We start from the raw sequence: 288,358 nt of genomic DNA on the forward strand, positions 1-288,358 counted from the left end.
TCCTCACATGGTGGAAGGGACAAGGGATCTCTGTTGGGCCTCTTATTATAAACTCATAACCTAATGCAGGTTCTGCCCCGTGGTCCAATCACTTTCCAAGGACCCCAACTACAGACACCACGGCATTAGGAATTAGGTTTTCCCATGTAAATTTCAGGGGGCAACACAACATTTGGATCGCGGCACATCACCAAGGGTCCCTCCCAAAGACAGGTTGTCACACCACATGGTGGCAGACTGCTGTCTCTCCTCCATGCACAAACACCTATAACAGGTAGGGGGAAAATGTTTGAACACTCCTTTGTCCTGGGCCTTCCATTGCTTGCCTCTGTTGCTCAAGGCAGCATCACAAGGAAGGTGTTGTGTACCCACAATGCAGATATGAAAATAGTGGCCCAGAAATGCTCATCAGCTTTCCCCAGATTGCCCAGTCTGTAGATTCCAAATGCCCCTTTTTCTCTGGTAGCACTGCTAGTTTCTAGGCAACCCAGTAGAGAAGAAAAAGTGTGATCAGGAAGCCAGTTGACATTTAGCGTCTCTTAGAGGAGGAGGAGGCTATCCAGGTGGAATATTCCCAAGCCTAAAGTTACTTATTGTCCTTTTTCTGTGCTCTGTAGAGATGACAGGAGCCACCACCAGGTCACTTGAGCTGGACAAGTAGAGGGAAGAGGTAGGAAGAGAAGAACTCCTGCAGAGCAGGGCAGGAGGTAAAGGCTGGAGACCGGGGTATGAATGGTGATAGGGTATCAGCATCCTAATCCAGAACTCTTGAGTGTTTTTTTCCTATGCGTATACAGTTACAGAGCAGCCTCCGTACATATGATGAGTGTCATCATTATGCATCGAAGTGCTTACAGTTCACAGAGCCTTAGTGAACCAGTTGGGAACCTACCTCATGAGGCTAAATAGAGTGACTGATTAAGCCAGGAGATCCTGATTGACAACTCTTGTCCTGGGGTGCCACTCAATTTGAGCATGCCTGCACTTTTCATTTGTAGCAAAGTAGTATTAATAATTGTTTTATGGGACAGGAGGAATTTGGACTGCAGCTTCTCTCATGGTCTCCTGGGTGACATGCAGCATTCTCCTTTTCAAATGTTGTTAAATTTTAAAAATAACTTAATAAATTTTAAAAATTGCCTTCTTTTAGGAGTTGCCTCTGGCATTTTGTATAATCTTTAATTTTATTCTTTTCTGATTAAACCTGAAGGGGAAAGGCTTTAAATCCAAAGAGAGTTCACCAATGTTGGCATTCTTCATCCATGTCATTTTAATCTCAGTTGACATTGAGTATTAAATATTTAAGTCATTACCACCAAAAACAAATAAATAAATAACCTGAGACTCTGGGTCCACCACCTCCCACATTACAAACGTGCTCTCACTGTGTTCCCTGAGGGCAAAGGAGAAGTCTAGTCAGTGACGCATAGCAAGTGAAGGTCTCTTTGAATCCACATCTCTACCTAAATCCAAGTGTTCCTGCTCAGGGCTCTCCTGTTCAACTATGAGCAGTTCAATCTGACAGAGTCCAGGATGTGGTTACAGATGGCAAGGATGTGGAAGAAAGGGTCTATATGCAAAGAAGCGAAGTGAGAATGTCACAACTTTGTCAACACTTATTTCAATCTATAAAATCCTGCAAACCACCCTGGTTTATCTGAGAGACTGCAGTTCCTCCAAATCCAAGGCTCTCCACTAAATTGCTCTCCTGTAGCAGGAACCCAGGGACCATATCCCAGAAGAATCACATGGACATCACTACAGCAAGTTATAGATACATGCTATAGGCTACATGCAGCACTAGGATGTGATGTTTCTTCTGTGAAATATATTGTTATAAATTATGTAGAGCCTGGCACGAAATTATATTGCTAAAGTTTATTTAATTGCTAGATGATGTCCCATTCTCATTTACCATTCACCTAAAGACCTCATATTTTATAAAAGAGGAATTTAAATTTTCCTAAAACGAGCAGTTGATTTGTGTGCACATACAAGCCATTGATTCCCATGTCTCCTATTAACAGTACTACGCTAATATCTAAATGCAAATGTGTGAGCATTAGCAGAGATTTTTTAAAAGCAAATTTGCAATAATTCTGCAATCAAATTGAAATCACGTGTGTCCACCCCAACCATAAATAAATTCAAAAGGTTAGGAAAAAGGGGCTCTTATTCCTGATTGCCTGAGAGTAACTATCACAGAAAACTAGGACAGAACCCTAATCTTCCACAAGGCCACCTAAACCCTATAAAAAATGACTGCTGCAAAGACCTGCCCAGCAACTGTCTGTTTAATGTCTGTGTGACATCACCCTTACTGTTACTATGACCAAGGGTTAGTGCAACTCTCCTTGTTTTGCCCTTAAAAACTTCTCCTTTTTTCAACCTCTTTGAATACAATATGCTCAGTTTACTAGGGTACATATAGAAGCTCTGATTATTTTTTAGTCTGAAAATTCACACCTCTAACAACTTAGTTACTGGTCTACACTCATCCCAAATTTACCAGTGAATTACTCATCCTTATGTGGTATCGATGATTCAAATAACATATTCTGGTTTTTTTCCACAGATTATTGGCAGACTTTCAACATGGGGAAAATAAATTAGGAAAACAAACAACAAATAAAAATATGCCAGGGCAGTCCATAAACTAAAAATTGATATTTTCTATAGCTAATGCTCAATTTCTTTATTTCTAACACAACCAAAACAACTAGAAAACTTTTTTGTTTTCCAAGAATAAGATTCAATTTACAGTGATCATTTTTTTACAGCCTCTTATTTGTATCATTAATAAATCTTTGTTATCCAAGGTATATCAGGAGATATAAAATTTGAAAAATAGCAATTTTTTACATTTCTGAAACACCAAAAACATTTTCACTATTTGCTAGAATCGCAAAACATTTGATTGGTGCATGCAAATACTTTTTAAATAATAAAATACTAAGATGTTTTATAAGCTATTTTTCTCCAGGTCTCTTGGGAGTTGCTTTATGCATTCGCATAAATAAATTATAAGTGGACGCATCACAGCTGACTGCATTGAGCAAGGCAAAGCTCAGCAGTGAATTTTAAACTTCGCTGGGCAGTAAGGAGTATTCAGTATCACCTACAAGCACAGGTTTGATTCTTAATCCTTCACTGGTCTCTCTGTTCCATTAATTCCAGGTAGTCTCTCTGGTGTCCTTCATCACATTTTATCTCTTTCCTCCCTCAGCTACTCAGAACGAACACTCTAAGTGGCCTTATTAAAATAGACTCCTGCACAAAGTATTGGGAAAACTTAATTGGCTTCCCAGGCAAGTCTGTTTGTGATTATACTTGATATGAATGCTGAGCATATTAGCCTAAGTCAAAAAATAAATGAAGAAAGGTATTATGGTCATCATAAAACATAACGGGAGTGGGGCAAAGCATCATGCTGCACATTATATCTTGGCTCTACCCACAAGACGTACGGCAAGGCGCAATAATGTAGTACCTCGTGAAAAACACCATTTCGCATTCAAATTAAAGAGAGGACAAGGCTCCCAATCTTGGCTCTGCACCCACCCAACATAAACTCAGGCTTGGAAACAATTAAGCAGGTCTATAAATCCAGAGCCTTGGAGAACTAAATGGAGACCTAAATCAGAGAAGGCACAAAGACAGCATAGAAAGCATACTCATTAGCCAAATCCACACTGTGGCTTTATGGGTGCTTCGAAGAAGGAGGCACTGATAAGACTTTTTTATAAGTCTCCAGATTAATCCTTTGGGGCATTGAAATTATAACATTAAGTGATAACACTATTATCATTTCATAATGAAAAGTTTGAAGTCCAGGGATAAGGAAGCCATTTTTATAAGGTCCATTTGAGGAGTTTTAAGATGAACTCACTGAATTTAATCTGCCAGGTTATGGGTAATAAGCAAATACTACACTTTTGAGCAAAGAAAACCTGAAACTACTTCTTATTAAACCCACTCAGGATGCTTCCTTCCACATTTCATACTCCTTTTCTCCCACCGAGTTTCTATATTGTCATTTCTTTTCATGCAAGTGAGAGAGTGGGATTCTGTCTCTAATTACTGTCCACTGGATGCTCCATTTGATGGTTTTCCAGGCTCAAGACCAGAACCAGAAAATCCTCTCAGGGTGCATATTAGTCAAGCAACACAGTCTACTCTTGCATCAAGTGAATGGATTTTCTTTTAAGGGCAACAGAGAATAAGTTTCTCACCATTCAAAATTGCTAAGAACTTATTTGTGGATTCATGGTTCGTAGTCCAGCTCTGTGTCTGGTTCTAAAGCTGACCTTGAATTCCTTCCTATCCTCTGTTATTGGAAATATTTATGGACATTTAATAAACACCTGTTGGACACAGGTGATGCCAATAGATTAGAATGCATAAACCTCAAAAATACTATCAGATTTCCTCATATTTTCAAAACCTGATTTTCCAAAGCATTTGCCCAATCTGGAGGACCATATTGTGAATGTAAGAGCTCCATTTGTTTACCATTATGAGGCATGTTTTCATGTGCTGACAGGATCTACTAATCAACCATAATCAGTTGCACACTATAATTTTTAAATATCATTCCTAATATTTGCAAGACAAAATTATTAAAATTGTAAAAACAAGACCATTTCAGGAAAAAAAAAAAACACATTGCAGATTATTTGGTGGGGGTGTTGTCTTTAAATTTTCTCAGGCTGGGGAGATAGCTCAGTTGGTAGAGTGCTTGCCTTGCAAGCAGAAGGCCCTGGGTTCGATCCCCAGCACCGCAAAAAAAAAAAAAAAAAAAAAAAAAAAAAAAAAGGAATTTTCTCATCCATATATTTTATTATTTGTGTAAATAATAAAAGTCTTCATGTTGTAAAAATTTCAGATGCTACATTACACTATCTTCACATATCTTGTTTTATATAATGCTGCCTCTTCAAACAAAAATGTATTGATAATGGCATTGTTGGTGTTGCATATTTTGTCTGGACTATAAAATCTTACAAGCTATTTTACTATAAAATTTGTGGTGTCTCATTTTGTCTCTTGATATTGAGTGGAATTTTTCTATTGAAAATAGCATCTAACACTCCTCATTCCGAGACTTAGAAACACAAAGTCCATCAGCCACTACTGTGTACCAGCAGCCCTCACGACAGGCGTGACATGTCTTTGGGAAAGCGGCACCCCAGCCTGGCACTCCAAGCCAGTATTTACTGTCACTCTTCTTTCAATTCCTGTGCTTACCTTCCTCCTTTAGAAACCATCAGCCAGTACCCAGGACCTGTGGGTTTGGGACGTTCCCCTTTCTCCTTCAGGTCTAAATTTAGATGTCAGCGCCTCAAAGCTGCCTTTCCTTATGGCCCAATCAAATTAGGTCTCTGCGGGAAAAGGGCATCCAGGGCAGGGATGTTGCTCCAGAACACCTGGTCCCTGGTTCTGCGGGTCCCCTGATGGGTACACAGCCTCCCGATGCTGAGTGGGTACAATGTTTGCCAACTCTCCCTGTAAAGGACGTTCAGGAAGGGCTGGGGTAAGCTTCTGATGAACACCCCGTGCATTAAAGGGCAATTCATCACCAGGTAAGGTTTTCCCTTCTTTTCTCAATTCTGGAAGAATCTTACTTGCTCAAAGAGGGTCACAGCAGCTGCCGGTGATACAAGGGAAACCAAGCCAGGCAGGGATGAGTAGCAGCTGCTCCAGCTCCGGCTCAGGAGAGACCTCACTACTATTAAGTTTGGTGCCCTTAATTAAAAATAAATGGGGACACTCGAGTGTGGTTTCTGCCTGCTCTCGTCCGTGACAGGACTGAAATGCTGCAGCCTCCCCTATTACTTTCACTGTGGCACGTCCAGCATCTTCCTTCCCATACCCCACACGTAATGCTAATTGCTCAGAAATTGAGGTGACGTATAACTGCGTACCTAAATAATCGGTTGTTCTCTGTACCTGCTCCTGTGGGGTGACGTCTGTGAGGACAGGCTCCTTCACCGCCGTGCCAGCAGTGTGCCTGACACACAGGAGGCGTGACACAAATACATTTTTACTCAGTCAGTGCTGAGGAAGGTGAAGCCGATTGCTCCGTCACCATGCAATGGCACCAGCCCTTGCAGAGGTTTGTCCCACGTTCAAGTCAGGGACCCACCGTCATCTGGCAGAGTCCACCACTGGCCCTGCCTTGCCCACCTGATTCAGGAGACTGGCGGGGATCCCCCAGTGGCAGAAGCTGGGGCAGAATCAAAGGTGCAAGGCAGGAAGGGGCCCTTGAACTCATTCCCCCTTGAACTCAGTCCTAAAATGTGTGAGTTGTGTCCTGGGGTCCTCTTCTGCTTTGGGTCTCCAAGACTTGCACGTCCAGGCCAACAGTTATGTATCACATAACTGTATGAATTGTACATGTTCCAATTATTTAACAGAAATACACTTTTGAAAGCTTATTTCTAGAGACTCTATAGCAGTTACTCCCCTTTCCAATAAACAATTTCAACTCAGGTATTTACTAACGACCTTTTATTAATTTGTATCATGCTCACGTTTTCATTATTTGCTCTTCAAAACAAAATGATTGGTTTAATCACAATTCACACAAATCAACGAATATATTAATCCATAGCAAAAGAAGCTGTTTAAATGAAAAGTGTATCATCCAAAATGGACAAGAGTCATATAAACTACTCAAGCCTAAATCTCATCATAATTAGCATAAAATAATGGGATTGGTCACAGACCAAGCCTAATGAAGGGGACCAGCACCTGTCTCCTGGTAGGCTGGTCTCCATAAAACCTGTTAGCACAAAGAAATATGCAGTGAGCAGATCTAAAGCTATCCAAACATTTGAAAACCAAAATTCTAACTTAATACTGATCAATTTTATAGACAATAGGTTATAGATGAAGCAGTTTATGATTTCCAACAGAATTTAAAATAAAAATGAATGAAAAAAATCTTCACTTTTTTCCTACTTTATAAAATCCCTTGTGAAATATCCATGGACCACCTAAGACTTTTATCTTCTTCGTATATTTTCTTCTAATTACTATATTTTTTCAATTCAGCTATTTTTTAACTGTGCTATCTCACCCGACTTTTATCCCATGTTATTGCCTGATTTTTGTTGCAGTTATAATCATAGTGTGCTAGATATTTTGTGAACTACATATTTCACTTAATCATATGTGTTTGCCATTTCCACATTATGAAATCTTCAATAAAGCACAGCCTTACCATTGAATATTTAGGGCATTCCAATTTTTTGCTGTTGTTTGATATAACTTTATAAGTAATTTACTTTCAGTCATTTAAATTGTTTCCTTGATGTAGAGAAATAAGAATCAAAGCATGTGAACATTTTAATCGTTCATACTGTTTAAATATTTTACAAAATGGTTGGATCAATTTACATTGCTCCAGAAATTTCAGTGTGTGTTAGTTTTACAGACACCAAACTGATTCACTTTCAACTATCTTTTAGTTATGAAACATCAATTGTTAGTAATTACTAATTATAAATGAGATTAAATATTCTTCTGCATGTTTAATTTATAGGTTTACATGAAAAATCTATTGGCATTCTTAACCCATTCTATTTCCTTCCATTTTCAAAAAACTTTTTAATTGGCTGCTTAAAGTCCTAAAAATAAATCTCTTAACCGGACCTAAATGTTAATAGCAATAGAAGCAAAATCTGCCAAAACTGACTGTGCTACTTTAGAGAACCTGAATACCTTCTGCTTAATCTAGTGGATCTTCAGAGTGAAGCAGAAGAAAATGCATTATTGTAGACCTGAGGGCCAATTTCATTAGGAGGTTGTAGATTTTGCTTTTAAATTTTAACTAATTTCTTTTTTAACAAACACAGAGCATGGTCACTAGAGACAAAACAGGTAAAATGTAACTAAACATCCAAGGAATTGGGGAAACCTATGTGACCATCAATGGCAGGAGAAACCAATCCATATACTGTCCAGCACTCACAGAGAAGAAAAGTAAGGATAACTTGGATTTTGCATCTTCCAAAGCATCGGGACATTCCCACATTACTTAACATCGCAGAGGAGGGCGACTCCCCGGAGCACCCAATGCTCGGGGGCCTGGGCAGTCCTGAGATCCACAGCTGCAATGTAGTTTAAATCTGTTCGAACTGGCTTCTTGTAGATGGGGCAGGAGTAAAACCGAGGATCTCTTACACCTACAAAAAAATCATAAGAGAAAGGAACTTGGTGAATTTTTGATCTGAGCATCTCAGAGAGAGTGCATAGTGCACGCCAAAGGGCATTCCAGATGTGTTTGGCAGAATGGAGGAAGTTCCTCTAGGGGTCATAAAATTCTGGCTTGTGAAGCAGACACCCAGCCAAGCTTAGCTGGACCTTGCTTATGACCATGACAGTAACCCCTACCCACATGCTTCCTCTGGTTTCCACCTGCCAAGTCAACACACCCCTCCATGTTTTCTCCTTGACCTCCACACCAAATCTTGTGCACGCACTACCTCATTCTGTTCCCCTAGGCCTTGCCTTTGGCATGAGGGGCCTATGCCTTAATCAGACATCCAGCACCAGGGAACAGCACTTCATCATCATCGTTATTTAAAAATCTCATCTTCATCCTTCTGTACCATAGTCCACATCACGTTTAAACCACAGGACAGAAGGTGTGCCCTGGCCAAACCAGGTATCGTGGATTCCCTATGTATGTGTTAGGCCAGATGTTAGAGGCAGTTTTGGTTCCTCGATAACTCCCAGAAAAACGCTCCGCAGACACAGGTCCCACACGAGGAACTTTATTTTATGCAGATAAATCTCCCCCGCTGGGGGAAAAGGGGAAAGGAAAAGAAGATGGCGCCGGGTTTCTCCTCAGTTATAGGAATTTCGCGGGCTGGGAGGAACCAATCACGGAGGAGAATTATTACAGACTGACTGATGGACCAATGACATATTAGAACGTAATGTGGGAGGCAGGAAGATTATGGCAATGTAAGCCGGAAATTCCTGTAACGGGAGAGGTGGGTGTAACGCAGATTGACGGGTGGTTGGAAGGCTGGATTCCTTACAGTATGTAGTTCAGCTCCCAGAGATGCGATTCTCCCTTTGGGGAGTAAGAGAATAGATAGGGTTTTTAAAACAACGTATGCAATGAATACATCTGTGGAGGTCCAGCCTTGAAAGATCTTCTCTAATGTATCTGTGCCTAACCAAGGACTTTTTCTGTCCAGCCTTGGAAACGTCATGTTCAGGGACAGATCAGGTCTGTCGGGCATTAACTTGCCCAATTCACACAGGCCTACTTTGAGAAAAACAGAAAAAAAGTTTACAAATACAAAATTGGGGTTGGGAGGAAGCCTCTACCTATGAGCAGCCTGGAAGTTTAAGCTTCACTAGCTTCTGGTAAAACAAGAACACTCTGCCCAAGGTAGTTTACTGCACATCTCCCATCATCCATCTCAGGAAGTAGATTATCTTTTATTGTCTTCCAGATTACAAATTATTTAGGGCAAAAGTTGTGTCTTCACTCATGCTTGTACACCTCTGGAAAGCCAGTGCCCCATTATAAAGGTCTCTCTTGTAACTATTGAGATGAAGTCATGATTGACTAAGAGAATAACTTAGCTTTGGTGAACTAGCCTAACACACACAGGCACTGAAACATGGAAAGAGTAACTGTATACGTGCAATGTTAACATGTCAGAGTCACTGAATTTTCTTCCCAGAAATAATTTGCTGAATAATTTATCATTTTTTATAACAAATGAAGAAAGCACAACAATATCAGAAGTTAAAGCCTCATTATTTGACCTATAAAACCTTCAATCTGCTATACCATGTGTATTTATACACCCACTATAAATTAAATCACTTTTATTGAAAGAAGTTAAAACATTTGAATATGATATTATACATAAGTTTCACTATGAAATAAATATTCTAAACTAGTGATTCTTAACTAGAGGTGATTCTACACTCAGAGGAAGTCTGCCAATATCTGGAGACATTTTTGCTTATCGAAACCACGTGCTTGCTACAAGCATCTAATGGGTAGAGGCAGACATGCTGCCAGCACCCTATAATATACAGGACAGCTCCCCATGACAGGCAGTGATCCAGACCAAAAATATCCATAGTAACAAGACTGAGAAACTCTCCTAAAACAAGAAAGTCATGGATATTTTTTAGTATTTTTAAACTGTGTTTAGCCAAACTTAGTGGCGCATGCCTGTAATCTCAGCGGCTCAGGAGGCTGAGACAGTAGGATCTTGAGTTCAAAACCAGTCTCAGCAAAATTGAGGTGCTAAGCAACTCAGTGAGACCCTGTCTCAAAATAATTACAAAATAGGGCATGGAAAGGTGGCTCAGTGGCCAAGTGCCCCTGGGTTCAATCCCTGGTACCCCCCAAAACAAACAAACAAACCTGTGTTTACTGAATCCCATGAAATTAATCATTAGAAACAACCTAAAATAATATGAAGCCTAATTCTTAAGTTTAGTCTTATTTTTTTCAATTATTATGAGGATATCACTAGTAATACTAATTAGATAAAAATATATATGTATAAATACATTATTCTGATCAAACAAGTGAATGGCATGAAGCATGAAATGTCAACTATACTGATACACTTAAAGCCCTTAATCCTAGGATCTGTAAACATGGGATAAATATATAACTAATTGTTCTTCTTGCTGCAAATTTGATTAACAACCATTTCATAAATCTTGAAGTAAGCCATCAGAGTCTTACTGATAATTCCAATAAGAACACCTTGTGGGGCTAAGGAGATAGCTCAGTTGGTAGAGTGCTAGCATGCTTGCATTGTAAGCACAAGGCCGTGGGTTCAATCCCCAGCACCGCAAAAAAAAAAAAAAAAAAAAAAAAAAAAAAGAACACCTTGTGAAATATTTGGCTTCTTGGACTTTAATCCCAAAGGAAATTTGAAATCATCTTTTTAAAAATTTTTCTTTTTAATAAGTAGATAAAATGGTAATTCTTTGAAATACTTGTCCAATTTCATTCATTTTTAATTGCTTCAGACCTAAAGGTACCCATGCCAAGTCATAGCATGCAAGAAGACTTCTGCAGCAGGGTTAGAAGTCACTGAAATACAATTTCATAGTAAAAATGCTGACAGATGCTAAACAACCTCACGAACAGGTGATCTGCAGCTCTTCCTCTGCTTAACAAAGAACTCTGAAGACAAAAATAAGCAGCTAGCTAGAGAGAACAAATCGGCTACATATGCAAAGCCTCAGGGTTCCAGAAAGAGATGCCGAGAGAAGGGGTTGTGAGAGCGGGTGAGCTCCACACTTCAGGATCCTAAAGCTTTTAATAAAACACCTTGAGAGAAATTCACTTTCTGACTGCATAACTTCCTGACCTACCCCGTATTTTAACCATATGTTAATGTGCGTTGCCTGTATTTGTGCCAATAGCCCCAGTGACCAAGTTGCAGGGTCTCTGGATAACCTTGAAATCGCCCCCTGTTATCAACAGTTAGCCTCCCTGTTGATAAGAACGTTTAAACTACGAGGCAGTCCACTCTCGCATATGGTGCGTCCTTGTTTTTCTTCCTACCCTCCTGCCCCTTCCCCTCCCTTCACTCCCTCTACCTAATATAAAGTAACTATATTCTTCCCTAACGCCGTGGAACTTCTTTTAATCCTTTAAAGATCACACCAGTTAATGAAATCAATGAGTTCGTCGGGATGAACCAACTACTATGCATAATTATAAAGCCCTAATAATAAATAAATTTTAAAAAATTTAAAAGGAAAAAAGAAACCAGGGTTTGGAGACTGAGACCACTTATTCCTATTGGGTTATCATTGCTTCTAGGTCCTCCCAGGGGACAGAGTCTGGAAATAAAAGCTTGCTAACCCACTAAAAAAAAATCATGTCAGTTGAAATGTTAATAATAGTACTAATGTCAGAATGATTTATCATGTCCCTACTATGTGACATTGTACTTTGACTTTCCCAACAGCCCTATGTGGTGGGTACTGTTATCAAATCATTTTACAGATTAGAAAACCAAAACACCAGGAGGTAAGTGACATGTCCTTGACTATTAAGTGACCAGACAAGAATCAAGCCTGGCCAGAAGGGATCCACAGACCTGCTACATTCTCAATGGCTGCAGCACACGGGCCAACGATGCTGGTGAACCTCTGGGTCTTTCCAGAAAGATGCAAAAGTGAAGTGGAGATAACTGATACCTGAGCTCAACGTGTGGTCTATATGAGATTCCCCCCAAAGCCACGTGACTAATACGAGGGTCCTGTAGCCAGGAGGACAATTCAAACACCCCAAGTTCACAGTCCTCCACCAAAGAACAGGAGTTTGAGTCCCAGAGCCTGTAGCAAGAGGGAGGATGAGTCCATGGGGAAAAGAGCTCCATACCCAGGGGACAGGGCTGCCACCGTCCCTGCCTCTCCTGCTGACAGGCTGCTTCACTAGGTGTCTGAGAAGAATACGACCAAGAAATACAGTAGAAAATCGGTAAATGTGATAGCATCAAACCAAAAAGCTTCTTCATAACAAAGGAAACAATCAAGAGCAAGAAAAGAGAACCTACATAATGGGAGAAAATCTTTGCCACCTGCACCTCAGGGTATTAATTTCCAGGACATTATAAAGAACTCAAAAAGCTCAACATCAAAAATTAAATAACCCAATCAATAAATGGGCAAAGGAACTGAACAGACCCTTCTTAAAAGAATATAGATGATCAACAAATACATGAAAAAATGTTCAGCGTCTCTAGTAATTAGAGAAATGCAAATTAAAACTACACTGAGATTTTATCTCACTCCAGTCAGAATGGAAATTATCAAGACTACAAGCAACAATAAATATTGGCATTGCTGGTGGGACTGCAAATTGGTGCAATTCCTCTAGAAAGCAGTATGGAGATTCCTCAAAAAACTAGGAATGGAATCACCATTTGACCCAGCTATCCCACTCCTTGGCATATATCCAAAAGATTTAAAATCAGCATACTAGAGTTTCACAGTCATATCAATGTTTATAGCAGTACAATTTACAATAGCTAAGCTATGGAACCAACCTAGATGTCCATCAACAGGTGAATGGATAAAGAAATTGTGGTACGTATACACAAAGGACTATTACTCAGCCAAAAAGAAGAATGACTTTATAACATTTGCCAGTAAATGAATGGAACTGCAGAATATCATGCTAGAAATAAGCCAATACCCCACCTCAAAAAAGTCAAATGTTTTCACTGATATGTGGAAGCTAAACCACAATAAAGGGGGTGAGGGGAAGAAAAGAAGTTCAATAGTTTAGACAAAGGGAAATGAGAGGAAGGAATGGGGATAGGAATAGGAAAGACAATAGTATAAATCTAACAATTTTCCTAAGTACACATATGAAGTTACTTAAGTGAATCCCACCATCGTGCCCACCCACAATGGGGTCCTAATTAAAATAAGATATATCCCATGCTTATATACCTTTATTAAAATGGATTCTACTGTACAAGAAGAACCAATAAATTAAGATAAAATCACTAATAACTAATGATGAAATAATGGAATTTGTTAAAAAGAACTCTATTATAATTATTAACACATTGATTATACAAATTAATGGGCTTCACTGTGACACTTCCAAACACACCTAAGTTGCACTAGATCATGTCTCAGCCCTGCCTTCCACCCTCTTTCCCTCCCTTCTCTTCCTTCACTCCTCAGTCTCCAGTTTCCTTCTCCTTCCCCAATGGTCCCTCTTCTATTTCCAAGAGACAAACCCACATAAATGCAGGCATCTTATACTAGACAAAGGTGCCAAAAACATACAGTGGAGAAAAGATAGGGTCTTCTTTTTAAAAAATTTCCACTTGTGAAGGAAAACATTGATATTTGTCTGTGAATGGCTTCTTTTTAATGTGAGGTCCCCAGGTTTCACCAGCTTTCTTGCCCCTGACTTGGTTCTTCTTTATGTTGAGTAATACTACATTGTGTGTATGCATTATATTTTCTCTACTCATTCATCTGTTGATGGGCACTGGGGACAGGATGATTGCAATCTGGGGTATTGTCACTAGTGCTGCAATAGACTTGGGTAAGCAGGTATCTCTTTGAGATGCTGACTTCCTTTCTTTGGAAATACTCAGCAGTGGTATATCATAGGGTAGTTCTACTTGTAGCTTTTTGAGAAAACTCCATACTGTTTTTCATAGTGTCTGCACTAATTTACCTTCCCACCAACAGTATATAAAAGTGCCTTTTCCTTCACATTCTTGCCAATATTGATTATTTTTTGGTTTTGATAAAAGTCATTTTTGTTAGGATGAAAACTTCACCGTAGTTTTGGTTTAATTTTTTTCTTATGGCTAAATATACTGAGCATTTTTAAACATATTTATTGACCATTTATATTCCTTCCTTTGAAAGTATTCAGATGATTAGCACATTTTTTACTGGATTACTTGTTCTTTTATTGTTACATTTTTTGAGTACTTTATGTATTCTGGATATCAATCCTCTGGCAGATGCATAGATGGCAATGATTTTCTCCCATTTTGTAGATTGTCTCCTCACTCATGTTTTCTTTGCATGCAGATGTTTTTAAATTTTATATAACATCATCTGTCAATTCTTGCTTTTGTTTCCTGAGTTTTTAGAATCCTATTCAGAAAATCATTGCCTACAACAATAGAAGTGTTTTCCCCAAGTTGTCTTCCAATAGTTTCAAAGTTTCACGTCTTTCATTAAGTTCTTTGATCCATCTTGAGTTCATTTTTGTACAGGGTGAGAGATGAGATCTTTTCAGTCTTGTACATATGGATATCCAGTGTTCCCAACACCATTTGTTGAAGAGGCTGTCTTTTCTCCACTATACATTTTGGCTCCTTCGTTGAAAATCAAATGGATGTACATGTGTGGGTTTATTCATGGGTCCTCTCTTCTATTCCACTGGTCTGAATGTCTGTATTTTGCCAATCCCATGCTGGTTTGCTTACAAAGGCTCTGGGGTCTATTTTGAATTCAAATATCATGATGTCTCCAGAATTATTCTTTTTGCTTGTTGGTTGTTCAGGATCTTTTGTTTACATACAAGTTTCAGGATTGGGTTTTCCAGTTTTGAGGGAAATATCATTGATATTTTGATGGAAATTGCTTTATATCTGTAGACTACTGTTGGTAGTCTGGCCATCTTAACAATATTATTTCTCTTAATCCATAAACATGGCAAGTCTTTCCATCACCTAATGTCTTCCATAATTTCCTTCTTCAGTGTTTCATAATTTTCATTGTAGAGGCCTCTTATCTCCTTAGTTTTACTCATAGGCATTTTTCAAGGCTATCATGAATGGGCTTACTTTTGGAGTTCATTTTTGCACAGGGTAAGAGATGGAATCTTTTCATTTCTTTCTCTTGACTAAGAGAGCTCTGCAAATTTCAAGTACTGTATTGAATAAGAGAAGTGAAAGTGGGTGGGCACCTTTGTCTCATTCATGATTTTAAAGGAAATGCTTTATGAGTTTGTCACAGATAACTGTTATTATGTTGAGGTATGACCCTTTTATACTTTATTCATATTTTTATCATAAAGGGATTTTAAATTTAATACAAAGTTTTTCTCCATCTAGTGAGATGATCCTGTAACTTTTATCCTTGATTTATGTGCTATATTACTTTTATTGATTTGCATATGTTGGAACTACTCATGTATCCCTAGACTGAAATCAACTTGATGATGGTACACAAACTTTTTCATGTTATTGAGTTTGATTTGCAAATATTTTACTGAGGACTTTTATACCCATGTTACTCAAAGATATTAATCTATAGTTCTATTTTTGTTGTGTCCTAATCAGAATTTGGTAGCACAATAATACTGGTTTCATATAAAGAGTTTGGAAAGGGTTCCTTGCTTTCCATTTTATGGAATAGTTTGAGAAGGTTTGATATTAGGTCTTCTTTAAAAGTCTAATAAAATTCACATTGAATCTTTCTAGTCCTGGGCTTTTCTCTGTTGGGAGAAATTTCATTGATACTTTAGTCTCACTGCTTACTAATTTAGTTAGTTTTTTAAAATCTTCTTCATTCAATTTTTGTATGTCATATGTGCCCTGAAATTTGTTAATTTCTTCTAAATATTTCAGTTTATTGGCATATAGTTTTAAAGAATATTCCCTTATAATTCTATGAGTTTCAGTGGTATCTCTTGTAATATCCCCTTTTTCATTTCTAATTTTGTTTATTTGGGTCTTTTCTTCTTTTGATTAGTTCAGCTACAGGATTGTCAATTATGTTTACCTTTACAAAGAACTAACTCTTGGTCTCACTGAGTCTTTGTATTATTCTTTTAATCTATAGTTCATTTATTTCTGCTCTGATTGTTATTATTTCTTTCCTTTTACTGACTTTGGGTTTAATTTGTTCTTGTTTTCCTAAGAGCTTCAGATGCATCATTAGGTTACTTACTTGATGTCTCTGTTTTTTTATGTAGGCACTCAGAGACTACTCCTCTTAGAATGCCTTTGCTATATCCCACAGATCCTGGTATGTTGTGTTTCTACTTTCCTTTGATTCTAGAAATTTCTGAATTTCCCCCTGCTTTCTTCAGTGAGCCACTCTTTACTCAATGTGTACTGTTTAATCTTCCTGTGTTTGTATAATTTCTGCAGTTTTTCTTCTGCTGATTGTTAGTTTCATACCATTATGATCTGATAAGGAGCAAAGAAAATCAGTTTTTGTGACTTTGTTATGACTTTCTTTACGACCCAATACACAATCTATTTCGGAAAACATTCCATGTGCTGGTGAAAAGAATATGTAATCTGTAGTTGTTAAATGGAATAGTCTGAAGAAGTCTATCAAGGCCATTTGATCTTTAGTATAATTTAACTCTGATGTTTGTTTATTTTTGTCTTGATGACCCTTCTATTGGAGAGAGAAGGGCATTGAAATTACACACTATTGCTGTATTGGGAACTCTCTCTTCCTTTATGCCTACTAGTACTTGTGTTATAAAATTGGGCATGCCAATGGTTAGTGCATATAAATTTATAATTGTTACATCTTCTTGATGAATTGTTCTATTTATCAATATGTGGTGACCTTGTCTATTCTAACTGAATTTAACTGAAAGTCTATTTATTCAGATATGAGTAGGGCCACATTTGTATAAATACATCAAAATATACTCTACTCTCATGTATATCTAAAAAGAACAAATAAAATATTTTTAAATGTAAAAATAAAAACTGATGACCCAAAGGACTTAAAATCAGCATACTACAGAGATACAGCCACATCGATGTTCACAGCTACTCAATTCACAATAGCCAGATTGTGGAACCAACCTAGATGCCCTTCAATTGATGAATGGATAAAGAAATTGTGGTATATATACACAATGGAATATTATTCAGCCATAAAGAATAATAAAATTATGGCATTTGCAGGCAAATGGATGAAATTGCAGAATATCATGCTAAGTGAGATAAGCCAATCTCAAAAAACCAAAGGCCAAATGTTTTCCCTGATAAGTGGATGATGACACATAATGGGAAGTGGGAGGGGGGCAAGAATGGAGGAAGGAGAGACTGTATAGAGGGAAAAGAGGGGTGGGAGGGGTGGGGGGAAGGAAAAAATAACAGAATGAATCAAACGTCATTACCCTATGTAAATGTGATTATACAAATGGTATGCCTCTACTCCATATACAAACAGAAACAACATGTATCCCATTTGTTTACAATAAAAAAATTTACAAAAAGAAAATGTGGTATATATACACAATGGAGTATTACTCAGCCTTAAAGAAGAATGAAATTATGGCATTTGCCAATAAATGAATGGAGTTGGAGAATATTATACAAAGTGAAATAAGCCAATCCCAAAGAACCAAAGGCCAAATGTTTTCTCTGATATGCATATGCTAATTCACAATAAGGGGTGGGGGCGCTAGAGAAGAACAGAGGTACTTTGGATTAGAGGGGAGGGAAGGAAGGGGAAGGGGTATGGGGGTAGGAAAGATAGGATGATGAATAAAAAAAAACTGATGACAAAAAAGAATGTAGTATCTTTCTGACAGTTACTTGAATTTATTAGGTAGTATATCCTTTACATCCTTTAAAGAGGAGATCATTTGGATAATAGTGGAATGATAAAATAATAAGATCTTTGTTTAAAAAAATTTCAATTGCTCAGGATATCATTTTCTGTCCTTTTGCTTTCAGTCTGAAAATGCAGGTGGAGTAAGTTTCTTGAAGGCAGCATAATGTTGGGTCTTATTTTTAAATCCAGTGAGCAAATCTGCATCTTTTAATTAGAGAATTAATACCATTTGCATTCAGGGCAATTGTTAAAATGTGTCCACATATTCCGGCCGTTGTGTTGTTTATCTTCGGGTTGTTTTGAATAGTCTACTCATTTCTTCCCCTCATTTGTCTTAGCAGTTTGGTGATTTTCTATAGTAATGCTTGATTCTTTCCTAACCATCATTTGCTTAGCTACACTTCTCAGAAGACTTGTTTTTCCCTGTGCTCTCATAATTGTGTTTATCTTTCTTCCTCTTCTAGGTATAAGATTTCCTTAAGTGTCTTCTCTGATACTTGTTTAATGATCACAAATTCCCTTGGTTTATGCTTATCCTGGAAAGTTATTTTTCTTCTTTGATTCTGAAGATTACCTTTGCCAGCTCTGGTAATTTAGGTTGGTAGTTCTCTTCTTTCAGGACTTGACATACATAATACCATGCTCTCCCAGGCTTTAGAATTTTCGCTGAGAAAATCTTATTATTCTGAAGGGTTTGCCTTTGGATTTTATTTGATGTTAATCTCTTCCAGCTTTCAATATTATTTCTTTGTTCTGTACTTTGAGTAGTTTAGTTCTAATATCTTAAGGAGAGATTCTTCTGGTAGGTCTATTTATGGTTCTAAATACCTCCTGTACCTAGATGTCCATGTCTGTACCCACACTTGGGAAATGTTCTACTATTATTTCACTGAACAGGTTTTCTATCCTTCTGTTATAGCTCTTCTCCTTCATCTTCTCTGATTGTGCATATATTTGGTCTTTTAATGGTGTCTCATGTATCTGGTATGTTCTGTTCATTCTTTCTTATGTATTTTTTATTTATTACTGCCTGAATGTGTAATTCCTCAACCTGGTCTTCAAACCCTGATATTCTTTATTCTGCTTGATCTAGTTCATTGGTAAGACTTTCAACCAAATTTTTCGTCTGACTCCTGGACTCTTCATTTCTAAGATTTCTGTTTGGTTCTTTTTCAAAATTTCTATCTCTTTATCGAATTGCTCATCATTGATCACTTGAACTGCGCAGGATAGTCTGCATAACGCTATTAAACCATTCGGGTATGTATTTGAATCCTCTAGGAATTCACTGATCTTTTAAAAAGTTATTCTTTTGAGTTCTTCATCCTGAATATCATTGATTTCAATTTTGGAATCAGTTGCTAGATTGTTATGAGCTTTAGAAAAAGTCATATGGCTCTTTTTCCAGATTTCTTGTGTTTCCATGTTGACATTTACACATCTGTTTGGATGGATATCTCTTCTAATTTATCTGAGAGGCTTCTTAGTAAGCAGCCTTCTTCTGAAGATGTGCCCTGGGATATCAGTCTGCTGTGTAAGGGGTTTGGTTCCAACTGGACCTCACAGTGCAGTTTCGCGGTGGCTTCTCTGGCTATGAGTAGTGGACTTTGAAGCAATGCTTCTGTATCAGAGCCTGAGGGTTCCACCTTCTCTGTAGGTCTCACAAGCATAGGGCAGTTCAGGCAGGTGTGGTGTGGACCCCGGTGTATGTGGAGTTTGCCTTCTGTGGGATGGACGCCCCTATCAATTGTTGGGGGTTCCTCTGGGCTCTGTTGAGCTACTTGGGAGCAATCCTGCTCCTGGTCCTTCCAATCACAGTGACGGTCCTTCTAATCACTGTGATGGTCCTGGAGCGTTAACCTCTGTACAGACACTGGTGCACCCCCAGTTGTTCCACAGGGAAAGGCGGAGGTCCTCACTTCCAGTCTTGTCAGCACATGAGACGTGCAGGAGCAGGAGTGAGTGTGCCGAGGCCCCCCGTGGGTGTGGTACACACAGCTGTCGTAGTATTGCTCTCTGCTGTTGCTGTGCGGTGAGTGTCCAGGATCAGGCCTTCAGAGCTCCTTGCCAAGCTTACTTGGGGATGGGCTGTCAGTCAGGGGCTTTCATATCACCATTCCTTGAAGAATCTGCCAAGGTTCCAGCAGGACTAGGTCGTGGCTGGAGCAGAGTACGATTTCTCTCAGCTGGGCTGGGGACAGAGCTCAGCAGCACAGAAACCACCCAATACATTTGACGTGCTAGCCTGGATCCAGCTTTGCAGTATGTCCCCATGTGCTCCTGAGGGTGGAGAGAAACCACTAAGATCTCAAAGATCCACACTGTGGAGATGAAGGTGGTTTCCTTGCCGTTTGCACCCACAGTCCTCGAGTTCCCAGCTTCCCGTCCTGGCTCTCCTGCCGTCACATGTGACTATGACTCACCCCAGACTCTGACGGCCAGCCAGGCAAGTCGCCGCTTCCAAAAGGAAGGACCTTCTGTTCCCCCCGTGCAGATTTCCAAAGCTCTAAGCTCAGACGATGACAAACGCAATTCTGAGACTGGCTTTGCCACTTGGTAACCAGAGACCACTGGCAAATTACCTAGTGTTTCTAGGCTTTAATCTCACCTGGAAAATGGAGATGACGTACTTTAGAGTTATTGTAAAGATTAAATAAGTTGATGTTTATGAATTTCCAGTATAATATGATGTCTGGGAGGTGATAAATGTCGAAGATGTTTTATAGGCTCATTTTATCCCCCATCCTGCCCATACATGCCCACGTGCAAGGACACTTACTCCACTGTGACAAACTCCCCAGACTCGTGACCTTGACGGAGTCCCGGGTTTCCCAGCTGGAGGCAGATTAACTGCTATGGAGTGCAGGGGTCAGGAAATTGCCATCACCTTGTGACTCTCCCACCTGAGGGACACCCCTGCACAGTCTTGGATTAGAGAGTCCTTCACAGGCAATCTTAGAAACACTGCTTCCCTGGGTGGGAAACAACCTGTGAGCTTCAGGAGTCCTGAGACCTCTTATCCCCGACACAGGACCACAGGACACAGAGGACCACCTACGTCTTGCCTCGTCCTCCTTCCACTCACTCCTCTCCCCACAGCTGTCTCAGCACGGCACTGACGTTTGCTTGCAAGTGTCACTCTGTCCCTATAACAGATTGTAAAGAGACCTATCTTCATGGTATTTGCCTCTCTTCAGCTCTCTCTGACGAGACAGGATCTAGAGTTTGGGTGTGGTTTTTCCCTTTGGAGAACTTAGTATGATTTGGTGATGTTTCCATAATGTTCTACTGAGAAACATGTTTTAAAATCTGGGCATGTATTGCTCAATTTTTAGAGTTAAGCATCCAGATGTCTTCTTTTTAAAAATAAATAAACCAGTCTTGTATCCAAACTTGAAAAATTAGTTTTTAAAATGATAAATTTCCCTTTGTATTAAGGTAAAAACTATTCATTGTAAGAATTCTAATCTTAAATCGCTTCCCTTGGAATTTCCTTTGGCCATTAATGGTGCTAAACTTCTTTATCTCAATTAGAGCCCTATTCAATTATCAAATAAAAAATAAATGTTTAGCATGAACAGAATAATACAGATGTAGTTTCCCATCACTAAACAAATACCTCTTTAGCAGCAAAGCTATTTAGCAAAACAACATTCCACCAACATCTATTGAAATTAAAAAAAAAAAAGAACTGAAGTTTTTCTTTTTAGTACTTTGAAATTAGTACTCTTTTCCTTAGCTTATTTTATTTTCTACCTTACCTGCTGCTAATGAATATCACCACTGACTAATGCCCAGCAGGATTAGTTCAGCAGTGCTATAAAAATCTGTCCTTAAATAATAAAGAATTGCCTGTTTTATGAAATTATTACTGCATTACCGCCATGCTGAGATATTCAATGTCAAATTGCCATGGATTTTTATAGTTTAGTCACAAGGAAAGAAAAGTAACACCTAACTCAATGTGAGAAAGACTTTTCTTTCATTTTATAAGGGAAACATTTTTACAGCATGTTGACTAGATGCAATGATATGATATAGCAAAATTTTTAAAATACTATTTTTGACTTATAGAACATTTGACTATTATTTCTATAAAATAATTACTGCTGCAGGACTTCACAGCACCCTAAGAACCAACAACTGCAAAGCCCCAGGAGAAGGCTTGTCTAAGCCCTGGCAGGCACGTTTATTCTTTCAGTTGAGACTGTCAAGCAGCTCCGTGTGCCCAGCTGGGAGAACGTCCAAGCTCCTGTCTGAGCTTCAGCGCTCCCCTTCACAGGCACAGGCTGTTCTTCCTTCCCCTAGACACGTCTTCTCTCCCAGGGAATCTACAGCCCCTAGAGCACAACCTCTCTGAACCAATGTTTAAAGACCCAGTGAGACACAGTGTGGAATCCACCCATAAAAGGTGGATAAATGTCAGTTCTCTCTTCCAAACCCTACCCATCTCCACCTTCTACCTGAACAACCTCCTCCCCAGGGAACTTGTTGTGCATCTGAACATTGCCCACATCCAAATGTCCTGGACTCAGTCCGTCTTCTAAGTAACAGGTCTAAAGTCATGGAAGGAGTCACGCAGCAAAAGGACACTGGATCTGCAGTCAGTTAAACCTGGGCTGACGTTCCAGCTCTGTTGTTTACCAGCTTTTATCATGTATGCAAGCCACTTAACTTCCACAAACTTCAATCTTCTTGCTAAAGTAAAGATAAAGTATAGATAATAATAATAATGACCTTACAGGGTCACTCTTAGAAAAAAGAAGAATGTGTCTGTACAAATCTAAGGAAATGTTTGGCACGTATCATGAGAAAAAAAGAGTAAGATTTTTTTCCCCTTGAATTAATTAACTTTGTTGTTGTTCTTATGGTTACGGTGGAGAATCTACCAAATAACTCTCCTGAATGTATCAGGGGCACCGCTACATCATCCTGTTAAGACCAGGTGCAGTTTGGCCACCTCTCTCCAAGACCTTTTCCTCCCGATCGATCTACTGTTCTGGAGTTGAAAAGAAACGGATCTGCACTCCTGCTTCTAAGGCCAACCCCGAAGTCCCCAGGTGAGTAGGTATCAACCAACTCCTGAGATGGACTTGGGGAGGTGGGCTTTCCAGGACCCAAGGTGGCGGCCTCGGAAGAACGAGTGTGCCTGCTGTAAACCATAAATGGTTAATGACATCCACCTCCCGCTTCTGATTGGAACCAGAACTGGTCGATCACGTGCTTCCGGAGCGAGGGTGTGAACCTCGGCGTCCGGGCGGTGGCCTAGCAGGAATGGGGCTCCTGTTTCAGCCCTGGCTAAACTCCCCTTAGACTTAGGGGCAGAGCCACCGTGAGCCCCGCGCCCCACCGGAAACAGAAGCGCGGGAAATGCCACACCAAGACGGATACGACTGCCCCATTCTGTCCCCGGCTCTCCGAACCCCAACCTCTCGTGGAAACCCAGACATTCGTGCCGCGGCTCCAGAACCTCGGCGGAGTCTGGCGGCTCTGCACTTGGCATGCGCTCCCCGCCCCACTCAGCCCTGCCGTCCACCAAGCCACAGCCACACCAGGGCTGGCCACGCCCTGAGCGACCCTGACTCCACCCATCTCGGTCCTGGCCTCCCTTCTGTTCCTGAAACCCAGCACACCCATCACCACCTGGTGCCTGCACGACCCTCTGCTCCTGGGGATCTTAGCGCAGCCCCGTCCTGTCACTAGGCTTCAAAGCAATGCTGCCCCTCACGGAACCCCTATGTTACCCCATGCTCCAGCATGCGCGAGTTCTATATGGGCCCCTTCAGAGAAACAAGGGCTGCTGCAAACTAGTGTGCTCACTTCCAGCCTATTCTTATTATGCACAGAAATCATAGCCTCCAGGCTCCGCGAACACAGATTAGCGAGTGCTGAGTCTCTGCTCCCGGGGGAAATACAAGGTTAGTTTTCCTACAAGCCTCTGGTCACATTTTCATCAACTAATCAATACATAACATTGTCTTATATGTGTTTCTGTTTGGTTTATTTGATTTTGTTTTTGTTTTTGTTTTGTTTTGTACTGGGGATTGAAGCCAGGGGTGCTTTACCATTGAGCTACATCCCAGTCCGTTTGTTTATTTACTTATTTATTAGTTTGGTTATTTGGGTATTCATTGTGCGACTCAGTCTCACTAAGTTGCTTAGACCCTTGCTAAGTTACTGAGGCTGGCTTTGAACAATCTTCCTGCCTGAGCCTCCCCAGTCACTGGATTACAGGCATGTGCCACTGTGCCTGGCTTTGTTGAGAGATACCCTTTAAATATACTTTGTGGATTCACTGACACTGGATTCAAGGTCAGGAGCTCTGTAGCTCATCCTGAAGGAAGCCTCTTTGACATACATATTTTCTCCATAAGGTATAGTACAGCCTCCACTCAGAAATAGCAGATAGTACATAAGCACTATGTTAAGGGGCCATTTTAAGGAAAGAAAAGTACAAAAAGACGCAAAAAAAAAATATGGCACTAATAAGACCACGAAAAGAATGCTCTCAGCTTTCAGTGTGGAAGCTGAAATAAGAAGGCAGGGCATTTACCTTGTTCAGCCTCAGCATGTATTGGACAGCTCGAATCTTCTGCTTCTCTGTGGATGTCTGTGAGTAGTGATTTGGGGAATCTATATAAACTTTGGCATGCAGGTGAATTCACAGGTAACAAGACCTGACTGTATTTTCCTCTTGATGACTCTCTACCCCTGCCCCCAATTTGACACTGAGCTCCGTGAGGATGCGGATTGACCAAGTAAGCTGATGTATTTTCCTTTGCCAAAAAAAATCTTTCTCTAACTCCCATCACACTCCTCCTTGCCCACAAAACCACTCTCCCTAAACCTCTGGGCAAAAAAAAAAACCATCATAATATTTATCCAAGAACATTTTAATTATTTATTTATTGGTCTTACTTGAATGCAGTTCCTGTGGACAAGATCTGGTTCATAATCATCTCTGTGTCCTAACACCTAAGGTTAAGGCTGGTCTATATCAGCCAATCAGGAAATGCTTGCTTAAAAGTAAGTATTTATAGTCTGTACACTCTTTTCCCTGATCCATTTATTCCAAATGTGTTATTTACCTAAAGATGGATGAGTATACCACCATTCTTCAAAGAAATCATTTTATCCCTTTACTAATTTAGAGAAAAATTGTTTTTTTCTATTGTTAAGTTAGTATTTCCTCGGGACCCACTAACACGGCTGTCTGTAGAGCCGATGGCTTATGCCTCTGACTGAACAAGAATTCCCACATGCGTGGAAAGCTGGTGAATACCAAGGAGTTAACTGAGTGGAAAGCAACAATGAAAGTCTCCAAAAGAGATCAAGCCCATGAAGGGAACTAGCTTAGATATTTTTAGACTTATCAAATAGAGCTTGGATAATCTCATCACAGTGGAATAACACACGTGCTTCATAGAATTGGTATTACATATGTAGGCTGAAATATAAATCCAGCATTTTACCATCAACTATAGGAGTAAATCCACTGCCCCTGAACTCAACCTGGACTTCACAACCTGCCTCAATCCTTCCAGCTGGTGAGCCCATGCATCCTGCCTAGAAATCCTCTCATCCCCACTCACCTACCTCCGCACACCCCTCCTTCAGGGCCCAGTCAGGCCCAATGCCTGAATCCCAGCCCCAGACCTCTTGGTTCCACCATTACCTCACTCTCCTTTCCTCCACATATTGACTCTGCCCAACACTTCTTTCTTATCTCAATGCTTCATGACTATCCACTCATATGCTCTCTGCTTTATTAGAGAGGCAATAACTATCTAGAACTATTACCTCTATACTAGCACTCAAGAAAGTATCTGGAGGGCCATAAGTATTCATTAAACATAGATATGAATATAAAGCTGGATGATAAAATAGTAAAATTCTATTACCTGGTTAAAAAAAAATAATGAGATCCCATGTTTATGATGTCCTCTATTGCAATAGCAACAACCTCGCTGAAGGTACAAGACAACTTACTGTTGTTTTCTGCATAAATCCTTATGACAGGCATCCCCTCAAAGAGCACTTTGGGTTTGGATTCAATGAGTCTCATATTCCTCTTGTCCCAGCCAGCACCTTCAAGATAGAGGCCATAGACGTAGACACCCTCTGTGGGAGGGGCAGAAATGTCATCCTTCATCCATTTGGTGACCTCATTACAGAGCACCATATTGTCCAGAGCCCAGCCTTTGTTGGCCCGAGTTATTTCCTATTCCAGACAGCAAAGTAAGAAAGAAATAGTGAGAGGTTGTCCTAGTGGAAAAAGCAAGATGATGATGAAAATTTAGCAGCAAATGACCCTAACCCAAAGGAAGTGGAATAGTATCTAAAGAATTAAGAAGATTTTCTCATTAAAAAATACCCATGTCCTGGGCTGGGGTTGTGGCTCAGTGTAGAGCGCTTGCCTGGCGCATGTGAGGCACTGGGTTTGAGTCTCAGCACCACATAAGAATAATAAATAAAATAAAGATATTGCATTAATCTACAACTAAAAAAATATATATATTTTAAAAAATACCCATTCATCTGTTGAAGGGCACCTAGGTTGGTTCCGTAGTTTAGCTACTGTGAGTTGAGCTACTAAGAACATTGATGTGGCTGTGTCATGGTAGTATGCTGATTTTAAGTCCTTTGGGTATAAATCGAAGAGTAGGATAGCTGGGTCAAATGGTGGTTCCATCCCAAGTTTCCCAAGGATTCTCCAATACCCATGACCTAATTTAACCACTTGTATTTTAGAATGGAAATATGAAATTATAACAAATACAAAAATAACAAATAAATCAAAATTCAAGTTTAGTAGCCTGGAAATAAGTGACTGTGTTTATGTTAATGGCAATGTAACTCATAGTACCAAAAAAGAGTTAGTCATTCTCTGTCTCATTATATGCTTTAAAACAATAAGAAAGAGGAAAAGTTTATGGAAGAAAATCACAGTAACCCAACAAGTGCAAGTCAGAGCGATTCATTACCTGTCGCATTGCTGTTAAAAATCCTTGGGGGTTGAAAAAGCCTGTCATCCAAAAGCAATGGGGTCGACCATTGAAAACCCAGGAGGTGAACTGGCAGTTTCTTTCTAGAAGTTCAGTGAACCAGAAACCCAGAGTGCTTGAAATCCACGATGCCTAAAATGCATTAAGACAATCCATTAATATAGGTTTCATTCTGCTGTGTAAATTGACTGTGCTCACTGAAAACCAAAGATAAAATACAAATTTCACTTTTATACTGAAAACATCCCCAAGTCATACATTCCCCTTGAGTTCTGACAGGTAAGGTTTGCAAGTTGCTTGTCCTTAATGATATTGGTGGCATGAAGATATAGGATCATGAAGATATTGGATCATGAAGATACAGGATCAGTTAATCATCATGTGGATTCACAGAACTAGCTATTCAAGATGTGTGGTGTCAATAGAATCAGCTCCAATATCTTCATCACCAATTCTGCTATCAAGGAATCAAAACAATTTATGCATTAAATTTAGCAAACCCTCACCATTTTTTAGGTTACCATTTCAATTAGATACAGTATAAAACAGGATTTTTATTTACATAAATATGCTCATGACACATCAGGATAAATCAGCACTTTCCATTCCATGGACAGTAAACCACAGAAGACTTCTTCTACTTATATTTATAAGGTAAACAACAGGTTTCATTCTGGAGCAATGTCCCTTTAGAATCCACTTGCACTTCCTCTCATTAAGGAGCAGAAATAGAAACACGGTTGCTTTACTCTGCACTAAGTATGTGCATTCACTGCCTCTACATCTCCCTCAAATCACCTGGGGAACTTTCATGATGACAGTCGGCGTGAACCTACCCTTAATGTTGTCAGCAGCAGCACTGGTAGGTATCTCCAAACCATAGTTTATAACATTTTAACTGCAATATTTTACATATGAATAAATGCAGTTATCAACCTAGGTAGGTGTACCAGTTGAATTTCAAACATCTTAAGAATTAATTTGCCTGTATTATAAGAACTACTGGGATTCCACTGACTGATAATAAGTTGAGAAGAATAAAAACTGAATTAATAGGTCATGATTTATGAATTAAGTAACTCATTCTATCCTACTGTTATAGGCATGTTATTAACTAAAAGAGATAAGTTTATTCCACATTAGGTCTGAGGGTAGAGGGAGCCATTAACAAAAGGGCGCCTCTTGGAAGATATTCCTGTTTGGCTCCAGAGCCTCTCCGCTACAGGTAGAGCTGGGTAAGCTGGTTTAAAGGAAAGTGAACTTGCAATGGGCAGTGACCTGGAAGGTGCTCCCTCTGTCATTGGCAATGAAAAGGGGAAACTGAGGACACACTCTCTGACCTTGGCAATGAATTTATGGAAGGTAAGAAGGAAATAAAGGAATCTGCAAAAAGATGATTCTGAGTTTCTAAGCTATGTGACTAGAAGGGTGGATGTTTGAATCATCAAATAAGATAGAAGAGACAGAAGTCCTAGTTATCACAAGCTACCTGCAGGACCCACTGCCTTGGAATCTGCCAAAACCCTGGGTGAGACATATGAGACAGCACAGACATATTTTCAAAGAGACTACCAGTTCTAATCCCCCCTGTCTCATCTCTGTTTGCCCAAATAACCTACAGGAGGCCAAGTCTCCAAGAACATTTTCCAATTTCATCGCTATCTTCTGCCCTCTCTGGACATCTCCCAGGCTAGTCCAACCTCTACCTTCTACCCACCAAAGCCTGTCCACTCTAACTTTAGCACCATTAGCCCAAGAGCAGAAAACTCCTCTATGTCCACCACCTGTGCCCTGGACAGGTCCTCCACCCTTCTCCTAACTGAAATCTACTCCCCCCAGGTCAGACTGGCCCTTTGCAACATTCCCAAAGTGTATGCTGTTGCTTCCCTCGTTCTCCACAGCCCTCAGAAACAGAAGAGGGGTAGATGTCCTTGTCCTTTATAATGATGTCATCGGGTCATCATCCTGTATCATTCTGCTCCTCTGACTCTCTTGCCTTCTTCACATAACACCTTACCCCATTTTGTTTCTGTCAACTAGTTACCACTCGCTCTTATTTATCCTAGTTTACTCTTCCATTCAATCCCCCAAATAATCATGATGCTGATGGTGGGGGTGATAATAATGGTGGTAGTGTTGGTGGTAAAGGTGAATGTGGTGGTTTTGGTGTTGGTAGAGATGGATGTGGTGGTGGTAGAGGTGGATGTAGTGGTGATGGTGGTAGTGGTGGTGGTGGTAGTGGTAGTGGTGGTAGTGGTAGTGGTGGTGGTGGTAGAGGTGGATGTAGTGGTGGTGGTGGTAGTGGTGGTGGTGGTAGTGGTAGTGGTGGTAGTGGTAGTGGTGGTGTTGGTAGAGGTGGTAATGGCGGTGGCAGAGGTAGTGGTTGTGGTTGGTTGTGGTGATGATACTGGAGGTAGATAGTGCAGTTTTGCCAGTAATTATCACAAGCACTTAACGTAAGCACTGGTCATATGGCAAGCACTCTTCTGAGCATGTTACAAATATCAACTCATTTAATCCTCATAAAAATACTAGGAATGACATAATGCTATTATTTCCATTTTACAAATACAAAAACTGAGGCACAGCAAGCCAACTAATTTATCCCACTTTATACCACTCAAAAGAGTCATGACTTGAAGGCAGGTATTCTGGCCCAGAGCCCATACTCATTCCCACATCTGCATTTATTTGCATTAATTGTTCTAGGTAACGTAAGTGTCCCACTTAATATTCTACTTTCTTATCTCTTCTGACCCCTAATGACCTTCCTAACCATTCCATTCCATCCTCTACTCTCACCTCCACACTTGTCGTCATCCAGCACTGCCCAGTTGGGAGGCGTATGTTCTCTGCACTCCTGTATTTTCTTCCAGGGGAGAGAGCTCCCTTTATATAATATTCCAGCTACTCCACCTCCCCTATCTCCCCAGGTCAAGGAGGTAAAGAAACTGACAGCACTGTGGGTGTTCCAGGGGCAGGTTGTGGTCCTCAGCATCCCATGCACTCCCAACACTTCCCAGCCTCCCATGCGGTTAGGTTTGGTTCAAGGTTCTAGTTCAGATCCATAGGTGGTGAGTGAAAGTGGCATGGGTCATTTGACCCAGGAAGTGCAGACCCAGCATGCCTTGTCAGTCTTTTGTGCCTCTGCTGCGGTGACTTCAGAGGCCATTTGCTTCAGGTAGCAACCTCTCAGATAGTGAGACCTCCACAAGATGGGTCCCAGAGAAAACATGTGGGACCAAGAGCCCACTGGACATGTGAGGAACATAACAAAGGGGAGAGCTGCTCCAACAGCAGCTTCTCATGAGTGTCAGTGTCTGGGCTGTCAAGCAGCAGGTGGCTGGGAAGTCACAGCAGCAGGAGGGAAGATGGAGGGACATATTAGGAGGCCCAGCTCTTCCTCTTTTTCTTTTAGGCCTAAGATATCTGTGGAGAGCATGCACTCTGCTCTGCTTCTAGCTTCCTAGGGAAGTCTGTTCATGAAACATTGCCCAGCGCAGTACTGCTCATGGGTTAATCTGCCTAATTCTAGGTTCTGTTTGAGGCAATTCACCTATAAGCAGATACCATCCATATTCTCCAATACAGCTCTCTCCCTGAATGTTCCCTGCTCCTTCTCTGCCTCGTCTTTTGGAATCCAGGTGGAGAAGAGAGCTAGTTGTTTAGTTCCCTAAAATAATTCAACATATGCCACCTCCAAGATTTCTAATTCCACTTTTGACTCTGTGCCCACAATCTCTGTATCTAATTTACTTGTTCAAGAACAGTTGATCAACCTAAATGTGGTCACTGACTCTCTGGTTCCATCTCTGCTTCCCACCCATATATTTTCTCCTATCTCCTCTTCTCTCCATTCTCCATTATAATCCCCCTATTGCAAATAGCTCCATAAGCTAGCTACCTCGCCATCTGTTGTAGGTTGTTGTGTTCCTCAAGAAAGATAGATTGAAGTCCTAACTCTTAGTACCTAAGAAAGTGAACTTATTTGGAAATAGGGTCATTACAGAGGTAATCAAGTTTAAATGAAATGATTGGTGTGGGCCCTGATCCAATATGACAACTGTCTTCATGGAAAAAAAAAAGAATTTGGACATAGAAATGCTTAAAGAAAAGATGATGGAAATATACACAGAAAGAATATATGTGAAAATGGAGGGAGAAATAGGATTAAGGCTGCCCCAAGCCAAGGAATTCCTGGGGCCACCCAAAGGTAGGATGAAGGTGAGAAGTATTTACTCTAGAACTTCTGAAGGGAACATGGCCCGACCAACACCTTGATCTTAGACACAGAGCCTCCAGCACTGTGAAAAAATAAATTTCTGCTGTACAAGTCACCTGGTCAGAGGCACAGGCCCAGAAAACAAACATCTCCCACCGCGGTGGCCTGACTGACCAACAAGGAGCAACCTCAGTCGTTCACCCTTCCTGGGCCTGCTCCCGAGCAGTGGAAACTAGCTGGAGGAAACAGCTGAGCAGACAGGCGTCCCTGTGCATTAGCAACGTGAGGCTACAAAGGAGGACCCTGCCACTTCCCTACTGGGTCTTTCCAACTTTCAGGTCTGGTAAGAATACACATTAGGATGTGGAACAGAAGCAGCACTCTTGGGAGAGGAGACACTAGGCCCGGAAGCTGCCTGGTCAGCACTTGCTAGGCTCATGTGGGTGTGGGGCCACCCCAAATGACGGCGAGGATCAGAGGGAAGGATGCAGTGCGACAGAGCCATGTTTTCCCAGGAAATATGGGATAGAACAGAGTAACACCTCCTACTCTTTTCTCATGTATTTTCCCAACCCTTTTTAACCTTGGAAATTTCACTTACACGTCCCCTCAAAATGGGTATGCATGCATGACAGAGAGAGAGCGAGATGCATGCATGACAGAGAGAGAGAGCGGGATGCATGCATGACAGAGACAGAGTGAGATACATGCATGACAGAGACAGAGCGAGATGCATGCATGACAGAGAGAGAGAGATGCATGCATGACAGAGAGAGAGTGAGATGCATGCATGACAGAGACAGAGCGAGATGCATGCATGACAGAGAGAGAGAGTGAGATGCATGCATGACAGAGAGAGAAATGCATGCATGAAGAGAGAGAGCAAGATGCATGCATGACAGAGAGAGAGAGAAATGCATGCATGACAGAGAGAGAGCGAGATGCATGCATGGCAGAGAGAGAGAGAAATGCATGCATGACAGAGAGAGAGCGAGATGCATGCATGACAGAGAGAGAGTGAGATGCATGCATGACAGAGAGAGAGAGAAATGCATGCATGACAGAGAGAGAGATGCATGCATGACAGAGAGAGCGAGATGCATGCATGACAGAGAGAGAGAGATGCATGCATGACAGAGAGAGAGCGAGAGAAAGAGTCTTAAATGTAGCACAAGGAAAGGATGGCGCTCAGGCCCCAGCCCCTCCAATGTCCTCTCCTAAAACACACTCACTTTCCTCCTTACAAGACACTCAGGAGCTCACTTTACTTTCCAAGTAGAAAATTATTCCTCAAAACCACATCTGTCTTCAGCACCACTGCCAACAGGTGGTGAGTAAGCGAGGTTGTTGAATTATTATCTTGTTATTTTGAGATGCACACACTATCTACTACATTTATAGACACAGCAGGGAAAGTATTTTTTTCTTTTTGGCACAACTTTTAATATTTGCACATTTCTCTCTACAAAATTAACATCGCAGACTTTGGAGTCTAAAAACCTGGGTTTGAATTCTGATTCTTGTACTTCTTAGAAATGTGATGTGGGGAAAGACTTTGCCTTTCCCAACTGCATGTTCCTCATCTGTAAAGTGAGGAAAATAAGATGCAAAATTTTAATGAAACAGTGCCTGTAAGTTATTTACTAAAGCACCTGATATGTAGATGTACTAAATAATTTCCTTCCCTACCTACAATCTTAATATTCGGGGTTCTAAAAGCATTAGTCCCTAAGCAAAAGAACGAACTTAAGTAAATTATTCTTAGGTGCTTTTCATTTGCCAGTCACAACTATCCACAACAATGAACGACCAGGCAGAATAAAGCTGACCTATACATACTTTTTTCCACCGATCAGGAATTCTGGCATCAAACATGCAATCCAGAGCATCTCGCAGATTTTCACTCATGATGATGGTACCATCAATAGCAAGTTTTAACTCAGTCAGGGTGCTGCGGACAAGGCTGAGCACCCTCTGCATTCTGTCGATCTCCTGTCTGAGGAAAATATTCATGGGCTGGAATGGCCCCATTTTCTGCAGCCTCTCTTTCACCTGCCAGAGAGACATTCAAAGCACTCATTAAAAATAAGACACTTACTAAGATTTTATGGAGCTGGTACCCTCACCAAATTTTTACAATCCTATAAAGTTTTATTTTGTACATGGTGGGGAGGAGGAAGAAATGAAAAAGTAAACATCTCTTAGATGACCAGCTTGAATTTTCATAGCATGTAAGGAAGAACAGGCAGTCATTCATTCAGAGAAAATATAAAAGACACCTGCCATGACTACGCAGTCTTCTAAACAGCAAACGCACTTACTGACACAAGTTCTTTGTAATTACTGTCAGTCTGAGCTCTTTAAAACATATCCATGGACACAAACAAGCAGATGTGAACATGCACGCAATCTTTCTGCTGGCTGTCCCCCAAAACTAGACTTCCATTTTTAAAACTTTCTGCTTTTTCCATCAAAGTTTCCATCCATTGATTCAACCATCCATCATTCATCTCTGTTCTATGAGTATCGAGAATCTTCTATACAGTAGATAGGCTGAATCGCTTTATCATAAGGTGGCACTGAAAGATCAGCAGGAGGAGGACTCTCCCAAGTTTACGTGCCATGTCATTATGTAATTGTTATTCTATTTGTAGGTATTTTAATTTCCTCATAAATATCTCAACCTCTGGTAGAGGTGAGTGACTTCTTTCCTGATCCTATAATGGAGAGTATTTATGAAAGCTGATAACAGTATTGATTTTCTCCAAGCAGGTCATCAGAGATTCATCCTGGGAAATTATCTCCTTGGCAATCAGTCCCTGAGTTCAGGCTGTATTATGAGCAACCAAAATCTCCAGCTGAGCAGAAAGCAATAGAATGTTGAGGACACCAAACGTATGCAGGATTACTTCAAAAATCAGGTGGAAAAGAAAGAAATCCAAAAAAAAAAAAGAAGAAGAAGAAGACTACCATGGAGGCTCTGAGTCAAAAGTGTCACGTGGTTAACCCAAGTCATCGCTCATGTGGCAAGTGAGCCACTCAGTGTGGGTTTTATCAAAGATTTGAACACAACTGCCATCAGAGTAAATCTTTTCACAAATCCATTAAAATGTCTGAAGAATTGACAGTCATAATTATAAATCTTCTTGGAAGCTACTTACATATTTAAAAATATCTATTTTCCAACACTAGTGAGATGAAGAAGTTGCAGAGAAGAAATATTATAAATATAGACTCCTTGAAATGACAAAGGCCTGAATTTTAAGGTGCACTTTTAACCACATTACATATATAGGCACTTGGTACCTCAATAGTACATTGATTTCCTTTTAACAAATGGCACTATGAAGTACCACAGAGGAAGATTCTAGCAAAGCAATCCCAGCCCATCATCAAACGCTCATAATTTAATAATAAATGTTAACATTGTCATCTATTTCTCTATTGTCTACATTGGAAGTGATTACATCCAAAGGTACAAACACTTCTTTCTATGGGTCTTTAGGATGCTTGTTTTTAAATAATTTTTGTTTTATGTGTTCTTTTTAGTTACACATGGCAGTAGGATGTATTTTGACACATCATACATACGTGGAGTTTAACTTCCCATTCTTGTGATGATGTGGAATTCCACTGGTCGTGTGTTCATAAAATATTTTTTTTAATGTCAAAAAATCATTTTATCTTGCCCTCCTTTCTTCTTCCTCATTCCTCCAACCAACCAGACATGCCCACAGCTGACATTCTGCCAGGACTTTATCAACTCACTTCAAAGGGGCTGTAGTCCGGGGGCAGCTTCTCCAGCATGTCATCAGCCAGCCGTGCCACCACAGCCTCCCGGGTCTCGTCCCCTCCCCCAGAGGTGTCCTTGGGCTGGATGCTCAGGATGGTGTCCAGCACATCCTTGGCCAGCTTGCTCTGGTAGGTGATGTCAGCATTGGGGTGTAGCCCAAATACCTCGGGACTGTCGTAGGCGGGCAGGCTCTGAACAATAAACACCCCAGGTAAGCACAGACGACCTATGCAAGCATCCGCTGAATTATTTCCTTATGTCTTATCTGTGCCAGGTTACAAACCTCGATTATTTCTCAAGAAAAGAATCAAGAGCTGCTCAGAAAAAAACTTAACATTGAAAAACAAAAGAGACTCATGATTCATTAAGGTCTATACCTCAAGCAAAAGTTAAGCAGAGATACTGTCTCATTACGTAATATGTGAGATAGAAAAGAAGCTGTGGGTTAGTATTTAGTTTTCTGATAGTCACATCTAATTCAAGCCAGTTAAAATAAACGTTGCGTACTCAGTGGCTATGATGCTAAGATACCAGGAAATGAGACTTTAGCAAGCATGGCTGAATTAGACCAGAGGAGCGGCACTCTCGGGGAGAAAGAAGAAAACTAGGAAAGAGAACTACTGAGAGAACAACAGAGACAGAGATGGAGAAAAACAGAGATGGAGAAGGAAGTAAGAGACGGCCAAAGCAATCAGGCAATAACTTCCTCGACCTTCGGGGGAAAGGAAATTCATTTACAGTTTGACAAATATTTCTGGGTACGAGTCTTATTGTTAATTTTGTTATTGTCTGGTTCATGCTTTCCCTCCCTTCTTCTGTATTTTGTTCCTTTTTACGTAATACCTTCTCATGGGCTACCTCGATCTCATTCTGAATGAGGTGTATTTTTAAAATACATGTCCCAGCATCCCTGAATTTACACCTTCCTGGGCACTTTTCCTATTCACTAATAATGATTTAAAGACACATATGGTACAGTAAGACAAATATATTTGTTGATTTGAATTAACAGAAGTGTAGAAGTGGTAATATATGATGAACTCATTACATTTATATATCAAAAAAGCTATAAATACACTGATAAATTTAGCCCTTTGGGGCTGTTGTGCTTTGGTTTGTTTACCCTGAGATAAATCTTAGAGGCCAAAGAGACTGCTAAATCATGATCTAATGAATTCAAGGTACAGGGACAGAGAGTATAGTTACCTTGAAAATACGATTTTTGTCTTATGTATTCCCAAATTTCCTGTCGAAATCTACCTTGTTCCTTTTAAGAGCAGTGCTTCTCTGCACGGGACAGTTTTGCCCACCAGGGGTCATGTGTCAATGCCTAACGGGGTTTTTTGGTTCTTACAACTGGGCGGCATGGTGCTCCTGGAATCTAGTCAGTAGACGCCAGAGAGGTTGCCCCACATGCCACAAGGCCAGGACAGTCCCCTGCATCAGAGAGCAATGCAGCCCTAAATGTCATCGGGCTGAAGTTAAGGGGCCCTGGCTTCAAGGAAGTGCTTATAAAGCAGGTTCATGGATGTCAGGTCAAGATTGAGAAATGGATGTCTCAGGACTGGTCAAGTGGGTGGGAGAACAGAACAGGCAGAGTCTACAACCTGCCCTTGCCCTGCAACTGTGCTCACCAGTCGAACAGGCAGAGAGTTCCAGGAGACCTGGATCGGTCAACATGTGCCCAATCTATCATCTCCCCAAGGGAAGCTCACCAAGGCATTAAAAGGGAAGGGAAGTGGCTGAAGAATTCACAGAAAACGTGTTCAGAACACGCATGGATGTTTAATCAAGCAAACATGAAAATATGAAGAAAGTATTTATAGCAAAAGCTTTTTTATATCTCTCCATTAAAGCTTGTTTTAAAAGCTGTACAAACAGTATAAATAAATCTAAAAAGGTCAAAAGGCTGCCAATATTTGCCCTACATGGAAAATCCTGAGGTTGACAAACCTGGATATATTGAAGATAGTTGTCCACAGTGCTGCATTTTGGAATATTATATCCTTGGTAAAAGCTGAAATCTGGTCCAAACATGTTTTCACTGAACCAAACCTTCGAGAACGTGTTCAACAATCTCTTATCATAATCATCAGTGACTCTGCCCCCATATTGAATCTCTCCTATCATGTAGCAGACAGTGGTCCAGGAGACACCCTGGGGAGACACCCAGAACAATTATGTAGAACCAACTCCTGCCTCACCCTGGTTCTTCCTGCAAGTGACATCCACCTGCTCATGGTCCTCATGGTCTTTCATCCAGTCATCCATCCTTCATCAGGAACGAAGGGAGAGTGCAGAAAGCAAATAAAACAGGCAGACACAAGGAGCTACTTGAGCTGGTGCCCTTGATTTGAAATAATCTCTTGAGGCATTAATACATTTTCATACTTTAATATTAATATGAAAAATGTTTACTTCTTCGGAATACCGCGGCAGTTTCTTACAAAGCACACATTTCAAATGTATTCTAGATTCCCATTTTTATTTTTTAGGATTTAAAAGCCAATCCCCTGACCCCGACCCCCCCACCCCACTCCTGCAACAGGTTGTGGACATGAGATGTCAACTTGACTTTGAGAAATAAAATGAGAATCAAATTTCTCCATTTTTTTCCCCCTGAAATTAAAAGGTGGGTATGACCCAAGCTGCTGTGACATAGTGATGGCTTACGTGTGGCTTCCCCAAGCTGGTCAGTCATGTAGGCCTGACCACCCTCCTGCAGGTCCCCATGACCGGAGGCAGCAAGCACGCCGTACCTTTTTGATATCCATGTCGTCTAAGTGGTTCTGGATGAACTGCACAGCAGCATTGAAGTCCGCTTGATTAAATTCATAGGGAATATTCCACCCAAGGGGCCCGAACTTGCGCCTCTCCTGGACGGTGGAGTGCAGGAAGGCCACGGCGTACAGCATGGGCTTCCACTGGGCCCCGGCGCTCACGTCCAGCAGGTCTTGGCTCACACCTGTTGTGGTCAGTCAGAGGGAACGTGAACCATCTCTCAAGTGCCTTCATTTTCTATTTCTTTCCTAAGTAGTTATTTTCACAAATTCCTGATCTTAAGATGCATTTACTTTGAATTTTTATTACATACATATGACGATTATAAATTAAGTTTTAGGTGTTCAGAGACCATTTCTCCGTGAAGAATCTGCAAAAATACTGGGGGGAGAGTTGTTAACATGGGTCGAGTTCCTGCCAATCTAGCAAGATAATGTGGGAATAAAGTAGGATGGAAGGATAAAAAGAGCTAAAATAAACACTACTATTACCATCATAACTACTACTAGTAATTATCATATTATTATTATTGGGGAATATAGTCAGAGCCTATACATTTAATCTTCAATATTAATTAAAATAATGTATTTAGAAGCCTATAGCAACCTAGGTACATTGCCCAAATCATTATTATTATTTCATATTAACATTTTCCATGATACATATAGTTTTATATTACTTAATTTTTTACTGCCATTACCCTTCCACCTCTATTTTATCCCCATATCACCTTATAGATTGGTAGGAATTTGACATGTTAGCAACGTCCCCTTCAAAAAAAAAAAAATCTTTGCAGATTTCTCAGATTGAAACATAATGATTAAATACACTCTTTTAGTTACAATTCATTCCAGTCCTCCTGGATAGACCTTATTGTCCCTCTTCTACATTTGAGAAAAATTGAAACTCAGGTTAGTTGAGCGACTAGCACTCAGGAACAAAGCAGCCGTCTTCAAGAAACACAGAACCAAGACTCCTGACTCCAGGTTTCCTGCTCTTTTCATGACACACAAGTTCCAGACATGACGCTTCAAAGCAGAGAAAGCAGAGACAGGCAGCACCGCCTTGGCTCTGGTCGCGACTGGAGGTCATTTTGACAGTTTTGTCACTACTGTTTTTCAACTTAGCTGACGTTCTGACCGGCGGCCTGAATGGATGGAGACAGGCCCTACTTTAAAGTCAGACTCCTCTTAGTAGATAGAGGCTACTGTACTACTTCAGGTACAGAGTCCAAAAGGCCGTGAATGACCCAACTGTTGGTTCTGTATGTTGACATAAAAGCAGTGTTTGGAGACCAGAGAGGCAGACATAGATGGTCTGCAGGAGAACAAAGGGCAGAGGATGAACTGGGTCCACCGGAGCAGAGCGCATTCCCGAAGGAGCAAGACCCAAGGACTCACTGCTCCCCAGCAGGTTAAATAAGGGTACGTTTTGCTAATTCAGCTGTTATAATTTCTTTAAGGAAACAACATATGTGCAAAACAAAAACAAAGAAAACTGTAGATCAGAAGTCTTCCTCAACCCACCACTGTAAGTTCTCTTGAGTCCTGCCCGGAGGCCCTGTGGAGGCTCGTTGGCGAATTTAATGGACATCTGAAGGAGCGTGATGGGAAACTGCTTGTGAACCTCAGTGGTCATCCACAGGCGAAAAGCGCTGTGTACCGTCTCGGTTTCTGTGATTATGTCCATGAGTTCATCCAGGAAGTCAAGTCCCAGGTGGCAGTTCTGTAAAAGCGCCCATCCTCCCTAAGTCAAGAACGGTAAGTGAAAGCTAGGTTATCATGTACTCCACCCAGAGAGTTCAACCAGAACTTAGAAGTCAAACAATGAAAATTCACTGCAGAACCACAATAACCACTTCAGATCAATCCAGATCAAGCCCGACGACCCAATCACGTTTAACTGAGATGTGCTTTGGTGGTGGTGTCACATGCATGTGTTTTGTGGTATACCACCATGCCAATCACACTGGCGACCTACAGTAGCAGTCCTGACACTAACCAGGGTAAAACACAAAAAGATGCAGCAGGACTTCCAAGCAGAGGAAGGATTGAAAACTTCCATTTAGCCCAACTCCCTCCCAAATTCATTAACACTACAATGAAGGGGGTTTTGTTTTTTGTTTTTTTGTTTTTTAATTCTGAATTCCTAAGGACAAAGTAAGAGAGAGAACAATCTCAATACCATTTAAAGCAGGCTCAAGAAAGTTGAATCCTAACCTGGTGTTTGGGGAAAGACAATGTGCAAGCTGATTTGTATCACATGACTCCCCAAACCCCCAAGAACAGGTGGCACAAGTTACCCTTGGAAGTTTGGCAAGAAGGGATAAAGAGGAAGACTGAAAGTCAATGAAAGATGAGGCACTGATGTTCTTTAAAAGACAAAACAGAGTCTGGACTGGAGAAATGAGCACATGAAGGTGTAATAACCACGCTGAAAGAAAGCTTTCCTCCTGAGGTCAGGACCTGCTACCTACCTGTCCCACCGCACTCTCGGAATACCGCCAGCCAGACACACACCCCCTAAAATATGGAAGACTCTTCCCTGGGAATCAGACCACTCAAAACATGAGACTTGGAAAACAATACACCATATCTTTTGCAGAAGTTATACTATAAGTGTAAGATTCTTTGTATAAAACAATTCAGGCAAACTTTGGGATCATGCAATATCATTTCCTCAATATCTAATCTATGGAATATGTGGAAAATCATCTGCGATGCTCGAGATGTTGTTTAAACTGGACACTTGGTCTTACATTTGCCATGGTCTGCTGCAAGAGCTTGCGAGCGTGGACCTCCTGGCCCTGGCCCATGGACACATAACGGGTTTCTATTTTTAATCTCTTCCCCAAGGCAGTGATAGACTCTGTAGGGTCTGAGCCCATAGACAGGAGACAGATGAGTGGTGTCCGTGGGTCAGATTCCTCCCATGTCTTTTCCAAGTCCAGGATGACTCCTTCCGCATAGTTTTCTCCCATGGACTCCATGATGTACTTGCGGGCCTGCCAAAGATAGTACAAAAGTCAACAAAAATTGTTTTTACTTCTTTCTATATACAATGCAGCGTAGCTTCCAAAATACACTTTTTCAAAGAATCTCAAAGATGTCCGTAGTAACCCTTCCAGGGCAAAAGGGCAGAGACTTCTTTTTCTTGTTTGCTTGCTGTTCATATTTCTGTTCTATAAGCAGAGAGACTGTGTCACTTGCCAAACAAAATCTGTTCAAAGACCAGAACCCAAGTTGAATACCTCTTAGTCCAGTGCCCATTTTAATATACAGATTGTTTCTTGCTATACATAAAAAATAAAAATCTAAGACATTTTATTATTTTGGATTCTATAAGATGAATACGTGTATTCAAACAATCAAGTAAACAGCACAATGCCTAATATTTAATGGGTATACATCAAATAGATAATTATTGAATGACCATGCATTAAATGAAATGTATTGGAAAGTGAATGCATGCATCAATTTTCTTTTTTATTTATTTTTTAAAAATTTTTACAGACTATATTTTGATTCATTGTACACAAATGGGGTACATCATTTTGTTTCTATGTTTACACACCATGTAGACTCATACCATTCATGTAATCATACATGTACATAGGGTAATGATGTCTGTCTCATTCCACCATTTTTCATACCCCCCTCCCTCTCATTTCCTTCTACATAATCTAAAGTCCCCCCCACCTCCCCACCCCCAGTGTATTTCATCATCCACTTATCAGGGAAAATATTTGGCCTTTGGTTTTTTGGGATTGGCTTATTTCACTTAGCATGATATTCTCCAATTCCATCCATTTATCTGCAAATGTCATAATATTCTTCTGTATGGCTGAATAATATTCCATTGTGTATCTATATCACAGTTTCTTTATCCATTCACCTGTTGAGGGACATCTAGTTTGGTTCCACAGTCTAGCTATTGTGAATTGAGCTTCTATAAACATTGATGTGACTGCGTTACTGTAGTCTGCTAATTTTAAGACCTTTGAGTATAAACTGAGGAGTGGGATAACTAGGTCTATTCCAAATTTTCTGAGGAATCTCCACACTACTTTCCAGAGTGGTTGTACCAATTTGCAGCTCCACCAGCAACGTACAAGTGTGCCTTTTTCCCCACATCCATGCTAACATCTATTATTGCTATGCACAAGAAAACAAAGCAAGAATCAATAAATGGGATGGTCTCAAACTAAAAAGCTTTTTCTCAGCAAAGGACAGAATCAACAGTGTGAAAAGAGAGCCCACAGAGTGGGAGAAAATCTTTTCCACACACACTTCAGAGAGAGCATTTATCTCCAAAATTTATAAAGAATTTACAAAACTTTACACCAAAAATACAAAGAACCCAATAAATAAATGGGTCAAGGAACTGGACAGATACTTTACAGAAGAAGACATATAAGTGAATAATAAATATATGAAAAAGTGTTTAACAAATCTAATAATTACAGAAATGTAAATTAAAACAACTCTAATATTTCATCTTACTCCAATTAGAATGGCTATTATCAAGAACAAAAACAAGCATTAATTTTCTAAAGATTTAATCAATAATCTTCCCTCTCATCATTGTTACCATCCCTTTCCATTTTGGGGTCTTCCTTCTTCTAATTTTGCCTGAATGAAACCCATGTTCACAATATGACATTAACAGACTTCATCTCCTTCATTATCTTCCATAAAAATATCTCTAATAAAAATATAATCCTTTTTCAAACAAGGATTGCTACTTATTTTTCAACCAAGACTATTGTGATATGACCCTTAATAAGTGGATTCTCTCAAAAAAACTATTCCTCCCATTCTGATGTCTTCTCCCAACTCAGGTGGGCAAAATCCAGGTTTCCCTCCCCGGTAGGATTCCCTGCCTTAACATTCTCAAAACAGGCTGACTCTGGTGTGGGTGCCACATGACCTAGAACCCTCCCAAGGGTCATGCAACCTCCCCACTCCTATTGCTAGTGAAACAAGACAGCCTCAGCAGAAATTCCCTCAAATCCAAAAGGTTTCAGATAGACCTGGACCCAAGAGAAGATAAGACTGTTGAAACCATGATCTTTGGCTTAAAAGCATCCACAGTTTGATCTCAGCCAATAGTACACACTCTTTAATATTTTGTTATTCATCCTCAAAATGATGGTTGTAACCCAAGTCCCTGAGTTTACAAACTGATATGATGTTCTTCACCATGTTTGTCCTCTTTACAGGTTAGAGACAGGGAGGTGGTGACCAGGACAAAGGAATCTCCTGGCTCACCAATGCCTCTGGTATCTTGGTAAGAGAAGGAAGTGGGTGCCAACTGAGTCTAGTATGTTGAATGTTCACAGTGGTTATACTTCCTGATTCCTCCTGGTTTGTGGACATGTGAGAAAGGGTGTCTCTTAAAGGCCCTACTATGTAATATTCATCTTGCCCAAGAGAGTGCAAATTAAAAAAAAAAAAAAAAGACAAATGTCCCTATTCCCTAAACCCGTAGCCACTAATTCAGAAAGAGCTGAGTCATTGTGCTGTGGGTCCCTCCACCACCTTCTGAAGTCCAATCGCTCCCAATAATGTTCAGTCCACTGTGTCAATGCAAGATTAAAAGGTGTGTGGTAGAGGACACAGCTTTCCTTGACTTGGCAACTATCTCTTGATGACTTTGGATGAAATCCTTTCCACTGACTTCCCAAAGGTTCCAGAAGTGCTGGTCAGGACCCTCACTTGCTAGGAGGTCTAGGCCAGCGGCAGTGAAATGACCAGTTGGTGCCTGGGTCCCTCGCTCATGGAGTGGTCTCAGTTCCAACTTTCCTCCCTCCAGTTCCAGTGGTCGAGAGATGTTCTGAAGAAGTAGATGAAGTTCCATCCAACTGATTTTGGGGCACAGGTGCCATTTATTTTCATTCCTTTCAATATTTTTTCTAGGTTATCAAAATGCAGTATCAAAGTCTCTAACCTGGGTCTAAATGCACACACATTTTTCTGCAGCCTTCTGACAGGTATTGAAAAAGTTCACCTGACATGTTCTTTGATTTCCTCAAAAATCTGCCCTATGTTCATGTTCAATCAGAATCCGTGGAGCCATGAGCTTTGTGGTCAGGAAGAACTTCAAAAGTTGGACATGCTGGCATTGCAGAGTCACAGTGTTCCTCAGTCATGGGTACCTGCCATCATGGCAGGGGCTCCACCGTGTGCCCCATGTAGATTTGGGTGCTTGCTGCTCGAGGGCAATGAGGTGCCAACCTAGCCCATACCACCATACAGGGCAGCACTGACCCAGTACGAACAGTGCCATGCAAGACATGAACTAAGGTGCTAGAATACTCAGGGCCCAGATGGTCAATAATTTATGCTTTAACAGCCAAATGGTCTCTGCTGCAACTATTCAATTCTGCCACAGCAGCATGCAGATAATCATAGGCAGTTTATAAGCAAATGAGCAAGGCTATGTCCCAATGAACACCATAACCAGATTCCACAATGACCACAAGTAATGAAATATCACACTGCACCTCATAAATATATATAATTATTATTTGTCAATGAAAATAAATGAATCCTAAAAAACTTTATAGACACTGAAATTTAAATGGAATATAATTTTCACAAGTCACAAAATATTATTCTTGCAACTTTTTCAGGCATTTAAAATATAAAAATTATTATTGATTCACAAGCTGTACATAAATAGGCAGCGGGCCAATCTTTGTCAGTGAGCTCTGTCTTGCCAACTCCTGAAACAGGTGAGGGAAAGGCTATCTTGCTCATAATGGGAATTATGACTGAATTCTGGGGATGGAATTCATGTTCCTGCAGAAAGACATTCTCAGATAGGGCCCCAGCCATGGCTTCAAGTCTAAAGAGCTGTAATGAGTTTATGATGCAAAGATGTTACATGAGGATACTGTGCAATCCCAGAGAAACCTCCAGTATGACATGGACCTGAAACTATAGAAAACTTGGCAACAGGAGTGCATTTCTTCTTCTTTCAACTTTCACCTAATTCCCTGCATTATCTCCTTGGGCCAGCACAGATATAACTGCATCCCTCTGGTCTGGTTAATTTCCCTCCTACACAGGAATAAACTTTAAACCATGACCTCCTCCTCTATTCAGAGCATAGAGACAGGTTTTAAGGACAAAAGAGTGGACAGAGACCCAGGCTTTGAGAAGTCAGCCCGTCCCTAGTGTTACACATACATTGAGCAAGTGACAGCAAATAAACTAGTTTTAAGGATTTGCAGTCTGCAGAGTGATGTGAAAGTACAAAACTAATTAACCTTGCAGAAATGCATCGAGTAGGTTTGCTTGTGAAAGGGCACTTAACCTGCTGCTTGGATATAAGTGGATTCACCTAGGCAACAAAGACAGGCAGGAGGGTCAGAGTGGTGAGCATTCTATACAGAGGGCACACACACAGGAAATTTGGGGACAGAAGAGAGCAAGTCACCATCCAGGGACAGAAGGACATCAGTATAAATTATGGAAGAGCTGATTCAGGGTGGGCAGTCAGTCTTCTGCACAGCCTGACAATCTAAAAAGGTGGCACCTCGTTGGCATGAATAGAAACATAGTGCCACATTTTTGCAGTTACTCTTCACTCAACTCTGTCCCAAGTGTCCGTTCCCAGTGAAGCAGGCTCACCTTTGAGTAGGGGAAAAAATGAACTAACGAGCCTCCTCACCTGAACAGACCTCCCCAGTGGAGTATTCCTGAGACACCAAGGGATGCCCTCTGACAGGGCAGCATTCCTGCAACCAGGCTGCTGCGCATTCCCTGATGTGCACCGTATCACAGTCAAAACGCAGACAAGCAGCCACGCATAGCCAGATGCCACTACAGGGATGGAGATTGGATGTATCTACCTTCTAGGCCTCCTAATATTCTTCCCCAGAAGTCGTCTAGAGGAAATCAAAAAAAAGGACTCTAAAGTGAGAATAAAATCTTCGGAGGACAGCACACATTTCCAGAGGGGCTTACAGACCTTGTTTGGGACATGAGTGTTATCAGAAGAAACATGGAAAGCCACTGCAGGACAAGAAAGGCTGAGAGAGGGCAGGTCCATTCCATTTCTTCCAGAACACACAATTTGGACCAGAGTACTCGGGAAGGAACCAAAGCTGACCTGTTAAGGCCATGGCTGTGTTCAGCCCAGGGATGACAGAGCCAAGATAAAGATGACCAGTTACACGGAAGTTTTATATACCTATATTTCAGCATTGAACCTCAAAGTTTCTATGAGAAAAGAAGAAACAAAATGAGAGAGAGACACAAAGAGGGAGAAAAAGAAAGAAAGAAAGAAAGAGAAGAAAGAAAGAAAGAGAGAGAGAGAGAGAAGAAAGAAAGAAAGAAAGAAAGAGAGAGAAAGAAAGAGAGAGAGAGAGAGAAAGAAAGAAAGAAAGAAAGAAAGAGAAAGAAAGAAAGAAAGAAAGAAAGAAAGAAAGAAAGAAAGAAAGAAAGAAGGAAGGAAGAAAGAAAAAGATACTGTTGTACCTGAACCTTCTCTCCTATACTGCCCTGAAATAAGCAATTGTTTGACAATTCATTTGGGCAGAATAAAAGTAATGAAGTAGAAAAGAAAAACTGAAAGGAAGGGTGGCCTCGGTGCCCTGAGTGACAAAACTCATTTTTCTTTTCTCCATAAATCATTGGACCTAGTTGTTTCCATGACTCCTGGTACCTAGGTGGACTTGGGTGGTCACTCCATATCATTTTAATGCTCCCACTGGAGACTGGAGGGGAAAAGTCCTACGTTCTGTTATAGACTCCAGTCTACAGTCCTCCACAGCTTCCTGGAGAAGTCCTTGAGGGGTCAACCTGTGCACCATATGGAACTTTCATTGGTGAAAGCAAGACCCAAGTCTTTTTAGTGGTAAATCACCATGATGCTAGGCCAACTGACTAAATGTCTTCAAAACAGTGAATCTTTTGGGGGCAGGATTCATATTTAAACCACATGTAAAATTCAAACAGTTTTAGTAAAATCATCTTTCTAACATCTGGAGTTGGACATTTTTCTGGGGAAGTGACTCTGGGCTGGAGAACACTGTCCTTCCCTCTAGACGCTCTCCTCCCTGATGCCTCTACGTTCTTCCTGATTAAACAAACGCTGACTCACTGCAAGGAGAACAGAACACTTATATCACTTTTGAGTTATTGAAAATGGTACAAAAGAATAATACATTACCTTTATTTTATGCCTATACATCAAGCTTAGAATCAGGCTTTTCTCTTTTTTCTTTTGTTGCACCTCTTAGACCAAAAGAGGTTAATAAATCACTCAGTCAAACATACATACCTCTCAGCACATTTGTATGGGGTTTACTTTTCCCTTTTTCACATTTGTGTTGCTACAAGAAAATTCTAATTGTTAATAATATTTAAAATATTTCTTGGCGTTTAAAGGGAATTTCTCCTTTACACCATTCACCTGTTTCCTTTTAAGATACACTTTTTACCTGCGCGATGGTTCTGTCCGGACACCAGGACCTAATAAGGAGAAGACGTCTGAAGCAGTCAAGAGATTTATCATAGGCATTAGGAAGAGGTTCCTCCTCAGGGTTTTCCTTATCAAACCAAGTTTTCCACATTTTCTCATTTCTTGATATCTGAAAACACCATGGGATAAGAAATGTGTCACATCACTCAAAAAATCTTTCAGAAGTAGTTCACAGATATTTTTCATCAAACCTTCTGACCATTCTATACATGTGTGAACCATATTCCTTTACTATTTTTTCATTTTATATTTCAGTGCCCAAAAAGTCTAACAGTCCAAAAATTAAATGTAATTAGCTCCGAAGCCAGACTGAATATTAACACCAGCCAACAGCTAACTTCCAAAGTAGGGAGACTACTAGGATGTTCGATTTTTTCAATGTCTTTGTGGTTACAAATTTGAAAACAATAGAGAAGTAAATGAAGACTCATTTTCACTGTTACAAAGAGTCTGATTGACTACACAAAATCTTCACATGTTCAGGAATCAAACCTTATTCACTGATGTATCCTCACCTTCCAGAACAACTCCGGACACAAAGGAAGACATTTTACACGTTTACTATTGAATAAATAAGTTTATAGCCAATACTCCTCCAACTTAGGGTCATTTGAGGTATATCGAATGAATGATCAGACACCTGCTACTTTTAGGTAACTTGGTAAAGAGTTAAAGGACACAGTGCATTACCCTCTGGAGTTCAGAAACCAAAGAGACAAAAACTTTACACAGGAAGCATATGAGAAACATTGAACAAACTGGGCGCAGCCGCGCATGCCTGTAATCCCAGCTGCTAGAGTGGTTGAGACAGGAGGATGACGAGTTCAAAGCCAGCCTCAGCAATGGCAAGGCACTAAGCAACTCAGTGAGACCCTGTCTCTAAATAAAACACAAAATAGGAAAATAGGGCTGGGGATGTGGTTCAGTGGTCAAGTGCCCAGAGTTTAATTCTCAATACCAAAAAAAAAAAAATTGAACAAACAACATCTAAAGATAATCATAATCTTATGAACTCTGGTATATTTCCTTTGATTGTGACCTAATCAAAACAGGGGAAATAATATTCTAAATTAATATTTTGAAAGTGTAATGTTATAATATAAAATAACCTCTTTCAATCATTGAAGTCTGTACAAGGTGAAAGGATTTCAGGCATAAGATACAATCTCCAGAAGACAGCAACTTCAATGACAGACCATAATCCAGGAAAGGTCACTGAGAGTCATCCCACAAAGAAAAAAAAAAGTTTATTAATATCTCACAAAGTTACCTAATCCAAAAGAATGGTTTCCACCCTGGCTACAAGGTAGTAATAACAACATCACCAGTTATAAGCTAAAACAGAAAAATATGGCGCAACTTAAACATTCAGTCGGCTTAAACTGGGAAGGTCAAGAATCAACTTTAATATATTTCCTGGTCAACCAAAGTCTTAATTCAACTTGTAGGTGAATAAAGCCACCTTGCTGCCAATCTCACTTCTCTGTGGTCACCTGATATTCGAAACCTTGCTTCCTGGTTTATCCCAACTCAACTTTCAATATCCAACTTCCATGATTCCAACACATACATGATTCCTCAGGACCTAACTGATTTTGGAAGGGCAACAGCTTCTAAAAGTAAAAGGCCAAGTGTTTGCACGAAGTTCACATCCAACTGTCTAACCAAAGTAGAGTAATGGAAGGATCGAGAGAGGAAGAAGATCAAAGTGAAAAAAGGCAAGAAGGGAAATTTAGTATTCCATAGCAGGTTCTTCACATTTCTTTTCATTTAATCTCTACAAATAAGACAAAGGCTTTTAAGTATATGTAATTATTTAATCTAGTTGAATATATCAGCTTTCTACCTGTGGACCTTCAGTTGGTGATTCTAACACATGGCCCAAGACAGCACTAGTTGAACATCCTGGGCACATTTCCTCCTGCAGAACCAGTCTGCAACCAATGCAGTTTGCTTTCTCAGAGGGTGGGTGAGCTGCAATGAAGGTCAAGCACATGCAATACCAGCTGCGACTGACAATATTAAGAGACTTCTCTCCTCCACTACTGCAGCTAGTGATAAATCAGGAAGTTGCTCACCATGACATTAGCTTAAGCCTATTCAAAGAACAAGTTACCTGATCAAGGACATCTGAGAACTGTCTAAGCTTGCTGAGCTCCACCAAATTTAGCCAAGTCATATCCAGGATCCATTTTGATGGTTTGGGAGGACAGGCCTTAAGATCCAATGAGGCACCACCTTTAATTTAGATATAGAAAGTTAAGAGATCTTTCTTTTACTGTAAAACAATCTATTCAGTAAATTTTTCATTAAAATATTTTTAGTTATTTACTACATGCACATTTATTAAGTACAGAAATATAAATCATAATGGAAAACATGCTTAAAATGTAATAAATGAATAGATGATTTTAGAAAAATCCATTTAATAGTCAGTAATATAGGTTTGGAGCCAGGCACATGCTGGATTCTATCCAAGTTCCACCTGGATAAGATCCACAACAAGTCATTTCATCTGTCTGGGACGCAGTTACCAAATTTTCAGAATGGAAACAACAAGCTCGGGTGTCATGAGATGAATATGGAAAGCACACACACAGGACTGAGGACATGGTAGAGGTCGCTAAATGAGCAGCTTCTGTCAATACTAAGAATGGGCCTGATGCTGGTGTAAGATAATTTTAAATAGAGGATTTATCTAGAAATGTCAGTAGCACTACATGTGTTTGAAGAATTAAACAAGTACTTTAGTTATGTCCATTTCAAGCACATCCCAGGGACTCAGCTGAATCACTCAAGTTTGGTCAATATAACCACAATGAAAATTTCCATTTGGTACTGACTCCTACGTTGATGGTTTACCTAAGCTCATGTAACTCCTATAGGCAACATCAGAAAAACAAAATCTTAAAAATATTGTGGTTGCCCACTTCAGAAAAACTCAGTGTGTGAACAATCGTATTTTACGTCAAAGGAAGCATTAGGAAATCATCTACAGCATAAAATACAATGATTAATAATTAACATTCTTGAAAATATTTTAGGGAAAATGTGTTCTAATAATTTTTCTTAGAAGGATATAACCAATCTGTTTGACCACCTTTAAAGTTCTTTTCCAAATAGAATAGTTGTAAACAAATAATAATACCCAATGTATTTTCTGAACCAGTCTCTACCCAGGCACCGCGTACACCACTAAATTGTTATCTTTTCCAAATTTCATTTTTGTATATTTACAACAGATAAGTGTGGACTTGAAGCCATTTCAATGGAGATATTAGCTCATAAAATGAAACGGATTGTTCTAACTCCAAGGAGTAATTTAAGACCTAATGACAATGGCATCGTGTTGAATAAATGTCACGTCTATTTCCATGGCAACTTCCCATTTTCCAACAAACTGAAAAGCATAATATAGGTTAGGAAAAGCCTATTGAAAGGTGTTCCGTGCAGGCCAAAGCACTATTCAGTGTTTTGCGGAAGGCAACTATGTCGGGAAGATTGTGTCTGCTCCAAAGGCACATGATGGGGTGAAGCAAGGGCTGTTGTCTTGAAGGAGGAGATTCTGTCCTGGATAGCTCGGCACCGGGTCAGACAGACTCTCGATGAACAAACAGCTGAGAAAGGACTCATTTAGAATACCCAGGCTGCTTGAACAGGTATAGTTCACTTGACTCCTTAAACTCATGCTCTGGGAAAAGAGTAGCTTTGGGTTTTTACCATAATACTTGGTAAAAATGACACAATTATAATGAAAGACTTACATAAGTCATGTTACACATTTATGCACTATTGTAACTAAGGCAAGTTTAGAAAGCCACCTAGACTTATCCTTTGCCACCTTAGAGATGACTAAACCACCAGTAGCAGAACACTGTTGCTATGTGTCCTAGTCCATGTGGGCTGTTACAATAGAATATGGCAAGCTTGGAGGTACTCAGCTTATAAACATAGCTATGGAAGATGGGAAGTCCAAGATCAAGACGCCAGCAGATTTGATGTCTGCCGTGGACTTGCTTTCTGATTCACAGCCATATTCTCAGTGCAACCTCACACTGGGGGGAGGTCTCTCTTAAGCTTTTTTTATAAGGGCATAAATCCCACTGATGAGGGCTTTGTCCCACCTAATCACTCCCAAAGTCACCACCTTCTAATACTAAGACACTGATGATGGAGATATGTACATGCTTGCCTGGAGGGAGTGGAGTCCACAAGCACATGTACACAAATACAGTGCATCTTCATATTCATGTACATATGAATATGTCATGTATTTAACTACCCTTGATCTGTAGATGAGGCAACTGAAATGTGAAAAAGATTAAATCACCTGCTCAGGACTACTCAACAAGAAAGTGGCAAGGGCAACAATTTAACTCTCAAATCTCCCCAAATTCAACTTTCCTAACCTAAATAAACTTAAATAAACTTGCTATTTTATAGCAACAGTAATAAAACTTATTTGTTTAGATCTGAATTTATAAAAGATCTCTCTCTCTCTCTCTCTCTCAAATCTTTATCTCTAACCCTTGAATCCTTGCTCCTTTTCTACATCTTAATTTCATTTTTCAACTCTCCTAAATCAGAGGCTGTGGAAGAGCGTATCTGGAGAAACATCACCTTAGATAAATGCACAGGTAGGAGCTGCCTCCTCTAATGAACCCTAACTATGTCACTGACTTCGGCTGCAGTGACTGGGCCCCAGCTCACAGAGCTTTCCTAATGGCTAGTTGCTGAGGGCATTGTCAATTCAGGGACGAAGTGCACTTCTTCCTGGAAATAAAATTGAACAGTGTCCAGATCTGGCTGAAAAACTGTGAAGCATACTGTTTGGCAGGATGATAACAAACCTGAGGTTTAGAGTTAAAAGAGAATGCCAGTTAAAACGCTGGTTTTGCCACTTTCTTGATCAATAACCTTATCCACATCATTTAGCCTTCTTTTTTTTAATATAATTTTTATTGTTTGTTTTATTTAGTTACACAGGACAGCAGAATGCATTTTGAGTCATTGTACACAAATGGGGTGCAACTTTTCATTTCTCTGGTTGTACACAATGTAAAGTCACACCATTCATGTAATCATACATGTACATAGGGTAATGACATTTGTCTCATTCCACCATCTTCTCTTCCCCTCATTTCCCTCTACACAATCCAGTGTTCCTCCATTCTTCCCTTACCATCCCCTCCCATTGTGTATCAGCATCCACTTATCAGAGAAAACATTTGGCCTTTGGTTTTGGGGGATTAGCTTATCAATATTTATAGCAGCTCAATTCACAATAGCTAGATTGTGGAGCCAACCTAGATGCCCTTCAACAGGTGAATGAATAAAGAAACTGTGGTATATGTGCACATTTAACCTTCTTAAGAGTCAATTCCCACATCTATAAAATAAGGACAGTAAAATGCACATCAAAGAGTTGTTAAGAATTCACATATTTCCTATAAATCCTAGCACATATGATATGTTCAGCAAATTGTAGGTATTGTTGTAGTACCTTCAGCAGTTTACTGTATTTTGTTGAATCAGATGCTTGCAGAGTTTGGACAGGTTTTTGTGTGCCTTTGCTATTCATAAGCTATTTATACACTGCATTATAGTTTTGGTGGAAACTCAGGAAAAATTTATGTTGTAAACCTGCCTTTCAAGAGATTGGTGAGAGCGATGTAAACTTTTATGCAAAGACTAAAATCATTTAAAATGCATTTAGAGAGTGCTTTGATTTGAATGCTCATGTCCCCTCAAATTCCATGCCTTGAAATTCTAATCATAATGATATTAGAAGATGGGGCTGCCAGTTTGACCTGAAATACAGGCCCAGGAAACACACAATGCATGGCATAGAGTGTGCTTAAGTGACCAGGAAAAAATTAAACTGGGAACATCTGGTGTGGAAGCCCACCCAGCTCTAGCCCTCCCCCTCCAATCTGACTGCTTGCAGGACTCACTGGGAGAGACACATCTGGCCAGGTACTCAGAAGGGTGGGGACAGAAGAGATTGGAGACTGAACCTGAGACCAGAAAACATGGGGTATAAAGGTGATGTAGGGGAGTAAGTTCTGGGACCCCCACTACACGAGTGGAACCCAGGGGAGATTCCTGGGGTAAAGTCTTCCAGCGTGGACCAGCAAGTAGTGGGCGCTGGAGGTGTACCGAGTTAGAATCTCCAGACCAACTGACAGTCAGCAAAGAGCCTGGGACCCACCCAAGTCTAAACCCTGCCTCCAGGAATTCTGCCTGAGATTACCTCTCTCTCCAGCCATCCAGAGCATGGAGCATCCATCACACTCCAGAAGACCCAAAACTGCTGAGAAGAGAAGCTGAGAATTTTTTGAACTCCAACGGAAAAAATTCTTTAATTTTTCATCAATGTCTTTTTTTTTTTTTTATTCTTTTTCTTCTTTTCAATTGTGACCTTAATGATACATGGACATTTATACATATTCATATTTCTCTTTTTTCTCATTTCTAGAATTTTTGAAGCCAATTACTTTTCATGGATTTGTTTTTTTTTATGAACTAGGATGTTTAATTAGTATATTTTAATTTTGTTTTGTATTCATTTATTTTTATTTTTGATTTTTAAAAATTTTTACTTTATATATATTTCTCTCCTGTTTCCCTTGATTCACTTTCCTTCTATTAACAGTCAATCTCTATTGTTTTGTCTTTTACTCTTCCTTTAAATTTTTACTTCTACCTTCTCTCCTCCTTCCTCAAATCATCACATCCTATATCACTTCTGTCCCTGTCTACCATTTGAAATTATAAACCCTTTTGCACACTTGATGTTTTTATTTTAGGCACTAGCTGATCACATCATTTCTGTTTATTGTGATAATTAACATCATAGTAGGAACTATTGGTTTTAAGCTGTATATCATTTGCATTGGTTGTTGTTATTTCTCTCCCCTTAAACAGTGAGATACTGGAAACATTTAGGGACATTGTAAGTGCATAGGGTAGAAACTCTACTGCCTCAGATTCATACTGTTAGATGGGTAGACACACAAACAACATGAAAAAGCAAGGGAACAAATTTCCCCAAACAAACCAAGTTACTCCAATAACAGAATCCATCAACACCACAGTGGAAAAAATGTCAGAGAAAGTTCAGAATGAATATAGTTAAACTGTTCTGCCAAGGAATCAATAGCGTAAGAATGAAATCAGAAAGAAAATACAGAAAGTGAAAGATCACTTCAAAGATCACTTCAATAAAGAGGCAGAGAATCTGAAAAAAAAAAAAAAAGAAAGAAAAATTCTCAAAATGAAGGCAACACTCAACCAAATTAAAAATTCAATAGAAAGTATCACCAACAGACTAGATCACTTGGAAGACAGAACCACAGGCAATGAAGACAAAATATATAATCTTGAAAATAGAGTCAACCAGGGAGACCCTATGTTAAGAAAACATGAATAGAACTTGCAAGAATCATGGGATAACATGAAAAGACCAAATTTAAGATTTATCAGGACAGAATAAGGCACAGAGATACTAACCAAATCTTTTCAATGAAATAATATCAGAAAATTTCTCAAACCTAAAAAATGAAATGGAAAATCAAATACAGGAGGCTTACGGGACCCCAAATTTACGAAATTGCAACATATCACACCAAGGCACATATTATGAAAATGCCTATTACACAGAATAAGGATAGAATTTTAGAGGCTGAGAGAAAAATATCAGATTACTTACGGTGAAAACCTATTCAGATTGCAGCTGATTTCGCAACCCAGACCCTCAGAGCTAAGAGGTCCTGGAACAACATATACCAATCTCAGAAAGAAAATGGATGCCAACCAAAAATTTTATATCCAGCAAAATTAAGCTTCAGATTTGAAGATGAAATAAAAGCTTTCCATGATAAACAAAAGTTTAAAAGAATTCTCAACTAGAAAACCTGCACTACAGAACATTCTCAGTAAAATATTTCATGAGGCGGAAAAGGAAAAAAAAAGTGAAAACCAGCACTAAAAATTACACTAAAGTAATAGCCAATCAAAGGAGAAACTAATTCAAATTAAAAACTAGAAATAAATCCAAATGACCAGGAATACAAATCATATTTCAATAATAACCTTGAACATTAATGGCTTAAACTCATTTATCAAAAGACAGAGACTGGCAGATTGTATTCAAAAACAAGACCCAACATTATGCTGTCTTCAAGAGACTCACCTCATAGGCAAGACATCCACAGACTGAAAGTGAAATGATGGGGAAAAACATATCACTCATGTGGATCACATAAAAAAGCAGGGGTTTCTATCCCCATATCAGATAAAGTGGACTTTAAGCCAAAGTTAATCAGAAGGGACAAAGAAGACCACTTCACTCTACTGAAGGGAATTACACATTAACAAGACATAACAATCATAAATATTTATGCCCCCAAATAATGTAGTATCTACAAACCCTTCTCAATCTCAAGAATCAAATAGACCACAACATAATAATACTGGGTAACTTTAACATGCCTCTCTCACCACTAGATAGATTCCCCAAAACAAAAACTAAATAAAGAAGCTATAGAAGTAAAAAATACAATTGATAATTTAGATGTAACAGACAAATATAAAATATTTCATCCATCAATGACTGAATACAGGTTTTTCTCAGCAGTACATGGATCCTTCTCTAATATATACCATGTTATATAAGCTATCATATATGTTGGCATCCAATTGCAATATTACATTAATATATTTTTAGCATCTATAGTGTTATTTTGATAGCTCCCTTTCCATTGATATTAATTTTTGTGTTCTTGCTTTTTTGATTGGACTTATTTTTTATCCAATTTTAGCTGTTATGTTATAAATGTTCTTCTGAATACTGTTTCATCCCAGAGATTCTGATATTATTATTATTATCATTTGATTCAAAGCATTTTTACTTACTTTTCTTGTGCTTTCTTCTTTGACCTCTGAGATATTTATAAGTGTGCCATTTAATTTTGAAATAGTTGATATGTGGTGGTGGGGTTCTATATCTTTTAAGGTGATTAATTTCTAATGTAATAAATTATGCAGGAAACACAGTCTGCGTGATTTCAAAATTTTTTTAAAAAGCAATGGAAATTTTTTTTATATTGATTGTTTTGGTTACATACATGTCAAAACTGATCAAACTGCACACTTCAAATATGTGCATTTTATTGCACATCAATTTTACCTTGATGAAGATACAGAAAACACACACACACACACACACACACACACACATACAAAGAAGGTGAGATGGACGGTGACGATTATGATTAGATAAATTAATGAGATTCATGCTACAGTAAGAGTCACAAGAGAGCTCACTCCCTCTCCACGAGAGACTGCAGTGAGCAGTCAGCCAGCTGCGACCCAGAGGCGAGCGCTCGCCAGACCCGGACTTTGCTGCACTCTGGTCTCAGACTTCCAGTCTACAGATCTATGAGAAACAAATCCCTATCATTCGGAAGCCACCTAGTCTGTGGCAATTTGTTGTAGGAGCCTGAACTAAAGACACATGGTTACTTTAGTTTTTCAGAAATTCAAGAACTCAATTGTGAATGTATATCTGCCAACCTTCCATTCAGCTGTATTGCTCCAGTGACCCAAAGGAGCCACCTGTGAGCAATGCTTCACTAGATGCAGAATAAGTGATCCATGAGATGAGCTGCCCCTGCCTCCCCACTCTGCTCCAGTGACCCTGGTCCCTTTGCTTTACCTCTGTCACAGCACACTGACCATCACCGGAGGAGCACAAAGCCATCCCCTGCCTTCGACACTCCTCCTATGAATTGCTTTGTCCAAGCTTTGATCACCTGACAATCTCTGAGGAAGGCCTAACCTATAAACAATACCATTAAATAATCCATTTAAAGTTTTAAATCTCCCCAACCCACATTCCATCTCCCCTTTCTCGCTGTTTTTGCATAATGCTTACTATCTTCCCACATAATTTATGCATTATTTCATTATATTTTCTGTATTTTCCACAATATGTATAAACCTACAAGCAGTTTGGTTCACTAATCTGTCCCAAATACCTACTCCATACCCTGGTACACAGTGGGTCTTCAACAAATATTCATCATTCTTTCCATAAGTGAATAAATAAGATAGCTCACCTAAATGTATCTTAAATGAAATACAAGGAACCATGACAACCAAAGTGGTAATAATAATGCTGCAAAAGGCCTTCACCATAAGGCTGACATCTCTATCTGTGTATGATACTTTCTCCTGACCTTTAATAAGAGTGAGAAACTCTTCATGCTTCACTCGGTTCCTCTGGATGTCAATCTTCAGTGTCAGTAACAAGGTGAACAGGAATTTGTGCTCCTCATACAGCCCGCGGGCAGTATACTTATAAACCTCGTAGGTCATGTGCTCGATGATATTAGCAATCCGCTTGCTCGTAATGGGGCTCTTGACAGACCTGGGGAAGAGAGCTTGTAAATCAGACTTTTCCCACTGCCTTGTTCAATTGCCTATAAAAACAGCACCTTTAATGGAGAATAAGTAATTCTAGAGGACCAATTCTCATTTTCACATATTGAGTAAGCCTCCTGAATCTCAAATAACAAGCATTCTCTCAACATGAAATAACATAACAGAATCCTCAATGTTGTCCAAATCAATTTTACCTGCAGGGCCTTATCACTCACTACAAGGTTCTGGAATTTTTTTGTTTGATAGAAACATGTGAAACCCAAAGAATCAAATAAATGGATGAATAGTAGATACAGCTTTCTCTGGGTGTAAAATGACGAATCAGAATGATTTGGAAACACATTGGTAATTAATCTTAGATTGAAAAGGGGAAAGGATTCATGAAGAAAAAGGAGGTTCTAAATGTAATGTCATCATTCTGGTCCACAGATAAAGAATTCAGCGTGGCTTCCTGAGCTACAGACATACCTGGCTAGGGAAAGGTCAAATAAACCCAGAAACTGGCGGAGCGAAGTCTGATACATCTCATTAACCAGGCGCATCTCGGTGATGAGGAAGTAGAGGATGCTGCCCCTCGTAGCAACTGAAAGACAAAGAGCATGGATACATGTACTACGTGAGTGGGAAACAAATGGCCCAAGCAAATGGAAAAGCCTCGAGTCTAATGAAAACTACAACTTCTGTCATGTTGTCTTATCAGTGGCTGCCCACTGGCAATTGGGATCTAGAACAACGTTCATGTTTAAATACATTTAATCCTTATTTACAACCTATGAATAAGTAGTCTCCTATTTGTATTAATCAAACGACAGTTCTCTTTCTAGAATCTATTACAAATACATTTTGCTATGTTTTACCATACATGGAAAAGACAACCAAAGGGATTCCAAGGTTTTCTATCTAACACCCAGCAAGTGAGGCAGCCATTTAGGACCTCATTCTGAAGCTCATGAAGAGGCCGGCCCTAAAGTTGGCCTCAAGTTTGCAAAACAGGACATCACTAAGATGATGCTTCTGACTCCCCACCAGTAGATGATATAATATTGCTGCTATTCTTTTCCAGTAGGAATGATAGTTTACTGAAGGAGAGCCTCAGTGAATACTTATAGTAGATTCCTGGAGTAACCAATAAGTACCTGTTGCAAATAGGTGGCTGAGGATGAGCACCAGGGAGCCACCTTCCTAAGACACACTCTATAAACAAAGCCCTGGAGTGTCATTACCAAATGATGAGCAACAGTCCACAATACCTGTTATGGTTTGACTGTGAGGTGTCCCCCAAAAGCTCACATGTGAGACAACGCAAGAAGGTTCAGAGGAGAAATGATTGCATTATAAAACTCTTAACACAATCAATAATTTAATCCCCTGGTAGGGATTAACTGAGTGGTAACTGAAGTGGGAGGGTGTGACTGGAGGAGATTGGCATTGGGGAGTGGATTTGGGGTATTTATTTTGTATCTGGAGAGTGGAGACTCTTTCTGCTTCCTGATGATGCAAGAGCTGCTTCCCTCTGCCACGCTCTTCCGCCAGGTTGTTCTGCCTCACCTCGAGGCCTGAGGAATGAAGTTAGCCTTTTATGGACTGAGACCTCTGAAACCGTGAGCCCTCAAATAAACCTTCCCTCCTCTATAATTGTGCTGGTCAGATCATTTAGTCACAGCAGTGAAAAAACTGACTGAAACAATGCCATACTAACTCCTCAGATGTCACTAATTTATAGTTAGATGTTTAAAATAAATCTCCCTCTTGGCTTTCTAAATTAAGAATATGTTCATGAGAACCTTAAAGGATTTGCCAACAAACATGAATTATAAGCATCCAGAAACTTTATACCATTATATAATTTTTTCATCTCAAATTTGCTAACATCCCCAAAAGAAATCCCCAAAACATAATTGACCCCCCAATTATGTTGACCCCACTTTGCAGAGCCATTTGTATAATTGCTCACTTCATTCTGTTCCTAATTCTCGTTTCTTTCTCGCTGCACTTTCCTGTGACATGTTTTTCATTATCAGACTCACCAGGTCTGTATTCCTCCCGCGCTGAGTTAATTTGAATTTCTGTCTCAGCAGAGATTTCCAGCTTCTGTGTCACCTCCTCGGCTGTCTTTTTGGTGTTGCTCAGCACAACAATGAGACTCTCATCTTCCACCAGGGACCCCTGCGTACTGGTCAAGCGGCAAAGCAAATTGTCCTCCAGCTCCTTCATCCTTCTTTTGTTCGTGGTTACATCTTCCATGAGAAGGGTTCTTTCTTTCTCCAATTCCTGAAAATTCGTATAAATATGTTTTCTTCTCAAATTGACAACTATTCTCAGGACATAAAAAGTAAGCATGCGTAGCTGCCCTGGAGCGTCTGTTCTGTACTGAACTGTATTTACCACAGCTGGGGGGCAAGAAATGAGAACATCGAGGAGGAGGAGGAGAAGGGACCGAGGAAGAACAGGTGGAGAACAACACTGAATTTGCTTAAAAAAGTTACCAGTATCCCCCTTATCATTATTTATCATGTAAATCAAATCAGTTTTAGTGATTTGGGAGATTTTATTTGACATATAATCTTGTTTTGAAGGTAAATTCATCTGAAGACAATACATACATCTCTGATTAAATGTACTTACTTCTGCTTAGGTTCTTCTTTTAAGAGTTCTGCTGTTGTTTGAATGAAATTATTTCAAACTTCTTGGTTATAATAGTGGATGGATAATAATAAAGAGTTGGATAATGTTGTGAAAAGAAATTCTCTAAAAATTTAGGTAAGCAACCTAACCTGCTTTTAAATTGAAAACATTTAATATTCAAATTGAAAAATTTTCTTGGCCTTCTCCAGGAAAAGTGAAGTCCTGTATCCTCTGAAGGACCTGTAGATAGCTAGATAGGTGAGGCATAGGCAGCTATTATCCTTTTGGGCTCTCTCTTCCACTGGACAGCTTGGAGAAGGAGAAAGGCAGAAACTCATCTGAACAAGCCAGAGGAGGCAGGAAGCCCAGAGCCTGGAAGCCCAGAGGCTGGGGACAAGGGAGAACATGTACTTCTAGCACACAAGTTGAACATGAAAGTCAAATTGTTATATGCGAGACCTAACTTTGAACTTAAAGAAAAGAATCAAAACTGGAAAGGACCATGAGTAAATTCCATTTAAAATTTTTGAAACAAAGACATTCATAAGAGAGTTTATTGGTAGAGTTTTCTAAATATAGTGTCTGTTGACAATGTACCTAAATTTCACTGCAGTAATAAAGTGTAATTCCATATAACTACGATATGAGAAAACCTGGGTTAAACACAGGTGACTTGAACAGCAGTATCACAAGAAAGCCTTTCTGCAGTTCTGCACGTGACTCAGTGCCGCTCCCTGGGCACAGGGCACCAAGCCCAAGCCCTAGAGCAGCTCCAGAAAGGAGAGTGCTCAGCTGGGTGTTCAGCACATGGCGCCGCAGGTTGCTCAGACTCTACTCCCCATCGAGAGAGGCCGTGATGAATCAGAAAATCACATGAAACGTGGCAGGGCTGCTCATGAATCACACGATTAATTATGGGACTTACTGTGTTACGTTCCAGCACTCACACAAACACCAAGGGAGAGGGGAAGCCAGAACTGTCACTGGTAACCATCAGGCAGGTTCTTTCACTTTAGGGGTTAATAAAACTATTCATTTTTTATTTATCCTCTCTACAAATTATGTCTCGTCTTAAATGCTGATCATTCACAAATCTTTACCTGAGCTTCGCATCAGCTCCTTGCCATGTACCCTTTCATCCCTCCACTGGGGTTTCCAGGAGGGTCTCTGACTTAGCCACATCCGTAGAATGGAGCTTCTGACCCCGCCTGCGAAGCCACCCGACCTGTCTTGCCCACGGCAAGCGAAGGGCAACGGCCTTCACCCAGCTGCTCAGGCAAGACCCCCAGCCCTCCTTGGTCACTCTTTTCTCAAACACCACAGCAAATTCATCAGCAAATCCTGTCATCTCTACTTCAAAAACAGATTCAGAAGCTTGTCATTGCCGCCACCACTAGATCGCCACTCCAGTCCAACCACCTCTCCTTCAAAGTATGGGACCCAAACAGGCCTCCCTGTCTCCAGCCTTACCCACCTAGTCTCCTCCCAACCCAGCAGCCAGAACGATGCTCTAAAATGCACAACTTCTCTCAAAACCCTCCACTGGACAATCATTCAACTCAGAACACAAGCTTGATCTTTACCAGGTCTCTGAGGCTCTGCCAAGTTGTCCCCTCTCCTATTACTACGGGGACCTTATGTCTTACTACTCCCCGCTCCTTGCTTTTGCTCCAGCCACAAGTGACATTTCTGAAATCAGTGGGTGTCAGACCTCAGTGCCTTCGTAGGCTGGGAGCAGGGTCCAGGAATCTGAACTTCCAACATACCTCAGGAAGTGCCGTACTGTTCTGGGCACCATGGCTGGAGACCCACTACCTTAACAGCGCACAGTATGTTCTTGCCTCAGGGCCTCCGCACTAGCTGCTGACTAGTCAGGTACGTTCCTCTCACACAAAACACACTCCCTTCCCTCCAAGTCTTCCTCAAAAGTTACCTTCTCAGTAAGGCCCTCTTCAACCTCCCTACCAGTGCAGCCTACCACCTGATTCCTCAGATCCCCTCTTACCTGTCTGCAATAGCATGTGCTACCTTCTAACACAACAAACAACTTATTATATGTGGTGTTCTAAGGACGGCTTGGTTTTGGGGGTTTGCTTCGTACCTTCTTATACTCAATTCTCAGAACAATGCCTAGTACCAAAGTAGGCATTCACTCTGGAATGAATGATTAAAAACTATATCTGTTTTCAAACTGATAAACTGAAATGCATGGTGAACAGGAAAATCTAATCTAAGTGCCAGGCATATATACAGGAAAGTTCTCTCTTTGAGAACCATGAAGTTAAAAAATAAAAATTAAAAAATAGGGTCATCGTAACAAAATTGGTTTAAGGCAAAGAGCAAAGGTCACTGATCTCTGTTCTGTGTTCTAGACAGCTAATCCCACCAATTAAATAGTGGCCATGGGTACAACTCTTCCAAATTCTGAGCCCAGTGATTTAGGCCCAGAGAGACTCTAGAAAAGAAAATTCTAGACTCTAGAATTTTGTCTTTAAGCAAAACAAAAATTCAGAACTACTCTCAGTTCTCAATTTGTTGAGCTGTGGCAACTCAAGCAAAACCTGCTTATTAAAACTGCTTCCATCTGTCATCTGGCTACATTTAAAAACTTCCTCAGTGGTTACTTTAATTCACTTATCCACTAGAAGAGAATTTCAAATTTCAAGAAATGTAGAAATTAGAACAAACAAGTGACATTTAAGGGCTGCTATAAAATTCTTTACCGTAAGCAGTAATAATAAAAATCCTTACACTAGGAAATAAAGCAACAATGAATGGGAAAATGTTTAAGTTGTAAACCTCGCTCACTTGCTATCATCTCGAGTTCCCCAAGGAGAGCATGGAAAGATCCTCACCTAAAGACCAGTAAGGGAGGGATTGGAAGCAGCGGAAAGATTGACAGTTTTGACATCAGGAAGGCGGGTGAATTGTTGGCGGCGTGATTTTGATCATGTCACAAACTCTATCAGCCTCAGTATCTTCATCTGCAAAATGGAAATACAGCAGCTAGTGGAGTGATTGTGAGGCTGTCACCAGCAACAGGGCTCAGAGAGTGACTGGATTAAGACACTACTACGATTTAGGAAAGGACTGGCATGTTGAAGAGCCTCAGCACTCCATGTGTACGGCGGGACTATTTGGAATAACTGAGATATGGAATCATCAGTATTAGATGCAGGTATGAATAGGCCATGATGAAACCCATTACTCTGTATAACTAAAAGGTACTAATTTAATTATTTTTTATTTTTTTTAAAAATACAGAACCATGCTAGGTGTCTATCACTGGATGAACCTATAAAGAAAATGTGGTATATGTCACAAAAGGATAGTATTCAGCCACGAAAAAGAAGGAAATGCCATCATTTTCAGGAACATGGATGAACCTGGAAGATGTTATGCTAAGTGAAATCAGAAGACACAGGCAGATATCTTCTCACTTCTATGGGGAAGCTAAAAATGCCAATCTCAGAGGAGAGAGAAGAGTGGTCACCAAGGCTACAAGGGTGGGTGAAAACAGTTAATTGTGTATTTCAGAATAGCTAAGGATAGAAAGGATTTTGAATGTTCCCAACAAACACAAAGAAATGACAATGTTTGAGGTGATAGATACAAAGATTAGCCTGATGTAATCATTACACATTATATCCATGTATTGAAATATCACACTATGCTCTATAAATGCATACAATGATATATGTCAATGTAAAATAACCAGGTATTTTTTAAAGTTGACACAAAAGAAATGGATACCTCAGAATTTCACACATTATCATAAAAGTAAGTCATAAGGTGGGTAGCCAAAAAGGAACGCCTCCTGGAGACACCTAATCCTGAGTTCATGTTACTAAAGATGCATGCCTTTGTATCAACAGGGGCCAAAAAACATGGGCTCCCAAATCCAAAAGAGCACCAGTCCTGCTATAATTCTTCCCGCTCAATAACCTTTATCTTCTGTGTATTTTTTCCAATTATATCACATGCCCCTGACTTGGGCTTTCATTCTTCATCCCTGGGCCAGCCATTACTGGTCTTCTTGCTAACACTTTTCTCTGTCTTCACTTTCTTTTCTGCTCATAGTTATTCAGGTTATTTTGAAAGGTCCAAAATTCTCAACAGAGTTTATGAAATCTGGTATAATTTATATTTCCAACCTCATTCTACTGAAGAACCGTGAGATTGAGCTAAAATCATGCCTCTGTTGCTTATGAAAACCATTATAATAACATAAACATAGGTGGTGATGCATATAATGGGAAGCTATTCAATTTATGATTTTAAAAATAATAAATGAAAAGACTGAACATTATTGAGATGACTTTGACTAACCTAATATCATTGATAACAACACGAAACAAATGTCAATTAAAGTAACCTATATTTCCCAAAGAATTAAAAATAAGGCTAAGAAGTTCGATAAGCGGATGAGGACATATAATGGGGGGTGGGAGGGGTTAGCATTAGGTTTAGGGTTAGGTTTAGGGTTAGGGATAAGGAGAGCGGTAAGAATGAAGGAAAGAAGGACTGCATAGAGGGAAAAGAGGGGTGGGAGGGGTGGGGGGGAAGGGAAAAAAAATAAACATCATTGCCCTATGTAAACGTATGATTACACAAATGGTATGCCTTGACTCTATGTACAAATAGAGAAACAACATGTATCCCATTTGTATACAATTAAAAAAAAAAAAAAAAAAGAAGTTCAGTTCCTCAAAGTTTGAAACCAGTGAAAGTAAAATACTGTGAATAGTACAATTTAAAGTACTATTTGGAAATACAGAAGCAATCAGTATACTAAATGGAACACAAGTGGCCAAATACTAGAAAGATCATCTGTGGAAAAATAGAACGTTTGATGCTTGCTTTCTATTCAAGTTTGAAAGGCTGAAACGCTAACTTGTGACATGGTTTTGTTTTATTTTTCATTCATTTGACTGACATATTTCTATTCAACTACTACTTTAGTTACACTGTTATATAAGAAGATACTACTTTTTCAAATTAATATGATGGGGCACAATGAATCAAAATAATTTTTCATATAAAGCTTTTGCTCATCAAGAGATTATTTCTTAGCAAAGATAAATAGACAGACAGACAGACAGAGTCAGTAACACACATAGAGGGTCAATGTCAGCGCTCAGTAGTCTACATATTAAGAATAAGGCTGCCGTGCAGCAGAGCACAGTTGTGCATACCTGTTCTCCCAGTGACTCAGGAGGCTGAGGGAGGAGGACCACTGTTTCAAAACCAGCCTCAGCAACTTAGCAAGGACCTAAGCAACTTAGTGAGACCTTGTCTCTAAATAAAATATAAAAAGGACTGGGAACGTAACTCAGTGGTAAAACATTCCTGGGTTCAATCCCCATATCAAAAAATAAAAATAGAATAAGGCTAATAAGCAATTTTTAAAGGTATCATCCAGCATTACCAAAGATAATTTCTCTTCTGTACCCTACACAGGAAATAGGAAGATTAAACGAGAAAATTTAGGGATTTATTTTTCCTCCACCACCGGTGAGTCTGTAATACTGTTCTCTGTTTAGCAGCTCTGTGTTTTCTAGATTATGGGAAATGGCCCAAAGACATCAGAGATCAACTCAAACCCACCTGTCACCACCCAGACTGAGAAGATTCAGCAATGTAAGCAGATATGGGAATCTGGTGAGAAGAGTAAAGGCTGAAGAAAAACTCTAGGAGAAAGTAGACTTGTGGAAGTCCATTGAAGGTAAGCCCAGCACCCCACTTTTTGCATGATGAGACTTTACTTGGGGAAAAAACTCTATGTGTTATATTATAATGGGGTTCAGGGTAACATGACCCCCTGTTATTTTAAAAGAGGGCAATTCTTACATTTTTGTAAGAACTCTTTATTGTAAGTCTGTAACAGATTTTGATAATGAGACAACAGTAAATGTGTAATTTTCTCAATCACTCAATTTCCCAAGAAGTGAGAAGCCCAGCTCTGGATCCATGTGGGATGTGCAAGGCACCCATCATCTTTCCCAAGAAGCTTCCAGAGCTCCTGCCTCCTTCTGCACCTCTGCTGCAGGAAGTCCAGCTCGCTGCTGCTGGTGGTGGTGGAACCAGCACCTGTCAGGCCAAATTACCTTCTCCAAGGAAAGCGTGTCATCTCAGCTGACTTCAAGAAAACCAAGGACAAGGACACCACGCAAACTGCCACCAAGGTCCCTTATCTCCCTTACCATGGCCACTGAGCCAGAGCCCAGTGATGGGTGCTGGCCCAAGAGGCCCTCAGAATTCCTGCTTGCACAACAGTCCATGCTGTAGATCAAAAATCCCAGTCCTTCTTCAAATAACTACCTCAACTGAGACTTAATTCAGGACTCAAAAATAAACGAGTATGTATTCTGCAGGCTGTTATTACCTCAAGAGCCAGAGTGTGGCAAGAGCCACAGCATCAGTGCATGTCACACTGAGGTCAACCAACAGCAGGAACGGAGGAAGTTGGAGTAACTGCTGCTAAGGCAACTTCCGACAGGAGTCTCTATGATCCATGTGCTATAAGTTAAAAATAAGAAGAGAAGATTCTGGAAAAGGGGAAGGGGGAGAGAGAGAGGAAGGGAAGGAGGGAGCATGAGACAGACACATAGCACAGCTTAGAAGAGTCACACACAGGAAAGGTAAAGACAGCGGGTGGTGCAGAGGCAAAGATCCTGTGGATGGTCTTGCCCAACAAACTTCAGGACCCGTAGGAGGGGCCTTGGGTAAACTCAGCTCCTCACTGCCGAGGAACCCAGGAGGAAGCCCACAGCAGCTTCAAGAGTTCACTCGGCTTCGCCACAGCAGCCTCATTAAAATCCTTGACATCTCTTTGCTTAAGACTCACATGTTCCCTGGAGGAAATGCTGACTCAGAAAAAGGAAGTTTATAAATCCTTGGCCATTTTTCACTGAGCATTATGTTATTCCACAAAAGAGAAGTAAAGGAAAGAGACACAGAGTTGTATTTCTAGAGTATCATTAAGCCAGCAGCTCCAAAGGGTGCACAATCAAACTCCAGTGTCACAACTTCTAAAGTCTCATACAAGGCCCACCACGTTATCTGAGAACTCTCTTAGATTACGGTTCAGAACTGATGGTGTTTGTTGTCTGAGTACAAAATTTCCACCTTATATTCTAAAAGTGTAACAAAGAATCAAATGAAAGCTCAGCCTAAATGTTTATTGGAAAACTGGAAGTCAACATGTGAGGAGAATTCACAACAGAACAAACTTTTCAGAAAAATAAGGCAACAAAGTACCAGAATAATAATGCAGAAAATGAAACCAATACACTCCTATCAATGTGGAGAAGAGCAATAAATAACATGGGTGATTTGAGAAACATATGAGTAGATAAATGGTGAATAATTTCCTTTAGGTAGAAAGAAGATACTTGTCAATTAATGGAGAAAACACAAGTAATTATGGTGGGAAAACTCAACCCTGTGACAACTTTTCTCATTTTATTGTCATCAGCGAAAGGCTCAGCACCAGGCAGAAGAGCAGGTGGCCACTCCTCACCCACCTGCTTCTCTGTGAGAATGACCCTCCCCAGGAGCTGGTCCTCCAGACCCTTCATGGTGACGGTGAAGTCAATGATGGAGGTGCGAGCGCTCACTTCAGGGGTGTAGGCTGGATTGGGCAGCTTGGTGGTGATGTACAGTTTGAAGCCATCCATGACATCTACTTCCTTGTCACCAACTTTCACCTTTTCCATAAAAAGAAAGATGAAAGTAATCAAAAAAATCACACTTTACTGTGCCCTTTTGCATAGGATCAAACATCGCTTTAAACAGTTTGGTAACTGGAGATGATTTGTTTAATAAAAAAAGAATGGTCTTTAGGTACTCAAAGGGCTTCAAACTGCGGAAGGAAGGAGGGAAGGAAGGAAGGAGGGAAGGAAGGAAGGAAGGAAGGAAGGAAGGAAGGAAGGAAGGAAGGAAGGAAGGAAGGAAGGAAGGAAGGAGGGAAGGAAGGAAAGGAGGGAGGGAGGGAGAAGGAACCTTCCAATATATACCAGGTAAGAAATGCAAAATTTGGCACCAAAACTTTTGTGATCACACTACAGAAGCAAGTTGGAGCCCTCACCCCAAATTTTTTCAGAGGTTGAGACTGACGGTGCCAAATATGTACCAAAAGGTTATGAAGAGCTCAGTATTCACATGTTGAGATTTTTTCTGGGGAGAAAGAGCAAGCCCCCAAGCAAGTACCAAAACTGGTTTGACAGAGCAGGTAGGGGCAGCTGGTAGGGGGTCTTACAGGGTTTAAGAGGTGGGCATGGGCACACACAGGTGCTTGTGTGGTTTGACTTTCCAACCAGTGCCAAGGGAGGAGGCATCGGCTTTTCTTATCAGCTTTCCCAGATGTATGGAAGAAGGGGAAGCATCATAGAGGGGCTTAAAATCTATCCACTGTCAGACATCAAAGTGGCATCAGCTTCTTCACTACAAAAGTAAAGTGTATATCCCTGAAAGTATTGCTCTTAAACACTTCAATCCCAGCTCAGGAAGGGAGTTCCTCTCACCACTGACTATTTGAGTTGCTGCTTATTGACGGAATTACATCTATGTCTCATTTACCGGGTCCCACGTGGGTGATCTGCACACTGTTATCAACAGGTTTGACCTACCTTAAAGGTAGATCCAGTTTTAATGAAGTTTCTTTCCAAAACATTATCCAGAGCTGGATCTAGTTCCTCCCCAACATCTTCAATAAGCAAGGGCCTTCCAAGAGAGAGGCTGTCCTCCAGGTGGTTTCTGAAGTACTTGTGATTGAGAGAAGTGATCTAGAAACAGGACCTCAGCGTTAGACTCTTACAAGTCTCAGGATGCTACGCACAGAGATGACTGATGTCACATGGTGCCTACGGCATGCTCTCACGGGGGACAAAGAGATTTTTAGAAGTCCTTGGCTCTGGATGACCTTTCTTCCCTTTCACTGGAAGCAGTAAACGAAGGCTGGGTGGCAACGGTGCTTCCCCCCACCAGCACCTCTTCTGAGGCAAATAAACTGGAATAACGAGGAAGTGCTGCTTATACAGTGGAATGGAGCTCTGCCCATCTGTGATCAGGGACAGCCTCAGACCCAACTGAATGGAGTCAGATGCCATTGGAAGAGGGTATTCCCAGGGATGAACACAAGGGCAAATAATGAGATTTGGGGGAAATTTTTTGTTATTAGGTTTAAGCTGCCATCTGTTACTGCTGCTATCTAGGATGACCAAGAAAGAATCCATAGGCTTTCAAATACATCTTTGTCTTGGATTCCTAGTAATCTGGGGCAGGAAAACTTGATGAATTATATAAATGTCCTCAAATACAAATTACCTGGAGTTCATTTCCACTTTCTTTATTTTTAATCCAGATCTTGCCTTGAGTCTGTGGGTCAATTAGCAAAGGATAGCGTGACGCTTTTGTGACAATAATGCCATTCTGAATGGACAGGTCATCATTGGGCAGACCTTGGAGGTTCCATTCACTGATAGTGGGAGCATCAATCAACATCTCATTGAGATTTAGATCCTTTCCAAATGGAATTTTCCGGGCTTTCATTTCCTTCATCCAATCATTTAGCAGCAAATCTCGAAATTCTTGGTTAAATGGACCAGAATAAGATAGAAAAGCTGTAGCCAACAAGACATCACCTAAAACAGAAACAAACACCACTGAAATATGTTATGATCATTCTTATAATTTTTTAGCACGTCAAAATTTTAAAAAATAATTTAAAAGATGGCTATTCTTTTAAACCAAATTCCACAAATCAGATTGTAACCCTGTGCTGCCATGCTTTGTAAATAAGCAGAAGTTTGGTTCGTTGTTAAACCATCCAGTTGGCCTACCAAGAAATGACTTCTAGTAGTCAACCCTGGGATTATTTGGATTTTCGTTACAAGTTAGAGGATGAACTCTGAGTTTAAGAGACACAACACCTCAGAAGACAGACCCTTCATTTCAAAATGCCCTTGGTCAATATTCCCATGCTCTCACAGGAGAATTCCAAGGTGACCTGATCATTTCGGTGTAAGTCATCACACCATCTAACCAGGACAGCATAGATATCAGACCACTCTCCATCTCTCTGAAGCGGCTGGAGACACACACACATGCGCACACACACACACACATACACACTATGAAATCTGAAGTAATCAAGTACTGCCTGATCAAAGCGTAAACTTCCTAACTTCCCATCACTATCAACATGATCTCATTAATAAAAGGATTCACGGACCGACGAGTCTTTTGGTTTGCGCTGCAAACTCTTGACTTTGCTCTGTCCACCTTTCTTTTTCGCCTGCCAAGCCACTGATGAGTGTGGAAGCTGTCTGCATCTTACGTCTGCAACGCTCTGCATCTTCAAGCAAGGTCTATAAGAGGACATAACCAGAAGAAGACTTTATTGAAAGAAATAAAGCATCTGGCTCAGAAATGTAACTTTCAGGCATACAGTATGTGCTCTCTGGACAGGTGAGCCATTTATTTCACAGGAAGCATAAGATCCCATTTCTGTGTATCTGTGTCAGCCCAAACCCATCTCTAATGCCTGGCAATGAACTTCGGGGAATTCCTTCAGGTGGAGCCTTGAACCAAGTGGTCAAGCCCTCCCCAGATATGAAAAACTGAGACACCATGGAAATGCACATCACTGATGATTTCCTTTTAAAGAAAAAATAGGATACAAGCATACATGCAAATATCTAGAGAAATATATCACATTTCTTTACAAAAAAAGTAAAGAAATGCATATCCTTAGTCAAGAATCAGGAAGTCTCTCATGTTAACGGTCTGGTATCGTCACTGCTCAATCTCACTCCACACCTCCCATACTTTGGATGAAACTTAGATTAATGCCCACCAAATGTGGTACCCTGGGGCTCCTGCACAAATCTCAGCCTCACCAGACTTAACCCATCCTTTCCTGCTGCTCTGCAAGACAACCGAAGACCTTGAACCCAGACTTCCATAGGCTGGTGCTCTCAGGCCTAGATTTTGTTTGCTTCTTGTTTGGTATTTTGGGTGATGGGGATTGAACCCAGGCCTGCCCTGTAGAAGCACCAGCTCTGCTGCTGAGCTACACTCCCAGCCCTTAGGCTTGGTTCTCAGAAACAAATGGTCCCATTTCTCTGTGCTTAAAAGTTAGCTGCTGATTCTTCCTATAAAGACTTACACTTATGAAATAAAATGAGTATGGACAAAGAATCAGCTATGTGAGCAGTCATTGTGTAGTCATGTACAATAATAAATATACATGTCATAAAAATCTTTACAGGATTAATTTTAATAATTTAATACACATATATAACATCTAACAATAAGGGATTATTTAACTTATTATGGCATATAAGATTAAGACCCTGAAGCCCTTAAAATTATTTTGTAAATTTCTTATAACCAAGAAGGTTGATCATTTTATTGTTAAAAACCCAATTTATAAACCCATGTTTTCTTTTTTTCCCTACAATTAATACAGACTAAACCTCTCAAAGCCCAGCTGTGAGGCCCATCCCCACACCTACGTCACCCATCCCTATCTACCCCTGGGCAGCCCCCACCAAGAGAAGAGATGCTAGCCCAAAGTGGGATTCTGAATCGCTCACTGGGAAAAATTTTTGTTTAAAAGAAACTTGTGGTGGGATGAGAAGATTCTCTACTCTTATTTTAATCTAGCAAAATAAGAGGATGAGCAGGCACCTGACCTCCTGACTTGCTTTCTGGTGGCCCCGGTCTCATTGGGGATGGCAGTGTCAGAGAAGGAAGGGGGGCAAATCCCTGGGAAGACAGGAGGGAGAAGCAGGCATCCCCTGAGCCTGGTCAAGCGCCAGGGTGCCAAAGTCCAGCGGTTCCGGCCCCACGCCCATTCCTTCTCAGCTGCCCAGTGAGGCAGCTAGCTCTCCAGAGGCCCAGGGAACCTGGACCCTAGGCACAGGCACTGTGTCCTGTGTACAAATAGCCAGGACACGTCCTCCTTCATGGGGCCACACAGGCCTGAGCCACAAGGAGCTGGAGACTAGACGCCTTCTGGGTGGTCTCAGGTCCCTGAACTCTCAAGGAGCCCTAGGGAGAGGAAATACACCAAAAATGATCAAAGGTCAAGTGCAGAAGGTCAGATTTTTTTTATTAAATAAATTTGACATTTATTGAAACTCAACTTTAGAACCATATTTTTGCAGTAGCAGTTTGTAAGTGTTCCTGTGATTAACTAACAAATGGCAGATGCTTAAGTACAACAACAAAAGTTAATTGAATAAGTCAGTGCGAAAATGTTAAAATTTCAACATAGCATGTGAAAAAAATGATGTTTTTACTACTTTCAGTAATGCTTCTGGATACAACTGAGTGTCCAAAGTACTAGAAACTAATATACTCCTTCCCGCTTCCTCAGTTTCTGTGTAGATTCTTTCAAACTGCAAGGCTAATTTTCTCCTTCTGCAAGTGAATTCTATAGGGCATAAATTTGCAAATCCACATAGGTGCTGTATAACTACTTCATTAAAACTTTTTGAAAGTTCTTATTGTTCTTTCAAGAGACTTCTCTTTCAAGAGAAAATATCATACATTCTTTAAACAGTGAAACTGAAAAGTTACAGGACAGGAATCTCAATCTGAGAAGCAGGTCCATTGGATAAAAATTTTCCAGAGAAGAGTGAATCTGGCTCTTATTTACCAAATAGAGAATTTACCAAAGGCAGATACATCTTTTGTGTGGCCAGAAACTCAGATATTTTGTTGGGAACCACTCCAAGAAAAATCAATAGAGAATTTCTGCAAATGTAAAATACAAAAGCAAGTGTGTACTTAGAACAAGAGGGAAAAACATGAAAAAGTTCTGTTGGCTCAGAACTTGGTTGCCTTTCTTCTGTGATCCCTGTGGACATTTTACCTGAATATTGATAGAAATGCTTGTCACCCATGACTTGGCTCCCCTCTCCAGAAAACAGTCTATAAGTCTTAAGTACTCACAAGCACCTATGCAAGTGAGAGAATCCAAAGTTGAGACTGCATTAGCTCTATGAGAAACCTACTTGGATTATCAGGAGGAAGGAACTGAAACTAGTGTATGTAAAATATGGAGATATTAGATAGGAAATTACGAACCTAGATTCCAAAAGGTACTACAGTTCTAAAACACGCATAGGTAGAGTCTGAAGGCTGAGGTGGTTACCACCATTGGGGTGTCGCTGTGTGGTCAGTTACATGGCTCCAGCAGGGAGCCTGAAGCAAGCCTCAGAGACCAGGGTCTGTTCCAGACTATGCCACTGGCCAGTTTTGTAACCAGGACCCATTTTCCTGACCTCTCTGGACCTCAGTTCCTTTCTGAAAATAAAAGTATCCACCCTGCCTACTTTGCAAACTCATTTCAAAGATTAAATGAGATAAAATGTGAGACATGATTTGGAAAACAGAACAACAACAAAAAGCGACAGGAAATGCTGTTCCCACCACCATCACCAGGCCCAGAGAGACGCAGAACGACATTTTCTAGAGCCGATTGCCATCTTGACTGGCCACCCTGAGATCTCTCCAAAGCCCCTCATGTTTGTTAGAAAGCGAAGGCCTCATGCTGTCTACAGACTGTGCATAAGTTAAGGGTTTGGAGACCAAACCCTTAGAGAGAGAAATAGAATACAAAGGAGGCACGATGGTCCCTCATGCCAAAGAACGCTACCTGCTTCTCGGTCACGGCCTGTTCATACTCCGCCTGCACCACATCCAGCTCTGCTTGTTTCTCATCCAGCTCAGCCTGGGCCTTCTGCAGATCCTGCATGGCCAGGACGTGGCGATTCTCTTGCACCACCAAGTTGGCCTGCAGGGCACACACACACAGCATGAAGGAACAGCAGGACACCTCCTCACAGCCTGAATGCCAGGTTCCAAGAACTCAGCAAAGTCACAGGCTTACACCTGTCCTTCGCTCCACCTATAGAATCTTTTCAAATTGCATTAAGTCTAGACCAAATCTTAAAATGAACTTGACATAAATGTTTATAAGCAGCTTGTTTCAACAGAAAATTACAGTTTGCTAGAACAGAGATCAGTTTTTTTCTGTAAAGTGCCAGATACTAGATACTTTAGGCTTTATATGCTAAGGAATAAAATCAAAGTTATAATTTAATTACTCATGCATAAAACATTTTAAAATGTAAAAGCTCTTCCTTTTTCATGAACCATACAAATAGAAGTGGTAGCAACAGCCAAGTCATGAAACCAGCTGTGGTGTCTGCCAGTAGACGCAAGGAAAAAGAAAATGCGGCATATATACACAAAGGAATTCTAATCAGCCACAAGGAAGAAGGAAATCGTATCATCTGCAGGAAAACATGAACTGCGGAGCACCACGTTAAGTGAACTAAGCCAGACTCGGAAAGAGGTACGGAACATTTCCTCTCGCCTGTGAAAACTAGTGGGGGAAAGAATAAGGGAAAGACGGCATGAAAGTAGAAGGGGGGGCACTAGGATGGAAGGAGGGTAGAGGAGAGGGAGGAGGAGGGTAAGGGGAGGCTTTGGGGGTGAGTTTGATTCAATTATGTTATATGTATGTACCAATATGACACAATGAAATTCACCATTCTGCATAATCAATACACACCAATAAAAATAAATAAATAAAATGAAAGCAAATACAGGTGGTGGCTGTATCTGGCCATGGGCCATAGGGTTCTTATCCCAGATCAGACACTTACACATTAATACAAAGGCAAGTTATAAAACACTGTAATATTGAACATGGTAGAAAAAGAAAAAAATGGATCATGGGTAGTCCCTGACTTAAGATGGTTCGACATGAGTTTTCAACTTCATGGTGGCACAAGAGCAAGGCACGTTCACCCCACAGAAACCATGCTGGGACTCTGGAGTCTGGCCTTTCCCCGGGCTGGAGAAACCAACACGATCCTCTCTCAAGGTGCTGGGCTCATGCTACCCTGAGCTGTGACCAAGTAACCACATGTTCTAAGGAAGCTCCTAAAATAAACCAAAGACAGAATCAAAAGTAATATTAGCAAAAGCTGAGGTGTAGAAAATATCCCATGCTAATCGGAATTTTGATTCTTTAAGGAAAATTTCAATCTAATTTTCCCCGTTAAACCTACAAAATGTTAAAATTCATCTTAGCAGGTAGATCCACTAGTAGAAGCCATAATCCTTCCAAAGGTTGAGAGGTATAGATTATTTCTTTAAATATTTCTGAGGTAAATTACTTTCCTCTTTCAACACTTCAGGCTTCCGAGTTTTGGCAGAACACATCTTCTGGGGAAATGTCAGAGTTTCATAATTGGCCAGAACAAGTGAGGAGCAAAGGCGAGGCTTAAAAAACACGCTTTAATAGGGACAGACTTCCACCGTCTACAACCGCTGTTGTGCATCGACCGTAGAAGAAAAGCCAGGCCACCAGGTCAACTTGCCACAACGTCACACTGTCACAGCCCCAAGACTTAGACTGTTCGATAGCAGTTTACTCAGAAAATAAATAATTAAAATTTATTTTAAGTGAAACTCTCAACAGTTGTTAACCAAAACCCTTCAAACCCAACTGCCCAACTTAGAGCTCTAGAACTCTGGGTTGATTACTCCAACTGGGAGCCTCAGTTTCTCCTTTAAATTAATGATAAACTCCCTCCCAAGACTTTTTGTTATAATTCAATAATAGGACATACAAAACCCCGAGTCTAGTACCTGGCACACAGCAAGAGCCTGATAAATAATAAATATTGTTATTTTTATCCATTTTCAACACTGAAGGCTCTACTTTTTGAGACATTCTCTTTGTATGGGTTGATATTCACTGATTTTCATGGAGTTTTCAAGGGGAAATCTCATTATCGCGAGTGAATAGGAACTAAATTGTTACAGTTAGGACTGGGGATGTGGCTCAGTGGTTGTATCTACCTGGCACCCATGAAGCCTTGGGTCCAATCCCAAGCAGCACCACAAAAAAAGTAAAAATAAATACATTGTTACAATTAATGTTTGTTTAAATGTATTCACTAATTGAAGTCACTTGGACCGTTTGTAGGGATTGCAAGATGAAAGAGAAAACCCCCTTAAGGACTGTTACTAAGGAGTGTTGAGGGTTTAAGACATGCCCTTGATCTCTGCTGATTTAGGAAGCAGGGGCTTGCTAGTGGAGCTCCTCCAGGATTAAGAGAAGCTTGAGGCTGGTCTGTCTTCCTGCACCTATTCAGCAGAAGTACCTGAAGATAACCTGCAACCCCTTAGTCTACCTCTCCCTGGGGAAGTGACCGTGTAGAATCTACGTAACGGTGTGCCTTTTTCTGACTGACACAGGAGGGATCCGACAGGCTTCAGGCGCCAAGACGCTGGACGTGCAGAAGCTTATAGGAGGGCACTCAGGATGGACTTCTGAGAAGGAGAAACAGTCAAGGAGCATGTGAAAGTTCCCACCTCCTGATCGTACCCCCCTCGTTACCTGCTACGTGATCCAGACTGCCCTGGAACTGGAAAGAAGCTGAAATATGGAGAGTATTGAACCTTGGGCAAGAGGTTTCATTGTTCTTGTACAAGTCTATTCAGAACGTCCATATTCAATGGGTTCAGCTTCCTATTCTTAAAATCAGCAATAGAATGAATCTGACATAACTTTCCCATGTACAAATATGAATGCACCACAGTGAATCTCACCATCGTGTATATCGACAAGAAATTAATTTTTTAAAAAACTATAGATAAGTGGTAGAAAGATCAATTGAGGGAAAGGAGCAGGGTGGGAAGACAGAAGAGGAAGGAGAGGTACTGGGGTCTGAATTAGAACAAGATATAATCCAGGTTTGTCTAATTATGACAAAATGGATTCTACGGTCATGTACACCTAAAAAGAACCAGTGAAAATTAACTATAATAAACTAAAAACTACACATTCTAAATCCAGCGATAATTCTCTTTAAAACACTATGTATGTTTATGCATGGAAAAAATGTGTAAAGAATGCCCTGTACTTGGATTTGACCTGGTGGTTATAATTCAGTTCTTAAAATATAAGAATGTGCATTTTCAAACTATGCTGGAGTCCTCCACAGCCCCAGTATTCATGATGTCAGACAGCATGACACCAATTATCTGTTCTAAATTTCTCTGAATCAAATAAGACTTCTTTTTAGTTGTCTAAGATGCCAACGATCCCAACTACTTAATAAATGGCCCTGATAAAGTAACAATTAGAAAATACAATGGGACTTTCAATCCTATACCTATCTTTCTGCTACTCTTGATTATTTTTACCATGATAATTAAGTTTCTTGGGTAGTTTACAAATGTAAGTGGATTTTAGTTGCTGGTTGGGAAATATCAAACTTACACAAAACAAAATAATCAACCAAGACATAAGGAATGACATTAATATTTCATTTTCCAAAAAATGTACTGGCTTTTCCATTTGTTAAAGACTCAATGTCTTTTAATGGTGGAGAAGTATCTAGAAATGAAGCTTTAAAACTCAACTGATATAGGGGAAACACAGACAGAACCTCAAAGTCACATTAAATAACAAATAGATGATATTCTTTCCTAAAAGACAATGGAGGTGGAGGAATACGCTTGCTTTAAACCAAAAGCAACTTTAAGCATCTTCTGCAAGGTATGTCCACCCTCCCTCACTCACAGGACTCCCTGGCTTGAGATCTTAAACATCATTGGGGAATTCTAGAACATGATTTTCCATTGAGCTAACCTTGTGGGGGATGGAGAAAATATCCAGCAACCCACAATGGACCTAGTGTCTTTAGAGAGTCAGTCCATACTCAAAAGGCTCACACAATTCGGACTAGACTGGGATTACAGAGAAGAAATAAATACCCTGTGCTGTCTTTCCAATACCTGCTCTCCCAGAGACCAAGGGCTCCTGTGCTACTGTGACCTGGAGAGCCCTCCCAGGCAAGACTTACCTTCAGAGGCAGCACCTCTTTGTTTATAGAAAAGAAGGAAGCCATGGCTTTGGTCCAGGAACAAAGACCAGCTACATTCCCACACACGCGTTTAGCAGTTTCAATGTTGTAGTCTGCCATGTCGAAGTAAGGACTCAAAAATTCTATCACTTCTTCGTTGATTGTGTCTTTGGGGAATTGCTGTGGAAGAAAAGAGCAAACTTAAGTAAAAACACTTTTTTTCATGAAATCAAGTTCACATTAGGTTCTCAGTTCAAAGGAAGTGCTGAACAAAAATGGATGCAGGGCATGGTATTTTTGTCAGTATTTCAGGACATCAGGCAAAAGTCCTAAAGCAAATCACAGCGAGGCGTGATTAAAAAGAAGTCTGTTAGAGTACCTTTGTCTTCTGTACACAAGAAATGTCAACCCTAAGTAAATACACTGGGATTCAGGGCAAGTCTAAATTATTTAGGTGGTGAACACTCATGTGGTTATTAGAATTTTCAAGGCAATAAAAAATCCTTGTCATTAATCCTAAACAGGTGAATTACAAACCCATAATATCAATAATTAAAAACAAACACACACAGGTATATTCAGCCTAAGGACCTATAGGTTTAGCATTTATTAGCTACTAAATGCTTAATATATTCAGAGAGAAATTCTTTTAACCTCACCTAAAATGTGAAGATAATAACTTGGACATTGAATTTGAGGATGATTAATTAATATTTAATCATAAAGCTATCAAGAACATGAGAAAAATTAGTATCTTCTGAAGGAATATAATTTTAAAATAGTAACAGAAATGGGTTAGATATGCTTCGCTGCATCAGAAAGAAAAGACTGACCAAAGGATGAAAGCAGACCTTTTCATAGTGGTGGCATTTCTTCATCAAAAAGAAACACTTAAAATTTTCTAAGTAGGAACAAATTTAGCATCTAAATAACTCAGTAAAATAGCGTTCAGACAACATGTGTAACAGAATAGAACTCATTCTCATTCAGACTCACTTCAGACGAATTTCTTTTATGAGACTTTACAAATAGTGAAGCCAGCAGAAAAACTGGAAGAACATCTAGAAGCAATAGGATGGTGGTGACAAGAAAACCAATAGCAAGAAGGCTCCCAAGAGCAGCCTTCAGGTAAATAAGGCAGGGAGCTGAAATCACTTGCCAGTTCTGAGTAAAATCCAATTCCATTGTCACATAGTCTCATAATTACCTGAGAAGAGTCTATGGCCTACCAGTTTAATAAGGTACTTGTTACAGCAGCTAGAAGGTGCCTCATAAGACATTCTAGCCACAGCAGTCACTTGAGCAATGTTGAATTGAAAACCAAATGAAAGAAAGTGCTAAAGTTACATCTTAGGAAATAGGCTGTATTGGGTATTCCCAGTGAGTAGTCTCAAGATTGAATCATAAAAAATATAACAACAAAACATATGTTTCTGAAGAAAACATAAGAAATTTTTTTTTCTTTCTTAGAAGACAGTCAAGATCTAAACAGAACACAGAAAGCACTATTAACAAAAATAGTGACAAGTTGGAATAAATTAAAATTAAGAACTTATGCTTATCAGAAGACACCATTAATGCATTGAGCAAATAAGTCAGGAAGTGGCAGAAGACATTTGAAAATATATGTGGCAAATTAGTCATGTTTTTTATATAAAGACATTGTACACAGTGATTTTTTTTTTTATACCAGGGATTGAACCCAGGGGTGCTTAACCACTGAACCACATCCCCAGTCCTTTTATATTTTATTTAGAGACAGAGTCTCGCCAAGTTTCTTAGTGTCTCACTAAGTTTCTGAGGCTTGTTTTGAACTTGTGATCCTCCTGCCTCAGCTTCCCGAGCTGCTGGGATTACAGGCATGTGCCATCAGCATGATTTGAAATTTTTAATGGATAAGAAACTTGAGCAGGTACTTAGCCAAAGAATTCCCAAAGGGCTTATAAACCTATGAAAATATTTTCAGCACCACTAGTTATCAGGGAAATCCAAATTAGACCCATGATAATAAGATGCTACAACAAACTCACGAGAACAGCAAAAGGTGAAAAATGAGGAGAAAATCCTATACTCCCAGTGAGTATGTAATCTGACACAACAATTTTTGAAAACTCTTCAGCACTGTGTGCCAAAACTGATTAAATGAGTACATCCTTAGAAATTCCATTCCTGTATATGCAGCCCCCAAATGACCTGTAGATCAATATTGACAGCAGCTTTATTTGTAAGAGCCCAAAATTAATAAAAACCCCAAATCCATCAACAGTCCAATGGACAAATCGAAGCCATTACAGTGTTTTCCACTGGTGCTGATTCACATAGGCTTGTGAGACCTTATTGTCAAAGTATGGGAAATTTGTGCAAATTGGTTGTTAAGCACATTCATATTAAATTTGAAGTATATAAAGTTGTAATTGAATAAGTTTCATTTAACATAAAGAGAAGATAGAACAAAAACTCCTTGCTTTCTCATTATTTTACTAGGGATCCCTGTCATCTGTGTGCTTTGGGGTCATTTTGCCCCTAGGGCAGCCATCTGGGGGATTCTGTGTGATGCCTCACACTTTCCTCAACTCTACACTCAGCAGCAGCATGCTGGGGGCTTGCACCTGGCCATCCTGGGGATAGTAACACCGTGCCAAAGGCTACAAGTCACAGACTTTATTTTTTTTCCTCTTCCTTTCAAAGAACCACTTGTTTGTCACTTAGCACACACACCATTGCACACTCACATGCAGGAAATTCATAAATGGAAAGGAATGAAATATTGCCCTTTGCAATAGTAAGAAGGAATCTCACAAATATGCCAAGTGAAAAAGGTCAAAACAAAATAGTCCACATGATATGATATGTGAATTTCAAAACAAACAAAACTAATTATTGGGATAAAAGTCAGAATAGTAGTTATTCCAAAGGAGGCTTTTGACTGGGTTTGGGCACAAGAGAGATTTCTGGAGTCCAGAAGTATGTACGTTGCTTTCAGGGCTCATTAATAGCCATATACATACGTAAGTATTCATCAAGCAGTGCTACTCCAAGTTTGCTCATTTTACTACCTGAAGGTTCTACCTCATAACACTTAAAAGAGGTAAACTGATACTCAAAAATTACTACCAAGACTTTCAAAACATAAACAAATGCATATACAGTAGGGTGCCTGGATTCATGGGTTCTGCATCCACAGTTGCAACTAACTGCGGGGATCAAAAATATCCAGAAAAAAATTGTGTCTGTGCTTCATATACAAACATTTTTCTTGTCATTGTTTCCTAAACAATTAGTATAACAACTAATTGCACAGCATTTACATTACATTATGGTATAAATAATCTAGAGGTCTCTTAAAACATAGAGGAAAATGCAAGTCAGTTATATGCAGATGCCATGTCATATATAGGAACTTGAGCCTCCAGATTTTTGCATTCACAGGGGATCCTGGAACAAGTCCCCTGCAAATACTCATGGACAACTATATTTGTATTCATGCACATATAATAAAAACATGTATCTTCTCCTTAAATTGACTTTTTAACTTTCATTGAAGTGTGCATATCACTGATGGTGCTTTAATACACCTAAAGTCTATCAGCAAAAGCTCTAATGCTTATGATGCCTTATGTTTGAAAGAGAAAATTCTACTCTGAATCAAATACGTGGACACATGTTCAAAATACCTATGTAGAGTGCATTCTTTCTAGAAACTCGTTCTCCTAAAGGGCTTGGCTACTCCAGCAGACTGAGCCCCCATGTTAGCCCATCATTATTGAACTACCAACCTGTAAGTTCTGTAAAAAGTTCCCAGCAGTCATCAGTTTTAGAGATTCCTGCCAGGAAGGTATAGTGCAGCTTTTTTCCAGGTCAATTTTCACTGCGTTGACTCTCCTTTGAAACAGCAGTAGCACACAGTCCATGATCCGCATGATAAGGTGAGGGGGCCTGCCCAAGGTGCGGACAGTGGCGATGTCGGAGGGCTTGATGGTCTAGGGGCAAGAGCAGGGGCCATCCAATCTCAGATAAGAAAAGGCAGACAAACAAATCTTTCATGTCTAAATGGTGCTGCTTCAGCAGAGGACAGAGAACATTTTAAGTTATACTCAACATCCTGGGGTCTAGACACATATTTTATACCAAAGAAAATGCATGTCCTAAAAAGACCTAACTTTCACAATTCTAACTGACACTGAGAGGAAAGAAATGTTGGCGAGCAGATCAGGAGTTGTGACTTCTCTGAAGCTGTACAGACCACTTGGTGTCAGAAAAAAAAGTGAAAAATGCACTCTGGGGAAAGAAGAATACTCAGCACTTAAGTAGGTATCAGGGTTCGAAACCAGCAAAAGTATCGTATTTGCAGTATTTGCTTTTTCACTCATTAGCTATGTAGGTCAAGAGTCTGCCTGTCTCTCAAGCAGCTCAGACTGTCACAGTGGACTGACACCAGAGGGTAGCCTCAGGCTGACAGATTGAGTAATTAGAGGTTCCTTAGCTGGGAGCTGACCTTTAAATGAAGGAACTTGAGCAATATGAATTTCACAAGGCTCTCAAAAAAGTTCCACTCCATTTCTAATTCAGATCTTCTCAGAGAGTAAATTATTTAAGAGTCAGATCCATTTTGGTTGATAATAATTGCTCTCTCTCTTAAACTCTTTATGAAGTAAGTACTGGGAAAGTATTAACTACAAGTCCACTGCAGTCCTACTTTAGGACCAATGGTGTGAGCCACTCTTTCTATGCCTTGGAAACCTTCCATCTTGTTGGTGTTTCCATCAATCCTGTCAAAAGAAGGTAACTAATGGCCTCCTCAGCAAAGCAAATGATCTTTTCTGCGAAGATTAGGAAATACATAGGTCTTTGAAATTCAGAATGTAACTAACCATACACCGTGAGAAGGTTTGTTTCAACATACTACATCTCTACACGCCAGACAGCTAAAGGTCAAGGAGAATCTGTGGTAAAGAACCAAAGATGGCAGACCTTATTCTGAGAAGGTGGTCATAGGAAGATAAATGGAATCACAGCACGTGGGGAAAGCAGAGTCAAGTCAAAGTCATGCAGAATGTAAGGACTGCGCAGGCTTCTCTTTAGCTTTAAAAAGGAGAATTTTTAGATGGAGTTGGACTTTTATGTTGGGTACTCGGGTGTAAGTATTTAGTGGGACTGTTTGTTTATCTGAAGTTCAACCTGGTTTGGGCTAAGTATTGAATTCCTCTTTCCTCTGTAGGCAAAGTAAAATGTAACCACTGGTATGTGCATAACCATGGCGATATAACAGTTATTTAACATCTGGGGGCATTTTTTATTTTTGCCTCCAGCTATTTAAAGTCAGATTAAGGTAGGAAGGGGTGCATTCTTAACTGTTACCTTTTTTCTTAGGCAAATTAGTGTAAACTGATGTAAAAATGCTAAGAGTTTGGATGTACTTGGAACTTTCTTTTTTCCAGTCTTGCCAACTTTATTTGAAGTTCTTCCATAAATTTTTTATTAATTATTTTATTAGTTTTAATTAGTTGTACATGACAGTAGAGTGCTTTTATGTATTTCAATAAATCATACATAAATGGAATGTAATCTCTCGTTGTTCTGATTGTACATATTGTAGGATCACATTGGTCATGCAGTCATACATGTACATGAGGTCATAAGGTCTGCTTCCCTCTATTATCCTCCCTACCCCTGCACCCCGTCCCTTCCCTTCACTCCCCTCTACCTAATCTAAAGTAAGTCTATTCTTCCCTATCCCTTCCCCCCTTATTGTGAATTACCTTCCGCATATCAGAGAAAACATTCGGCCTTTGATTTTTGAACTTTCTTAGTATAAATTGGTGGACCTATATTTTAAAATGTCAAAAGCTCATAAAGAGGCAATTAGATGAAGGCAGGACCAAGGAAAGAAATCATAAAACTCTCTCCTCTCATCTCCTACCATTTGGATGTTCAGTGTCCTCCCAAGGTTTGCCCTTGGGGTGCTGCTATTGGGAGGTGAGGGGATTTTTATGAGGAGACCCACTGGGAGGCCATTAGGTATTGGAAGCACACACTTGAAAGGGATATTGGAACTCCAGCCCTTCTCTCTTCTTCTTTGACTTCCTGGTCACGAGAGAGGCAGTTCTTCCCCTCCACATTCTCCCACTATAATGTGCTGAAAGCTACTGAGACAACCAATCATGGACTGGAACTTCCAAAACTGTGAGCCAAAATAAGCCTGTTCTGTTTATAAATTGATGACCTCAGGTATTTTGTTATAGTGATGAAGTTGACAAACACACACTCCATCACCTTTCCCCTGCTCCCACACATTTCCCTACTAATGATTATGTATCGTAGAATATTTTATTGGTAGAGAACATGAGGAGGACACTGGAAAACATTTTATAATATCAAAAGAGCTGTTGAGTCTTTCATTTTTTTTGTTCTTTTTAGATATACATGACAGTAGCATATAATTTGACATACTATGCATACATGGAGTATACCTTATTCTAATTAGGATCCCATTCTTGTGGTTGTGCGTGATGCGGAGTTTCACTGGTCGCAGATTCATATATGAACATAGGAAAGTTATGCCTGATTCATTCCACTGTCTTTCCTATTCCCATCCTCCTCCCTTCCTTTCATTCCCCTTTGTATCAAGCCCTTTAAATCTTACCTAATGGCCTTGTAAGTAAGACCTGAGGTGCTGCATGCTCTAGTCCTATGTTTCCATTAGGTATCATGAGTTCAACAAGGTTTTCAAGGTTTCTTTGCACCAACATTATCTTCCCTCTGTTGATCAGAGACTCTCAGTGCAACCAAAGGGCCAAGCAGGTGGGAGGGGGATTTCTGAACAGAAATCGGAAAATGGAAGACCCTGAAGGAGACTTCAAGGATGAAGGAGGATATTTCAGCCAGAGAAATGGAGAAACAAGTAGGAAACAGGTCACATGCACGTGCCAAATCTATAAAGGGCTAACAGGGTCTCTAAGCAGAAAATGTCGGTGGGAACATTCCGTGGCTAGAGCTTTAGTCTGAGCCAGGACAGCTCTCCGTGATGGTATGAATCTATTTTTTGCTTTCAGTCCTCTTCCTAGACCTTAAAGTGGCATGTGTTACATCACAAAAATTTACCTGCAACGCTGCTTCTGCTTCTTCTAAAGCTGGTTTTGCTGCCTCGAGTTTCTCTTCCGCAATGGCTTTGTCTTTAGAGATACTGTCTACGATGGCCTGGGCTTTGTCCTTGACCTTCTGTACCTCAGCCTTGACTGTTTCGGCAGCCTGTGCTTTCATGGTCACTTCCTTCAAGACCTAATTAAACATACAGCAAAAACTACCTCACCCAAGTCACACAGACCCAACCGACCAACGCACATTTTACCTTGATCTGTTGATTTTGCTTACTTAACCAATTTTTCACATGTGAAATTAATAGTATTATATTCTTAAAAAAAGTAAACTTCTATAATTCCAGTTATAAGGTATTGAGCACACGTGCATCATTAGCATTTGTGAAGTGGGGGTTCCAAAGGAATTCAGCCCGTGTATGAATATTCACCCACCGCATCAGCTTTAGCATTGGCCACCTGCAGTTCCTTTTCTTTTACTTCTAGTTCTTTGCTTAGGGCTGCAACTGATTCTGAAGCTTCTTTTAGTTTTTTCAATCCGGTATTCATTCTGGGGGGGAAAAAAAATCCAAGTAAGCAATGGTAAAATTTGGGATAATTGGCCATATTTTCCAAGTACTGGGTCACTAATATGAATAGAAATGATCACATTTGAAGAATGAGTATATATGCAAAGAGAAGACCAAAAAGGGCTTCACAAAAAAGGGGAAAAAAAACAGGTTTTGTTCCAGACCAACCACATGTTTTTCATGAGCCCACTAAAACACGATTATTCCATAAGGGACAACGGTGGATTTAAAATCTGTATCAGTCAGAAAACATGCTTAATGACAATCAACTTCAAATGTTTGAAGCCCTATCATGGAGGAAGAAAAAATAAATAGCTACTATTTTTCAAAAGAGACTGATGAAGTTGAAGAAGAAAAATTTGACCTCGAGGAAAAAAAAAAAAAAAAAACATTGAATCTATCAGAACTACCCCAGGAGAGATGACCTATGCACCTGAACTTGAGATACTGTGCTCTTAAAGATGGGAGTCCTCAGACTCATTGACACCAATCCCCAGGGATTCCTTACATGGTGGCTCTGGCTGATTCTGGCTATATTCAGGCACAAGATCAAAGTTTTCAGAGAAGCACAGGCAGAGCAATAAAACATGGAATGAATTTCAGGGAATCAGGTATTCACTATGCAGGAAACACGTCCATTAGCCAGGTTCTTGTACCACTCAGAGGGGTTCCACGGAGGGAGCAGGGTCGGTCTGCATCCTCACTGCCTCCCAGGTCCCTTACTGCTATCATTATGTCAATCCATCTCCCAGAAGGTGGCAGAGCACATAAAACCTGGCAACAGCTCACCCTATTGGGCAACCACCAACTCCCCCGGGAGCCACGGGGTAATCCTGTGGGTGGGCTCATCCTCAGCACTACTGTCATTTCGGGCTGGGTGACTCTTTGCTGTGGGGGCCATCCTGTACACTGTAGGGTGTTTGGCAACATCTCTGGCCTCCACCCATTAGATGCCACTAGCCTCCACCCACCCCAGTCCCACCAACTCCATTTGTGGCGAACAAAAATGTCACCCGTCGTTGCAAAAGGTCCACGGGGAAGGATGTTGCTGCAAGATGAGAACCCCTGAACGCAGAATGGACAGCTCTAAAATGACTCTGATTTGAACTTCACACTCACCTGTTGGCCAGGGTCTGTACCTCTGCATGCTTTTCTCCATATATGAATTTATAGCCCTGAATAAAGGAGAGGTATGACTTGGGGGTCACATGGGTAGAACGTCGAAATCTCTGGAAATAATCAACACACTTCTCAGCCACCCCATCCTGGAAGGAGCCCATGCACTGGACCACCTCCCTCTTGGTTTCCAAACTGCAGTCAACATCGTAGGAAGAGAGGAAGTGTTCAGACACTGCAAGGAATCAGGAGGACAGGGTGTAAGACACAGACGTGAATTACCATTTTTAAAGTGGCCTGGCTATTTTTAAAGGACTGAGACACTTCCTAGGACAGCACACCATTCCTGTGGCCCCAGCGAGGTAGATCGATGTCAGCACTTTTGGCTGCAGGCCTAAGACATCAACAATTCCCTTTACCCTTTCATATATAAAACTATAAAAGACATTCCGCCTACTATCATTCTTTGTGTCTGGTGCTTGTACACAGAAGTCCCCTCTACACAGCTGCACGTTCTGGTCAGCAGCCAGCTGCTTTACAATGTACATAAGGACAAAAGTGATACAAATAACTCAGACAGCAGTGCCCACCTGGTACTCATATTTAACAGTCCCATTTATTTTTTTACTCAGAATCTGTCAGTCCCTTAATCCTCCAGGCTCTGGCTGCATTTGGCACATAGAAATGTTCATCATTAAAAATTTTTATGCCAGGTTATCCTGCTCTTAAATGCAGCATCTGGCCATTGGTGACTGCATCTAATTTGTAGCATCCTTTAGAAATGTTTGGGTAAAAATCTCTTGTTGGAGACCTTTCCCTTCCACACAGCTAACAGTGGACCAATTGTAAGACAGCCTTTTCTGCTATAAGAATAAGCTGAGAACTGATCAATGGCCACGTATACACTGAATGTTCCCTGTATGTCCAGCACCGTGAGGGGTGGCAGAGAAAAGAGAAATATGAAACCTGGTTTCAGCCCCAAAGAATCCTCAAGGGTTATGCATAATGTAGTTAAAATTGTCACAACCATTTTTATGTATCTTAGAAGAACTCCATATACATAAGAGTTAAAATGGAAACATAGCCAGTAAAAACGGAGGGAAGGAAAAGGAACCAAGAGAGCAACAAGCAAGCCTAACAGGTGACAGCACAGACATGCAGAAGGCTAGCTTCTCATCCTTACTGGTTGATCACTAAACTAGGTTCTCATGCAGTAAACAGCAGGGGCCATTCACCAGTTTGGTTACAAATCCAATTTACCATACACTGAAAGGCAACCGATGAAGACACTCAGATACATACATTTTCTAATATGGTTTAGAAAACACTATAAAAAATATTTTAAATTCTAGAAGGTCTAATTCTGGGCACTGGAAAGATAAAAACAACTCTTACCTGTGACTCTGTGTGTGTGTGTAACTGGAGACTGAACCCAGGGCCTTGCACGTGCTATGCAAGTGTTCCACACTACCACTGAGCTGTAGCCCACGCACTCTATGAGGGCGTTGTTAAGTGCTAACTCCAGCAGCTACGATAGTCACTCCATGGCAGGCAGAGTGCTAAGCACTTTACTTGGCATTACAGGATATCTTCAGGGAAGCCCCACTCTCTGAAAATGTCTTTGTTTTACCATGTGATAATTTTTTTCTTACTTATATGAAAAGAGAGAATCAATAATGGTAACCTTTTTCTTTATGTAGCAAGTTATCTTTTTTATATCCCCCAAAATCAAAGAGAATAAAAATGGGATGATGTCATTCAGGAAAGGTTATATAAGGGACCAAAATATTCCTCTCGGAGTGACCCAGGCCCAGTGAGAGGCAGTCATTGACGTACAATCATTGACATACAATCTTGGAGAAGAGAGGGATCCGCTTTCAAGGATTTTGCAACATAAAATAAAGCATTTTTTTCTGTAAATGTTTTCACCAAGAGATTCAGTCTATTTATAATACATATTTTAAAAAGTACTTTATTTCAAAAGTACTAGTTATTAAAATGCTACATCTTGTATTAAACTTCTTAAAGTCTGTAAATTACGAATGTACCCATTTAATACTTTTACTTTACTGAAATATTTCTTATAATCTAAATTAAATTCTACACAAAGTTATATACAGGATGAATACTCATCATATGAAATGCTTGGGACAAGAAGTATTTCAGATTTGGGAATTTTTTGAAGTTGGGAATATTTACATAGATTCTATTGGTTACACATTCCTCCTCTGAAAATATGAAATGTAAAAATGTCCTGCAACCACAATTTTTAAGCATTGTACAGATGCTTAAAAAGTTTTAGATTTCTAGCTCAGTAGTACAGGGCTTTTCTAGAACATGTAAGGGTCTGAGTTCAGTTCCCACACAAAGTTTCAAATTTTTGAGCATTTTGGATTTTCAGATTAGGGATACTCACAGTATATTTCTTTGCTGATGTTGCTGGAAGTAATAATTTACTTAAAATAAGCATCCTTTGGGCAACTTAAATAAGTTTTTCTAGGAAGCCTATCATTAATTTTCTAAAAATAGTAAATAACAGTTAAATTTCTAAGTGCATTAAGCCCTTCCAACATTCACAGATGGTACACTTTCAAAATTACATAAGGCAGGTTAGTATTAGGTGTGCAATTGGTTTTCCCAACAAGATGTGGTATTTCTTAACGGGAAAAGAGCCATATGATGTCTCTTATAATTATTTTATCCATTACTGTGACTAGCTCAGCACTAAACAGTCACATAGTGCAGGTGGTAAATACTACTAGGCTAAGTTGAAGACACAACTTATTGGTCTTCAAAAGATTTTTAAAAGATTTAAATGCCAAAGTGCATAATAGGAAATACAAGTTGCAGACATAGGAGGTCCAAGACAGGGGGAAGCGTTTAGGAGATCCCACAGGGGAGGATCACGGACGCGGTAAGACTTGCTCAAGCTTCGGAACTCAGATGGACAAAGAAGACGAGGGACAGTGGGGGAGATAAGGCTGATCACATCGTGCTCAGAGGACAAGGAAGCACATCTAAAGGTAGAAAGAGGTTTGGGGTGAGTCACAGAGAGACTGCAAGTGAACTGGGAAAGGTGATGCGTTCTAAGTGGACCGACCCAGTCGCTCAACACCCTGTGGGACACTAGTAGCTGCCCTAATGGTGAACAGAAGGGAGGCAGTCCAGGGGACAGAGGAACATTCATCCACAAACGCCACAGGCATTTCTATGGATCGCAAACCGTGGCTGGTCTCAAGAAGGACAAGCACCGTGTCCGATGAGATGCACGAGGAAGGGGAAGCAGAGGAAGGTTTTCCCAGAGGCCACATTTTGCTGGGTCGGCACTAACCAGACAAGGGAATGGGAGGGTGAAGGTATTTCTGGGAAAAGAAATGGCACATTCGAAGATCCAGGAAACCAGCTCGAGAGGGAAAGGTGCGCTCGGGGGAGGGACCAGCCCCTTCCAGCCGGGAGGGTGATGCTCAGTATCAAAGCTCCCTGGGGTGGGGCGGTGGGGACCAGTAGAAGGTGGCGAGATCAACACAGTGTGGCTGGGTTTCTGTTTCACCCTGTTACTGTCTGCAGTCGGAGGTGATCAGGAGACAGGTGAAGGAAGGGAAGGGAGATCAGGAGAGAGCAACCGGGTTTCCCAGGGAGCGACAAGGTGGCTTGGCACAGCGTGTCAGTGAGAAGGAAAGAGGCGGTGCCACCAGGAGTCAGGAGGCAGCCTTGGCACCACGTGGGAATGGACAGGGGCCTGAGAGCAGAGAGAAGGACAGAGGCCGCTAAGGACAAAGAGGCCTCCGGTCGCCGGGCCTGGGAAGGACGGTGGCACTTTCTGAGGCTGGGGAACCCGTTTGGGTTCAGATATTGAATTCGAGGAGCGTGTGAAACACCAGTGAGGACGGATCAGAGGCAGGTGAGAGCACAGCCAGGGGGCAGACAGGAGACGGATACCAGTGGGTGCTACCGCACAGGAGGCTGGGGACGGAGACTCCGGAGCAAAGAAACAGGTCTGCCTCGCCCTCCAACATGACTGGCTCGACAAACACCAAGGAGCTCGACAAACATGATTCCAGCAGATCAACAAAGAGATTCATGCATGAAGATGGGGACACCTGCTGGGAACTGAGACACAGAAACGAAAGTTGTCCCGCCTCCATGTGATCTTGGCATGGCTGATACAAGGACATTTAAAAGATTGGGACAGACTGCTGAGAAATTAACAACAGAAGGACCAATGATTGTCTCATGAGAGAAAGGAGGATTGAGGTAGGGACTCACCGGAGGGGCTCTATTTATAAATGGAGTCGTCTTAACTGTGGCATATGACAGTTATGTCACCTGGCGTCTTTTGTTGTTAATGATAGTATCTTACATGACATTTTACAAAGTACTTGTGCACTGATTACGATATTTCATAGTGAACTTCAGCATAGCTGTGAAATACTGTTGGTTTTGTGCTCTGCAGGCATACCCTACTTCAAGGAATTTTAAAATCTTACCTGTGGTTGTATTCACATTTTTATAGAACTTAAAATTTTAAATCACTGGTCTTTTTTTGAGCTTTGTAAAACCAAGAGAAAATTGTTCTGTACACTTATATTCCAAACATATTGAAATATTTTGTGTTTAAAAGTCACATTTTGGAAAACCATTATTGTCAAGAGTATTATGCCTGATTAATTTCCAGGATATACAAAGAACTCAAAAAAACACCAGAAAATAAACCACCCAGTCAATAAATGGTCAAAGGAACTGAGCAAGCACTTCACAGAATAAATATGAATGGTCAAAAAATATATGAAAAAAATGTTCAACATCTGTAGCAATTAAAGAAATGCAAAATAAAACTACATTGACATTCCATCTCATTCTAGTCAGAATAGCAGTTATAAAGAATACAAGTAACAATAAATGGTGGCTACGATGTGGGGACTTGGTACACTCATACATTGCTGGTGGGACAGCAAATTGGTGGAACCAATATGGAAAGCAGTATGGAGATTCCTTAGAAAACTTGGAATAGAACCACCATTTGATCCAGTTATCCCACTCCTCAGTCTATACCCAAAGGACTTAAAAACAGCATACTACAGGAACACAGTCACATCCATGTTTATAGTAGCTCAACTCACAGTAGCCAAGCTATGGAAATAACCTAGATGCTCTTCAACAGATGAATGGATAAAGAAAATGTGGCATATATACACAATGGAATATTATTCAGCCACGAAGAATGAAATTATGGCATTTGCCCATAAATGGATAAAACCGGAGAATATTATGTTAAGTGAAATAAGTCAATCCTAAAAACTCAAGGCCAAATATTCTCTCTGATTTGTGGATGCTATCCTAAAACAAGGGATGTTGGGGAGGGGAATAATAGAAATCTGAAATCCACTGGATTAGACAAAGAGAAATAAAGGGAAGTGAGAGGGGAGGGGAATAGGAAAGACAGTAGAATTAACTGGTCATAACTTACCTAGCCTTGTATTTGTGTATATGACCAAGGTAACAAGAGTGGGCACCTAAATAGAATAAGCTATGTTCTATGTATGTATGCATAATGTGCCAAAATATAGTGTGCCGTCATGTATAACTAAAAATTTTTTAAACTTTAAAAACAAAACAAAAAATTAGTAGTGTATGCTGAGAATAAAAGTTTCCCAGTGTACATAGGTTTGTTTAAAAAAAAAAGATAGGGAAATAGAGAGAGATGACTGATTGATTTATAGATATATGAAAGATAGACACATGATAGATTCATAGGTAGATAAATGATTGATGTGATAGATGATGGAGAGATATGAGATATGATAGCTGATTAATAGACAGGAGACAGATAAGAGAGAAATGGAGAGATGGAGGGTGATGGATAGGAATCCTGCCTTCTAGCCCCAGTACTGGTCGTACGGGCAACTCCCCCTCCCCTCCTCTTCCTCCCCTCCTCCCCCTCCCCCTCCTCTCTTACCCCTCCCCCTCAGCTCCACCCTGCCCAGTTCTCCCTCTCTGGACCACTCGTCCGTCATTCTCACGCGGGCGGGCTGAGTGGAGAGGCAGGGCGGGCTGGCGGGGAGGTGGTGCTGGGGGGGACATTCCAGAGCACCTCCTCCCCGTCCTTGAGTGCGCTGTCTGCCGAGAGGCATGACTGGGAAGTAAGGCTCTGCTGCTTAAAACGCAGAAATGGACAAGACTGAACACTAGGGCTCTGAACCGAACAGTGACCCAGGGATGAGACCTGACTACCTGCAGCTTTGAAAACAGCCACAGGTAAGGTCTCACACGAATCTGAAAAAACCCAGCATGTCAAACGTATGATCTCTAACATGTTCTGTGCGGCTTTTATGTTCCGATTTCTTTTGCAGAGGAGAAGCACTAAGTTTCCAGGGGACGGAAGACTGGACGGAAGAGGCAGACTCCAGCCAGAGAACACCAGGTGACAGCCTGTCAAGGACAGACCATCAGCGGATTGCTGGACGCTTTTCCCTCTGATTTACAGCAACGCCACAATGAGAAGGCATGTCCAGAGACACCTGGTTTAACTATTCTGGGGCCAACAAACCAACTTCAAAACACCAGCAAGATTAACATTTTGCTGTCTTCCTGTGACGTCCCCAAAACTGCCTAGGGATTTGATGGGGGCATCCCTAAGAAAAAAACTAAAATCATGTAAATTAACTCAAGGAATAGAAATGGAAAGTCTCATTCTCTGACAAACATGCTCCAGGAAAAACTAGCTACCTGATAATAAACGACAACATATCAGAGCAAAAAATTCTCAAAGGCTGTATAAAGCGAGTGAGTCCAACCCAGTACAGAGACAGCCAGCGGCACCAGACAGAGGAGGAAGCAAACCCTGTGAACCAGGAACCCTGAGCAAAGATGTCCACCACACTCACCAGCAACTAAGGCGTCCTTGGGCCATCGGCTGAACCAGTCAATGGTGCATCCTGAAACCAGGGCGGGGAACTTCAAAGCCCGGTGGCGGAACTTCTGCCCCACGGGCGAGAAGCAGAGCACCACGTGAAGGTTGCTGCGGACCCGGCACATGAAGTAGTCGCACAGGCTCTCGGGGGTAGCAGGACGCCTGGGGTGCTCTTTCTTCATGGCTAAGGTCAGATCGCTGTTAATCTCATCCATTTCATCACGAGCAAACAGGTTGGAGACCTTACAAAAGAGGTACGGGCGTCTGCATGCAGTACGCACACATCCCCAGAATGCTTTTCCTCCACTTGGGTTCTTAAACTCACCTGAAGACTTAACCGACACTTTCAAGATGAAGTATGCCACATCTCAAGACACGCACACAGTGCTACGACTCACTCCAAAGCCACAGCCCTCCAAGCCCGTCAAACCGACACACCGAAATTCAGCCTTCCCTCCCCTCCCTCCTGTTTTCTTCTGTCACTCAGTGCCCCCACTGATGTCTTAAATGCTTAGCCCCTTGTTTTCACTGGGACCTTCTCTCTTGGAAAACAGTAGGTGCAATGGTGCACGCCTGCAATCCCAGCTACATGGGAGGCTAAGACAGGAGGATCTCAAGTTCAAGTCCAGCCTCGGTCCTTTAGCAAGACACTGTCAGAAAATAAAATAAAAAGGGCTGGGAATGGAGCTCAGGGATAGACTGCTTGCTTAAAACATACAAGGCCCTGGATTCAAGTTCAATCCCCAGTATTGTTAAAATAAATAAATAAATTTAAAAGTCAATAGAAAAAGCCATTCTTTACACTAACCACCAAGTGCCCAGTAGCATCTATTCAAAACTCTAAGGGAAGAACACAGAGAAAGCTCTTGAGTTGGAGGAGATCTGGAGAGATAAAATTTGTGAAAAATGAGATCCTACCTCACCGGATGATAAAACATTGTTCATATATTCCAAAAATGACTCGTCTTTAATCTCATTGTCCGTGAAAATAAAAGTGATTCCTTTGCCTTGCTGACCAGCTGTTCTATACAAAACCTTTAGGTCTTCCATCAGATTTGATGTGTTGTAGGATCTAAAGAAATATTGTCATTGTGTCATTAGCTAAAATGTTTTCACAGCAAAAAGAGATCCTTGTAATAACAATGCTTCACACCAGTTAGCTCAGCAAAAAGTGCAGATTTTGTTCTGTCATATATTATCTATTGGAAATAAATGTCACTGATTAATTGATTTTTAAAACTTCACATTTCATAAAACATTTTAATTAGTGTTTTTACACATAAAAACTAAAGTGAAAAGTCAATCTGAAAGGAAAATATAATTTCTACCACATGTCAGTTGAGTGGGTACATGTGCCATTTTGAAAGTAGTTCTTGGGAATGATAGGATATTTTGTAAACGCCCCCTCTGAAACTGGTATTTTAGAAGACATAGCACAAATTAAATCAATTCAAGCTTTCATTTTATGGGAAGAAGCTGCCCTATTACAAATGATCCCTCTTTATCCCCCAATATGATTATTACCTTCTACATCTTTGGATTCCACATAAAAGAGTTTTCTGAACAATCTACAGCAAAATAGCCAGAAACACTATGAAATATCCCACTATACATCTACTTTCATTATCAAAGGCAAATCTTAGGTATAAATCAGAATCAAGAAATGTTAGTGAGGTCTTAATATAAAGAAGTCCATTACTGCCAATATAGATAAGGGCCTGGGGCGGTAGCTCAGTGACAGAATGCTTGCCTCGCATGTATGAGGCACTGGGTTTGATTCTCAGCACCACATAAATAAATAAAATACAGGTCCACTGACAACTAAAAAAAAAATTTTTAAAGTATAAATGAAAATATTCTAATCTTGGAGACTGAGACTTAGTAAATTATTATTTGTCTTTTCTATCATTAAATAAATTTGGAACTCACAGGAGCAAATGGCCATCTGACTTTTTAAAAGCGAATCATATTTAACTCCTATACTCTGACCTGTTTTAAAAATCTCTAAACTAAATCCTAAAATCAGAAATACCACAACCATACATCAATATTTCTAAAAGGAAACTTCCAAACAAATGAAATCCAAGAGACGAGAAAAGTATGTTAAATACAAACAAAAGCATGGTGCCCTGCTTCCTACTATCTGGGGAAGACTTTCGGCCCAGTCCTCTGGGTCTCAGGGCCCACTACCTCAAATAGCATGGCCTGTGACGTCAGATGAAAGCTCACGATTCCCAGGTGGCGGACTCTAGCAGTCCAGCCTCAGCCACACAGCTGTGCAAAGGCCTAGGAAGCAGGTTGGTCTCTCAAAGGCGGTGAGAGGGCAAGGGAGACCGTGGCCTTCCTTCATTGGTGATGGGTCATTCCTGGTGTGACAGGCAAAGGAACTAATCTGTCTCCCTGAGCACTGTCCTCGTGTGGAGGTACTGAGACCCTGAGATGCAGTTGAAGCCACAATGCATTAGGAATCCAGATTGACTGCAGAAGTCCTGCCACCGATTTCCAGCTACGTCTGAAAGATCAGGCTTCTCTGAATCTCAACTGCAAGATGGGCTATTGCAACCTGCCCTCCTAACCCACTGATTTCTTGAAAAAATCAGATTAGCTCATGCATGATAAAGGCCTTTGAAAACGATAAGAATTTATACAACTGTTAGGGGAAAAAATCATTTCAATCCTTTTCCTGTGTAGTTTATATTTTATTTGGCTCTGCTTCTAGCGACAAACTAGAAGAATCATATGCAAGGTATGTCAGTCCTGTTACTTGAATAAAATCGCAGTGCTAAGGTTTGGATCTGGACTGTCCCCCAAAGGCACATTGGTCCCCAAGGCAGCATCATTTGTATCGGTGGGATCTTGGGAAGGAGTTGGATCGTGAGGGTTCTAATCTCACCAATGGATTCATCTGAAATAAACCTTTCCTCCCCTACATTGTTTATCTCAGATATTTTGTCCAAGGGACAAGAAGGTGACTAATACGAGCAGTCTTTGAAGTTATTCTCCAGGAAGAACCCTCTAATTCAGACCAAACACAAACTGTAACAACAGCAGCCTGAATAAGTGAATCTCCAACCCTGCAGATGCGGCGTTGGTCCTAGCAGGTTTCTATGTGACAACACCAAGAGATACATAGCTCAGTGACATGTTTTGTCCATCAGTGATGAGTAAGCAAGACTTCCTGCTCCCACATCTATCAATTAACCTCAGATAATCTTCATTCCAACCAAACTTCCCAAGCTGGCTTGCTCTTTCCAGCCTTATCTAGCTGATCTGGAAGCTCTCTTTAGCTGCTCTGAGTCACCTCTGCCCATCTTTTCCTGTTGGCTGTTCACTCGCCTGTTATGCTTTCTCCCTGCACTACATACACACCCACCCCTCATCACAGCTCCTCTGGGATCCCCGCTCTTGACGAACTGCCTACCTAGTGTTCCAAGCCTAGAACCAGGACGCACCAAGTCCACAAGGTCCAGCTCCTTAGCGATCCTGTCCTCTGCATTCTCACTGCCAAGCTCACAACACCACCACGCCAGCCTGAGACGGCCTCACTGCGGATCCAGTTGGGCTCCTTCCATACACTCGCTGCTGCACATCTGAGTCTGAAACATCCTCTGAGCGGCAGGCAACCCATCCATGGCTTCCTCTCGCTCTGGGAGGAAGTGCCAGCTCCTGAGCCCACCTTCGCAGGACTTGTCTCTTCTCTTCTCATCTGTAACCTCTCCTGGGCACCCGGCCACATATAACTTCTCCCCAGGGCTGGAATGGAACACGGCAGGTGCTGACTGCTCCTCCTCTCTGGGACAATTCCTACTCATATTCAGGTTCAGCATAAACATCATTTCCTCCAGGAAGCCCCCTTGGTCATCCCCTAGTTTAGGAGCAGCTCTCTCATGCATCAGGGAGACCTGTTCTGCATTCATTTCCCTATCTTAGATAGACAGCACCAACAGAGTGGGTCCTGGTCTGTCCCCCTGAGTTGCTGTAAGCTGTACAATGACAAAAGTTACGTCTGTCTTTGCCATCATTTGGATCTGGAATGTCCCCAGCAGGCCCACACATGTTGAAGGCTTGGTCCCCAGCCCGTGGTGCTGTTGAGAGGTGGTGGAACCCTCAAGAGGCAGGGCCTCGTGGGAGGCAGTTAGGACTCGGGAGGCATGACCTTGAAGCAGGTGTTAGGGCCCTTCCCTCCTCCACACCCCATCCTTCCCAGCTGCCATGAGGTGAGTGACCTTCTGCTCCAACCACACACTTTCAAACAGGATGTCTGCCTTGTTGCAGGTCCAAACCAACAGAGCCAACTGATCATGGAGTGAAGCGTCCGAAACCATGAGACAAAATAAATCCTTCCCCTTATTAAGAAAGTTGACGGACACAGCCAACACTGTGAAGTGTTTGAGTAAATCAATATACATTTTTATCTACTTTCCATTGTATTAACATTCTTAAAATCTGTATTAATGCATCAGAGGGATAAATTTCCTCTGAAATGCACCAAAAGAAATACATACAATACTCATATTATAAATGGCATAAAAAACAAGGAGGCAATTTTTCACTATAATGAGAGGTTGAAGTGTTTTTAAAGTAGATTGTTAATGTGAAATGCTCAGGGACCATGACAAATGTTGAAAGGGGAAGCTCAGCCAACCTTCAAGAAGGAAAACTGTCGTGATTCTTAACATATAGAAGGAAAATGCATTCTTCTTCAGGTGGCCTCTGACCATCTTTTCCCAAAATCCATTCCAGGTTCAAGTCAAAGCTCTTTACCTTGTCAGAGTGATCTGGAAGGAAGTATAGCCAGCGATGAATGAAGCCAACCTTGTCAGGCTCTGCTTTCCTGATCCGCCCACCCCGACCAGGAGGGCATTTCCCCGAGGAGTACGGATGACCCGAGAGATCTAGAATATGGAATAGAAAAGGCACATCTTTCAACGTGTAAGCATACCATTTTTTTTCCACGTGTTCAGTGTGAAACTAAGGCCAAATAATCATTTTGGGAGAGAGAGCTATCTCCAGATCAAACTGTAAAGAGATGCTGGTTGAAGGAACGGGGGCGTTTAGGAAGCGTTAGACCAGGAGGGCCGTGGGGGTGCCTTCAGGAACCCAGAAGACTCTAGCAGAGGCGTCAGCGCAGTCCAGACTGGCTGGCTCCATGTTGTCCAGGAGGTAATGGGGACTGTGAGGTGTCCTTTCAGTTTGCCCAAGCTTTTCCAGTACGATAGGGAAGAGAAGCAAAATTTCAAAACAATACCTCTCCTCAGAATGCAGAGCATGTAATTGATTAGGGTATCCTCCACGCTTGAAAAAAGAGTTTGAGTCAAAGGGAAGAAAAATCTTAAAATGGGGTATAGACCATAGAAACACCCTCCTTTTGGCAAAGACAGTGAACCTAAGATATCCACCAAGAAAGGATTCAAGGATGGTTAGAAGGCTGCTCCAGGTTGATCAGTTGCCCCAGACCATGCCAAGTCCCCCCTCTAGCGGAATTCCATATTTATTTGGCTTTATTGGTGTTGAATGAACTACGTCCCCACCCAGAAAGCATTAGGTGTAGGACTCTTGACTATCCTTTCCCCTTGTGGGGTAACTCACTCTTTCCTTCCTAACTGCAGTTTGAACCTGGGGTATTGCTGTGAAATTCACTTGCCCAAAACAAATAACAGAAAGGAGGCCCCAGAGTCACCGGGGCTCTGTATTCCACCAAGGTTTTGTCAAACATCCTTTTGCAGGATTTCCTCCTCTAGCTGGCATGTGTTCCGTCCCTGTGAGAAACACCCCTGGGTGTTGGACTGTCTCACCCACTCTGGCGTGAATCCTGGGGAACAGAGACCATGTTTCCCTGCTCGGGGGAGCTGACCACCTCGGGGCCAGATGTTTCCCCAGCTCTGAGCACTCACTTCTGTGACTCTCTCCAGGTCACAGAGGGGAGGGGTGGATGTGCCTCATCAATTCCTCTTCAAGAAGGAGACGACGCAGATAAGGAGCTACCAGAAGCCACGCTACATTCCCATGTACCTCCTTGGCTGCCACTTCTTGACCACAGTTGTGGGTGAATCCATTAGGGGTTTGTCTAAATTTTGTCTATTTGGTATTAAGGAATCTTCATCTCAATACGTTTACCTGGAGCTCAGCTGAAGTCCTACATTAAAATTTCCCATTCCCAGTCAAATGTTTCCCTCAAAACATTTGACAAACGAAGAACACACACAGGAGTAGACAGAAGCCTTTAAAATGGACTTTAAAAACTCATGATCTTGTTTTAAAAGATTTCACGAGGAAAGTGCAGTTGAGTGAGATGCTCAAATAGGGCTACTTGATCCTATTAGGTATGGATTGTGAATTGGAGATGTTCTCTTCTTAATCCTATTAGCAAGTATTTAAAAATTAAAAATGTTCACCCCGCCTTGCTCACACTCTAGCAGGGAGAGAGACCTGTTGGTAGAACCAGCGTGAATTCTGGAAGAGAATGGACTGGCACAGAGGAAGGAAGGAAGGCCAAGGAGACACCCCCGGCTGGGGGCGGCAGATCTTAGGCATGGCACTGGGATTGATCTGGGTCTTGGAAGATGACTAGAGGTTATATGGAGTCCGCGAAAGTCCCGAGGTGTTCCCATAAGGGTGGGAACTTCAGTGGGGCAGGGAAAGCGCAGATGAGGCAGCAAAGGGTTGTTCAGGTCCACACCAGTGACTTCCTGAAATTCCAGACAATTCATCAAGAGTCCCCTGTGTGACCATTTCAATGTTCACTTGTGCTGCGAAGACTGAGGTGACTTGGGGTGCCTGAACTCACAAAGCTTACTGTCTGGCAGGGGAGACAGACACACAGAAAAACTGTACATGGTGCTGCGCAGACCGGGGATTTGCACTGGTGAGCTGCTCTGGGTCAGGATGCACTAACTCTGAGCAGGCCGATTTCCTGGATTCTGCACAAGGCAGAGGCAGGACCCACAAGGTCCAGTGGTAGAAGGGGCAAATCATGCAAAAGCACCCACACCATAGTCTGAACTTCCATCCAAGAAGCACAAGAGATGTGTAACTCAGAGACACAGCCTGGCTGAAGATGATGTCAACGAAGAAGGGAGCTAAGCAACACACCGGGTCTGGACGACATCCCACCCACGTGCAGGGTTTGTCCCCAGTTCTGACCCTTGGTTCTATCGCATTTCATAACTAGGTCACACATTTCAAGGCGCTGGCTTTCAAGACACAGAGCCTGGGTGTGCTGAGCTCAGAAACCAAGAGTTGAGTGGAATCGGCCGAGAAGATCATGAGGAATGTCCAACTTGGGCTTGAAAATTCTAGTCAAGGGTTCTTTGGCCAATTCCAGAGCAAATCGGCTGGAGGCAGAGAAGAAGGGAAAACAGCTGTGAGGCCCTGAGTGGACACTGTGCCTCTGGAGGAGGGCTTGTCACTGATCTGTGAGACGACACAGGCAGCGAGGACTCTGGCAAACTGGTTGGAGCACAGACCAACACAAATGACCTCCTCTGTAGTGCCAGGGGTGTGAGGTCCCAGGACGGCCGATGCTTGGTCATGAAGGGGCCTCTGGTATTACCCATTCAGGAAAACACACATCTTTCCCATTTTTTCCCCCTTTCCTTTAATTATTAGATGACAGAATGTCTGTTCTTCCTGAAAAACTTAACTCTTAACCTACTGTAAATTCAGAGCTGATTTCAAACAGCGGCATATTGCTTTGGAAGAGCAACAGGGCTTAACATTCAGCACAATCCAATGTCTCCAATTCTGAGAGTTCAGTGCTGCCAAGCTAAGTGCCCCCTGGCTGGGGAGACCCAGCCCCCTCTCCCTCCTCTGCCCAGACCTGCTCCAGAGACACTAACAGAAAGGTTTCCCTTGCCTCTTGCAGAGAAAAAAAAAATCACCCTTCACTAGATAAGCTCTAAACCCCTCTCCATAGGTCCAAGGCCTGGTAATTATTAGAAGGGACAACTAGTATTTCGGAGCTCACTCTTCATGGTTAAACCTAAGCTGCAGATGATAGTCTCAAATTGCCTAGTCTGGAAAAGAATGTCAGCAAAGTGAGAATATCGACAAAGAGTTGTAAGTGGCATTATCCTACACACACATAAACCAGGTCATATAAGTTTCTAAGTAGAATAACATACTGTTCTTCTAACCTTTGATGATCCATTTTTCTAAAAGTAGACACCATAATGATCCAAATGACAAGGTAGAAAGGAAACTGGACTTTCCTGGGGGATTTCATTCTGATAGAATTTTCGTCTGCTCAAAGTCAACTGTTGATGCATGATTTTTAAATTATTAGTTTCTTATTAATTTTTTATTTGTTCTAATTAGTTATACATGACAGTTTTAATCGTGGCAAAATGCGCATCATGACCATTTTAAGTGTACGGTTTAAGAGCACCAGGCACATTCACCAGGGTGCACCACTAGCAACACCATCCACCTCTAGAACTCTCTGCATCTTGCAAAACGGAAACTCTGCACCCATCAAACACTCCCAAGTCCCCTCTCCTCCCAGGCCCTGGGGACATCCATTCTTTCCGTCTCTGGGGTTTTTAATATTCTGGATACCTAACATGAACAGAGTGCTGCGGTGTTTGCCCTTTGTGTCTGGCTTGTTGCACTTAGCATAATGTCCTCGAGGTTCATGCACTGCTTTTATAGCGATGATCGTCTCACCGTGTGCAAATAAGCAGACTTTGCCTTGGCTCTGAACTCAGACGTCAACCATATTCATTCTGCATAGTGAAAACACTGAGCTGACAGCTGTGTAGCAACACCGAATAAAATTATCACATCACACACTGGAAGTACACATGCTCTTATTTTAAGCCAATGAGGTGTGACATGTGGCACCCGGTTTAGAAATTAAATTGGAATATAGCTCTGAGTTTACTTTTAAGCTGAGCAGTCTCCGGGGAGATGAAAATGGGAATCCTGGAACAAAGCCAAGCATATGTCACTCCAGGGAGTGTGGCTGGGCGAGGCCACCATACCTTGACCAAGTGCACCATTGCATCCGAGAAAAACACCAGGTCCATGCCAGCACCTCGGACGCTCTCATTATAGAGCTGCAGGAACAGATTCAGACGTTCTTTCAGCTGATGAAACGATTCAATCGGCTCATAAATTTTGGGCATTTCAGCACCAGGCTCCTCAGGGGTTTCACCTTTGTTGGGGAAGAAGAGTCAACTCAGTTTCTTCAATTTGCTGGACCTCCATATTCCCTCAGCCTCTGTCAATACACTTGCAACCCCACAGTGGGACACTATATAATATGAATTTTCATTAAAATGCCATAGGATGTGTTTTTAGGGAAACAACGAGCAACAGGGGAAGCAATAGGATTTCTGTGATCATATGTGGTCCCAGTTCTTTCTTGTCTAGAAAGGGTTGCTTTGAAACAATGTTGTACTCGTCGAATTTAATTTGAACCCACAATTAAATGTTGCATTTCAAAGATCCTTTCAGAGATAGGAGCTTAATGGTTACAACGAAAGTCAAAAAAGGAGGGACTTAATGGTCAAAATCTCAAGAGAGGTTAAGAATTACAGGATTTTTTAATGAGAATAAAAAGAAAAAGGTCATTGTATTTGCTCAGGAAATTGCTATGATTCAGGAAATTTCAAGTTAATGGTAAAGATAGAAGAGCATTTTAGGGTACGAGAGTGAAAGGTAGAGCTATATATAGCCAAATTTCAATAGTAACAATTCTTACATAAGTAAACAACTCGAGCTTTGAGAAATAAAGTGCTCTGAAGTCAGAGAAGGTGTTGTTTGCCTCTGGACCCAACCCCACCTCAAAGACCCAGCAGTTACTCTTTGCTCCTTGAAAACCACTTTCTAATTATTTGTCCTTTTGATTTAGAGGAAATCAGATAAATCAAACAAATAAATACGATACATACAAAATAAATTTTAACTGTCTTGTAAAATCCCCTTACAGGATTTTTATGTGTTTGACCTGATTTTAAATAAAATGTATTCACTTCTTTCCAACTGTGTAGCCCAGTGATGAACAACCTCTTGCAATTACCACTTGAACACTTTTGACAGATCACACACAGCATTATGGAAACCAGTCAGGAACTGCCAATCTTTTCCGATCACTGAGAAGGCGTGCACGGTAGTCTTGAACACGCCTTTTTAAATACGCAGGTTGACTTAAAATCCATCCTCAGTGTTAGAAGAGGTTATTTAATGACAGAATAATATTCCTTGTAAGTCCAGTTATTTCTGAAGCAAAGCAATCAGAGCGCAGCCTCTTTCCAGGAGGAATGAACGCTCTCCTCCTTTCAAGGAACCAGTAGCACAAAAGCTTCCCTCCCTTCCCCAGCTCTTCCCAGCTCTGTTCAATGCCTTCTTGCGTAATCTGAGATTTTCCTTTTTTATTTTCAACATTTAGATGGCTTGAATAAAGAATCATCTTCATTTTTGCTACCTTTCACTTGACGGTAACTAGAGGTTGAAGATGCCCACGGAACCCCACAGATGTGGTTTTCTGCTCCCCCGCCCCCAGTGCCCAAGAGGCACGTATTCATATTCCAATTTTTAAAACGAGGAGAACAAGGTTTGAGGTTCCGCGATGCCCAGTTACTATGTTCTATCCTCCCGACTCTCCCTCGGGCAGACTCCTAACTACTGTGCTGGGCTCTTTCTTCCACCCTATCCTGCCTTCCCACTCCACCTTAATATCCAAGGGGGCTGAGCATAAAAGTAGCTCATCTTTGAACTGCAGGTTTATGTATTTATCCACTCCCTCTGTATTTATTGAGCACCCACTAGGTCCCAGGCTTGTTTCCATCAAGTTTGTAGCAGAAACTTGACCTTCCTAAACAGAACCTTCTGTCTTCAGTTCTCCCCTGTGGGAACACCTTTTGGAGGATTTTCAGACTCTGCTTCAATAGTTTACCTGTAGCTTCAGGGGCATCCCTCAAGAAATCCACAAAGTAGGCATCAATGCCACAATCCACCAAGCTTTTTGTCTCTTCACCAAACTCCTCCTCTACCAAACTTCCTAACGTCTTATCAAACCAGGTCACATCATCAGACACGGTGAAACGATCTGCTATCACGCGTTTACATTCGTGCTTCCACAGTTTTAACAGCTCCTGTTGGGGACAAGGGCAAAACAAGTCGTGTTGCAGCCACATCAATGTTTATAGCAGCTCAATTCACAATGGCTACATTGTGGAACCAACCTAGATGCCCTTCAAGATGAATGGATAAAGAAACTGTGGTATATCTACACAATGGAATATTATGCAGCCATAAAGGAGAATAAAATTATGGCATTGGCAGGTAAATGGATGGAGCTAGAGAATATCATGCTAAGTGAAATAAGCCAATCCCCAAAATCTAAAGGCTGAAAGTTTTCTTTGATAAGTGGCTGCTGATACATAAAGACAGGGGGTGCGGGGGGGGGGGGGGGGTTAAAGAAAGAATGGAGGAACGTTGGATTGTGTTGAGGGAATTGCGGGGGAGGAAAGATGGTGGAATGAGACAAACATCATTACCCTATGTGCAGGCATGATTACATGAATGGTGTGACTGTACATCATGTACAACCAGAGAAATGAAAAGTTGTGTACAATGAATCAAAATGCATTCTGCTACCATGTATAATTAAATAGAACAAACTATAAAAAAAATTGAAATGACTAAATTTAAAAAAAATAAAAGTGTCATTTCCCTGCCAGGCCATAATTGGGAATTCAGGTTGAGATGCAATGCAGAATGAAACATTTTTTTTTGTTTTTTTTAATTGTTCTAATTAGTTGTACATGATGGTAGAATGCATTTATGCATTTTGATAAATCATACATAAATGGAGTGTAATTTCTCATTTTTCTGATTGTACATGTTGTAGGATCACATCAGTCATGCAGTCATATATGTACATCAGGTAATAATGTGTGTTTCACTCTAGAGTGAAATCTTTTCTTAATTGAAGATGCAACATTTTAAGAAGTTAGGGTTAAGATGACCATTCCACTTCAAATAGCTCTCATTCAGGTATGATAAAGGGGAAACTAGAATTTTAACTTTTGCAGTCTCTAAATTAAAAAGATAACATCCTATAAAAAAGTATTAAAAATCACTCTGATCAACCAACAAACTAATGCTCTATGAAAAGGGCTCAAGTTTGTGAAAAATTAGTCTTTTAGAATAAGATACCTTCATTCATGTGGCCAAAATATAGTATAAAATAGTTTCTGACTAATTCTCTTGTATACAACTGAGATGTTAGAATGACATGTTTAGTTAACACAGGTGAAGAAAATCTGAGGCAGAAAATCTGGGTTATCTGAATAAAGCAATCACCTAGTACAGGTAATCCAGAGCCCAAAGTTAACTGAAAGTTGAGGAAATTAATTGTACAATTTTCTGTCCCTATAGAAAAATAACAAATATTAGCTCATAATTTGATTTAAAATGAACCAAATAATGGAAATTCTTTACCTTGGTAACATTTTGCAGATTACAGGATTTTATCACTAATGACAAAATGCTATTTGATTAACAGAATACAAAATCTATTAAACTATAGTCAATGACGCAGTTAAGACAAAAGTTCATAATACCAATTGCTGAAATTGTTTAGGTTAATTGTAAATAAGCACCAAAAATGGCTACTCAGATAGAATATCACTTGTGGAATTGCATCCCACAATTCCATTAATTTGTCAATAACTTTAAAGAAAAAAAAAATCAAACTTAACATGTTTGCCATTGCTAAACGGACTCTCAATTCTCTAATTGGAATGATGGTGAGTTTTCCCAAATTTATCTAGTCTTCAAGAGTTAGCAGGTATGTGTGGTTACCTATTTGCAAGCATCTGGGACAAAATTGAGTTTTTGACAGTGAACAGAATGTGCTTAATGACAGTTTGTTAGATAATTCAACTCCCTGTATTTTTGGAGGTGACTCCCCTAAAGCCCTCTTGCTCAGCTACTTCCTCAGCTCCAGAAAGGCTGGAAGAGAGGTCACCCTGCCTTTGCCTGAGGACAGGGCCTCAGTTGGGGGAAGAAGCATCCTGGACTTTTACACAGTGTTCTTAGTCTGAAGGAAAAGCCTCACAGCACTGGGACCCGTCGGATTCAAGTGTACGGACACACACTCATTTTTGTACTAAATGAATTTTCTACTCTGCTGCCTATTTTCAATTTTACCAACATGCACAGTTCCTTTAGTACATCTATTACCAGGAGGAAAGATCATGGGTGATTAACAACAGAATGGTTTCTTTTCAGTCTGAATGTTTATTTATAAGGATAATTACTTTTTAAAGTTAAAATGTCAAGCTTAAAATATGAAGACTATTATAGAATAAAATCAATAGTGATTGTTTCCATTATTTAGTTAAAAAATAGTCTTAGGATGGGAAAACAAAATCAGTTGTTGTTTTTTTTTTTTTATTCCAATCACTAGAAAAATACTTGTATATACTATTTCCTTAAATATAAACCTAACTAGTCGGAATTTTTAACTGAAATTTCTGACATATTTACCTTTTTACTTATTCATGTTAGTTGAAAACCAATGAAGAAATGGATGTGCCTGCTGAATGATCCCAAAATATTTTCATAGAAATTAAATTAATAAAAATATCTAGGATGTCTGATGAAGAGCCATGTTATTTGCTTTTGTCTCCTACGTATCACTTACAGCTGGTTCCTTAATGACCTCTGAAGTAGTGTTCAGCATTCCTTGCCAGATCCTAGAAAGGTCTCGAAGGTTGAACACATAATGGAATTTCGCAGGAGAGGGGAGCATTTTAACCTTGGTCATCTGCCACAGCCGGCGTGTGAGGGGCACCAATTTCACCACCGAGTCTCTTACTTCCTCTGAGAAACCCCTCTGGGTGCAGAAGTGGCCTACCCCAATCACTCCTGAAAGGGGACATCATAACGTTTTGACAGCTCGTTGAAAGAAACCAATTGAAACGAAAAGCTCAATGATATAGACTTTGCACAAATATCATGGTATACTTTAACAGATGGCCATGTATTAAAGAAAATGGTGATCATGTTGCTTTTTCAAATACACAAAAAACACAGGTTTAAGTAAGTCAGCCTTCAAAATACTAAAGAGTTGATCAACAAATACTGCTGAAGGGCCAGGGATGGAGCTGAGTATGCCAAGCAAACATAGGACCCTGAGCCTGTTGGCCAGCACAAAAGGGAGGAAGGAAAGAAGGCAGGCAGGCAGACAGACTGCTGAAACGGGAGGCACTACTTCAACATTATTAAACAAGGGACCATGATAAGTAGGTAAAGCTGACCTATGAAAAGATCTTTTAAAAAACACTTCCATCGGCCCCCTAAGATGCCTCCATCCTGCTGTCGGCTTCCCATCCATTATAAAATGTATCGATTGTCTTTAGGTGCAAAATTTTCCAGGCAATAAAAATCATTAAAAGTGATAACAGTCATACTTTCTAATCTACTGTACTTTTCCCAAGTTTAGATAATTCAAATGTCATTTGGTTTCCAAACCTTACCCACTGCTGCAACTGAACACAGAGTACTGCCACTCTCTACTAGCCTGGGGTGCTGACATGATGTTTCGGTCTGCCAGAAATTAATTAGGGTGATCTTAATGAGTTTTTTTCTCAACAGCCATTGCAGAAATTGTAAATTAATACCTAACGGGAAGGTGTCGAGATCTTTATACCCTTTGTCTGCAAAGGATAACTCCAAAATCAGTCACAAATGTGTTTTCATTACTCAGTTAAATGTATGTGGGTATATATGAGGGCTGGTGGTTCTTCAATTAAATTATCTCTGAAGCACTACATATTTAAGTAATAATTATAACCCTGCCAGTTTCTCTGATGATCAGACCAGGGCTTTCATCTGCTCTGTGTTCTGTTATTTATTTTGGCAAAATGGGTTGGTTAAAGTATCAGCTACGTGTCATTGTAACGTAGAATCGCAGCAACCAGAGCTTGTAGGAAGAAACCACCTCATCTCTACACTCATTTAATACTTTGCCCCTGGCTTAAGAAGCTGGCAACAGTTAAATTCCAAAAAAAAAAAAAAAAAAAAAAAAAAAAAGATAAAAGGTAGACAAGATCTCCTGAGGATCCAGTTCAGTACACGTCTGTAACAAATGTGAGACAACATAACTGCAAAGTGTGGACAGTGTCCGGGCTCTGCAGGAGGGAGTCACCAGGCCTCTTTCTGTGCCACCTCTCTGGGTACATATTTTCTTGCAGGAACATAAACAGGTGCTCCTCCTTCCCCAGGCCCCACTGACACTCATTTACCAAAGATCTTGTCCATGGACGCCTCCGAGGGCAGCGTGCAGTTGAATATGGAGAAGTGCCTCTTGAGTCTTTGGGGTATGTCATTGCGCCCACCCCCAGGATGGATCATGGCTGCCAAGAACTGGACGTCCGCGATACTGGTAAATTCCCCAGGCTTCTCTAGGTTATAGAATCCCTTCTGTTCCATTAGCTGTCGTACTATCTCATTAGTGACCTAAAAAAGACAACTTTCAGAATTAAAATGTCCCAACATCCTCTGGAGTTTTTCCAAAGGGTGGAGTTTATTGGAATTCAGGAATTGCATGTTGAAAAGGTAGAAAAACAGTTACTCATCCAAGAATAAAGACTAGTGCTGAATTAAAGAAATAAAATGCACAATAGGGTCAATATACCTGATCTCCCCACTCATTGATTATTGGCATATTCACATCATCAATGAAAACAGTCATCTTCTTTCCTGCCGGAGGGCCATAAGTTGTCCCCATACGTTTGTCCACGTAACTCTCTATAGTCCTCTGTCAACAAGAAAGCCAGCAGAAAAGTGTGAAAGTCTCCCCCGAGACATTACCAAAACCTGGGAACCTTTGAAATAGCAGAAATTACTTAGAAAAAGTCAAAATTTCCCCCTTCATTTTGGCAAACAAATCTTAAAGTACCTAAATTAATGTCACATAATGTTCACAACCTTTGGAAACCTGGTTTAAAAGAGTAAATGAATTCTAATCAATATGAATTTTGAATTTTGAGACTCTTCTGTCCATTTCTAAGGATTTATTTTTCTCTTACTGTTCCTGTGTTAATGACATGTAACCCTATTACTCACAGGCCATGGTCCTGCAAAAAGCTCCCCTATAATTGGAGAAGATGTTCAATAGAACCGCACAGCTTAGCATGGTCGGAAGTCCACTCTCTTTACTGAGAAGGAAGCCAACTGGCTTCTGTGTGTAGCCTGAAAAGACACATTTCCACTGCTCTGGGACAGATGCAGTGACATTGTATCACTTCTCATCCCCCAACCCAACAGGGAGAGCAAAGCCCCCTCACTGCTGATCCAAGATCAGGTGGCAGAAAGGAGACTGTGCTGTGCTCTAAAAGAACTTCCTAGCAACGTGGAAAAGAATATCAACACTTACTAAAAGGGACATTTGAAGGGGTAGCCAGTTTGTAGGAGAAAGACCTCAGACTTTCCATGGTAGTACAGTGTAGTTTGTGAATCAATCAGAATCTAATTTCTGAGTAACCAAAGTACAGCACAGAGAAGAAAACAGAAAGGACATCAAAGTTCTCAGACTCTTAGAAGCTCAAAACCTAAAACCCTCATGTCATTCCTACCATTGTGAAACCTACTCATGCATGGTTTTATTTATTTATCTATTTTAATATTTTTTTGTTGTAGACGGACACAATATCTTTATTTTTTATTTATTTATATGTGGTGCTGAGGAACAAACCCAGTGCCTCACACATGCTAGGCAAGTGCTCTGCCACTGAGCTACAGACCCAGCCCTCAGGCATGGTTTTAAATCAGGTTAAAGATGACATAGAAATAGAGGAGGAAGCAGAGGTATATTGAGATTAAAGTGAATTTTCCCTCTCCTATCCAAAAGTTTTATTTCATGATGAAAAGTAAACCAGTTATAAAAGACTTGTAACAAGATACGACTACAAAATGCACCAAGATATAAGCAAAACTCTATATATCTATCTTTGGGAAATCTTCGCATTAATTGCAAATTGTAAGCTTCCACCATCATTTTAACGCATAAGAGCAAGAGCTGTGAACATTTTTCATCATTTTTAATAGAAAGATATGTAAATATATCACAACTCATTCAATTACAAAACAAATCTCCCATGAAATAGCACAATAGCAAAAGGAATTTCATATTCCCTTGACATAAAAACACAGTTTAATGTACTCCGCTAAATTTAGCTCTGTTTTTCAATGAATTTAAATGCATAAGGCAATTAATAATCTCCTGACAACCCCCTATGGCCAACCAGAGCCTTCCAGGCATTTCCACATCTATTAATGAGAACTCTCTGGCATGTGAAGATTTTGTCTTGCAGGGGCTTTCTGCAGGCTAAAAAGCTGCAGGTGGGATAATTAGGATAATACAGGGTAATACCCACATACCCACACTTTATTCCCCTTCATTATGGTCCTGTTTCTTTAAAACGACAGGAAATGACTAGTAAGTATATATTTGTATGACATACATACACACACACAAACACAAACACATAATATATATACATATCTATAGTATATCTCTATACATAAACCAAAAACCTAACAAAAAAAGAAAAGCAAAAACAAAAGCAGAGAAACATGAAGTAGCTTGTGAGCCTAGTAGCTTGTGACTTCCCTGTTTTTGGAATTGTCCATTCCATAGTTACCTAATGAATTCTGAAGTTTGGTGAGACCTCTCGAAGCCCTGAAACAGGATGATTACATGTTCTAATGGGGCGTTCAGCATACGGTATAGTTGGACTGGAATCTCCAGATGGACTGTCCCATAGAATCACAAAACTCAGTACCTCCAGATGTGAACTCCTCTTATGTACTCACCAGTCTACCCTCCGGGCAACCCAACTCAAGCTGGCACCAACCGCCCAAGAGTCCTGTCCAAATAGTCCACAGCTACTTTGCTAAGTTCTGTCTAGTCTCACGTTGATGTTGATTTTTAAAGTATCTCCTTCTCCAAACCTTTGTTCACTTATATGTCCTTCTCACAGAAGCCTCTTAAATTGCCATCCCTATTACCAGCTGTAGACACTTCTTTATAAGTCATACAAGATATCTATACTGTGCAAGGTATGGTGTTATCTAGAACTATCTGCCTCCCCAAATAAATCAATGCTATGGCTTGAATATGTGTAGTGTTTCCCAAAGTTCCATGTGTCAAGCACTTGGCTCACAGTGACACTGTGGGGACATGCAGTGGAAGCTTAAGAGGTGGGTCCCAGTGGGAGGGCCCTACGCCACAGAAGTGTGCCCTTAGAGGGCATTTTGGAACCTCAGTCCCTTGGTCTCTGTCTACTGGCTAAGTCATATTGGAAGCAGTCTGTTTCCCCATACACCATCACCAAAACCCAAAGCAATGGTGCCACCCAATCTTGTACTGGAACCTCCAGAATCACCAGTTATAAGAAAATTTTCTCTTTTTCCGTTTTTTAATTTTTTTATATTTGCTCTAATTTGTTATACATGACAGTAGAATGCACTTATGCATTTTGATTAATCACACTTAAATGGAGTATAATTTCTCATCTTTCTGATTGTACATGTTGTAGGATCACATCAGTCATGCAGGTATATATTTATATGACATAATAATGTCTGTTCTATTCTACTATCCTTCCTACCCCCATACCCCTTCCCTTTCCTTCACATCCCTCTACCTTATGTAAATTAACTCTATTTCCCCATCCTCAGTTCATACCCAAAGAACTTAAAATCAGCATACTACAGTGACACAGTCACCCTAATGTTTATAGCAGCTCAACTCACAATAGCTAAACCACGGACCCAACCTAGGTATCCATCAACAGATGAATAGAAAAAGAAAATGTGGTGTGTATACACACACACACACACACACACACACACACACACACACATATGGTGCAATATTACTCAGTTCTATAGAAGAATGAAATTATGGCATTTATTGGTAAATGGATGAAGTTGGAGAATATCATGCTAAGTGAAATAAGCCAAACCCAAAAAACCAAAGGCCGAAGGTTTTCTCTGATACACAGAGACTAATTCACAAAGGATGTGGGGGGCGCTAAGGAAAAAAACTTAAAAAAAAATAAAATAAAAAAATGAAATACCTGTCGCAGGTATTTCATTATAATGACACAAAGATAACTAATACAATCATTTAAATAATTACTGATTCTACTAGCTTTGTAGTATTCTGCTGCCCGTTTTTCCCAGTCTCTGACCTGTGTTCCCACCTCACCCATTATTTCAGCAGTATGAACCATTATGCAGTTAACAAAACCAAGTAGGTGTATTTGCTTATTTGATTACTGTCTGTCTGTCTTGCTCTCACTGCAGCCTCAGTGCCTAGAGGTGTCTGGTACTGTGCATTTATCAGTGAATACCTGATCCATAGGTAAATAAATACAAGGAACCCAGAGTCGTCTTTGACTTTCTTTCTCTCCTATGCTTCTGCTCCAACATCCACTTGACCAACCACAGTCCCAGCTGTTCCACTTCCTAATCCAAAAGTGAAACCCAAACAGTGTCTGGTTGCCCTCCTTCTTCTACTGTCCTGGCCCTGCCCAACCTCCCTCCTGAGGAACTACTGCAAAGATTCCTCTCAGGCCTCTCTGAGTGCTGCCATCTCCCTCCCGACTGTCCTCCACTCTGCAGCCAGAACAAACTTCCTAAAGGGCAATGTAACCTCCGGGGTTTCCCATTCTGGACTCTAAAGGAACACCTCGAGGCCAGTGGCTTATCTTTCTAGTCCTGTTTCTAGAGCGTCCTTCCCAGTCTCTTTGTTCTGGTCCCTCCAGGTCTGAATTAATTTCTACTCAGTTCATAATAAAACATGCACTATGAAATGGTGCTCCACTCCCAGGCTGGTTTACAGTCATAGTTGTGGGAACCTCAACTATCCCTCCTCTAGTAGCCATTTCTCAACCGAAACAACCCTCTCAGGGTCAACATTGGCCAAACACACTGGTGAAATATTGACCAAGAAGAATGGTTTTCCACATCACTTCCTTCAACCCAGCTATTGATTTTTTTAATTGAAATTTCTAACAGAAGACAGGACGAAGGTCAATCTACGCTTCTTTGAAAGGTGACCATAACTCTACTTTGAACCTGAAGAATCGTGGCCAGCCCAACCTCACCTCACGCAATCCACAGACCCCAAACAAGATTCTGCTCTCCACGGAATGGGGAACCAATGCCAACCGCAACTGCAATGGTGGCCTTTTATGAAGTAAAAACTCAGTAGGTAAAAAGCCGAGTAACTTTAGGAATGGAAGTGAGGAAAGTTCCTATCTTTTATTCAAAGCTAGGGGTTCTAAACCTAGAGCCAATTCAATTTTCTGAATTAACTTCTTAATAGATAATTCAGCCTTTATAATTCTTAAAAGTTCACAAAACTACCCTCAAACAATGGTCAACTCTTTCATTGCCTTCATTGCCTTCTATAATCCTCTAAAGAAAAGAACACCCTTCTCCTCTGGACTTTATGGTCCTCAGAAGACAAAGCACACAGTCTGGTGGCAGAGCACTTGCCTAGTATGTGTGAGGCACTGGGTTTGATCCTCAGCACACTTAAAAAAATAAAATAAAATAAAATAAAGGCATGCTGTCCATCTACAACTACAAAAACATTTTAAAAAACTATCTATTTCCTTAATAATGTCTTCCCATTTTTTTTAACTCACTGAAACCAAATGAAAACCACCTTACATTAGCAACATTTAAAATGCTCAATAGTGATTCTGAAATGTGAGATCTGATTTAAAAAAATAAGATGAGAATATCATAATGCATAGCTAGAAGCTTAAAATAAAATAAGAACACCAAGTGACAAAACAGCCTTTTGATTAACATGGGTAGAGAACAGTCACTGGGAGGGGAGGGGAGGGGGTGATGGGAAAGCATCACAGAGCAAATGGGGACCTGGTTTCTGGCTTGGGTTCCACCACCAGCTAGCTGACTGAATTCAGATAGTACCTGACTCTCCCTGCCTCAGTGCATTAATAGGAACAGTAAAACCTGACATTTTAAGAGAGCTTTACCATGAAAAAATACTTTCACATATTATCTGTTAGGATTCTCCTCTGCAACCTAGTCTTCACACTGTGCTCTGAAGAGCCAAAGGATTCCTATAACCACAGGGACCCCTGCAGGAAGCAAAGATATCAGAAGGGGCTTCAGAAGCCCAGCACCAGTTTCACCAAAGCCAATCCATGGTCACCTGTCTCTAGATTAATGTTTTGTATAAGATGTCCTTTGAGAGAGTGGATCTGAGTCCAGAAAAAAAGTGGAATTTTATTCCAAGCTCTATGAGTCTCATTTTTAAAAAATTAAAATCTATGGCTATGTAAGCATTAGTAAGACGGTTATTGAATTCAAGATGTTAGATTTTTTAGAAGAGATCAACCTCAGAAATTCTCTTAAGTAATTTTCTGTGTCGTTTTACTTTTTACTTTTCTGTGTCATTTAAATTTCTAAAGGCACACATGTCTTACTTTCAAAAATAGGAAAAATAATTACAACAATATGTTTTGCAAAAAATAAAAAGAAGTCCTCTCTCTCTTTAAAAAACAACAATAAATTATCATAGGCAAAAGGGAATTCAGAGTGACTATAGATTTTTTAATTGTAACAAGTCACTTTTGATAATGACAGAGAATGCTATTAATTATTAATCTGAGACAGTGGAAGCAAACAGAACAAAGAGGCACATACAGTCCTCCCACGGATTAGATGTAAAAATGACACCTTGGTAAAAACAAAGGGAACCTGGTGAAAATAACCCAGCAAGTGACACACAAGGGTCCTTGGCTGGACAGTCGCCATGGTGACCGAGGTGGGATCACAGTATCTGTTTTCTCATCTACAATTTCCATCTGGTTGGGCTCCAGATAAGTGGGAGACAGAGACAAATTCTCTACTCCATCAGCCCCGTTTAGTATGACTGACTGAAAATTATAGAGAGAAAGTTAATTACAGCAGTTTGGCTAATTGAAAGCTTTCTAAAACTAATGAGTCTCGCTTAATAGAGAGCCTTGAAGCTCAGCAGTCAAAACGGGCTCAGGCACTGCACAGCCGATGAGATGACTCCGAGCAGGAAGAGACACGCTGGGGCAACAACTCCACAGAACACCCACGGACAGGAAGGAGGGGCTTGCCTGCTGGAAGCAGCTCAGGAACCCCAATGGGATGGATTCTGTTTCCAAAGCCTGCTTTACTAGTCTTCTAAGTATTATACTTCATACAGTAGCACACCTAGAAATTTATTGTATGGTTTATTAACTGGTATGCCAAATAATAACTAGGTTCTCTGGGTAACGCGGCATTTTCTAGGACATTAACACCTCAGAGACACAGACCACAAATCTTCACCGCTGTACAGTGGTGAAGATCAGAGTTGGTACAAAAACACAGTGAATAGGCCTCATCCTGTAATGCTATGGCTGTCCTGGCTCCTGGGAGAGAACCTTCAAATCTTGGAGAGAACCTTGGAATTACTGAACAATAGGAATTATTCAAACTCCTCACATCATGAAAGAACAACGCAAAGGCCTCAATTTTTGAGCCAAACAGACCAACCATGGGATTAGAAGGCTGGGGTTTTAAGGCACATAGTAACTGAATGGAGTGGGAAGAGGCCTTGGAAGTCGAGCTCAATCGTGACCAATGATTCAATCAAGCATGCCCATGTAATGAGACCCCAATAAAAACTCAGGACCCTGAAGTTCTAGTGCACTTCCTGGTTGAGGAGATGCATAAGTGCCTAGAGCATAACACAACCTGAGGACAAGGAAGGCCTACGTCTGAGACCTTCCTAAACTTTGCCCTGTAAACCTTTTCCTTTGGCTATATTGGTATTTATCCTTTATAAGAAAACTAAGTGTAGTGCTTTCCTGAGTTCTGGAAATTCTCAGAACTGAAGGGGTCATGGGACAACCACACTGGCAGGCAATCAACCAGAAGTGTGGGTGGCCTAGGTATCTGAAGTAGGACAGTCTTGTGAGAGACCATGCCCTTAACCCATGGGGTCTGCACTAACTCTGGATAGTTGCTATCAGGTTTATTTTGCAGGCTTAAAGATTTACTACAGTCTCAAGAAGTGTGAACAGCTAGATGATTACCTTGCATGAGGAAAAAGATCACATTTTGATTTTTTAAAACTTCATCCTCAAATAAGATTATAATGATAGCCCTCAAACAGAGAATCCTCCTAAAATAAAGCGAACACAAGTTGTGTAGAGCAGTATCAATGGAATACGTACATGTTAGCATCTTGTCAGTCTAGGATAATTTAATACGCTGCTCCCCATACACAGCAATGCCACTACCAAGTCCATAATTCAGGGTTGACCTTTCACACAGACCTTCCCACCGAGACACTGTGTAAATGGTATTCACTTGATGGAAGGCAAGCCAGCACTGGAAACTCCCATCTCTAAGAGAAGAGCATGATGAAGTTGGCAGTCTAATTTAGAAATCTAATCCACGGTCTCAGCGTATCGGTACTCTGCTGTCACCAACTGAATTAAGTGATGGAAAGCCATGATTTAGTCATGCCCTTAACAATTTTCATTGCTCTGATATTTTCATTGCAACAACTAAAGAACAACAAAGTTCATCAAAAGCAAGGTTGAGTTTGGATTCCCCTAAGAACTCCTCTTCTATGTGTAATTTATGAAGTCTATCTTTGTGATCATGTATTAATGTTCCTACAAAAGTATGAGTGATAGTGTGCAAATGATTAAGGCAGAGCTAACTTTTAGAATTTCCTCCCTACTTTCAATAAAATCTTATACAATTTCAGACCAGGATAAAAACAAGCAAGTCAGACAAGGCAAATCCAGGTCAGTTCCGGCAGTTTCACTGACAAAAGCAAAGCAAACTTGGAGGGGTTTTTTGTCACTCCATGATATGATTGATATGATATGATATGATTGATATGATATGATATGATATGCTATATGATATTTCATCTAACCATGGGAACCATGGTCAAATGTTAAGTCAGGTAACAACAAAATGAAAGTAGCAATTTAGGAAACAGAGTTTGAGGGAGGTATAAAAGCTAGACTGGAAGAAAATTAGACTCGAACCAAAAAGGACTCAGGAGTCCTCCATGCTAATACTCTGGGGTAGATTATGGAAAATTAGATTTTGTAGAGGTGAAAAGGGAATATGAAGAAAAAGAAAGAGATGTAGAAAGCATTTCTTTAGGTAAACTAACAGCCTTGGATTCAAGAAAGATTCATCAAAGATGGCTATGAAGTCTCCAGTCTAAAGGTTAGAAAAATAGCAACAAACTGAAAGGCAGATACTAGAGAGAGGAAGTAGGTTTATGTGGGAGAATAAATGATATTCTCTTCATTTGGGGATTTTTCATTTCCACAGGCTTTTCTACATGGATATTATAAACAGTACTGAGGCCTACGGCATCTTATATAAACTCTATTTCTCCACAATTTCAGATTACATATTACAATCTAACTAGAGAAAAATTTCATTGCAATGAATAACAGAGATGATGGAAGACATATAAGGGATCTATATGGCTATGAAAATTCAGATGAGTTTCAGTGGGCACAGGCAGAACAGCAGATCTGAGCCTCCAAAATTCACTACAGACTTAATACAAGAGAGCCAGTACCTGAAACATTAGTGGGGTAGTTGCAGAAGAAAAGTTCAGACTCTTGGTCACGTGACTTTCGGGATCATATTTTGACATAAATCCTTTGATTATGACAGTCTTGGCTGTTCCTTGTTCACCAATTAATAGTACAGCCTAAAACAAAGGAGTCAAGAAAGAAGAGAAATGAGATCAAAGGATGGTTAGGGTTGAAGTGTGTCCCTTGGCCGCATCCTCAAAATTCATATGTAGAAGCCCTAATCTCCCGGGTCCCAGAATATGATCATATTTGGAGATAGAGCCTCAAAAGAGGTGACTCAGATGAAATGGTAAAATGTGGATGTAGGAGTGGCCTAATCCAATCTAACTGGTGTCCTCACAAGAAGCAGCAGGGACATGCACACAGAAGGTCCTGGGAATATACACAGAAGGTGCCATCTGCAGACCAGGAAGAGAGGCCTCTGAGAAACCAATCCTGCCGACATCTGAATCCCAGACTTTCAGTCTCCAGAATGGTGAGAAAAGAAACTGCTGTTGTTTAAGATGCCCAGGCCTTGGTATTTTGGTATGGCAGCCTCAGCAAACACGGTCAATAATTACAAAGGAAGGATTTCTCTTTGGAAAATAAGTCGAAATCCACTTTTTCTCAACTAATACATGAGAAATAATTGTGAACGAGGACGATTTAATGCTAATATTGTCCTTGGAAATAATAAAAGGGGCTCACTAATTTGACACAATATTTTCATTTATTCTGAACAGTAAGAGAAACCATTCTAAATATAAATGCTGATGCTTCATTTTTTCAAGTGATCTTGTAAAAAATAATGCTATTTTTAATAAAAGTTAAAAAGTCATACCTTGCCTTGTTTAGCAATGGTTTTAATTAGAAAGTCAGTCCTCACGTTGTCAACATTTGGCACCAGGATGGAACTATAGTCTGGGGTGGCATCAGATGGATACACATATTCCTGGGTCTGTGTGTTCCAGTGCATCCAGGTACCTGAGATGAACAGAGACCAGTCCAGTTTCCTATTAATAATGTAACTCCTACCTGAAATGAACAGACATCTTTGAAATCTCATGAGGACACCTTCCAAATACCCCCCATAAGATAAAGATCATTAAGGTTAGAGAGCTCCTCACCAAAGCAGGAGTTAGCTCTGTCAAAACTCCCTGCAGAACTAGACCAAAGTGGGAATGTTAGGAACTATCTTAGAATTCTCTTTTATAAAATATATAGGTTTTCAAGAATACAGTATGTAGAAATACAGAACAGAGAGCGGCATGTGCCTGAAATCATTAATCATTTAAAATGTCAGATCTCACCAGCTTTTTATCAGGCAAAAGATACTAGGATGCTATGTATATACATAGATAAGAAAGATATACAATTGTATAAAAGTATACACTTCATCTATATGTATATGCATGTATAAATAATCTTTAAACATATTTGGATAAATATATAAACATATATAAACATGGACATCCATACTTAGTGAAAACATTCTTCAAACTTTGTGATTTCTATATAAATTGCAGATTATGCTGAGTGAACAGTTGAAATGGATCTGCTTGAGAGGTCTCTGCAATTTTCCTTATTAAAAGTTCAGTGCAGTTAAGGGGGAAATGTGCATTTGGAACCCCAAGCAAACCTTTTAAAAAGAAACCACCATTCGCTTTCTTTGCACATGAACCTCTCCATTTTAACTTTATTGCAGAGAGTTTCGTTCCTGCTTCTAAAATATTTGGCAGCACGCTCTTGATAAGCCGCCCCCTCTGGGCTCACCGTCGGGCGCCACGTAGTAGTCGAACACGCTGTCGTCGGCCGGGCCCTCGGGCGGCAGGGGCAGCGCGGGCGGCGGCCGTGCGCGCAGCCAGAGCTCCAGCCTGCGGCGCGCGTGCGGCTCCAGCGCGGCGCCCACGCTCCACAGCAGAGCGAAGACGAACAGCCGGCCCAGGTGCGCGGCGCTCAGCTCCCCGCCTTGCTCCTGCGGACGCAAGAGGCGCGCAGGTGCTCACTCGACTGTCAGGCCGGAACCTCGCTCAGTGGAAACAGTAAGCCTGGGAAGGGAACGATGGCTTTTCCCCCCAGACAAGAACAAAGGAAAGATGAATCAACGGGCCAACAAATAGGAACTGCTCTCCAGGAATACCTGGCGGTTTGGGTTGGTTTGTTTTTTTAATAAATGAGGGATGTTTTACAAGATGACTTTTATTAACCAGCAGCTAAATTCTAAATGCATGGTTTGCTTTGTGGGGAAAAAAATGATATTAAAAAAAAAGAAAAGAAAATACACAATATGCCAGTCCATGTTCAACCCCCTCCCCCCGCAACTCTAACCACGTCTTTTCACATATTGTGTTCTCTCCACAGCATGGCTCAGTGGGGAGGAAAGGAATTCCCAGGAGTGAGCAGCGTACCTTGGGAGGGATCAGGCCCTGCAGCACGTCCACGCTCTGCCTGATCACGAAGGCCTCCAGCAAGTCCATCTTGTACTCCAGGTTCTGAATGCAGAAGCCATACAGGTCCGGGAAGGACTCGGCGTACAGTTGGCGCAGTACTTGGGCTTCTGGAGGCGGGCGTTTCTTAAGAAACCCCTGTTAGTTCACAGATGAGTACATTAATTAAACCTATTAGCAACCAGGGGAATGACCACGTGGGGACAAAAGTTTTTAAAATGTCAGTTAGCCATGATAATAATAATGATATCTAAGGGTTATGCTGCACCACCTAGTATGTGCCAGACTTGCTAGAAACTCTATCGGGTATTAATTCATTTAATCTTCAAAGCAACTCTGTGAGAGAGGAGCTATTATTATGCAGACGAAGAAATAAGCCTCGGAAGACCAAGTAAGAGCCCAGCATTCCACAGTTGGTAAGTAGCTAGGCCAGAATTCAAACCCAGAACCTTCGTTCACACCACCAGCTCTGCACCACACATGCGCCCAGACCTTGAGGCTAAGATAGAGAAGCAGTCTTCAACTCTTCATTCGATAATAACTATAGGACTAGTGGGATTCTGCATCATGTATAACCACAAAAATGAGAAATTATATTTCATTATATATGATGTATCAAAGTGCATTCTACTGCCATGTATAACTAATTTAAAAAATAATTTTTTTGAAGTTTAAAAACAATAAGCTAGAAGCAAAAAAGACAGACATCTTCACTGAAATAACTCAGAGGGGAAAGGAAATAAAAATGAGCAAAGGAAATTCACCCACATTTTTTAAATGGCAAACCAAAATTAACCACAATTCCTCATTTCCTTTAATTTTTTTAAAATTTAATCAATGAACAATACAGAAAAATATTGAAGTATATTTAAGAAAAATAGGAAAATTCAGTCATTTGGGGAACCCCATGCTAAGAAAGTACATGTCATTCATAAAATACCACTTAATCTGTAACATTTTGTTAAGAGGAGGAAAACTCTCTTTAGTCAAGAGAACAGCTCAATATACCAAGAAACAATTGGGGTCTCAACACAAGCAATAAAATGCCCCTTCTGAATTATTCATTAATTCATGAATTTAGCATGATTCCACCTCAACCAAAACACAACACCATCCAGTTGATGGGACCAAAAACAGACATTCACTAGGACAATAACCAGCCTGGCTCCCTGGCTGACAGAGCCCCCGCTGGGTGGTCTGCCTTCCCATAACTCTCTCTGAGTTGCCTGCACTGTTCTCAACATTTCCAATGTATTGTTGGTGAATCTTGTTTTTTCCTAATTATGACCAAGAGGAAAATGCCTATTTAAAAGCATATAAAAATAGTATTAGGTAGAGAGACCATCAACATAAAGGTTCTAATCAGCCTCAATCTATACAGCCTATAATATAAGCTTATTTTATAGGAACAAACTCTAAATATTACCTAGTAGTGTAAAATTATTTTTCAAAACTCCTTTGTGAAATTGAAGTATTTTGGAAAAAGCACATAAATACCTTTTCACTTGGAGTTTTCTGTATCTATGATTAACAACCACTGGTAATAATAAACAAAAAAGAAAGATACACAGATAGATCTATTTTACTTTTAAAAACAAGAAGCCTAGGTCTCCTCCCCAGAGCTCTAATCTGGTAGAACAGGGATGTGACCCAATCATCTCTATTTTAAAAATCTGTCATTGTTAATTACTTCAGCAAAGCTGGAGTCAAGAACCCTGTTCTTTAGTTTCTTTCATGGACAGGTGATTTAATTGTGAAATATGAAATCTCTTGGAGTATCTTTAGTGACACATTCAAATGTGTCAACATCACTTTGCCATACACTCCGCTCCTTCAATCTTAATACTCTCCAAATCTAAACCCCCTTGTTATACTGAGTTGGGTAACTTTAGGAAAGACATTAATAAAAGTTAGGATAGACCCATATGAAAATGAAATTGCAAAAATGTAGTGACAATATAAAATAAACATCTACTTCAAGAAGTTTTTTAAAAATCATCTTCAAATATGTGTATAAATGAAAACAATAAATTTGACCAACTATGTCAAAAATGATTTGCTGCATGGTTTATCTAATTATAGTATTAACTTAATACAATATCAGCTATACCAAGCATTTAGTTATTAATCTAATCCTAAATGGTATATTCTAGAGTAGACTGGTGATAATAAAATAATAGACCTAATCATGAATTAAAGAAATATTATCTGAAATCTTATTTCCAAATATAAACTTAAAACTAATGTTATAACTTCTAAGTCTCAGAAATTCTTTATATGCAGTTTTAACAAATTGACTTCAAGTTAATATTCTAAGTTGGTCGTTCCCAAACTTTATGTGAATGAATACCTTTTAAAAATACCATGAATCCCTAAATGAAGGCAAATTAAATTTTACTTATTCAGTCCTCAGACACAGTTTGGCAGGGTTATTGATTTGCACAGGCCTGGCAATTACCTGGAAATCACAGTTCTGCAGTGATTAGGAGAGCACAGAAGGAGACTGAGAGGGGCAATCAGGGCTGAAGGTCCCAGTGCATTCCAGGGCCTTCCATCAACATTAGCATAAAAAGGCAATTACACTCACTACCAGCTGCAGGAAAATCTGTGCCCACAGTCAAAGAATGCTGAAGGGTCTGTTTTCCTTCGTAATTACACAAAAGAAGGAGTCAATCGTACCTCAAGAATGGGGCTCCAATCAAGGACAGAAGAACTCATGAAAACCATTCCATTTCTTGAGACAGTAGCCGGAGAAGCATTGTCAATGTTATGAGGTTCAAAAATGATCTTGCAATTTGGAGCCATAGGAATCCGATCACCATTGGCAAGAGTTAGGGTTTTATTATCATCCAAAACGGAATTCAGATTTTCAATCCAGATGGCGTCGACTGGACCATCAAGAACTATCCAGATATGCTCCCCTAGAATGCCCCACCACGGGGGAAAGCATACACACACATGTGCATATAGTCATAGCCATAGGACTGGAAGAAGGACTGCAATTTGAAATAATGTCATTACTTTAAAATGAAACTTTGATTCAAATGATTATTTTAGCACATAGGACTTTTGAGATTTTTTTAATATAGCAATTGTATAAGGCCCATAATCAAATCAAAAAGTCATTTATTCATTGGACAAATACTCATTAAGCACCTTCCATGGGTCAGCACCATTCTAGGGCCTGAGGATATTGAGGCAAATAAAATAAAGTCCTGCCTTCAAAGAACTTTCATTTGAAGGGTGGAGAAGATAGTCAAACAAGTAAGTAGAGAAAAAAATATATAAGCAAAATTAAGCAGGTGAAGGTCTTAGGGCACTGTTTTAGATAAGATGGTCAGTGAAAGATTCCAGAAGAAGAATGAAGTGATGGAAAGATCTAGGGGTAGAATTTTCCAGACAGTGGAACTAGAAAGTGTGAAGACCCTGAGCAGGAATGAGTTTAAGGTAATGCAATGGACTGAATAGTTTTTGTCCTCTCAAAATTCCTATTTTGAAATTCCAGCTCTCAAGGCTGGGCTTAGAATATGCAACCTTTGAGAGGTGATTAGATCATGAAAGAGGAGCCCTTAGCAGGGGGCTTAGTGCCCTCATAAGAGAGAGGGAACCCTTACTCCTTCTGCCACTTGAGGTTTTAACAAAGGAGTTGGTGGTCTGCAGCCCAGAAGATGCACCCCCAGAGTCCAGCCTTGCTGGCCCCCTGACATCAGACCCCCAGGATCCCAAATTGAGAAAGAAACCTCTGTTGGTGATAAGCCACCACTGTGTGGTACTGTGTTGCTGCAGCCCAGAGGGATGAAGACAAACAGTAGGAAGCTGGACCTGACTGGCAAGAGGAGAGAGGGAGAAGACAGGGGGCGAGACAGGCAGAAGCATGGGATAAATGCTGGTATGCACAGTTAACTTCCAGAGCCCAGCAGAGTTCCTGAGTTGGGTCCGGCTGAGATTAAAACGTGGAAGCCATCAGCTTATTGGTGGCATTTTTAATGAAGGGACTGGGTAAGTTTCTTCTAACTGTAAAGTGTGGAGAGAGACCAGAGGTCTGAGGTCAGAGACACCACAGCATTTGGACTCCTGGTAGGGTGTCCTTTGCTGGCCCTCCCATGGCCTGTCCACAAAGCTAAAGTGGAGGATGGCCAGCAGGATGGGGGAAGCTGAGGCCACATGAGGAAGGGCTGAAATGTGCTATTTTAAATAAAATGCTTTGAGAATGCCAATCAAGCTCCCTGGGCCAGCAAGGGAAGTAAAGCTACGGTGATCTGATCACCAATCACCTCTTGCCTTTTCATGCAGAGAGAGAAAACTCTCTCCGAGCCCTTCTTGAAGGTGCACCTGTGTCACGGGATCCGCCTTTACACTGGAGTATTGGAACGAAGAAAGCAACAATCTCTAACATGAGCACTCTTCAGAAATGGAGCGTCTTGGTTTCTCTTCTGATGACTGACACTAGTTCCATGGGCTGCATTCCTCACTGGCTCTGCCTTCAATAAACCCTGTGGCCCAGAGGCAGCCCCTGGGGTAAGCCCGGCAGCTGTCCTTGACCCTGGTTCTTCCTGCTCCCTTCTTCTGCCACTCAAAAGTGAGACCACAACAGGGGGAGGGGAGCAGACACCACAGCTGCCACGAGAGTGTGTACACTGAGAACACTGGGTTCAGTTAGCAGCATGTGTGAGGGAGACACTGCTCAGACTGAGACACTTGCCCTTGATGTCTGTTTAAATAACCCAACACCAGTGTCCATCTTCACCACAATCATTTGCGAGTTCAATATAGACTTCATTTTTGATATATACAATTTTCTCTCCAAAGAAGCTCATTTTCTCTTGTGATTTTTATAGCAGACTCGGTTTTTATAAGTTGACTGTACTTAACTAAAAGTAATATTTTTAAGATAGTCAGTGAAAATAGAATATCACTTTATTCAATATATGAATTTTCCTAACAGCTTTGTTCACCTATTTTATTCTAAGATATCATAGGAATTCAGAAATACTGTTTCAAAAACTATTCTTTCAAAAATGGGAGGTTTAAATACACTAATCAATAATTTCATTATTTCAGCATTCACAGATATCAGACTGATTTATGACTTCTTAGTCTTGGTTAACATAGTATATGGAGAGTATTGTTGCTTTAATAATTCTATCCAGCCACCAAGGATTTTATTTAGAAGTGCATGTTAAAAATGATATTTGTAATTCATCTTCTACCTTTCTTAGCTCTCAGCGTTTTCCTCCAAAGGGTAGAAAATATCCCATCAGTCCAGTCATTTGTGGCCACATCAAGCCGACCAAACATCTGTGGGGCAGTGATCGCTTTGGGATTCATCCTCATTTCCCGGTGTGGTTTTCCACAATCTATAGCAAGTAAATCCAAATTTTAAACATCTCAGATGTGCAATGAACCATCATTAAGCAACATAGCACTAATTTGTGGTGTAGTGTCAGCAAGTGCTCAAAATATGAAAAATGCAAAATTACATGGAAAAGTTGTCATGTGCATCCCAAACTATCATAATCAGCCTCGCTGTACTTTGTTGACTGAAGCATTTTTTAATCTCTGTAAAGAAAACTGCTTATTGCTTAAAGAATTAAAAGGAATTATGAAGATGCTCCTATAATCTAGACCTTCTCTAAATTTCAGAGCTCAGGGTATCTTCTGTTTGCAACATATTAGATTAAATTTTGTGCCTGAAATATCAGCTAGAAGATGACTCTACCTCTCCATTATCAGCTTGAGTTTTCTGATACCTTTTCTTGCTTATCTTGGAAAAGATAAACTAAATGAATTTTGCATGAATCAAGAACTTTTGTGACCATCTTCAAGAAATGCATTTGAATCTTTCAAGACCTAAAAGTACTATTAAATGGGATGAAAGTCTGCACATAGGGACTGCAGTTAATGAGTAGAAGAGTGAAGAATATGATTTAAAGTATAAAATGATCAAAATAGATGCTGAAATATTACAATAATTGTGTAGAAAAGCAGATGATACAACCATACTTAGATATGCACATGAGAAAAGATGTTACATTAAATCCTATCATGATGGTTAATTTATGTCACCTCGACTGACCAGTGGGCCAAGATTAAACATTATTTCTGAGTAGATCTATGATTAAATGGTACTGTTTTAATCCCTTAACCAATATGCAGTTCTGGATAAGAATAGCATTTGAATCTGTGGACTCAGTAGATTCTCCTCCTCGATACATGTAGTTATCATCCAATCTTTTGAGGGCCCCCAACAAACAAAATGCAGAGAAGAGAGGAATTCACTCCTTTTTCTTCTTACCTGACCATTTGAGCTAAGACAGTTCATCTCACCTTCTCTGGCCCTCAGATTAAGATATAAACCATTAGTTCCCCTTGTTCTCTGGGACTAAATTACATTCCCAGCTTTCCTTGGCCTCTAGTGAATAGTTGGCAGATGGTGGGACTTTTTAGTCTCCATTGACACATGAGCCAATTACTCATTAGAAAGCCATACACATATGCAAGTGTGTGTGTCTGTGTGTGTGTGTGTGTACCGATCTCTTTCTTTCGAGAACCCTGACTAAAACACACAGTTAGGAAATTGGATGATATTTCTAATCTTTTCAAATCACAAAAACAACCTGGGTAATTATCTCTGATATTTTATGATGCTGACGTTCAACTGAGCCGTAGTCCAGCTGTAGCAACAGATGACTTCCACAGGACTCTGCAATGCTATCTTTCCTTTAAATCTCATCACACTTCACAAAAGGACAGCAAAATTTCACAGTGAGACTAGGGTTGTGGCTCAGTGGCAGAGCACTTGCCTAGCACCTGAGGCACTGGGTTTGATCCTCAGCACCACATGAAAAATACAAATAAAGTTATTTTTTAAAAAATCTTACAGCATATGACACTTACAAAGGAAAATTGGACTTGATCTGTTGCACATACAAGAGAAACTATCAAAATTTATGTCTTTATGGAACAGGCAGAATATTATCATTTTTATGAATGCTACCACATTCTTCTAAGAACACTCTAAGGACAAAAGTGCGTGACTTTCGCAATGTTGATGAGACTGATTCCTCTTGATTCTCCTAGGCATTTCTTGACCTCATGGACTCTGCCCTGGTGTGGGCAACTCTTTATTTCTGTCACCTTCTCAAGGACTCCAGATTGCCCCTGCTGCCCCTTATCTGCTCTTCCATGATCATCAGATGGTCTTCCGCATGCAGGGGTGATCACGCCACTCCCCTGCTCAGTGCCTTCCCTTCACCTACAGAACATGCTTAGTGTGACTCACACAGACCCTCACGCCATACCCACTCCCCTAATTGGGACCCTCCTAAATGCACAACCTGAAATAAGGACTTGGAAGCCAGGCACTCCAGATGAAGGAATAGATGGACCAACATGGTAAATCACAGAAATCCAATAAAGCGAGTGTTGATCAGAGATAAAGACCCTCTGAAAGACAAGAGGTAGGACTCTTGCCATCGGGTCTGCTCCCCACTGGTGGATAGAACGGCTGTCTCAGAGACGTTAATTCCCACCAACTCTGACTTCCAGGCTGAGCTAGGTCGCTGCTTCAAGCAAAGTTCTAAGACTAAAAAGCTGCGAGACATTCTGAAGCTGAGGGGCACTGGAGGGATGGGCTCTCCAATGCACCCATACCCACAGCTGGGGAGGACCAAAGGAGCAGGGCACAGGATGCCAGTAGCACCTGCCATACCTGCATAACCAGCTTCACTGCCCACACTCCCACCCCACGAACAGAGTGCATTTCATCCACACCAAAGCACTTCCCAGATATAGCATGCTCTCTCCAGTCCTCCCTACCTGCAGACTCTTCTTTCTGCTAAAAATGTCTGTTATCCATCTGCTACCCAAGCCTCAGATGAAGTAGCACCTGCTCTGTAAGACTTTCTATAATTCCTTCGAGAAGCTTTTAGTCTCCTTTGCCTCTATTTAGCATAATTGTCCAAACCTTGCTCAAAGCAATTCCTTGATGAGTTATAGTTGTCTGTGCCTAGGTCTGTTCCTCCTGCCACACTGCAAGTCCCTTAAAAACATAGGTATGTTTTTTCATACCTGTTTTACTTCTGCTAGTGCAGCACCTGGCAGATCCTCAAAGTACAGAACATTAAAATTACGTGACGATCAAATCATAACGTTGTCAGGGAACAAATACCCAAGTCTTGCACTTCCTTAGTGGAAATGCTACCCAGTTGTCCTCTGTCTTTTGTATAAATAATTTTTTTAGCAAAAACAATGTGTTACTTAGGATAACATATGTTTTCCCTATGCACCAAAACTAAGTGTAGGTTAAGAAATAGAAAACAGTCCAATAATTAATTTATCTTTCCAAGGATCTTCTCCAAAATCAATGATACCCTGTGGACTATATAATTTAGATATGTTATATACAGTGTATCTATATTTTTTAAAATTTAGCATTTTTTTTTGTTCAAGTCATTGTACCAGGTGCATTTGCAAGTTTATTCTTAGCACAAGACAGCTTCGCAATTATAGCAAAATTACTGAGCATACTTTTGAGAGAGAAAACAGGACAATTTTAAAACATATAAAATCCCCAGACAGAATCTTAATAGCATACATGAAAAACCACGTGATAAGCCCGGCAGGTGTGAGTTCTGTTTTGGTGGAGGTAGGTGCTGGCTAGGAGCAGAGTCTGTCTCCATCTGAGAACATTCTGGCAGAGTCCTAATGCTCAGAATTCACATCCTTCAACAACTGAGGGGACTGAGACCACATCCAGTGCTCACAGAGACCTAGAGTAAGTCCTGACAATCTCCAGCAGCCACCAACAGTGCACCAGTGTTTCACCAGTATCTGCACACTGGGGCTCCATGAGCTGACCCAAAACCCAACCAACACCTCTTCCCTGTGGGACGATGTGTAGCATTCCAACAAAGTTCCGTGAAATTTGGGAACTTGACTCTTTCAGAGCTAAGGGCTGCTGATGTATTTAGAAATAATCATAAATGTCTGATAAGAACCAGAGAATAATCTTGAGCCAGGTGCAGTGGCACACACCTGTAGTCCCAGTGGCTCAGGAGGCTGAGGCAGGAGGATCACGAGTTCAAAACCAGCCTCAGCAAAAGTGAGGTGCTTAGCAACCCAGTGAGACCCTGTCTCTAAATAAAATACAAAATAGGCCTGGGGATGTGGCTCAGGGGTCAAGTGCCTCTAAGTTCAATCCTCAGTACCCTCCCCTCAAAAACATCATCATCATCATCATGAACATGGCAATATCATTATCCTTAGATGACACAGGATGAGGAATTTAAATAGAAGACAACTTAGGGACACCTGGAAATACGATGCATTTGTTTAACTTCACCAGATCTGACTGAAGTATGAAGTTAGTTTATGATCAGGCTGATTTTCCACACTTCAGAGGTGAGATTGAGGTTATATTTTGTTTTTTGGGACATTGAATGCTGCATCATGTTTTGACTGGGAAGTGGTATGGTTTCTCATATATGCTATTAAGATTCTGTCTGGGGATTTTACGTAGGGCAAGGTCTGTGTTTTTGTTAGTGAGTCTCAGTGGGTCCTTACCTTAACTCTGAGTCCCATTACTTACCATCTCTGTGACTTTGGGCATTTCCAAATTTGAGTCTTGGTATTAGTATAAAATGGGGATAATAATAGGCACCTCTCAAGATCATCATGAAAATTAAATGAATAGCATATGTAAAACAAATAGTGCTGTAAAAAGGTCACTTTAAAAATGTTTTCTCTCTCTGGTCCATTAGAGCAATATGTCCTCTCTTAAACGCACCTAATAATCAGGAAAGCCACCTTCCCTCCTATAAAAGTATGTTCGCGCATCTGCCGGCATGTCCCGAGGGGCATTCAGTGTTTTACACTGTTTACTTGTGTAATGAAGTTGGCTGCCATACCTGACATGGCCTTCATCAAGGTGTGGATGCAGGTGGTTTTCCCTGCTCCACTGGGCCCCAGGGTCATCATTCCGTGCCTCACCCTCTGCGTCTCGAACAGCTGAATGACTTTCAGTTTCCAAGGAGGATGGTTGATTAAGCCAGCTTCTTCCACCTGAAACAACAAAACCCCACACTGGGCAGCATTCACAACCACTGGACTTACTAACGTGCTTTAAAAATGAATAGCGACTCAGCGAGACCCTGTCTCTAAATAAAACACAAACAAGGGCTGGGGATGTGGCTCAGTGGTTGAGTGCCCCTGAGTTCAATCCCCAGCACCAAAAAAAATAAATAAGTAAAAATGCATAGACATAGGATGGAAAAGAAGGAACCGGAGGTTGATGATTAGTGGATATACAGTTTCAGTCTGCAAAGATAAAAAAGTACTGAAGGTGGATGGAAGTGATGACTGACCACTGTGAATGTCCTTAATGCCACTGACTGCACACTTCGGAGTGTTTAAAGGAATAATTTGATGGTATGGATTTCACCACAATAAAAAGCATATTGCACAAAAAGTATACAAACCTACATAGACAAAATTAGGTCGAGTGTAATTAAAATATCCCAAACTAATAAGAAACATCTGCCTTTCTCTTTGGGAATTGAAAACATTTATATTCACATTTTATTGAATGTACAAATAAGGAGCAACTTAGGAATAAAGACTCAAGTGTAAAATGTATTTTGAATGTTTAATTTAAGAGATGATACTTCTAATAGAAAAATGTATGACATTCCAGATTGATTGGATTTCCATATAAATTTCAAGCTGTCTCTGTAGCTCCTCCAGTGACTATATCTACATATTTTCTACCTACCAAATTCAGAGTATGAAAGTTATACCCAACACTATCCTAGGATTACCCTTCAATACAAGATGATGAGATTATTACTATTAAAACCTTCATGGTACAGATAAGGAAACTGAGGCACAAAGTGCTTTCCCAAGATATTCAGCTTACAGCTATGAGGTTGGTATTTAAGTCCAAAATGTTCTGCTCCAAGGTCCATGCATGGCTTAACCATCGTGCGATGCTTAAACTCACTGTAAATTATTCTAATTTTATTTAAATAACTGTGAATAATAATCATACATCATTCATACCATGCTCTTCAGATTCTTCATGTACTACAAATAACTAATGTAAGTCATCTTATAAATTACTTAATACTTGGCTTTTTAGGTAGTGCTACAAATTCAGCCAAATGATGAGGAAACCATTTGCAGAATGAATTATTACTATTTCTTGATCAGGAAATTCAGACTTCTATATACTAATTTTTAAGCAAAACATACATCCAATGCTACCAATGTGATTTTTATTGCAAATGTTTTCAAGGAACTAAAATGCATCTTATAAATAGGAACTAATCACCACTTTTGTAAAACAACTTTTTTTTCCAAACCCTTCTTCTTCGTAGGAAATCAAATGGAGGTACAAGGTCTACGTGATTCATTTCCATTTGTGGGAAGACTATGAAAAGTTAAACAGCAGCAAGTGTCAAGGGAAGTCCAGACACCAAATGATACACATGGTGCAGTGGATCCCTCCACTCCAGAGCCTAAGGAACAAATCACAAGAGCAATAGCTGAGAGGCCACAGAAGAACACTGCAAACAGCACTCAGAGGCAGGAGTCTGGAGTCCAAAGCAATGTGGTAAGTGCCAAGGTCAAGGCCAAGGCCAAGCGTCAAGCCACACCAAACATGAGCAAGGCAACCATCTGAACCCCCCGGCCCCTGCTGACCAGTCACATTTCATTTATGAGGCTGGTGGAATGGCTTCCATCAAATAGCCACTTGAGCCTGACTCATGGACGTGTGGTTGTGCGGCGGTGGAGGGCCTGGTGGGAGCGGCTGTCAGTGGCGTGCAGCAACCTGTCTTAAACAGCTGCTGGGACCTCCCGTTTGATTCCCATGAAACTAGACCAAACTGACAGAGGATGCCCAGGAAATATATTACCTGTCTGCTGATGGCCATTTCCAGTTCAGGGTAACCTGCCTTGTCCAGAAGGATATTTGGGAAGAGATCTTCAATTAAACTCAAAAATAAGGGTTCATCCTCATCAATCTAAAAAAGAAAGAAAAATCAGATGACTTTAACACAAACAAAAGAATATACAGATTAACTGAAAATCCCCAATGCAGTCTAAGTCATTTCTGTACTAATAGTTAATAAATAAAATATCATTACCATTCATAAATAAAATATCCCCTTCATCAAAGTTGAGTCATATTTTTCTCATCTTTACCATAATCTTTTTAAAAAGTTAAAGATGAGAAAAGAAAAAAAGGAAGTAGAAAGAAAACACCACTTACGTGACAACCTTTCCATAAACCACCTAGTTTGGTGTATGTGATAATTAATCTGAATTGTCACCTTGATGGGTGTAAGAGGTGCCGAAGATCAAGAGGTTTCTGGATGTCTAAATGAGGAGATTTCTAGAAATTATTTGCATGTGGGATGGTAAACCAAAGCAGAGAGCCACCCTAAGTGTGGGCAGCACAGTCCAATAGGTTGGGGTGCTGGACGGAATCAAAGGTAAAAGAACAAGGAAGCAGCAGAAGACGCAAGCTCAGTTCTTCTTGAGCAGGTGGTGAGATTGCTTCTGCAATCACCTGAGGACATCAGAATGCAGCTCCGTCACTCTTCCAAAGCAGACTCAGACTAGCGACTCTTCAGGGAGTTTCTAGGCCTTTTTCCTAGACTGCTGCTACATCACTGACCCCTTGTTCTGAGACTCCAGAGTCTTGGACCAAGCAACTGCTGGTCACTTCAGACCTCCAGCCTGCAGACGCCATTGTGGGCCTGCCCATGTAAGTCAACCAATAAACCTTCTTTTATGATCATACACATATGTTGGTTCTGCCCCTCTAGAGAACCCTGACTAATACAGTGCATACTCTAGTCCACAGTTCCCAATTTAAACTAAAAAGAATTTCATAAATGAGAGATAGTAGGAAATTCATGAATTAAGTTTGGTCCATATATTTATTTTGAAATAAAGCTGTACCATTTTGTCATCTTGTATACAGATCCATTGGTATTGGACATTAATTATCAGTATTTACTCTAAGAGTATGAAATTATTACACATTTATGAAATTTAATAAAATTTTCTACCAGTCTCTATAGACTGAGGAAGGCAAGAGTAATTGAATAAATGAATTAAAGTATTTGGAATCTTAACGTGGATTTTTTTTAAAATCCACTTCAATTCTATTGAAATAGACATAGTTTAAACTAGATAAATCATTGCAAAAAGTTCTGAAAAAGGATAATTTAAAGCTATGTTCTCTAACACTTTATCTGATAATTAGGCATGTCAAATAAATATTTCTGAATCTCATTTGTTCTTAATTAGTTGAACTGATATTTAAGTAGGTGGAACATTTCCATCTGTGAAACTTACCAGCTTAGACAGATTCATGTCTCGTAGCACACGCATGACAATTGTGGACTCTGTATCCGTGGGGTTGGCTCTTTTTGCTGCCCCCAACGTCCGCAGAACTGACAGAATGTTACGCAGACCAAAGTCATAGTGGACCTGAAGAATGTGAGAGACACGAGGCTTATTTTCAATAAAAACCTACCATGGAGACTATGAATTTGACAGAAAACATATTTACAACAATGAATAAATGCTGATTTTCCTTTTAAAACCTCATACAAAGAGTGGAGTGATAAATTTCTTTACTTATATACTTTTTGAGCCAATAGAGAAAATCCAAAGATTCTTCCCAGGTACCATGATTAGCTTAAACTGTGGGACGAGAACTAATGAATACATGGAGACAGGAAAAAGGTGCACATTTCCTTGTGAAGCATACGTGTCCCCCTGACAACTTCTTAATCAAGCATACGTGTGGAAATGTATTTGTGTCTCTAAAGCTTTAAAATTCAGAACCAGCATTGAACTGGACCTCGGTCAAGACCATCTCATACCTCCACCCCCACAATGCACAGGTGACTTTTTACTAATAAGCGAGAAGATGGGGCAATCGAGGAGGAGGAAGAGCAGTCCACTCCAGGATTACCTAGAGGAGGAAGCAGAAGGATTCAGCGGAAAGCCGAGCCCCTGTGTTTGTCCTTGGTATATATTTGTGAAAGTTCCATCATGCTAAATTTCAGCATATATAAAGTGAATAATTAAAATGATGATACATAATGGGGGTGGGGGTGGAGGTGAGAGAAGAATGGAGGAACTTTAGATTATATAGAGGGGAATGAGAGGGAGGCGGGTATGAAAGATGGTGGAATGAGACAGACATCATTACCCTATGTACATGTATGATCACACCAATAGTATGAAACTACATCGTACACAACCATAGAAATGAAAAGATTTACCCCATTTGTGTACAATGAATCAAAATGCAGTCTGTAAAAATAAAAAAAAAAATTCTTTAAAAATGAGTGAAAAAAATCCAATTACCCAAACACTGTGGAAAACAGTTTGGTGATTCTTCTGAAAATTGAAAATATACCTACCATATGATCCAGCATCCCTCTTTGGAAGCACATTCTCAAAGAGATACCTGCACACCAGTGTTCATAATGGCACTAGTCACAATAGCCAAAAGGTGGGAGCAACCCAAGGTCCATCAGCAGATGAACAGAAAAACAAAATGTGGTATATACACATGACGGGATGGCATGTAGCCACAATAAGGAAGTATCCCATGCCGCATCATGGATGAACTATGAGGACGTTGTGCTAAGTGAAATACATGAGTCAGAAAATAGGCACTGTTTGATTTCACTTATGTAAGGCATTGGTCAAATTTGTAAGAATGGAAAGTAGCATGGTGGACTGGTGGCAGGAAGAGACAGCTGTTGTCCAGTAGCTATAGAGTTTCAGTTTTTCAAGATGAAAAGTTCTGAGGATTCGTTTCACAACTTTGGGAATATACTTTAAATCATTGAACTGCACTTAAGATGGTGACGATGGCAAATTTAATGCTACATATTTTTACCACAATAAAAGATTACCTATGGAAGAACAAAAACTAAAAACTGAACATCAAGATAAGGGGAGCACCATGCCCCTCTTGGAAGAGGTCCCGTAGAGGACAGGGCACATCGAAACCTCCGGGCTGGGTTCCTGCCTTCAAGGAATTTAAATCCTCATCACAACAACCAGAACAAAGAAACCTGCACAAAAGCAACAGTGACTTGAAAGTGCTGGTGAGTGAACTTCGTCAGGGAAAACCTCCCATGAGGATTGGCTCCAAGTTAAATACGTGGGTACCAAGGGAGAGCCCCAGAATCTCCATACGGGGCCACTGCTCTGTGCGCATTGACTCAGGTCACCTCACTATGTGTGAACACGGACTGCGGGAAAGAAGGGAGCAGAAGCAAAGAGTCAGTAAGAGGAAGGCAGGAGGCAGTGACGTGGGAAGCTCTCCATGCAAGAACAAAATGAAAAAACTACATTTACCTGACAGAGGGAAAGATAAGAACGGTGAGTAAAGTATGTACTAAGCAGAAGCCAAGAATGTGGGTGATGGCCAAAAGCAATGAGCTAGGGCTGGGTTGACCAGGAAGCTGCCATGGCCCGCGTCAGAGGTTCTGTGTGCAGCTGAACACTCAGAGGGAAAGAACCTGCGAACTGGGATGCAAATCGGTCCAACCTGGGAGTATTAGATGATTGGAAGAGGTTGGGAGCGGACCCCTGAGTGAGGGCATGGATTAAAGCTACCTGTGTCTCAGGTGGTGTTTATGTTGTACTCAGGTTTATTTCAACGCCTCATTCAATGCCTGTTATGGTTTGGAAAAGCGCCTGCAGGAGTGTTCACAGGGGAAACCCCTGGATTATGAGATCTGTGACACCATCCACTTGCCCTCTTTGGAATGGTGAGTGGTAACTGTAGGCAGGTGGGGCAGGGCTGGGGGTGGCGGGTCACTGGAGGTGAGCCCTGGAAGCACCTTTCCTGCAGCCCCTACCTCCCCGTCTCTCTGCTTCCTGGCCACCATGAACAGCAAGCGCCACACCCTTCTGCTGTGACGTTCTGCCTCACCTTGGGCCCAGAGCAAGGGAGTTGGCCCACCATGGACTAAATCTCTGAAACCCTGAGCCAAAATAAACTTTTCCTCCTCTAAGTTGTCCTTGTCAGGTATCCTGGTCATAGTGACAGAAAACGGACTAACACAATATTCTTAATAATTTTTACCTATATATGAAAAAAGAAAAATGTGCCCTAATGCTTGGCCCCATCATGCGCTTGTGTGCCCTTATCACGTGGAGGGTGGGCAGGACCTGTGATCTGCTTCTGACGATACAGCAGAGAGGGCAGGTTTCATGTGATTACATACACGCCATCATGTGGAGCACTCTTCTTCCTGGAACCTCCTTCCTTGCTGACTTTGAGGAAGCCAGAGGTCATGTTGGGGAATCCCACCTGCAAATACCTACTCACTCATAACCTGTAGGAACTGAAGGTGACTCAAGCCAACAGCAAGCAAGAAACAATGCCTCCGTTACAACCCCAAGGCAAACATTCTACCAACACCTTGAGTGAACTTGGAGTAGATCACTCCCCGGTTAAGTATCCAAGGAAACTGCAGCTCTGGCCAATTTGTTTATGAGACTGTGCACACAGGACTCAGTCCCACTGACCTCTAGCCACTGACACTTTGAAATAACAAATGCATATTTTTTTCAGCCACTCTTTGTGGTATGATTATTATTCAGCAATAGATAACTAATACAGGGGAACAGTATTAGCTAAAACAGTTAATTAGTTAATATAGATAACTAATACAATAACTAATACTATGATTAATTTCATGCTTCTCAGCTCTGAAATTTCATGGTGCCTGATCCTGTTATTCCAAACAATAGAGGAAACTACCAAGAATTTACAACAGAGAAGCCAGATTAGCAAAGCTTGGTCAAATACCTGAGTGAGCTTAGAAGGCAGAAGAGAAAATGACTGAGAGGCTCCTGAAAACCACAATACATATATTGTATAGGTGGCATAAATCATAAATACTAACATCCAAAATACTTTGGTTCTTAAATCCATCTGGACAGTATTTGCTTCAATTCTATATTTGTTTAAAGGAATTCTAATTTCTTTAAATGTATTTCCTAATAAAACTATGCAGACAATATTAGTTTTCTAATGATATATGTTCATGTTTTGAATCAAGAAAGGTACTTTGTCAACAACTCAACAATTTTTCAAAATGAGATCATTTCACTGAATAGGAAAATAAATATGCCCCTGTCCAGAGAGCCCTTGGGAAGGACCCACCTGCTTAGAAAGCTGCTCCTCGCACAGCTTATAGAGTGTGAAGAATTTCCTGGCCAGAACAATGTTATCGATGAAGCCACAGCTGGCCAGCTTCACCCTTATGATGATCTGACGGTCAGGGACCATCATGGCCACCGAGCGGAAGTTAATCTTCAAGTTTTCAGGGAGTTCCTGCCTCCCAGCATAGCCAGGATTCTAAAGGGAAAACAAAACCCAAGGATGACTGACGTGTTCCGGGGCCACGGCACAAAACAGCATGATATTAAATGATTCATTATGTACACACGAAAAATCCTGGGTTGACAATCAGAGAGCCCATTTACATATCTCACCGTCCTCCACCTGCACAGACCAAGCCATGAGTTATTAATGTGAGCTTTGTTTAACACCAAAGGCTTTCAACCAGGAGTGCACGTTACAGTTCTGATTTCCATCCACGGCACGCAGGTCACACATGACCACAAAGAGGAGCAAAGACAAGACGGCCACACCTCAGCTGCTCTGCCAGGGGCTCTTACCATGGTTAGAAAAAGTCCAAATTCAGGGTTCATAGTCACACTATCTCCATCAGTAAAAATAAAAGATTTCTTATGCTCCTTTTTACACGTGAGAATAATGGAAATCTGCTGAGCTGCGACCGACAGAACTGGTAGATCAATACGGTTAAACTCATCAAAACAACCCCAGGATCCAGACTGGGCCAATCCTTAGGAAGGAAATTAAGTAGAAGATCCGATTAGCACATCATTTTGAAAGTAGGGGAAAGAACATTATGCAGCTCACAAAATGAGCCCAAGCCAGATTTACTCAAAAGTGAAGTTGAACAAATAGATGCTATTTCAAGATATTAACATTTGCCCAACACAACACTGATAAGAGTCAAGATTTTCCAATAAATTTTACAAAGTTGGAAAACGACACTTAAAATGGACCCTAAAATGTATGAAGCCAGTTGTTTTATTTATTTGTCTGTTTGTTTGTTTGATTCCTTTGGTGCTGGGTTCCCAGTCTCACACATGCTTGGATGTGCCCTACCATTAAGCAACATCACCGGCCCTGAAAAATAAGTCTTCAGATATTACACCTTAGCTGACATTTCTAATCAAATTAGAGACAACACTTACCTTTAAATATCCGCCCGAGTCCTCGGAAATCCATCTGGTCTGAGCAATTGAAGACCACGACATACTTCCCCAGGCAGCGTCCCATGTCCTTGGTGGTTTCTGTCTTGCCTGTCCCTGCAGGTCCAGCTGGGGCTCCCCCCATGCTCATCCCCAGAGCTTGAGCCAGGGTGATGTAACACCTGCAGGGTGCAGACGCCACTAGAACCAGCCCTCCAGCATCTAGAAGGCGCTCCGAGGGACCACAGGGAGAACACACACACAAGTGAAAAACAGGATCGGGGCCTTTGCCCCCACAGAACAGCTCTAAAACTACACCCTAAAATAAACTTGTCCTTATGGTTATTAAGATGTTGCCAAGGAAACAATGAAGAGGAGTCTCTGGTCGGATAAGCTTAAAAACCCTTAAAAAGGTTAAATAAACTGAATTTTTTTAGGCTTCATGATAATGCATAGTAAGACTCTCTAAGTAGATTCTTCAAAAAACTAAGAATGGAACCACCATTGACCTAACCATCCCACTCTTTGGTTTATTTTCAAAAGATTTAAAATCAGCACACTACAGTGACAGAGCCCTATCAATGTTTATAGCAGCTCAACTATGCAGCCAAGCGATGGATCAACCTACTGCCCTTCAATGAATGGATGATGATAATGTGTTACGTACATACAATGGAGTATCAGTCATAAAGAATGTCTTGATGACATTTGCCAGTCAATAGATGAACCTGGAGACTACCATGCTAAGTGAAATAAGCCAATCTCAACAAACCAAAGGAGGAATGTTTTCACTGATATGTGGAAGCTAACCTACAATAAGGGGAGAGAGGGGAAGAACAGATATTCAGTAGATTAGACAAAGGGGAATAAAGGGAAAGGCAGGAAGATAGGATAAGGAAAGACAGTGGAATGAATCTAAAATAATTTTCCTATGCACTTAAATGAATACACCATAGTGAATCCCACATGGGTCTGAACTAGAATAACATATATTCCACGCGTGTACAATTACATTGAAATGATTTCTACTCTCATGTATAACTGAAGAGAACCAATTTTAAAAAGAATCTACAAGTATGAGAAAAAAAGTAGATAGAATTGCCAAAACTTATTTAGCAACTTTCTCCTGGAAATCCATCCATGTCTAAAGATCAACATTCACACTCTGCATCACGAATCATCAGGGGAATACAAATTAAAACCACTATCTGGCAGCACTCCTAACCCTTTGCAATGGCTACCACCAAGAAGACAGGAAATAATAGATAATGGTGAGGATGTGGAGAAGGGGTATCCTTGCACACCGCATTGCAGCTCAGTGTAGTCATGTGGAAAACAGCAAGGTTTACTAAAGAATTTTAAAATAGAACACTATATGACCCAACAATCCCTCCTGTGGGTATATGTCCAAAGGAAAGAAAATCATCACCTCAAAAAGATATCTACATTCCTGCATCCATTGAAGCACTGGGCCCAATATCCATGAATGGCCCAACTGTGTCAATGGAAAATGGATTTTAAAACTATGGCATATTTATGTGATAGAATATTACTCATCCATGAAAAAGTAGAAACTTCTGCCATTTGCTGCAACAGGAAAAGACCTGATGGACACTATGTTAAATGAAATAAGCCAGATAAAGAAAGGCAAATAAATACCATATGGTCTCACTTATATGTGGACTCTAGCAAGGGCTGGGGGATGAACGATCAAATATACAAACAATAAAAACAGAGGCAGAGCAGGGTTAGGAAATGCAACAATGCAGGTCAAAGGATAGAAGTTATTAATTATGTAAGATGAATAAGTCTAAAGACCAGAATGTACAATATGAAGAGTATAGTCAATAAAACTCTACTGATTAGGGATATAGTCAAATAAGTAGACTTTAGCTGCTCTTGTCACCAAAACAAAATTACTATGTGAACTGATGGATAAGTTAATTTGCTTTATTCTAATACCCATTTTACTATCTATTTGTATTCTATTATATCATGTTGTAAACCTCAAATATGCATAATAAAATTTATTTTAAAAACATGAAAGTACACAATCTGTTTCTATGAAACAGATTGAGAACTGCTGAATAGATAATCCCCTAGTGAAGCCGAACTGGTAATCAGATGTCCTGGGATTCCCGTCTTGACGCCATCTCTGAGCATCTACTACACCTGCACCCCTGCCCCCTCCTTCTCTACAAGATTAGCAGATGAGAGATCTGGGGAGACCCTGCCAGAATGTATGTGAGGAAAAATTTTCACCCTGAAAATGTGCTGCTGAATTATTTGACCCCAGCACCACCTGGGGTTGTCCAAGGAGAGAATTCATTCAGCAGCCAAGTTCCCCGTTTTCTTATGATCGAACTCTCAAGCATTCATTTGAACTTGAAAAAGATTTCAAAGAAAAGGAAGTGATGATCCAGCTCAGGGGTGGAAGCAGACAGGGACACACTGACCGGAGGCTTCTGGGGTCTCTTATGAAAAATGGGATCCTGAAAAGTCAAGAAAACGGCTCAGCTCTGAAAGTCCCCTGGGGTGGGACCCAGAGGACTCCAGCTATCGCTCTGACTTCACCCTTTAACGGAGGTTCTGGGTCCCACTGCCATCCCTTGCAGAGTGGTCTCCCTGGTAACAAGAGCGTCGCGTTCTTCACACACATCATCTCACTGAGTCCCCAGAGAACCCTGCGAGGACACGCCTGTTCTCTTCTCCACAAACGAGGAAGAGGCTCATGAAGATGAGGGGACTTCTCTTGGGATGGATGGGGCAGCCTGGGGCTGCAAGCCAAGCCCCCTCAGGCTAAGAAATGCATCCTTGACCCTGGCCACTCTGCCATGTCCCACGAACCCTCTTTACACCTGGGAACGAAGAAACCAAAGAAACCAACAGCCAGGGCCCACGTTAGAGGAGGTCATCCCACTGACGTGGAAAGGGGCAGGCTTCCAGGAGACCCATCCTTCACCTACTCTGCTCAGGTGGGCATTGGCCTAACGGCCACACAGGCACCCACACTGTCCCTCGGTGGCCAGCGAGCCTGTCAGGAAGCTCCTGTGCATATGCATGAGCCTCTTCCCAGGGCAGGCCGCGGGCACCTGAACTTTACTCCCTCAATTCTCTGATGCCTCCTCTCTGATCTCTTTTCAAAAATGTCTGCCTTGACCTGGTCCCAGCCCTGTTCTAGTGTCCTGCCTACCCGCTAGCTGAGGAGCACGGCCTAGCACCTGCTTCTCTCCCCAACCGCTTGACTCACCCTGGCTCCTTGAACTTTTTGCCAAACAAGAGCTCATGCTGGTTCAGCCATGCACTCTGATCTCGTTCCTCCTGCCCCAATGGAGCTGTGGAACATGACCATGGCAGCAAATGAACCGTGACCAACCCCGTGACCTGGGGCTTATTAGCACTTGGTGTGACTGAATCTGTGGCCATCGTCAGTGTTAAGTATCCACAGCACGTGTGAACTAGAGGTCACTTTGATTCCTACTGTTCCTAAAACACTGGAAAGTTTCCTAAGACTACAAAGGGAATGTGCACCAACAAGGTATTTGAGAAAAAGTTGGTTTACTTACAGACTCTTTGAAATTAGAAACACTTAAGGAAAAAAAAAAGGAAAGGTTTCTAAAGAATGTGTGTTCAGTGCTTAAGAAAAGCAGCAGTCATAGCAAAAATCATCATAGTGATGACTAACATGTTACTGTGTTCCCAAACCCCTAACCCACAGTTCCATCTTGGACAGTTTCAGCCCTATGAGGCGAGCTGCAGCTCAAAAATGTTAGATGGATATTTGAGATATATAGAAAAAGAGACATTTGTGCAACTTTTATTACAATATATTGATATTCTTCACTTCATCATTATTAATCTCTTACTGTGCCTGGTTTATAACTCAAACTTTATCATAAGTGGGTATGTAGAGGAAAAGTCACGTGGTGCTTGACGTGATCTGTGATTTCAGGCATGCACTGAGGGTCTGGGAACATATTCCCCCAAGAATAAGGGAAGACTGCTGAGCCTTACCACTAGCCCACACCAAGATGCCAAAAGAAGGAAGGGAGAGAGGGGGTCTTGCCCGAGCCTACACAGCCGCAAGGGTGGACCTGAGTGACCACAGCAGCCATGAGATGACTTCAGGGAACTGTCCTGTGAGCCTTCTGAGCTCCTCAGTGAGGAGGGAAGAGGCCTCACCCGCCCTTGATCCCTGCTGCCCTGGGTCTCACGTAATGACAGGGGTCTTCTCCCACGTGCTTGGGTGTGGATGGAAGGCTGGCGTCAACATCGCCAAGAGTGTTTGGACAAAGGTGCTGCATGTTGTGACAACCTGGGGGTGGCCACAGGATCCTGAAGGACCTGCAGGCCTGTGTACAGGTACCAGGCTCCTCAGAGCCCAGAGAACTGCCAGCGTGGTTGGGTTCTCGCAGTGAGACAGCAGCAGGTTGGTGGCAAACATCAGTGCCCCCAGCGCTTGACGTTTGGAGAGGATGTACTTTGGTGAGGAGTTCTCCTTTTGTAAAAAGGCAGCAGGTCTCACCACGAATCCCAAGGACCAGTCAGGGACGACGCCTCGCTTCTCACATGATCCAGTGAGTTTCAGGAGAAACAAGGGACTGGGGGAATGGACTGGAATAAACTTTAGAGTCGTCTCCACTTATATAATTCTAAATATTTGTTTTGCTTTTTACATTCACAAGTCTTAATACCTGAAAGATCCAAATTTGCAGAAGGACGAAAGGTAAATAGCTAGGCACTGGGGGGAAAAGATGGAAGATTTTTCCTCTCACAGCTTCTACTTTCTGTTCTTCTGAACTATTTAAATGTTCCACATCAAGATGCAAATTTGGAAGTAATCATTTCTTTCATTCTTTCAGGAAATATTTATTTTAGCACTCATTATATGACAGAACTGTGCTAGTAATAAAAATCACACGAAGCCCATATCTCAAGGGACTTACATGCTAAAGGAAGGAAATGGATTATTAAAAATAAGAAAACAAAACTGTGGTAAGGTTAAGGGTGTGGGAATTGCTGTTTCCAGTGTAGTAGGTCAGAAGAGCCTCAGGAGGTGACATTCACACAGAGGGCTGAAGGAGGTGAGGGAGAGGGGTTCCAGGGCAAGATCACAGCATGTGCAAAGGCCCTGAGACAGGACTGTGAAGGTAGGTAGCCAGAGCTGAATGAGGAAGGAGAGTCAGAAAAATGACAGGGACTAGTTCATGCCATGCCACCTGGGCTGATAGGAGCATGTTGGCTTTTACTTTGCATGAGATGGATCCACAGAGGATTTGAAGCAAAGGTGTAATAGGATCTGGCTTTTATTCTGTCATCTGAACTTAGACTGCAGGGGACAACAGCAGCACAGGGAGACCAAAGCAACAGTCCACGTTAGAGGTGATGGTGGCTTGGATAAGTGGTACAGCAAAAGGGCAAGCAAGGGCAACATTCCAGAAGTGTTGGAAAGCAGCATGACAGAGCGATGGTAGCCAGGACAACGAGGTGGGAGAGAGAAAAAGGCTTCCAGGGAGACCCAGCACCTCGGGCCCCAGCGACAGGAAGTCACCGTGGTCACAGGCGTCAGGGATTAGGATATGGACGCCTCTGGGGGACCATGATCCTGACCATCACATTTCCCCACCACTGCGACCCAATCGGACGGCCACTTACTGAGGTGAAGGAGACGACAGGAGAGTGGATTGGCGGGATGACCGAATGTTGCCACCGTTCAACATCCCGTCAGCGAATGAGGGGGCGCGTCAGGGAGGCAGGGGGCGCGTGTGTCCAGGTCAGGGAGAACCCTGGCCGGACGCAGAGATCGAGGCCGCCGTCTGGATGGTATCTAAAGTAAGGCCAGGTGACATGCTCCGTGGAGTGAGCACAGGTGGGGCAGAGAGGCCCTCGCACGGCTGCGACCAAAGGCCGGGAAGATGAAGAGGCCAGGAGAGCAGGAATGAGAGACCACCAGGCCAGGAGGAGCAGCCAGGTGAGCGTGAAGAACGCAGATCGAGAGGAGAGAGCCAAGATGTGCTGCCCAGCAGATGCCATCCAGGATGGCGTCCAGCAGTGGCCATCACGTGGGGCCACCTGAAGGTGTGGACGACCCACAAGAGCCGTATCAGCAGAGGGGTGGGGAAAGTGAGAGCAGGATAAAGGTCGCCAAAGACGTCCATGTCCTCACCTGGAACCTGTAAACACGTCCCCTTAGGTGGCTAATGGGACTTTGCAGATGGCACTAATGTCAGGACCCTGAGGAGGGAGATTATCCTGGATTACCCACGGACCCATCCTAATCTCACGAATGCAGAAGGGCCGGTCACAGGCCTGGGATGGACGCAGAGGAGAACAAGCACGAAGGGAACTCAAGCCAGCACCCTGGCTTTGAAGACAGAGGAAGGAAGTTGAGGAACGTGTCAACTCTTAGAACCTGGGCGACCCTCTGCTCACAGCAAGCAAATGGGGATGGAGGTTCCACAACCACAAAGACAGGAATTCAGCCAGGAACCTGAAAGAGCAGGAAACCCTCCTTCCAGTGTCTCCAGGAAGAACACAGCTCTGCTGACACCCAAATGTCAACCAGTGACACCGCATCAGAATCCTGGGGTGCAGATGTGTACAAATACTGAACTTGTGTTGTTCCAGCTTATAAACTTGAACAGTTCCAATTTCTCCCCTGCTAACTAACCAACCATCTCCATGCCTCTCTGGGAGGACCAGAGGTACCACCATTACCCACCGAGCCTTCGAGGCCTGCTGTGATTTGCACAGGTGACACACAGCCACAGTCCCCTCTCTTGCCCAAACATCCTCAGAGGCACTGCACGTTGCCTCCATAAGACCAAAGGCAAGGGCAGCCAGACCCTCAGTCCCGTATGAAGACACAGGTGTGGAGCTACAAATGTTGGATTTCAAGGCTGTGGGGCAGAAGATCCTGCAAACCCCCAAGAGGCATGAAGCCAAAGTCCCCTGAGCAACCTGGAAGAAGGAAACTACTAAGGGCAGAGGGGCACAGGGCTGCGGAATCACAGGATCCTTCCATCACCTGTCCGTGAGTGGCGTTATGACGAGCCTGTCAGTGCAGCCTAAAAATTCATTCTGATATATGAAAGCCACATCTGTGATGTGAATCATCATCTTGTCAGAATCTTCATTAAAATAAAATCGGCACTGTTTCAGCCATTCGAAGTCCGTGGGGCTCTTGACGTGCATGTGACACTGAAATTCAAGAGGTATATGTTAAAACCGAGATGAGAATCACTCATTGAACATATGCATCAGCACTTATGTAAGACATAAAGTAAAAGAAATGGCACCCACAGACTGTCCCATGTGCTCCAAGACACCGAGACATCGTCACCCTGCCCAGACATTTATTATCAACAAAATAGAAACTTCAGAAGACAGGAGAATAGGAAAATCAAGAGAACCCCTAATCATGCCCCTCTGACTTAAATGACATTACATAGTTTAATAATAAGATTCATTTCTTAAATTTCATCCTTAATTGTTCAATACCATAGTTCCAACCATGAAATGCAATCTGTGAAAAACATGTTATGGCATACAAAGACAGAGCTAAACAATCTCATCAGGAAAAAGGTGTTTCTTAAGATGATGACAAAGTACATTGGGGTTTTATTTAATCCACTAATTACTTTTCCTAGGAATTTGCAGCAGGCGAAATTTTCTAACATCTAAATGACAGGTTATTGCCCAGCAAAGCTTTTGTCTGAATTTTTTTAACCAAAATTTTAAGCCACTTTAATCATTTTTCTTTGACAAATAAGAAACTGAAAATTACCCCGAGCCCTTTATTTCTCAGAGAGGCAAACAGTGTGCTTAACTATTAGGAGAGGAGATTAGCACAGAATAGCTTGAATGTGCTGCCTTCTATTTCCATTACATCAGGACCAATCTTTCATAATCTTTTTTACATAATGGGGTTGAGACACAATCCAGAAAATTATTATGAAAGTAAGAGCTTCTTGCCTCTTATCTAATGTTATGTTTTATGGTAGAGGACAAATTTCATTTTTTTCATATCTATAGCTACTGAACTCTCCTTTCCCATCCGGTTTTCTTTTTAAAGGCAAAAATCTCCATGACACCTGAATGTCACAAGCTGTGTAAGGAAAGACCGTATTGCCATTAATGACATAAAATGTAGCAAAACTTGTTAAACAAGGATGTGACTTATCAGAAACCCTCAAAGAAGCCCTAAATAGCTCTACTAGCAATATGAGTCATAATTCTGCAGCAATAAACTAGTGATCTTCAATCAATAACTAAAAGGAGCACAAGACAAATAAAAGATTTTCAGGATGCATTTAAAACAATCACATGAAGAATCTGAAAAGAAAGTCTAATTGTCTCAATGTTATTATAGATCATCAGAATATGGCTGCAATTTCAGTTTAAGGCAGAAGAGAGTCTGATAAACAAGGTCTGATCAAGAAGATGACTGCCTGAATTTAACATCTTCCTTCAATCTGATCTAACTAATTCCAGGGAGTAAACACAGATGTGTTTACTGCTTGCTTCCTTGTATACGCCACAGCATTTATAAAGACTTTACCAGGTCATCAAAGATATCCCTTTGGTGCACATGAATAGTAATCAAAGTCTCGTATTTCACTCGTTCCATGGAACTCAGATCCTTAGTGGTGATGTCTATCAGGGTGTTTAGCAGTTCCAGGAAGGACTGATTGGTTTTCTGCATGATTTTTTTATCAAACTTGGCATTTCTAAGGGCTTCTTCTGAATCCCGTGTCCATATCATTTGAATTCCTAATAATCCAACCTTATAGAAATAAAAAAGGCTTTATGAGTGTGTATGTCATATTTACATATTTAAATAAAAACTGCAGCATAATGAATAATTGTGATCCTCATACAAAGGTGAAGCTTCGGTTACATCAAATAGACACCTTGTTTCAAAACCCATGAAACTATATTCACATAATTTACTTAATAACTAGATCTGTACAGTCTCATAATATGTCTACAGTTTTTTTCTTGTAATTTTAAGCCACTTATGATTAAACCACATTTCTTCCTAGATAGATTTTAAGTTACTTACAGGTAAAGAATATGTCTTAAATCTGCTTTACTCAAACAAGCATAGTGTTTGCACATGGCAGATACTTACAAAATCTTTTTTTTTATTTGTTCGTTCTTTTTAGTTATATATGACAACAGAATCCATTGTGATACAGTTATACAAGCAAGAAATATATCTTACTCCAAATATATCTTACAAATTAGAGCCCCATTCTTATGGATGTAGTGGGTGGGATTCACTGTGTTGTTTTCCTACACTCAAAATCTGTACTGATAACAATCACTAAGAAAGTATTGTTTCCTGTATTTTAAAGCTGAAATGTATTTTCATTTTTCTAACTTTCAGTGTCCACTCAGTAAATTGTTATGATTTATATACATTGTTACATATGGGGTTCAGTAAGGAAAAACAAAACTCTTTTAAGTTAAAGAAAATAAGTTCAGAGTCTCTACAACTCAAATACATATTTAAGTCTACATCTCTCTATATGGCCCAAATCATCTGCAGAGGAAATCTTTCAGCTTATCTAGATTTAATAAATCTTCACGAAAATCTTAATATTGGTTCAGAGTTAAATTATGCCCTCTGTGAGGCTTCCAATCAGCAATATTTGAGATTTAAGATGACTATTTTATAAAAATAAAAATAAGGATCTTCCAATTTCCATATGCTGACCTGAGCCGGGAAGGAAGAAAGAAATTCAGTCAGCTGGAACTCTGCTTCTTGAATACTGGCAGCTGCCTGGCGAATCACCAGGTGCAAAGAGGACTTGGACTCCTCCAGGAGAGAATTAAGCCACACCTCCACACTGCCCTCGGCCAGCACGGGCCTGTGCAGCTCGATGGTCTCCCCCTCCCGGGAGGACACTGACAGAATCCGATCGTAGACCTGCGTGACAAGAGGACAGAGACGGTTCATATGAAAAAGCGGGAAATCACTTCCATCCATTCCCTCCTTATCATGTTATCCCTCCCATAGAAAGTTAAGCTACAGATTATAAAAAAATAAGGCAAAACATGATATAAAGTCTTTTTCAAAACAATGAAAGAGGTTAGCCATGAACTCTACAGAGGAATCCTAAATTGATTCCAAATAACCAGTACTCTAAGGGGGTAAACTTATTTTCTAAAAGAAACATTTAATACAAATGCGGTAATGAAAAAAATCTCTAAGTTGCCCAAATGAAACCAGGCTCTCTAAGAGCCTATTGTTCCACACTGGAAGAGTCTCAAGTTGACATCAGAAGTGACCTGGTCAAGCTCAATGAGGAGAAAGTAATTACGAAGTAATTACAGTTCTGTGCTAAACACAAGGTTCTTTACTGGAGCTTGGTGTCATGTAATGCTCCCTGGGGAAACCCAGCTCCTCTGAGCTCAATGCACCTCAGTTTCCATGAAGCACTCAGCATGAGGAGAAGAGCTCAGCATTTGGAGTTCCAATAAGCCTCCTCCGTCCACTGAACAGGGAATGTTGGAGAACATCACCAAGACTAAGCTTCTTGACCATTAAAATCACACTTGGTGCCAGGGCAGTGGCGCACCCCTGTAATCCAGTGGCTCTGGAAGCTGAGGCAGGAGGATCACAAATTCAAAGCCAGCCTCAGTAACTTAGTGAGGCCCTAAACAACTTAGCAAGACCTTGTCTCAAAATTGAAAAGAAAAAATTTAAAGGGTTGGATGAGGTTCAGTGAGTGGTAAAGTGACTCTGGGTTCAATCCCCAGTATAAAAAAATGAAAAGAAAAATCATACTAATCCTACTCACTATACATCTCACACTCTCATGCAGTTCAGGACAATTAAACAAAATAACACAATCTATAAAGTAAATTCAAATAATTGTTATTGTTTCTGTTCTTTAGTTAAAAAAGGCGGGGCTGGTGTTGTGGATCAGCTGGCAAATGCGAGCATTTGCCTCGCACGTGTGAGGCCCTGAGTTCAACCCTCATTACCATATTAAAAAAATAAATCAAATAAAGGTATTATGTCCATTTACAACTAAAAAGTTTTTTTAAATAAAAATAAAGAACATCCATTTGGACTCAGATTTAGCACTGAACTAAGGAAGTCCTCTTCAGTTGTCAACAGAAGTGATGTTCCACTTAAGAAGTGAATCTTAAGATTCTGGTTCCCCATTTGCATGGACCCTTTCCAGATTCCTGAATATAATTTTGTATTTATATGTTATAAGATTTAGAACCCATAAAACCAGGACCTGCCCTGGTTGTAGATTCCTGATGGAAGGAACAAGAGAAAACAAATGAAATACAATTTTAAGAAGCAATGGCCATGAAGAGAGGCTAAGGATTTGTGGGCATGTAATCAACAGATGAGGAAAACCAAATTATCTACAACATACAACTTGAGACAGTGAGAAATCCTAGTGCTGTACCAGCAAGACTGAAGCAAAACATCAGGAAGAACTTACTGATTGATTTAGCCCCCTTTCAGCTCGCACAAGAAGCAGCACTTGTTTTGCCCGTTAATGTCCACCTGTCTTTCCTTCCTCTCTGTCTTTCTTGCCAGGCTTTGCTAAAGTTGTTCAGCTTCTCCATCCTTCCTTCCTTCCTTTCATTCCACCAACTACGCTTCAGGGCACAGAGTTCAGGTTGCTGTCCTGTTAAAGGCCTCCCCTGGCTTTCCGTCACACTCGGGATGAAGTGGAATTCCACAGTGCAAGGTGCGTGGGCTTTGGAATCTAGCCTGTGTCTCTCCCTTCCTTTGCCCATCACTCCCTCTTCTGGGTTGAATTGTGTCCCCCATGTGAGTCCCAGGACCTGTGAATGTGGCAGTATTTAGAAAGAGTCTTTGCAGGTATAATTAAGTTAAGAGGAGGTCATATCGGATGAGGGTGTTCAAACGAGAAAAGTTATATTTATAAGAAGAGGGAAATTTAGACATAAAAACACCCCGAAATAATATCTGAAATCAGAAGCAGACATTGAAGTGATGAAATGTGTCTAAAATAAAAAAAAAAAACAACCCCACCAGCAAGGATCGCTGACCACTCTCCTTCGGAACCTCCACTGGGAACCAACAGTGCCACCATCTTGTTTCTGACATTTGGCCTCCAGGACAGAGGGACACATTTCTGCTGTTTAAAGCCATGGGGGCCTAATCCACCACCTCACACCCCATCGTTCTGACATCCTGGGCTCCGCGCAGCTCCAGTTCTTGCCAGGTGCCGCTCCTCCTGACCAGACCAGGCTTCTCTTCTTCACCCACCTGCCTGTGTTCCACTGTCCTTCAGAAAACCAGCCCAAGTCGGAATTTTCCTGCAGGACCCCTTCCCTGACACCCCACACACCCAGTTAAGGTTCCTGACAGGCATGTCCATGCTCCTTGTACTTAATAAAAGCACAATACTAATAATGGAAATCCAAAATCATCAGCAATTTAATTCCCACATTTCTCTTCAGTGTTTTGGTATTGATTATGGCACATTTTCCCTTAGACTCCCTGGAGCGGCCTCACGTCTGGGGCAGAGCAAGGGGCTGGACTGTACTGACCGACTTCTAATTGCTGACTGTGGAGTAGCTCTACCACCACACTAACTGCCCTCTAGGTCACGTGGTTACTTCTCCATCTACTCTACCCACACAGCGGTTCCCCGGGTTGGTACATTCCCATAGGTAAGCACGACATCTGTTAGTTATGGAATGAATTAAATCGTATGCTAAGATGAATAAAGGAATGTTCCTAAGGATTGGTGTGAAGCACCAGAGGACTGAATACCCTTTGACAGAGAATTTTAGGTGGAAGGATAGATCAGAAGACATCTTCTGTCACCTGCACAAGTGTGCTCTCCCTCAAGTTGAATGAACTCTTTTGGGTCCCACACAACTCCATGATTATATAAACATGTTAGGAGTGTAAAAGAAAAAACATCTTAAGAAAGCATATCAAAACCTTCTAAGCCTGACTAGAATAATCAAATCCCTACAACAATTCTGCTCTAAGCACTTTATTATGAGCAATTAGTGTCTCTGTCTTGTTGGATTTCTAAGTAGTCAACTTGGCATGTAAAATTCTGAATGCTGCACACATTGCTTTCCTGGTCACATTAAACCATTATTTTTCTTCTAATCTACACCTTGGACATTAAGAAGCCACACAGTTCTGAAGGTTAATTTGGCCCCAAAGTTTCTTTTTAATCAATGGGCAAGAGTGAATGGATAAGGAAGACATGGTTGTAAACACAGCACCAGAGAGCTACAGGAGAGAGGGAGATGATGGACTAGGATATGGTCATCGGTGACCAGCAATTAGAATCCAGCAAACCTTCTCATGGAACTTGACCGTTTTGATGTTGTCAAATACATTCAGCAAGTGGGCTTGTATAGTGTGGGAATCCGAGGCCTGCCCCAGAATCTCCAGAAGAGCAGGATCCGACACGAAGAAGAATCGAGGAAAGCAAAGTCGTTTTTTCTCCAAGTATCTAAGCAGGGAGGAAAAGATAAACTTTGGTAAACACACAAAGCTAACCCTTTCTAGGAACAAATTAACCTGGATGGAAGGGAAGAAAGTCCGTGTAGCAATCTGATTTTCCCTTGTGACTTAATGTCTGGCTTGTTGGCTTCAGATTTGTCAAACGGTTTTCCACATTCTGATAAGGAAACATATTTTTTCACGGTTGGTGGCAGAATATCTTTATCTTTAGCAAACCTATGGCATACAGTTTGCTTGGTCTGAAATATCTTGTGCTGCCTTTGTAGAAAACAGGATAAAATACACAAAGAGAGTTGGGGGTTTGCTTTTTGGCTTTGTTGTATCTCCAAGCACAGCAAAAAGACTCCATACCACCTAAAGTCTGCATGTCTTAAAAGTGCATCTTAAAAGAGAATCCGGTCGACCTCCAGCAGAGCAGAAGCAAACCTAGCTGCGGTGAACTTCTGAAAGGGCTCTGCCTCCTAGAGTCATGGAAGGGCAGGGAAGCTCCCCCATCCCAGGCTTTCCCTACACCTGCGTCCCCATATCTGCTTTATGACGTGGTGAGTCCATGGATGTGTTTATTCTACCATTTTCTTATCTACAGCTCTCATTTTCTAGCATATTTTGCTAATTAGTTGGGCTTCTTTTTAACGTTTGGTATGTTTACTTTTTCAATTGTTTATTATGGGTTTTTGCTATGTTCAGGTTGGTTGGTGTGTTGTTTTTGAGACAGGTCTCACTCTTGCCCCAGCAGGTCTCTGATCTTGAAGATCTCACAAGAGCCACCTACCTCAGTCTGCCTAGTAGCTGGAACTTCAGGCCTGCTCCACCACACCTGGCATTATTGTGGTTTTAATTGCAGTTTCTTTCTGAGACTTTACTGGTTGCTTTAAACTTGAGGTTTTTGAAAACTTTCTACTCTTCCTTGTCTTCTGTATTATTTATTTATTTCCTGTGTAAAATGATCATAGCAACAGAATTCTCTTCCCAGGAAAACTGAGTCTGTGGTAGCAGATCATGGGGATCAGAAACCAGAGCCTCGTGGTAGTCTCGAGGAGAAGGAACCCCAGGGTCATTAGGCAACCACTGGACGTGTTTTACTGTGCAGGCCAAGGCAAGAGCCAAATTCCTCAAGACACGAGAGGGGTTATTTTTCAGAAAGAGGCAAAGAAAAAAAGGAGAAACTCACAATAAGTGAGGAATTGGGGGAAGAAGCAGACACAGCTGCAATAATGGATAAGGCTTGGTGGGTGGGTTGTAATCATCTTCTCTGACTCTGAACCAGAAGGCTCAGTAAAATATGAATTATAAACCATTGTGTGGCAATTGGATCCCATTTATTCTGGATGTGTGAAAAAGTGTAAAGTCTCACAGGAGAAGGAGGGGAAGGATACTATACACAATGGAATATCATTCAGCCATAAAGATGAATAATATTATGGCATTTACAAATAAATGGATGGAATTAGAGAATATCATGCTCAGTGAAATAAGCCAATCCCAAAAACCAAAGGCCGAAAGTTTTCTCTGATTAAGTGAATGATAATACATAATGGGGGTGGGGGGGTGGGAGGTAAGAGAAGAATGGAGGAACTTTGGATTATGTAGAGGGAAATGAGAGGGGGAAGGGGTGGGGGTAGGAAATATGGTGGTATGAGACAGACATCATTACCCTATGTACATGTATGATTACACGAATGGTGTGAATCTGTATCAAGTACAACCATAGAAACAAAAACTTGTACCCCATTTGTGTACAATGAATCAAAATGCAGTCTGTAAAAATTAAAAAAAATAAAACAGGCTGCCCAGAGTCTGTTCTCTTACACATCTCATTTCCTTCAAGTCTTACTCTGCGTTTATAATGTTTAATTTTTAGTTTCTTACTTTCCTTCATTTAAAACTGTTCATTTTATTATTTAATATACCAATTTTTCACATTTGTGTAACTTTGATTTTTATTCTTAGTAATTCTTACTCCTTACTAGTTATCCCCTGCCCAGTAGCCTAGTCTGATTCTGATGAGAATCGGCTCATGTTTTCCATCGGGTTAGACCAGGCTCATGGAGCGTGTCAGCGCAGCTTCTGTGGTGAGCTGGGCAAGACGACACCTTCATGGGCACACACCTGCCTATCCACCCTTCCAAATTATGATCTTATTGGTGCCAAGACTATTCTTGTTCTGTCCAAGCTGATCTTGACAGCTTGTGTAGGCATCTTTTCTATGTAAATATGAGTACTCAAGTGTTTAGAGTGGGCATTTTGGCACAGAACCTTATCTTGGTAAACATCAAAAGACAAAAAAAAAAAAAAAACTCAGTAAACTGTGAATGACTTTAGACTTTTTCCTCTGAAAGTTAAAAAAATAATGTCAAAATGTCGATCATTTGAAAACAAAGATTTTTTTTGTCAAATGTCCTTCGGTAGTTATTTGACTGATCTGACAATTTTATAAAGCAGATCAAGTCATTAACACCTGAGCATCCATTTTTCTAAAAATGCTTTTGGAGGACTTACTTGCAAATATTTTTTAAGTACATAATTAAAAGTGCTTTCCTACTGGGCGTGGTGGTGCACACCTGCAATCCAGCAGCTTGGGAGGCTGAGGCAGGAGGATCATGAGTTCAAAGCCAGCATCAGTAAAAGTGAGGAGCTAAGCAACTCAGTGAGACCTTGACTCTAAATAAAATACAAAATAGGGCTGGGGATGTGGCTCAGTACCCAAAATAAAAGGTGCTTTCCTGACACTGGCACAGGCTATGATCATGGTGTTCAAGGCTATGATCATGGTGCATAGGACAGTCCTCCAAAGGAAAGGAATCAACCACGGAGACCTCATTACTCAAATTGAATGCTTAGAATGAGTGTCTACCATGAGTATCAATGTACCCTTAGAAGATTACTCTTTAACATGGTTATACTTAACTGATTTTATTTCTTTTAACCAAGAGCAATAAAATAGAGAAACTTTATGACTTGCAATTTACCAAGTCTGCATGTGTGCATGTACGTTGATAGATATCACATTAGGCATGATCTTATTTGAACTCTTCAACTTCCAGAAAAGGATTTCAACTCCACATTTTATTTCTGTATAATCCCATTTATATACACATACTGTTTCATATAATGAATATAATGCAATATTTTAGCTGTGCAGACATTTATCCAGAAGAAGATCAGAAAAATAGGTGTGTTCATTTTAAAAGCAGAAACTGTAAGAGAATATTTGCATGATCCTATCTCAGTGAGGGAAGCAACCTAAGTTCTGAGTCCAACATCAGGACAAACAGAGTAAGTGTTCGGAGAGAACATAAGGGTTAACCGCACACAACTCTATTCACGAATTAAGTCTTAGTGAAGAAAACACATCCAGTTAATGCTACCTCCTCTCTGTGTCCCCTTTTGTCTCTAAGATCCAGGGACTTTCAAAGAGCCAGTGAACTTACCCAGTAAGGGATTTCTGGCATATTTCCAACTGGTCCAGCAGGTGCGGGAGGAGTTGCCCCAGGGTCTCGTCTCCAACACAACACTGAACCACATTTGGCATTTCGTGCGCCCGAGTCATGATCTTCACCCAAGATTTATCTATATTGGAAAAGCGCTTGGCTTCCTATAAGATGAGGTAACAAAGCACATTTGGACACATCTGCCATCTCAAAGACGGAGGAGTATGGCACATTCCTGCCGATGAGGCCAGAGTTCTAGCCAGACCAGATACCCAGGCCACCTACACCTCAGGTCACATGCCTTCTGAGCTCTCTGGGGATCTTTTACACTGCATCTCTCTCTTTATCAAGCATATTTAGCTCAACCCTAATACTTTCATTATGTTAAGTATAAACAGGAAACAGACCAAAAGTAATAAGACTGTATGAGATTATTTAGGAGGGAAGGACATTCCCAATTATTTTCATGGGTATCTCTAAATGGAGTGAATTTTCTATTTTCAAGTTTTCTACACTAAGCATTGAACTTTTTTGTATATTTTGGGGAAAAAAATGAACACTTAAAAATATAAATAAAAAAATAATTCTAGTGTAACTAATATTACAAAAAAAATCATTTTTCAGGAAAAATGGAGAACAGATTATTTTGAGAGTAGAAATAATTTTTTCCTTAAAACTTTCTATATGTTACCAGTGAGCATACATTCCAAATATGAGAGCAAGAAACTCCACCTCACTCCTTCAACATATCATGTGAAAATTTTCATTGTCCAATTTTAGATTTTTTTCTACCCATCCAGAAAAACATGCCCAAATATAAAATCAAAAAAATAAGTAAAATTTTAGTGTATGCATACATTTCACTGTTGGTCAAAAAACAAATGGCCAGCCTTACAATTGGTTAACAGCTCTGTATTCTATAACTAACCTGAAAGCTAACCGAAGGGAAAGTTATAAAACCTACATGAAGAGAACAGTCAACATAACCATGCTTCTAAAGCTCATATATATTGTTAAAATGCTATAATCTTGCAAACAACTTAAGGTAATTGAATAAGAGTTCTTGAGATTTGGTTAAAAATTCTTTAAAAATCTCAAAATATACCCCAGATATACATAGTAAGATAATTACGATTTGATGGAAAAATAGACTCAGTATCTTGAGAAGCCTCTTGTTTTGGCGATTTCTCTCTGCACCCCTCAATCTTACAGTACAGAGATAATTGAGTACATTGTAGAGTGTGCATTATTCTTAAACGTCAGTTGTGGAAGAACGAATTATCCTACCATTGTCAAGATAACTATGCCGTAATTTCCACACTGTTCCAATTCTACCTTCACATTGTCTGAAGGAGCACATCAATTATGTGGGAATTCAGCCTTTGTTTTTTTAACCCTTGGTTGCCTATGAAACCTCACAGTCTCCCCGCATTCTTACTCCCTGAATCAGCCTTTCCTTTCCACAATTCCTCACTGCCTTTGAAGAATAACATCCACAGCAGAAAACAAAAATACTGGGGGTGGGGGTACAACAGAGATTAAATATCACTGCATTCTTTAAGAGGTTATTAGTTCTTGGAAATCCTTCTAATTCAAAAACCTGAGCAAATCATTTTTTTAAAAATCCAAAACCTTGGGCAGCTGCTTGGCAATGTCTCCTCCCACAAAGACAGCTTCCAGATAAATCCACAAGTTCTGCACCGTCATCCAGTTCTCGATGATGTCTGTTGAATTGGAAAGGTACTGAACCCACTTTTGAATCTGGGCTTTGAATGGTATATTGTACCTAAAATAAGAAAAAGCTCAACGTTTCATTTCTGTTGTATTGATGTTGTTTTTCAATTAAAAATCCTTTTAAAACTCTTGTCTTTAAGCATTTTTTATTGGTGTGTACTTGAATATGAAAAGATTCTTCCAGTGTGTGCACAAGAACCAAAAATATCAGTTTACCAGTTCCATTCACACCCCCCTCCCAAAGGCATATCAACAATGTCAAAAACGGTCTTTCCCCCTAGACAAATGGCTATTTGCAAGACTGCTGAGGTAAAGTTTCTATTTAAAACCTTGATTATGTTGCTGGCTTTTAAAGTGATGCTACCAATGATTAATATAGCACTATTTACTAGGCATTGTTAGATTGTTTTCAGTTTTTATCCAGAACATACGGAACAGTGGGAGACTCATAATTTAAAGAGCAGATCAAGCATGGGACTTGATTCTACCCAGTCTCCAGAGTCATAGAATTCTGGTTATTGTCACTGTGTCCCAAAGATCCACATTCTCTCTGCTAAGCTTCCATGCCTCTCCATGGAGTCCTTGGGTTTTCATACACTAGAGAGCAATTACAGAATCACCAGTGGAGATCAGACAATAAGTACAAGTTCCAGCTACAACATTCCAACTCTCTTCCCTCCCCCTCTTATCTTTTTCTACTCCACCCATGTCCGACCCACTGATGTTTGTGTGAACACATGCATAAAACCTTATGCAAATATCTAATGCTCCTGATTGCTGCCTCTCCCGTGGTTAAGCCATCTTCTCTTTTATCCTTGAGAAAGAGACTGCCATGTCCTCTCGTGAATGTCCTTTTCACCTTCTTTCTGGGCAGAACCTCATTTGTATGTGGACTCACAGCTACCCAACTAAAATACTGAATTTCCCATCCTTCTTTGCAACAATGTATAGTCAGAGGATTGAGTTCCACATCATGAGTTGCACATTGGAAGAGCGTGGCCAGCATTAAAAATCATTGCCTGGGTTCCACCCAGGAAAACTCTGATTCAGTAGGTCTGGGAAGTAATCCAGACACTGGGATTTTTGCAAGTTCCCTAGATGTACGTGGAATGTGTGAAGTTTGAGAACCACTCTTCCACACAAGGGATAAGCAGTAGCATTGGCTGTAAGGGGTAGTGTGGAGGAGGAGGTAATTCCTGGGGAAAACAAGGAGCGAACCAGACAGAGCCTGGGTCCCTGAGGATACAGTGGATCCCCTACTTGAACCTGGGGGCTTCTTTTATATGAGAAAGAGTCAACCTGTAGTCTCATATGTTATCTTGTGTGTGATGCTTCTGTTATTTGAAGACAAATTTAATCCCAAATTATTATACAGTTTATCATTATTTTATGCTTCATTTTTATGAGGGGAGTACCAGGGATTGAACTCAGGGGCACTTGACCACTGAGCCACTTTCCCAGTCCTAATTGTATTTTATTTAGAGACAGGGTCACACTGAGTTGCTTAGCACCTCACTTCTGTTGAGGCTGGCTTTGAACTTGTGATCCTCCTGCCTCGGCCTCCCAAGCTGCTGAGATTATAGGCATGGGCCACTGCACCTGGCTATGCTTCATTTTTATTCCTTTATCAAACTTTCTAGCCCTATATAATGTGTCATCTACTTGAATTCTTCTCAAATATTAGTCACATTAATGAATAAAGTTTAATTCCCATACACTTGTTAATAAAATTGTTTGCATATTCCATAAATTTTTCAAATTTTTTATTTATGTTCTCACTAGAATGTAATTCCATCAAAACAGAAATTGTTGTTTTATTCACTGTCTCATTTATGATACCTGAAAGAATACAAGACCCACAATAGGTGGTCAATAAATTATATAAATGTTCTCACATCACTGTCTGTGGGTTAGACACCATTGGTAAGAACATTTCCCCCACCCCAACTCAGATAATTTTTATTTAATTTATATTTGTGCCTTTTCTACCTCCCTATATGTAATATCATCCACCGAGCCTTCATTCAGGTTGGATATGCATAGTGACTGTTTTCTAAAACTCACCAGATCCTGAGGCATCCAATTTGACATCACCAACAGTCTCAGTCTCTAAAACCTAACTGTGTATCCCATGTTACTTGGGAGTATCAAGAAAATGGGAGCAAGAGGAATTTTTATCATATAGTATTAAAGAGATAGCACTTTCTATCTTTGAAATATTGATACACATGTGCACAGGTAGGAGAGTGATATTTTAAAGTTAGAATAGCACAATAAATTCATCTGTAAGGTCCCCGCATATTATACAATTACCATATGTTAAGATCCTGGTGAACAAAAAGATATTTTGGAAAGAGCAAAGGGAAGCTCATTGCTTACACCTCCCAAGCAAATTTAAGTTCACAAGCCTACCATGTCCATGTCCAAAATGTGATGGCTTTGCTGTTACCATCCAATAGTCAAATAGAAGTATTAACCTAGCATCTCTTTATGCAATGTTACTCCTCTTCAAGAATTTAATTCATTCTGTGCCTAGACCTGTCATCTCAATGGAGTATGTGCACAACTAAGAATTACTTGTCCATAAATGTTAGCAAAAAGCTTTCTCAAATAGGATGATTATTCTGGGAATTCAGAATAAAGTTCCCCCTGGAACCCAGAGTCTGTTGAGCTGTCAGCTGTGCAGCGAGGCAAAGTTGAAGTGTTCAGCCAGATCCAAGTGGCTAATTACACGTGGCATGATTTTGTCCAATTGATCTCAGACACACCCCACAAGCAGAGGACAATGGAATAAAACCATTGTTTCATGTGCTGTGTCAAAGGTTAAAATTAATGCAAGTATTTTATTTGTATGGAGGGTATTATTGCAATACATTTTGCTTAACTTCCCTTGTGGTTCTCAAATATAAGGAAAAACGTGTTCCTACCTGTTGCTCAGGAGAGAACTCAGCAACATCAAACTGTCCTCCATGCTGGTAATGATTTCTGAGGTACTGTCTCCTCGAAGGAGGAGCTCTCCACGGGTTTTAAAACTGCTGAAGGTGAATGTTTTGCTGTCCCATTCGCTAATGACTTGCTTCAGCTTTTGTTCAATGTCTCTCTCCTTCACTGCACCGACACAGATGTCCTATGAAAAGGGTAAGCTCTCATTTATTACATGAAAGTGACACAGCTTATTAACAGCTCAGGCTCAGCAGAGATCCTGTCTTCTCTCTCTGCCTCATATATATCTAAAATATGTATACTTCCAGATGTCAAATGCAATATAATAAATGGTGTTGTGGATACATAGATATAAATGTGGAGGGATACAGGGACAAAGATGACCAAAGAGAAGCTTAATTTATAAAATTTCCCACCAAACTATTCCAGAAAGATAAAAGATGCAATGACTTTTTATATTTTGAACCTTGATCACAGACTCAAAATGTCATGTTTCTGCTTTACCTCTAAAGTCAACAAACGGGGAGGAAACTGGCGGAAATCTGGTTTCTGGTCCCTCTCCCAGTCTCCTTCCTCTGCAGCTTCCCCTTCTCCCAGACCATGAGCTGAGTCCAGTCTGCGCCCTCACGTCTTCCCACACTACCTTCCCTTTCTAGGGGAGCTGATCCATTCCCAAACACCTGGTCATCTTTCATATCTCCAGGAAGGACCGATATCCATTTGTGCAATGAGCTTCTCTGCTTGGGCTTCAGGAGAACCCCAAACATGACCTGCGAAATATTGAACTCCTGCCCAAAAGCAAGCTGGTGCTCTTTGTCCTTGTCTCCCAATCCCAACAACCCCTTACAATCTTACCAGTCTCTAGGTAAGCAGTCACCCACCAGACCTCTCCACAGGAAATCCATGGTCATCATTCTCCCTTCCCCATATTTCTCCTACCATATTCCTTCCATCAACAAATTCTGAACAGTTTTACCTCCTAAAAGCCCCTGGATCTCCTCCCCTCTCCAGGTTCACTATCTCCCCTCCCTGACAACAAGTCAGCCTCTCTTGCCCGAGCTCCTCTTATAACCTCCCTGTTGGTTTCGACATGATTCTCCCCTGCACTTGACCATCAAGGTGACCTTTACTAAATGCAGACCTAACTGCATCATCCCCTGCTGGAGACACATCTCCCAGGTGGTCCCCATTGCCTGAGAGGCTAAAACCAATAACATGTCTTAGATCTACTCCCCTTCCTGGGCCTCTGCTCTCTCCTCCTCCTCCATGTCCAAGACACACAGCCATCTTTTGCTTCCTCCAACACACTTCAGGTACTTCACATGTGATTCGCTATCTTCCTGGAATGGTCCCCTTTGCACTTACACAATGCCTCGTCTCCACCTGGTGACCATGCGCACTCACCCAGCCAGCCCAGCTTGCCCACCTTTACGTCCCTGGAAGAGACAAACCCCATTCTCACGGGCTCTCATTGCATAGCAGACTCTTCCTTCAGTGGCATTTACTACAGCTTATAACTGCACTTTGATTTGCATAATTTAATGATCTCTGAATACAGGAATACATCTTTATGTCCCCACCACAGAACCTGTTGCATAGGTAGGCATTTAACAAACACTTGCACAGGAGTTAATGGCTGAATGCCAAGAGCTCCAATTGTCCCACTGTGGTTTACCCATGATACAGGAATGCTATGGCCTAAATCCCATGAGACCTTTGGATCTTCCACCACATCAGACGGCATGAGCTGTACCTCTATTTCCTCTTTGTACTTCAGAAGAGGCACCTCCATGATGTTTCTTAACTTGAAGGTTTCATTCCCCACATCCAGACTGTGCCCAGTGAGGGCGGAGATCCTGGCCCAGTGCCTCTCCATCATGGCGTTACTGGCCATGTATTCCAGCAGAGGGCAGCACTCGCTGAAGTCATCGATGGTCTTCTTCAGGTCCAAAAAAGCCTGCCAGTCCTTGAGTGCCCGGGGCAGCTTCCGACACCTGAGAAGAGAAACCGGTGTGGACGGGCTGGGGTGGCGCTCACTGGCAGAGTGCTAGCCTAGCATGTACAGGACCCCAGGTTCAAATCCCAGCCCTGCAAAAGCACAAATACCTGTCTGGTTTTGACATTTCACAACTTGGACATTATCTTCTAGTTTAATATATTGGCGTATCTTACAAAAAATCAATTCTCCAAGTCAGCAAAGATTTTTTTCCATCCCTCACAATAATGACTTAGGTAGAAACATAACATCAAAGGTTAGAGGTGCCTCTGAATTCATTCAACTCTACAAACACGTGGTGAGAACGTACCAAGTTCAAAGCACAGCACAGTGCATCAGCTAACACATGGGACAGGGGCAGCCCGTCTGCCTTGGGTTCAGGACTTGAAACAACAAATCTCAGGCCTCTTGCTTTGATTCAGGAAAGCAGCTACCATAAACTTCAAATGTTTGCTATGTGTAATACAAATAAAGGCCAGCTCCCTCCACATGCAGCAGAGGCCCTGACAAGATTCACCCAGGTTGAGCAGAAGGGCCTCTCTCACCACACACACATGGGGCAATCGATTGAGTGTTTGATGAGGATGCTGTCAACAGACAACCATGATGGGGCACAAGGTGCTTTTGAAGCATCTGGGGTGAAAAGCAAACCTAACAGCCCATCCTGGAAGAAAGCCTTTGACGTCCATCGCTCAGGCCCTTCACGTCTCACCTGCTCTGGAATTCTGAGAGCTCATTGTTGATCTTTTCAATATTCACTTCTGACCAAAGGATATCTTGATAACCATTCACAGTTTCTATGACACTGTTGTACAGGGTGTATATTTTCTGTAGCAGATTTAGTTGTTTCTTGATCTCAAGAAGCTGGGGATACTGTGTCACCGGCAGACCAAAAAGTTCCTCTCCTCCAGTATAGGTGATATATTTCCGATAGATATTATCAAATTGATTCTAATGACAACACAAGGGAAAACTTATCAAAGTAATCTACATGTGAACAAACATGGAAGTGAAAACACTAGCAAGGAAACCAGAATGTGTGATCTCTGGCATAGGTAACCAAGAATACCAAATGAGGGCAATCAATTTGCAGAAACCACTTCTAATTAAACCATAACAAATCATATGCTTAAAAATGTGAGTGCATCCCATATTCTACAATAAGCTTTTATGTCTTTAAAAACATATATATGTTTAAAACTCAATGAGGTTTTCATTATTTAGGAAATTATGGAAATTAAAAAGTTACCTGAAACATGATAAGCCTATCGCTGGCTTCCTGAGGCTTCAAGTCACTGGCCATCGGACCATTCTGAAGAAAAAAGTTGAAAACAAAATTAAGTGTTTGCATACAAATTCTATAAGCTCAAAGTATTTGAATATCTAAGTTGTTTTCATACACATCACATACATGATAGGGAAACAGTTTTTACTTATGAAATGACTAAGAAAGTGATTTAATTGGAAATGTGTCCCAAGTCTGAAAAACCCAAGTTAATGCTACAACTTCCGTAAGTTAAGAGGCTTTGAAAATTTTATGCATGTATTATTCATTTCTTGGATGACACAGGTAAAGAAGTTCAATGTTTCCTCTGCAAGAAGCTGATCCTTTGGTTTTGAACAGAAATGCTAATGCTATTAACTTGCAGATTTCAACACTCTAATATCTACTTGTAAAGTGAACCATATACTCAATATTACAGTTAGGTTTCCCTACATTATAATACATAAATGTATGGGTCTCTGTGTTTCTTCATCCATGAAGTGAGTCCATGGATCCAACCTCAAACTTTATTAGCTTTGTGGTTTGGTGTACTACTAGTTAACAGGTTTGAAATTTACCCCTATACTTATTTCCCTTGTGTAGCACATTATAATTATCTGGAAATGGATCTCATTACACACCACATTTCCACTAGAAGATTCTACACTAAACCCCATATATATGATTAAAATATGGTCTCCATGGGAGAAGGGCTCCATCTGTCTTGTCCACCACTGTATCTTCAGCAGGACAGTGACTGGCATGTGCTTATTTCATTTCTAAAACTAAGGAACACTGTGGAAAGGAAGAATAGTATTTGTATTTGAATTTAGAAATTTAAAAAGCTGTTCAGCAACCTCAGTAACAGACCAATCACACAATATGAATAGCACTTTTAAATTCCCCATTTCATGTTGAAATTATTCCGGAGAAATTCTAAGGGGAAGGACTTGTGGAAAGAAAATACTTGATGAAATTCTTCCATGAACATAAAATCCCAATTCCTAAAAAATTTCATGAAATATCACATCACACATAATTCTCAAACAATGACATTTTGTATGTTCTTTTTATTCTTCCCTGAAAATAAACACAGAGAAAGCCAGAGTCATACCAAATCATAGTCCAGATAAAACTGGTGACAGTCTTGGAGGAAGACCTCCACAGTACTAATAAGCTCTTTCCTGAAACCCGGCTGCAGGGAAACTAATTCATTCTGAACTTCGCTGGCACGTGCCAGGAGCTTCTCCCAAGCATAGCGCAGAGTGTCAACTCTGTCCATCTCTTCTTTTGCTATCAGAAGTCCGTATTTGTTAAGCAGGGCATAAGATTCCTACACAAAAGAAGAAAAACTTAATTTCTGCCAGACAGAGACATAAACCTACACACAGTCATTTACTAAAGCATCAGAGCAAAACAGATCAGTGTGATAGTGTGATCGTGACGTCACCCGAAGGATTCTAGTTAAGGTACTTGCAAACTTCAAGAGCTTCAATGAGCAACTGGGCTACTCAGCTCATTTCCTCATCCTTGAAACTGGAAAATTCCCTGGCCTTCCTACAGGATCTTTGTTAGCACCTAAAAATATTATTTTAAAAAAATTTTTATTGCTACACAAATAAAGGTAGTTTTACTTAGGTCCTCAAATTGTATTTGAAGACTACACAATCATATCAAGTAAATTGAAAGCATGAAACAACTTAAATTCTGATAGTAGAATAACACAATAAATCAGAATTTTAATATGGTCCCATGTCACTTTGTTGCTAGGAGGTTCCAGTAGTCAGACATAAGAGGGTGTTCTTGGGTCAGTGCCTAGACCAAGCCATTGTCCTCAGAATGCAAAATCTGGGATCACTCGTTTGGCTGAAAAATTAAAATAAGCAAAGTTTGGTTTTCATAAGAAATGATTTTTCACTAAATATACTTCTTTTCCCACCATTATTTCTCCCCACAGAGGAGAAAGGAGACTTGACTGTTGACCTGCGGGGAGGGGGATGCTGATTTGGACAAGCGTGGCCCAGGGCCTTTCTCCCTCCCCTCTTGCTTCTTGAAAACACCATGATCTGTACCTCATACCACAAATGTGGATCAGGGTAATAGAGAGACCTGCAGCTTTCCAGTGTGGCCTCTGATGCACAAGAAAGTACCCTAATTCTGGGATTTCCTACTCACAAGTCCAAGGTGTGTGTGTGAGTGTTTGGTGGACAGGGAAGGGGATAACCAGAGAGGTGCACTCAATTACGTCTTCTAAATCAGCTTTATCAGCAATAAAGGTTATATTATGATCTTGACACCTTGACTCTACTTCTGTCTTAACTCCCCAGGGGGAGAAAATGCTATTGTCAGCTACTGCACCTCCTCTTCAAACTCCAGGGACTTCCCTGTCCTGCACAAGGAATGGACTATTTGCCTTGATGTTTCCATTCCCGAGAAGAACGTGATGGATCATGTGACTCCGTGGCCCCACACGACAAAGGATAATTGTGTAGTGATCTGTATCATTCTCACAGTAATGTGATTTTTTTCAAAATTCAAAGAGTGTTGCAGAAAATGTGAGACTGGAGTCTGACCTTCACCATCAGTGTGTAAGACCAGACATTTCATTACAGTGTGATAGAAAGGCGATGTTTAATATCTGGAATTTAAAAAAAAAAAAAAAAAAAAAACATGACCCACTTCTGAGAAACCATTTTCATGTGGAAAAGATGGCCTGATATAGTATTTTTTTTTTTTTTAAGGTAATGTGCAACACAGGTCAAGGTGCACAACTTCTGTGAGCCTGTTTCCCCATGTGGAAAGCCATGGACGCCGGCAGACTATTCGCACCCCCCCAGGTCCTGCTCACCAGCTGGGTTTCCCACCCCAACTACTGAGAGTTGATTGTCGGACCACGCTGCCTCCTTGCCTGGAAACTCTGCTGCATGGGAGCCTCCTCAATGACTCCCAGGGGCAGTCTCCCTTGCCTCAAGGGGGGACCAACTGTGTGGTGGAGTGCTTGCTGGCTGCTCCCCAGGGATCAGGCTGAATTCAGCCTGCAGCTGGGACCACGTCACTCAGCTTTGCCCTCGCTGTCCTGTCCTATTTCCTTCACTCCCCTCCCCTGCTGAGCACTTACCAGTAAATATCTACTTAGAACCCCTCATCGCAGGCCCTGCTCTTAGGGACCTTAGATGGCACGTCTTGGCTGAGAACTAGCCCATCAAAGGAACCCTACAAAGGTCAAGTGTCATCATCACTGAAATGGTTCTTGGGTTTGCACCTGTTTGTAACCGCAGCCCAGACCTGGTCAGTACTTCAGGTAATCACATCTGCATGGGATTCTGTAATAAACCAGCAGGGATCAGTTACCTCAATAGGTCCTACTTGAAAGTCGATGGGGATCTGCTGCTCCCTGATTTCTTTCAGCGTAGCCATGGCAATCCGGATATCATCCAGGTCCTTAATGGGATGATTCAGTTTCTTACTGAACTCTTCAAGGAGGATGAAGATGCTTTCCATCTCGCTTCTGTATTTTTTGTTACAGTGACGTCCGATGACAAGCATCCAGGCTTTGGTCTCGGTAGTCAGGGCAAATTTCAAGTCAGCTGTAAAACCCAAATACCCACAGTTCACTTTGGAAAACCAGATCACTATGAAAAGACGCCATGTTGCCGTTCACTGAGACAAGTTTACAGCTTGTAACTCTCTAGAACATGAAAATGAAACTGGTGAAAAATATTTTTTGAATCATTATGCACTCATCCATTTTGTAAAGCCTGTTTTTGCAACAATTCAAAATGTATTTCGAAATGCTTTGAAAGAAGATACATATCAAAACCCTCTGAGACAAGACTCAAATGTTTGTTATTGTTATTTATTAAAGGAAAGATGGATCTTGATTCTAAATACAACAGACTGTCCTCTTTCTCTAAATCAGCCTTTATTTTCAAGGCTTAGCATCAAAGTATTCAATATACTCCTGAATAAATAATTAGGCAGAAGGGAATTAAAAACAAGTCTACAAATTGGTTTTAAAACTAGAAGCCCATGAAAGGAAAGTCAATCTTTAAGCTAGCTAGAACTCTCCAGAATACTAATCTAGGAAAGAGATAGAGAGATACCATTTAATTTATATAACGGTATGAAAGAAAATGAACCCACCTGTGAACAGAGCAATAGGACCCACACAGATATATTCAGGTTCAGCATTAATTTCCTGCTCCAGGTTTTGGAAATAGAGAATCTGGGACTCGAACTCAGAAAGCAAGGGGTTTTGCATAATAAACGTCATAATGGTTTCTTCTTTCTCCTTCTGCCAAATGTGATTGTAGCGCTTGAAGCAATCCATGGATGTAATAACTTCCTAGAGTAGAAATAACAGGTTTGTGTCGAGAAGGCAGAACCTGAAATGGCATCATGTCCAAGTGAAGATGTGCCCCTTGCTGGTGGTTCCCGTGGAGTCATTAAAATGTTCAGCCAGCTGTGATCAGTTGGCAAAGCCACAGAACTAGACCATGTGGAATGCTGTGGACAGTAAACCAGTCATGGTTTACTTGTCACCATCCCTAGTCAGAAACAGGGAGTAACAGCTATCTTTCACTTTCATTCTAGAGTCAGGGATCTTCTGGTGACAAGCATCTGCTCAGCATACTTGAGATGCCTTTCACTGGGCACTGAGGCCCTGGGTGTGACCAGGTTCCCCCCAGGATGAGCTTACTATCTTCACCTTCACCTAGGCATAGGCTGTGAAGCCAAGGGCTGGGCCACAGGGCCTTTGGACGTACCTTTTTGGTAGAACTGATGATTGTGCTCAGTACAGAGACTAATTTTACAATCTCCTTGTTGTCAGACACATTCTTATAGTAGTTCTTGGGTTGCACTGGAATGGGTAAGTTTACAGATGCCACCTCAATGGTCTCTAAAAGCAAAAAAGAGAAAAAAGTCTATATCAACTGCATAGGGAACATGCTATTAACAGATGGGGAGATTTCTGTAATGGATGCCAAAACATATCTCCTTCCTAAAAGCAATAAAAATCATGGGGATTTTTAATGTTCTCAAAGTTTAAGGACTCTGGAAATTAACCACATCTTACAACGATCCAAAAAGTGTCAATTCAAGAAAAAATATGGAATCTAGGTGAAAGTACCAAGTTTCAGGCGTTTTAATTTGTTCCCTTCCCATTGTCTCCTCTCTGACTGTGTGGCAGAGAAAAACAGCAGACTTACATCCCATGCAGCTGAGAGAACCCTGGACCCCGCAGAGCCCAGAGCAGCAGGGATGGGTTTGGAGCTCCTCAGAGGTTGGGGGTCTCTTATGACTGTCAATAACAGACACATCTGGAAGCTCCCTGGAAAAGCTGTGTCTGAGTTATTTATCTTTACATGACACGATGATGCAGAACTTCACTGAGTGGGGAAAAATAAATAAATAACAACTTGGACCCCAAGTCGTTTGTCAAAATATTTTTTTTAAAAATCAGCAACAATGACTATTTAACTTTACAGGTGCCTGAGACAATGATATTAGTTGGGGCAAACAAGATGGTAACCAAAAAAGATAAAGGTCTGGGAAAGCGATGTCCACAGAGGGCGCTGTAGAGCCCTGACACACTCCTGGGCTCTAGGAGTCCACACACAGTCAGAGGGGTCAGCAGGCCCAGGGAAGACCCACAGGGCCTGTCTCTCAGTTCTGTCTGAATTCGAGGCCTGGCACCATCAGTAAGCAAACACTTGGGTAGTGGTTTAAACTGACTGAGCCTTACAGGGCTCCAGAACCCGTACAGTCTCTAAGCAATGGGCGAAGATTATTGCTTCAAAATATTCAAGGGTAGGGTGCTGCAGTTGTGGCTCAGTGGTGGAGCGCTTGCCTGGCACATGTGAGGCACTAGGTTCGATCCTCAGCCCCACATAAAAATAAAGGCACTGCATCCATCTACAACTGTAAATTTTTTTTTCAAGGAAATCTCTGTACAATTGTTAATTGACCACTGAACACCCAGAGACTACAGCAGCTAATAATCCAAAAATAGATTTTACTCAATTAATCAATGAAATTCAATAAAGAAAAAGAGTAATGATATCAGCAATCTCTAGGGAAGATCAGTTTTCAGAATTGCCATATTCTTTAAAATGTCTAATTTTCAACCAAGAAAACAAGTGCAAGACATACAAAGAAACAAAGTAAGGCCCATACAGGGAACAGAAGCAGCCAAGAGAAGCCATACCTGAGAAAATTCAGACACTGAACTTACTAGACAAAGATTTTAAATAGCTATTATAAATATGTCCCAAGAAGTACAGAAATCATATTTAAAGAATTAAAGGAACTTACGGGAATGATATCTCAGAAAATGGAAAAAATATCGATAGTGAGGTAGAAATACAAGAGAACCAATTACGAATTCTAGAATCAAAAAGAACAACAAATGAAGTGAAAATTCAATAGAACTTAGTAAAAGATTTAAGGGCTGGGATGTGGTTCAGTGGTAGAATTCTGGCCTAGCAGGTACAAGGCCCTGGGTTTGATCCCCAGAATCAAAGGGGGAAAATTTTTTGAGTTGGCAGAAGGGGAAAAAAAATCAATAAACTCAAAGATAAGTGTTTAAAGATACGAGTCGAGGTTACTAATTTGAGATTATTCTTCTTTGTAATATTAGTGCTCGAGGCTATTATTAAAGAATTAGTTCCTTAATTCTTTGGTCATGACAAGAATATGTATATAATTTTCATCCAATATTTTTTCTTCTCAACTTAGATATGCTTCATGACTGAATGTATTTTTAGCTTAGAAAATTCTGAATTTTAAACTATTCTGGGAAATTAAAGCAATGATTCCAAATCATATAAAATTGAAATTAATATAATATTAATAGAAGTTTGGGGCTTAAATTAATAAATAATTTTTTTAAGTTATGGGAACAATAGTTTTGAGTTCTATTTATCTACCGCAACATTTTTGTCTTTTGGTTTGGTTGGGTTGGGGTGGGTTGGGTTTGGTTATTTTTGCTGGGGTGCTGGGGTGGATCCCAGGGTGTCTCACATGCACCCTCAACCCACTCAGACCTCTTTAAAAAGGAAGGTCCCTCCGTTTCTTCCTGTGGCTTCTTGATTTATCAATTCAGGGGAGTGAACGCCAACATAACTACACAGGTCTGAGGTTTGTGGGGCTGACTGAAGGGGAACATAAGGACCAAAACCAACGTATAATTCCATGAGCAACGCGGCTGTCTCAGGCTGCCTAATTTTACACAACACAGATGAAAGCCGCAGGATACACAGTGACACTCACAACATGTTAGCCAAACAGAGCGCAGAGTGGGTCAAACATGTCTCTCCCATGCCAGGAAGTATTCATTGTGATGATGGAGAGTTGCTCTTTAAACTGAGAAATTAAAACCCTCCCTGCCTGCAGTTCTCATTATTAGACTGGACCAAAAGTCAGCACGGCAATAACAGCTGTGATCAACCCACCAGACACAGACCACAGTGTAGATGCTAAAATATTAAAGTATGTCCATCTTGGTATTTTGTAGACTTAAAATTGGTTCAGAGATTAATATTCTGCACTAACTTGATTTGAGAAGTCTATCGGGGCTGGGGGAGAGTAGATTTAATCTCAATCAACGTTGATTCACAATGACTATTTTAACAGAGCTCTTACCTTGCAGTTGGTTCTCTCCCACTTCAACATCTGAGTCGCTCTCTCCGTCACCCCACGGGGCAGTCATTTTTCTTTCCTGCGCCTTTTTCTACAATGTAAAAGGCATCTTTCAGCTTTGTCCCACCTGTAAAAGAACAGCTTTCACAGGAAACAGCCTCTCCATCCCCCGCCCACCTTGGAGGACGGCTGGTCGCTCCACTGTCTAACCCCCTTGGGGACACTGATGATGCACTCCACAGCTTTGTTCAGGGTCTGCTGGATGTCCTCCAGGGCAGGAGCCAGGGCAATGCTGGGAATGGCCAGAGTGATGTTTGCTCGGAAAATAGGAAGGTTGCTCTGCTTGGTTTCCGCACTGCTGCCCTCTGAGTTCACAAAAAGACAGGAGAGGATTTATATTTTTAATTCAAAAAGAGTGCCTTCATTTCTAACCACAAGTAAAGCACCTAGAACAACACATGAAAGATATACAATCAGGCAAATATTTGTTGAATGAATGAATTAAAAAGAAAAAACTTTTGGAAGATCTAGTTTTGCTTAATACAAGAGCAGTTCAGGGGAACCCAAGTCATTTTCTGTTGATTTTAATTTTTTGGTAAACTATCCAAAAAGGAAACCTATTATGTAGGATCAGACTTAAGTATAAACTCTTTTCAAAACTACTAAAGATGATATTGCTCAAGTAACTGGATACTGATAAATTAAATGAAAAATAAATAAGCAAGGAATGAAGAATAACTACCAGAGCCAAAACTAAAACAACCAGCTTGTAATTTCAAATAAATTGTACGCCTTCCCTACCACAGTGTTATATCCTACACTCAGAATAACTGGAAAAAAATGAAAAAGAAATAAAATTAACTCACCATTCATATCAAATGGGCTTTTAAAGTTACGTATACACATAAGTCACAGATATAGATACATGTATGGGTATATATGTATGTGGCACACATAACTTTATATAGGTGGAAATACCTATACTGTATAAAGTTGAGAAATAATTCTGATTTAATATTTAGCACATCAGCCAACATTTGAAAAGTTCTAATACAACCCTGTGTCTGAAGTAAAATAAGACATTATAAACCATGCCACAAACAAAACATTCCTTCAAAACCAAAACTTCATGTATCCACTTTAAATTAAATGTCAGATGCTGTCTCTTAAATGCCAATATTCAAAATAGGTAAGATTTTATCATCACCGTGTTTCTCAGTTGTAACTAATGCTAATATTTCTTTTTTTTTTTTTCCAAACTGTTTTTGATTTAAGGTTTGATTTCAGGACGTCCCTACATGTGATGGACCCTCAAGGCACACCTGGGGAAAGCAGCAACTGCTTCTGAACTGTGCCCAGGAGGTCAGGCGCTCAGCCCAGGGAAGCCCCTGGGAAGCACAGGCATGTCAAGCAGGTAAGTGTGACTCCAGCAAGCCCTTTCCACTTTACAAGACGGGTTAATAACCCAATAATTAAACAATGAAACAATCGTTTCCATTTGCCTTCTTTTTAAAGTATGTTGTTTTTTCCTTTCCCAGATTAAAACAATTCATTTTATACATTTTCATCTTATTACAAAAAAAGATTAAAAGTGATGTTGATTTTTATGCTTGTAACAAAGGTAAGTAGCCTGAAGCAAATTAGTTTACCCTCCCCACGCTCCAGTTTTCTCCACTTCAACATGAGTAATGAGAGTATTCACTCTATAGAACTATTGGGATCACCAAAGTTCGTAATGCTGAAACTTACGGGGAGGCACTCAATAAAAGGTGGAGTTTCTGATTTCTTTAAATTTAACAGGAACATGGTGTGCACCTGCACACACACACACACACACACACACACACACACACACACAAACTACACCTGATCAGCCACCCTGCAAACCGTGTGGGATCATTACCCCGGAAGTTCATCACGTGGGAGGAATGGATGCGCTTGCGAATGGCCTCTAGCGTGTTCCTGGTAACTTTCAGAAGAGCATCTGCGTTTTGGTGGTTGAAATGAGAGAGCAACTCGCAGGCTGCCTCTAGCATCTCGGTCTGTTTCTTCTTTTTGGTGACTGTTGTCAAAGACAGTGGGCCAGTCCCAGCATTAAGGGACGATGTCAAGGCATCAGAATTTCTTTCCTCTCTTTTTGCTGTTAGGACATGACATGAATAGAGGTAGATGCGGGGAGGGTTGCAATTAAATGGAGAAATTAAGATAAATAGCATTCAAGTTTGATGTCACTTAAGTGTCATGATTCTCAGAAGTAAGATGGAGACCTCTCTTCCTCTGCCTGAGAAGACAGCCAATGAGAGATGCAGGAGCTCTGGGTGCAGCAGCCACTGGGCCCACAGGCTGGTTCTTTCTCCCACCAACACCCTAAAGCCCTGGGGAGTCACTTTCCTTCTCCACCTCTAGTGTTCCTGTCTGTCCAGCAAAGGCTTTGCTCTGGTCTACACTGACTTCGGGAAAATTCCAATCCATAATCCATAATCCACCCTCCTCCACAGATAAGGTGAAGTGAACCAGCTCCCCCAGCATAAATTAAAGGAGAGCTAAGCGCCAAAGAGGCTGGTGCAAAGTACGTGTTTGCAGCATCCAACACAAAAAATGGGAACCAGCAACACAGGCATTAGGCTCAGAACCAGAATCACAGACATAAATAGCACTCTAAAATTGGGACAGCGTTTATAGAATTGTGAAATTAAGTTACTCTGTAGAAAGTCAAATTTTAGCTTTCAGTAAATGGCCTGGAAAAACAAAACCCTGTTATCACCTCATCTCTTACCTGAGGTTTTACGTTTTGAATCAACATTATTCTCATTGAGTGCTTCTTCGCGGTCCTCTTTAGGTGGAACTTGCAGGTCCAACATGTTTATTAGCTCGTTGACTGCTTCCTCCACTAATGAGCTTTTAAAATGTAGAATCCGAGCACCATTTACACAAAGATCCTAACAAATAAAAACGATCGTCACTTGTTGTCATGGTTTATCAGGTTCTTGAGCATTCACCAAGAATAGGGGCAGTGCCACACCTAGAATAGGGGCAGTGCCACAGGTTCAGCTCCGGGTGACAGTTTATGCTCCAATGATGCTGGAACACGCCCTTCATGCTGCCCCGCCCAGGCCTCTCCAAATGCACCTGGAGCATGTGGATGGACCAAGCTTGCGTTTGCTTCTCCCGCATGGAGGACATAAATCCCAAATCCATCAACAGCCTCCCTTCCCACCAAGTTCCCTTCAGAGTCCACAATCTGCTGTCGCCAGTCCTTCTTGTCTCCTCATCTTTGCTAACAAGCCATAGTTATGTCCTACTTAATTTCAGGTCTATTTCCCTCCTGTCCACCTAAATTACACATTTCTCAGGAATAAAATTAATAAATGTAAGCTAAAATATGACTTGGAGTGCTGTGATGGGTTCTGTAGCTGCAGACATAGATAAGTAATATACACAGCATCAGCTATATACCACTGGCTGGAAAATTAACCCATGAAACAATAGATTTTGTCATCTGGACAGTCTTCAGCTTCATTTCAAGTTTCACTTTCATGCATCTTGAGATTCTAATGTTCTTCTGGGCCATCCACATCAAACAAAGGCCTCATGGCTCTGTCACCTGCTCATGCACGGCCTTCACCTCACTCCACTGCTGGAGAGCACGTGACATTTTGATGCCATGATCACAGGAACATTCTAATGTATACTGAAACATACTATTAAGCTTCTTCACCATCAAAGTATAAAATAACAATTTCACTCTCAACTCAGAACATTACCCAACTACCAATCTCAACCTTGAGCTTAGAGAAAATTATAAAAGCAAGAAAAAGACAGTTATTTAAAAAAGGGGGGGCAGCTCTGAGTTTGGATAAGGAATGGAATGAAGTTAGGATCATCTAGTAACAAGTATAGACCCTGGTGCTAAATTTCCTGGGTTCCAAACCTAGTTCTGCATGATATGGAAAATCCTTCTCTGGCCTCAGTTCCCCTCTCTGTAAAATGGCAATAATGGTAGAACCACCTCAGATGGTAGCAGGCATTCCCTGAGATAGAAGGTTATATGTCAAGAGCAGGGCTGGTCACAAAGTGATTATTAAGGAATTTGTTATTAGTACTTGTCAGCAAATGACACACATCCTCTGGACTTAAGTGCCTGCCAAGCTGGTCATTCTACGTAGATTAGCTCCTCATTCCCTGAGAGAGTGCTGATATTTTTCAAAGTCTGCATCTTCGGTCGTCTGACTGCCTTGGGGAGAAGCACACACGGGCCATGATGTGATCTCCTGCTCTCAACGCCAGCTCTCCCAGGACACCCTCGGTGACCTTCCCACAGTCTTTTCAGACCCTCAGTAATACAACACACATCTGAAACCACAAAACACCTTGATATGGAGGGTTCTGGAAAACAGAATCAACAAACTCTCAAAGCCTGCTCTAGTTCTAACAGCATCGTGTAAATCCCTTAGTTCGTTCTCTCTGAGAGGACATGATTATAAAAATGATGCAAAGAGCACAGAAATTAATAAAGCAGAGTTTAGCCAGAACGAGGACAAAGTAGCAATAGGCTCATTAAAATGGCCCCTGCATCAAACAAAATAAACCAAAGTCACTGCCTCTACTCACCCGCTTCAAAAACCCACCTCCACGGTGGCATCTGCACATTGAAACCACCAGAAGGATCTGTTACCAAACCTGACGCATTTCCTCCTTGATGGATCCACACGGGGTTCCTGCGTGTCCTCACCCCCGTGAGGCTTCGGCTTGGGAGACCAGGAGCCCCTGGACCCGAGGCTCCCAGGTCCGTTCTCCCCGCCCGGTCACACCTCCTCCTGACAAGACAGTCCCTCACTGCGGCAATTCTTTTGCTGACATCCTTTAGCCCATCACTCCCTCAGCCCCAGGAGGGGACCGGCCTCTGCAGGCGACCCACCCTCTCCACTTGCCCCCACACCCATCATGGCCATGCAGAGGCCTGCTGCTGGGAACCCCCAGCCCCTGACTCAACCATCCCCTAACGCTACCCAGGAATTGCTCCACATGGCCACAGCCACTTCCTCCTCCCGGTTCCACAACAGCTGTGTCCTCCTGTCTTTACACCACCCAGCCCACCACATTCCACCAAAAGAAAATGGAGCCACGACAGGGAGACTTGTCCCACTTCCCAGCCCGGTGCCCTCACCCAGAACACAAACCACCTCCATCATTCCCTCCTGTTTGAGTGACTGCAGTGGTTCTCCTCCTAGTCAAGAATAATCTCACACACCAGGTTCTGAGTCGCAGCCTCCCCCTTCCCCAGAGACCAGGCTACCAACCAGCCTTCTCCCTCTCTTCTTGATTTTCTGCCCCAGCATATCAGCACACTCCACCTACTTCATCTCAATACCTCCCTCCAGCTGCCAAAATGACATGCTTCTACCTCAGGGCCTCTGCCCTTGCTGTTCCCTCTGCCTGGAATGCTCTTCCCTAAAACCATTCACATAGCTCACTTCCTCGCTTCCTCAGTTCAAATGTAATCACAGAAGTCACCCCAAACCATCAACATAAAGTCACAACTCTGAGTCAGGTGCTGCTTTTCTCCATGACCTTCCTAACTGTCTCCTTTGAATTTATCACAAGCGGACATGTTTGCTTGTTGGCTTTGTTTGTTTGTTTGTTTTTCTGCATCCTCCACTTGAAAAGTGGGCTCCCACCAAGACTGGGATTCAAGTTTTATTTACTGCTATGTCCCAGCCTTGGTTGGCATAGATGCTCCAAAAATAATGGAACAAAGAAATAAACTGTGAAAAGTAAAGAAAAAAAATTCAACAAAAAGCCTTCACTTACATTGTTAATTGGAAATGCAAATTAATTTATGTTACATGATTCTGCAACTTAAACTAAAATTAGGAAGACACGACAAAACAGTGTGCGTTGAGGTGGTGGGGTTGGTACTGCTGCACTGCCAGCAGCTTTCTAAGTTGATAACACCCTTTTTGAAAGGCAATTTGGCTGTGAATATCAAGAGCTATCAAGTAGAGCCATACTCTGACACAGTGATCTTATTTTGAGAGAGGAAATAATTCTGAAGAGGAAAAACATGATACATAAATATATTTACGGCAGCTCTTGGAGAAATAGAAAAACTTTGGAAGCCATTTAACGTCCAGCAGCAAGACTGGTAAATAAATTATGGCACATCGACCAAATAAAATATTCCAAAGGCATCTTTTACAGGTGCCTATGAAGACTAGATAGCAACACGAAGGATATTTTGTGAAGAAACGTTAACTGGGAAAGAAAAAAGCAGTATTCAAAACCTGCTGTATGTAGAGTGGGGACCACAATGTAAAGGGGCATGAAATACATCGCAAATTATAACAATTGTGGCATCACTGATTAGAATCCCAAGCTTTCTATTTTTAAAATATTCTAAAACTTGCTTTGAAATTCTTAAATTTATTTTTATTTTTTTTTATATTTTTTATCATTTTTTACAGACCGCACTTTGATTCATTGTACACAAATGGGGTACGACTTTTGTATGGTTGTGCACGATGTAGATTCACACCACTCATGTAATCATACATGTACGTAGGGTGATGATGTCTGTCTCATTCCACCATCTTTCATAACCTCCCTAAAAACAGTTGAGTCGAGTGTTTCTTCAGACGGGAAGAGAACAGAAAAGAGCAGGAGGGACCGGCAGGTGTTAAGTGTACCCACGGTGAAGAGCATGACAAGGAGCAACCACAAATGTCTGAAATGCAGCCATTGCATTTCACTTACATAATAACGATTTACTATAGTCTGAAGATGTCCACACAGGCAGAAAGGGGTTTACACAGAAGGCCTGAGATCGCTGTCTTTGGAAAGGCTGCTTTCAAGGCTTGGCCCCGGCTGCCATCTGGGAGCTCAGATTTGGGGAGGGCGCCCCCTGTTGCCTAGCTGATAGGGCTGGCTCAACCTTCCTCTCCCAGGTTTCCTAGAAATGGCTGCAGAATTCTGTGCCATGGAACACCAGTTTGGGAATACTGCTTTACTGACCCGGACAAGGAAGAAACCCTGCCCAGAAGTTGCTCAAAATAACTGTTTTACTTTACCCCTAGACTAGGAGAAGCTCTTCTTCAAAATAGCTGTACTCTTCATAAACTATGAAAAAATTAGAAATGTGTTCCACAGTAATTTCCCTCCTACTGGTGTAAAATGAGGTGATTTTTTTTTCTTACGTCGAAGTGGCTGCTTAGATACATTTCTCTTCATTTTCAAATTATTATCAGACGGTTCCATGTTTGAATTGCATCTAACAGGAAGCAATCACAAGTAGAAGGAAAAAATCTAATTTACACTTTTAAAAAATGTTCTTTATAGAAAAGCAAATCACAGGAAAAATTGTTTTAGTGAAAAATATCAATTTTCTAATAACCTTTGTCATTTGGAGAAACTCTTCACAGGTGAGTGGCTCCTCCTGGGGGAGTTGACAGAGCGGGGTGCCACTCATTTCTTCTAGAACGGTGTCGATGCGGAACTCAATCAAATCGTTGACCCGATCAAGCAGCAGCTCCAGGTCCTCTTTGGAAAAACAAAAGCAAATAAAGGAGATGAAGAAAAACATTTTGCTACACACACACACACACACGCACAGAGGATCAGATGCCCATAGCAATGGCAGGACCAATGCTGTTCGGTTGCCATATGTCCCTGGGACACGCCGCAGTTCCATGCTTTGCCTTCTGCACTGTGATTTCCTAAAAGTTCCCAGCCCTCTCGGCCTCCCTGGTTCCGACTCCTCTCCCCCACAGGCTGTCTGTGGACCTGCATGGATTGGGGCCTTCCTTCTCCTGCACCACCACTGCAGCCTGAGCATCCTTGAGCTCTGTGTGAGTCACAGGTTTGCTCATTTTCTTACCTTCTTGGGGAATTCATATCTTCATCCTTACATTTTAAACATTAATTCCAGTACCTATTCCACAGGAGGTTTTCAAAAAAGTTTTCTTGAAGTGAAATTCTATTTTTTTCATGTTACTATCATAAGGCAAACTTTCTTAGTCTGCTGAGGTAATAGCGAACACTAAGTTCCAAGGATTAAAGGGCAACTCTGAAGAAAGCTAACAATCCCACATCAGAAGGAGGAAGGAGGGCTTATGGAGATCCACATGAGGGGTAATGCATTTTTCAACAGATCCATATAATCAAATCTCTCTTGTTCTAATACTACTTTCTCCTAGAAAGTGAAGTTGACATTGAACAAAGAAAATACAATGTTACATACATTTCTTCAAGATACCAAGCAGTTCTTTCTAGTAGTCTTCTTGACTACTAAAGGGGAGCTAACAATTTTATTTCAATGAATGTGCTCGAAAACATTCTTTACTATTACTACCTGACAAATTCTTTGAAGCATCTTCAAGGACATTTATAGCAAGTCCTACAATGTCCTACAAGGATTTTCACATCCTACTTCATTGGGGATGTAACCTAATATGACAAAAAGGACTTTGCAGATGTCTTAAGGATCTTGAGAAACAGAGATTGTTCTGAATTATCAAGATAGTGCCAATGTAGTGATAAGAGGAAGGAAGCAAGGTTAGAGTCAGACAAGGAATATGACCATGGGAGCAGAGGGGCAGAGAGAGAGAGAGAGAGAGAGAGAGAGAGAGAGAGAGAGAGATTTGAAGATGCTGTGCTATTAGCTTTGAAGATGGAGTGACTATGAGATAGCATATCTAGGCAGCCTCCAACTACTAGAAAAGGCTAAGGAAAAAGAGTCTTCCCTGATGGCAGTTGATTTTAGCCCCATAGTACTCATTTTGGATTTCTGACCTCCATAATTAAATGATTTCATGCCACAAAATTTGTGATATCTTGTTACAACCTCAATTTTTAAAAGGCTAACAACATTTATGCATATAATATACAAAATCAAGCCTGTAGAAGTTCTGATTGTTATATTGATGATAACCAAAACTCTTTTTAAAAAAAAATGCAGGATACAGGTGACCATCTCTATCACTTGTCCCAACCCAGCTGTTCTTGAGATTTAACACAATTTGCCTCCCAAAGAAATTTAACCCTGTTCTGCTTTAGTGTCTTTATTTAAATACAAAAAAGAAAAACATAATGAAATATGAGAACTAAGAATAGTTTCCTTAGAAACTATTTCATTGTCTCTAGCTAACATTCTAATAAAACATACAAATTGCTAGCCATCTAATCCTCACACTCTCTAGAGAGGACATGAAAGCCTACCTTGGGAGCCTGTTCTAATTTGATTGTGATAACTCTTACTAGGAAGTGTTTATACATTTTATAAATGTGTCCTTAGAGACTTTAAACCAATTTCCTCTAGTTTTATCCTACAAGAAATATTTTGGAAAGAATATTAGCTTAGAGGCAAGGAAACTGGGTTCTAAACTCATCCTAATTGCTTACATCTGTGTGACATTAGAAATCATTTAGCATCTCTGAACCACAATTTTCCAACCCTTAAATTGGGGGTCTTATTTAAGATTGTTTCTACTGATTTTTCCACCTTTACAATGCAATGCTTGTCTGATAATGCATTTTGTATTATTCCCCCTTCAAGTTCTAAAGAGCCCGAAATATTCATATTCAAGGGTCCCTTTACAATTTGTCTTTGAGGTTGCCTGAGAAAAATGACAAGTCACATTTAGAGGTAAACCAATTTGGATCTCAGCTGATTTTTCAACCCACACCCTTAAAGCTAGGAGGTCTTAGAATAATATGTACCAAGTTCTGAAAGAAAATGGATGCCAGTCAAGAATACTATGCCCTGCAAAATTAAGCTTCAGATTTGATAATGAAATAAAAACCTTCCATGATAACAGAGTTAAAAAGAATTCCCAACTACAAAGTCTGCTTTACAAAGCATTCTCAACAAAATACTTCATGAAAAAGAAATGAAAAATAAAACAGAAAACCAGCAAAGGAATGAAGTACACTAGAAGAAAACTCAATCAAAAGAGAAATAATTCAAATTAAAAACCAGAAATAATTCAAAATGACAGAAAATAAGAATCATTTCTCAATAACAGTGAATGTAAATGGCCTGAGCTCATCAATCAGAAGATATATACTGGCTGACTGGATTAAAAAACAAGACCTAAAAATATTCTGTCTCCAAGAGACTCACCTCATAGGCAAGACATCCACATTCACTTTTAGCTGAAGTTAAAAGAATGGGAAAAACTTATCATACATATGGCTCTTGTAAACAAGCAGGGGTTTCTATCCTCATATGTGATATAGTGGACCTCAAGTCAAAATTAATCAGAAGGGACAAAGGCCATTAAGGGAACTATATACATCAATAAAATATAAAAATCCTAAAAATTTATGCCCCCCAAAATGGAGCATCTACATACATCAGACAAACCCTTCATAATCTCAAGAATCAAATAGGTCACAATACAATAATACGGGGTGACCTCAATATGCCTCTCTCATCAATCAATAGATCTTCAAAATAAGAACTAAATAAAGAAGCTATAGGACCAAAAAATACAATTAGTAATTTAGATTTAAAAGACATATATAGAGTATTTGATCCATCAAAGACTAAATACACTTTATTCTCAGCAACACATGGCAGTTTATTTTTTAATTGTTGATTTTTAATTTCATTCCATTATGATCTGATAAAATACAAGATATTCTCTCTATTTTTTTGTATTTGCCAAGAGTTGCTTTGTGGCCTAACTTACGGTCTATTTTAGAAAACGATCCATGTGCTACTGTATAAAATCAACACCCATGAATCATTTGCATTCCTATACACCAATGACATATCAGCTAAAAGAGAAATCAGGAAAACTATCACATTTACAATAGTGTCAAAAAATAAATAAATAAACTACTTGAAAATCAATCTAACAAAAGAGGTGAAATACCTCTACAATTAAAACTATAGAACACTAAAGATAGAAATTGAAGAAGACTTTAGAAGATGGAAAGATCTCCCATGTTCTTGGATAGGCAGAATTAATATTGTCAAAATGGCCATTCTACCAAAAGCGCTATACAAATTTAATACAATTCCTATTAAAATTCCAATGATTTTATTCATAGAAATAAAAAAGTTGTCATGAAATTCATTTGGAAAAATAAAATTCCCAAAATAGCCAAAGCAATTCTCAGCAAGAAAAATAAAGCAGGTAGCATCACAATACCAGACTTTAAATTATAGTACAGAGCTATAGTAACAAAAACAGCATGGTATTGGCACCAAAACAGACACATGGACCAATGGTACAGAATAGAAAACACAGACACAAACCCACATAATTATAGTTATCACATACTAGACAAAGGCAACATAAACATACATTGGAGAAAAGATAGCCTCTTCAACAAATGGTGCTGGGAAAATTGGAAATCCATATGTACTAGAATGAATTTGAACTCCTGTCTCTCACTCTGTACAAAACTTAACTCAAAGTGCATCAAAGACCTAGGCATTAGACTAGAGATTCTGTGTCTACTAGAAGAAAAAGTAGATCCAACTCTCCATCATGTCAGCTTAGGAACTGAATTCCTCAATAAGACACTTAAAGTGCAAAAAGTAAAATCAAGAATCAATAAATGGGATGAACTCAAACTAAAAAGCTTCCTCACAGCAAAGGGAACAACCAAGAATGTAAACAGGGAGCATACAGAATGGGAGAAAATCTTAACCACGTGCACTTCAGAGCCTTAATATCCAAGATATACAAAGAGCCCGAAATATTCATATTCAAGGGTCCCTTTACAATTTGTCTTTGAGGTTGCCTGAGAAAAATGACAAGTCACATTTAGAGGTAAACCAATTTGGATCTCAGCTGATTTTTCAACCCACACCCTTAAAGCTAGGAGGTCTTAGAATAATATGTACCAAGTTCTGAAAGAAAATGGATGCCAGTCAAGAATACTATGCCCTGCAAAATTAAGCTTCAGATTTGATAATGAAATAAAAACCTTCCATGATAACAGAGTTAAAAAGAATTCCCAACTACAAAGTCTGCTTTACAAAGCATTCTCAACAAAATACTTCATGAAAAAGAAATGAAAAATAAAACAGAAAACCAGCAAAGGAATGAAGTACACTAGAAGAAAACTCAATCAAAAGAGAAATAATTCAAATTAAAAACCAGAAATAATTCAAAATGACAGAAAATAAGAATCATTTCTCAATAACAGTGAATGTAAATGGCCTGAGCCAAAAAACTTAATACCAAAAAACAAAATAACCTAATCAATAAATGGGCAAAGGAACTGAACAAGCACTTCACAGAAGAAATATGAATGGTCAAAAAAATATGAAAAAAATCTTCAGCATCTCCAACAATTAGAGAAATGCAAATGAAAACCACACTGAGATTTCATCTTACTCTGGTCAAAATGGCAATTATCAAGAACACAAGTAACAATAAATGTTGGTGAGGATGTGGGGAGAAAGGCACACTCATACATTGCTGGTGGGACTGCAAATTGGTACAACTGCTTTGGAATACAGTATGGAGATTCCTTAGAAAACTTGAAATAGAACCACCATTTGATCCAGTTATCCCATTCCTCAGTCTATACCCAAAGGACTTAAAATCAACATACTACAGTGAAGCATCCACATCAAAGTTTATAGCAGCTCCATTCACAATAGCCAAGCCCTGGAACCAATCTAGGTGTCCTTCAACAGATGAATGGATAAAGAAAATGTGGTATAGATACACAATGGATTATTACTCAACTATAAAAAAGAACGAAATTATGGCATTTGCTGGTAAATGGATGGAAATGCAAAGTGAAGTAAGCAAGTCCCACAAAACCAAAGGCTGAATGTGCTCCTTGATATGTGGTTGCTAACCCACAATAAGGGAAGGTAGAGAGAGGAAGAATAGACATTCATCGGATTAAACAAAGGGGAATGAAGGGGAGGGGAGGGAGCAGGAAGGAGAATAAGAAGGACAGTAGAATTAAATGGACAGAACTTTCCTATAGCTACTCCACATCATGTACAACCACAAGAATAGGATCCTAATTAGAATAAGTTGTAATCCATGTGTGTATAATATGCCAAAATACATTCTACTGTCATGCATATCAAAAAAAAATAAATAAAATTTTTCAAAAAATATTTGTCTTTAAATCCAATTCCCAATCTGTCAAGTAGAACAAAAGACAGGGGCACATCAATAATTCACGACTATACTCCCTGTCCCCAACCAGGTACTCATCAACTATTCTTGACTATGCAATACCTAGTAAATCAACTAGCTAGACACTGCTGAGCCCAAAGGCATTCAGAAGGTACAGTGAAAACCCACAGGGAAGACAAGCTCTTGAGAACTCAAGTTATAAATAGACTCACTCTACTTCATCAGTCACGAGCATCAGACCAAGGAAAAGACCTAAGGAAGACAGAGAAAGAGAACAAAAAGAGGCACATGAGAGGTATCTAGAAGGAACGCCCAGGAAGAGGCGACCCAAAATTGAAGTGCTGGATGGAGGAGCTGGAATGGGTAGGGGGTAAGGACATGGAGATGGACGATCTAAGTCCACTGCAATGAGGAATGTGTAACTGTGTGGGTGTCCACCACACCCAACTGGGAGTACTAAAAAGACGGGAAGAGACCACCTGCTCTTTAAGCCTTTCACAGTCAGTTTGGGGAGAAAGATGAAATTTGACTAAACTGTTAAAGAGAGCTGAAATACAGAGCCCCTGGCCTCCACTGTCAACTCCACAGAGATCACAGGAGGAAGAGGTCACCTGGGGTGGAGTGGTGGGAGTGGGCTTCCTGGAGTGAGACTGGGCCAGGATGAAGTAAAGACAGGTGACATTGGGTAGAACAGGAAACTGGGAAGTCTAAATCTTTGAGGAAAACTCTTTTCATTACCGTGACCCGGACGACATTCCCTGCCCACCACAGAAGTGTAAGGGGTTCTGATGGTCTCCTGGGAGTCACGGAGCTCTGGAAAACACCCACACAAGAGCTCGCCCTTGGAGACCAGTGGACATGCTTATCAAAAGGCTCTGCAAAGTCCTCCAGAGAAGAAACCCGTCCAACTACCAATGTGGACTTCCCAGACGCATTTGAGCCCAGGGTCCACCTTTGCACCGTACCTGTACACATTCTGGGAAATTGTATTTATGGACTATACCACCTTGTCTACATCTTTTAAATTGTTATATCACTCATTAAGGAAAAATGTTTGCTTCAACTTTTCCGATTTACAGTGCCCTATTGTTCAGCTCTGTTTTCCATACAAACGTCCATATCTTTCAAATCAGGGTCTAAAAACACACTAACCAATTAGTATCACAAGTTAAAAGACTCTAAAGACCCTTGAAATTCAAATGTCCAACAGTAAAAATAAATGAAAATTTGTGCTTATCTCTGGGAATAAATTTAATACTGAATATTTATAGTTTTCAGTAGATTACTGAAAGTATATACCTTGGAAAAATTCCTTATGGAACAGCTTGCAAGTAATTCTCATTTCCTTATTTATATCACCATATTGATAAGAAATTTCATAATATATATTAAGAACTGTTATGGTTTGGATGTGAAGTGTCCCCCAAAAGCTCACGTGTGAGACAAGGCAAGAAGGTTTAGAGGAGAAATGATTGGGTTGTAAAAGTCTTAATATAAACAGTGAATTAATCCCATGATAGGGATTAACTGAGTGGTAACTGAAGTGGTGGGGTGTGGCTAGAGGAGGTGGGAATTGGAGGGTGGCTATGGGGTATATATTTGTACCTGACGAGTAGAGTCTCTCTCTCTTTCTGCTTCCTGATCACAATGTGAGCCGCTTCCCTCTGCCACACTCTTACACCATGATGTTCTGCCTCACCTTGAGGCCCAAGGAATGAAGCCAGCCATCTATGGACTTAGACCTCTAAAACTGTGAGCCCTCAAATAAACTTTTCCTCCTCTACAGTTGTTCTGGATAGGTGCATTAGTCACAGTGGTAAAAAGCTGACTAAAACAAGAACTAAGACTTTAAAACTGAGAAATAGTAATCATTTAGACAGACTTACTGATCTTTGCAAAAGTGTTTTCTAAATAGGCCTCAATGTTCAGTGATGTCCAAGTCAGTGCAGCCAATCCTGGCTGGATAGCTCTGTCCACTTTAGCCAAATGGGGAGCCATCAGTTGCTCAATAGCAGGAGGCATTTTTGACCTCACTCTCTGGTATTCAGTCAGCATCATCTGCAATGAAAGGGGTTTAAATTATCAAGTAACATCTCACTTTAATATCATTTCATATAAAATGCTTAATTTAATTTAGGGTCAAAGTCGGGGCTCTGATAGCCTGGCTGGGAGAATGATAAAAACAAAATTAGAAGAGAAAACATGAACTCCCTCTATAAATCACAAATTCCTAATGCAATAAATTTTAACGAAGGATGAAGAATTTAAGAAGCAGAACTTTTCAGCCTCTACTCAGACTGAAAGGAAAGAACAGTTTTAAGATCAAGTCGTTTTTCTAAACCGTGTCATGTCATGGTAACAGCACCATGGCCTGGGCACCACAAGGCTCCTCCATTCAATTTTGGGTACTGGTACAAAGCACACCCTGCTCCTCTGAACATCTCCTGTGGACCACATTCATCATCAAAATGGCCTGGGTCATGGGAGTCCATTGCTAGGACTTTAGGCCAAATCTCATGAAGACCCAAAGCACATGAGGAGAGTCAGGAACTAGGTTTATTTCAACAAGCGTTATGGCTTGTTGTAATTGGTTTTTTCACTGCTGTGACTAAAAGACCTGACCAGAACAACTACAGGGGGAGAAAAATGTTATTTGGGGGCTCACAGTGTCAGAGAGCTCAATCCATAGACAGTAGACTTCATTTCTTAGGGCTCATGCAGAAGAGTGTAGCAGAGGGAAGCAGCTCACATGATGATCAGAGAGCAGAGAGAGACTCCACTCTCCAGATTCAAAATACATACCCCATAGCCACGCCCCCAATGAACCACTTCCTCCAGCCACACCCACCTGCCTCCAATCACCACTCAGTTAATCCCATCAGGGATTAATAAACCAACTAAGTTAAGGCTATAACCCAATCATTTCTCCTCTAAACCTTGCACTGTCTCGCTCGTGAGCTTGTGGGGGACACCACATCTAAACCATAACATGGCTTTAATATCATCTGAACGCCAAAGGCAAACGTACATCCCCAGTGCAGATCTCACTCCTGAGGTTTAGATTCAAATACAGCAAGAGCCTGCTCAGTCTCCCCGCTTCATACCCCACAGACGTCTTCAGACCCAACAGGTCCAAACTGAAGGTTAATTCTTCCCCCAAACCCCTCTCTGCCTTGGCCTTCTGCAACTCAGACGACAGCAACTCCATCCTTTCTGTCCACTGACCAAAATTCAGTCAACCTTCATTCATCTCGATCACCACTGTCACGTACAATCCACCCAGTTCCCCTCTCTGCACCTACTCAAGGGAGACCTGATTTGTTTCCTCTATCTGCTGTCCCTGACTCTCACCCAAAATATTAGCATGTTCCACCATTCTCTCCCTGCTTCCACCCTTGACTCTGAGAATCCAGGCTCTTGTTATCTACAAGACTGAACCCTTAAAACACTGAGTCGAATCATGTTACTCCTCTGCTTACCTGACTAGATGGTCCCACCTAATTCAGGGATCCAAGTCCTCATACAAAGACTTGCAGAGGCCCTATGTATACAAGGACCTACCTAATCTTATTCCCCTTGCCTATCTGTCTTCTCTTCAGCTGCTCTCCCCTCTCTTCCCTGATCCTGTCCCACTGTCTTCCTTCCTGATCTTTAGACTCAGGACTGTTGTACCTTCTTCAAATAATTTCTCCAATGCCACTCTGTCAATTAGGCCTGTCCTGAAAAACTACTTAAGACTGCAGGCCAACACCAAGAGCATATACTGTGCCCTGCTGTTAGTATAAACTAACAGCACCTATCACTTTATACCAATGCACGAAATAATTTACCAACTTACAATGTTCACTGCTCATTTTCTGTCTTAGCCAAAGAGAATACAGGTAGTCTCCAACTTACAAAGGTGTGAAAATGGAAGATGTTCTGTAGAAACCATACTTGGGATTTTTGAATTTTGATCTTTTCCTGGGCCAGCAATGTTCATTATGATTCACTCTTGAGAGGCTGGAAGCAGCAATGAGCCTCAGCTCCCAGTTAGTGGGGCAATCAAGCAGGTAAGAAACCAGTACTCTGTTGCAGCATTTTTCAGATACGCCTTTCAATAAAGTACCTGAGATATTCAGCACTTTGTTTAAAATCGGCCTTGCGTTAGGTGGTTTTGCCTAACTGTGGACTACAGTAAGTGAGCAAAGCACATTGAAAGTAGTTCGACTATGATGCTCAATAGGTGTATTCAGTCATTCTCCACTTGAGATGTTTTCAACTTATAATAGGTTTATTGAGACATAACCCCATCCTAAGTCCAAGAGTACTATATGTTACACCAGGACAAGAACTTTATCTGCTTTGTTTGTTCAATGTGTCTAAAATGGTAGCTGGAGCATAGCAGATGATTGATCAATATTACTCTTATTAATCGATCAGTTATTATCAGAAGGAGCATTTGTGATCTGACACTTGAGGATTTGGGTTCTTCATTGAAAATTACCTGTTGTGTAATGTTGAACCATATCAACATCATTGACATATATTTTTTTTTCATGTTACCATTTTTAAATAGGCCTCATAGTTTTCCAGCCAACCTTTCAGGATAATGTCAACATTAAGAACCATTAAAATGAGAAAGTGACTTTAATGTGTTTCTTAAATACAATTATTTTAAAACCCACATTTGCAATGTAAATATTGGCATTACCTTGATATTAGATCAATGTTTCCTAAAATACTTTCCTTGGAATTCTAAGTCCATGACATTCTATAATAAAAATGATCCCTGCCTGGATAAGTTTGAAAAATACTATATGCATATCTCCCCTGTAGAACAGCCATGGTTAATATTAATTATCCTGAGAAACCCGCCATTAGGTTATAAGAAGTACTGGGTAGGGGGCTTTGAGAATTTTGTTAAACCCAGCGTTTCCCAAATGGGCTACATAAGTCTTTCGTCATATAATACCTTTCCAAAATTTCTATAATTCCCCTTCGATTTCCATGAAAGCCACGTAAGAAACCCCAAATCTGATTATTCTATTAGCAGCTACTCATACATTGCCTAAAGCTTTTATTCACTGCTTACCTTTGATTCAGTGTCCATCACATATTCTATCTGGGAAGTTGTCCTTAGAATCTGCCTCAGGCAGACCCTCCATTTCTCACCTTTAATCCTTTAACCCCAGGAGGAATTATTCACCCATTTTAGAAATGAGAAACTGAGGTTTAGAAGGTAAAGTAATTTACCCAAAAGTAAAGGTTTGGATCCAGATCAAATTGACTTCAGAATCTCCTCTGAACCATTGGCCACTACTAGCTCATCTCTTTCTAGCTTCAATTGTCTTCCAAGAAGCTGAGAAAGAAAAACTCTCAGCTACTTTGGCAAATCAGCAGAAGCCCAAAAAGTTTGTTGAGTATTCAGTACAATAACTGCAGTTGTGGGGGGCTTTAGAGGGTCCCCCCAAAGCACCAACAAATCCACTTTTACCAGCTACTCATGTTGAGCAGGAACCTTTAGCTCTTTTGATCTCCAAGATATAATAAATGTCCACCAGATGATAATTTGCTTGTTCAAATTTCATTTACAACTGTGTTGGTCCCCCCTCCTCCTCTGATGAAGTTGGGCCCATACCTCTACCCTCCCTGGAATCTGGGTGGACTATGAAGCCCGGAAGGACACAACAGAGTGATGCCCTGAGAATCAGGATACCCTGAAGGCCGCCTGGTCTCCTCCTCATTGGCTGCTGCGCTTGCTCCCAAGTTGCTGGGGAGGAAACCCCACTGGCCGAGTCCTTCCTGCTAAAAGTCCAGGAGCCATGCTCCAGCACATGACCACCCCAGTCCTGCCTAAGTGCTCTAGCCCAAAAGCCTTGAGCTAAAATGAAGCATTTGTTAAACGGTCACTGAAACAACTCCTTCATGGACAAAATCAGAATCTATGCTTTTATACTCATAAAAATATGGCTTCTTAGGAAAAGTATTTTCTTTCTAAATATGTAGATTGGCAAAATGATTTCCTAACACACCAAGAAGAATTTAAAAGGAAACCCCAACATGCTCACTAGTACTTCAGGAGTCCACATTTAACGAATGTCTGTCCATTTTTGCTGATGCTGATTTTTTTAATTTTTAGAATTTGTTTTAATTAGTTCTACATGACAGTAGAATGTACTTTGATACATCATATACAATGGAGTATAATTTCTCCTTCTTCTGGTTATACATGATGTAGAATCCCACCAGTCGTACAGTTATATATGTACACAGGAGGGTAATGATGTCCGGTTCATTTACCATCCTTCCTGCCCCCACATGCCCTCCCCTTCCTTCACTCCCCTCTACCAAATCTAAAGTAACTGATATTTTGAATGTAACATGAGGTAGTGGGTTCTGGGTTCTGGTCCTCTTTCTGCCACTTACCTATGAAGCCTTAGCTAAGTCATTTAATTTATCTGAGCCCAGTTTGGTCATCTATAAAATAAAATAATTGTATAATGTCCTACCTACCTAATATGATGATATGAAAAATCAAACGAAATAATGAACAAGAAAATGGCTTAAGATCCAAAGCAGATGCATGACCTTCATGTTATCACACAGTATAAACCACTGTAATCTATTCATGGAAATTTCCTTGTGAATGGTCAAATACCATGACTGCATCTCTGACCTGGTCTTTCTTGTCTCTGGGCAGCAGCACCTGTCACTGGTGACCTGTCCCTCCCTAGTGAGATGTTTTCTTACCCCTGGTTTCCGTGAGATTTGTTTTCATCCCACATCAAAGTCCACTCCTTAATCTTACTTGCTTATTTTTCCTCTTCTACCAGATATGTTAATATTGGAGCCAGTGTCTGGTCCAGTGGCCCTCTGCTTTTCCCTGTCTATATTCTCTCCCTAAAAATTCTATCTAGGACAATGTCATTAAATAGCAACTATGTTCTCTATCTCTCAAAACTAAGCCTCTACTTCACTCCACTGGACTCTAGCCTTCCATATCTAATTGCAGGATGACATCTCCCCTTGATGTCTAAAAACTAACTTGTACTTAGGATGGGAACTACAGAGTCCCACCTACCTCCCAAAGTAAACTATCTCAAGTCTTTGCCATCTTAATAAATGGTACTCATAATCAGGGGCACTGCCATTACATAGAATGTAAACTACACAACAATACATGTTTATCCCTACTCCATTATCCTTGAGTTCCCCCTTGCCCTGCCTGTTGACATAACTCCCTACATTTCTCATCAATTCTACTGCCATTCTAGCTCAGCCACCATCTTCTCCATCCTGGACCTATGCAACAGTCCAGAAACTGGCTTCCCACTGACACGCTCCTTCCTCCTCACATCTATTACCCATCCAGTAGCAAAGATGAATTTTATTATAAAAGAGATCATGCCTTCTTCTCCAGCTCAATTTCTTTCAATGGTTTTTCTGGTACACTCAAAATAAACCCAGACCTCTAATCTTGGCCTACAAGATCTGCAATGTTCTGGTCCCATCCAACTCTGCAGGCTCATCCTCTGTCACTGTCCCTCACTCACTCCACTCTAGCCATTCTGGTCATTTTCTGTCCTCCTTCATGACATGCCACTCAATTTTTTAAACTGCATTCCAGAGCTCTCCAGGAAGAGGGAAATTGGAAATACTCTACCTTCATGTTACTGAAGTTCCTTTTGTATACGTCCCGTTTCCGAAAGAGGGCAGCTGCAAATGGTGACACTTCCAGACCCATCTGTGACATGCACTCTGTTTCTCGAAATAAGACTAATATCTGAGGATCAAAGTTTACGAACAATTCCCCGGTGTCTGGAGCCTTCACCAACAAAGAAGCCTCAAGACCTCTGTGAACTTCGCTGATCTGTGAGAAGAATTCGGCATCATTACCATCAGAAAGTTCAGTGAACACAGAGAGCACAGCCATTCCTGGGGATCAAGGTGGCTAAGTGTTCTGCAAGGACCTGAGCTTCCTGAATTAAAGGCAATGGGACTGTTACTCTTATCCTAAATTCTTTCTCAGAAATAAACTTCAGGTTCTTGGTGGTGATGATGCATAGTCAATTCAATAAACTGTTTCTTTCATGACTCACACCTGCCAGAGAAGTGGACCATGCAGGGGTGCTGAGTTCCCAAGAGCCGTTCAGCTCCCTGATACCTGACACCTTCATGCCTACCCAGTTACTCCTATTTAAAGCTTCACAAGTCAACTAAACTCAGCTTCTAGTTACTTAGAAATAAAATCAATATGGCTAAGACACATTGCTTCCTGCCAATCCACAAAGAAATACAAGTATGTTTAGGGTATAATTTGATTAACCACCAAGATTCCAAAAAAATTTAAGACTTTGTCTTATAGACATACTGGTGTTTGAGACACATTCAGGTCTTACCGAATTTTAAAAAGAAAGAATCCCTCACCTGTAGAGTAGAGAAACTAAGAAACAGGATTTTCCCACTAAGGACTTTATAAAGTAAACAAAATTGGGCTTCTGATGCATGTTTTATGACGTTTCCAAATACACAGTTATCTTCTTTCACGGGCATATGACACTTGTTGACTTAAGCGTCAATCAAAGTGATGTACAAAATACCCACAAATCCCACTTTCTGTAGAACTGTTCCTGCCAATGCTAGAGAAAGGTTCCGGCCACTTCACCAGTAGAGACCATTAGAGAGCATCATTTAAGGGCTCACTTGTTGAAGCCACGCCCTGTGGTAGAGGACCTCGAACTCCAGCAGGACCTTGGCCACCCTGTTGTAACTGCGGATTACAGGCTTGGCCTCAGCCGTCCTCAGCACAGTTGGGTGCTGCTGGAAAAGCTGCATGGGTTGCTGGATCCTGTGGAAGAGGTGACGGGCCCACAAGATCTTCCCGGCGATGGGGGGCTGATCTCGAGCCAGAGGAGGGTCATATTTCTGCTTTGTATAGAGCTTTGAAATCATATCAATGTCAGCCCCATAGCTCTCCAGGATCAGCCGGTATTTGTCATCAATACCAAGATTAGGTATATTCAATCTGATCAAAATACAGAAAAGTAAAAGCTGGAATTAACAGGAAGATGTCTACTAATCTTATTTATTAACATTTATTTTAAAATATATACTAAGGGGAAAGAATAAAAGAGTTGTGTAGCATAGTAAAAGAATTGAAATTGTATCAATCCTTATAGGCAAAACTATTAACTTGAGAAGAAATTTTTCAAATTACTTACACATTAGACATATTACTATAGGCAGTCACAAGGTACTTCAAAGCTAAGCATATTCTCTATTTGCAGAAATAAAGCAAATCCTTAATCCTTCAGAGAATTAATCCTCCTAATCCTCTGAAAAACTTAAAACTGTGACTTTATGGCTTAGGCTGTCAAAAGAGGCTTTTCTTTCCACTAAAACATGAAATAATAACAGTAATAATAATAAAAGCTAAACTATGTTCAAGTTACCCCAATTTTAGAAAATGGAACTTGGAAAATTATTTCAAATTTTTACCTTTCAAATTTCCTTAACATACTAAGAGCTTGATTTGTGTTTTGAATCTTCTCAAATGTAACATCCATGAACTTCTGCAACTCGCTCTAAAGTAGAAGAATTAATATCTGATTATGGACGATAAACTAACATAGGGAATTTTGTTTAGTAACAGATGAAAAGAACTTCCCATTCCCTACAAATGTCTATAAACAGGAGCAAAATATAACAGAAAATTTATAGAATTTTAAAGAAAAATAAATGCCCAGAATCAGAAATAAAGAAACCTGAGAGGCAGGGTGGTCACAGAATTGGTGACATTGCAGGCCACATGCACCATGGACTTAGGAATAAGCCTTGGCACAATGTGGGGAGAGAAATCTGGGGTCCTAATACCCTTAACAGATCCTACAAAAAGCCAGGATCTATGAGGTGCTCTCCAGTGCTTAGTTGAGAATTAAATGTTCAAAAGTTCAGAAAACCACAGTGAGACTTGCCACTTTCCCAGAGCCATGAATAGGAAGAAGTCAACATAGAACAGGATCCCCATACTTCCTCCACCAAGTGCTGGCTAGTCAATATTTTCAGCTTTCTGAAACATAAATCTCTTTTACATCTATTCCCTCTGCCACAGTGACGTCAACGTAGCCACAGGAAATGCCTAAAAAAGCAGGCAGGGCAAGAGTTGGCACTCGAGGCAGTTTGCTGCCAATGCCCGAGATCAGCTACCCTCTCACCTGTGCCACATGAAGATAAGGGACTCACGTTCATGCGTCACATGACATTAAAGGGATCCCTAAGCAATTTACACAGAAACCAGTCTGAGAAGGTAACACCACTAGAATCTTAGCAGAAATAAGGCAAAACCACTCCACAGGAACACTTCCAAAGCCCAAGGCCTCAGGATTCCCACAGAAAAAAGTAAATAACTGCTAAAGAAGACAAGTTCAAAAGCTTTTGTGAAAACCACATTGAAAAATAAATGATCTTTAAGAGAGAAGCAGCTGAATGCACAAAGAGAATTGGTGCCAAGTCCTAGAGATGATGGAACAGTCTGAAAGGACCATAAAATTAGGGTGTTTAAAATTATTTAGGAGAAAAAAAAAAAAAAAAAAACAAGCCATAAAAAGAACAGGATAATAGAAAATAAGAACTCTCAGATTTTTTAAAATATAAGTCATACGTAGAAAATTGTTATATTCAACATAAAACATATACAAATGATAAATACTTGAAAATAAAATTAATGAACTGCAAGACAGTTCTAAAATAAATCCCCCAAAATGCTACAGAGAAATAAAAAAGAGAAAATGTCAAAAAAGAGGCATAATAGAAACAGATGTTAGAAAAAGAAGGCACAGCTATTGGATCATAAACAAACAACATACATCTATTGGATGTTCTGGAAGAAGGGCCTAAAATATTTCAAATGATGACTGAGAATTTTCTACAACAACAACAAAAAAAAGACAAATCTCAAGTGGAGAAGGTCCACCAAACTCGAGCTTTTTTAAATCATACTTAAAACACAGAGAAGTCAAAATATAAAGAGAAAAATAATATTTACAGCAATTAGGGTGAAGCAGATTACTCATAAAGAAATAAATTTTTATAGAAATTACCTCATTGAGAACATGAGATGCCAAAAGTCAATGAAACATGATTTCCTAGGTACTAAAGAAAAATAACTTAGAAAGTAAAATTTAAAAGTCACACTAACATTAAAGATCAAAGGCAATTTTGTAGATTTTGGGGGCAAAGACCAGAAGAAGTTGCCATTAATAAATTCTGGGTGAGGCAACCATAAAGAATATATTTCTTTAACAATTATAATGAACCCACAGAACAGAAGAGAAGGAAGGCCAGATGTAACAGCAAGCAAATAAATTTGCAAGCATGTTGGAAATCTATGTAACTATTAACAATAACAGCAAGACATTTGGAAAGTTTAAGAGCAAGGTAAAACTAAAATGCAATGCAACAATAGCACAGAAATAAGAGGTGGATAGAAATATCAAGTAATTTTAAACATTGTTTAAAATACACAGAAACCACTAAAAATACACATAGAATATCATTGCCTTCAACCAATGGAAAAGGAGTAAAGGGAACAATAAAAATTTAACCAACAATTAAACTGAGGATATAGCTCAGTTGGTAGAGTGCTTGCCTAAAATGCACAAGGCCCTGGGTTCAATCCCCAGCACCACTAAAAAATAAAAATAAAATAACCAAGAAACTCACATCTAATAGGCAGGGAGTCTCAGTTATAAAATATCCATATGATCCAACCAGATACAATTTTAAGGTGATATGCTCAAAATATATAATTAAGAAACGTGGGAAATTAAAGAACAGAAAAATATCTCAGGCAAATACTAACAGAAAGTTGAAGTAGCAATATAAATAAAACACAAAATAGATTATAGGACAAAGAGCATCACAGGAGATAAAGATGACCATTACTGTTAACGGGAACAACTGACTAGCAGATACACCAAGTTCAAACCTATCGGCATCCAACCAACAAACCAAAATATGTAAAACAATCTGTGACTTAGTAGTCATGTGGCTCAAGCAGATCAGAAACTGTTTGTTATACAATGCATCTATCAGAATGGCCAAAGTCCAGAACACTGAAAACGCCAAATGCTGGTGAGAATTTGGAGTGTCAGGAAGCCTATCATGATTCATTGCTGGTGAAAATGCAAAATGGTGCAGATGCATTAAAGGATGGTTTGGAAGATTCTTATAAAACTAAAAATACTCTTATTGTATGACCCAACAATTATGCTCCTTGGTATTTACTGAGAGGAGTCAAAAACATATCCACACAGAAACATTCACACGTTTATTGCAGTTTTACTCACAGTTGCCAAAACTTGGAGGCAATCCACATCTTCCAACAAGTGAATAGTTAAATCAGGTGCAGTACATCACAACTGAGTAGGGGAATATTACTCAGCACTTACAAATAACTATCTAGCCATGAAAACACATGAAGGAAACATAAATGCATGTTACTAAGTGAAAGAAGAAACCCTCAAAAGGCCAACCTGCTTCCAACTAAACTCCAGAAACAGTAAAACCATGAAGACAGTAAAAAGGTCAATGTCTGCCAGAAGTTAGGACGTTAAAAAGACTGTGGTTGTCAGGGTAAGAAGGGATGATTAGGTGGAATGCAGAGAATTTTTAGGGCAGCGCCAATACTTTGCATTTTTCTATAATAGTGGATACATGTCCATATGTTTGTCCAAACCAACAGAATGTACATCACCTACAGTGAATCCAATGTGGATGATGGACTTTGGATGATAATGATGTGTCACACAGGGTCATTAATTGTAGGAAGTGTATCCATCTGTTGAGGAATGTCATGCATTGGGGCAGGGGTGGGATCAGGGATATATGGCAAACTTCTGGGTCTGCTTCTCAATTTTTCTAAGCACCTAAAATCACTCTTTTTAAAGTTCTTTTTAAAGATACTTAATATGAGTATAAAATATTTTAATAACACAATTAAAAGCTTGATATAATACAAATATAAAGAACCCAGATCCAAACAGGAACACTACCTATCTCAGTACACAGAGAACATTGCAAATCTTAACTATGAACCAACATCTCAGAGGACACCCCAGAAAACACCAAAAAACTAATGCAATATACTCCACATTCTAACATTCGACTTCAAAAATTTAAGTCAATAATAAAATGAGAGTCCAGCCAGGAGTGTGGCTCTGTGGTAGAGTTCTTGCCTAGCATGTGTGAGGCTCAGGGTTCTTTCCCAAGAACTTCAAAAAATGATCCTACAGTATGTACAATTAGAAAAATGAGAAATTACACTCCATTTATGTATGATCTATCAAAATGTATAAATGCATTCTACTGTCATGTACAACTAATTAGAACAAATAAAAAATCAATAATTTTTTAAATAAAATAAGAGTTAATAAACAATAATAAGAAAGCTAAATTACACTTTTAAGTAATTTATGAGTTTATTCGTATTCCATTTACTGGGAAATCAAACACCTTCTTAGCATCCAGCATAGACTTTTCTGAGGCGCTTCCTAACCTTAGCCAAGCAGAAGTATGAGACTATTTTCCCCCGGGGTTGCACATCCTGTCTTATTTGGTACAGCAACAATCAGATCCCTATGCATGTTTTGTAGGCCTGTCCTCCTTATGAGTTTCTGTAGGACTTGGTCTATGTTTTTAGCTTTGAATGCTCACTTTCTGACACAGTATCAGAATATTGTTATTTTATAACTAGTCATTTTAACCTTTATTTGAAACCCCCCCCCTTTGGAATGCAACATCCATTCCTCTATTCTAACTTAATATGTATTCACACTTCAATCATATCATTGCTTCCTGTCTGACTGTAAGTTTGGAAGGCAAATCTACCCACAGCATAGATGCCTAATACATCATTGCTATATAGTAAATGCTTATTTCTTTGCAATAAATCTTTTATTAACAAATAAATGATTTGTTAATGATTCCTGCCCTTCAGGTGCTTACCATTAGCTACATCCACACAGAAGCTACTGAAGTACCTCCCATGTGATCAGAAAGCTCAGAGGAAACACTTGAGGACAGGACAAGGGGATGCTGACCACGCAGCATGGAATCAGAATCTACACTAGACATCAGCTTTCAACAAAAAGAAATCAGGACCTCTGGTCCTTACGTCTGAATCAGTCCCCAAAACATATCATTGCTCAAATTATTTTAGGCACTCTATCTCCCCATCTAATGAAATATGTCATAGAGCTTAGTGATGGTCAGAATTTGAATTCTAGAGCCAGGTTTCCTGAGTTTGACCCCAACTCTGCGGCTTATTACCTTTGGGCAGGCCGCTTAACCTCACCACACCCCACTTCCCTCTTCTGCAAAATGACAGTAACACAGCAGCCACTCTCTAGGGTTATTGAGATTATCAATTTACAAACATGAAGTGCTCAGGACAGCTCCAGGCACACAGTCAGCTGGCTTTGTGACGATTCCTCCCACCTGGAACTTGTCCCTCCCAAGATGCCTCACAGTTCTTTTTCCCTTGACATGTACAAATACAGGGGGGAGTAAGAATTCCAGAAAGGAACTAATAGAGTGGTCATTTTCCTTTTATATTCAGAAAGACATCTGTAACCTTGCACCTCAATGAGATACAAAGAAGTCTTCATATTAATTATGGCAGTTATCTCAGCCTCCCTGATAACAAACATTACCAACAACCCCTGTGAGTCCTTCCCTTCTGTATTTACCACTGGATCCTGCAGTTGGCAGAATTCAGGCTATGCACTGTGCTGGAACTAGCCAATCCAGACCCTTCCCCAGTAATCTGGAGTTTATGACAACTCCTCCGAAGCTGATGATGGCCGCGCTGCTCACAAGGGCTGGAGGTCAGTGTAGCTGATCCATGGTGAACAGTCGGTGGGTGGGGAATGAGACCTCAAGACTAAGCAGGGTCCTGGCACCATCCTTTCTAAGGTTTCCAAAGCCAGCTGCAGCCCTGCCTTTGGGACATGACTGAGGTCTGCTTAGGCTTCCTCTGAGCACAATCATTGCTATAAAGTAACAAACAAATGGAAACAAATGTCTCCCTTCTAACAGCGTTTCAAAGGAAGATGAAAGTTAACTTTCTAAGAACTAGGCTGGAAGACAAGCAGAAGTCTGTGATTACAGATCATTATCCAAAGCCATATTTATGACCCTTTAATCTACAAAATAGAGCCCTCAATTATTTATCTGAAATCACCAAATGCAGTCCGAGGTTGCTATCGGTCACCTCTATGATGAAGACGCCTCTCCCTTCTGAATGGCTAATGACTAGCAGCTTTACAGAGAGAGGGAAAAACAAACATGCCACCATCACCAGGAATTTATTATACAACCTACATGAAGGTCATTAGTCTGCCTGCAAAACTCTTCATAATCCTGTGCAAAATCCATTTTCCGCTGGTCTAAGAAATCATATTCCTTTTTCTTTATGGTTGCAACAATGTCCTGGAATATTATGAAAGAAATAAGACAACATTTTAATATTCTTGCATTATTTAACTAACTATGACCCTTAAATGCAGAATCTATATGATCATTCCTGGGGGAAGAGGGAACTTTAAAAGAAGACTATTTCTGTAATTACCCACTTTGTTTAGTGCTTATTATTTTATAGGCAGTATAATTTTCCAAAGAAATCATTTGAAAAGCATTTTCATGAGGTTTTACACATTTTTGAAGAAAAAAATATAAATTAAAAAACATTTGAAAATTGGGAGAGGTATTTTCTCTAAAAGTTACTTGTTAATCACATCTGAAATAACAACAAAAAAAAGTTCAGAATAGAATTGACTAAAATATGGTTTGTTGAAAAACTTAAATCATCTCAGAATATAAATAAGGTTTTAACACAACACAAACAATATATGAATAAATTGGGTTCTAATGTCGACTGAGGAGATAACTACTTTCCAGGCTTCAAGTGTCTTAAATAAAAACTCAAACCACAACCTACCACTTAAAAACTCTCTAGAATTAATTGCTTCCTGCTGCCCTGCAAGGCTACAGTCTGTGACTGTGAAAGTACAAATTAAGCAATTCATCTCCTTGAAAATACTATCATCAGAGGTTTTGTTTGCTCTGAATAATGAGCTATAATGCTCTGTGATCACTCTTAACCAGGTACTAAGCCATTCTCAAACCCAGGTGCCCACACTATTGACAGAGGCATATAATTTTTATGAAGAATATAGGGCCTCCTTGCACAATCTCATCTTCAAAGTCATTTCCATTTACCCATCAATTCAAATCTCCCAATAGACAAAGGTGTATAAACCGCATAACTTCTTGAATTAAGTTTACAAGTTAAAACAACCTACTTTTTCATGCTGTGTAACTCCAAAATCAGCTACTTTTAGAAATTATGTGTCAGGAAAAAAGTATGAAAAAGCTGCATTACAACATCTTAGAGTAGTGATTTTAAAGATTTGGGGACCAGAGGAAATTCTGCTCTCTATGATTAGATCTAATAATTGCTTAAGAATATTAAGTTAAATAAGTGAAATTATTAATGTGACTTTTAAATTAATCAAAATCAATCTATTTAATAATTTGCTTGACAGGTTTTATTGCACACTCAGTATGTGCCAGTAAACTCTGAAGATACAGGAATGGAAGGAGCAGATAAATGTCCCTACCCTCATGTAGTCACACACTCGGTGGAGACAGGGAGTTGGAATATATAGAGATCACAAATAAGCAAAGGCGATCAGTTTTGACCATGTAAAAATGGGTAATGTAACATAAAGTAATTGAAATGAAACAGAGGTTAAGCTAAACTTCATTGAAAGGGTCATTTAAGTCAAGACCCAGAGGTCAAAGAGGAAACAGACATGAGATGATCCAGAGGCATAAATTTCCAGAAAAAATAATTAAAAGGTTCTGCAAACCCCGCAGGGACTGACCTTGGCAACCCCGTGTCTGAAATGATGCAAGGAGAAGAGAAGCTAGGGAAGAGGGCAGAGGGGTGGGCAGGGTCTCACCAGCCACGCAAAGAGCGTGAGATTCCCCTAATGCTGTTTTGGCTTCTGACATTGGTTCTGATTCATGAAACTCTCACTTTACGCTTTCATGAACCCTCTACATTTTATCTCACGACCGTCTGGTTTAGCCATTTTAATCAGTATTTCACTTTCAATTTTCAAAGCACTTGTGAAGTATTTTTATCAGGTTAAAAGAAGCTTCTTATCTGCCTTTAGATGTACAGTTCAACTTCTTGTTCAAAAATAAAGCTTTTAAATATATTCCAAAGTTATTTTTTCACCAAAATAGAAAATAATTTATAAGATTCCAAACTGAAAATATAAATGAGCCTATTTTCTTTGCCTTGAAAAATCATCACTTTCAAAGCAAAGCGTATATCCACCTTGCAGGTGGCACAAAGCACAATTTAAATGTTCCCGGCTCTATAAAAGTCTTTTCTCTTTCTCTTACAAAACCTGATGTACACAGGAAATGAAAAAGATTCTTTATATTATCCTAAACTGTTAGAGTACAAAAATTATGTGTGGCAGTAAATTTTATGATCCTTTTCAAATTCAAATAGGAAAAATAATAATTTAAGTTCTAGTGTCACCATCCCCAAACAAGGAAAAATTGACTAGACCACATTAAGAACTCAAAACACATTCTGTTTGTAAACCGTCTTTTAAGAATCTTCAAAACACTATCCGGTCACTGGGCCCACTTTCAAAACTGAGATTCAGCATACAAATACCCTCACAGGATGAAGAAGAGAAAGTTGAAAATAATTAGGAATATTAGCGCTACAATGAAATCTGACCTTTATATTTTTAAAATGGATTCAAATAGAATGCTTAAATGCACAGACAATTGGATGTCACTCAGAACTTGATGTCAACTGGTGCCTGACACATAGTATACTCTTTATTATTTATTAAATGTTTCTTGCCTCAGTAAATGATATAATATATTTAAACAGTTTTATTGTACTACTAATAAAAAAGCTTTTCCCTAATGGTGATTAATTTTATATCATCCAAAATTCATTCATATAACATACCTGAAAAGAGCATATTAACACCATATGCAATACTCATAATTTCTTCATTATTAAAGGGTTATGAGATTATGTTTTATATTATAGACTGATGATTTGAATCATTTCAAATACCATTATTTGCATGAAATATTAAAGTTTAGTTACACATCTAGCAATTAGAGAAATGCAAATCAAAACTACTCTAAGATGGCATCTCACTCCAATCAGAACAGCAAATATCAAGAACACAAGCAACAATAAATGTTGGCGAGGATGTGGGGAAAAGGTACACTCATACATTGCTGATGGGACTGCAAATTGGTGCAACCATTATGGAAAAGCAGTATGGAGATTCCTCAGAATCTTGGAATGGAACCACCATTTGACCCAGTTATCCCACTCCTCAGTTTATACCCAAAGGACTTAAAATCAGCATACTACAGTAATGCAGCCACATCAATGTTTATAGCAGCTCAATTCACCATAGCTAAAATATGGAACCAACCTAGATGCACTTCAATAGATGAATGGATAAAGAAAATATATGGAATATTACTCAGTTTTAAAGAGGAATGAAATTCTAGCATTTGCTGGTAAATGGATGGAATTAGAGAATATCATGCTAAGTAAAATTAGACAAATCAAAAAAAAAAAAAAAAAAGACCAAATGTTTTCTCTGATATGTGGATGCTAGTTCACAATAGGGGGTGGGGAGATAGGGAAGAATAGAATTACTTTATATAAAGTAGAGGGGAGTGAAGGAAGGGAAAGGGGTGTGGGGGAAGGAAGGATTGTAGAGTGAAACAGACATTATTACCTCATGTACATATATGACTGCATGACTGATGTGATCCTACAATATGTATAATCAGAAAAATGAGAGATTACACTCCATTTATGTACAATCTATAAAATGTATAAATGCATTCTACTGTCATGTGCAACAAATTAGAACAATTAAAATAATTTTTAAAATAAAGTTTAGTTACAGACAATGGCAGTAAAATATAGTTTTAAAGTATAATACCTGGTATTTAGTGACCATGTCTTCCAGCCCTTCAATTTTAGAGTCTTGCAGGACTGCATATGTTTTAAAGGTTGTAAAGATGTCCATTATCTTGTCAAGGCGTCGATGGAAAGTTTCAAATTTTCCAAAAATATACATCTCACTAAATTCAAATTGTTTTTCACTTGGTTTTTCTTTAAGCTTTTGCTTTGTCTTGTGAAAACAGTGCTGATATTCCTTAAAATCAAAAGTCTAGTATAAGCAAGGGAACATGGCGGGGTGGGCTGGGGTGTAGCTCAGTGGTGGAGCACCTATCCAACATGCACAAGGCCCTGGGTTCCTTACCCAGCATGAAAGAAAGAAAAAGAAAGGAAGGAAGGAAGAAAGGGAGGGAGGAAGGGAGGGATGGAGGGAGGGAGGAAGGGAGGGAGGGAAGGAGGAAGGGAGGGAGGAAGGGAGGGAAAGAAAACATAGGATATTAATTTTATTTTCTTAAGTGCAAGTGACAGTAAATTTAGGAAGAAAATGTCCACCTTTTCACAGTTTCATGCCTTTGTGCTTATTTATCTGTCATCCCGGAATATCATCTTTTTCCATCTTCCAATCCAGCAAACTCATAATTATTCATGGTGGAACTCATGGTGTGCCTTCCCACCCTGGTCCCACCATTTTGGTAAACAGCATTAACGACTGATGCTTAAGGAAAACCAGATCATCTTATCCATCCTGTATCTCCAGAACCTAGTGTGGTATCAGGACATAGTAGGACCCCAATACGGGCAGGATGAAAAAGTTTTCTGGGAAGATTTATTAACACTCAATTTTTTTAACAGTAAAAAATTACTGTTCTTTTAAGCAACCAATAATATAAATGCTAAACAATTGAAGATGATCTCAGAAAAAATTAACAAAGTTAATAAAGTGCATCTAAAGATATTACCAAGCTAGCCATTACCTGCTTCAGTTTAATTGCAGATGATATTTTTTTCCATAACAACATCCTGCGGCTGGTTCCAGATGGAAGTGGTACCATTGTTGGTAATATAGGCTTTACATGCGGATATCATCTGATTTGTCACCTGGAATTTTCCAATAAAATAGCTGTGGATTACAATCTAAGGAAAGGGTCCTCAACTCTTCTACCTCTCAGAACTCACAATCTGTGAACGTCATCATTAGATTTCTTTTCTCCCGTCACAATTATGATAATCTCTGGCCATTTAATGCTGTCAAAATCATCTGTGAAATCACAGAGTTGGAAGCACTGTGGAAAATCAACAATCACAGCATCTGGTTCATGCAGGATGAAGGTCTTAAACAACCAAAGGATTCACCCCCCTCTCTAACAGCTGACAAGTCTCCCTGATCCCCTGAGGTGGCCTGCTCTAGCATCCACCTCATGGTTTACAAGCACCTGGATATTTCATGCCATCATGACCTGCAGTGAACTGTCAAAAGGAGATCACAGAAAGACCAATCAAGCTAGCCTATGAAGCACTAACATTTTATTCATCCCTCCAACCTTAAAAAAAAAAAAAAAAGCCTTTGGAAGTTTCTTGATATTTTTCTAAATAAAATAAAAGCAAAATGAATGACTGTCATGTATGCACAGAATAATATGATACCCAGGGTTTACAGGGTAGGAGTGAAATTGTAGGCAAAACAATTCAGTCACACACTGATAACTACTGAATTGGGGTTCAGTATACAAGTCTCTACCCTTTTGTACTCCTTCAAAACTTCCCTAACAAAAGATTTTTGATAATGGGACAAACAGTAGTTTTGCAATTTTATCTTAAATCAAGTCTTGCAAATAATATGCCTGAAATCTAGATTAATAATTCGATCAGACTTCTGAGTCTCATTTACCTAGAGAATATCACCAGTGACCCCAACACACAGTTTTAAAGTATGAAGAAACTGGGGAGGATCCCCACCCTCCACCTGAACTACCCACACCAGAGCAGAGGGAAATCCCTCCCGAAGCTCTGAAGGCTGACTGTTCCGTTCCCAGGAAGAATTATACCTCGTGCGGCTAGGGGATTTGGAACACAGCCTTGAGGAGCCAAAAATCCTTCTATTTTAATGCAACATTTGAAATATTTGCCTTGATATTGAAATAGGCATTTACTTCTTAGAGACTTCCAAGGAGGGAAATAGCAACAGTGCTTACCACAAACACTTATGAGCTAGGACATAAGGTTTAAACATCATTATGTTTTTTGGGCAGAATTGTTATAATTGCTTTATAGATTAGCGGAACATTGCAAGTGGCTTTTATTACCATGATTACTGTTCTAATAACACCAAGTGAGCAACTGGCATCAAATGAATGTGGGACTGTAGTATAAAGAATAGGAAACGGGAGACAGCCGATTAACTGTAGCTTTTCTTAGTTAAAATTTGCCCAGTAGGAATAAAAGATGGGCTAGGTGACATAGGGAAAGAAATTTTAAAAAGATTTTTTTTTGTTTTTATTATATAAATAACAAACTATCACAATAATTATTTTGGAAAATTATTCTTTATTTGCTATGATTTACCTCTCACAAATTTAATTCAATCTCTATTGATAGACTAAGCCTTTTTAAAATTGTAAGATAGACAGACATCAGATTGAACTAATTTGGTGATTTTTAATATTCAAAAATGACCATTGGCAAAGAAAAATGTGATCAGGCACTCTGTACTATGCACTTACCTTTATGAACAGAGATGTGATCTTCTCAGAGGTGTTATAGTAATGAGAGATAGTGTAGATCATTTTAATTGCATTTATAAGTGTAGGAATAGCATCAATCATAGATATCTGGAAGACAGCACAAAACTCTTCAGTGAAACAATGTCAAATCCATCTAAATCCTAATAGTTTAATCATTCCTTCTTCATTTGAATAAAAATTGAGATTTTCATTTAAATTTTTAAATACTACCTCATTATGTATGACTATAGTATATTTAACAATAATTTTTTTTTATTATTCTAGTCCTTTATAGTATGCCAAGCTTTATTTCAAAGCAAGAAACATTAACAAGGTTATATTACCAGTTGATTTTATGATAAATAAAAGTAGGTCCTTCCTAAAGCAAAAGATGTTTTTTTAAATTTCAGCCAGTGACTTTCCCCATAGTTCTTCAGGGTATAGTCCAGAAGTCAACTGAACTAGTTAACAGAAAATAAATACCAGGGAATGAGATTGAACAAATTATGTTATGTGTATATACAAATATGGCATGATTCCTACCAGCATGGATGATTATAATGCACCAATAAAAAACAAATTTTAAAAAACAAAATAGAATGTGCAGTAAAAATGTTTCCAGATGTAACATTTCACATGTATCTTCCTTAGTAGGCATGGGAGGTAGGTAGGTCGACAGATACAGAAGGTAGATGAGATGGACATAGAAATGATAAAGACAGGGGGTGACGCAGCATTTTCTTGAGAACAAAAAGAAGTTTCTAAGACTTTTCCAACAGATTACAGTATCTAAAGCCAACACACAGCACTCTACTCGGCTAGTGCAGAAGGTCACCAGTGGACTACAGGAGTAGAAATCCGTAACTCACAGGATCACTGCTGTACAAAGGGTCACAGCATTTCTCAAGTGTGTACAAATATTTGACATTGTCCTTTGCTTCATTAGCTGCATCAGTGATTCGAACATCCGTCTCCCGCCAAGTCTAAGCACAATACAGGAAAGCAATTTTAATGCAATTACTAGCAGGAACTTCCAATATAAGAGCTACATGAACGTCACCACAAATCCCTTGGGTCAGACTTGCCATTTGTTCTGTGCAAACTGCATAAAACTGAATCCCAGAGGTGAGGGACATTGCTATGCTGAAGAGCAACTTAAAATTTCTGACTAAATGTCAAAGGCTTCTCTTCCAGGCCCTGTCTTATAAAATCTATTCTCTAGCTAACATAGAGACCCAGGAGGGCAGGCTCTCCCTTTAACCCACACCCCTCCACTGGCCACTGACTCACTTGATACCTCACTCCATGCTTTCTATCTTCTATTCTAACCTGAGCCCCCTTTCCCTATATCCCTATGCCATCAATTAATGTAGCAATTATTTATTAGCTGACAACCATACACCAGGACTATGCTATCAGCTATGAACTTCAAAAAGAAAAGACAGCTAAAAGAGGTAGGAGGAAATGGTTTGGCATGAGTCAATATATTTGTTGACTTCACAAAAGTCCTACTGATAGTATTTCTGAACTGTATTGCAAGGTTCACCTCTCATATGTCTTTAAGTAATGATACAAGATAAATATAAAACACATTTATTGAAAGAAATGATTACTTAAGTTATTTGCATGGATTGAAACATCTATGCAACCAGCAACTCATACTGGTTATGGCACCAAGGCCCAGTGAGTTAGGAAGCTCTACCATTTTCCCCAGTAATCACCAACTCCTTACATTCATGCTGTGTCATCTCTCCCCCTTGATCAAGGACTAAATCTAGTGATGGGCTTCTGATAAATAAAAAACAACAAAAGCAATGGAAGTCAGTCCCAAGGTTAGTTTACAGAGTCTGTGGTTTCTGTTGGGTCTCACTAGCTCCCTGTTGGCACAACCAGAAGCCACGTGGTCAGCTGCCCTATGAGGCGGGTTTACAGGAGGTCCAGGTGGTGAAGAACTGAAGGAAGCCTGTGGCCAACAGCCAGCAAGATGCTGAATCCTCCGCCACCACAGGAGCTACCTGGGCAGCAGATCCTCCTGCCCACAAGCCCTCAGGTGAAGCAACACCAAAGCTGCACCCACGTGAGAGATCCTGAGGCAGAGGCACCCCTAAGCTGCACCCAGACCCCTGACCCAAGACGGTGAGACAAAAACATTTGTTGTTTTCAGTTGCTAAATTTGGGGCTAATATGTTTTGCATTATAAAACTAATATATCAGGACTAAAGACTAAAGATCGATAAGGTAAGGTTTCATTATTACTACCTCTGTAAAGTCTGAATTCATTTTATTTGTGTGTGTGTAATCACATTATTGCTCTATCTTAATTATATGCAATGCCCTCTAATGATACATACAAGTACCCCAACAAATCTCTTTTAATTCAACAGTTATTTTCACAGCATCCAAAATTCTATAAAAGCAGTATGATCCAACCTTAAAAGTTTTTCATAAATGTATAATAACGCTTTTCTCTTTCTAATGATTTTGAAATTATGCATAGCAGGTTCTCAATCTCATTTTATAAGGAACAAAGGAATGGCTGCCCACCTTCAGAAGCTTCGACTTGGCAGCAGCGAGCACAGCCAGTACGGCCCTCACATCCGGGCTTTTCAATTGATCCAAAAGGTAGTTAAATTTAGAGAGTCTCCTTTTCCAGTGCTCCAACTCTGCTCGGGGCCCTACGTCATCTGCTTCCTTGCGCAGCTGATTGTTTTCAGCGAGGACCTATAAATGCACAAGAAAACCGTGACCCACTGAGTAGGGCTGGAGGGACGGACAGGATACATAAGCTAAAGGATGTGGAAATAAAGAAATGACACTATCTGAATCATGACCTATTTTCATGCATTTACAGGCTTCTGTTGACGGCCTCTTACTAATTTAACATGTATCATTATTAGAACTGCAACAAAGCCAGGCCTGGTGGTACAGCCTGTAATCCCAGAGACTCAGGAGGCTGAGGCAGGAGGATCACAAGTTCAAGGTCAGCCTCAGAAACTAAGTAAAGTCCTAAGCAAATTAATGAGACACTGACTCAAAATAAAAAATAAAAATGACTAGGGGTATGGCTCAGTGGTATAGCGCCCCTGGGTTCAATCCCTGGTGCAAAAAAAAAAAAAAAAAAAAATTGCAACAAAAATTAAACTGACTTGTTCTAACTGAAAACTACTTGTTTAATGATCTTGAATGAGCTTCTAAGTGGCCCTGGATTCAGAAAATTTCCCTGCCTGCTCATCTACTATATAATCTTGAAGTAATAAAACCTTGGGAAACCCGCCTTGAGCAGGTAAATTTTAATTATGTATGTAATGTCCACCTTCATTTAGGACTTTTCCCAAAATATTTTTTCAAGGTCAAGTCTAAAGCTCCCATCTAAAGGACACAATGATTAGAAAACTGTCCTTGCTTCTACATAGATTCTCTCCAAATAAATTGGTGAAGTGCTGCCTTCTTGTTACTTAAGTACAGAGACCTGAGCTTTGCCGCTCAGGAGTCTCACTTTTCTTAACAGGTGACCATAAAGGAGAGAAACACTGGCCCTCTCACCTCTTTAAGGACAGTGTACGATACAGTCACAAAGGGGAACACCAAGATAGACCCTCTTCCACTGGCTATTCAATAGTGTGATATCTGAATCTGGGAATTACCTGCTCCATCTGCTTGATCCATACTTTCACACAACCTTCTATTTTTTCCAAAGTCTCAGGGTTACTAGCTACAGTCAAGAAGTCCATAGGCTCCTTCAGGGATTTCAGTTCAAATACATCACACTTTTGAAGACTCACCTATTAAAATGAAGATTAAATAACAAGATGATGCCTTTAAATACACACACACACACACACACACACACACACACATGCACACACACCATCTTGTTAGTCATCCCCTAAGCCTAAATCTCAAGGGAATCCTGTTCTGTTCACTCTCCTGCTCCCTCAAGATAAGATTCCTGAAAGCACAGTGTCTGTATATAATGCCCATCTTCCCTACCAATTGAGGACTAGGAAAGATGATCGAGCACGAGGTCAAATGTTGGCTCTGAAAGTTAAAAGAGGAGCCCAGAGAGAAAGAGAGGGACGGAGGAGAGAGGAAGGTCAAACCAAGAAATTAATAAGGAACTTGAAAAGTATCACCCAGTTATAAAACCAAAGGGAAAGAGTCAGACAGCTTGAAGGAAATGAACGCAGGAGGTGGAGGATGGGAGTCCCTAATCTATCACTTACTCCTTTTTGTAACTAATGAGAGAAAGGATTCCCATGCCCTTGCAGGTAGCAAGTTCAATGGCAAACTCGGACTCAATTCAGAGGGCTGGAGGGTAGATTTTGGACTCACAGAGAAGTATTTTTAAACACACCAAATCACCAAATGGACCTGTTTGAAAGGACATTTTTCTTCCGGCAAACATGTACCTGACAACTTGAGCAAATCCCTGAATTCAACTCTCAGGCCCAATCCAGCTTTACCGACAACAGGTTCTGAACATGTAGGAAGGGCTGTGACTGTTTGTCATCCTCAAACTCCGTGAGGCTCAGGCCCACCCCTGGAATGCCAGACTGCCCTAGGAAGGATGGAGGCAAAGGTACCTGCAGGGGAGGCAGCGTTGCAGCCACAAGGGAATACCGCCACTGCCCACCCTCCTCAGGGCTTCTGTCTCCTTTGCTAGGCTTTGTAGTAAGCCCTGGGTCCTGATTTCTGGTGGCCTCCAGCCCCTCCTCTCAAGTCCCCCTGTGCAAATGCGGTGCTCAAGCCAGCCTTCCATGCAAACCCAGGCTCCTCATCTGCCCTGTCCACATGGGTAGACTCAGAGGAGTGGCTCTGTCACCCCAAAATGGCCTCCTCCCTGGGGGTTCGCCACACTGATACACTTCGACAGAGCTCTAGCAATCTCACCCGCCTGCATGCCACTCCAGTGCACCTTTGCTGGCTCTGCCCAGCCTGGGAGGCCTGCCAGCACTTCTCCTTGGTCCCAAACACCTTCAGCAGCCAACCCAAAGCCCAGCCACCTCTCCTTCTCAGAGAGAACACTTCATCCCACGTGGGAACCCATCCCACTTTTCAATGCCTTTATTATAATATGAAGTGAAACCATGTAAAAGCACTGCTTTTTGGGGTGCAATGCCAACACTTTCATTTGGTCCAACCTGCACTTGAGTCTGACCTATCACCTAGTTCATTGCAAATACAATTCAGATGTTAGCTGAGTCACCCAGCCCCTGTCTGGATAAAATCTGCTCAACTCCCCAATCCCGCATCCCTCAGTAAGCACTCTCCTCCCAATATTCCCACAGGATGGGTGTTCCCTGGAGAGGAAAGAGTGCCACCGTGTTGCCACTGTTACCATAGCAGCATGTCTCCTCCCGAGGGTACCTGGTTTGGGCTCTGTTGTCTTCTAGTTATTCCCTCATCTCTCCTCTCTCCCCCACTGACACCTCAATCAGACACACAAAAGGGCACATCTGCTAACTTCTGCCCCCAAATCATCACTAACAGATAAATGCTAAGCCTTGCATTTTCTACACTTGTCCTTAGAGACCCATTTAGTCACTGGCTAAACTGTAGGACCCAACTCACTCTCTCCAGACATATCAATTCCTCTTTCCTTCTTCAACCACTATCCCTACCTGCCACCACCCACAGTACACACGCGTCTGGCTCCAGATGCCTTTCATTCCAGGGCATGCATCGGTGCTACAAGTATTTCATGCTTTTGTCTTCACTGTCAAACATCTAAAATGACTGAGTAAAAACCTACATCGCTACCAACATTTTCATGGAACACCCAAATGCCTTAATCATTGCACACGTCAGTATTTACATCTACTCACCACCGCATATTGAGGGGACAATAAAATCGCCTACGAATTTTGCAAGCCTTTCAAGGTGGTGAAATGCAGATCATGGAAGCGAAGCCTCACCCATGTACAGATTGTGTAGTTGGCCATCTGATCATTTCTAAAAGGACAACTTCTAGTTCTCACCTTCTCCTTCAAACTCTCCTGTGCACCAGACAGGACATTGACAAAGCCTTCCAGAGAGTTCAAGAACTCCTGGCGAAGGCTGGCTGCGTCCTGAAGACCCTCGAGCTCACCCCAGCCATGGCTGGAAGCCCTGAGGGCAGGAATGAAGATGTCCGAGAGCAAACGCCTCACGCTGTTTAAGAGCCCCCCGTCTGCGGTGTCCAGCATGTTAAAGCTCACCTCCTAGAAAGCGGTTAGGAGAAGCTTTATTGTAAAAATTGTCCTCAACTGCAACATAGCCACCAGGTCACTTCTAAATGTTGCTAATTAATCAAATTCTAGTGAATTTACCTGATGAGTACCCCAGTTAATAAAGAAGTTATAAACTTGGTACCCCAGTTAATAAAGAAGTTATCTCCTACTATCAATTGCAATTATCACAATAAAAGCATGAAGTAGATAGAGCACCAGATGTTTGGCAATTTTTTTGCTCCAAGAAGATAATGTACCCATTAAGTGACAAGGGGACACTGAATGTACTTTGTTTCACACAAAACATAAATATTGCCACATATCCACTTTTAGAAATCTATTTTAAATGTCTAATTTTTCATTAAGTAAATTATATATGAGAAATACTTTTTAATACCTCACTGTACACACAGATATAATGTTATATCAATTTTTCTTAACAAAAGCCCGCTTGGTCAAAACATTTAAAGGAATGTCTTCTTGATTGCTTGCTTTTAAAGGATTAAAAAATGCTTCCTTGAAATTAGTGTAGATACTGCAGTGAACACAATGCTTTTCCCCACAAGGAGGGACACTCTGTCTCTGTGCAGCTGAGGGGGTTTTTGGTGATTGGGGTCAACGCTTGCCCCTCACCCGGTGGATGTTCTCAGGAGTGATGGCTTTGGACGGGTCTAGCCTGATGAAGAACACACACACTCCGGTAAGAGCCACGTCTTTTCCCTCAGTCACGAACACCTTAGGTTTCTTAATCTTTCCAGAAACAAGATTCACTTCTCCTGGAGAGCCAAGGAGTCCTGCAAATGCAAAGAGCTTTAATTTCACAAACGCTGTTTACCGTCCACATAGATACTCTGACGGATGAAGGTTCCTTGTTAACACATGGCCCTTGCTGGCTTGACCAGGTGCTCTAAGATTTGGCCAATACCTGGCCTGAGTTGTGAAAGGATCTGTAAAGATCCTATATCCAGGTCCGAGATTCATTTCGAAATCATTGCTCGGGGGCTGTGAGAAAGGGCGAGGGAACAGAGAGCATCTACTGGCATGTCCCAGGACCTCCACAGTTTCCTGTCTACACTGAAAACTCTCAACCTGTGGGCAATGATGATCCTGCCCAAACTGCACAGGTGGTAGAGCCAAAATCAAAAATCAGCTCTGAGTGCAGAACTCAGGAGTCACCTCTTCCACGCTGCCCTTCCACAGCCGTAGTAGGAACAACTAGCTGGCCCCTATGTATTTCCAGGGTCAGGAACACACAGAGGCAGGGCCACATGGTGTGTGACTCCAGACTCAGTCTCCTGGGACTTCCATCTTAGGCTGTGCTTCCTAGACATGTGATCTTGGACAAGTTACTTAATCTTTCTTTGCCTCTGTTTTCTCATCTGAAAAATGGGAACAATAATTCTAGAATGAAGTATCTGGAATTATGAGAATTACATGAGTTAATCCATGTAAACACTATTTAAGAAAGCACAGGAACATACTATTTTAATAAGCATTACTACTGTTAGGATTTGAAATTTATTCTTGGTTGTCCAAGCTCGTAGATCATACAGTATATCATTTAAGTACACAGAATGTGCTGTGAGCTGCTCTATTGTGTTCTTACCTGCTCAAGAAAGGTTTAGATCTCCAGATGTCCTGAGGGCTCAACCAAGATTACTGAGGTGGGAGGACAGTGCTGAAGGAGGAGTTGGGAGAGGGGTGAAATGGAGGTTGAATCCTGAACTCTGGGATTAGACCCTTTTGGAGTAATCCTATCTCATTCAAAATGATGTCCCACTTGTAATGAATACCACATGAACCTCACAAGTAGTAAGATGCTAAACAAAAAGTTTCTACCAAGGCACCAAGATAAGAGAGATAACAGAAAGAGTCAAGGCAAAAAAAAAAAAAAAAAAAAAAAAAAATCTGCATAAATTTCAAAGTATTGTTCAAATACTGATTAGACTTCTTCCCCCAAGCCCCACCCCCTGCCAGAATCCAAACTGGTCACGAGGGGATAGACTGAAGGATTCCATGAGGACCGCTGTGCTGTGCAAAGGGCAGAGGTCTGGACTGTTTCTGCTGCTTTTCCTCAGGTCAAGAAAAAGGTGCTACCTGCCCCCGTTGCCCCAAAATTGAGGGGTTTCCTAGAATGCTGAACTCCCCATGCTGAAACCTGGAACGTGAGGGCGGACAGATGCCCCCCTTGAAACAAGATCTTCAACTCAGCCACCTGACCAGCCTGGTTCGTGTCTGCTGGAGTTAGAGATGAAACGGAACTGGCTATGACGCCTGCCCAAGAAGTGTAAATACGGCCCAGAAAAATAAATAGGGGGCTGAACTGAGAACCAACAATATGTCCACAGGTGGCAGGAACAACGGCATTGAGTGTGTCTGTGGAACCATGTGGGGGCCCCACCGAAAGAGAATCCACCTGGGACCATCTCAAATCATGCTTAAGAAGGTGCTGGAAGGATGGCTGGAGGCAGCAAGCTGGGGTCATATGTGCTACCACAATACAGAGGCAGACAGCAGGAGCCATGCAGAGGACTACGCGCCCCCAAGGGACATGCAGCCCGCACTCCCAGGGGAGACCCCACCATGGGGCCACAAGAGCCTAGAGAGTGCAGGTCAGCCACTTAGACAGTGCGAGTCCAGCAAAACCCTCCCTCTCATCTCTGCCCTGCCTCAGCCTGACACAATCCACACAGTGGCTGACCCAACGTGGCAAGGGGTAGAAGAAGGAACCCAGGAAGCAGAGGAGGACCACACGATTCTCTCCCACTGTGAACATCACCTTCAGAGGTCCTGATGGGGCTGGCAGGGCAGGGGATGTGCAAGGGCAAGGAAGGGAGATGATGTAAGTTCTGATCAACTAGTTCTAATCAGCTGGATGCTTCTCCTTTTCAACTTAGAGTTTGCAATTTGAAATGTCCAGTAGGCGATATTCCGATCTAAAAATGTCTGGCAAAGTCATGAGGTTGCCGGAAACTTAACCCAAAGTCAGAAGAAACCACTGGAAAGCTTTAAGGGAAATTGGAAAGCAAAATAGCTTGCATTTATGGTCACATGCTATGAACCCTTCTCATTTCATGTATAATTTACCAGAGGACCAGCTTCACCCTGTGCACGGTTCATGGGTGAACTTAATCCATTTGAACTCACACTTTGCAATCTGAAGTAGAAATCAAAACTTCTATCTTTTGATTTTTCACTCAAAATGTAACTAACCTTCTGAGCACAAAATATCAAATTGATAACTGGAGGAATGCCAACCACTTAGAATTTGCATGCATAATTGCATTAGTTGTTAAACAAGGAAGCATATTCACACTATATGTCAAGAATAATAATTATTTTCCCTTTTTTTGAAAGTGGTATAAAATGATGCATATAATATTTTAACATAATCATAATTTACTTATTTATGTCCTTACTTTGGCCTTAAAATTGTATTAAAAGTATAATGGGGCACTACCACTTGCATCCACACAAGAATTTGCTTATTTTCTTAAAAAGTGAAAATACTTAAATTTGTCATTCAGTATTGCACATTTAAATCAGAATCAGCAGAAAATAAACGTGATGTGATATTTAGCTAAAAAGTTCATGTTATACTTATTGGCAATAATTTCTATGTTAAGAAGAGAACAGATGCCAATTAGACGTTCTAGAACATAATTACATAGAATGAACTGACATATAAGAACAGAAGTCTCAAAACAAAATCGACTTTATTATTCCCCTATTGCCAGCAGTAGAGAAGGAAGAGAAAGCACCCCAAGCACCCGGGCTAAACACCGGCTTTCTCCATCCCCTGCCCTGGAGTGCAAACAGCCTTCCGCAGAGACTCACCCCAAGGCATGCTGTGGATCCCACACCACCCCCACCCCAGGGAGCAGGGCTAGTTCTCCCAGAGGCTTTTGTCTTCCTGCCTCCTACGGATACATCCAATGACATTTCTGGGTTATGTCACAGCAAATTTTAATACCTGTTTTCTGCTACTTCCACATCCTGATAGTAAAACATGAGGTGACGGAGACCTCCCACAGCAAAAAGTTGATCAACTCTTTCAATCTGGGGAAAAAAAAAGGCAAGGTGACCACTTCGTTCTATAAGAAGCTGTATTTAAATTGGAGTTAATAGCATTAAAGAGTAAAATTTGTATCACCTTTCTCATTCAAATAGAACTGTATCCAGGACAGCCCAGGTAGAAGGGGGTACTCCTTCCAACATAAAAACCACAAAACAATAAGCCCCTCATCATAGTAAAGAGTCACTCCAAGCAACTTAATTAGTCACAGAAATATTTACTGTGCATGCACATCTGACCAGGACCGTCCCTCCCTTTGCGTTCATCTCCTAAGGTGTTGAGCTGTTAAAGGCGGATATGGATATGGATGAGTATTCCATTTTCATTCAGTTATAAGAAAGAGAGAACAAACTTTCAAAGGCCAGTTAACAGACGAGAGTGAATCCACGTGGACTTGGGACTGCCAGGGAGGACCAATGACTATGGGCCATTGTTGCAGCAGCAGCCTGACTTTGGTCCCATCCGTGAGGTTGCCTGTGTGTCCGGTAGTCTGACAACTGGCCTGCCTCCAACAGAAGCACTTCTTGTAAAAAAGTCCTGCAGCCCCATTAGCATGATACAAGAGGAACAGGGACAAAATCTGCACATCTACTGGATAGCTACTATCAAAATACACCAAGTGGTGGCGAGGAGGTAGACGATTCAGAACTCTCCTGCACTGCTGGTGGGAAGGAGAAACGATGCACCACTGTGGGAAACAGAGCACGGTTTCCTCCCAGAGTCAAATATGGAATTAGCACATGACCCCCAACTCCAACTCTGGATGTGTGTCAGGAGAATCAAAAGCAGGACCTCAAAGAGGCATCTCTACTCCATGTTCATAGCCACTTTGTTCACGATGGCTTCCACAAAGGTGAAGGCTACAGGTGAAAGGAGAAACACAACGTGGCCTGTGTTTACAAGGAGGATTGCTCAGCCTACCAAGTAGGGAAATGGCGACCCAGCCAAGACATGGCTGAACTGTGAAACGTCACGCTAAGTGAAATAAGCCACTCACAAAAGGACGAGCACTGTGTGACTCCACCCACGTGAGACGCCTGGAGTAGTTACGTGTGTAGACAGGGGTAAGATGGAGGTTGCCAGGACCAGAGAGAAGGAAGAATGGGAAGTGATTGCTCACGGGGCATCGAGTTTCCTGCTTTGTAAGATGCAAAGTGCTGAAGATTGTTGCACAACAGTGTGATTGTGCTTCATGCTGTACACTTAAGGCAGTAGGATGGTTGAGTTGCATGTGTACTTTACCACAAAATTATATTTTAAAGGATAAAATATAGCCTGAATTATACGTATGGAAATAAGCTCCCTTCAGTTTCATCATGCTATGGATAAAATGGTAGCAGTAAGGAGAAGTGGGTTGCCCTGTGTTGCCATTGCTACGTAACATCTCCTTGACTGAGGACCGCTGCAGGGATGAGTAGGATGGACTCGCTGGGACTGATTCCAAGCCAGGAGCATAGTGAAGGCACGCTTGCAACACAGCCAGGATCAATACTGCTTGCACTTAGCCTCTTCCCTTCCTGTCACCTTCCCTCCCATCTGACTTTCTGTCTTCCTGCCTCTTTTGTGTCTAATTAGTTTCGTCATGTTATTCAGGAACCATCACAGGAACCCTGCATGCCTTCCCTACGTCCCAGGAGACTCTATCTTCCCCTAACTTCTGACTTCTCATCAAGGTCAAGTTCACCAAACAAATCGTGCCCCAGGTTTGAAGGAAATTGGTAGCAGAAAGTGGAAGCCAAAGTTAGGAATCTAAAACAGGAAAACAAGTAATTCAGGTGCGAAAGCAAAGTCAAAATCAGGAAACCATGGCACAATTCAGTTGTGCCAAGATAAATACAAAAATAAATCAATAAATAAGGAAATAAACTCCCAGCAGGAGGGGAAATTTAGTTCCCCAACCTCAGGTTCCAAAATGGCACCAGAGCCCAATTTCCCTGGATATAGAGAGATACAAGCATTGCTGTCAGATGGTAGAACTCAAAAGATTACTGTGAGTGCCCCTACCCAATGGAGAGCTGAAGAGCCCCACGCTCATGCTGCCACTACCAGGAGAGAGTCAGAGTGGAGCACTGTCCACTTAAAATAGGCACTGTCCTGCAAGGCACACCACAGGGTCCTGCCACAGGACAGTGCCCACAGACCCTGTGTGTCCTCCACACCCAAGTCAGTATGAACTCCAACACACTGCACCTGATTCCCTCAAGAATGGCATCTTCCACTTCAGTTTTGTTCAGGTCCAAGCAGGAAGCTACGATTGCAAATAAGTGGTCATGCCGCCCATCCAACGAGCCCGCTTGGCTTCCTTCTCTTCTTTCAGTCTTTGCTGAAAGAAAGGAATAAAAATATTATATTGCAGCTGCTGTTCTCAAATGGATTCATTTGTGATATTTCATACATTGCTGTTTTTTCAAGTCTTAGGGATTCAGATAATAGACGTCTTAATGGTACCAGTTTTTTATGTACTAGCTTCTGTTTTTAGAATAACATTACTTCTCTTCAGAAAATAAGGTGTGCTCATTGTTTTGAAATTGCATAATATAGATAAGTAAAAGAAGAAATAGAAAATCATCTGCCATCCAGAAATTATTGCTGTTAACATTTGTTCTAAATCTTTACAGACTTATTTTCCATGCACATACAAGCATTTAATAAATACACAAAAAGAGATCCCCATTTTTGTAAACAATTTTCCTCAGCCATTAAAGTATTAAGCTTCTGCATTATCTTCTATTCTTATTGTCTGTCCACAGGTTTGTATTTGGTCTTGAAATTAATTTCTGTGTACCACTGCCTACTTTTTGATCATTGATTGTTAGTTACAGTAAGAAAGCATGTCTGATGTAACCAATGCTGGCAGATTCAAGTCCTTCTTTCCATATTCTTTGCTCATACAAATATATGCCAACATATGCATGCACCTATTTTTATCTTGTACCATAAATTTTTCTCACTTATTTTTCCCTTAAGCATTCTTCAGACCTCTTTCTTATTTAATACAGACTATTTCAATCTGCGTAATTGCTGCAAAATATTCAATATGAATGTCATTGGTGGACATTTGGTTTCTAATCCATTTCTGAAAATAAGGATATACTTTCTATGCCAGCCAGTGGCTCCTGCTGGGGAGAAGAAGGGAGGCCCCCCTGGATCCCATTTTTTTCATCGACAAACATTTATTAAGCCCCAAATGTGTGCCAGCACTGTAAAGGTAAATGCTACCCAGTAAACTCAAAAGAACTCACTGTCTGACTGGCAGGATATGAGCAGAAATGTGAATAACCACAGGTGGCATGATGGTTATTACGGGGCATCAAATTTGGGGTCATCGAATGTAGGGGGAACTTAGGGTTTTCATAGAAGGAGTAGAAAAGATGGTCTCGCACTCCAGGGTTGAGGAGGTTGGAGGTGGGAGTAACAGGAAAGCCTTCAGGAGGAGCGGGTCAGGCCCGGAGTTGGAGGAAGACTGACAGCCTCCTAGGACAGAGCATTTCTGCACATGCAGAGAGGCAAGAGACACAAGAAAGCACAGCACATTCTGGAAACCGTGAGGCAACCTCGCTGACTCAACTAAAAAGGATAGGAGAGCATAGGGGAAATGAGAAGGCAATCAGATCATAAAGTATTTTGTGGACCACATTAGAAAGCCAAAACATTATTGGAAGTCCACAGAGAATCACTGATGAGTTTTGAAATCAGGAGGGATGGACATTTAGCTCCCTGTGCGGCACTGGAAAGTCCATCATTCTGACGGCGCTGTGGAAAGTGGACTGGAGGAAGGCACACCCAGAGGAGTCGGGTGGGTTATCACAGCATTCCCAATTTCTGGGAACACGTCTGGAGAAGCAGTTTGCAGCCATGTGACCATTAGTTAAGTTTTGAATGTGTTGGATTCAGAAGTATATTGATGCACAGGCAGGCAAGGCAGACAGACCATTGGAAACGTGGATCTGAAGTTCAGGGGGAAATTCACCCTGAGACAGATACAGATACAAATGCAGAATCACAGTCAAGCACAATTGAAGTTGCGGACCAGATCATTCTTGCTGTGCACTATTGGTTGTCCAACAGTGTACTGGGTCTCTACCTTATAGATTTCAGTGGTTTCTACCACCAAGGTGTGAGAACAAAAGATTATCTCCAGACATTGCCAAGTGACTCCTGTGGAACCAAAATCTTCCCCCACTGAGAAACATCCATGTGACACAGACATAGACACACCTAGTTACCAACTCATGTTGGTATAAAGAATATAAAATGAGTCTCAGCTTTTGGGGTTGTACACAACAGCTCCTGCAAAACTGTCAGCAGCCCTTTGATCTAGCAGGTGGCAGAGGCTGACTAATTATTCACTAACTGACTGTCCAATGAGTGAATAAATCAAAGCTAAAACTATGAGTGCAGATACAATATTATCTAAAAAAAAAAAAACAGAGATGGAAAAGCAAAAAGGTGAAGAACCTTAAGGAACACAAGGAGATAAAGAAGGACAAACAGATGAGGCTGAGTGTGAGTGTGCAGAGACAGAAAGGTCCAGGAGACAGCAGTATCCATCAGCCATGGAGCATACCCAATATGGTGGAGCACGGCCAATAGCACTAATGCCATAGAGGTTTGGGTGGGTTGCTTAGGAGATCTGTAGTGACTGTGCTCACAGGATGGCTAAGGCATCCCACAGCTATTTTGTAGTGCAATTCTGCCACTAATCTATCAAGAGATAGACTGTACCTCCTGTCCCCTAGAATTTGGCTGGCCTTGTGACCAGTTTTGACCAAGAGAATCAGGAGAAAGCTATGTGGTGCCACTTCCTTGGTTTGTCCTAAGACATCTTCAGATTTTGCCTTTGCACTTGGAAGTTTCCCTCAGAACCCAAACACTATGCTGTAAAAAGTCCAGGTCACCTTGGGGAGACTATGTGGATGAGAACCAAGACACTCCAGCCAAAGCCCCAGTGACCCTCCTCACCAACACACACCAACTCTCGGCCATGTGAACAAGCCACCATGGCTGTTCCAACTTCGTTGAGCCTACAGATTATGCAACCCAGCCAATGCCGACAGCAGCAGACCCTGTCCCCCACAGAGTTGTGAGGGATTTGGGGTGGCTGTCACTGCTTCTGGTCCTTAAGTTTTGGCATGGTTTGCTGTGCAGCAGTAGGTAACAGAGTGAACTTCTGAGACGACTTTCATTGGTTGGACAGAAAGCAAGTGGATCTAGACTTGAGAAAAGTATCACTGGGAAAAAAGAAACAGATGCTGACTACAGACAACTCTTTCCAAAAGCTAGACTGTAGAGGAAAGGGGCAAACCTAGAGGGGAATGTAGAGTTAGGGAAACAAAAATGTAGGATACAAAAGTGTTCTGAAAAAGTCGAGAAGAAAAAGTCAAGAACTTCAGAGTGATTGAAAGATCATCATTATGCCTACGCAATTTACCTTCATTTCTCTGAACGTGAAGGACTGAGGGACAACTTAGTTGAGGAAGTGATGGGGCTTATGGTTAAAAAAATAAATAATCTACCAATTTTCTTGCCATTTTCTACAAAGGTTGTGACACAAAGTATCCATTTCATAAATGTCAAATAGAAGAAAATGTAAATGTATTTTCAAATGTCACTAAAACCAGGAAGATGCCCTATTGCTTTGAACTGTTGTCTGCCTCTCTGGCAGGGAGAAATCAAATTTTCTCAAAGTGATTTCTCTAAGTTTGTACTAACTGTCTGTAACAGCACAGGAACACAGGGGTCAAGCATCAACCACACAAAGAGATGGCAAATGCTCAGGAAACAAGGAAATAAAAGAAGCAGAAAGCCAGAAAATCCAAGATGTAAAGCAAATGAAGACTTCCAAAGAAGATGGATACTTAAACAAGATTCTCCATGACACATGTCACACCATGACCGATTTATAAGAGCCCAGAGGAAGAAAAAAAGATCAGAATGGAGAAAAAGATCAGTCCCTAAAACAGAACAGTAATTGCTCTATTTTTACCTAAATGTTATAGAAGAAAAAACTTCCAAAGCAGTTTTATGTATACAAAGAAAACAATCAGCATGTTTTTAAAGTAAATGTTTTCAAAAGCTGCTTTTAAAAGCATGTTGGTTGAATGTGTTCTTACTTAACAGATTGTTCTGCCTCCCAAAGACTCGTGATAGGGAGTCAACCCTGCAGCCATGGAGATGAAAGACCACAACATTTACCAGGTTCAACTTTCATGCCCATCACTAAGGTATCCTGGCACGATAAGACTTTTTTTTGTTTTTTACTACCCCAAAATGTCAATCACAGCAAACGAATATTTAGTGATCAGATCAGTGCACTGTGAATCTATGAACTTAACCCTGCGGCTTTCTTGCTGCTAGGACATTGCAGCCACAGGCAGTCCAGTGACCAGCTGTCTAAAGCTGGCTTGTCCTGCTGGTCTGTGGAATGTCTAGGACACTTGCAGAGTGAAGGTGGAAGGGGATTAAGAAAGCAGAAGGTAATGTGTGTAATGACTTTTTTAAGTGACCTATTCAAATCCTTTTGCACTCCATGAGTCCATCAATTTAGGGGTTACGAGCACAGTCACAATCCATCCAGTATCCAGGGAAGTCTAGAAAGGTATTGAAACACATCTGCAATTTGTGACAAGTTATGCCACTAATGCCTTGGACTGGAGAATGGTTAAGGTAGTTGCTCACAAGAAGTGAGCCTGGCTTTCCAGACAGGGCAAGCCCACCACAATAGGAAGCCAATGTTAAGTGGAGACAGTTTCTAGTCCAAGCTCAGCTACTAACTGCTAGGTTGCAACTGTCATTTAACCGCTCTTGCTGACGTTTCCTGAACTCCAAGATCAAAGGATTGGACTGGGTTACAGCTAAGGAACATCAGCTTCTCTAACATATGGGCTACTTCTCATTGGTCCAAAGTTAATACAAATTACAGTTTTGAGATTTTAAAATAATGAATCCCAAAGAAGAGCCCAATGCTATCGGCTTTCAAAGGCTCTGTGACTTTTTCTCAAAACCAATCTACTCATTCAATTTTTTAAAAATCCTAACCTTTGGCTTTAACTCTATGTAATCAAAGTCCAAGTTTGCGTGTTTTTATACACAAACTGCATAGGAACTACACATATGCTCAATCTCTCATTTAGGCTCCACTTTAGGTTGACAATTCTCAACTATATGGGAGACCTTACAGGAATGGAGATAAAAGTCCTCACCAGATAGATGTTCATAAAGATTAAATTGCACCAGGCACAGTAGCGCATGCCTGTAATCCCAGAGGATCAGGAGGCTGAGGCAGGCGGATCGTGAGTTCAAAGACAGCCTCATCAAAAGAGAGGCGCTAAGCAACTCAGTGAGACCCTGTCTCTAAATAAGATACAAAATAGGGCTGGGGATGTGGCTCAGCAGACGAGTGCCCCAGAGTTCAATCCCTCATACCAAAAAAAAAAAAAGAGAGGAATAAATTGCATGCAGACTAGAGATAATACTAAATCAGCCAACATATGTATCAAAATGGCATGACCCCAAGGATTTGATCCTGGACATCAAAATTTGGTGAAATAAAACTTTTGAATAATGATGTTTTTAATTGTACTAATATTTCAACTCCCTCTACCTTATTTTACCTTCTTGGCAGGTCTGACTCTGACCTAGACCCACTGCACTGACCCCACTGGCAGCCAGAAGAAGTGGTTGAAGGATGGAGCTATTCAAGCCAAGAGCTGAGCTGTGCTTGAGCAGGGGCCCCCAAGGCCCCAGCCCTCTGAAGGGCACACTCTGTGCTGTTGGCCTGGTAGCATCGCTAGCTACAGTTCTGCTACTCATCATTTGTTTACTATGCTTTGCTTTTGTTGTCACAAAAAGTCCCACGAATCAGACATGATCATCTCCATGCAACCACTTTCCCAAGAGCACAAAGCCTTTGTGAATGGCAGGACTGGAATCAAGCCCTCATCTCAACAAGATATCAGTGCCCAAGACACAGGGTGTCCCAGGGCAACTAGGAAGTTTGAATGCATTCAAATTTGATTTTGCAGAAATTTTTAAAATTTTAATTGCACTCCAGGGTCATTTCATGTGCTCTTGGAGGAGGCCTCCTGTATTTTACATGGGTTAGTGCAAGGACCTGTGGGCGTAGTCTAGAGATCATGAGAACCCATACTCGGAGTTACACCAGCAATGTTACACTGGATTGGATCAGCTTAGACCCGTTCACCTCGCCTTATTCCACTTTCCCAGATTGGATGAATTGGGGTGAATCCATAATTAGAAAAGGAAAATTCGTCAAAGGACACGTCCAATCAGATGGTTGCTTATTGATAAATTACACATGGCATTTTTTTAAGGCTACCCAAATGGCCCACAATGGTTTAGCAAAATAGATAGATAGGTAGATAGAGAGAGATCCTAATCCTTCTTATCTCCTAAGCAATAAAACAAAGAACAGAGTCTCTTCATTTCCAGGAGCACCAGCCCTACAGTGAAAGGGTGTTTCTATGTTGATTTTGAACAGTGCCTGCCACACAGAAGAGCCTCTGGTGACATCGTTGGGCCTGGGAATACAGCACAGTATGCATGACTCTGGCATTGGAGTCATGTTAATGAAGGAACTCGGGAAGACCTCACAGGAAACATCTCTCTGACCTTCTCTGCCTTCCTGTCTCTTTCCTTTCTCTGGAAGTGAGCCATAGAAAACAGAACTCCTCTTTCTGAGGTGGGTCATAAAACCCAAAACACCTCTCCCGCTTCCTCCTTCTCCCTTGAAGGCCCTCATTCCAGAGGGTCCTGCCCTTTACCCAGGAGAAAGGAGTGCTGAACAGAGGGTCCCCACGCAGCCTGCCGACTTTGGCTCACACCCTTTGTGTCCGACTGCACCCCTACACCACTGTCCATTCTTCATTGGACCCTGAGCAGGAAAACAGTTTTCCTGGGTCTGTGGGTTCTTCTGAAGGGTCCTGTGGTGTCTAAAACATAAACGAAATACATCCGCTAAGCTTCTCTCCTGCTAACCTTTCTTTGGCTGTGGGGCTCTGGGCCCTGACCCTTACAAGGAGTGAGGAAAGGAAGTGGCACCACACCTTTCTGCCCCCACAAGATAGAACCATTGGGAAACGGAACCACATGATTCATTTTATGTCACTCTCAAGAAAGGACTGGAACAAGTTATCCCAGATCAATGTGAGTCTGTGACTGCAAACCAGCGTTAGGCCCACGTGCTCCCAGCTTCTCTGCTGTTGTGACCCAAACATCGACTCCATGAATCTGGTGCCCTACCCCTAACCCTGACCCATTTAAATGGGTCGGTCCCTGCTCTTGGTCCTGTCTTCTGACAGAGAAAAGGCTTCCTCTGGCTTCCATCCTTTTCCTCTCCCAGGCTCTGTGAGCTGTCTGGCGGCCCAGCCCATCCTGCTCGTAATTGGCTGGGAGAACCCCAATTTAGCACCTCCTCCTCCCGACTGCTTTTCACCGCTCACTTTTCTTCCCCCACTTTCCTTTCATTTCTCCAGGTGAGGGTGGCAGTTGCCGAGGAAGTGCCACTCCTCCTTCCAGAATTAAGGGCACTTCAGGGAAGTGGTTTCCGGAAGGGAAGCGGCTCCAGGCTGGCTAATCCCACTGGCAGTGGTGCCTGGGGAAGCCCTGCTTTGTGTACAGAGAGCCCCTCCCTCTGTTGCAGGGAGACAGAAGGAACCATCGACTTGGCATCCAAGACCAAGCTGTGGAATCTTGTCTATTTTTGGTGGAGTTTTCAGGGCCTCTAAACCGCATTTACTAATTCCTTTATCTGTCGTTCTTTCCAAGCAAATAAAACATTTTCTCTTTACTATCTATAACCCAAACGGACCCCAAACCTACAGTCAGGATAACCCCCTCACCACAACCTCCTCTCCCCCCACATCCCCTCCCGACATCCCAGACCCGGAGTCTGTTTTCTACACATCAAATTTCTGGACCCACAACAAAACTTCTCTTAGGGAATTTCAAGAGCTCCCCCTGTCAGCAGGGGCCAGATAATTCGTGACTTTTACCCATATGCTTAAGATATATATGATGTCACCACTCACATTATACATGGCACAGGAGTAAATTTCCCTTATTCATACAACAAACCATTATGCCCAAAGCTGGTTGCTCATGAGAATCACCTGGAAGCATTAGCCTCCTAATGCCCGAGACTCCCACCACCAAGGTATCCTGACCCACCTGTCAGGAGGGGGCCCAGGCACAGATATTTCTCAGAAGCACCCATGGACTCTAATGTGTAACCCCGCCTGAGTTCACGCTCCAAATGAAGTCATTTCATGAGATGATCATGATTAATTAGCACCACCAGGTTTTCACTTGAAGAAAGAACTTAATTAAGAAGGTCAAGGGCATAAATTTCAGGGTCCCTCTAAATTCAGACTGCTTCCTTTATTCCCTTGCTAGAGTTGTGCAAACACTGAAAGATGGAACAAGTTCAGCTCTAAACATCATAGAGCCAGAAAGGTCTCTCCCCTGCCCAACTGTGGAGCATAGTGTTTGGTCCCAAGGAGGCATCCAATAGCCAGCTGTAGAACAGAGGGGTTTTGCGCGTAGAGGCACATTCTGTCGAAGTAGTTCTGGCATGAGTGGGACGTGGGCATCCTTGGTCATTAACTCATTCAGACTCAAGAGCATTCACCTGCCCATTACCAAGCTGGGCCTGTCCCCCCGTCACCTCCCCGCTAACTAAATCCTGAAGTCAACCACCTTCCACAGCTCCAAGTTCCTTGTTTTGACCTGCTCTGGGTGAAATGTGCTCCCCATCCCAGGCAGGTCTGGCCTGATGAAGAGGATGCTGAAACCAGTTTGGCTATTTTACCAGAGAATAACGAAACTGACAGTCTTTCCGTTTTCAAAAGCTATCAAAGAGAAATGTTCTTTTTGTCTCCACTGTCACCACACACCGCACTGGAGACAAGGGCTGCCCTCCTGCAGTGTCTCAGCAGGGGAAAGAGGTGTGTCTCCGCAGGGGAGTGCTGCCTCTCCCCCATGGCCTCTACCCGCAAGAGAGTCACTGTTCACAGAGGCCATGGAGCAGTCTGAAATTCCACGAGAGACGGCACGCCCCAGCTAAACACCTCCGCACTGACCATCCAGACTCCCGCGGCTGCGGGATAACGTCCTCTCTATTTTAAAACCTGCTTGGCAGATGGGTGAACGTAACCCTCAAGAGGCCCATCGCCTATCTTTCAAGTTGTTCTTTTTTCTTGAAGCCAATAAAACCAACCTATAGAGTTATGAATTTCCATTTCATTTTAGGGAAGGAAAGAAAACCAGAATCGACAAGTCAGGAATTATGTCCATGGTGCACCTGATACCAAGAGACTTGTATCTATGAGAAAAGTTTAAGAAAAGGAAAAAAAAATTGGCAGGGGGAAGGGCAGGCATCAGATCTGAACTATAGTGTTGTGAACCAGTGAGTGAAAATATACAGGATAATTTCAAGCTTTTTTATTGAGAAGCATTTGGATTTATTATACAAGAGAAAAATTATATGGCTTGATTTTACTAAACTCACAGAGTTGATGGTATATTTGGTTGTTACTGCATAGATGTTTCTGGATCAAGTCCGCTATTGTATTAGGGTAACCTAATTATAATATAGCATCATTACACAATAATTTCAGGTCAAATTTAAATAAATACTGACATAGTTTTTCATGATAAATAGCTTTAGAATCTTTCTCATTGGTTATTTCAAGTCATGAAGTTATTATTCAATAAACTGTCATTATCGGTGTATCAAGTAGAAAAAATGCATTTACATAATATAGTACATTAAGATAATTTTGTTACTATCATGTCAGCGGAGTGAAAGAACAAGTATCCTAAAAACATAAATGAAACTCCCAAAATGCTCTCAAAAGGGAGCTTGTGCCAAAAAAAGAATCAATTTCACTAATTAGACCCAAGACTTTATGATTGATTATAATGTTCTAAACTTGACAGTGAACACAGGAAAAATCTGCAGACATGTGAAAAGTTTAACTCATTCAATGATTCCACAAGCATATATGAATGTGGATTCTGTACCAAATTCTGTGTTAAGAGAAGTCTGCTTTAAAATGGAAATTGCCACATACAAATGATAAGTACGTGAAGGGATAGGCTGATTAACCTGATGTACTCGTTCTGAAATGTATACATGTATCAAAATATGGTTTTGTATCTCAAAAATGTATATAATTATTTGCCAATTAAAGTTAAATATCAATTATTTGTGGACAGACGCCATCCCTGCCCTACTGGAACTCACAATGGGGTGAGTTGACAATGTCCTTATGGTGGTATGATAAGGACTCCATCAAACATAGACGCAAAGAGCTGAGAGAGTACAGGGGAGAAAGCTCTCACCTCCTGAAGTCAGGGGAGGCTTCTCAGAGGAGGCGGCAGTGCGCTGGGTCTTAAAGGATACTAAAGCACTGCTGGGAAGGACACATCACCATCCAGGGTTAGGGAGCCAGCAGGTAGGGGAGGGCTGAAAACAAGCAGAGGCAACAGTCCTACTCTTTTGAGGAAAAACAACAGGAGAGATGGAATCATCTAGGCTGTTGGAGAAAACAAAAGATGAGTGATTGAGCCCAGAAGGAAGCATGAGTCACTGCTGAGAATGAAACCCGACAGAAGCTTCCTTTTCCTTCTGACATTAACTGGTAGCATCTTCAAAGAGGTTCCAAATCCCCCTCTATGATTTGCATAATAGAAAGCAGCAGAGCAGAATGGGAGAAAATCTTTGCCACCTCAGATAAAGTATTAATCTCCAGGATATAGAAAGAACTCAAATACTTAACACCAAAAAAACAAATAACCCAATCAATTAGTGGGCAAAGAAACTGAACAGACACTTCACAGAAGAAGAAATACCATTGATCAACAAATATATGAAAAAAATGGCCAACTCTCTAGCAATTAGAGAAATGCAAATTAAAACTACACTGAGATTCCACCTCACTCCAGTCAGAATGGCAATTATCAAGAATACAAGTAGAATCAGCCTCTGGCACAGGAGTCTCTGTGTTTCTCCTTTGCTAGCAAAGCAATAAACCTTCTTTCTCCTTTTTTTTCTAAAAAAAAGGAACAAAATAGAGGTAACAATAAATGTTGGCAAGTATGTGGGGAAAAATGTACGTTCATACATTGCTGGTGGGACTGCAAAATGGTGCAACCACTCTGGAAAACAGTATGGAGATTCCTCAGAAAACTTGAAATGGAACCACCTTTGGATTTAGTTATTCCATTCCTTGGTTTGTACGCAAAGGACTTAAAATCAGCATACTATAGTGATGCAGTCACATCAATGTTTATAGCAGCTCACAATAGTTCACAATAGCTAAACTACGGAACCAACCTAAGTGCCCTTCAACAGATGAATGGTTAAAGAAAATGTGGTATATATACACCATGGAATATTACTCAACCATAAGAAGAATAAAATGATGACATTTGTCAGTAAGTAGATGGAACTGGAGAATATCATGCTAAGTGAAATAAGCCAATTCCAAAAAACCAAAGGCAGAATGTTCTCTCTGATATGTGGAGGATAACACGCAATAAGGGTGGGGTTAGGGAAGAATAGAAGTAATTTGGATTAGACAAGGGGAAATGAAGGGAAGGGAGAAGGATGGGAACAAGAAAGACAGTAGAATGAATCAGACATTATTTTCCTATGTTCATATATGAACACACAACCAGTATAACTCCACATCATGTACAATCAAAAGAATGGGAAGTGGAGGAACTTTAGATTATGTAGAAGGAAATGAGAGGGAGGGCAGGTATAAAACATGGTGGAATGAGACAGACATCACTACCCTCTGTACATGTATGATTACACGAATGGTGAGAATCTGCATCGTGCACAACCATAGAAACGAAATGATGTACCCCTTTGTATACAATGCATCAAAATGCAGTCTGTAAAAATTAAAAAAATAAACCATTAAAAAAAAAGAATGGGAAGGTATACCCCATGTATATAATATATCAAAATACATTCTATTGTCATGTATAACTAAAAAGAAAAATAAATTTTTAAATAAAATTTTTAAAATTGAATAAAAAAGAAAAAAAAAAAAAAAAAGAAAGCAGTGGAACCAGGCCCTGTCTAGGGAAGTTCTTTCTCAAGGTGACTTCCAAAGGCACACCCTCGCATCTCAGGCCTGAGACCTCATTTCTAGGCACATAGATTGGGTACTCAAAGAGTCTTGGAAATGTGCAGCCTAGAATCTGTCTTAACCATCCCGAATTACCAAAAAAAGTTTACAGGTTTGAAAAACTGTAAAGTTCCCAAACCACCCTGAGTGTGCTTTTTGCCCCGAGAGACCATGAATTTCTACACCTCATTAAGGCAACATGCAAAAGTCAAAGGACTCAAAAAGTCAATGGATGCAAAACTTTTTTAAATCTTGAAATAGCAACATGTACCCTTACATACCATGCAAAAATTATTAAGAAAATACATTTTTTGTAAATTCACCAGTGTATAGCTTTGACACTTTTTTTAGGTCTTTTTATCCCCCAATTAAGAGATGCTAATGCAAAGTCACAGATACAGTTCCTTACCGTTAAAACACGGGTGACACTCTGCTTCCAGAGCTGTCTCCTACCAACCCTAAACATCACAGCAATATGTACGGCTTCTGGCCTGGCCACAACCAGCTCTTCCAGAATGGTCTTCTAACTCCTACTCATCACCCAACAGGCTCTCAGAGGAAGAGTCCCCTGGAGGGTCAGAAGGCCACCTGTACCTCTCTCATGCACGTGTCATATTCTCCATGTCCACACTACTAGAAGTCCCCCTATACTGTCCAGCCTGTTCTTCCAGAGTCTGCCCTCAGGTCTCCCCTGCATTCCAAAGCCTCATGTTGTTAGGGTAATACTGTTTACATTCTATACCGGTTAGCCATGCCTCTTAATCATGATTATCAGCCAATCAAGGCACTGCAACTTCTGATGTTTGTTTAATTCTATACACTGCCCAACAATAAGCTTGAAGTCAACAGAGATACTGAAATAACTTCTTTGATCAGTGAGTGAGAAACTTTAAACCACATCTCAAGAGAAAGCCAAGAAACCACCGCTCTGAATATATTGCTCAAGTCAAGAAATTCAGTCTTACTTTGTCTAAACAACTTTGTGTGCACAATTAACTGCCAGCGTTGTGACTAATCGTGACTAATTGCCAGATAGGCTAATTGTGACCCAGAGGAGCCATTCTCTCCCCAGCAAAGAACAAGCAGCCTATCTCGTATGCAAATAGCAAATGATGTCCATAAATTACTTGTGCTCACAGGTTGAACACCCACATAAACCAAGGTAATTTATTCTCTGTGGCTAAACATCTTGATCACCCTCAAGGCGAAGATATGATGGGGAAACGTAGCCAAGTACTTTGCAAAGAGATCTCTCACCTAAGATCTCTTCTCAGCAAGATATAGAAAAGGCAAGACATTTAAGGCTGGGATTGTTGACTTCAGGATTTAATCCTTGGGATTCAAGGTCCAACAATTCAAATCCTATCAGGTTGTCCAAGGAAACTGGGGGCTTATGCTGCTAATATCCCGCTATTCGACATCACAAGAGAGAAATGAACTGGCAGTCGACAGGTTAACAGGAAGGAAGGCATTCAAGTTTCTTACATGCACAGGGCTTGTCAGGAAGGTGAACACCTGAGAACTCTGGGAGACTTAGAAGTTTATGTCTGCTCTTCTTAGGAGAGAGGGAAGGGAGGATGTAGGCAATTTTAGAGGAGGAATATATGGTTTTTAAGGAAGAAGAATGGGCCCAAAGAACAGATGAAGGCCTGGGACAGAATTCCACTAGGATCTGGGCGTGGTGTTGGGGATAGACTTACTTCCTGCCGTGGCTGAAGGGATACAAGGGAAGGCATTTCAACAACTGATTATTTTCTGGAGGTAGATAAGGAAACTTAGAGAAAGCCTCCCCTGCATTAGCCACTCCCCAAGTACTCTCAGGTTGAAGTACTTTTGGGGGGGTATCATCTTCTGAGCCCCAACATTAAGACACAATCTCTTCTGGTACTGGGGATTGAACAGAGGGGCCCGTGCACACTAAGTTCATGCTGTGCCGCTGAGATACACCCCGACCCCAAGATATTTTTTAAATCAACCTCTGTGGATTGATGAGAAGCTGCCTCTGTTCTAATTATGAATGGTAATAAGGGTGTCTAGGCACAAAGACCTCTCCTCTAAGGGGGTTGCAAAGGCACCAGGAAATAGAACCCTCTGGTCTTCCCTGTCAGCATGTCAGAGCAGGAATGCTGTGTCGACACATGACCTCAGGACAGACCCTAAGCTCATCACATCAGTGCTTCTCGTTAGTTACATTTGGATTGCTGCTTCCCCCATGGCATGCTGGGTACCACCTTATTTCAGCGGCGGCCCATCACAAGGTATCTCTTGGGGAGAGTTACTTTCTGGGAAGATTTCCACACATGGCTGACGGCATTTCATTTTGTGTTTGGCAGGCACAGCTATGACTCTCTTGAGGTTTCACAGCAAACTGCAAATCTTCCAGCCTTTGTGGCTGAATTTCAGTCCCTTTGGGCAAGACAGAAGTGCCTTCACAGATCTTCTTGGGGGTCCTGACCTCCGAAGGAAGCTCACTGAGAGCCAGCATTAAGCAGCAGGAACAAAGCAAAGCCTGACGCTAGTCTACAACTGAACACCGACCCTCAGTTTCTGGAAAGAAAGTCCATTCTATTTCTTGGAGATTGCCTAGCATTGCTCAGCAGGAAAATCAAGAAGTCTTTTCCATGATGGTTTCCACCAGGAAGCAGCTTCAGCTGGCAGGCCTGTAACAGGAACACTCCAGCCCCTACTACGCAAACAGTGCATCCATCCAAGGTGAGCATGTGGCCGTGCACAAATCCCCAACAACCCAGGCATGCTGGAAAGGCAAGAGTGGACAATGGGCCTCATATAGGCAGGAGACTTCACCCGGAAAACCCAGTTGTAGCTCCACTCCGACCTGTGTGTGAGCTTTTATGGGGCCAGGTGCTGGGCTGCGTACTCCAAATAGAATAGCTAAGGAAAACGGACATCAACAAATATTAATTGTAAGGTGGAAAATTGTTTTATGCAACTCTCAGAAAAATAAAATGCTGCTGCTGTATGAGACTACATTGATTTTAAGATGCATTCATGGATATGAAAATACAAAAGAAGTACATCTCAAAATCAGTGCAAAATGATCATTCCTGCCTTCGTTGGGGCAGATAACAAACAAATAGCATATAAATAAATGTGTAATTTTAAGTAGAATATAATTTAAAATTGTAGAATATGACATTATAAAATAAAATAAGCTATAAGCTTTACTTGGGCCTCTGCTTGGAGTTATTAATGTTTTATGCTTACATTCCCAAGTGAACTCATACCTAAATTATAGAGTTCCGTACTTTGGGCCTTGAAGCCTTGTATATACAACCTATCCCAAGTGGCATAACAGAAAAGGGCAATTTTAGCGTCAGACAGACCTACATTGTGCGATGTCAGAGCCTCTGCTTCCTTAGTTATATGTCAGAAATTAAACTACCAACCTAACAGCCTGGTAGTGATTTAAATGTTTCTAAACCCCTGGATCCTCGTAGGCATCTAATAAACAAAAGATGTAACCACCACTTTTAATTTGCAAAAGAGTTGTGGCTCTGATGAGAGGCAATATCAGAGCAGGGGACAAGTCCCAAGGGACAGTTTGAACAATATGCAAATTCTAGTCCAGAGCTGTTCAGAAGTCTTGCTCTTTGGTTTCTACATTCCAAGGAGAGAGCGACCCAACTGTCATCAGCTCCCTTCTACACATTGTTCACGGTTTCCAGCTCTGAGAACATCTTACTGAAGCCCAGCGGGATCAAACCACTCGTCGTTCAATGCCTTGAACCGACCATGCTGTGCGTATAAAAATGGTCACTGGGTTCAGCAGGAGGAGAAGCTGCCATGCTTCATCCATTCTGAGCTGTACTGTTTTTGTTTTTGGTTTTTTTTTTTTTTTTTCACTTTTGCCACATTGAAAGAGGGTCCTCTTCTACTCAGGGTCCTCTAGAGTTGCATGGGTCATGATGGGTCATTGCCAGCACTTGTCAGAGCCACTGTAGACCTCCATAAGACAGTCAACAATCCACGGCAGGTCCACTCGAGGAAGGAATAGGTGTCCCTGGTTGTTTTCTAAAAGTCTGCACTGGCACCTTCCAGAAAAATCCAGAAAACTCCAGTTTTGCAACTGGCATAACGGCATCAGAGAGCTGGAAGGAAACCTCTGAAGAGGTCAGATCCTAAATACGAAGACGTCTTCAAAATTTCTAAACAAATTCACGCATTTATCTTGGGATGGATGCACAGGAGGGATGTAATATTTTTTAAATCTATGTTTAAATTTAAAAGAGCTTTTTCAGTTAAAGTAAAATAAGATTCTAAGAAGTAATGCACACTAGTTTAATTGACAGCTGTTTCTCTTAGTGGTGAACTGCACAGTAGCATATCTTTCATCTGATGAGGGCTTAGGTCAGATGAAATACAGTTTATGAGCCCTTAAGATCAAAGAAAACTTCTAGGAGGTAGAATTTCAGGCAAGACTTGAAGAAGGGTAAGATTCAAAAAGGTAGAGCATAATAACATATGTGGAAAATCAGCCCCAAGCTTGGAGTTTAGAATTCAAGAGAGTTTGTCTCATACTGCACTTGTGAGGGAAAATGATGATTAATCTCCGAAAGGCAGCTGGAGGTTGAAGGTGACTGTCAATTGTAGGTAGCATCCCTTGCAGGCATTAGGGAGTCATTAAAGAATAAATTGATGGAAGTTCAAGGAGGTTACATGGGTAGTTGGATGCAAGGAGGATTGGAGTGGGAAGAGAGAAAGGAACCATGCTGGACATGAGAAAGACAAGACTCAGTAAATGGGTAGAAGCAGTGGTCACCCATGCCACCCAAAAATGAGCAAGCAAACAAACTGAGCCAAATGAGCCAGGTCCCCTTTCCACATCTATTTGACTAAGCTACTCCTACATAGAAATCCTGGTTGAAGAAGGAATGAGAAGGAACAAATAGAACAAGCCTGACCCAAACACACACACACACACACACACACACACACACACACACAAACACACACACAACGGTGGAATTTGACAATAGTCAGTAGCGGAAGGAGACATGGCGGTCACAGATGATTCTCTTTTGTACAACTTAGACAAACTGAAGAAGCATGCAAACAAACAGAAACAAAGCATCAAGAGGAAAGTGCATTTTGGAGACGAGATGACTTAAGAAATGTAAATAAAACACTGATTCTTTACCATTTGCTCTTTCCATACTGAAAACATGAAGCCCACTATAACTGTATGCGAGACCCAAACCATCCAGTATCTTTTTCTTTATTCCTCCATAATTTGAAAAATGCATAATAAAAAGAAGATGAAGGAGTCAATCATATATGGATGCCATGATTGTTTGACTGCCCACTCGAAAAAAATAAATAATGATTCTAAAAGTTTCAAATGGAGTAGTATGGCTTGTGGGTTTTGTCACCATTTTCATGAATTGGAATTGTGCAGTGCAAGCTAAGAAAGATGCACAGGTTTTCTAGAAGCTTCATCTGTTAAAACACAAAGAGAAGGGAGGAGAAATCCAGAGGAGGACATAGAAAGTTGATGCATTTAAAATAAAGCAAACACTGAAAACAGCACCCCAGTTCTGCAGGTCTACACTGGAGGAAGAGAGATGCTGCATGCTTGCTAAGTGCAAGCATGGATGTTACAGAACCTTTAATGGAGAAAGTGTAAGAATTAGCGATGAGAGAGGGATACTGAAGGAAAGACAATCTCAGAAACATCCTTTCTCCTTCCCTTCCTGTCTTCCCTGTGACTCTTCCATGTATCTCTGTAGAAATAGTGCTTCCTGACTTAGAAAATTGCTCTTCTGACTCTTGCACATACTGGAGATAGTGTGGTCTGTGATACACCACCGGCCACAGTGACCCCATTTTCCCCACGAATAATGTGAGGTGGGTGCAGCAGTCATCTTGCAGGGAATGTCCAGCTCCAAAACACAATGAACCCAAGCAAGGGATCTTAGCTCCCAAAACTTACTGCATGCATTAAGTAACAGCAATGTTACTTAACATGGATACTATGTGCAGCATCTTACAATGTGGCATATGAAACATGTGGAAAATTATATCACTTGACACGTCTGAAATGTGGTGGATCAGTTGAACATGGTAGCTTGTTAACATCTCTGTTAGCATCTCTTCTTTTCTCCATAGAAACAAATTTCCATTCCAGATGCCCACATGATGAACAAACAGTGCTCCCTGGACCATACTCATTCTCTGTGTACAAAGCTAAAATGCTTCTTAAAATTCTCCTCCCAGGCTCAGGACCTCTGAATGAAAATATGGACACCAAATTTTAGGTGCAATCATAGTTTCCTATGGTAAGTCTCTCTGACATCGGCCTTTGTTGTTGCTGCTCAGCCTGGTTTCACAAGTTGAACCTCTCTAATTCAAAAATCTGAAATGAAAAATGCTCCAAAATTCTAAAGAGCATTTTGGATGTGAGAGACCCGGCAAGTAGAAAATTCCACCACCTGCTGTAATGTGACAGGTCATAGTCAAAATGCAGGTGCACTAAAATACTAATAGAATTTCCTTCTATGTGTAGAAGGTAGACACAAATCACAAGTGAACTTCGTATCTAAACTTGGGTCTTATCCCCAAGATATCTCATTATGCAAATGTTCCAAAATCCAAGACATTCTGATCCTAAATATTTCAGATAAGGGATATTCGATCTGTAAGTTTCATGTTGAACCTTTCCAGATCATATTGCCTAGCTTGGTTGTGCCAGCTTTTCCTTGTTTAAAACCAAATGACAAAATTACATCACATGTAACTCAGGAAAACAACACTTTTTAAATTAGAACCCTGTTTGTAATTATAATCTAAAGGTCAGTCAACAGCTTGGGATTGACCTCATCATTCCTTAATCACTTGTACTTTCAGAAATTCTAGACTGAATCAAATATATGACCAGTATTAACCAGAGAGAGAGAGGAAAAGAACCTAATTAATGTGATATTTCTTGCTTTCTGGAAGCAGCAGGGGCTAATGATCTTTACCTTTATGCTACCTTTTAATTGATATTATTCCACTTCAGAGGTGGGCATTCTAAGTAACAAAGTACAATCATTCACCAAATGTAAAGTAACAAAAATGCCAACTCTTATTTCCTCGTTTCGGGTTCTAAATTAGTTTATCAGGCATTTCTTTAGAAAGGAAATGTATTTTATTGCATACGTTACTGGTTGTATTAGTCAGACTTCTGTCACTATAAGGGAAATACAGAAGATAATTAACATATAAAGAGAAAAGGTCTATTTTGGCTTACGGTTTTGGCACACAGGTTCCAGTCCAAGGTCAGGTGCACCCATTGCTTTGGGTCTCTGGTGGGTGCGCTGGACAGCAATGGCAAGAAGTATCTGGTGAAGCAAACTGCTCATCTCATAGCCAGGAAGCAAAACAGAGAGAGGAAGGGCCTGAGGGTCCCATGACCCCTTCAAGGGCACACTCTCAATGACCTAAGGACCTTGCAGGAAGCCCCACCTCCTAAAGGTTCTACCACCTCCCAAGAATGCCACCCTGGGGAGCAAGCCTTTAACACAGAGACCTTTGGGGTCACTTATCCAAACCACAGCACTGCCCATACCTAGATTTGACCTCTGGTTTTGGAGACATCAAGGAGCAGTGGAAAAGGCCAAGGGCCTCCTCCAGCTGCATCCTCCTCCTGCTAAAACCCGCCCACAGACACATGGAGCCTGCTGAAAGCCAGATGTCAAGATCACTAAGGGAACATTTTGGGGGTTGTCTATGCTGTTAGCATGATGGTTCATTTTTGTTAAGCAGAGAAAGAAAAAAATTGATAGGTTCACCAATAAATAAAAATATTCTCATCTAACCTTGCATTTAGGTCTCTTTGCTTTTATGCTAAAAGATTAGGAAATCGTAACCTCTAAATCATGTTCCCTTCTGAGAGAAAAACTTAATGAGAAGAGGGAATCAAATGTCATTCAGTGTAAAATAAAATCCTAATATTAGGAATTGTTAGTAGTTTTACTCAGGAGACTTCTTCTAAAAGCAGCAAAGAATTACCCCAGCTTCTAACATCATCCCCTCAGAAGCACATTAATTAACCAGAAGCATATTAATAGAGGAATTTACCAACTTGAGATAGCTTGACTTCACAGACCCCCTGTAGTCTGATTTTTTTTAATCATAACTAAAAATCCACAAGAATAATTAAGACATTTTACAAACACCTGTGGTTGGTACCCATGCTTGTGCCAAGGGGTTTGGCACTAAAATGGGATGTGCTGATTTAAGAGGCAGAAAACTTTTTTGAGTTATAAGAATGGGATCAGATACAGCAAATCCATTTATCTGAAGCCAGACAGTAATTTCTGCAAAGTAGGTTTTAGCTGTCTTTGAAAAGCTTAAGAATAGATTCGGGGTCACATCAAAAGATGCATCCAGTCAGAAAAAGAATGATTTGATCATCTCACAAACAGAGCAGTTGGTGGCAGATCAGAGTTCAAGAGGAGGCCCAGGGGCTATTCTTTCTGCAACCCCAGCCTTCACCAACACCATGGTAAACTCAGAGTGCAGCGGTCTCTCCAACTTAGCCTCAGCTGTATTTCTGGGTCTTCATACTGTTCATTACATGAATGAAGCACAGCCCCATATTTGTCCTCATCCAGGAGCTAATTAGCTTTCTAAATCCCAAACTACCTACAGTTACAAATTATATTACAGTGACTCTGCTACCAACAAAACAGGATTTATTTATATCACCAAAGAAGACAAAGATAACCACTGACTGGTTAGTATTTTCTGTATTTTTCCTTTCTTAAGCACAGTAGCCTTTACAATAAAGGTCATTACTATCTACGGATATCAAATGACAGATCTCAGACACTGCAATTTCCCTCAACAGCAAAAGTGCTAAAATATTATTTCAGTTACCAAACATAAATTCCATTTACCAGGTATTTAAAGAATAAATTTATTTTATTGCTCACAAAGTTAAGTTATAGAAACTCTCAAGTGTTTTCTTCAGGGCTTCCTTGAGGTTGAATTTTCAATGCTTACTTCCTACCACAACCAACATCACAGCTTCCTACCAGAGCAGAACTGAAAGGACACCTGAGTAAAGCGAATGCATTTCCTACCACCTAGCAATTGCTGCATAATGCAATACCCAGTTCCTGCTCCTGAATTGCCAGCACCCTGGTTTTTCTATCAATTATTAATTGTTCCACTGAAAACAGTTAATATTGAACCATATATTTAGCTACCAAATAGACTGAAACAGCCAAATGAAATTCACAATTAACTACATAAATCAACTTTTACTGATTAAAGTGAATTCCAAGTTGGGATATAAATGTATCTAGGTATGAAAACATGAAAGCCAGGTTGAGGTAAGGATTGTAGCCCTTACCTGGTGATCCAGTGTTGGACATGAAACTAATCTGAACAATTTCTTTCTTTGGATTGTTTTAACTTTCAAATGTTACATAATCAAAATTATAGGATGGTTCCTGTTTCATAGGAACCAAAGGTAGCACAGAAAGACATTAAATATCAAACCTAGTACTATAATCCCCTTTTAAGGTGATAATTAAATTAATTTCATGTTTTAGATATGATTTTAAAACAAATGCTATGTATTTTTTTAAAAAGCACTTAGTATAGTTCCTTAATCTCACCAAAGGCAATCAATAAATATTGATCTGTTTTCTCTGGGATATGAAGAAAGTTATTCAAGAAAGTATAGGACAGGTCCTTTCCTGAAAGAGCGTAAAATCTAGCAAAGGACATAAAATGCAGTAGGCTGGGGTATAGCTCAGTGGTAGAGCAGTTGCCTAGCAAGTGCAAGGTCAGTCTAAACAAGCTAACAACACATACCGATTGTCAGGCCTTCAAGACATATTGGAATTCAGGATGCTCTGTCAAGCTCATGAGTCAAAATACGTAAAATATAGCCATAAAATATAACAAGATTTAAAAGATAAGAGCTTTTCATAAAATTCAGCTTTGAAATCAGCCTAAATCACTTAAATGAAGTAGACTCAGTAGCATCTCTAAAAATTATAGGGAAAAATTTTAAAGTGAAATAAGGTCTGTAAGAATTTCTTTTCATTTATAAAGAATGACAGAAAATAAGTCCCTGAGGTAAGTGTTCTGAATGTGAGCTAGAGCAGCCCATGATTTCTCTCTGCTTTTCCATGTTCTCCCCGCTCCCCTTCCCCAAAACAGAGTTGACAAGTGGATCTGTTCCAACAGAAAATTCTAGAAGGAGGTTCCCCTTTAAACCACCGCAGCATGCATCTCACTGGCAGTCCCTGAGCCAGGCCCACTCCACCTTCTGTGCCTGACTCTTCTCTTCCTCCTCTCTCTTCATCTCCCCACCCCCTTTCCCTGTCCTTCCTTCTGACCCTAAGACACAAAAGGAAAGTGACCTCTCACCCAAGTCTCAGGGTCCCCTCTCACATCGTCACTGCTTTTCTTGCCATTCTGAGCACTGTTTTAGAACAAACTGGGATCTCACAATCAATATCAAGGTGAGGCAGACCCAGGAAGGCTGCTGCTGGAACTGGTGTCTGCCAGACCACTAAACTCATTGCGTACTAATAACAAAGCACAGAAAAATAAAAATGGAAGGGGTTAATTCACCAAGGGACATGGAGCAATAGGAGAAAAATCTGTCACTTTTGTGACCCAGAAAACACAGAAACCCAAAAACAGCAGTCGCCTAGGAGAAAATGCAAGGCAATTACAACGAAAAGAACTAGAGTCGAAGGTAATTTTTCTCCAAGCTGTTATCCCCACTTGGGAATTACATTTCTCTATTTTTTTTTTAAAGAAAATTAATGAAATGGAAAACATGTTCAAATCAAAAAAGTTGGCCCTGTAGAAACTGTTCAAAATGGTAAGCACTCTATTTAGAGTTTATTTTTCCTAATTAGTTCTATTTGACTCTTGTAGAGACTAAACCTTATTAAAACCAGTTCAAAGTTCTTATTTCGATATTAAAATCGTAATCACTATATATGGGAAAGTAAGCCCTGAAGGGAAGGGAGTCCGTGGGCAATAATGGAGAGGGGAAAGGGCTTGGAGAACCCCTGCCCTTCCCTCCAAGCTGCTGCAGCGACCCAGTCCTCTGTGGGGATCCCCACCCTGTTCCCCAAAGGCACTTTCCTGACCTGTCTGAAACACCCTCACTCCTTCTGCCCTGCTCCAGGGACAAGGACGTTTTCATGTCCCTTCCTCTACAGAGTTCTTCCTGAATCTCATGGTTCCCTCTATGAAATTCTGTTGTCCTTTCCTCAATTCCAATAGTTTCCATAGGGAATAGTAATACATTTTAAAAATATAAAGTGCATTAGGATAAGTTTTTCAACAGAGGCTTTGAGTACTGTGGCTAGCAATTCATCTGACAAATTAGGTGCCCATTCAACATATCACGAATAATCAGTTTAAATCATCTATACAGAGTATAAGAAATCAAAAACGTTATCCCTTTTTGTTTAAAAAAGTTTCTTTTTCCCCCAGTCTCGTGTATTCTATTTTACTTTTTTCTTATTCTTTATTTTACAGACTGCATTTTGATTCACTGTACACAAATGGGGTACATTTTTTCACCTCTTTTTATCCATTTGAAGGCATTCTCTCTCCTGACATTATTGTTCTCACTCTTCTTGTTTTCATTTTCCTTTTAATCCGTTGCCATAGGAAGTGACCGCATTGTTTGTGGGTAAGCAATAGAAGGAAACACTGGTAAGGGCAACAGGCAGACTCCAGGGCTTGTGGCCCTTGTACAGTGGACGTAGCTTCCTCATTCTGCACTTCTGCCCTCCCCCTTAGTCTAGGCCAACTGGCATGAGGGTTACTCCATGACCAACACCCACATTTTTCTTGCAGGTGCTCTTTTATTATCATTTCACTGAGTGATTATCAAATAGGGTAGAATTGCAAACTTGGATTTGTGAATTATTCATAAAAGTCAATTTCAATATGCTGAACATGAAGTTACCATAGCTTGGAGCCATCAGCTAGGGTTTACAAATATTTTCCCTGCAGGGAATTGTTGCAATGGTATTTGTAGTACAGGAACGTCAAATTGGTCAAGTCCTATTATTAGTAATGGATCTAGAAAACACATGAAAGAGCACTATACCTACCAGTGACAGGCTTGGGTTTATCGGCCTTCCTTCTTTTCTTTTAAAGAAGAAATCCTCAGAATTCCAGTTACAAGATTTACAGCATTTCAGTCTCATACCCTATAAAATCTATGTGTGGAGGTTAATAAACAGAGATTAATCCAGAGATAGCACACATCGGTTTCTTCTTTCCTTTCAAGCACAATGTGGTGCAGGAAGCTCAGTCTGTACTGAGGAAGGGTTCCGGAACAGCTGGCCACTGGTGGAGGCGAGCTGCCATCCAGTGGCTGAAAGGAAAATACACCCAGAACCTCGCCAGACACTAAGCAAACAGAGGCAGCCTCCCGCCCACACTTCAGAGTCGGATTGATTCACACCGCCTCTCCTGCTGAGAAGACAGAATGGTGGGGGACCTTCCTGACAGCTTCACGGGATCAGGAGCAGAACCTCCTCATGTACAATTCAGCGCCACACCAAGCTTGTCTCTGTGTTCCAGTGGTTTCCCTCTCAAAAATTCCCCACCTAGAAAACTCTGCCTATTTATATCATATGAACCAGGCTAAAGGATAAAATGACTGTAAATACTAAAATGCATCTGCCTGTGTAGAAGGTGGTACATTGAAGAGAAAATCTCTTTGATTTCAATCTCTCAAGAAAAAATCATCCAAATCTCAATATTGTTTAGTTACAGGGTAAATTCTTTTGAGTTGATTCTGATCATTTATTTTTTAATTATAAAAATTTGTTATGAAAAACATTTTTTAAAATGAATATCACCATAATGTGGGCAGTCTGTGAGAAATACCCTCTCATTTCCTTAAAAAAAATTTAAAAAGACGTAGAGGCATGGTTTCACATGCCTGTAACGCCAGCAAATCAGGAGGCTGAGACAGGAGGATCACAAGTTCCAGGCCAGCCTAAGCAACTTAGCTAGACCTGTGCCAAAATAAAAAATAAAAATGGCTGAGAATGTGACTCATTGGTAAAGTGCTCCTAGGTTCAATCCCAGTACCAAAAAAAAAAAAAAACAAAGTAATTAAAAATAGGTCTGGGGGTGTGGCTCAATGGTGGAACACGTACTTGTCATGTGCAAGGCCCTGGGTTCAATCCTTAGCAGCAAATAAATGAATGAACAATAAAAATAATTTTAATATGTTATATATACAGACCCATGTATATACACATATTCCTGTATTTCTAGCTAAAAAGATAGAATGAAAACTTTCTCATGTTACTGAATATTCTATAAATATGGCTTAATGAGCTGCATATAACACTGATTATATAGGCCTTAATTTATTTAGCCATTCTAACTTTCAGATTGGTTGTAATTTTCTCTATTATAAATAATACTATAATGAATAGCCCCAAGTACAAATTCTTGTATGACTATCCACTTATTTATTTCAATAAATTATTAGAAATAAATTATCCTTAAGAATTATGCTCTTTGGTTCCCAAGAGAAATTTGATGTTATTTATTCTCTTTGCCAAATGATAGATGAGAAGCAGCAAGTCACTGTCATTTCCTTGTAAGTTTAATTTGAACGTCTTGTGACAAGAGTGAAACTGAATATTTTTAAATACTTATTGGACCTTTTATGTTCTATGGTTTGTTTTCTTTCTATTGTGAATGACCTGTTTATGTCCCCTTTTATTTTCTGCAGATAATTTTCTTTCTGTTGATTTAAGTCTAGGTAAAGATACAGCATACATTCAGAAAATGAATTAGGTCATTTATTATCATATAAAAGTAGAACTAAAGACAAAAGCTTTGAAGGTGTTGGGGCTCAGGAAACAAAGGCACTTGAGCAGCCTGAGAACGTTGAACAAAGGTACACTGGAAGGCCTCAGAAGCAGCCTCGGAACCAAAGTCTCTCTGCCCTTCTCTGCCCCTCATCTCTTGCCTCTTGCTCTCCCCCAAAGAGATCCACAGAAACAAGAATTCCTCTTCCCCCATATGGGCCATATAAACTAGAACCCATGCCCCAAGCCAGACATCAAAACTGGAGTTAGGACTCTGATCATTCCCTGTCTTCCTCTGCCCTGCTCTTGTCCTGTGGTAGGACATGAGGCCCTCATCTCCCGTGGGTCCTGTCCAGTTCCTGGAGGTAGGAATGCCACACAGAGGTCAGGAAGAACCTGAGCAGACGGGCTCTCTGGGTTCCCCTCCTTGTCTGTTACCTTAGCTCACACCTTTTTACCCCGTCGCAACTCTTCTCAGCTGCCAATTCTTCATGGAACCGAACATAAATATAGACAGTCCTCCCTGGATCTCTGGGTCTTCATGTGAAACTTTTATTAAATAAATTCACTCTGTTTTTCTCTTGTTAACCTGTCTCCTGTTACAGGAGTGCTACCATGACCACCATCCCTGCCACTACCAAGATTTGAAGACAGCCACTTTATTTTCACAAAGGCATAATCTACTATGAGAACATAGTAGCTGTGTGCTGAAAGTTGGTATTAAAATAAAATAAGAAAAACCAGTTAGAAAACACTGGCAACATTAACAAACTATAGGAAAAGGATGCCCTAATAGAATGTGGGGATAAAAATACATTAAGCCTTCTATTGTTCCCAAATAGTGTTATTTTATAGTGCCACAGAGAACAAGAGTAGTCATTCATTAGAACATGGAAAACTTTAAAGAGCAGAAGTCCTGCCAAGCCACAATCTCCCAGGATCATGTTATAAGTTGGAAATTAATCATGGAGGAATTGCATGTCTCTCAGTTGCTTTTACATTCAGAAAGACTTCTTTTAAATTACTAGTGGGTCCTTGCAAAACCAGAAACGTTAAAAAAAAAAGACCACCTTGAATACTGTAACAAATCCCACTAGACTCAAGAAGACTGATGGAGGCTGAACATCCAAGATGGCGGATAGAGGGAGGCTGCGTTACTTGTCGCTCCATAACTTGGGTTTCAAGCAGAGGATATCTGTTTCTTGGTGAGGCAGTTTTTGCAGTTTATCAATCCCTGCTGTTTACCCCATTTGTCTACTGTGATCACCTGCAGTCTGCCAGAATATCGACTACTTTTAAGTGCAGATTGCTCACTGTCTGGCACCTACCATCCACCATTTGCCTGCCTCTTGCCTGTCCATCACCTGCTTTTTCACCTACCATCACACACCACCCAAATTTCACCTCCCAATCATCTGACAGCAGTCAGAAGATTGACCACAGACTGCAGTGGAGTACCAGCTGCCCACTGTTGCCGGGAAGTTCACTGTCACAGGTACTTGCAGGTTTGGTTACACATGGCTGCTGCCATTTTGAGAAACAGCAAGGACTTGTAGACCCCTGGCCAGATGACTAAGCCCTGTTTCCATGATCCCTCAGCCCAGCTGATTATTCACTGCCTTCAGGGCCCTCACATCAACTGACTGCTCCCACCATCAGGACCCCCAGACTGACTGCACCCTGTCTCCAGGATCCCGCAAACAGACCAAACAACACCCCATCTCCAGGACCCCTGTCCGATGAACCACACCACACCTCCAGGACCTCCAACCAACCACACTCACACCCCAAGCTGCAGCTCCCCATTGCCAACACATTTGGAAGCCAGAGCAGCCATCCTGGAAACTGTATCTCCCATCTTTAGGTGAGGCAAATCCATCCTGAGACACCTGCTGGAGACTGGAAGCTCATTGTCAGGGACCTCTCATATCAGGCTATTGAAGACTGGGAGGTTTGAATACTATATGACTGATATAGTGTAGATTTTTCTTTTTTCTTCTTATTAAAAAATTTTAAGTTTTATTTCTTAACTTTTCTTGCTCTTTTTCCTTTGTTTACCTGTTCCTCAGAGTCTCTTTCTCCCTTTTCCCATGCTAGCAACTGACTTCTTTTGATTATACTTGCACTCTTTCTATGATCTAGAATTTCTATATATTCTTTTTATTCCATTAACAGCTACATCCTACACCCCTCTGCATCCTCTTTGTCCTCCATTAGAAACTGTAGACCTTATTGCAAATCTATTTGTTATACTGAAGATAATAATTGAACTCATTCTGTTTATTATGACAATATTGTTAACGTCCTCATAGGGGTTATTTGGTTTCGGGTTGCATGTTGTCTGAACGGGGCACTGCAAATATTGATCTCTCCCTTAAAGAAAAGGTTTTGGAAACCTATAAGGTCACTATAAGCCTATAGGGGGGAAATTGCAATACCCCAGATCTGCACTGCTAGAGGGGAAGATACATAAACAACATGAAAAAACAAGGGAAGAAATGATCCAAACAAATCTAGATTCTATATTAATAGAATCCAGTGACAGTATGATAGAAGAAATGTCAGAAAAGGACTTCAGATTATACATGATTAAAATGATTTGTGAAGCAAAGGATGGAGATATGAGAGCAATGCAGCAATGAATGATCATACCAATAAGCAGTTGAAAGAGCAACTGCGGGAAGCAAAAGATAATTTCAACAAAGAGATAGAGATTCTCAAAAAGAAAACCAAATGGAAATCCTTGAAATGAAGGAAACAATAAACCAAATAAAAACTCAATGGAAAGCATCACCAAAAGACTAGACCATTTGGAAGACAGAACCTCAGACAATGAGACAAAATATTTAATCTTGACAATAAAGTTGCCCAAACAGAGAAGATGGTAAGAAATCATGAACAGAATCTCCAAGAACTATGGGACATCATGAAAGACCAAATTTAAGAATTATCAGGATTGAGGAAGGCACAGAGATACCAACCAAAGGAAATGAACAACCTATTCAATGAAATAATAGCAGAAAATTTCCCAAAACTGAAGAATGAAATGGGAAATCAATACAAGAGGCTTATAGGACTCCAAATGCACAAAATCACAACAGATCCACACCAAGGCACATTATAATGAAAATGCCTAACATTCAAATAAAGATAGGATTTTGAAGGCTGCAAGAGAAAAGCATCAGATTACATATAGGGGAAAACCAATACGGATATCAGCAGATTTCTCAGCCCAGACTCTAAAAGCTAGAAGGGCCCCAAAACAACATATTTCAAACTCTGAAAGAACATGGTTACCAACCAAGATCCTATATCCAGCAAAACTAACCATCAGATTTGAAGATGAAATAAAATCCTTCCATGATAAACAAAAGTTAAAAGAATTTACAAATAGAAAGATTGCACTACAGAATATTCTCAACAAATATTCCATGAGGAGGAAATGAAAAACAATAATGTAGGTCGGCAAAAGAAGGAAATACCTTAAAGGAAAACCACTCAAAGGAGAAACCAAGTCAAGTTAAAAACCAAAAATAAACCCAAATGACTGAGAATACAAATCATATCTCAATATAACCCTGAATATTAATGGTCTAAAGCTCATCAGTCAAAAGACATAGACTGGCAGAATGGATTAAAAAGAAAGACCCAACAATATGCTGCCTTCAAGAGACTCATATCATAGAAAAAAACATCCACAGACTAAAGGTTAAAGGATGGGGAAAAAACCTAACATGCACATGGACTCAGTAAAAAGCAGGGGTTTCCATCCTTATATCAGATAAAGTGGACTTTAAGCCAAAGTTATGTCAAAGGGATAAAGAAGGCATTTCATACTGCTTATGGGAACCATAATCAGGAAGACATAACAATCGTAAATATTTATGTCCCAAACAGTGGTGCATCCATGTACATCAAACAAATTCTTCTCAATTCCAGGAATCAAATAGGACCACAACACAATAATTCTGGGTGACTTTAACACACTGCTGTCACCACTGGATAGATCTTCCAAACAAAAACTGAACAAGGAAACCACAGAACTCAATAACACAATCAATACCTAGACTTAACAGACATATACAGCATATTGCATCCATCAATGAGCGAATTCACCTTCTTCTCAACAGCACATGGATCCTTCTCAAAAATGGACAATATGTTATGCAACAAAGCAGCCCTTAGTAAATGCAAAAAAATACTACCTACTGATACTACCTTGTGTTCTATCAGATCATAATGGAATAAATTAGAAATCAATGACAAAATAAAAAACAAAAATTACTCCAACACCTGGAGACTAAATAATATGCTATTAAATGAAACCTGATGACAGAAAACATCAGGGAGGAGATAAAAAAAATTCTTAGAGGTCAATAAGAATGATGATACAACATATCAAAATCTCTGAGACACTATGAAAGCAGTACTAAGAGGAAACATTGAATGGAGCACATTCAAGAAAAGAAATAAAAAGTCAACAACTAAATGACCTAACATTACAGCTCAAAGCCCTTGAAAAAGAAGAACAGAATAACAGCAAAAGTAGTAGAAGATAGGAAATAATTAAAATCAGAGCTGAAATCAATGAAAATGAAACAAGAGAAACAATTCAAAAATTGAAAAAAAAAAAAACAAAAAGTTGGTTCTTTGAAAAAGTAAACAAAATAGACAAACCCTTAGCCACACTAACAAAGAGAAGAGAGAGAAAATTCAAATTACTAAATTCATGATGAAAAAGGAAATATCAGGACAGACTCCACTGAATACATAACATAATAAGAAGGTACTTTGAAAATCTATATTCCAACAAAATAGAAAATTCCAAAGACATCAACAAATTTCTAGAAACATATGCTCCTCCCAAACTGAACCAGGGGGACATACACAATTTAAACAGATCATTATCAAGCAATGAAATAGAAGAATTCATCAAAGTCTACCATCCAAGAAAAGCCCAGGACCAGACAGATTTTCAGTCAAGTTCTACAAGAACTTCAAAGAAAAACTCATTCCAATACTTCTCAAAGTATTCCAGGAAATAGAAAGGAGGGAACCCTACCAAACTCATTCTATGAAGCTAATATCACCTGTATACCCAAACTGAGCAAAGACACATCAAGGAAAGAAAATTTTAAACCAATATCTTTGATGAATATAGACTCATAGATTCTTAACAAAATAATAGCAAACCATATCCAAAAACATATCAAGAAGATAGTGCACCATGATCAAGTGGAGTTCATCCCAGGAATACAAAGTTGGTTCAACATCCATAAATCAATAAACATAATTCATCATGTCAATAGGCTTAAGGATAAGAATAATATGGCTATTTCAATTGACATAGAAAAAGCATTCAACAAAATACAATACCCCTTCATTCTCAAAACACTAGAAAAAATAGGGATAGTGGGAACATACCTCAACATTGTAAAGGCTACTTATGCTAAGCCCACAGCCAACATCATTCTTAATGGAGAAAAACTGAAAGCTTCCCTTTAAAAATTGGAACAAGACAGGATGCCCTCTTTCACCACTTCTATTCAACATCATCCTTGAAATACTAGCCAGAGCAATTAGACAGACTAAAGATATTAAAAGGATACAAATAGGAAAAGAGGAACTTAAGCTGTCACTATTTACGGATGACATGATTCTCTATTTAGATGATCCAAAAAACTCCTCCAGAAAACTTCTAGACCTCATAAATAAATTCAGCAAAATAGCAGGTTATAAAATCAACATGCATAAATTTAAAGCATTTTTATACATAAGTGATGAAACATCTGAAAGTGAAATGAGGAAAACAACTCCATTTGCAATAGCCTCAAAAAAAAATAAAATATTTGGGAATCAATCTAACCAAAGAGGTAAAAGATCTCTACAATGAAAACTACAAAACAATGAAGAAAGAAATTGAGGAAGACCTTAGAAGTTGGACAGATCTCCCATGTTTTTAAATAGGCAGAATTAATATTATCAAAATGGTCATACTTCCAAAGGCACTATACAGATATAATGCAATTCCAATTAAAATTCCTATGACATTTCTCATAGAAACAGAAAAAGCAATCATGAAATTCATCTGGAAGAACAAAAGACCCAGAAGAGCCAAAGAAATCCTGGGCAGGAAGAGTGATGCAGGAGATATCACAATACCAGATCTTAAACTCTACTATAGAGCAATAGTAACAAAAACAGCATGGTATTGGCACCAAAATAGGGAGACCAATGGTACAGGATAGAAGACACAGAGACAGACCTACCCACATAAGTACAGTAACCTCATACTAGACAAAGTTGCCAAAAACTTACAATGGAGAAAAGATAACCTCTTCAACAAATGGTACTGGGAAAACTGGAAATCCATATGCAATAAAATGAAATTGAGCCCCTATCTCTCATCCTGTATAAAACTCAACTCAAAATGGATCAAGAATCTAAGAATTAGATCTGGGACCCTTCACCAAATAGAAGAAAAAGTAGGCCCAAATCTCCATCACATTGGCTTAGGACAAGACTTCCTTAACAACACCCCTGTAGCATAAGAAATAAAAGCAAGAGTCAATAAATGGGATAGATTCAAACTAATAAGTTTTTTTTCTCAGCACAGGAAACAATTAATAATGTGAAAGAGAGCCTGCAGAGTGGGAGAAAATCTTTTCTACAAAGTTGTACCCCATTTGTGTATAATGAATCAAAATGTATCTATAAAAATAAAGAATATTTTAATAAAAAATAAAAAACAGAGATTCTGAAAAAAAATTCTTGAAATGAAGGCAACAATAAACCAAATTAAAAATTCAATAGAAAGCATCATCAACAGACTAGACCACTTGGAAGACAGAACTTCAGGAATGAAGACAAAATATATAATCTTGAAAATAGAGTTGACCACAGAAAGATAATGGTAAGAAATCATGAACAGAACTTTCAGGAATTATTGGATAACATGAGAAGACCAACTTTAAGATTCATCAGGAAAAATGAAGGCACAGAGATATAAACCAAAAAAATGTACAATCTTTTCAATGAAATAATATCAGAAAACTTCCCAAATCTAAAGAAAGAATTGGAAAATCAAATATAAGAGACTTATAGGACTCTAAATGTGCAAAATTACAACAGATCCACATCAAGGCACAGTATAATGAAAATGCCTAGCATCCAGAATAAGGATAGAATTTTGAAGGCTATGAGAGAAAAATATCAGATCACATGTAGGGGAAAACCAATCTGAATCTCAGTTGATTTCTCAACCCAGATCCTCAAAGCTAGGAGGTCCTGGAATGACATATACCAAACTCTGAAAGAAAATGAATGCCAACCAAGAATCCTACATCCAGCAAAATTAAGCTTCAGATTTAAAGATGAAATAAAAACTTTCCATGATAAATAAGAGTTGAAAGAATTTACAACTAGAGAGCCTTTACTACAGAACATTCTCAACAAAATATTGTACTTGTATGATTATGCAAACAGTATGACTCTACATTGTATACAGAGAAATAAAAAGTTGTATCCAATTTGTGTACAATGAATCAAAAAATAAAATAAAATATATGTATACTCTCTGAAAAAAACATGAAGATGAAATGAAAAAAAAAAATTGAAAACCAGAGAAGGAAGGAACTACACTAAAGAAATAGTCAATCAAAGGAGAAACTAATTCAAATTAAAAACTAAAAATAAACCAAAATTACCAGGAATACAAATCATATCTCAATAACCTTGAACATTTATGGCCTACATTCATCAATCAAAAGACACAGACTTGCAGAATGGATTTAAAAATGAAACCCAACAATATGCTGTCACCAAGAGATTAATCTCATAGGCAAAGACATCCACAGACTGAAGGTGAAATGATGGGGAAAACATATCACTCACATGGATCACATAAAAAAGCAGGGGTTTCTGTTCTCATATCAGATAAAGTGAACTTCAAGCCAAAGTTAATCAGAAGGGATAAAGGACATTTTGTACTGCTTTGTACATCAACAAGACATAACAACAAGACATAACATAATAAATAAACATAAATATTTATGTCCCAAACAATGGAGCATCTACATGCATTAAACAAACCCTTCTCAACTTCAACAATTGAATAGACACAACAAGATAATACTGGGTGATTTTAACATACCTCTCTCATTGCTGGATAGATCTTCCAAACAAAAACTAGAGAAACTCTAGAACTAAATAATACAATCAATAATTTAGACTTAACAGACATACATAGAATATTTCATCTATCAATGAGTAAATACACTTTTTTCTCTGTAGCACAAGGATCTATCTCTAAAATAGACCACACCTTATGCCATAAAACAACTCTTAGCAAATATAAAGATAGAGATAATACCCTGTGTTCTATCAGATCATAATAGAATGAAATTAGAAATCAATGACAGAATAAAAACAGAAGCTACTCTAACACCTACAGACTAAATAATATGCTATTGAATGATGAACTGTTAACAGAAGACATTTGGGGTGAAATAAAAAAATACTTAGAAGTAAATGGGAAAAATGATACAACATATCAAAATCTCTGGGATACCATGAAGACAGCACTAAGAGGAAAGTTCATTTCAATGAGTTCATTCATCTAAAGAATAGGAAGTCAATAAATAAAAGACTTAACATTACATCTCAAGTCCTAGAAAAAGAACAAATCAACACAAAAAGCAGTAGAAGACAGGAAATAATTAAAATCAGAGCTGAAATCAATGAAATTGAAACAAAAGAAAAAATTGAAAAAGCAAAAATCTGGTTCTTTGAAAAAAAAATACAATTGATAAACCCTTAGCCACACTAACGAAGAGAAAGAGAGAGAAAATTCAAATTAATAAAATATGTGATGAAAAAGGAAGTATCAAAATGGACACTACTGAAATACAGAAGATAATTAGAAACTGGTTTTAAAATTTATAATCCAATAAAATAGAAAATCTTGAAGACATCAACAAATTTCTAGAGACATATGACCTAATCAAACTGTACAAAGAGGACATACACAATGTGAACAGTTCGATCTCAAGCAATGAAAAAAAGAAGATGCTATCAAAACCTAACAACTAGGAAAAGTCCAGGACCAGATGTATTCTCAGCTGAGTTCTATAAAACCTTCAAAGAAGCCATTTGTGGAATATTAACCATAAAGAAGAATAAAATTATGGCATTTGCAGTTAAATGGATGGAATTGGAGAATATCATGCTAAGTGAAATAAGTCAATTCAAAAAAAACCAAAGGTTGAATGTTTTGTCTGATAAGTGGATGCTCATAGGTAACAGGAGGGCAGGGGTAAGAAAAGAATGGAGGAACATTGGATTGTGTAGAGGGAAATGAGGGGAGGGGAGAGGCCAGGGGAAATGAAAGACTGGAATGAGACAAAAGTCATTACCCTATGTACATGTATGATTACACAAATGGTGTGACTCTACATCATGTACAACCAGATAAATGAAAAGTTGTACCCCATTTGTGTACAATGAATCAAAATGCATTCTGCTGTCATGTATAACTAAATAGAGCAAACAATAAAAAGAAGCCCTTTGTGTACAATGTGTCAAATGCATTCTACTGACATTTATAACCAATTAGAAGAAATTTAAAAATTGATTAAAAAAATTAACACCAATACTTCTCTTATTATACCACAAAATAGAAAAGGAGGAAATCCTTCCAAGCTCGTCCTATGAAGCTAGTATCATATCATACATCAACATTGGGTCTATGCTAAACCCAAGACTAACATCATTCTAAGTGGAGACAAATTGAAAGTATTCGCTCTAAAACTGAAACAAGACAAGCATGCCCTCTTTCACCACTTCTATTCAGCACAGTCCTGGAAACTTTAGTCAGAGCAATTAGAAGAAAGATATTAAAGGAATACGAATAGGAATAGAAGAACTCAAACTATCACTATTTGCCGATGACATGATTCTACAGTTAGAAGATGAAAAAATTCCACCAGAAACATTCTAGAACTAATAAATGAATTTAGGAAAGTAGCAGGATATAAAATTAACACCCATAAATCAAATGTGTTCCTATACATCAGTGATGAATCCACTGAAAGAGAAATTAGGAAAACTACCCCATTCACAATAGCCTCAAAAAAAGTAAAACATTTGGGAATCAATCTAACAAAAGACTCCGGCATGCAAGCAGCTTCAGGGACCAGGATAGGGCAGCCAGAGACCTCCCCAAGTAGCCTGGACCCCTGCGGTGGGAGGTGCCTTTCAAGGCTACCTTCTCAGACCAGACCGCCCAGTGAGAGGCTTTCTACATAGAACCAGCCACAAGTCCCCGAACCAACGGAGAGCTTCAATCTGCAAGCAGCCTCTGGGATCAGGGCAGGGCAGCCAGAGACCTCTTCAGGCGGCTCTGCCCACTCCGGCCGCAGGCTCTCTCCACGGGGCGATCCAAGAGGCGGCCTAGAGGGTGACTGCACCCCCAGTCGCTCCAGAACCCAGGAGTTAAGAAGGGGAGGCATTGAGAGACTCGGACTGAAATAGAGCCACGGGTGAGTCTGCCCACGGGGTAAAGCTCGGCCCGGGTGGCAGGCACAGATAGGGGTGGCTTATCAGAGCAGGGCAGGGCAGCTAGAGTCTTCCCCAGGTAGCCTTCCACACTCCGGCAGTGGGCTCCTCCCACACGGCCAGCTGCTTGGTGCAGGCCCCCAGTGAGAGCCTTTCCGCACAGAGCCACCTCCAAACCCTGGAACCAGTAGGGGGTTAGGGGCAGCTTTCTTCGGATGCACTGCATTATCAAATTTCTCCAAGACATCAGGCTACTGAAGGCTGGGAGGTGATACACTGGAAATCTACAGGGACACTATAAGCCAATAGCGGAAATCTGCAATATCTCAGGGTCCCACTGACAGCTGACCAATATGAGAAAACAAGGGAAGAAAATGTCCCAAACAAACCTAGATACTACATCAATAAAACCCAATGACAGCACAGCAGAAGAAATGTCAGAAAGGAAGTTCAGAATGTACGTAATTAAAATGATCAGGGAAGCAAATGAGGAGATGAAAGAGCAAATGCAGGCATTGAAGGAGGAGATGAAAGAGCAAATGCAGACATTAAATGATCGCACCAATCAACAGTTCAAAGACCAAATACGGGAAGCAAGAGATCATTTCAATAAAGAGTTAGAGATACTGAAAAAAAAAGCAAACTGAAATACTTGAAATGAAGGAAACAATAAACCAAGTTAAAAACTCCATAGAAAGCATAACCAATAGGATAGAACACCTGGAAGACAGAACCTCAGACATTGAAGACAAAATATTTAATCTTGAAAACAAAGTTGGCCAAACAGAGAAGATGGTAAGAAATCATTAACAGAATGTACAAGAATTATGGGATATCATGAAAAGGCCAAATTTAAGAATTATTGGGATTGAGGAAGGCTTAGAGAAACAAACCAAAGGAATGAACAATCTATTCAATGAAATAATATCAGAAAATTTCCCAAATCTGAAGAATGAAATGGAAAACCAAGTACAAGAGGCTTATAGAACTCCAAACATACAAAATTACAACAGACCCACACCAAGGCACATTATTATGAAAATACCTAACATACAAAATAAAGACAGAATTTTAAAGGCCGCGAGAGAAAAGAATCAAATTACATTCAGAGGGAAACCAATAAGAATATCAGCAGATTTTTCAATCCAGACCCTAAAAGCTAGAAGGGCCTGGAACAACATATACCAAGCCCTGAAAGAAAACGGATGCCAACCAAGAATCTTATACCCAGCAAAACTTACCTTCAAATTTGACAATGAAATAAGATCCTTCCATGATAAACAAAAGCTAAAGGAATTTACAAAAAGAAAGCCAGCAAAACAGAACATTCTCAGCAAAATATTCCATGAGGAAGAGATGAAAAACAACGATGCAAATCAGCAACAGGAGGCGCTAGCCTAAAGGAATAGCCAAATAAAGGAGAAACCAAATCATGTCAAAAACAAATATGAGTCAAATGACTGGGAATACAAATCATATCACAATAATAACCCTGAATGTTAATGACCTGAACTCATCAATCAAAAGACATAGACTGGCAGATTGGATTAAAAAGAAAAATCCAACAATATGCTGCCTGCAAGAGACTCATCTCATAGAAAGAGACACCCATAGACTAAAGGTGAAAGGATGGGAAAAAACATACCATGCCCACGGACACAGCAAAAAAGCTGGAGCATCCATCCTCATTTCAGATAATGTGGACTTCAAACCAAAACTAGTCAGAAGGGATAAAGAAGGACATTACATGCTGCTTAAGGGAAGCATAAATCAGCAAGACATAACAATCATAAATATCTATGCCCCGAACATTGGCTCATCCACGTACGTCAAACAAATCCTTCTCAATTCCAGAAATCAAATAGACCACAACACAATCATACTAGGTGATTTTAACACACCTCTCTCACCACTGGATAGATCGTCCAAACAAAAATTGAATAAAGAATCTATAGATCTCAACAACACAATCAACAATTTAGACTTAACGGACATACATAGAATATACCATCCAACAAAGAACAAATACACTTTCTTCTCAGCAGCACATGGATCCTTCTCTAAAATAGACCAGATTTTATGCCACAAAGCTACTGTTAGCAAATACAAGAAGATAGAGATACTACCTTGTACTCTATCAGATCATAATGGATTGAAATTAGAAATAAATGACAGAATAAAAAACAGAAACTTCTCCAATACCTGGAGATTAAACAACACACTATTATATGATGAATGGATAACAGAAGACATCAGGAGGGAAATCAAAAAATTCTTAGAAGTAAACGAGAACAAAGATACATCATATCAAAATCTCTGGGACACTATGAAAGCAGTACTTAGAGGAAGATTTATTTCATGGGGCGCATTCAAAAAAAGAAGTAGAAATCAACAAATAAACGTCTTAACACTACAGCTCAAAGCCCTAGAAAAAGAAGAGCAGACCAATACCAAAAGTAGTAGAAGACAGGAAATAGTTAAAATCAGAGCCAAAATCAACGAAATTGAAACAAAAGAAACAATTGGAAAAATTAACAAAATAAACAGCTGGTTCTTTGAAAAAATAAACAAAATTGATAAACCCTTAGCCACACTAACAAAGAGAAAGAGGGAGAAAACTCAAATTACTAAAATTCGGAATGAACAAGGAAACATCACAACAGACACGACTGAAATACAAAACATAATTAGAAGCTATTTTGAAAATCTATACTCCAACAAAACAGAAAACCTCGAAGACATCAACAAATTTCTAGAGACATATGAATTACCTAAACTGAACGGGGAGGACATACACAACTTAAATAAACCAATTTCAGGCAATGAAATAGAAGAGGTCATCAAAAGCCTACCAACAAAGAAAAGTCCGGGACCAGATGGGTTCTCAGCCGAGTTCTACAAAACCTTTAAAGAAGAGCTCATTCCAATACTCCTCAAAGTATTTCATGAAATAGAAGAGGAGGGAACCCTCCCAAACTCGTTCTATGAAGCCAATATCACCCTGATACCTAAACCAGACAGAGACACATCGAGGAAAGAAAATTTCAGACCAATATCCTTAATGAACATCGACGCAAAAATTCTCAACAAAATTTTAGCAAATCGCATACAAATATATATTAAAAAGATAGTGCACCACAATCAAGTGGGTTTTATCCCAGGGATGCAAGTTTGGTTCAACAGTCAGAAATCAATAAATGTCATTCACCATATCAACAGACTTAAAGTCAAGAATCACATGATTATTTCAATAGATGCAGAAAAAGCATTCGATAAAATACAGCATCCCTTCATGCTCAAAACACTAGAAAAAATTGGGGTAGTGGGAACATTCCTTAACATTATAAAGGCCATCTACACTAAGCCCATGGCTAATATCATTCTAAATGGTGAAAAACTGAAAGTGTTCCCCTAAAAACTGGAACAAGGCAGGGATGCCCTCTTTCACCACTTCTATTCAACATCATCCTTGAGACTCTAGCCAGAGCAATTAGACAAACCAAAGAAATTAAAGGGATACGAATAGGAAAAGAAGAACTCAAACTATCCCTGTTCGCTGATGACATGATTATATATTTAGAGGAACCTGGAAATTCCACCAGAAAACTTTTAGAACTCATAAGTGAATTCAGTAAAGTAGCAGATTACAAGATCAATGCTCATAAATCCAATGCATTTTTATACATAAGTGATGAATCTTCAGGAAGAGAAATTAGGAAAACTACCCCATTCACAATAGCATCGAAAAAAATAAAATACTTGGGAATCAATCTCACAAAAGAGGTGAAAGACCTCTACAATGAGAACTACAGAACACTAAAGAAAGAAATTAAAGAAAACCTTAGAAGATGGAAAGATCTCCCATGTTCCTGGATAGGCAGAATTAATATTGTCAAAATGGCTATACTACCTAAAGTGCTATACAGATTCAATGCAATTCCAATTAAAATCCCAATGATGTACCTTGCAGAAATAGAGCAAGCAATTATGAAATTCATCTGGAAGAATAAAAAACCTAGAATAGCTAAAGCAATCCTCAGTAGCAAGAGCGAAGCAGGGGGTATCGCAATACCAGATCTTCAACTCTACTACAAAGCAATAGTAACAAAAACGGCATGGTATTGGTACCAAAATAGACAGGTAGATCAATGGTACAGAATAGAGGACATGGACAAAAACCCAAATAAATACAATTTTCTCATACTAGACAAAGGTTCCAAAAATATGCAATGGAGAAAAGATAGCCTCTTCAACAAATGGTGCTGGGAAAACTGGAAAACCATATGCAATAGAATGAAATTAAACCCCTATCTCTCACCCTACACAAAACTCAACTCAAAATGGATCAAGGACCTCGGAATCAGACCAGAGACCCTGCATCTTATAGAAGAAAAACTAGGTCCAAATCTTCAACTTGTTGGATTAGGATCAGACTTCCTTAACAGGACTCCCATAGCACAAGAAATAAAAGCAAGAATCAACAACTGGGATAGATTCAAACTAAAAAGCTTTCTCTCAGCAAAGGAAACTATCAGCAATGCCAAGAGAGAGCCTACAGAGTGGGAGAATATCTTTGCCAACCATACTTCAGATAGAGCGCTAATTTCCAGAATCTATAAAGAACTCAAAAAACTCTACACGAAGAATACAAATAATCCAATCAACAAATGGGCTAAGGAAATGAACAGACACTTCACAGAAGAAGATGTACAAGTAATCACCAGATATATGAAAAAATGTTCAACATCCCTAGTAATAAGGGAAATGCAAATCAAAACTACCCTAAGATTTCATCTCACCCCAATTAGAATGGCGATTATCAAGAACACAAGCAACAATAGGTGTTGGCGAGGATTTGGTGAAAAAGGAACACTCATACATTGCTGGTGGGGTTGCAAATTAGTGCAGCCACTCTGGAAAGCAGTGTAGAGATTCCTCAGAAAGCTTGGAATGGAAACACCATTTGACCCAGCTATCCCACTCCTTGGCCTATACCCAAAGGACTTAAAATCAGCATACTACAGAGATACAGCCACATCAATGTTCATTGCTGCTCAATTCACCATAGCCAGATTGTGGAACCAACCTAGATGCCCTTCAGTTGATGAATGGATAAAGAAACTGTGGCATATATATACAATGGAATATTACTCTGCAATGAAGAATGATAAAATTATGGCATTTACAGGCAAATGGACGAAATTGGAGAATATCATGCTAAGTGAGATAAGCCAATCTCAAAAAACTAAAGGATGAATGATCTCGCTGATAAGCGGGTGAGGACGTATAATGGGGGGTGGGAGGGGTTAGCATTAGGTTTAGGGTTAGGTTTAGGGTTAGGGATAAGGAGAGCGGTAAGAATGAAGGAAAGAAGGACTGTATAGAGGGAAAAGAGGGGTGGGAGGGGTGGGGGGGAAGGAAAAAAATAATCAAACATCATTGCCCTATGTAAACGTATGATTACACAAATGGTATGCCTTGACTCTATGTACAAATAGAGAAACAACATGTATCCCATTTGTATATAATAATAAAAAATAAATAAATAAATAAATAAAAACAAAAACAAAAAATTTTAAAAAATAAAATCAGACTAAAAAAATCTCAAAAAAAAAAAATCTAACAAAAGAAGTGAAAGACCTCTACAATGAAAACAATGGAACACTAAAGAAATTGAAGAAGAACTTAGAAGATGAAAAGATTTCCCATGCTCCTGGATAGGCAGAATTAACTTTGTAAAAATGGTCATACTACCAAAAGCATTAAACATATTTTATTCAATTCCTATTAAAATCCCAATGACATTCCTCATAGAGATAGAAAAAGCAGTCATGAAATTCATTTGGAAAAATAAGAGACTCAGAATAGCCAAAGCAATCCTTAGCCAGAATTAATTAAGCAGGAGACATCACAATACCAGAACTTAAATTGTACTACAGAACCATAGTAACAAAATCAGCATGGTATTGGCACCAAAACAGATACACAAATCACTGGTAGAGAATAGAAGACACAGAGACAGCCCCACATAAATACAGTTTTCTCATACTAGACAAAGGTGCCAAAAACATACATAAAGAAAAGATACTCTTCAACAAATGGTGCTGGGGAAACTGGAAATCCATATGTAGCAAAATGAAATCAAGCCCTTAACTCTCACCCTGCACAAAAATCCAGTGTGCTTCCTGCCTTCCCATTCCATTTTGAAGTGCCTTCTGCTTTGCTCTATACAAATTGGTGCAACCACTACGGAAAGCACTATGGAGGTTCCTCAGAAAACTTGGAATGGAACCACCATTAGATTCATTCATCCCATTCCTAGATTTATACCCAAAGGACTTAAAATCAGCATACTACAGCAAGACAGCCATATCAATGTTTATAGCAACTCAATTCACCAGAGCTAAACTGCAGAACCAACCCATTCTCCGGTTCCAGCTTGGTTCATACTTCCTGCTTCAGGAAGCTTTCTCTAATGTCTCCCTGCTCTCCGTCCAAGTGCACTGCCATCCTTACACACAGTACCATTTTGCAGTCCTGTGTTGACATCACTCCCTCCCCTTCTACCAGAATGAGCTCCTCAAGCATTTATTATGAGGGGGATATTATTAATAGTTAACAACTGTGCATGAATAAAAGTTAATATGGAATTCAGCGTATACATTGGTTTTTCTAAATGCATTCCCTTTTATCCTCTACATAAACCAAACTAGATAGAGACAGAAATACATATGTATTTGTTAATACACATGATGGGTTGACATTCCGTGGGTTTTAATGAACTTGTCTCACTAAGTGGAAATAAGACTTTTCCCACAAGAAGAATGAAATTATGGTATTTTCTGGTGCATGGATGGAACTGGAGAACGCCATGCTAAGTGAAATAAGCCAGACTCAAAATCAAGGATAAAATGTTTTCTCTCATATGCAGGGGAATGAGGGGAAAAGGCAGGGAGGGGATCCCAGGGAAACAGAGGGGAGCTCAGTGGAGTAGAGGAAGGGGACGGAGGGGAGGGGTGGGAACAGGGAGGAACTGCAAAATAAAACTTTCAGAATTATGCTATGTGCCTATGTGACTATGCCACAGTGAATTCCATGGCATGTATATCTAAAGAGTGCAATTAAAAAACAATAAATAAATAGAAGGGAGACCCGTAGAAAAGAGGAAGCGGGGTAGGGAGAGGGAGAGGAGGGGAGAGGGAGTCCTGGGGAAGGAACCGGAGCAAGCTGTGTTCCACACACGTGCGATCATGTCAGGACGAGCCCCACTATTGTGTGTAACTATCCTCACTAAGAAAAACCTCTTCAGGAAATAAGAAAAGGGGATCCCCCTGGCCCCACACCACCCTACAAGTTCTATCCGTGCTCCTCCACGGTCTCTCTTCTACCTCCAGGGAACCCTGGATGCCTAGGCAGAGTGAAACACTGCACTGGTGCCCGGGGGTCTCTCCTGCTTCTTACCCTCTTTCCCTGGCTCTCTGACAGTCAGAGTTGTAAGAACATAGTTTCCAGAGTGGGCAACCATGGCTTTGTGGGCCCAGATGGGGGGGCATCAAATATTTGCCTGCTGGGGCGACAGTGCTACCACCACTGTTTCCACATTGACTCTAAGCCCACCTGGCCAGGAAGAAACTCATGGGTGGCAGGAAACCGGGAGAGCTGGCTTAGCTGGTCCAGAGTCTGCGAGGGACCACAGCAGCTCTGTGGCGTTCTGCCTCGTGACTTCTCGGGAGCCGGGAAGTTTAAGGGGGGCACAGCCCAGGGCTCTGGAGTCCATAGTGGAAGGAGACAAATAAGAAGGACCCAGGAGGCAGAACTTTTGGGACACTGATGGACTAGGACCCAGAAACACACAGATGGTCCCCAGAGCTCTGAGCCAGGCTTAAGTTAAATTGCTGGAAGGTGGAAGAATTTGGAGGACGCTAAGTGGGATGACAGAGTAGCCAGGGCCATAAAGGGGCATGGGAGGGCTCCGAGGCAGATTACTTACCATATGGAGTGAAGTATTCAACCTTCAGTAATCAGTATGGATGTACTAGCACATCCCTGCAGAATGTCACCCTTCTACAGAATTCTGGTTTGTATATTGGATATTAGAGATTGGCTTGTTCGATATCCATTCTATGCCATCTCTAACATCCTTTTTTTTAATGTAGTAACTTGTAGCAAAAACATATATTTCCCGACTCCTTTGAAGCTGTCTTACAGTTAGTGTCCCACATAAATTTCGGGTTCCTCCAGTCAGATGAACTTGGATGAGACACTGAGCCGGAACTAGGATTTGAGGAGAGGAGTCGAGGGTGAGATGCTGGTTTGCAGTGCAAGTCAGAGGTAATGCCATCCTGGAGCCAGAACCCACGAGAGCAGCTCAGTCAGGGAGAGGCCACATGTCCCTCAGTGTCCCAGCTCTATGGTATGGTTTTGGAAGTCCAGCCTACTGTTTGATTTATGTAGAACTCCCAATAATTCAGGGTGATAGCCTGACTCCTTGATAAACTCCTTTGTGCTTTAACCAGTTAAGTGGATATTAACACCTGTGACTGAGAATGATAATCTAGCAAAGGCCACCAGGAGCAAAATCCAGGAAACAGCTCCCCAAGGGGAATGTAGAATCTGAGCTTAGCCCCCCGGCTTGCTTTTCTGAAGGCAGTGCAGATCCTGTTGCTTTCAGATGTAGGGACACACAGTCATGGCACACATGGCAAGTCGGTTACTTAACATGTCACTTACGGTTGTCTTGAATGAAGCGACGTTGAAGGTCAGTTGGAGACTATGGGGGCACACTGAATAGAGAACTGCAGGCAAGCAGCCGCAGAGCAAGGGGACTAAGCAAGGTGACTGCACTGGGGAAAAGGAGATGAATGAATCAAGCCTCACCCTAGCAGAGTGACACTGTGGGCTACCAGGCAAAGTAGTGATGAGCAGCGTTTGGCCCGAGACCACCTCACGGTGACCACAGCCTGGTTCAATCCCCAGCAACGAAGGGAGAGAAAGAAAATGTGTGTGTGTGTGTGTGTGTGTGTGTGTGAGAAAGAGAGAGAGAGAGAGAGAGAGAGAGAGAGAGAGAGAGAGAGACAGACCTTGGCAAGTGGCATAATCCTCAATTTGTCCAAATGTGGATTCTCCTGCAAGACCCTCTCAGAAACCAGTGCTAGCATGGAAGACATGACAGATGTAAGGTGTAATTCCTACCACAATCTTTTAAACTCTTCTGTTCTGCTATTTCCTGTCTCAAGACAGGAGACCTTAGAAGTGAACTCCTCAGTCTTGGCACCACTGATCCTTTGGATGATTCTTGCACTGTGGAGTGCTAGCAGCAGTCTTAGCCCCCAGACACTAGAGGTCAGTGCCACATCCTCTCCATTGTGACAATGTCCCCAGGAAATGAACTCATTCCAGGTTGAGAAGCACAGAGGAACTTGAACTACAAGTAATCAGGGTCTGACTCCAATTACAGCTGCTCCAGAGACGGTCTCTTCACAAGAGGCCCAAGTGTGGTTGAGCCTCTGGATCGGGAGGCACTGTGTGCAGTCTGGGTGTGCTGCTCCGGCCATTCACACTGCAGTGTAGAAGGTTCTGGCTTTGGAGGGAGCCCACCAGCTCCAGTTGCTGCAAGCCACTCTGACCCTCCAACTCGGCTTGAGCGGCTGGGGAGTAGGATGGTGCACGGGACTGCCAGGGGAAATCATGGCGGAGCCCACTGTGGAATGCCTCTTCTCTTTTTGAAACAGCTGGGGACTTGCTGCAGGAGCTTGGAGATGCTCCACGTGAGCGTGGCACCTGCACCGCTCATCGTGAACTCAGTGTTCCCTGATCCCTCAGTCATAAAGTCGTCGGGCCTTTCACAGTGACTGCGCAAAGGAAAACCTGTTCCCCTTCTCACAGTATTTCCAACAGCCAACGTGGGTTTTACTCCAATCTCTGTGGGCACCAACTACATACTCCATGATTTAAATTGGTACTGACACTAAGTGACTGCAGTTGGACCAACTCCCACAGGTTAAAGCCTTCGTCCTAGAGACTGTCCTCAATTGCAAGTAGGGGGTCCCCGGGTTACCCACACTTCTGTACTTACCTACAGATCTGAGGTGCCCGTGATTCCCACTCCAGGCTCAATTTATTAGAACAGCTCACACAACGCAGGAAACGCTTGACTTACTATTGCCAGTGAGGGGACAATGGGTTAAAAAGGCTGCAGTCATTTCTCCCCTGTTATTTTGCTGCTGCCCTTATTCTACCTCCCCCACACCATTTTACCACCTAGACTGTTGGCCCGTGAACTTCTTATCAGCCATTGGTCCAAACATTAGCCCACCAGCTTCCTCGTCAGTCATTGGTCCATGAGATTCCCTCTCAGCCTACAGGCAGACACTCGGCCTGTCTGCATATTAAAATCTCTTGTGTGAGTTCCCGCATCTGGAGTGGTTTCCTGGTGCTTTCATTGGTGCCGTGACTCAGATGGGCTCTTCTACCGCCACTTAGGCGAGTGGAATCCCATCTGTCACCCCAGACCCTGAGACACTGGTCTCACCTTCCATTTGCCCACCTTCTGTTCCCCCAGACGCTCTCCTCCATATCCAGACTCTGACTTCAGAGTGGTGAGTTTTCCCTTAGGTCGACTTAAACACTCCTCTGCTGACCTGAGATGCACTGTTGATCGTCTGGCACCCTCGAGGCAGTTGAGGAGTGGGGGTTCCCCAGCCACGACCTTTATAGGTATGGCTGGCCCCCTGAGTTGACCTTATCTGATGGGTGGGTCCCCGATCTTTATGGTGGAGATTCTCTCTCTAAGTTGAGGCTCCTCTTCACTTTCCCTCTTGAAAATCCTGGTGCCAGGTCCTCAACCCTTCGACTTTTGCCCAGCACACACTGACGGGGATGACAACTCCCATCATTGTGTTGCCTTCTCATCTCCAATTAGTCTGTGACCTTGGGATGCCTTGGACACTGACTTGGCTGTATCAGTCCCCACTATGGGGTCTGGGTCCTCCATTCCAGCAGATTCACCCCTGGGGTGTCTCTTTGGTGGCCTAAAGTCACCAAAACTTATTCACTTGTGTAACAATATTTGGTCACAGTATCCTTTAGATAATCAATCCAAAATGGCCACCTATTGGCACCCTGGGTCCCAGTGTTTTATGGGACTTATACAACTTCTGTGAATGAGCAGGCAAATGAAAGGGATTCCTTATCTTCAAGTTTTCTCTTTCTTGTCCACTAAACTTGATTTTTGCTCTTCTTGCAAACCAAACACCTTCTTTTGGCTTTTTCTCCTCCTCCTAATCCCTCCTCCTCCTCCAACTTTGACCCAGCTGACAAACCACCCCCTACTTATTATTTTTCCCAAAGCTACCCAGACACAAAGGCTAAATTGAGATGGTTGGATAGGGGGACCCCTCACCCCACAGGCAGAGGTTCTAGCGGTGGCATTCAGGGTGTATAATGGAACGGAAGAAAACAAAAACTAAAATACCAAATGCTAACCAACACCTTTCAGCCAGCTGGCCACTACTAGGGGCACCAGAAGACCTCCAAGCTCATGCCCCAAGTGCAGAAAAGAGGACCACTGGGCACGAGCATGCCCCAACCCCCAGCAGCCTCCAGGTCCTTGTCCAAAATGCCACCAACCAGGACATTGGGCAGTGGATTGCCTGGGTGCTCAGAGAAGTGCCAGGTCACTGCCCCCCACCCAGTGACTTACTGGGATTAGCAATGGATGACTGAAGGGGCCCAGGACTTCTACACCTGACAACCATCACCGCTCAGGAGCCCTGGGTGACCCTTACAGTGGCAGGCAGGCAGCTCCCTTTCCTTATAGATACTGGAGTCACCTTTTCAGTGCTGCAGAAGTTTTGGGGATCCACTTCCCCTGCCAAATCCTTTATTATTGGGGTAGAGGGAAAACCATACCAACCCCTAAAAGCCCCTCCAATAATTTGCCATATCAGACAAATCTGCTTCACTCATTCCTTTTTGATAATTCCTTGGTGTCCCATTTCCCTCCTGGGAAGGGACACCCTAACTAAATTGGGTGCCTCTATTTCCTTCTTACCCACCATGTGCCTCCACCAAGACTCCTCTGCTATTCCTCTCATCTTGACCTTGCAAGAACATACAACCCAACCTGAGTCTTCATATCCCCTTCCTCCCTCCCTTGTTGACCCCAAGGTCTGGGACACCCTCACACCCTCTTTAGCCACATGCTCACCTGCACTCATTCGCCTGAAAGACCCAACATCTTACCCAGCCCAGGTCCAACATCCCCTTCCCCAAAGAAGTCTTTTAGGGCTTCAACCAGTCATCCAGGATTTGAGGCAGAAAGCCTTCCTGAGCCCCGCCAACTCGCCTGATAACACTCCCATTCTGGCCGTTAGGAAGCCTAATGGATCCTACCAATTGATGCAAGATCTCCACATCATTAACTTGGCAGTTGTTCCCAGATTCTTCATTGTGCCCAATCCCTCACTTTGCTTTCCTCTATCCCCTCCTCCACTTCTCTGTGTTGGATTTGAAGGACACCTTTTTCACTGTCCCTCTTCATCCTGACTTGCAAGATCTCTGCCTTCACCTGAACTGACCCTCTCACTCAAGTTTCTTCTCACTTGACCTGGACAGTTCTCCCACAGGGATGTCGGGACAGCCCTCACCTCTTTGGCCACTGTCTCATGATCTTGACTCTCTTACTTTCATTTCTTCCTCTCTCTTATAGTATGTTGATGATCTTCTATGTAGTCCCTCTCGAGGACGCCCAAGGGGACACTATTAAGCTTCTAAATTTTATGGCTGATAGAGGGTATAGGGTCTCTCCAGCAAAGGTACAGTTTTCCCAACCTCGGGTTATTTACTTAGGAGTCAGCCTCTCACCTGGATTTAAGGCCATCACTGTAAGAGAAAAGCATTGTTGCAGAACATGCCCACTCCATCTACCAGGGAAGTAATCCTTTCCTTTCTAGGGCTAGCAGGAGATTTATCATTCTGGATCCCAAATTTTTCCATCCTGGTGGCCCCTTGTATGAGGCTTCAGAGGGCGCTCCCACTGAACCTCTTCTCAACCCGGTGGAAGCCCCTTTCCAGACCCTAAGGAAAGCCCTCTTCAAGTTCCAGCCCTACGCCTCCCTGACATCACCAGACCCTTCTTCCTTTTTGTCTCTGAGAAAAGTGGGCTCATTCTGGGGGTCTTAGGGTACATATTTGGTCCTACTTTTGGCCTAGTGGCATACCTATCAAAAAGGCTAGACGCTACTATTAAAGACTGGGCGCCATGTCTTAGGGTATTGGCTGTAGCATTTGTCTTAACCCAGGAATCAAAAAGCTTTACTTTGGGGCTCCCACTGAAGTGCTCTCACCTCATGATTTGTCCAAGCTTCTAACTTATAAAAGCCTGCAAACTCTACCACCCTGTCTGGCGTTAGCCTTGCAAACTGCTCTTATTGAGGACTCTTCCATTTCCTTTAAGATATGCCCTCCTTTAAATCCAGCCACCCTCTTGCCCCCCACCTTCCAACATACATGCTTCAGCAACCCATAACCTTGAGATTCTGGAAGAGTTACTCCCCTGCCCCTCCAATGTCCAGGAGGGGGCCTTACACAACACTACTTTCATATGGTTCACTGGTGGGAGCTCTTTTCTCCATGAAGGGATTTGATGGGCTGGACATGCCATTGTCTCCCTGGAAAAGGCTGTAGAGTTGGGACCACTACCTAACCACACCACCAACTAACAGGCAGAAATAGTCACCCTCACCCGCACATTCACCCTCGCAAAGGGAGAATCCCTCACAATCTACACTGACTCCAAATGTGCTTTTCATATTCTCCTTTTGCATGCTGCTATTTGGAAAGAGAGGGGCCTTCTTACCACAAAAGGGAACTCCATGACCAACTCTAGCTACATCCTAAACCGCCTTGAGGTTCTTCACCTCCCAGCAACCATAGGTCGTGTACATTGCCGAGTTCATCAGACAGACCAATCATTCATCTCTTCAGGCAACAACAAGCCTCATCTGAGGAGGCTAGAAGAGCAGCCCTATCATGCACACCAGCCCCCGTTATGACTCTCCATAATCCCTTACCTCCATCACCTCCCAACAGGGAGGTACTTTCATACCTCCACCATTTATTTCACCCCAACCTTTCTTCACTCTCACAATTTGTTAAGACTCATTTGCAGTTATCTTCCTCTGACATCTCATTTCTGAAGGAACTCTCCTCCACATGTGAGATTTGCCTATGAACTAATCCTACAGCCATCAGAGCCCCTACTTTTCTGACTCACCAGGCCCGTGGTGCCATTCCAGGGGTAGACTGGCAATTGATTTCACTCATATACCCACAGTAAGAAAATCTAAATACCTTTTGGTCATGGTAGACACCTTCTTGGGATGGGTTGAAGCCATCCCCACTTCCAACAAAAGGGCACTAACTGTCTCTACCTTCATCCTTTATGAAATTCCTCACTTTGGAGTGCCTACCTCCTTCCAGTCAGATAATGGGCCTGAGTTCATCTTCCAAGTTTCTCAACAATTTGCCAAGGCTATTGGAGTCCCTTGGAATTTCCACATTCCCTTTCACACAAAGTTATCAGGTAAAGTAGAACAAACAAACCGGACTCAAAAATGTCTTAAACAAATTTCTTTAGAACTTCACCTTGACTGAGTTTAACTCCTGCCTCTTGCTCTTCTGCGTCTTCACTTGCTCCCAAAGAAACCTGCCAATATCTCCCCTTTTGAGCTGATGTATGGTCATACCATCCTTCCCCCAGGGTTATTGCCCCTTCCTGCCCCTCCTCCTTCTCATATAAACCACATTCGGGCATTCCTATGGGGTTATGCTGACTCCTCCCTGCCCAGACCCTTGTCTGCCCCCCTGGCTCAACCTCTTCAAATTGGAGACCTAGTTCTTACCTCTCCTCCTCAGGAGGCTACAGCCCCTCTGTCTCCCAAATGGCAGGGACCTCATACAGTGGTCCTGCCTATGCCAACGACTGTCAAGGTGTGAGGTTTACTGGGATGGCTACACATTTCTCTGGTTAAGCTCTACTCTCAATCCACAAACCCCTCTCCAGCTTCTAACCCTCAGGCTTCTTCCAACCAATACTCAGCCACCCCAGTGGGACCTCTCCGCCTCAGGCTGAAGACCATCAAGCCCTCTACCCTTCTTCCCATTCCGGAGACCAAGGACCAGAACGCCAAGGCACCAGACAACCATACCCAGTCATGAGGACTGGACTGTCAGCTACATAATTGTCTCCCCTGCCATTCATCCTGTCTGCCATTTTCCTAACTATCAAATTTTCCCCTAATAGATCTGTCCAGGTGCCAGTCATTTCCTCCTTCCCGGCTTGCCCACAGGACTGCTGGAAGACCGACTCCTACTGTCCCCAGGGATGTTTTGCCCATTTTACATATGTTCACAGCTGATGCTCAGAGGATCCACTCTTAACACAGAGAGTCACCACCACACACCACACACTCAATTTAACTAATCCTCTCATGGCACAGGGATATTGGATGTGCATGAGAGCAGGGTTCTCTCATCTCCTGGCTAGCACCCTAGACTTTAGCAGCTCTTTGACTTTCAACAGCACCCACTGGAGCAGGCAGATATCACCCCAAAATTATCAGGAGTGCCTCTCTACAATTTGCTTCCAGGTGCACATCTTCCAATGGAAGCCACCCTGTGGGTTCACTAGAAAAAGGGAAGTGCTCTCAGGAAGAGTGCTGCTTCTATGTCGACCAATCAGGTGTTGTTAAGGACAAGATCAAACAGCTGCAGGAGGACTTGGAGAGGAGAAGGAATGATTCTCCCATTTATATCCCCCACTCCTTATAATTGTCATCATACTGGCCTTTGCCCCCTGTACATTGAAATGTGCACAAAATCAGATTCAAGAAAATTTTCTTTCTAATCAGACTATTAATCAGCTTGTATTATAGGACTATAGGGACCTCATAAAGGAAGAATTGGGGTCTGGCTACAAGTGCACTCCCCAGGGGACCTATCCGGTCCCCAATCCTCACATACTGCAATGACATCTCCCTGCCCTGAAACAGCTCTATGACCACACCCAGCAGGAAGCATTTACTGAAGATGAATCTTTGTCCATATGCCTCCCCCCAAAAGGGGATCTTCTTATAAAAACAAAAATGGGGGAATGAAGGGACAATGCATTAAAAAGGCTACAGTCATTTCTCCCCTGCTATTTTGCTACCACCATTATTCTGCCTCCCCCCACGCCATTTTACAACCTAGATTGTTAGCCCGAGAACTTCCTCATCAGTCATTGGTCCAATCATTAGCCTGCAAACTTCCTACTCAGTCATTGGTCCAGATTGTTAGTAGCCCATGAAATTCCACTTCTTAAGAATAGCTCCCCCACCATTCTCTCTCTTTCTCTCTCTCTCTCTCTCTCTCTCTCTCTCTCTCTCTCTCTCTCTCTTAATCTGAGGGCACACACTCTGCCTGTCCACTTAATAAAATCTCTTGTGTGAGTTCCCATGTCTGGAGTGGTTTTCTGGGTGCTTTCAGCCAGCATATTATAAAAGATACTATAAAAAATTCAGATGAACAGACAGATTCAGAAGAAGATTCATGAGGTGGGGTCTGGAAGGGTCCCAAGCACAGGAGCTCTGTCCCATGGAGTTGTGGTATACCACCCTCCAGGCATGTGGGTGCATTCACCAAGCAAGAAGCTCCCTACATCAAATATTCAGGGTTTTTAGGGAGGCTCCATCCACAGGGATGGTTGATTAAATCATTGACCATTGGAGACTAATTCAATCTCCAGCCCCTACCTCTACCTGAAGGTCAGTAGGGCCAGAAGTTTCTAAGTGCCTGGTTCCTAGGACTGAATGCTCTAATCACATGGTAGGTTTCTCTGGAAGCCTCAGCCATCTTGAGGCTATCTACAGGGCCCCTGGCAACCACCAGTCATCTCATTAGAACAGAAAAGAAATATCACTCTGAAGATTTACAGTCTTAGAAGCTCTAGTGTCAGGAACCAGAACAGAGATCAACATATAAATCTTATGGGGTCCCCTCAGGTACAGAAGGTACAGGTCAGCTGTGAGCAGGACGTTCACATACACAGTGCACCTAAATCTGATGCACTGATGCACTTCTGCCTCACCTGCAGCTCCTGCATCTCACACTGAAGAACTTCTGCCTCCCACTCAGTCTTCCCTGGGGCTCCTACACCTGACACACTGAGGCACTTCTACTCAGCCACACCTGGAGCTCTTGCACTGAGGCACTGAGGCATTTTAACCGCCCTCTCAACCACACCTGGAGTTCTTATGCCTGAGACACTGCCACCTCTCAGTCACTGCTGGGCTCCGACACCTGACAGAGGCACTGTCAACACTCAGCCACACCTGGGGCTCATACACCTGACACACTGATTCACTTCTACCTTCCCCTAACCAACACCTGGGACTCCTGAACCTAACACACTGAGATATTGCAATCTCTCAGACACACCAGGGGTTCCTTCACCTGACACACTGAGGAATTGACAATTTCAACCACACCTGGGCTCCTACACCTGACACACTGAGGCACAGCCAACTCTCACTCACACCAGGGTTCCCACACCTGACTCAGTGAGGCACAGTCACCTCTCAGTCATACCTGGGCTCCGACAGCTGACACACTGAGGCACAGACAACTCTCAGTCACACCTGGACTCCTACACCTAACAAACTGAGGCACCGTCAAATCTCAGTCACACCTGGACTCCTACACAAGACACACTGAGGCACAGTCACCTCTCAGTCACACCTGGGCTCCGACAGCTGAAACACTGAGATACAGCGACCTCTCAGTCACACCAGGACTCCTACACCTGACACACTGAGGCACCATCACCTCTCAGTCACACTTGGGCTCTTACACCTGACACACTGAGGCACTGTCACCTCTCAGTCACACCTGGGCTCCTACACCTGAAACACAGAAGCACAGAAACATCTCAGTCACACCTGGGCTCCTACACCTGACACACTGAAGCATCGTCAACTCTCAGCCACACCTGGGCTCCTACACCTGTCACACTGAGGCACTGTCACCTCTCAGTCGCACCTAGAATCCTACACCTGACACACTGAGGCACCATTACCTCTCAGTCACACCTGGGCTCCTACACCTGACACATTGAGGCACAGTGATCTCTCAGTCACACATGGACTCCAACCTGACACACTGAGACACTGCCACATCTCAGTCACACTTGGGCTCCTACAGCTGACACAATGAGGCACTTCCATCTCAGCCACACCTGGGCTCCTATACCTGACACACTGATCACTGAAACATCTCACTCACAACTGGGCTCCTACACCTGACACACTCAGGCACTGTCACCTCTCAGACTCAATTGGGCTCCTAAACCTGAAACACAGAATCATGAACACATCTCAGTCACAACTGGGCTCCTACACCTGACACACTGAGGCACTGTCATCTCTCAGTCACACCTGGGATCCTACACTGGACACACTGAGGCACTGTTACCTCTCAGTCACACGTGGGCTCCTACACCTGACACAATGAACTTTGTACGCTCTCAGCCACACCTGTGCTCCTACACCTGACACACTGAGGTACTGCTAACACTCAGCCACACCGGGAACCATACACCTGGCACACTGCAGTACTGCCAACTCAGTCACACCTGGACTCCTACACCAGACACACTGAGGACCATCAAATCCCAGCCACACCTGGGCTCCTACAGCTGACACACTGAGGCACAGTCAAATCTCATTCACACCTGGGCTCCTAAACCTGACACACTGAGGCACAGTCAAATCTCATTCACACCTGGGCTCCTAAACCTGACACACTGAGGCACTGCCACCTCTCAGTCACACCTGGGATCCCACACCTAACACACTGAGGCACAGACACCTCTCAGTCACACCTGAGTTCCTACACCTGACACACTGAGGCACCATTACCTCTCAGTCACACCTGGGCTCCTACAGCTGACACACTAAAGCACAGCCTCAGTCATACCTGGGCTCCTATACCTGACACACTGAGGCACAGTCACCTCTCAGTCACACCTGAGTTCCTACACCTGACACACTGAGGCACAGTCAAATTTCTGCCACACCTGGGCACCTACAACTGACACACTGAGATACTGCCACCCCTTAGCCACATCTGGGATCCTAAACGTGAAAAACTGAGGATCTCCAAACCTCTCAACCACATCGGGCTCCTACACCTGACACACTGAGGCACAGTCACCTTTCAGTCACACCTCAGCTCCTAGTGCTGACAACTAGGCACAGCCACCTCTCAGTCACACCTGGGCTCCTACAGCTGATACACTGAGGCACTGCCACCTCTCAGTCACACCTGAACTCCTGCATCTGACACACTGAGGCACAGCCACCTATCAGTCACACATGGGCTCCTACACCTAACACACTGAGGCACTGCCACCTCTCAGTCACACCTGGGCTCCTACACCTGACACACTGAGGCATCGTACTGTCTCCAGAACAGCAGGGCTCCTACACCTGAAACACTGAGGTACTGCCACCTCTAAACCACACCTGGGATCCTACACCTGACACACTGAGGACCTGCAACCTCTCAGTCACACCTGGAATCCTACACCTGACACACTGAGGCACAGCCACCTCTCAGTCACACCTGGACTCCTACACCTGACACACTGAGGCACAGCCACCTATCAGTCACACATGGACTCCTACACCTAAAACACTGAGGTACTGTCACCTCGCAACCACACCTGGGATCCTACACCTGACACACTGAGGACCTGCAACCTCTCAGTCACACATGGACTCCTACACCTGACAGAGTGAGGCACACCCACCTCACAGTCACACCTAGGCCCCTACAACTGACACAGTGAGGCACAGCCACCTCTCATTTATACCTGGGCTTCTACACCTGACACACTGAGGTACTGCCACCTCTCAGTCACACCTGTGATCCTACACCTGATTCACTAAAGCACAGTCAATGCTCAATCACACCTGGGCTCCTTCACCTGACACACTGAGGTACAGCCACCTCTCAGGCACACCTGGGCTCCTTCAGCTGACACACTGAGGCACCGCCACCTCTCAGTCACACCTGGGCGCCTACACCTGACACACTGAGAACAGTCACCTCTCAGTCACACCTGGGCTCCTAACCTGACACAATGAGGCACCATCAACTTTCAGCCAGACCTGGGATACTACACCTGACACACTGAGGACCTCCAAACTCTCAGCTACACCTGGGCTCCTACACCTAACCCACTGAGGCACTGTCACCTCTCAGTCACACCTGCCCTCCAACACCTGACACACTGTGGCACAGCCAGCTCTCAATCACACCTGGGCTCCTACACCTGAAACACTGAGGCACCGTCACCTCTCAGCCACACCTGGGCACCTAAAGTTGGCACACTGAGGCACAACCACCTCTCAGTCTCACCTGGGTTACTACAGCTGACATGCTGAGGCACTGCCACCTCTCAGTCACATCTGGAATTCTATACCTGACACACTGATGTACTGCCACCTCTCAACCAAACCTGGGATCCTACACCTGACACAATGAGGACCTCCAACCTCTCAGCCACACCTGGGCCACTACACCTTACACACTGAGGCACAGCCTCCTCTCAGTCACACCTGGGCTCCTACACCTGAAATGCTGAGGCACAGCCACCTCTCAGTCACACCTGAGATCCTACACCTGACATACTGAGGCACTGTCACCTCTCAGTCAAACCTGGGCTCCTACACCTGACACACTGAGGCACAGTCTATTCTCAGCCACACCTGGGCAGCTACCTCTGACACACTGAGGTACTGCCACCCCTCAGTCACACCTGGGATCCTAAACGTGACAAACTGAGGACCTCCAAACCTCTCAACCACATTGGAATCATACACCTGACACACGGAGGCACAGCCAACTCTCAGTCACATCTGGGCTCCGACACCTGACACACTGAGGCACTACCACCTCTCAGTCACACCTGGGCTCCTAAGGCTGCCACACTGAGGCACTACCACCTCTCAGTCACACCTGGGCTCCTACACCTGACATGTTGAGGCACTAAACCTCTCAGTCATACTTGGGCTCCTAAAGCTGAAACACTGAGGTACAGCCACCTCTGAGTCACACCTGGGCTACTACACCTGACACACTGTGGCACAGCCACCTCTCAGTCACACCTGGGTACCTACACCTGACACACTGAGGCACTGCCACCTCTCAGTCACACCTCAGTTCCTAGAGATGAAAACTAGGCACAGCCACCTCTCAGTCACACCTGGGCTCCTTCAGCTGACACACTGAGGCAGTCAAATCTCAATCACACTTGGGCACCTACAACTGACAAACTGAGGTACTGCCACCCCTCAGCCACACCTGAGGACCTCCAAACCTCTCAACCACATTGGGCTCCTACACCTGACACAGCCACCTCTCAATCACACCTGGGCTCCTACACCTGAAATCTGAGGCACAGCCACCTCTCAGTCACACCTGAGATCCTACACCTGACACACTGAGGCACAGTCATCTCTCCGTCACACCTGGACTCATACACCTAACACACTGAGGTACAGCAAACTCTCAGTCACACCTGGGCTCCTACATCTGACACACTGAGTCACTGCCACCTTTCAGTCTCACCTGGGCACCTACACCTAACACACGGAGGCACTGTCTCTTCTCAGTCACACCTGGGCTCCTACACCTGACATACTGAAGTATTGCGAACTCTCAGCCACACCTGGGATCCTACAAAGGACACACTGAGGACCTCCAACCTCTCAGTCACACCCAGCTCCAACACTTTACACACTGTGACTCTGTCAACCCTTAGTCGCAACTGGGGTCCTCTATCTGACACACTGAGGCACAGTCACCTCTCAGTCACACCTGGGTTCCTACAGCTGACACACTGAGGCAGAGCCACCACTCAGTCACACCTGGGAGCCTACAGCTGACACACTGAGACACTAACACCTCTCAGTCACACCTGGGCTACTACACCTGACACACTGATGTACTGCCACCCCTCAGTCACACCTGAGCTCCTACATCTGACACACTGAATCAATGTCACCCCTCAGTCACAACTGGGTCTCCTACACCTGACACACTGAGGCACTGCCACCGCTCGGTCACCCCTGGGTTCCTACACCTGACGCATTGAGGCACACCTAACACTCAGTCACTCCTGGGCTACTACACCTGACACACTGGGGCACTGTCACCCCTCAGCCACACATAGGCTTCTAAACCTGACACACTGAAGCACTGCCACCTCTCAGTCACACCTGGGTTCCTACACCTGACACACTAAGGCACTACCACCTCTCATCCACACCTGGGCTACTACACCGACACACTGAGGCACTGCCAAATCAGAGCCACACCTGGGCTTCTACACCTGATGCACTGAGGTACTGCCACATTTGGTCATGCCTGGGCTCCTACACCTAACACACTGAGGCACTGGCACCTCTGAGTCACACCTGGGCACCTACACCTGACAAACTGAGGCACCGCCACCTCTCTGTCACACCTAGGCTCCTACAGTTACACACGGAGGCACTGTCATCTCTCAGTAATACCTGGGCTCCAACACCTGACACACTGAGGCACGGTCACCTCTCAGTCACACCTGGGCACCTACACCTGACAAACTGAGGCACCACCACCTCTCTGTCACACCTAGGCTCCTACAGTTACACACGGAGGCACTGTCATCTCTCAGTAATACCTGGGCTCCAACACCTGACACACTGAGGCACACAGTCACCTCTCAGTCACACCTGAGCTCCTACAACTGACACAATGAGGCACTGTCACCTCTCAGTCACTCTTGGGCTCTTTTTCCTGACACACTGAGGCACAGCCACCTCTCAGTTATGCCTTGCCTCCTACACCTGACACACTTAGGCACTGTCACCCCTCATCCACACCTGGGCTCCTACACATGACACACTAAGGCACTGCACCTCTCAGTCTCACCTGGGCAACAACACCTGACAAACTGAGGCACTGCTGCCTCTCATTCAAATCTGGGATCCTACACCTTACACACAGAGGCACTGCCACCTCTCAGACATACCTGAGCTCCTCCACCTGACACACTGAAGTACTGCCACCTCTCCGCCACACCTGGGCTTCTACACCTGACAAACTGAGGCAATGTCACCCCTAAGCCACACCTGGGCTCCTACACCTGACACTGACGCAATGTCACCACTCAGTCACACCTGGTCTGCTACACCTGAAAAACTGAGGCACTGGCAACACTCAGCCACAACTGGGTTCCTATAGCTGACACACTGAGGCACTGTCAACTTTCGGTCACACCTGGACTCCTACACATGACACAAAGTGGGACTGCAACCTCTTATTCACACCTGGGCTCCTACACCTGACACACTGATGCACTGCCAACTCTCAGTCACACCTGGGCTCCTACACCTGACAAACTGAGGCACTGCCACCTCTCAACCACACCTGTTGTCCTTCACCTGACACACTGAGGCAATGTCAACTCTGGTTCACACCTGGGTCCTACATGTGACACAATGAAGCACACCAATTCTCAGTCACACCTGGGCTCCTACACCTGTCACACAGAAGCACTGTCACCTCTCAGTCACACCAGGGCTCCTATCCCTGACACACTGAGGCACCGTCAACTCTCGGCCACACCTGGGATCCTACATCTAACACACTGAATACTGCCACCTCTCAGCTACACCTGGGATACTTCACCTAACACACTAAGGCCCTCCAACCTCTCAGCCACACCTGGACTCCTACACCTGACACACTGAGTCACTGCCACCACTCAGTCATACCTGGGCTCCTACACCTGACACACAGAGGCACTGCCACCTCTCAGTCACACCTGGGCTACTACACCTGACACACTGAGGCACTGCCACCTCTCAGTCTCACCTGGGCTCCTACACCTGACACACAGAGGCAAAGTCACCCCTGAGCTACAACTCGATCTCCTACCCCTGACACACTGATGTACTGCCTCTCCACCTCTCAGCCACACCTGGGCTCCTACACCTGACATACTGATGTACTGCCGCCTCTCCACCACACCTGGACTCCCACACTTCACAAACTGAGGAAATGTCACCTCTCAGTCACACCAGGGCTCCTAATCTGACACACTGCGACAATGTCACCACTCAGCCACATCTGGGTCTCTACACCTGACACACTGAGGCACCTCCACCTCTCAGTCACACCTGGGCTCCTAAACCTGACACACTGAAGCACAGCCACCTCTCCATCACACCTGGGCTCCTACAGCTGACACACTGAGGGATTATCACCCCTCAGCCACACCTCGGTTCATACACCTGACACACTGTGGCACAGCAACGTCTCCGTCACACCTGGGCTCCAACAACTAGCACACTGAGGCAATGTCACCTCTCAGTCACACCTGGCCTCCAACACCTAGAACATGGAGGCAATGTCACCTCTCAGTCACACCTAGGACTACACCTGACACACTGAGGTACCATCATGTCTCAGCCACACCTGGACCCCTGTACCTGACACATTGAGGTATTGCCACCTCTCAACCAATTCTGGGATCCTACACCTGATACAGAGAGGACCTCCAACCTCTCAGCCACAACTGGGCTCCTACAGTTGACACACTGAGGCACTGCCACCTCTCAGCCACACCTGAGCTCCTAAACCTAACACACTGAGGCACTGCCAACTCTTAGTCACACCTGGGCTCCTACTCCTGACACACTGAGGCACCATGAGGTCTGGCCACAAATGGCCTCTTACATCTGACACAGTGAGGCACTGCCACGTCTCAGTCACACCTGGGATCCTAAACCTGACACACTGAAGCACTGTCACCTCTCAGCCACACCTGGGCTCCTACACTTGACACACTGAGGCACTGCCAACTCTCAGCCACACCTTAGCTCCTACAACCGACACACAGAAGCACAGCCACAACTGAGTCACACCTGGGCTCCAAAGGCTGACACACTGTAGCAATGTCACCCCTCAGTCACACCTGGGATCCTACACCTGACACACTGAGGCACTTGCACCTCTCAGCCACACCTTGCCTCTGACAGCTGACACACTGAGGCAATATCACCCCTCTTTCAAACCTGGGCTCCTTCACCTGATACACTGAGGCACTGCCACCACTCAGCCACACTGGGTCTCATACACCTGAAAAACTGAGGCACTGCCACCTCTCAGTCACACCTGGGCTCCTACAGCTGACACACTGAGGCACTGCTAACTCTCAGTCACACCTGGGCTCCTACACCTGACACACTGAGGCACTGCCACCTCTCTGTCACACCTGGGCTCCTACACCTGACACACTGAAGCACTGCCACCTCTCAGTCACACTCAGACTCCAAGGTATTTTCTACGAATACTTAAAAATTATTATAAGATTTAAAGTCAAATGTATTTTGTCTCATTCCTGATCCTTGAGCAGTATGCCACTGATGTATTTTTAGACTTGTCCACAAGGTGGAGCTATTCTCCAAGCAACTCTTGCTAAACAGCAGTGCACAGGTATTTTCAAATTTTTCATTGGGAAGTGTCACATTAGGAGTTTTGACAGGGTGGCTCATTAATTGCCACCCTAGGAATCATGAGTTAAGGTAAAGGTCGACATTTCTAGAACTACTTTAGTAGATGAAGGGCAGGGCAGATAAGGAAAGGCCTTTGAGCGTGTGGTGCCAGGCACACCTCTGTGCCTCCCCACATGGATCCACGATGACCCTGTAGATAGCTTCATCCCCCACCTTAGAGAGCAGAAAGTCCTGCTTCGGGAAGCAGCTGAGAATGTGAGGGTCTGTCTGACCGCAACGCCCCTTCTTACTTCTCTGTCATTCCAGGAATGAGGGTGCCAGTACTGAGTCTGAGAGGGACTCTTTTTTTTTTTCCATTCTGGAATTCAAACCCAGGCTTCGTGCATGCTTGGCAAGTGCTTTACACCACTGAGCTGTATCACCAAGCCCCGGAGTCTTCTATAAAGGGTCAGACTCCTGTAGCCAGCGTTCTTTTTAAAAACGTTCTAACTACTGCTTGCACCATCTCCAGCAATATGTCCATAACCTGTGTGGCATTTCTCAAGGGCCCCTTGCTTCTGGCCCCATTTGCTCGCTTCCCAGCGCTGCTCCAAGACTTCTCCCATAGGGACCTTCCCGCACTCTCCCTCGCCTTGGTCTCGCCTCCTTCCTCTTTCCTGGCTCTAACTCTGGCCGCTCCTTGTCCCTCTCCGTAAGTGCCAGACCGACAGCTCCCCATCCCCTTTGAGTGTGGAGGGCTCTTCACACAGCTCTCCCCTCTGCATCCGGCCCCAGAGAGCCCAGATGGGTTTCGGCCCCATCTGGACACATCTGGTCATGTGAGAGGAGCTGGAAGGGAGGTTGCCGAGAGCCAAGTTGCATGAGGACTTGAGGGGTTCTCTTCCCTTTGTCTTATTTTGGCCACTGGCGAAGAAAGAGTCTTGCTTAGGATGCCAAGGGAGAACTAGGAGGGAAGGACAGAGGTGACTCTCCTAACATTTCAGGCCAAAACCATGGTTCAGGCCGAACCCCTGTGAGAAAAGACTGTACTGGGGCGTCCAAGGGCAGGGGGGTGGGCAGCTGCAACTCTGATGCCCGTGGGACCAAGCATCGTCCCTAATGAGAGGACACTGAGCACACTCATGCCCACACGACATGACTTCCAGCTCGTAGCCGCGTCCACAGCCAGCCAGCTAAGAACCAAGAGGCCTCGGTGCAGGGCCAACGGCTCTCACCACTCGGCAGTAGTTAACGCATCACTGTTCAGGCCGTGGTGCCCAGATATCTGATCAAACGCTAGTCTGGACGTTGCAGTGAAGGTATTTCTTAGGTGAGACTAACATGGGAAGCAATGGACTCTAAGCAGACAAACTTCCAAAACATAGGGGGCCTCATCCACCAGCTGAGGTCTTAAGAGAACAGAAGACAAAGACCTCGCAGCAGCGGGAATCCTGCCTCTAGACTGTCTTTGGACTCCAGCTGCAGTGTCCCTCGCCATCTCCAGGGTCCATTCCAATACCTCAGCATTTGCTTGGAACTGCAGATTTACTGAACTCTGTATGTTTCACTTAAAAGAGGCACGTCATGGCTTCCCTTTGGAACATCCAAATTGCCAGCATCACTACTCTTGTGCCCTGGAGCCCTTATTAGGTTAAGTAAGGACATAGGGTTGCCTGAATACCAGCACTGGGACACTGCAGGAGCTGTCTGACAGCAGAGCCGGCTACTGAGAGAGTAAGGGACAGCGGGCACAGGCCCTGTGGACCTGCTGGACAGAGGGATGTTCATGTCTCAGGAGGACACAGCAGAGCAGTGAGGGATTTCATCGCAGTCCTCGGGCATGCGGTTTAAAACATAAACTGTATTTCTGGAATTCTCCATTTGAGATTTTCAAACTGAGGTTGAATATGGGTAACTAAAACCTCGGAAAGCAACACTGCAGATAAGCAAGGACAATGCAGTGTGTGCGTGTTTGTGTGTGTGTGTGTGTGTGTGTGTGTATGTCTCTGTGTGTTTGTGTGTGTGTATCTGTGTGTGCATGTATGTCTCTGTGTGTTTGTGTGTGTGTATCTGTGTGTGCATGTATGTCTCTGTGTTTGTGTGTGTGTATCTGTGTGTGCATGTATGTCTCTGTGTTTGTGTGTGTGTATCTGTGTGTGCATGTATGTCTCTGTGTGTTTGTGTGTGTGTGTGTGTGCATGTATGTCTCTGTGTTTGTGTGTGTGTGCGTATCTGTGTGTGCATGTATGTCTCTGTGTTTGTGTGTGTGTATCTGTGTGTGCATGTATGTCTCTGTGTGTGCGTGTGTGTGCACGTGTGTGTGCTCGTGTGTGTGTGCACACGTGCATATTTATACACACGCATCCTGCTGGCGGCTTCTCTGGAGAACCCCCGCTAGCACACTCCTGCCACCGGCCCTCCCTCTGTCACCCCACCTGTCCAGTCTCCTCGGCTCCTCGGCTCCACGTCACACTCCCAGCCCTGCCCCTGCTGGTCTCCCCTGCTGCAGGCCACTCGCTCACTCTGGTCACGCTCAGCTCAGGCGCTGGTGCCCATGGCTCCCGGGGCTGCAGTGGTCCTCCCCTCGGGTCCACAAGGCCAAGTCCCAGGCCTCCAGCCAGCTCCTCCCCAGGTCACCTTCGTCATCAGACCTACTCGACCGCCTATTTCAGTCTCCCGCTACCCAGCCTGAAGCGCCAGGCCCTTCTTCCCGTCTCCAGGCCACGTGCCGTCTGCACACATGTAAACAAGAGGTGCCTGTGTCCGGTCACCGTCTGTCATCTCCCTCAGCCAGAATGGCACTTCACGGGACAGGGATTGTCTGGTTTAGTTCCTGGGCAGGCCCCAAACCCCTAAAGCCATGGCCGGGATGTAGACGGTGGCCAAGAGCACGCGCGGACGGCGGAACCCCTTCTGGGCCCCACACCCACCCGCACCCAGCGACCCCCCATCAAACGCTCCTGAGCAGTGGCCCCCCCCCCGCCATCGCCCGCTGTGCCCTTCTCTCCAACACACCCTCACCACAGCAGGAACCAGGAACTGCGCCGGGCCCAGTGCAAGTTCCCTCCCTGCCTTACCTGCGGGCCGCACGAGGCAGAGTTGTCCCTCCTCTGAGACGCCCTCTCCTCCTGGCCAGGACCCCCTCCCGCCCTGCTCCCGCCTGATGACTTCTTCCCACCTCAGCTCCGAAGTTCAGGTCAGCTGGACGCTCGTCCGGCCCCTTCTCTGTTCACGCCCTCTCCCTGGACGGCTTCGGAAGCTCCGCTCCCTACCTCCTGACCATCCTCTCCACCCCGGGTGGGCCCCCACCTCCCAGTCCTCTGTGTGGTCATCTCAGACGCAGCCTCAAGTCAGCATTTCCCAAGTCACACCCCGCTCCCCCTACCGCTCTCCGGGCTTCCCCATCCTTCCAGCGCTAAGGCAGAACATCTTGAAGACATCCCAGCTCTGGTCTTCTGCAGGCACACAGGCAACCTCCCTCAGCTGTCCCAGTAACAAGCCATGCACACTCAGACCACAGGACCTTTGCATGTGAGGTCCCCATGCTCTGGAGCCCTGCCTGCCAGATATCCACACAATTCCCTCCAGTCCTTTGGGTACCTGCTTAAGTACCCCTTACTAGTAAGGGAACTTCTGATCATTTATAAAACAGCAAGTACCACCAATTCGCTCCAGAATGTTCTCTAACCTCCTTGCTTCATTTGTTATTTTCAGAGCACCCATCAGGACTTGACATGGTACATCAGTGGAGGACTAGAAGGACAGGGACTCGGTCTAACCCTGAGAATGAAGGAACGGTCATCTGTGTTCACTACCCTAGCCCCAGTACATAGAACGGCATCTGGGTTCTCGGTAGATACTCAGTAAATACGTGTTGGGTGAGAAGCCAGATGATAGATGTCGGCAGACTAGGAACGTGCTTCCGGAGACGCTGCACCGATGGTGAGCTCACCGGAGCAGGCCAGGAGCAGGCTTGTTCATACTCGTCCTGGCGCCCAGAACCATGCCTGGCTCAGAGCTGGTCATTCATTAAAGAGTACTGAGCAGATGGACCTGAATGTTAGTTTTCCCTACACCGGACATTCTTGCTGTTGGAAGCAGTGAGGTAAGCGGATTTTCCAATCCACTCTGGAAACTCTGAGAGCCATGAGAGCAGAAGTGGACCGTGCAGGCTCTCTCCTGCCGGCCTGCTCTCCACCCTGCCACGGGGCAGCCCCAGAGGAAGGCTCCATGGTCCACTGTAGACCCCAGGCCTTAGTTTTCAACCAGCTCTATCAGACATAATAAAGACCGTGATCATCACTCCCACGACATCTAGATCTCTCGTTCTTCTGAATCAAGGAAGGAAAGGGGGCTGTCAAAGAAAAAATTTTAAAAAGGTTGTGATTTAGGATACCCAGAGGTCAAAAGCCCATGACCGATAGCCAGATTTAAGTCACTACCTGGAAATGCCAGCTCTAATTATAATCGAAGGGATCTTTACGCCCTTGTCGCTGTAGTCTAGGAAAATAAACCATCAGTTATAGACAAATCGGCTTACATGGTTCTACTTGCCCCAAAGCAGAGCAAGCGTGCAACAGGCACGGTGAGAAAGTCCAAGCACTTCCTGCGTGTGCTGTCGGAACTGCCGCCAGGCGAGCCTCCCTCCGCCCGGCTGGAAGCCTCCCAGACGGCAGCCCGCATCTTACTGTGTGCAGAGAAGCGCGGAATGCTTCCACCTGGATCTGAGTTTATTTTTGACAGAGGGAATTATCTGTTAGTCCCTCCTCCCAAGCAGTTGCCTCCGTCTCCTCCAACCACTTCAGCCAGCCCTGTCTTTCTAGGCTTCTGGAATCTGTGTAAACGCACAGGCGTGTGCTTTTTCGTGAGAGAGGAGTGATAACTTTGTGTCTTTTGCACCAGGCAGTCGCAGGAGACTGGCCTCTGCAGCCAGAAGACCCCTGCAGGGACCGGCAGCAGGAGCGCCCTCTGGGGGTCACTTGCAGTCTCCCTTCCTCACACTTCCTGGTGAACTCGGAGTCCCTCCACAAACTCCATCTCCTGATTTCTCAAGAAGGGCCTGTCTGGAGGATTAGGCACCATTCCTAAAACTGGCAGGCATTTGGATTATCTGGAACGCCTGGCAAAAATATCGAGCCTGAAGCCTCCGACAATCCCAGTGGGCCAGAACCACTGCACAAAGTGCCCAAGAACCTGGGTGTTCCCGATTCCCGGTGGCTGCTTATGCAAACTCAGCACCAGTTCCGCATCAGGCTTGAGGACCACCAGCAGGGCAGATGCAAGGGCTTGGCGCTTCTCAATTCCTGATGAAGACGAGACCAAGGACACCTTCCAAGGTGACGTTCATTCCTCTTCAATGGTGCTTATGGGTAGGTGCAACCCTCTAGGGAACACCCCAACCTGCTGGTTCCCATCCAAATCTGGAGGCTAAGGTCATCCCCAGGCTTCCTCTGACATCATTTCCTATTTAAGTGGAAGTAAAGAAAGTCCTCAAAAATGACATCTATGAGCACTCAGATGAGAAGCTAAGGTTCTGTACAAGTATGGAACACCAGGACTACTCCACGCTCTGTCTCTGGTTCAATCCCTCAGACACCAAAATACCTGTTGTAGTGGATCGAATAACGGCAAAGAGGTCTGTATTGCACTCCCAGAACCCGTGGGTGTGCAAACAAATAGGTCTACATCATAACCCCATGAACCTAAGGTTGCAGGCGGAATTAAAGTCGCTAATCAGAGCATGGTGGCACACGCCTGCAATCCCATCGGCTCGGGAGGTTGCAGCAGGAGGATCTCAAGTTCAAAGCCAGCCTCAGCAACTTAGCAAGGCCCTCAGTAACTCAGTGAACTCCTGTCTCAAAATAAAAAATAAAAAGGTCTGGGGACGTGGCTCAGTGGTTACGCATCCCTAGGTTCAATCCCCAATACAAAAATAAGTTGCAAATCAGCTGATCCTAAACTGGAGGGCTGCCTGGATTATCTAGGTGAGCTCAACGCAATCATAGAGGCCTCTAAAAATGCATGAAAGGGGCAGGAGAGGGAGTCAGAGAAAGACCAGGGACTAAGAAGCACCATGAGAGAGTGGCAACATGCTGACTTCGAAGAGGCCACAAGCCAAGGTAAGCAGTGACCTCTGGGAGCTGGAAAAGCAGAGGCACAGATTGTCCCCTAGGACCTCCAGAAGGACGGCAGCCTCGCCAGGGCTCAACTCTCACCCAGTGAGACCCATGTCAGCTGTCTGAACTGGAGACCTGAAGGATAACGCTTCCATTGTATAAACCACAAAACTTTGGAATAACTTGTTACAGTAGCCCGAGGAAGTTAGCACAGCTAGGAGAGCTGGATGGCTCCTGGACACTGCCCTGAATTCCTTCCCACGGACCAAGCATGGTGGACACAGGCAAGCAAGAACTCACACTGCCCCGGCCACACCAGGATGCCCGTGAACCCTGACCCCAACATCATACACCTCCCGACCCTGGGCACCAAGGACCAGTCACTGGGGTTTTGCTGAGGCTTCATTTTTTCGAGTGGGCATTTGGTTTTAGCATCCCTGGTCCCCCATCCACTTTGTACCATCAGTTGTCTTGAGGATGATTAAATAATTTAGCACTTAGTCCCCAGTGTAGAAGCAGCCTCTGGTCTGGATCATGACCATGCCAAAGGAGTGGCCGCCGGCAAGAGACCCGGCGATATCACCACTAGGTGCCAAAGTTGGCACAGCTTCAGGGGAGCTCCTGGGGCACCTCCACCATGTGTACAGATGTGTGGGAAGAATTAGAAGGAGTGTGTGTGTGTTCTGGGAAGCCCAGGGTGGGAAACGGTGTGTGGATCAGTGAACCAGCTGGAACGTGTATTCCCTCCCTTCCTGGTAACCTCCCCTAGACCACTAAGAGTCACAGACCACAGTGGCTGCTTGCCCCACACAGGGTTGACTGGGTCAGGGAAAACCTGCCCCAGATGGACCAAGCAGAGCTTCTATCCCTGGAATTTAGATTTTGAGCCTAGAGAGAAGGTGCCTCTTCGCTGACTGTACACATGAAAGCTCAGAAACCAGGAGGGTTTGGTCGTTGCTGTTGTTATTGTTGTTTTGAGGATTTTGTTGTTGTTCTTGTTCTTGTTTGTTTTGTTTTGTTTTGGAAGCCCACA

At 41.5% G+C, this 288,358-nt stretch overlaps 1 protein-coding gene across 1 annotated transcript; it reads right to left on the minus strand.

The window, feature by feature from the left end:
* Nucleotides 1-6,493: 6,493 nt before the first annotated feature.
* Dnah5 (dynein axonemal heavy chain 5) lies at nucleotides 6,494-243,469 on the minus strand. The gene is given in 80 exon segments (XM_047556057.1): nucleotides 6,494-8,189; nucleotides 26,074-26,305; nucleotides 27,069-27,221; nucleotides 33,151-33,363; nucleotides 35,080-35,295; nucleotides 37,058-37,261; nucleotides 37,864-38,069; nucleotides 39,412-39,631; nucleotides 40,644-40,889; nucleotides 47,337-47,486; nucleotides 49,494-49,615; nucleotides 57,619-57,809; nucleotides 58,292-58,406; nucleotides 59,851-60,094; nucleotides 67,975-68,157; nucleotides 69,079-69,234; nucleotides 69,776-70,092; nucleotides 70,683-70,818; nucleotides 74,118-74,255; nucleotides 78,349-78,528; nucleotides 82,125-82,328; nucleotides 85,450-85,626; nucleotides 85,878-85,992; nucleotides 87,131-87,362; nucleotides 94,012-94,279; nucleotides 94,956-95,109; nucleotides 98,802-98,932; nucleotides 103,019-103,191; nucleotides 104,935-105,133; nucleotides 107,692-107,915; nucleotides 109,295-109,508; nucleotides 109,687-109,809; nucleotides 118,672-118,806; nucleotides 119,511-119,653; nucleotides 120,443-120,644; nucleotides 121,078-121,254; nucleotides 123,796-124,037; nucleotides 126,327-126,473; nucleotides 131,025-131,178; nucleotides 133,032-133,139; nucleotides 134,482-134,616; nucleotides 138,329-138,523; nucleotides 138,847-139,034; nucleotides 139,453-139,631; nucleotides 146,477-146,649; nucleotides 148,010-148,234; nucleotides 149,171-149,383; nucleotides 152,774-152,930; nucleotides 156,373-156,536; nucleotides 158,005-158,158; nucleotides 161,034-161,233; nucleotides 162,803-163,043; nucleotides 163,758-163,996; nucleotides 164,295-164,357; nucleotides 165,424-165,642; nucleotides 167,661-167,896; nucleotides 168,453-168,654; nucleotides 169,076-169,209; nucleotides 171,954-172,041; nucleotides 172,128-172,315; nucleotides 173,854-174,090; nucleotides 174,727-174,889; nucleotides 179,341-179,486; nucleotides 186,952-187,123; nucleotides 192,711-192,917; nucleotides 193,751-194,072; nucleotides 194,546-194,631; nucleotides 200,429-200,536; nucleotides 204,118-204,333; nucleotides 205,052-205,081; nucleotides 205,083-205,175; nucleotides 206,798-206,905; nucleotides 207,667-207,780; nucleotides 209,342-209,518; nucleotides 210,442-210,579; nucleotides 212,776-212,997; nucleotides 213,640-213,803; nucleotides 216,984-217,065; nucleotides 219,272-219,404; nucleotides 243,345-243,469. Coding segments are annotated over 78 exon segments (13,626 nt in total). The 5' UTR covers nucleotides 217,018-217,065; nucleotides 219,272-219,404; nucleotides 243,345-243,469; the 3' UTR covers nucleotides 6,494-8,037.
* Between the last annotated feature and the right edge of the window lie 44,889 nt (nucleotides 243,470-288,358).

Source organism: Sciurus carolinensis, chromosome 6 (assembly GCF_902686445.1).
Source record: "Sciurus carolinensis chromosome 6, mSciCar1.2, whole genome shotgun sequence".
NCBI lineage: Eukaryota > Metazoa > Chordata > Mammalia > Rodentia > Sciuridae > Sciurus > Sciurus carolinensis.